This window comes from Canis lupus, chromosome 17 (genome assembly GCF_048164855.1).
Source record: "Canis lupus baileyi chromosome 17, mCanLup2.hap1, whole genome shotgun sequence".
In the NCBI taxonomy this organism is placed as follows: domain Eukaryota; kingdom Metazoa; phylum Chordata; class Mammalia; order Carnivora; family Canidae; genus Canis; species Canis lupus.
This window is the reverse complement of record NC_132854.1, coordinates 27,864,438-28,152,795: the sequence shown is the minus strand read 5'-3', so window position 1 is coordinate 28,152,795 and position 288,358 is coordinate 27,864,438. Positions and strand designations below refer to the sequence as shown.

General features: G+C 36.8%; 1 protein-coding gene, 4 long non-coding RNA genes and 2 pseudogenes across 7 annotated transcripts; 1 reads left to right on the top strand and 6 right to left on the bottom strand.

The window, feature by feature from the left end:
- Window positions 1-51,101: 51,101 nt before the first annotated feature.
- On the bottom strand, window positions 51,102-56,210 carry SPRY2 (sprouty RTK signaling antagonist 2). The gene is made up of 2 exons (XM_072782643.1): window positions 55,772-56,210; window positions 51,102-52,887 (listed from the first exon to the last, which is right to left on the bottom strand). Exon 2 carries the CDS (start codon window positions 52,834-52,836, stop codon window positions 51,889-51,891), a length of 948 nt encoding a protein of 315 aa, XP_072638744.1. The 5' UTR covers window positions 52,837-52,887; window positions 55,772-56,210; the 3' UTR covers window positions 51,102-51,888.
- Window positions 56,211-57,231: 1,021 nt separating this feature from the next.
- LOC140607973 (uncharacterized) lies at window positions 57,232-58,760 on the bottom strand. The gene is made up of 2 exons (XR_012009919.1): window positions 57,869-58,760; window positions 57,232-57,627 (listed from the first exon to the last, which is right to left on the bottom strand). It is a non-coding gene; the product is annotated as an uncharacterized lncRNA (long non-coding RNA).
- Window positions 58,761-78,727: 19,967 nt separating this feature from the next.
- LOC140608351 (uncharacterized) lies at window positions 78,728-85,097 on the bottom strand. The gene is made up of 5 exons (XR_012010364.1): window positions 85,002-85,097; window positions 83,307-83,443; window positions 81,915-82,045; window positions 81,652-81,804; window positions 78,728-79,091 (listed from the first exon to the last, which is right to left on the bottom strand). It is a non-coding gene; the product is annotated as an uncharacterized lncRNA (long non-coding RNA).
- Window positions 85,098-93,922: 8,825 nt separating this feature from the next.
- On the bottom strand, window positions 93,923-94,274 carry LOC140608350 (large ribosomal subunit protein eL27 pseudogene; annotated as a pseudogene).
- A 21,850-nt stretch (window positions 94,275-116,124) lies between these two features.
- Window positions 116,125-127,064, bottom strand: LOC140608349 (uncharacterized). Of its 2 annotated transcripts, XR_012010362.1 has the most exons (6): window positions 126,828-127,064; window positions 125,635-125,948; window positions 123,255-123,315; window positions 122,088-122,149; window positions 118,593-118,863; window positions 116,125-116,349 (listed from the first exon to the last, which is right to left on the bottom strand). It is a non-coding gene; the product is annotated as an uncharacterized lncRNA (long non-coding RNA). The 2 variants fall into 2 exon arrangements; XR_012010363.1 differs by lacking the exon at window positions 122,088-122,149.
- Window positions 127,065-149,364: 22,300 nt separating this feature from the next.
- On the top strand, window positions 149,365-255,687 carry LOC140608348 (uncharacterized). Of its 2 annotated transcripts, XR_012010359.1 has the most exons (5): window positions 149,365-149,503; window positions 172,122-172,260; window positions 174,957-175,102; window positions 189,110-189,214; window positions 191,528-191,725. It is a non-coding gene; the product is annotated as an uncharacterized lncRNA (long non-coding RNA). The 2 variants fall into 2 exon arrangements; XR_012010361.1 differs by lacking the exons at window positions 189,110-189,214; window positions 191,528-191,725 and adding an exon at window positions 255,234-255,687.
- On the bottom strand, window positions 234,064-234,517 carry LOC140608347 (uncharacterized; annotated as a pseudogene).
- Window positions 255,688-288,358: the final 32,671 nt, after the last annotated feature.

Sequence of the window (288,358 nt, the reverse complement as noted above, 5' to 3'; positions counted from 1 at the left end):
AATGGCTAAAATAAAAAACACAAGAAACAAGTGTTGGTAAGGATGTGGAGAAAAAGGAATACTTAAGTACTATTGGTGGGAATGCAAACTGATGCAGCTACTATGGGAAACATTCTAGAGGTTCCTCAAAAACTAAAAATAAGACTATGCTATTATCCAGTAATCACACTACTGAGTATTTACCCCCCCAAAAAAAAAAACAAAAACACTCATTCAAAGGGATACATGCACACCCATGTTTTTTGTAACATTATTTATAATAGCCACACTATGGAATAGGCCAGTTGTCTGGATATGTGAATGGGTAAAGATAAAGAGATGATGGATAGATGATAGACAGATAGATAGATAGATAGATAGATAGATAGATAGATAGATAGACAGATAGATGATAGATATAACACAATATTATTCAGCCATAAAAAAGAATGAAATATTGCCATTTGCAACAACAAGGATGAATCTACAGGATATAAGGCTAAATGAAGAAGTCAGAGAAATTCACTCATGTGTGGAATTTAAGAAACAAATGAACCAAAAAAATGAGGTGAGCCAAAAACAAACAAAACGAAACAAACAAACAAAAAACCCAGCTTCTTAACTATAGAGAACAAACTGATGGTTACGAGAGGGGAGATGAGTGGAGGGATAGGCAAAACAGGCGAAGGGGTTTAAGAGTACACTTATCATGATTAGCACTGAGTAATGCATAGAATTTTTCAATCATATTCTACACCTGAAAGTAATGTAACACTACATATTAACTATACTAGAATTAAAATATTGATTAATTAATTAGAATGATATATGCTAAAAATGCAAACAATGTAAAGTAGTATCCAATAAAACCATTCTCCCTCCTTTATCTGAGCCTGTTTATATTACTGCTTGTGAATTTCTGCTCTGATAATTTGTGATTCTCTCTAAACGACTATGTCTCCAACTTTGGGGCAGTAGTCTGTCCTGAAACCTTGCTTCTCTGAAGGATCTAGGAAAAGTTGTTGATTCTTCAGATTGTTCAGTTTTACTTGTTAAAATGGAGTGGAGACATCCAAGCTCCTTACATGAGAAACTGGAAACCAGAAGTCCTTGTGTTTTATTTTCTGTAGTTCTAGTGATATGTTTCAAGTTCAATAATAATTTCTTCTTTATCATATAATATGCAGTGAAATTTTTATGTAAGATATTAGTTTTTTAACTAAATTTCCATTTGCTTCTCATTATATCTTCCATCATTGTCTTCATTACCCTTGTGCTTTCCTTTCTAATCCTTGAACCATTTTAATATCGTTTGATAATCCTACTCTATCTGCCATTCAGGGTCTCTTTCTATTGCCCGTTTTTTTCCTGGCTGTAGGTCATATTTCTCTTATTTCTTTGCATGTATAGTAACTTTTTTGGCTGATGTTGAGTTCTGGATATTGTGAATTTTACATTGTAGCTTTTTCATTTCCTTTAAAAAATATTATACATTATATATTCTGGTAGACAAGTTACTTAGAATCAACTTGTTCCTCTCCGGAACACTGTAATGCACTTTAAAGAAACCTCTTGCAGTGCCTGGTGGGTTCAGTCTGTAGAAAATGTGACTCTTGATTTCAAGGTGGTGAGTTTGTGCCCCATGTCGGGTGTGGAACCTACTTAAAAACATCTTTTTCAATGCTTCTGCCTTCTCTCTGGTAATTTCTCCTTTTTCAGCAGAACTTTCATTACTCTGCAGGCTCTGGTGTTTTCACATCAAGTCACCCCTAAGAAAGAGCCTGGAAAACAAAACCATTTTTTAAAAAAGTGACCCTAACCCAGAGGAATGATAACCCAAGGGAATAACCTCAAAATGATTAAGTTTTGACACTGGGTTAATTAGGCAAATATGTTTTCGAGAATTGGATGCTCTCCAAGCCCCCTTATAAATCATAGCACAAGGGAGTATCTAAGTCTAACCTACATTTGAGAAATTACTGGTCTATTTTCATCTTTATAGGGCTGTGAGCTCCCCGCACTGTTCTCATAGCCTGGATATCCTTAAGGAACAGGTGAAACAGATTCTCCATTCAAGGGTCCTCAATTTTTTCTAAAGAATTATCTTTGACTTCTAGTTGGGAAAATTACATGGATGGTGCCAAATATTTCACATAGCAAATGTGAAGAATAGTGGGCACAGCCAAGAGAGCCTAGCATCATTGCCCATCTTATAAAAGTGGCAAATCAAAGAGAGGAGGCACCAAAATCAGCAGGTGCTATCTCGGTGTGCCTATCTGAGCTCTAATCGAGACCCTCTGATTCTAAACTAACAAGCTAGCCACAGATTTCCACTGACATTTGGCCCCTAAAAGGGAAAAATCCATTCAAATCAAATGAGATTATTTCCTCAACTGTATTCCCTAGAGGATATCACCCAGGCTGGATGCCTGCCTCACTCCTTAAAAGCCACTGCCATTCTCTCTATTTAATGTTAAAAGTGATGACTTATTAAAGATTATGGCATGGTTTCCTCAGAAACTATCAAAAAGTCCCCAAATAACCCAGAGTAATTTAAACTCCTCATGACTTCTGAATAGCTGTAATCATTATAGTTACTTAGGATTCTTAACCAAAAAAAAAAAAAAAAAAAAGAAAAAAAATTTAAATTTAAAGCTCATGTTAATGAAGGCACCATTTCCCTCACGAAATTTAACTATAATTACTCTTCAAATTGTATTTGATTTTTAAATTTTCATTTCTCCTAAAATTCATATGTAAAAGAAGAATAATCATATGAAGTTTTGGCATTTAATGCATTTTAAACTGCACTTAGAAATTGAGAATTATGCATAGGAGTATGCTGCCAAGTGTAGATTTCTACAAACCGTCTCCTTATGGCAATCCCAAGGCTATTGGGTTTTGGAGAAACTTTTCAGACTTTAAAGGTAGCTGTCAATAATTTAGAAACAGGCCAATGACAAAGTTTATTATTTTTATTTAGTACTATTAAGTTATTAAATTTTCTTCCTCATCTTAATTAATTGTAGCATTCTTTTCCTCAGGAGAATCCTAATGCTATATTTTAGGATAATGCAATATTTTTTTCTAAGCACTTCTTCACACATTTGACTATTATACAAACCTTGTGAAGTAAGCAAGTTTAGGTTGTTATCCTTATTCTATTAATTAAAAAAAAAAAAAAAAAAAAACCTGAAGCACAAAGACAACTTGTCGAAAGACATGAAGCTGGCAGCACATTAAAAACTTATTCAAAAATGAGGACTAATCTCAAAAAAAGATGACTAATTTCAAAATCTATTAGTGATTTAAAATGTTTACTTCTTCCCATTTTCAGAATGCATCCATAGAGAAAGCCCACTATACTATCTTTACTCCACTTCCAAAACATACACTCACCCATTCTGACTTTTTTCATTTTGCTGTTGGAAAATAGGTATCTGAGGGTGAGCCATAAAAAGATGTCATCAAATCATCAAAAATAAGTGAAAACCATAAAGAGCCAGTTTCTATCCATCCCTGCCAGCCAACTCTCCCCTCCGCCCCGCCCCAAGTGCCCACCAGGGGTAAAAGAAAAAAAAAAAAAAAAAAAAAAACCATGACAGACTTGTAAGCATCCAGCTATGGCCACAGAGCTGTTTGATTGCTTAAGCCGGGTGGTCAGACAATAGGACCAGAAAGAATGGCTGCTTCCTTCCTTCCTGTTGAGTGTTCTGCCTGAGTGAGCAAATTCAATAGCACTTTGCTTCACAGCAACACTAGGCTCTAGCACGAGGGAAAATCAACAAAGAGCCATTCTAGGGCATTTCCAACCCCACCTAAGCCAAGCCTGTGAGCTCTAGTACCACGGGGGGTGGGGGTGGGGGCTGGCCAGGTTCAGGCACTCCTGGGGGTGTTACATGAAAGCCCCTGGACATGCAGGTTATTGTGTATACTAAGGGCCACTGTTTTTGCTGCTTCATGCATCTGTAAATTGCCCAGTTGAGTTATCATTTTCCACTTTTTTTAATTAAATATTTTATTTATTTATTCATGAGAGACACAGAGAGAGGGGAGGCAGAGACACAGGCAGAGGGAGAAGCAGGCTCCATGCAGGGAGCCCGAACTGGGACTCGATCCCTGGTCTCTAGGATCACACCCCCAGCCGAAGGCAGGCGCTAAACCCCTGAGCCCCCAGGGCTGCCCATTTTCCACTTTCTAAAATGCAATTCTCTGAAATGTTTTGAAACCTTAGTCATTATGGCAACAAAGACAAAATTGGTAGGGACAACTGTGACAACAGTTAATTCTAGAATCATCTTAAAGCCTCCTCCAATAAACCATCTTTCTTTTCCTCCACTGACTTTTATATCTATGTAGATAATAATTAGCCAAACTGGCAGAAAGAAAAATATTAAGCATTTAATACTGAGTGGTTCTGTTTTTAACTAAACCTAAACTTCTAACTTAAAGTTGAAATAATTTTGTATTGTCAGTAGAAGCGTGTATATATATGCAGTGTATAATTTCAAATGTCCTCAAAATTACTTATGTTGTACTTATACACAAGAGAAATAAGATTGAGGAAGATTCTCTCCACATTGATTCAATATTTTCCTCTTATCATTTATGTATATATACCTATGCCACCAACATTTCAAGAAAATATGTCTCTAAATTGCTTGTCAGAATAATGCATTAATTTGTTTCCCCCCTGTATGTAAACCTTAATCAGAATAAATTATATCAGTAGCCTAAATTTCTAGGGATAGTCCTCAAGATTCCAGACCCTAGTCACTGGAGCCTATGAATGTGATCTCAGTCCCACGATTGTGCTATATTACATGGAACAATTGACCTAAAAAAAAGATTATGCAGGTGGGTCTGATCCAACCATACAAGCCCTATAAAAGGAAAGGACTTTCTCTAGGTGTAGCAGAAGAGAAAATAAGAGAGATTCAAAGTGTAAAGGACTTGACCACCAAAATTGAAGATGGACCGAGCTACATAAGAAGAGGTGTAGGTTATATGGAGGAGCTCTAGGTGACTTCCAGACAATAGCCATCCAGGAAACAGGAAACTTAGTCCTATCTATATGTGCTAGGAACTAGACTTTGCCAAGGATCTAAAAACAAGCTTAGAAGGGAATTTCACCCCAGAGCCTCCTAAGAAGGACAAAGCCTAGGAGAAAACTGTGATTCCATCTTGTGATACCCTGAGCAAAGAATCAAGTCAAGCCCACCCAAAACTGTGTCTACAGAACTGTGAGATAATAAATGGATTTTATTTTAGGCCAGGTTTGTGGTAATTTGCCAGGTAGCAAAAACCAAAAACCAAAACCAAAAAACAAAGACATATTTCTTCTCCTTCAGGGCATTGAATTTTCTCAATTTCAAGTGCAAACATATAAATATGAAAATGTATTTTGTCATCTATTGTTGTTGATTTGGACATAGTTTCTGACATTGTGACATCCATAGTGTTTGAATATTCCTGGCAGTAAAAGTGTGTGTGTGTATTTTATACATGGGCATTTCCATAACTGGAACTTGGTGGTACTAAATATTGTTATTATAGAAACATGTAGAGTACTTGAAACTATAATATAGGGATCCCTGGGTGGCACAGCGGTTTGGCGCCTGCCTTTGGCCCAGGGCGCGATCCTGGAGACCCGGGATCGAATCCCACGTCGGGCTCCCGGTGCATGGAGCCTGCTTCTCCCTCTGCCTGTGTCTCTGCCTCTCTCTCTCTGTGTGACTATCATAAATAAATAAAAATTAAAAAAAAAAAAAGAGAAACCCGAATATGTTTCTCTATATATAAAAAAAAGAAACTATAATATGGTTAAACTAAATTATATTATTCATCTGATGGATTTAAACTGAAACGTAACTTAGATTCAAAATTAAAGATGAAAGAGAAGATTCTTTTTTTTTTTTTTTAAGATTTTATTTGTTTATTCATGAGAGGCACTGAGAGAGAGGCAGAGACACAGGCAGAGGGAGAAGCAGGCTCCATGCAGGGAGCCCGACGTGGGATTAGATCCTGGGTCTCCAGGATCATACCCTGGGCTGAAGGCAGATGCTCAACCACTGAGCCTGAAAGAGAAATTCTTTATTTAGTGACTACAGAATGTATAACACTCCACCCTTTAATATGAAAAATTGAACTCTACAAGCATTCTAATTTGTAGTCATTCATATATGAACTAATTAAGCCCTTTATTTTATTCCCTAAAAGTGAGTAAGGAAAATAACCTCTAATGAAGAAAAATAATTCCTAAGAACCAGAAACCATGTGAAGACATTTTTCATTGAAATTTTAAAATGATCCTTTTAGAAATTACTATTATGATACTCCTTTCTCAGAATAAGCAACAGCAGCTCAGAGTCTACAGGATTTAACCAAGCTCATAAAACTGAAGCTAGGATATAAAACAAGGCAACTTGGGACACCTGGGTGGCTCAGTGGTTGAGTGTCTATCTTTGGCTCAGGGCATGATCCTGGGGTCCTGGAATCAAGTTCCTGCATCAGGCTCCCTGTGGGTAGCCTGCTTCTCCCTCTGCCTATGTCTCTGCCTCTGTGTGTGTGTGTCTCTCATGAATAAATAAATAAAATCTTTGGGCAGCCCGGGTGGCTCAGCAGTTTGGTGCCTGCCTTCGGCCCAGGGCGTGATCCTGGGGTCCTGGGATCAAGTCCCATGTCCGGCTCCCTGCATGGAGCCTGCAACTACCTCTACCTATATCTCTGTGTCTCTCTGTCTCTCTCTCTCTCTCTCTCTGTCTCATGAATAAATAAATAAAATCTTTAAAATAAATAAATAAATAAAATCTTTTTAAAAAATTAAAATAAAAAAAAAGGCAACTTGACAACAGGGTCCCAGATCTTATTTTTAATAAGTAAAATATGATTTTATTTAGAATTTCAAGCATATTTAAAAGTTGTAGGTACAGAACAAAGAACCTTTTCCCTGAACCATTTGAGAATTAGTAGTTGGTCTAATATCCTATCACCACCAAATGGTGGATATATATTTCCTACAAATAGGACATTTTCTGACATAAGCACAATACAGTAATCAAAATTGAGAAGTTAACCTTGGTAAATTAGCACTATCTAATCCTCAGACCTCATTTAATATTTACCAATTGGCCCAATAATCTTCTTTATGAGAATAGATCCAGTTATTTAGTTCCTTTATGATTAAAAGTATTTTGTGGGGGAGATTATTTGAAGGTAGGAAATATCCTAGTCCTCATTAAACTTTCATTTTATTCATTTATTACATTGGTATCATCCCATAGATTTCTACTTTATTCAATGACTTATAATCCATTACTATCATTATGTATTTTTGTCTTTATTTTGGCCAATGGGAAGCCATGTAGTCTGACTTCTGTATCCATTCATTTGATGTATAGCATTATTATTTTTTTTTAATCACTTCCTTACCTTCTGGTATAATTGCTTTCTGAAAAAAAGGTCATAGAATCAGCTATTTCTTCAAGTTTCTCTAGTTCCTTTGTGTAGAGAATGATATTTAGAAGACCAGATTTGGATGCTAGATGTATTCATTGCTAGTGGGGTACTAACTTCAGGGCCTTTCACAGAACTAGGGAATATATGTATGTATATACATACATGTTAACATCTATTTTTATTTCTATATATATCTCTCTACATTGAAATCAATGAGTCCACACCAATGCCTCCTATTCCAATCCAATATCACTGGGTTAATTGTAATTTTCCACTTTTATTATTTGTAACTTCCTCATCAGAAAGTAAGAATTTATCTCACTTTATTCATATATTTATATATTTGAACAACACACAATATGAAACAAAAATCCTATCACCACTATAACCCTTCTTAATCAGGGTATAATAGCCCTCTCTGGGACACCCCCACATGTAGAAGCCCTCCTCATCTGCTTCAGCTCCAAAACCCCATCAGGCCTTTTCTCCATAGGGAAAACTTCATTACTTTGCTTGGACTTCACACTTTACACCAAGGTGACAATCCTCTCCATCCCCCCACCTCCCAACCACCATCATCATGTAGATGCTATCATCACCCTACTTGGGCTGAACAAGCTGCCTGCCCAACTTGAAACCCTTCCTGTGCAGTGACACTGATACCAGGCCATCACACAGGTGAACACCTTTCTCACCCTGCCTGGTTTCTCATATTGTCATCAGGCTTTTCTCCTTCTGGAAGCCTTCTTCACTCTAGAGCCTGGTTCTTATGCACTCACATGAACAAGGAGAAGAATAAAGCTATTCCACTTGTATAATAATATCATCATGCACCTGACATGATGAGTAACAGCTGCTTCTGAATCTACCTGCCCGGGAAAAGACAGTAAGGATTAAGTAATTCATTTTCCCCTGATTTCAGAGATTCTTTATTGAAAATAACCAAGTTAGACAATTTTGTTCCCAGTGATTCCATCCTATTCAGTCACCTCTCTTTTCCAGGATACAAGACCTTTCTCTTTGAGGAGCTTCTATAAGGGGCATCAGGCAAATTTAGGCTTAATAAGCAAGACAGACTTCTTTTTATTTTTTCCAGAAAATGCTGCAGCATTAACCCCCTTTAGTCTCTTAAAAATAGCTCAGGCTTTGCCTATATAAAAGATAGATTCCTTTGGTGTTAAACTCTGCTCATACATAAAATGGCACCACTTCTAAGTCAGCCTCCAATACTATCATATTAGCTAATTGTTTCATTTGTGCCATTTTGTGCTGCCAACTAATTTAGAAATTTCAAGGACCATATTGTATTCATCTTTGTATCTCTAATGCCTGAAACACAATAGGCTCTTAATAAATTTTTAATGAATGATTGAATAATTGAGTAAATTATTGAGTGAACAGCAGGAGCTATAAAATGAAACATCTTTCAAACCTTATCATAGCACAAATAATAAGGTCTTTATAACCAAACTATTGGTTTACATGAAAAAATATATATACATATACATATATATATCCTATTTTGTCCTCCAACACATGCTACTATGAGGGATAAGAATTCTCAGATTCTTTATGAAAGAACCAGAGTGACGTGTGAGTCATTATAATTTCAAAGCCACTTCTTTCTCATTTGCTAAAACACCTGAGCCCAATCCTATTTATGATTATAAGACAGAGTTTTCCTTCATATCTGCCTCCTTTCCTTCCACATCACACATTAAAGCATACAAGATCATCTCTCTAAGGTATAAGGGCACAATCAGCCAAACACTGGCATATTTTTGCTTTAACACACAAACAGCACTGAATAAAGATTTGCTAACTTTAGCCTCCAATCTAGCAAAATCTTCTATATGCTTTCAATAACGTATATAGTTCTAAAACAAATAAATCTATTTATAGCTATCTAGAAATTAATACATCTAGTACTCACTACAAAATTCCCACAGATAACTGATAGATTTGCATAGTTAATGAGTACTAAACAGAAAATCTTTTAGGCTGCATCCCCATGAAGATTGACATATATTTTAACTGCATTAATATTTTGACTGATTCAAACCACAATATAACCAAACAAAAAAAAAGCATATTGTTTCTATTTATGAAGAAAGATTTATAAAAGGAAATATATCTATACTATCCAGTTAAATTACCTCTTTTGATAATGGTTAGGAAAACTAATAACACTTAGGGTTAACAAAAAGAATTTATTGTAAAGTTCACTAAGACTTACAAATTTGAAGATTCTCAGATTAATTGGTCTATAAAAAGTGTTAGAGGGGTGCCTGGCTGGCTCAGTTAGAACATGTGACTTTTCATTTCAGACTTTTGAGTTCAAGCCCCATGATGGGTATAGAGGTTACATAAAAATAATTTTTTAAAAGATTTTATTTATTTATTACTGAGAGAAACACAGAGAGAGGCAGAGACATAGGCAGAAGGAGAAGCAGGCTCCCCCCAGGGAGCCTGATGCAGGACTTGATCCCAGGACTCCAGGATCAGACCTGAGCCAAAGGCAGACACTCTACCACTAAGCCACCCCAAAATAAAATATTTCTTAATAAAGTGTTAGAAATCTCAGCCTAAGATTACTGTAAAATGCACACTTAAGATGCTATACAGTAAGTGATGTCATGAAAAATAGCAAACCAGGAAGTCCCAAAAGTCAATCCCTTTACCAAAAGAAAAACTGGACTGGAAAAAAAAAAAAAAAAAAAAAAACTTGTCAGGATCACTTATTTTGGAACATGGGAACATGATCAGACACTTAGAATAACCAGAGGAGTACTTGATAAAGGGAGAGGCTTTTGAACTTTGGTGGAGAGTGACCTGTGTGAACCCGCTATCATATTTCATTCCTCAGCCCCACTTGAACAAGGAGATGGCAGCCTGTACTAGAGCAACTGAACAATTCTAAGGTGGGCAGTAAGGACAATATCTTTCACATATTTAGGATTATATGTTTTGGAAGATCTGGTAGTTCCCTGAAGGATAAGTGCAGATACTTACCTTTTTTTTTTCCCCCTCAGACTGCAGTGAAGTCCCTGGCAACTGATTCCACTGGGAGATTTAGCCACGTGTACTATACATATGTATATATATACATATACATATGTATACATAGTACATAAAGAATAAAATTCAGATATTTAAGGAAATAGGTCACTGGCTGATTACAGAGATAATGGAACTAAATGTTGTGTGGTCACATATAATAAGGAACAGAAACCTTGCAAAAATAATAAAAGTCGCTATACAAATGGATAACCACAACCTTCAACAAGGAGCAAAAGTAACATTTCAGGAGGGAGCAAATATGATCTCCAGGTTTACTACACTATAATACTCAATCTCTCCAATCCTCAACAAAAAATTACACTGCATACAAAGAAACAGGAAAATATGGCCCATTAATAATAATAATAATAATATAATTTGACAGATACTATCCCTGAGGAAGCTCAGATATTAGAATTAGCAGACAAAGACTAGACAACTGTCTTAAATATGCTTAATTTAAAGGAAACTATGGACAAATAACTAGAGGAAATCAGGAAAACAACATATAAACAAATGGAGAATATCAATAAAGAGGTAGAAATTATAAGATGAAACCAAATAGATATTCTGGAGCAGAAAAGTACAATAACTGAGATAAAAAAAAAAAATCCCCTAGAGGGAATTGACAGTAGATTCGAACAAGCAGAAGAATTAGTAAACTTGAAGATAAGGAAATTGAAATTACCCAGTCTGAGGAGTGAGAAAGAAAAAAGAATAGAGAAAAATGAACAAAACTTGTAGGACATAATCAAATATGCCAACATATACATCATGTAATTCTCAGAAGGAGAAAAGAGAGTAGAGGGAGAAGAATAAATATTTGAAGAAATAAAGGCTAAAACTTCTCAAATGTGATGCAAGACAGTAATCTATGCATTCAAAAAACTGAACAAACTCCAAACAGGATTTACCTCAAAGAGATCCACATCAAGATGTCAATCGTAGTCAAATTGTTAAAAGACAACACCAAAGAGAGAATCTTGAAAGTGGAGAGAGAGAAGGGACTTGTCATGTGCAAGGGATCATAAATAAAATTAGCAGCTGATTTCCCATCAGAAATCATGGAGACCATATGACAGTGGGATAACATTATTTTTTAACTACTGAAAGAAAATATACTGTTATCCGAGAATTTTATATCTGGCAGTATTGTCCTTCAAGAATAAAGGAGAAATTAAGACATTCTCATATAAACAAATTAAGAGAGTTTCTTGCCAATAGACTCTCCTAAAAGAAATGCTCAATGGGAGTCCTTCAGGCTGAAATGAAAGGATAGCAGACAAGAACTAGAAGCCATGTCACAAAATACAGAACAGTGATAAAGATAAGTAGATGGGTAAATATAAAAGCTTAAATTATTTTATTTTTGGTTTGTGACTTCTCTTTTTTTTCTTTTATTACTCAAAAGGCAAATATATAAAACAATGATTATAAATGTATGTTAACAGCCACACAACATAGAAACATGTAATCTGTTACAATAATAACATAAAGGGTGTAGACTGAGACAGGTAAGGTTTGAGTGTTGCATACTATTGAAACTAAGTTGGTATTAGTCGAAATAGATTGTTATAAATTTAAGATGTTAATTGTAATTCCCAAGGTAATCACTAAGAAAATAGCAACAAAACAGACAAAAAAGGAAAAGAATCAAAATGATACATTATAAAAAATTCACCACAAAAAAGTCATTAATAGAGGAATTGAATGAAAAAAATATATAAGGTATACAGAAGATGAATAACTGAATGGTAGAAGTAAGCCCTTCCTTATCAGCAAATTACTTTAGACATGCATAAATTAAACTCTCCAATTAAAAAACAGAAATTGGCAGAATAGATATTTTATTCAAAAAATATTTTTCTGTTGCTAATAGACTCACTTTAGATGCAAAGACACAAAGAGGTTGAAAGTAAAAGAATGGAGGAGTGCTTGGCTGACTCAGTTGGTGGATCATGGGACTCGATCTCAGGGTCATGAGTTCAAGCCCCATTTTGGGCATAGAGCTTACTTAAAATTTTTTTTAATAATTTTTTTTTAAGAAAGAAAAGAATGGAAAAAATATTTCATGCATATAGTAACCATAACTGAGTAGGAGGGCCAAATTATTACAGGCAAAACAAACTTCAAAGCAAAAATATTAAGAGACAAATGGGGCATCCTGCTTTCTCAGTTGATAAAGCATGCAACTCTTGATCTCAGGGTTGTAAATTCAAGCCCCACATTGTGTGTAGAGATACTTAAAGAAAACAAGAAAAAAGCTTAAGAGACAAAGAATGACATTACATACTGATAAAAGCTACAAGCCATCAAGAAGATATAAAAATTATTCTTAAAATTATATACTTACCAGAGCAATTAGACAAAAAATAAAATAAAATAAAATAAAATAAAATAAAATAAAATAAAATAAAAATAAATGAAAGGCCTGAAAATTGGAAAGGAAATAAAACTATTTTTGTGTGTAGATGACTTAATCTTATATGTGGAAAACCCACACACCAAAAAAAGTGAAAGCTAATAAATTCAGCAAAGTTAAAGGATATAAAGTCAAATGCAATATCATTTACATTTCTATACACCAGCAGTGAACAATCCAGGAAGAAAAAATTTAAAACACTCTATATACAATAACATCAAAAAAGAATAAAATACTTAGGAATAAATTTACCCAAGATGAGTCAAGATTAGTACACTGAAAACTATAAAACATTATTGAAATAAGTTAAAGAGAACATACATAAATGGAAAGGCATCTCATTTTTAATGAATTAGAAGGCTTAGTATTGTTAAGGTGAGAATATTATCCAAGGAGATATACAAATTCAATACAATACCTATCAAAATCCCCAAACTGTTTTTATAGAAATGGAAAAATCCATCCTAAATTCAAGAGACTCAGAATATTCAAGACAATCTTTAAAAAAAAGAACAAAGTTGGAAAGCTCTATACTTCCCAATTTTTAGACTTACTACAAACTATAGTAATCAAAACAGTATCATAATGGCATAAGGATAAACAGATAAACCAATAGAATAGAATTGGAAGTCCAGAAATTAACCTTCAATTATTTTCAACAATGATGACAACTTAGTGGGGAAAGAACAATCTTTTCAACAAATGGTGCTGGGAAAACTGGATATCCACCTGAAAAATTTTAAAAAGAAATTGGATTGTTATACTATATAAAAAACGAACTCAAAATGAATGAGAAACAAATTTAAGAACTAGAACTGCAAAATTCTTAGAAGAAAACATTGGTATAAATCTTTATGACCTTGGATTTGGCAATAGTTTCTTATACATGACACCAAATGTTCACATGACAAAAGAATGAAAAGATCACCCATGGAAAGTAGAAATTATTTGTCGGGCACCCCAGGTGGCTCAGTGGTTTAGCACCACCTTCATTCCAGGACCTGATCCTAGAGATCCGGTATCCAGTCCCCATGTTAGGCTCCTTGCATGGAGCCTACTTCTCCCTCTGACTGTGTCTCTGCCTCTCTCTCTCTATCTCTCTCTCTGTCTCTCTGTCTCTCATAAATAAATAAATAAAATCTTTAAAAAAAAAGAAATTATTTGTCAATCATACATCTGATAAGGGTTTCGTATCTAGATATATATAGAGTTCTCACAATTCAATAACAAAAAGACAACCTAGTTTAAAAATGGGCAAATAATTTGAATAGGCAATTTCCAAAGAAGATATGCAAAAGGCTAATGAGCACATGGAAGGATGATCAGCATCATTAATCATTAGGGAAATGCAAATCAAAATGCAAAAATACATTTTCATACCTACTAGAATGGCTATAATTAAAATAATTATAATAAAAAAAATCACATCTTGGCAAAGATGTGGAGAAATTGGAGCCCTTGCATGCTGCTATTGGGAACGTGAAATAGGACAGCTGCTGTGGTAAATAGCGGCAGTATCATGGCACTCTCATTGTATGCCCATGTGTTCACCAAGCAGGGAACTCTACTAAGTTTAGATGCCCAGGATTTTTACTGAAGTTTCTTTAGGTAGATTGGTCAAGTCACCAGCCATGTGATTGAATTCAATCTCCATTCCCTCTCCTCTTCCAGAAATTTCAAATTAAGCCTACAAATTCTAGCCTTTGAGTCACTTACTTCTGGTGGTGTCAGCCTCTCCCTTAAAACTAAAGGCCCACTTCATTAGTATAAGTTCAGATATGGTGAAAGGGGCTCCTTAAATAACAAAGTCATTCCTATACTCATAGAATTCTAACAATTTTTAAATCTCTGTGCTTGGAACCTGGACATAGACCAGATCATAGGGTTTTGGGATTTTGTTGTGTTGTTGTTTTTAATCTTAATATGTAAGCAACTACTGGCAATCCTGTAAATCAGGAGCAGCACGGGTGGCTCAGCAGTTTGGTGCCGCCTTCGGCCCAGGGCCTGATCCTAGGGACCTGGGAGCGGGTCCCATGTCGGGCTCTCTGCGTGGAGCCTGCTTCTCCCTCTGCCTGTGTCTCTGCCTCTCTGTATGTGTGTCTCTCATAAATAAATAAAATCTTTAAAAAAAAAAAAGTTTTAAAAAATTTAATTTTCTGATTGAGTCATGTTTGAAGTATGAGGAAACCACAACTAACGAGGGTAAGGTAGTTAGGGAAGTGACATGATGGAGGAGGAAATGTGAGGAGCTGCATTTTCAGTGAGGAAGAGCACCTGTTCAAAGTTGCAAGTCATAAAAGAAAAGAGATTATAAGTGAGGACAGGACCTGAACTTCCAGGAGGTGGCAAGGTTCAGGAGATGAGGTTGTGTGACAGCTGGTTGAGGCTGAGAAGACTCATAAGGGCAAAGGGATTGGGGATTGATTTTCTAGAAAGCAGGGATCCCACTGAGGTCTGGGAAGAGTAGAGTATCCTATTTGTTATTGTTAAAGATCATGCACATAGCAGTGAGGATAGACGATAGTGGGAAAGAGAAAAGAAGTGGGAATCTATTTGAAAGGTTGCTATAATTTGTGTAACAATGTTAATGTAAGATGGAACCTTGCCACGGGAACAGAAAAGTGGGCAAAAAAGCATGGGACATGGTTGTTCTGTTTATTAATGTACCTCCAATTATAATTTAAAATATTCACGTAAGAGTTTTTCTCCTCGTTAAAGGACAGAAACTTCCTTTGGTTCGAGGACCAACGATATTTACCATAAATACTCTCTGATAGTTGTGTTCTCTTGAGGCTGTAGAGGTACATGGGAACCAACTTGGTTGTGTTGGTTCAGTGCTCATCAAAAGAGGTGTTAGGAAATAGTTCATTTTCATGAAAGCACTTCAAATGATGCAAACTGTTTCTAAGATGGTCACTTCCGAATCTAACAATTACTCTAATGAAAACGGTTATTCTCTATCCTTGCTCGCTTCTCTAATATCTTTATTCTTGGGAGACTGTATGTTCTCAGGGATCAAAATTTGCATATTAGAATGTCTGGGCTGCTAGCTTGTGAATGTTCTCTGACAAACCTTTTCTGTTACCTCCAGAATCTTGCTTTCTTTTGTTTTTTGCTTTTTCTTTATGCATCCTATGAACTTCCATAGTTTCTTGTGCACACACCTGCAGGTTTGCTTATTACTTAGTCTTTAATAGTATTGCAGATGTGCCTCTTCTATTTGTTTGCAATGCCACAAAAGTATGGATCCTCTTGACATAGTATCTGGCAAAAAATGTATTAACAAGTATTTACTGAATAAATAATGGAATAAATAATAAATGAATAGAATGGCCAGTTTTTAGTTCATTCAATGGAGGAAAGGACCAAAATGCCGGATACTCTGACTTGATCTTACAGGGAAATTTCATTTAGAGTTGCCTAGACTTTCATCCCAGGGCTGGCTAGGATGATCAAATAAGAAGCACAGTTCTTTCTTGTGTTTTTGATGACTATGTTTGTCAGGTTAACTCGAGGCTTTAGACCTAGGTATTATTTGTTTTCATTTATTGTGAATTCCTGTATTTGTCACATATAGCTCACTGGTGTTGCAAGATGAGTCCATTAAGCGTGTTCCCAGGATGAAAATAAACACAACATGGAGGGCAAATGTTACCATGTTAAATTAGTAAACCTGCAGAGGACATAGGAGTAAATCAACCAATAACTATTTGCACTAGTAGGAAAAAGACAATAATCCCCTCCTTGATATTTTTAAAGCCATTTAAATCTTTTAAAAACATTTTTGTTATTCTGCCTTTTATAGTTGCCTAATTTGAGAAATAAAAACACTGAGATAGATAGAGTTCAAGACATGCCAAGTCAGAGTCCAATGATTATTTGAGGAGCCTCTATTAGATGCAAAGTTTGAACACTGATCTGGTGTTTCTGATCTTTTACTTCGGAATTCTGTTCACTAATTTGCAATATCCTGAACTAATGTCTTTTCTTCCCCTCAAGATTCTTTTGCATTTTTGCTCAGAAAGCCTTGTCAGGATTGCATCTTAAGTTTTTCTTTGTGTTAAATGATACGATTTACTCTCTTTTTCAAAAACGGCCCACAACAACCTTTAAGACTACTGATGGAGCAAAGGCAGTGATACTTTATGCCTTTATTAGAATTCTGAATTTGGATAAAGCTGGTAGAAAAATGAAATTTTCCCGACTTGCTGGTTAATAAGTATATCTATATCGGGGGTCACAGCCACTCCTTCCAGTGGGTGTTTCAGCACCCCCTTTTGTTAATTAAAAGCTAGAATACATGTACCAATTATTCATTATGGAGCTGTCTTAGTTGCACTGGTGTTTACTCCATTATTACTATGAGAGTACACTGTTATTTTGCTTTACAAATAGCAGATCAGAAGTATTTAATTCATCCAGTCTGACCGACGTGCCCTCAGAAGCAGAAAGGAATAGTGGGTCGAAATAAATTAGGGCATTAATATTTGTAAACTACAAAGATGTCTGATATGATCATTTTAACTAGAAAGATTTTGTGAACATTTCCGTAATCTATTAACGATGCAGAAAAAAATGATGCCTTTTTGATAAAATATTTACCATTCTTTTTCTTTCCTTTTCTTCCCACCAAAACCAGTTAAGTCTCTTTCATGACTTATAATAAGAGTTCTCCTGAAGTGTCATATGCTTGAAAGGTCTTGCACATCATTATCCTTTAGCTATTATAATAACTAAATAATTTTTCTAAATCTATATTTCACTTTTGGCTAACATTTGGTTCAAATGTGTGTATATGCAAGAGTTGAACAGGGTGTACTATTTCTCAAAATCAGGAAGACTTTGTTAGAAGCTCTGTAAGAGGCATTCAAGGTTAAAATTCAGCATGACTCTCTGGGCAAAGCCTGCACCTTCACACCCACCCCCATCCAGCCCTGCGGTTTCCTCCTCTCCCCTCCCCCAGAGAAGGAAGCTCATCAACATTAGCACACAAATGCAAAATAACCAGCCAGGCCTCTCCCTAGGAATACAAATTAGGGGCAGGTAGTTGAAGAGCTTAGAAAGCTGAAATCGTTCACAATGAAAAGGATGAATAGATGAGAGACTGAAAGTGGGGTAAAGTGTTTAGCTTTTGTCATTTAAAGTGACATCTTTAACTCTTTGCCTTCTAGAAACTACCCCTCACCAAATAATAGAGCTTTGCAATCAAGAGTTCCCTGGTTAAAAAAAAAAAAAAAAAGGTATCGAGTTTCCTTTTATCAGGTATAATGATAAAATTAGATATTGGTTTCACTAAGGCCTACGTCTGACAAAACAAAAAACAACAACAACAAAAAACTGTAGAGAGCCTGTGACATTGAATAATTTAGTAGCAGACTTTTTATTTAAAAAAAAAAAGAGGTCTACATTAGCTGACTAGTGCTATTCCCTCCCTGCCCACCCCCCACCCCGCCCTTTGGTCACTACTTTCAGCTCAATTCAAATCATGTTTTACTGCCTTTACACTTGGCTGGGTTTTGACTTGGGAGGTGAGTTTGGCTGGAAGCTTGAATCTTATTTTCTAATTAGCTCTACCTTATCTAGCAATCAACAGCCGAGACTAGCCACAGCTTTTTGTAATAATTATGAGGTCGATGGCAGAGCATGTCTCTTCCTAGATTGCGAAGCTTTGGATATCCTGAAATGTGTGTATCCCCAAATCAGCGCTGTAAGCCAAGCAACCAGCAATGTGCATCCACATTCTCAAACACAAATCGAAGTGTTTAAGCTTGATGCTACCTCAGCTGTTAGAAGCAGAACTAGAATTGGAAGATGTCTTAGAGTCTTTTTATGAAACAACCTAGAGACGCAGAAATGCACAGCTTGACAAAAAAAAAAGCCTCTAAAACTGAACATTTTCACTTACAGCTAATTTTTGTTTTATTTAAGAGTGCATTTCCTAATTTGGAGAGACCAATCCTTGCTTTAATGCTGATAAAGATCATAAATCATGTACTATAATTATTTATTGAATACCTTTAATTTATATTGTGTGCCCTGCAACCAGACACATGCTCATCTCTTCAGTTTGGGGAACTTCATGTCCCTTAGGAAGGTGTTTTTGCCTAAAACAATGCATTATTTTCCCATCCCCTTTCCACCTTTAAAAACCTTTTGTTTTCTACAGCTCGGCACAGCTTTTTTCTATGACTAGACGGGATGTTGCCCAATTCAATAAAGTCAATTTGATCTCTGAATTTACTCAGTTGAAATCTTGTTGTTTAATAGATTTGGTGGCAACAGTGGGACCCATGGGTACTTCTTTTTTGTTTTGTTTTGGTTTTTTAAAGATTTTATTTATTTGACAGAGAGAGAGAGAGAGAGCACAAGCAGACAGAGCAACCCGCAGGGGGAGGAACAGGCTCCCCGCTGAGCACTGAGCCCAATGTGGGGCTCAATTCCATGACCCTGGGAAAACAACCTAAGCTGAAGGCTGACGCTTAACTGAATGAGCCACCCAGGCGTCCCCTGATAGGGACTTTTGATGGCTTCCAGGAACTGAGAAACACAGGTGTGGTGCCCTGCAAACCCTTTGAGTTCACCATCTTTCTTCCAAGAGCTGTGGGTAAATTCTCTTTCAGTTCTGAGCTTTGCTTCTTTTGGGTTGAGCTCCTGATCCAACAGGCTTTCCAGCACAGGGATTAGTAGGTCAGCTTGAGCTGAAATTCCCCTGATGCTTGGAATCCTTTCCCCAGTTCCAGTCTGCTGTCCCCATATACTGGACCCTGCTGGTTTAATCCACTTGGGTCTTGCTGGTGGTATGCATGGCCTTCTCTTGCCAGTCCACGGTAACATTTCTTGGTTACTGCTGGTATGTTAAGGAGTGCATGTTTGTTTGTCTTATTTTGTATAGATACAGGCTATTGCTTTGGTTTAAGGAAATGTTATGTCTGGTTTGATCTGTCCAGACCACTAGAGCTTTCTCCATATCAGTAATAAGGCTGTTTTGCTCTCTTATCATTTGTGTGTTCACTGGAGTAGCACTTTTAATTTTCTTTAAGAACTTTTCCTCTGTATTTACAACTTGGCTAACTATTTGGCACAAGAGGCCTAGCTTTTAGCCTATCTCAGCTTTCAACATGCCTTTTTCACTAAGTTTAATCATTTCTAGCTTTGGATTTAAAGTGAGAGATGTGTGATTCTTCCTTTCACTTGAACACTTACAAATCTTTGTGTAGCTATTAGCTGGCCTAATTTCATGTTGTTGTGTCTCAGGGAATGGCGAGACTTAATGAGAGGGAGAGAGATGGGGGAATGGCCAGTCGGTGAAACAGTCAGAATATACACAATCTTTATTGATTAGGTTTGCCATCTTACATGGGTGTGGTTCATGGCATTCCGAAACAATCACAGTAGTAACATTAAAGATCCCTGATCACAGGTCACCATCGCAAATATAATAATAATGAAAATGTTGAAGTATTGTGAGAATTATCAAACTGTGATACAGAGATACAAAGTGTATACACACTCTTGGAAAATGGTATCAATAGACTTGTTCAATGCACCATTGTCAGTTGGTAAAAAACACCATATGTATAAAGTGCAATAAAAATGAGCTCTGGCTTTACCTGCTTAAAAGCAGGGCATGGATTTCTCTTTGTAAAGTTTATCATTCTCCAATCTTTCTCATACCTGGAGGAGGAAACATAACCATCATCATTAAGATATAAAGTAAGCACGGAGATGTGTCTGCACAAATAAACATTACTGAAATAAACTTTATCTTCTGTTAGTTCCCCCTGAGTTTACCTTCCTGTAATTTGCCAGCCCTAGAAACCCAAACCCCCTTTCCTTTATCTTCTCCACAAATTGATCACCCTTTATTAAAATGCTATATAAGCCTCTTTGGGTCTTCTTTCCTAGAAAGGCTCCCATGAATGTAATAATTAAAATGTTACCATCAAATACAATCTGTATACTTTTTCTCTTCTGAATCTGTTTTGTTTTGTTTTGTTTTTCAGTTTAATTTACAGGCCCTAGTTACTGAACATAAGAGGATAGAGGAAGAGGGGCTTTGTTGTTGTTTTTTTCCCCTACATATAGTATAAATACTCATACATGCATGGTCTATTTTTGTATTCTATTCTGCTTTGTGGATCTTGTCTTTGTTACTGCCCTAGTGTCAGGAGTTAATTACCATACTTATAAGGCATAATTCATATCTCACAAAGCAAATTCCTCTCATTACATGCTGTTCCAAAATTTTTTTGCTAATTTCGTGTACTTATTAGGATTAATGCACAAAACTAACAAAATGACATTTTTATCAGAACGGAAAGAAATTGACAAATATTTCATAAAGAAAAGTTTAAAAACATTTAATGTGAGGTAAGAATTCATCAAAATTGTGAGACAAGAATCTATCAAAATCCTAGAGGAGAACACAGGAAACACCCTTTTTGAACTTGGCCACAGCAACTTCTTACAAGATACATCTATGAAGGCAAGGGAAACAAAAGCAAAAATGAACTATTGGGACTTAATCAAGATAAAAAGCTTCTGCACAGCAAAAGAAACAGTCAACAAAACTAAAAGACAACCTACAGAATGGGAGAAGGTATTTGCAAATGACATACCAGATAAAAGGCTAGTATCCAAGATCTATAAAGAACTTATTAAGCTCAACAGCAAAGAAACAAACAATCCAATCATGAAATGGGCAAAAGACATGAACAGAAATCTCACAGAGGAAGACATAGACATGGCCAACAAGCACATGAGAAAATGGTCTGCATCACTGGCCATCAGGGAAATACAAATCAAAACCACAATGAGATACCACCTCACACCAATGAGAATGGGGAAAATTAACAAGACAGGAAACCACAAATGTTGGAGAGGATGTGGAGAAAGGGGAACCCTCTTGTACTGTTGGTGGGAATGTGAACTGGTGCAGCCACTCTGGAAAACTGTGTGGAGGTTCCTCAAAGAGTTACAAATAGAATTTCCCTATGACCCAGCAATTGCATTGCTGGGGATTTACCCCAAAGATACAGATGCAGTGAAACACCAGAACATCTGCACCCTAATGTTGATAGCAGCAATGTCCAGAAGAGCCAAACTGTGGAAGGAGCCTCGGTGTCCATTGAAAGATGAATGGATAAAGATGTGGTCTATGTATACAATGGAATATTACTCAGCCATCAGAAACGAGGAATACCCACCATTTGCTTCGATGTGGATGAAACTGGAGGGTATTATGCTGAGTGAAGTAAGTCAATCAGAGAAGGACAAACATTATATGGTCTCATTCATTCAGGGAATATAAAAAAATAGTGAATAGTTTTCTTCATATAGATTTTATATATTTTTATTAAGTTAATGACTAATTGTTCTTGCTGTCATTAATAGGATATTTACATCCCATCCTCTCCAGAGTTACTTTTTTCATAATTGTTGACATGTCCAACCTATAGCTTCCACACTACTCAGCTACCTGGTCCCCAAGGTCTTATTCTAGACCTACACACTATGTAACATAGTAGGCACTAACAGCCTATGGCTATTAAACACTTGAAACGGTGGCTAGTCCAAATTAAAATGTGTTATAAGAGTAAATACTTTTTGTTTTCAACTTTCTGAAATACAGCTCCTCGAACATTTTCAATTTCATTTGTAATGAGTATTCTGCGTCTTTGGTTGGTGCTCTCTAGACCTTGTCATTTCTAATAACGGAAACCCTCTATAACTCAGTTTCATATATTCAACTACGAAGCCATAATCTTTCCAGTTTTTTTCCTCTAGTGTTCCAGCCTCACCAATCCTTCCACCCTCACAGGGATAAACAATCCATTGATCCCACCATGTCCTCACTATACCTAGTTTTTCGTCCTAGAACAAAATTTTATTGTCATAATTCCTTGGTTGGATTTGGCACAGCTGGACAATTCTCACTTGTGGTCTTGGATGCAGTTGCAGATGTAAGTAGACTGGAGTCATGATTATCTTACACTTCATCAGTTTGGACATCCAATCAACCATTGCTGACTACAGGTTGGAAGTTTATCTGGGACTGTCATGAGTCCTAGGATTCCATTTCTATCATTCGTGCCAGCTCAGGTTCAATATGGTAGAGGGAAGGGTTTAATCACAGTGTCAGAAGACAAAGTAGCAAAGAATTTGTAGCCAACTTTAATTCAGCACATCTACACCCCTCTAGTATTCACTTTCTTTCCTACTCAGCTTAAATTTGAGGCCAATTGTTATAATTGCATACAGTTTAAATTCCTTTGCCCCCTTCTCAATTTTTGTACTCATCTAACTAAACCGTAAACATGGTTAAATACAACCTTCTACCTACTTTTTTTTTTTGCACCAGCACATCTGGACAGAGCTGGAGAAAAACATATATCCCTACTGGCTAGTCTCACAAAATGCACCAGTAGACTCTGGGTGGTGCACAGAAATGTTCTGTATTACCTAGGAGACCAGATGACTCTTTCATAGTTTTTCCTTCTCTTCAAACGTTAACAAGAACTACTTCCCCCATCTTCATTCTCAGCTGGTAATATGGTTCATATTTCATCGAAAAATGAGAAGTAATCAGGGGAGAACTTCCATAAATTTCCACAAACTACACACCTGTGTCTGGCACCATCATTCTTTACCTTTTCTCCCAATTCTTTGAATAATCTGTCCCTGTTCCCAGCTAAGGTCAGCACCTTTCCTTATTTTCTAAATCCCTTTCACTGCTTATGAGCAATGATCTAGAAGTCCTCTGCCATGCCTCAACAACTTCTCCTCTCAACTGGATTATTGTCAGTAGCATTTCTATGATATTAAACTATCATTTCTCATATGTTAAAAACCTTTCTGGACCCCAATTCTCCCTCTAGTTACCAACTCATTTCTTTGCTTCCCTCTTTAGCAAGCTTCTTTTAGTTATGCCCACCACTTTCAATGTCTTTCTTCACTGCAACCATTATACCCCTCCAGCACTTCCTGCAACCCTTCACTTTCATGTCTTTCCTCCCATTTTCTCTTTAACCCCAATGTTCTACCACAAACTGCTCCAGTCAACATCATTAGTAACCAATACGTTGTTGAATCCAATGGTCAGTTCCCAGGCTGCATCTTCTTTGTCCCATCTGCAACATTTGACCCTACAGATTATTCTTTAGCTTCTTGAAATAATTTCTTTCTTAGGTTTACAAAACGCTACCTTGTCCTAATTTTCCTCCTCCATCTCTGGCTGCTCCTTCACAGTCTCTTCTGCTTCTTCCTTCCCATAATTTCCATCAATAAACAACAGCATGCCTCCCAGGACTAGTAGCCTTTAGCCATTCATCCAATCCAATGACTAAATACAATCTCCAAGTATATGTCTAACAGAGACTTTCCTCTAAGCCACATAATCTTATACTCAACTGCCTTCTCAATATTTCCCCTATGGAATCTAATAGATATCTCAATCTTAATATGTCCCAAACTAAACTTTGAGTATTTCCTCTCAATCCTGGTTCTCTTCCATTCTTTTCTATCTCAGGGTACACCTGTAATCCTTTTTTTTTTTTTCAGGGTACCTCTATTCTTTTGGTTGCTACTGCCAGCAATCTGGAGGAAGTTCTTCATTCTTCTCTTTGTCTCATACCACACTTCCAGCCCATCAGGAAATCTTGTCAGCTCAACCTCTGATGTAGAATTGGATCACTTGTACTTCCACTGTGACCACTCTAAATTGAAACTACTTCCATTTCTTCCCTGCAGTATTGCAATAGCCTTCCAACTGGTCTACTCTCTTCTGCCCTTGACCCTGTGTGTTCTGTGTATAACACATGAATGCTTCTCTTCCTTCCTTGTCACTTCTCTACTCAAAACCTGCAAAAGTTTCCCTCAAAGTCCACTCCATGAATTACAAGGCACACACTGTATAATCTGTCCTCATTGTCTCCTAGCCCAGTGTCTTTCAACTCTTCCTATAGCTCATCCTGCTTCAGCCTCTCTGCTCCTCTTTGTGGCCTTTCATTTCTTTACTCTTCTTCGGGCTTCTTCCTCCAAATATCTATGATCTTTTTCCTCGCTTCCTAGAGGTCTTTACTTCAATGCTACCTCTCTGTAAGGCCTTCTTTGTCTTACCTCTCTAAAACTGCAACCATATACCCTCCAGCACTTCCTACAACCCTTCATGGCTTTATTTTTCTTCTGAGCACTTATCACTATCTAATATACATCTTTTTCTAATATACATTTTATTTAATTATCTTACTTGTTGTCTTCTTCTCTGGAATGTAAGTTCCATGAGGACAGAGGTTTTCAGTTCACCCTGAATCTCCAGACCTTGCCACATAGTAGTCATTCAACAAATAATCACTGAAAGAACAAATGGACATAGAAGGTATCCTTGATATGTTTCTGATTCTGTAGAAATTTTCTAAGATTTCATTTTTTCATTCTGATGATTATCATCTGTTTAGGTATATACTCTTTATTACAGAAATTTCTTTTGACTCTTAATTAACTTAAATTTGTTATTATAATTGGGTATTAAATTTTACTAAAGTCCTTTTTCATAAATATCAAAATAATCACATGCTCTAGTCTTTTATTTTTATTTTATTTTATTTTATTTTATTTTATTTTATTTTATTTTATTTTATTTTATTTTTTTATGCTCTAGTCTTTTAAAATATGTTGACCTAATCTTGAATTCTGGACAGAAACCTTGTGTGGTAATGAGTCATTTGTTTTAATCAATCTCCTCATTCAATTCTCTAATGTTATTTTGTTTTTTTTTTTTTTTTTTTTTTTTTTTTTTAATTTTTATTTATTTACTTATGATAGTCAGAGAGAGAGAGAGAGAGAGAGGCAGAGACACAGGCAGAGGGAGAAGCAGGCTCCATGCATCGGGAGCCTGATATGGGATTCGATCCCGGGTCTCCAGGATCACGCCCTGGGCCAAAGGCAGGCGCCAAACCGCTGCGCCACCCAGGGATCCCTCTAATGTTATTTTGAATATTTCTGCATTGATATCTACAAATGGGTTTGTCCTATGTTTTTCTTTTGTGAGACATCTTTGTTATTACTATTTTACTATCCACATAAAATAAATTGAGAAACTTCTTTCCTTTACTTGCCAGAACACTTCGTGTACCCTGGAGGTTTCAATAACATAGGAATTACAGTTTCTTATAATTATGGTATAGATAGAATAACCTATAAGTTTACTGATACCTGACATTCTTTCAGGTATAAATCTTTAGCAATCTTTTCCAACTGCCTGTATGGTTGCCCATCTATTCATATTTTACTCTCCTTGAATAAATCTTTCTAATTCACATTTTCTTAGAAAAGCATTAATTTGGGCAGCCTGGGTGGCTCAACGGTTTAGCGTGGCCTTTAGCCCAGAGCGCGATCCTGGAGATCTAGGATCACCTGTATGTCCCACATCATCTCCCTCTGCCTCTGTATCTGCCTCTTTCTCTCTCTATGTCTCTCATAAATAAATAAGTAAAATTTTTTTTTTTAAAAAAGAAGACCATTAATTTTATCTAGATCTTCAGATTGTTTAATAAATAACCCCAACTCAGTAAAAATTATGTTCTTTGCTTGCAGCATCATTGGCTTTCCTCTTCTCTATATTAAATTGAATTAAACTACTTTGAAATACCCTGTGTATTATAAAATTGAATTGTTAACTTGTATATCTGATGCAGAAATAGAAATGCTGAGGTCTTTGAAAGTATATTACCTGGGGGTGAGTTGATAAGGAGGGAAGATTATGCCTATTTCCTCCATTGGGCCTATCACATGAGTTAGATGTTTTGAGTGCTTAAAAAGGGGATATAGTGGGGCACCTGGGTGATTCAGTTGGTTAAGTGTCTGCCTTTGGCTTAGGTCGTGATCCCAGGGTCCTAGGATTGAGCCCCACGTCAGGCTCCCTGATCAGTGGCAGGCCCGCTTCTCCTTCTTCCTCTGTTATTCCTCCTGCTTGTGCTCTATAACTCTCTCTCTCTCTGTTTCTCTGTTAAACAAATAAATAAAATCTTTTTAAAAAATGAAGAAAAAAGGGGGAATATTCTGACTGTGCCAAATGGGGCCAAGAGTGTCCTCATTCTCTATACAGGTTAGTGGATTATGAAACCAGGTATTTTGTTTATCTCTTACACCTTTCCTGTACCACCCACCTTGTGTATACCCATTTATCTGTTCAAATCTTTGACAATTAAACATCCCCAAATTGTCAAAACAATTGCTATTAAGCTACTAATCCAAATAAGTTGAACACCTACTATGGTGAAAATGCTATAGGGCCTCTGAGAAAAAGAAAGAAGAGTAAGACATGATCTTTACCAACTAGGAACTGACAATCTAGTTGGGAAAATTTGCTTGGAAGTAGCTTCAATAAAAGTCAATTTATAAAAGAGGTACTAAACATTACTATAGCACTTATTCCATTCAACAAACATTCAGTTGGTATCTATATACCAAGTGCTGTCCTACACATAATTTGCACAAAGATTAGTGATCCTCAAGCAGCTAATGATCTACTTGGGGGACACTCAGATATATAAAGCTAACTACACTGTGATGTGATTTATTCATGTACGTGATGAATAAAATGGTGCATGGGAGTCCAAAAGAAAGTTGTGGCTAGGTAGGGAAATTAGTCATGGAAATGGTTTTATTGTAGAACTAACATTTCAGATGGATCTAGGAGAACAAGGCAATGTGTAACTAGGAAAAGCAAGGGAAGAAGAGGATTCTGGGATCATAAGGCTCATAAGGTAAGATATTAAGTTAAGAAAACATATGATCTTACAAGTATAGCTGACATGTTAAAGTGTGTTTGCACTGGGGAGGGGAATTGGAGTAGTGGAGAGAGAGAACTCTGGACGTGTACAGTGAAGCCAGATCATGGAAGTGTCTTGATTTTTTTTTTAACTGAAATTCAGTTTGTCAACATATAGTATAATACCCAGTGAGTGTCTTGATTTTTTGAATATGATAATGAAGAACTTAGATTTTTAAATAGCAGAGTAATATGCATCAAATGCTCTGAGAGCACCTTACCTCACCACAGCAAACGAGTTGAATTTACTTTATCAAATTTGGAATTTATATTTGGATTGATGAGCCCTAAAACATAAAGTTCTTGACGTGTCTTGAATTTGCTTTGGAGATCATAGGAGCAACCATCAGTACAGCTAAAAGAGGCTTGTGTGCAACAACACATTGGGAGAGGACCAACAACAAATTAAAATATTATGGACAAGGAATAAATAGTAGTTTCAACTATAAGTTCTAAGAGCAAATGTTCCAAATTGCAGTCATTGACTTGCAATCAACCTGCTTCTTATTAGTTGATTTATTTTTATTAAAGAATTTTTATTTAATGATGGTTAATAATTCACCTTTTCAGCCCTGAGAAGTTTATCCCGTATGATAGTGAGGATAATAATAATATAACAAGAGTTCATATTTGAAGCATTTTGGCAGAGTAGTTTGTGGAATGAATTTTGTTTTAAAGACTTTTTTTGTAATAACTGGTCGGTTATTACAAAAATCCTATGAGATAGGTACCATTTTTATTCCATTGTCCCTTAAAGAAACTGAAGCTTAAAGAGATATGTATTTCTTCCAAGGACATACAATTAGTTGCCTGTCCAGATCTTGAATTCTAACTGTCTCTGAATTGACCTTTTCAATAATATTGTTATTTTAGAAAGATATCTAGCAATAAGCGAAAGACAAAATAGACATGGGCTAACTGGAAAGAAAAAACAAGCCAGGAGCTTAGTGTAATATTCCAAACAAGAAATGAACAAAATTTGGTGTCTGACCATGGGAGTGGAGTAAAGGGAGCCATTTGTGAGATTAAATTGACCAGGCTTGGAACCGATTGGATGTGAAGGGTAAGGAAGAGATATAAGTAAAAGTGATTTTGGAACATAGCTCCAGTGACTAGGAAGATAATGATAATATCATTCAATACAGGGCATGCAGGCCAAGGAGCAGAGTTTGTTGTTGTTGTTCTTTTAAGGATTTTATTTTATTTTTTTTAAAGATTTTATTTATTTATTCATGAGAGACACACACACACAGAGGCAGAAACATAGGCAGAGGAAGAAGCAGGCTCCATGCAGGGAGCCTGATGTGGAACTCAATTCCGGGTCTCCAGGATCATGCCCTGGGCTGAAGGTGGCGCTAAACCACTGAGCTACCCGGGCTGCCCAGATTTTATTTTCTTTAAGTCATCTGTACACCAATCATGGGGCTTGAACCTACAACCCTGAAATCAAGAGTTGCACACTCTACCATCTGAGCCAGCCAGGCAACCAGAAGTAGCAGCTTTTAACTGGGATGCTCAGAGTAGTTTGAGCTGAAAATGTAAATTTTGGAATCAGTTTGATTTATTTATTTATTTATTTATTTATTTATTTATTTATTTATTTATTTATTTTTTAGTTTTATTTAAATAGTAGCTAATAGTAGCTAATAGGGAGAGATGACTTGACCCAGGGAGAGAATCTGTAGTAGGAGGAGATAATAAACAACCTAGAATCCTGGAAAAATCCAAAGGTATACCAGTGGTCAAAACAGATGCTGTGAGAGTCTAAGGAAAGCAGAGTTTCATTCTGACAAAGGGCATAAGGAAAGGCATCTTAGAGGAGGTGGGATTCATAATGGAATTTAAGGTGCATCTGAGGAGTGTAAGGGAAGACAGGAATTCCAGAAGTTTTTCATAGTAGTTGATGAATGTCCATTTAGGAACTTGGAGGTACTTGGAAAGGGTACAGTGTGGGGGAAGGGTGGGGGAAGGGTAGGAGAAGTACTGGGCTGTAGCTAGTAGAGCTGGGTACAGAAAGTGTCCACTTGTAGAGGTTGTATAGGTGTGGCTGAATTTGAGCAGGAGAGTTATGTGATCAGTTCTGAGTTTCAGAAAGGAAGCTTGTAGAAGGCTCTCTATGGGAAGAGAAGAGGCTCTGACCTTTTCCAAGCCAGATCTCCCAATGACCGCTGTGTTTGGGAAATAGGGAGGGGTGTCTTAGGCTTTCTTAGGCAGAAAAGGAGGTGGAAGGATGCATTTTCTTTTTCATAAACCCTAGGAAATCTTTAACTCAGACCCCTATCTGACCCATGAACTAAAGAAACGAACTCATTAATCATCTAATTATGAAATCTCTGGCTTTTAACTTGAGCAAACTTATAAACTAGTTATGACAGCATTTCAGAAGAAAAATACCTTTCATCATCCCTGCAACTTAAAGAAAAGAGTCTTTAATTATATATTATTTACAGTGTTGAAAATTTGGAAATTGTTCAAAATTTGGAAATTGCCACTCTGAGGAATAAATTGTTTGTGACTTATAATTATTTATACTTCAGATACACTATATTTATTCTTACAAATAGATAACTTAAGTTTTTAAAAAGACTTTTTTCTAATTGAGGAAGTTACATAGCTCCTTTTATTTATACATCTCAGTGATTTATGAAACACAGTCTTATGCTTTATTTTATTTTTTAAAAAGGAGGAAAAAAAAACCCTCTAAGAATTGTTGTTATTCCTCGAAATAGTTCTATTCATTTAAGGCTATTAAGTTTTCTGAAAGCAATTTATTTATTTATTTATTTTAATTTTTATTTATTTATGATAGTCACAGAGAGAGAGAGAGAGGCAGAGACACAGGCACCGGGAGCCCGATGTGGGATTCGATCCCGGGTCTCCAGGATCGCGCCCTGGGCCAAAGGCAGGCGCCAAACCGCTGCGCCACCCAGGGATCCCCTCTGAAAGCAATTTAAAGAGGTTCTTCCATTATATTTTGTTTTTCACATTAAATATTACACATTTTTTCAGAAACACTAATATTAAAATGTTTTTCATTATGGATATCCACAGTAATATTGTAAAAACAGACAAACAAAAAAGAATAGAAAAAATTGGGGAAAATTCCAATGACATTTTAAATGAGGATGTTCAAAAGCTTCTTCATGTCCTCTGCAGGAAGGTTTAGAAGTTTTACTAGCTAATGTGGACAGTTGTTTAGAAAAGTTTTTACAAGAGATTGAAAGGAAATGTGACTTTCCCATGAGAGAAGGGGAATGAGGATTCTACTGACCTGACTTTAAGCACCAGAGACTGAAATGGAAATTTCATTCTTCTGACAGAGTTAATAGCGGTGTACTGTACTTTGCAAGCTCTCCCTGGAGAGACTGTTGCTAAATTTGTGTTCAGCAATGTTCATACCTGATTCATGCTCTATAAAAGAGAGGTCAAGGCATGTTTAAGTTCGTTTATTTTAACAGTCTAAGTAAGAATTTGAGTCCAATGATATTAGAATCCCCTCTCACCTCCCAAATGAAGCCACTGCGCTGCTGCTGCTGCTGCTGCTGCTGCTGCTACTACTACTACTATTTATCATCATTATTATTATTTTGGTGTTTTCTTTCTTTCTTTCTGATTGGGGTATCCACTGTGCTATTATTATTTGAGTGAGTTGTCCCGATATTTTTTTTTATTTCTGTGAACCACTACACTAAAGAGAGATGCTATGGTCAGAATCAGAACTCGTACCTGAGTTTTCTCTTAGACACTGAGGATTGGTATCAAACGATTTGAACTGTAATATTCACAACAGCATATAGATGGCAAAACAGTATTAAGACAAGACATAAATAATCAGAAAGACAGTTTTTCCAAACTGTATTTTGAGACATATTCATATGTTCTGTAGAAAAAGGTTTCTGGGGCAAAATGCATCTGAAAAATGAAGAATTAAATAAAAATGAAAAAGGTTCCTTTACTTTAGGAAGTCTCAAGCTATTAACATAGTAATTTGTTTTGCAAATCTTCAAGAAAAGACAAATATGCAGCATTGCCCAAATTTATAAGGGCACTTTTCCAGAAAAGTGTATTAGAACAAAGTTTGGGAAATGTTGCAGTAACAACATGAATGAATGAATGAATGAATGAATGAATGAGTGAGTGAATGAATGTCTAACATATTAACATTCTACATACTATTTGCAAACACTTTTTAAAGGGCACACACACAAACACAAATATATATACATTTAATACTCACAAAAATTGTATGCATCAGGTACTACTATTATCCCCAATTTACAGATAAGAAACCTGAGACACTTTCCCAAAGTCCCATAGATAATAAAAGGCCTCCTCCAAGTCATGCTGTAAATTTTTCTCTACCTCAGTGATAACCAAATATTTTTGTTCATGAGCTCACCAATAAATGTTTAGAGTATACGAAGTTGTAATTTATAAACATTCCAGAGGAATATTTTTTATATTAATGCATTTTCTGTATAATAAAATATAGCAAAACTCAAAGTGAAAAAGGATATAATAAAAATAAGGTAAGGCATGTTTTAAAATTATTCTTTATTGTATTATTAATAGTGCAAAAATTGTTCTTAATACCATTAATAAAATCACCATCACTGAATAAATATTTAATTTTAAAATTGATTTAATGTTTTATGATAAAGTGATTTAAAAATCTAATTCTGGGTTAGGTTCAGTTAATATTGATAATGGGTTTAACAGTTGGAAATGTTGGGGAAAAGATGTCACAAAGTACTATTATATAAAATAAACATTTAAGGTATGTTTCATTGTTAATACTAGTGACTCTAAGTCTATATTTCACACACTCTTTTTTCCCCTCAATTCCCTTTCAGGCTCACTGTTTTTTCTGTGTATTCTGACCAATGAAAAATCTGGACTTGCTGTGAAAAAAAAAAAAAGCTATGTCATTTTCTTACTCCTTGCTTGTGCTAGCATTATTTGAATTAAATTTTAAGCTCTTGTTTAGGTTTTGAGTATTAGGTTAAGTTAGTTTTTTTTTTTTAAGATTTTATTTATTTATTCATAGAGACACAGAGAAAATGAGAGGCAGAGATACAGGCAGAGGGAGAAGCAGGCTCCATACAGAGAACCTGACGTGAGACTCAATCCAGGGTCTCCAGGATCACACCCCAGGCTGCAGGCGGCACTAAACCACTGCACCACCAGGGTTGCCCAGGTTAAGTTAGTTTAAACTGGCTCATATAATAAGCAAATGCACTTAACCCAGAGAACATGACTGTCATATGTGGGAGCGTGCTGAAAGCAAAGTACCAATGGTTCCACTCTCCCTCAGAATCCTGCTCGCCATGAGTGAATTGAATGTCTGACACTTGGATGAGACTTTTCAAGTCACTAGGGTGGATCCCTATATTAAATATTAAGATAAATTTTCATTATTTTTAAAGTAAACAAAGCCATGTGTGCTCATTTTACACACCAGTGGTTCATTGTATACACACCCAAGGAGCTCCCCCCCCCCCTTTAGAGACTACTTCTCTTGACCTTTCAGATGAAAAGAAGAAATCTGGCCATAAATATTAGTTTAAATGAAAGCGAAAAAACAAAAATTAAAATAAGAAACCACTTACTGATGAGAGAAACAATCTTGTTATCTCTTGAGAATTGCCATTTTTAAGCAGTAGAGCATTTTATTCAAAAGAAATATATTTTCTAAGGAAGAGCTATTCATTTGAGCAAATGTCCTTTAAAATGACAATCAGCCTGCCTTTATTTTTATTTTTTGTGGAATATATAAATCCAGCACAATGTACTCTATAGGATATCCATTCATCCTGTGTTGAAAATTTAGTATACTGTGTTTCTGGATAATATGGAGGGTTAAGAGTACACTTTTGGGATGCTATGAGTGGTTAAAGAAATTGAAAGTGAATTGCTTCTTGGTAACTAGACAGGAAAGCAATGCAAGAGTTTAGCTATTCCCAATTTCTATATTTCCCTTTGCTAAAAATCTGAACTGATTATTTCAGTAAAGGATTTTGGTGACCATGTAGTATTAATCCAGTTTTCCTACTTCACAGGAAGCAAAAATGGATTGAATGAGTTGTCTGCTGTTATACAATTCGTGACAGAATCAGGATAATAACCCAGTTCTCCTCACTGTTGCTCCATTTACTCCACATATTTTGATTTATGAAGAATATTCTAATAAATGCCTTGTGCAGAGTGACAGCTTCACAAGGAAGGTGCAAAGCATTTGCACAAATAATTTACTGCATTATACAGATAAACAAAGCCTTTCTTTGGGCAATCAAGCAATTACAAAAATAACTTGTTTTGTAAGGCACTCTTTCTTGATGTGGCATTCGTTGTCCTGGAATTTTTTCTGCTAAACTGCTTCATGAAACTCTGAGTTTCCATGACATACAGCACCCTTATCATTGTCTTTCAATGAGCAATTTGTACTCACAAACTTCAAACTCTTACAAATGATAAAAAGAGTGAAAATGGGAGGGAGCAAATCTGGGGTAATACAAGCAATATAATGATCTTGTGATAGGACATACTGGAGGACGTGATATGTAGTTACTCCCTTTGCTCCTGTTATTCTGTTAGATTGCATTCATGGCAGTGGAAGCAAAGTATGTGGAGGGTGCGAGGAAACAGAGAAAACTAGTTCAGTTACTGAAGTTTCATTTTAGGTTGGCTGTAGGATGAATTATGTCCACCTGGTGGTTCAGGACCCCATACTTCCCTTGCGTTGCATGTATGGTAAGTTGATCTGATTGTGCTAGGTCCTCAGAACTCCTTTTCATGGTCCAAGATAAAGCCCTGAAACTTGGTGTAGGTTTATCGTCCCTAAGGGCATAAAATAGTGTAATTACAAAAAGGAAGGGCTCCCATTAATCTTATTTGGCAGAGACTATGCAGGACCTTCAGGTTGGTTGAACTTGGAGAATCTTTACCATATGATTATGCCTCAGATAATGCCTACATCCTAGTGTCTCAAAAGCAACATCCAGGGATACATCCAGAGTTTAGTAGGGCTGCCTCTTTGACGCATGAGCAACTACTGGGAATGCTGGCCACCCTGGGAAAGAGAGAAACAACATGACTCCTCAAAAGAGTATTGACTTTCATTGCAATCCTTCCTTGTGAGCAGGATGAGAAGGGCACTATTGTGAGAAGAGAATTATTCACACCATTCAGCCTGTGTGTATGTCTTGCTTAACTACAAATCTAAAGCTGAAACACCAAAACCATGTTAATAGGAGAGATACAGGCTGTCACATCAGAGATTGATATGATTGGGAGATAGAAAGAGAATTGGAGATAAAAAAGAACTAATACTTATCCACCACCCACATGAGCTAGTGGCTATGCTTAGATATGCACAAACCTTATCATGAATTCTTATAAAACATGAGAGGTAAGTATTACTTTTTTCCTCAGTAAGGATAAGGAAACTCAGAGAGGTTAAGATACTCTACCCAAGGTTACACGGTTTTCTTCTGGTAGAGCAGGGATCAAATTAGGGTATTGCAGACTCAAAATCTTAGTCTCTTTCTGGGACACTGTACCAGTGAATAAACTGGAATAAATAAATTGGACTATTTATTTTTGTAGGAAATTACTCCCTTAGTAAAATAAGCAAATAAACTAATAAATAAGATGATTCAGAACAGTCATCTTATAGGTGTGCTCCCTACCAGCACATATATTTCCTGTAATGGATGATGTTGACAAAATCTGTGACAAAACTGTATATAATTTGTTCTGGTTCCACATGTAGCAATCAGAGTGGGGAGTAACTGAATAAAGGAGTGAGAGAGCTAGAACTAGGCTGTTGGTCCTCCTTCTGGCTGTGATGCCTGGTAGATTGATCCTCGGAGAAGACACTAACACAGGGGTTTTTTCCTATATCTTCCACTTTCAGAGAGATCCCCTAGCAATCTATTTTGAAAATTTGAAAGTGATTTCTTCCTCAATGTCTAAGCTCTTCTTTTCAATGATCATGATTATACTATGTTAAAAAAATGAATATACTACAGTCTCTCCTATATTAAATGCTCTCATGTATTTAATACCTGTGAACAAACACGGGTCAAAGAATCCAGGCAAGGGCTATCGAGCTATTGCTAACTCACTTATAATAGTGGAGAAAGGAACACAACAAGTGCAAGCACACAATTTTTATCTGTTAACTTTCATAATTTATTATTACCACAAAACTCAATTATCCATTTTTTTAAAAAGATTTTACTTATTTATTTTAGAGGGAGAGTGTGAGCAAGGGAAGAAGCAGAGAGAGAGGGAAAAGGAGACTCAATGCTGAGTGCAGAACCCAACTCATGTCTCGATCTCATGACTCTGAGATCTTGACCTGAGCCGAAACCAGGTCTGACGCTCAATCAAATGAACCACCCAGGGGCCCCACCCATTTTGTTTTAATTTTATGAATTATGCAATTAAACTCAGAATTGAAAAGGATGACCATCAGGCAGACCAAATCAATTACTTTGTAACTCTACCACCTTTTTCATCTACTTTTATTTACCAATTATACTTTGTGGGCTGCAAGGTGTATGAGATCTGCATAGAGAAGGCGAGGTAAAGAAGGTAATTAGCACGATGCCCACTCCTCCAAGCCCTATATACCAACCACTGGGTACTTTCTGCTACAATGGCTGAAATCAGCCCTTTGATGTATCTAAGTGTGAGGTAAGTTATTGTTAACCTAAAATAAGATGTGGTGATTTAGCCTGGTTTTATTTGGATTTGGGCAATAAAAATACACATTGCTGCTGAAAAAGGAATGCAAAATTTGAAAATGCTGGTTAGACAACCACTTTATAGCAAAAAAAAACAAAAAACAAAAAAACACAGTCTTTTGAAAGGTTATCCTTATTTTTATAATCCTAATGAGGCATGGGAGACAAAATCTGCTCTTGAAACATTTCAACTTTCTTCAGTGTTCTCTGTTTAATTAGAATTACTCCTTCTATGAACCTCCCCAGCTAGCAATCTAATAAACATTAGCAAAATTTACTTACTGCTAAAATTGCTACTTAAAGTTTAGGCTCGGTGGCAAGGATTTTGTGATAACTAAGGGAAGGTTTGGCCTTTTACTTGAAGTCCATATCTTATCTCTCCCTTCAATGTATGCACAGGACTTTTCTTGTAAAAAAATGAAGTCCTAGGAGAGACTTGTTTTTTTGGGCGGATGAGGGGTGACAAGATGGGCAGATAATTATATGTATCTAAATGTACCTGAAAATCTGTTGACCTTGGAAAAAGTTTAAATTCTTCTGTTCTTTTGAAAAGCACATTGGCAGATCTGAATCTTAGAGTTTAATAATGTATGAGACTGACCACAAATTAAAACAATAAAAATGGATCTGCCACACTCAGTAGGTCAACATCTTTTCGTTTTCTACAGGAGAGGAAAAAAAAAATCCAACTATAGTAGTAACCATCCTAGAATTTTGGAAGCCTCCAATTATAACTCTAGTACATTCCTCGGGTAAAATTCATTTGGCATTTCTACCAAATTCGAATAGAGTATGAAATTTAGGGTTTTCATTTTTAAATTCATAACACTTTGCCCACTTTTAGATGAATTTGATTAGAACAGTCACAATTGTGTTCTATTGTTATTAGGACTAAGAAAATCAATTAAAATAAAATGGTATGGGGGCACAGGGGTGGCTCAGTAGGTTAAGTGTATACCTTTGGCTCAGGTCATGATCTCAGGGTCCTGGGATAGAACCCCATGTCAGGCTTCCCATTCAGTGGGGAGTTTGCTTTTCCCTCTCCCTCTGCTCATCCCCAACCCCCTTTCCCCTGCTTGTGCTCTCTCTCTTAAATAAATAAATAAATAAATAAATAAATAAATAAATAAATAAATAAAATCTTAAATAAAATAAAATAAAATAATGAAATGAAATGATTGGTTTCCAAATGATAACTAACCAGGGAATTGAGTGACAAATTTTGAGTAAATTATTGTTCTTAAAGTCAAGGACCATGAGAAAATTCTTTTATATTTTTCAACAACTTTCTCAATTCTGGTTCATTAAAATGCAACGCATTAGAGAGGATAGAAAATGTACTTTCATGGCTTACTCTTTAGCTATGTTTACAAATCTGCAATGGCAATTACAATAAAAATAATTACAATAAAAATAATATTAGACACCATGTAAGAATATAGTTTGTAATAGCCAAATTTTAAATGATAATTTGATACCTATCTATGAAGATGCCAGAACAAAAATATCATCAGTGCCTAACACATTTTTTTTTTTCATTTTTTTTTTTAATTGAGAAAGAGACAGGGGGAGAGAGCAAAGGGAGGGGCATAGGGAGAGAGAATCGTCAAACAGATTCCCTACAGAGCCCAACTTGGGGGTTGATCATATGACCTTGAGATCATGACCTGAGTGGAAATCAAGTCATTGCATGACTGAGCCACTGACTGAGAATGCATTTAAGAGATGTTTCTCTGAAAGCAGTGATAGGCAGAAACAACTATGATACAATCAAAACATGAGACTTGGAATCCAAAGTCTGGGCTTGAAGATGTTTTCACTTACTGTATGATTTGGAATAATTCTCTCATCTGTAGAAACTCTAATTTCTTCTTATGTAGAATAGTACTATCAATCTATCTGTCCTACAGGCATCTCAGGGTTAGCTGTGAGAATCAAAAATAAAAATGAGATAGTGTATGTGAGAGCAACAAGTCAACAGTAGGGCTCTATTCAATAAAATGTAATGATTACTATTTTTTGCACAGATGTGGCCCCAATTTCCATATTCAGCCTTGAATCTAGAACTTAAGCAATAAAACAAAGATAGGGTACATTGGTACATAATGATATTTAATTTAAAATGATTTTATTTCTATCCTACTTAACCCTGTAATGGAAGTGAAGTGGCTCCCTAACAACCAAAATGTCATTTATTAAGTGCTTTGTTTATTGGCATATGTTCATGTCACAAATATTGCAAAACTAAGGCACATGGTAGATATGGGGATACGATATCCCTTGCCCTGTCCAACTTCAAGAAATTTAAAGAAGACCATGGTGATATAGCATAGTTTTAATAATAAAACAATTTACAAAAAGGATAGTCTTTTTTTTTAAAGATTTATTTATTTATTCATGAGAGAGAGAGAGAGAGAGAGAGACAGGCAGAGGGAGAAGCAGGCTTCTCACAGGGAGCCCGGCCTGGTACTCAATCCCGGGCCCCCAGGATCATGCCCTGGGCTGAAGGTGGTGCTAAACCACTGAGCTACCCGGGCTGCCCAACACAAAGGATAGTCTTAATCTTTCTTTATATATGAGTAAATCGATGATCCAAGATATAAAGTAATCACCCCATAGCCATCCAGTCAGCAAGCGGAGACATCAACATGAGATGCCATATATCAAGTTCCAGATTTTGACTGTCACATTTATATTGCATCAAAATAACTTTTTTGCTGCTTGCCTAGAGACCCACTAAAGATCTAATAGGTGATTGAGATGTTAAATTGTTCTTTTGTGGGGCACGTGTGTGGCTCAATTAAGTAACCAGCTCTTGATTTTTATTCAAGTCATGAATTTAGGGTCCTGGGATTGAGCCCCCACCTTGGGCTTCATGCTCAGCAGGGAGTCTGCCTGAGGATTCTCTCTCTGACCCTCCCCCTGTGTTCTCTCTCTCTTTCTTTCTCTAAAATAAATAAATATTTAAAAAATTATTCTTTTGTAAAGTTATTTATGTACATAGTGATATTTGAAATGTCAGTTTTCAGAAGAGAAATACATTTTTACATTCTTTAATAGGGCTTTCTGCTTAATACAACAGGCTTTGGGTCCCATTTTTTTAAATCCCCACTTTTTTGTCACAAGGTAGTGAATATATGATGCATTGCTAAAGGCCTAAAGGCAAAGTCAATCAAACATAACTATTTTAATTAAGAACCAGGTGTTTCCCAAGATCCTTGTTACCTGTGATGGTTAATTTTACATGTCATCTTGTCTAGGCCATGGTACCCAGATATTTGGTGAAACATTATTTTGAGTGTTTCTGGAGAGTGTTATTTGAATGCGATTAACATTTAAATCATTAGAGTTTGAGAGAAGTAGTTTGCCCTCCATAATGTGGGTGAGCCTCATCTAATCAGTTAATGCTCCCAGTAGGCTGACTTCCTCCAAAAAAGAAAGAATTCCAGTAGCAGATGCCTTTGAACTTGGACAGGAATATCAATTCTTCCCTGGGTCTCCAGCCTGGCCCATCTTGCAGATTTTGGAATTGTCAGCCTCCATACTCACTGATGAGTCCCTTAAAATAAATCTGTATGTGTGTGTGTGTGTGTGTGTGTGTGTGTGTGTGTGTGTGTGTATCCTACTGATTCTGTTTCTCGGGACAACCACTAGTATACTATCCAAAGGCTGATCAGAAAACCTGCAGAATCTGTGTAACTAGCATCACCAGGAGTTTGTTAGAATGTAGAATCTCTGATTCCCCACCCCTTAACCTATTTGGAATCCGAATTTTACAGCATCTCCAGGTGATAGGTGTACACAGTTAAGTTAGAGAAGTCCTACCCAGGATGATTAGAAATTCAAGATTCTTTTTTTCCCCCCTTTTTCCTTTGCTTTTTATGTTTATAAGTATATCTGTTAGACTTTGTGTGTGTCTTCATGGCATTTGAGGGTACTTCACTTCAGGCTAGTTAAATGCTTTGGGGGCAGTGATGGAGTTAATAAGGCAAATTGCTATGGGATCTATTTGACTACCACCAAAAGTTCAAAAAAAATTGATAAAACTCTTTCCAATAATGTAGTCTAACTTATTGTCACTCGGAAAGCCTAGTCCGTATTTCTATTTGGGTTCATGAAATAAGTACAGAAGCTGCTCAGCTAAAGAAAAAAATATTTTGAAGAGTCATGAGCATCTAAGATAAGAAATGTATACATATAAAATCACAATAGACTCATCTCTGTAATGGTTGGATTGTGTTAATAAAATCCCATTCCAGGGGGCCCTGGCTGGCTCAGTCAGAAGAACAGATGACTCTTGATCTTGGTTGGTGGGTTTGAGTCCCACGGTGAGTGTAGAGGTTACTAAATAAATAAATAAATAAATAAACTTAAAGAAAATTTATTTAAATGATATTTAGAATACACCTATTTTGCGCCAGGCATGTGATAAGCAGAGGAGACAGAAAGAACGTTTCATTTCTTTTTTGTTTTTTAAGTAGGCTCCACACCCCGCATAAGGCTTTAACTCTTAGCTCTAAGATCAAGAACATGCTCTACCCACTGCTCCTCTCATTTCTGTCTTTAAAAACTTGACTATGGTAACGCCTGGGTGGCTCAGAGGTTGAGCATCTGCCTTCAGCTCAGGGTGTGATCCCGCGATTCCGGGATCGAGTCTCACATCCAGCTTCCTGCATGGAGCCTGCTTATCTTTCTGCCTGTGCCTCTGCCTCTCTCTGTGTGTCTCTCATGAATAAATAAAAAATATATATATTTAAAAAAAAAACTTGACAATGAGCTCAGTAGAAGGATAGTTGTATAAATAAGGAAGAGCAGTAACATAGTACAGCTGCCCCCACAAATAGCCATGAAAGAAGGAAGTCCTAAGTTTTTCTTCAGCTAAATTCTTACTCTTGTAATTTATTTCACCAGATATAATCAGCTGAGTTTTCCAAAATATCTACTTCTTCATACCTTTCCCTTTCTTAGAAACCATCAGTATATCTTTACTCTCTATTGAATTCATTCATTCATTTCTCATCAAATACTTACTGAGTACTTCCTATGCACCAGGTGCTGGGCTCGGCAGTAAACCAAGTTAAAAAGGTCTAATGGAGAGAAATAGTCAACAAATAATCACACAGATAATCATATAGCTACATTGTATTATGTTCTATGAAAGAAGAAGACTGAATGATATGACAGCAAATTATAAGGGAATGTTATCTAGATTAGGGGTGAGAGGGAGCTTCCCTGGGAGGTATCATTTTCACTAACTCTTGAAGGAAGAGTAAGAGTTTCCCAGATGAATGGATGTAGAATGAGGGTTAAGGAAAGAGAAGATTCCATGTGAAGAAAATACTCTTTGTGAAAGATGTGTGGAGGGAAGAAAAGAAACTGATGTTAGAAAAAGAGAGAAGGTGCAAAGGGTGTAAAGGGGCAAAGGAATAAGTATCGGAGTGGGAAGAACCAGATCATTCAGGTCTGGAAAGAACTGGAACTTTGTTCAAAGAGCAAAAGGAAGTCATCACATCTGTTTAAAAAGGTATCAAAATGTTTACAATATACTTTTGAAGGATCATTTTTACTGTCAATTGGAAAATGTTATGGAATGGCCAAAAATAGATTTAGGGAGGCTGTTAGGATAAAATCCAGGTTCTTTAGTTTGACATTGAGATTCCTCAGAATTGAGGCCAAATCTGTTTCCAGTCGTCATTATCACTTCTCCCTTACATGAATGTTCATTTCAGCCAGAACCATCCATTCTCTTTCCCCTGAACAGAATTTGCTCAATCCTGATTTTTGGCTTTCCAGAACACCTCTTCACTCATATTCGTTTCAAGAGCGTGGCAAAATTTCATCTGTCCTCAGTACCCTGGTTGAACATTGCTCATTTCTGTGAATATGCCCAATTGCTACCAGATTAAAAATTTAAGACACCATGCACATTGTAACAAACACCAATATTGTTTAACCATGAAAAAAATGAATATGCTGCTGAAAAATTCCTGACAAAATCTTAGACTGCTGCGATACATAAATCAGTCATATTACCTTAGCTTTGCTTTGGAATTTCTCTCATCCATTCATGTACTTGTGGGTCTCTCCCTTTCTTAGGTCCTCCTATAAAGCACTTATTTGTTTTTTGCAAGAAAAGTTTGATCACAATAATTTCTCCAATAACAATTATTTTTAATTTACTATTAAATTTAAGTCCAATAACACGAAATTTAATGTCCTTGTTTCCTGAGTACATGATAACTTTTCATTTCCATGCTGTTTCACGAAGACATTTTAAACGACAAACTTAAAATATGTAGAATCAACAATGTATATAAACCCAATTGTAGTGAACTAATATGAATAGCAATGATCAAGGTTAAGCACTGTAAACAATGGATGATAAGTAGGTCGTGACTGCTACCTCGCCAATGACGAGTGTAAAATATCATTCATTGTAAGATGCATTCTGGTTTCAGAGATGCATAAATGAGCATACAAGTGTTCTTAGAACTGAAGAGCTGTATTATACCTAGACCACTCAATTGATATTTACATTTTACCATGCATTATTATTCATACCTTTCCTTTCTTAGACAGCTTCAGTATACCTTTACTTTCTATTGAGTTCATTCATTTAGTCATTCACTGGTCAACAATCTTCACTGAGTATCCTCTATATGCCAGTGCTGAGCTCTCCCCAAATGGACAACTACCATTAGCCCCACTTCCCATACCCCCTCCCAACACTTAAATTGGTACTATTGCCATAAATCCGATTATGAGGCTACCAATAGAAATATATAGTACTTGGGTCTACGAATGAGTTCTTAAAGTTCTTCTTTCCTTTTTTATTACATTTTCTCTTTTTGAAAGATTTTGTTTATTTGAGAGAGTAACAGCGAGAGAGAGAGCATGAGTGGGGAGGAGAGGGAGAAGCAGGCTCCATCCCAGGACCTGAGATCATGATCTGAGCTGCAGGCAGACCGTTAACTCACCCCCCCACCAGGTGCCCCTAAAGTTCTTCTTTCTACTAGTGCTTTCAAAGTAAATTAACGTTGGATAAAACTAAAGTCTATAAATCTGTTGACATAGCTATTTGCTTTAGAAGAAATATTGTAAAGTCTATATGTGCACACCAACATATGGACACACATATACACACATGTATGTATGCACACTTTCTCTATGAAGAAATTATAGTATATTGAAAATATAATTACATTATTAACAATATCTATTTAATAGTTCTTTGTTAACAAGTTACTTTATTTAAAGGGTAGTATCTCATTTCACTGTCAGACCACTCATGATGTATTATCACCTTCAATGTGCAGGGAAGAAACAGAGTCACAGAGAGAGGTTAAGCAACTTGCTCAAAATACACAGCCAATGTCCTTCCTATTAAAACATACGAATGTTACACTTTTAACATCTTAGAGGTGGCTAATGTCTAACAATAACAGTTCAATACACTTTGCTTTTCAGATTTCTAGCTTAATTATGGATAGTCTGATTTGGAGTTATTTGTTATATGAAAACTTTCATTGCTTTATAAAGAGACTCACCTGTGTCTTTTTCAGAAATTTATTTTAAATGTATGCTTCAATTTGTCAACTACATAGGTGAGTGGGAAGAAAATAACATGGTAGTACCTAGTTAACAAAGATATGTCTAGAAAGAAAGAGCTTCTGAAAAGATCTTTAATCTTAACAATGCAACATCTTTTTTAACTAGAGTATTATATAAAATGGTTATAATCTACCTTTTCTCCAAGAGCTTTCAAATTGCTTAAGATAAAATATATTATTCATAACACAAATTAATTAAAACTGGAGGAGGATAGCTAATAATTTCATTTACAGAATCATATTGAAGTAGGGTTTTCATTTGGTGTGTTTTTTTGGTGACAAAGGGATCTTGTGAATTTTATGGGACAGTGAAGTCAGTTAGCTACTTGAAATAGATTTATATCCATTAAGAAATATCAGAAACAATTATAACATCAATAAATTCCAAAGATGTGCATCTCTTGAATACAAGCATATATACATATACGTGTGTGTGTGTGTGTGTGTGTGTGTATTTATATATAAAGCTAATTTTCAGGACTAAAATCTCTTATAAAGAAATATTTATCTGAAATTTATCAATCCATTTGGCTTCATATTAATTCTCTTTTCTTCTTTTACATTTAAGAAAGAGTCTGTTCCTCTTTCAAACCTGTCTGTGGACTCCTTACCCACCACCTCCTCAGTTTTACAGAATCATTCAATTTCCTTTTCCAGACATTACTGCCTCTGAGAAAATTGCCTGATACCATGTACCACACCCAAGATGGAGTTAATCACTTCTTCTACATATGTGTTTTAAGTCTGTTATCACATGTGTTACACTCCATAGTAAATAGTAAATGTTTGTTTGGTTGTCCTACAGACAAGTTCTGAGGATAGGAGATACTGTCTTATACCTCCAGTATTTGACATTGCACCTGAGGCTTAAAAAAAAAAATCAACTGAAATACAAAATAATAGTAAATATTTCTTTAGTACTTTGTACCAATCTCAAGGGTTAATATTTTACACATTTCTCTTCAACCTTCACAACAACCTTTGGGGCAAGAGTTATTATCTCTCAGAGAAGACATTAGGCTTAGGGAAGTTAGGTAACTTGTCTGTGGCTGTACAGCTAATAAGTAACAGAGGAGGGCATTTGAATAGAGACTTATCTCCAAAGCTCAGGAACTTCAAGAATTACAGACAAGTAGGTATATTGGACATATATAGAAATTTACAGGGACGCCTGGGTGGCTCAGCGGTTGAGTAGTCTGCCCTTTGGCTCAGGGCGTGATCCCAGAGTACCAGGATCGAGTCCTATATTGGGCTCCCTGCACGGAGCCTGCTTCTCCCTCTGCTTATGTCTCTGCTTCTCTGTCTCTGTGTCTCTCATGGATAATAAATAAAATATTTTATTTTTAAAAAAATTTACAAATGTAGGACATTTTTCATTAGAAGAATTTCGGAGGCTTAGCACTCAGAATAGAAATTCCAAAACTTTGGTTCTAGCATTCTTAGTGTCCTTTGATCTCACCCTCCCTCACATAGCAGACAGCCTTCCTTGCCATGTGTCAGAAGGATATATTACATTCTTCCACTACTCCCCCGTTTCCTCAATCCCGCAAGATTTCTCAAACTCAGCATTATTGGCATTTGGGGCTAAATCATTCTTTGTGATGGGAGACTGTCCTGAGCATTGTTATTTGTTTAGCAGCATCCTTGCCCTCTACCTGTGGGATACTGATACATTGTCCCTCCCACCCCCAGTAGTGAAAATCAAAAATGTCTCCAGACCTTGCCAAATGTCCCTTGAGGGATTGAATTGCCCAGAATGGCAAGTCAGTAATACTATCAGCCATTTGCTATGACTTCAAATTTAAGTTCTACATTATTAGCTTCCAAAGGGCTTATAAGCATCAGTCTTAATTTACTAGTTCTCAATCACAGACCTAGTGAAGGCTTTTCTCCCCCACTTACTGTGACATCCTTTACACTGAAGATACACAATAAACATTAGCTCAGTAACAAGTTGGGTCTATAGTTTTGATTGTTTGGGTGGCAGGGCAGAGGCCCAGAAGACACACTATGGGGTTCTTTTCCTGTGACTTTTAACAGATGACTACAATCAGACCAATAGTCTGTAAAAGAATCCGTTTCCAAAATTTAAGCTTAAAGGTGTAGTGTTGATGAATATTTGGAACTAAATCAATGAGGCTATATCCTAATTGTGTAGGTCAGAATCCAGGTGACATCTAGACCTGAATGCAGATGTAAGCTGTGTGGTCGCTCCTGCCCCTGAACAGTCCCTCACTAGCAGAATGACAGGTCACAGACAGACATCCCTTGGGACATTCTAACCAGTAGCTTGCCAACATAGCAAGTACTAAATGTACCCAGAGGCTCTGTATGTGTTACTGCTCGATGCATGCCAGGCCTCTTGGTCACTAGGCTTTATAATGTTCACAGTGACCATTAGATGTGCATCCTTAAATGTTGTTCTGAACTTAAAAAAGATGGCTTTCCAACAGGAGTCTCAGGAACAGTTTCCTGGTATGAGCAGCTAGATACTAGGGCTACTTTGTACCCACTTTTGAGCAGGAAAACCAGGTTTGGGCTTCAAAGAGTACACTGAGCCTATTAAGAACTTGTAGTAATGAGAGTTGATGCAAATACGGTATTTACCACAGCCCTGCTTGACTGTAAGCCCTGTTGATGCAAGTCAAGAAGCCAGATGCTATTTGGAGCACAAAACCATTTCAAAATACATAAGTTGTATTAACCTAAGTGCTAGAGACGGTCACCCAGGGTTTGAGAGTCACGTGAACCTGAGCAGCCAGGTCTCAGGGATTGTTTTTTGGCAAAGGCGGAATTGCTCCAAAGCTCAACAACTTCCCTCCACACTATCACAGGTGCTTTTTTTTTTTTTTTCTTCTCTCTTTTCCTCTGCTTGATTATCCCCAATTTATTCTTCAGGAGCATTTATCCTTCTCCAGGTACAGAAACAAATTAAAAATATGGTTAATGAAAGAGGTAAGTTTCAGCAAAAATTGGAACAGGTATTGATAAATCGTTTTAACCTATTTCTTAGTGGTATATCTTAAAAATGTATTTTTGTATCCGTATTATTTTTTTGGGGAAAGGTTTTTAGTAAATCATGAATCTCAAGATTGAGAATAAACATAGCAAGATATAGCTGTTTAAATATTAATCAAATGTCACTATATTTCATGTAGCATTTAGGACATGAGCATGGTGAACATAGTTATGTTTAATGAGTAACGCTCATTCTGCTGCATCTCTCTTAGCCAAACTCTGGCTATTTCAGTAACTGTAACCATTGCAAAGACCTGGAGACTCAAACCACTACTGAGAATGCATCAGTGCTTCTCCAATTCCTGTACTCTCATAGTGCCTTGCTCGTTGTGCCTTTGCTATGAAAGACCTGTCTCGCATTGCATTAAAGTTGGCAACATTTCCCTTATGAATTGCATGGACTAGCCTTGTGATTGGAGAAAAGTAGACATTCAAATGAACTGAAATATCAAATTATTTTGGTGCCTAAATTCCATTCCAAGTGGGTCCTTGTATTAAGGCAAATTATTCTCTGTGCATTAGAATGGTTTTGAGAAATTAACTCCTCTAAGGTACACTTAAGTCTTACATGTCTCCTCTAGACAAACCAGAGGCCTAGGAGACAGATTTCATTCTAATTTTCTTTTACAGTTTATTAAGAAAAAAAAAAAAAAAGTTAGTTGCCAAAGAGGCCTGGCTCTTAAAAATTCTTCAGGTCAATCAAAATGCAGATAAAGATGTGAAACATTTGCTAGCCATGGATAAATTTCAATGCTAATGTTTTCTTATTTGCTGTATTTCTATTTTCTTTCTTTCTCTCTCTTTTTTTTTTTTTTTGACTCTAAGTGAATATTTCAAGTTTAATTTTCACCAGAGGTGCACTACCATTAGTAGTATTCACATTTTGTCTCATTATTCACATAGTTGTCTCATGATGTATGGAGGGTGATGGTGTGACACCCAAATAAAATCCAAGTATAGTATATCCAGGATGTATATAGTCCGACAGCTTTATCCTCCCATGAACGACCAAACCAGTGATTAAAGATTCCAGATGTATAACATCACTCTGATCAGTTAGGCCTTGTTTTAAAATTCTGTTCTGGTCTTCAATCAATGTAAACCCACCCTAGGTATGTCACAGAGACCCACTCTAGGTATGTCACACAGAGAAATAAGACAACGGTCTTAATTAAAATAGAAATTAACATAACTTTTGCCTTAACGAATATTGAAAACTAAAATTGATAGAATATTGATGAAGCTAATGATATAATTTTGATGTAACAGGTTAATGCCCTATTTTTATTTTTCTTTACTAGAATAATGTGAATACACTGCACAAGATGACAAACTGTTTTTGATCTACAGTTTAACCAGTTTACAAAGTTGAGACTTTTATACCTCTATCTGGTTCTTGTGCACATTTAAGAGAGAGGTAAATAGCCAATTGTAGATATAAATGCAAGTGAAAGTCTAAACCTAATAAACCTTTGAAAAGTTTGACCTATCTGCTCTAGTTAATAAATTACATCAAACTCATCAACTGCGCATCAGTTACCTCACAACACTGTGCAAAGATCAAATTCATTTATCTGGCATCATCAATATCTTAATTTATACATCCCAGAGGCAAGTGAGCTTTGAGATAAAGTGTATTGAGGAAAGAAGCCATGCCAAAAGTTTGGTTGGGAGTACCTACACTTGGTTTTGGCTTTCTTTCACTGACAATTCTCAGAACATGAGCCAACACAGCAGAAATTTGACAGGGCCTTAAAAATCTCCTCCTGGATACACATAAATGAATTTTTTAAGTAACAATGATCACATTGTCATTCTTAAATAAATCTCAGTATAGAGAATGTACAGGTTTCTAAAAAAAAAAGAAAAGAAAAAAAGAACTAAGAAAAAAAAAGGGCAAGAAACCAGAAAATATAGCTAAGTTCTCCCTAAATGCTTAGCAATTGACATGTTTGCTGTATCATATTTTTAACCTATCATATCAAAATGGCCCCTGGATTATAAACTCATCGTATTTATATATGAATCTTCATGAACTTTATAGAGATTAAGAACCTGAATTGGTTATTCCTCCATCTCAGTAAGATGACCTTCAACATTTAAAAACTCTTCCCCACACTCAAAGAGTACCAGCTGTTTTTAGTCTGTTTAGATATAAACACTTAATTTTTCATATTCTGTAAATGCATTCTATACTGGTATATATACTAAACATTTAATAGTTTCATTGGAAACTTCCTGAGATATCCAATTTTCCTATTTATCTTTAACTAATTTTCAGCAGGACTTAGTATATACTGACATAAATCTTGTAACTTTAGTTGGTTACTATATTCTATATTCAAACTAGTGAATTATGCTTTATAGCCACTCCATTTTTTTTTAAAGCACTGAATTAGAAACCAATTCCTAGATTCACAAACTGTACAGGCCTAGTGGAGTGATTTTTTTAAAAATACAAATTCCTAGGCCACACCACACAACTCTGAATAACCACAGGGGAGGGTTCTTAATCTACTTCTCCAATAAACACTCAATTACATTTGATGCAAAGTGTCTATAGAACACTTGGAAAGCTGTTTGTATGCTGAAAAAAAGGACTTGGAATTTCTATACCGAATTAGTGCATAGGGCAGTTTTTGATGAATAAAGCTAATTAGTCACAATTTTTGTGCTTTATAAATCCTGAAAACCATATGATGAATAAGATAAGAAACGCTGCCATTTTTCAACATTAATTTCTCATAGGTCATCAGGGTTAAATCTAAGAGTATTAGAACTGCAACACTCAGTATCTTGAAGTTGAAACTAGAGGAGATAATTTCTAAATTAATCTTGTTTTTTGGAGAAAGTTTAGAGGACTCTGAGGGTCCTTATAGCACTGTCTTGGTTTAAGAGGCTGTACTTTTCCTTGAAAGCTAATTTTAAAAAACAAAACAGAAAATCTGTACTAGGATAAGACCTCTTAAGAGCCTCAGAACAGGAAACAAGATTAAACAATGACAGGTAAATAATTTTCTAGACTTCCGGTAATTCTTGGCACCAGATTGTGCTTCAGAAGAAAAAAATCATCATCCAAAAAGTGACTAATTAACGAAGGGACTTCTTACAAGTAAGAAAACCTACTATTTGTTGGGATGGGCTGTAGCAGCTTGCTGTGTGTTTGCTTCCCAAAGACAAATGCAAACACACTGGCTTTCTGCCATATTGCATCGTTTTCCCAAAGTGAAATTGAACAATTTTCTGGGTGATTTGATTAAATAAGACAGGGTCTTTCAATTGGCTTCCTTGGGCTTCAATTATTAGGCCAATAAAGGATGAAATTTTATGATATACAACACCTGAATCAACAAGTTACAATTTTCAGATCTTTTCTAACATAAGACACTTCTGGTATCACAGTGATAAACTTAAGTCTAAAACCATATAGACTGGGAAAACAATAGCCATAATCGGCTAAATCAAAAAAACATTTTTGCCTCAGTGACAAGCATTGATCTGTGTATACTGTGTGCCTGATACACAGAGGACATTCAATAAATGTTGAACTAAACTCGTTTTTCTGGTCTTGAATTAGCCTCATGGCTAATCTTAATTCCGTATAGAGAGAAAAAAATCTTAATTGTTAATCTTTAAGAGAAGTCTCCAGAATGAATTAGTTTTAAGATTTTTTTTTTTAAACACACAAAACAAAGGAAAGCCAACAGATCTATAAAGGGGAAGAATAGGAACAATGATACAGCCAAAACAAGCTCTCATGATTAATATAGCCGAGTCAGATGCTCAGTTATTTCCCTCCTGATTGCTACAAATTATCTCTAGAAGAAAAAAAAAAATCACAAATCTCTCCTTTAAAGAACCTTATAGATCCGTAAAACTTTTTCATTGAAATGCTAGCCTTACAACGTGATTTCTTTCACTTCAAAAACAAAAACAAAAACAAAGAAGAGGTAAAATAAGACAAAACAGCTCAGTTTAATTTCAAACGTTAATATATTTTCTATTTTATATTGAACATATGCATCTGTAACCCCTCATTTGCAGCAACTAGCACATCCTCATAAAAGGGGCAAAATTTGTAAGATGCCTCTTAAAATAAATATTCTTTTTTATAAAATAATAAAACTTCAAATAAATATTCTTTACACTAAACAATATGTTGAAAAAATTAGAAAATAAAGGTTGAATTTTACTGTAACTGTACAATATACATGAAGTCCAAAGGGAAATCAGAGTCTTACAATAAAGGCTTTCTGTAAGGCAAAATACAATCTAAAAACATACTGATTGATTCACATTCTTCCGAATGTACAACATATTAGTATAATATTTTGTGACTGTGCCATATAGTATGGCACAACTTGTTTTTCACAGTTGCAAATATTATTGTATATACAAAAATATAGCACATTATCTCTGGAGAAAACAATGGAAAAAAAGTCATTTGCTAATTTACAAATTTTGCAAGTACTATTCACAAACAAAAACTTTGCCTAAGGAGTGTCTGTTGCTTTAGCTTATGCAACACATGGGTACTCAAGTTCTGTATCCCATACTTTGAGCTCCATTAGCTGAGTTCTAACAAGCACATCAGTTAAAATGGCACGTGGACAAAAAGCATTTCACTGCAAACAGCGAAGGATATCCCAACACTCTATTAACAGTGCCAAGATTATAACTGTTTAGTTGGTTGCGTATATGTTAAAAAAAAAAAAAAAAAAGGAACAATCCTTATTACTGTCATATTCCTGATTAATGGTGCTATGTTGGTTTTTCAAAGTTCCTGGGTGGGACAGTGGGAACTTTGCAGCAAACTGTGTTTGAGTTTTTACAGCGGCATCCAGGCCTGTTAACCCGGTCATAACACCCCTGGCACAACTTAAGGCAACCCTTGGCTGGAAGATAACACCATAAACAAGGCAAAAAAAGGGACATGACGCCCATGGCAGACCAACGTGTACAACAGTGAGACTGGCTGCAAGAACACGGGTTGTCAGCACAGTTGTCCTCATCATCATTAGAACAGTGATAGAAGAGACCTTTCACACAGCACACACATGTCCCATAGTCAATCACGTTTTGGGCTGAGCAAAGGCACTGCTTGTCGCAGATCCAGTCTGATGGCAGAGGCCTAGGGTAGGTGCACTCTTTACACTTGCACTTGCCACAGTCCTCACACCTGTAGGCATGCAGGCCCAAATCTTCCTTGCTCAGTGGCTTAAGCTCACCTGGCTTGAGCTCCGATTTGGGCTGCACACGGATTATCCCATCAGCAACAGGCCCCGAGGAGAAAGATGGTCCTAAGAGTCTCTGTTCAGAGGAACTGCTGCTGGTACTTGTCCTTGTACTGCTCCGAGAGCCGGAGCTGACTGTGCTGATGGACCTGGACAGAGGGACTCGTGCAGAAGAATGGGCCTGTGGGTGCTGGAACCTGGGAGGCTGGCGGTGCTCGGGCAGACCGTGGAGCCTCTCGTGTTTGTGCTGAGTGGAGGGGCGAGGAGCAGGCTTGAGCCCAGGTCTCGGGACCACAGTAGGCCCCTCCGTGTACTCATTGGTGTTTCGGATGGCTCTGATCTGATCCAGAGACAACACGTGTACCTGCTGGGTGAGGGCATCCCTGGGGTCAGGCTCCCCACGCTGCCTGCCAACGTCACGGGGTGCCTGCAGCAAGGACTGCGACCCGCTGCCGCTCTGAGCTCTGGCCTCCATCAGGTCTTGGAAGTGTGGTCACTCCAGCGGGCTTAGAACACATCTGAATTCCTGCGGAAACCAAGAGGAAAGAGCTGGTTTACACTCCAGGATACTTCCCACTCTCCGCCCACCTGAATTAACTCTTTCCTTTCCATTCCCCCAGAGAGACAGGATTTGAAATGGGAGTTGCTCACGGAGGGTGGTGGAAGAGCCATAGGATCAACGCCACACCAAAAAGTAAAAAAATTAAAGCCGGGTACTGACGATTCTTTAATCTTGCGATGTGTAGAGACACAAAGCTGATCTTGGTTCAATCACATAGGTAACGATTCCTTATTCAAATAAACATAAAATTGCAAGGTTCATGTTCAATGTGAAGGCTGCAGGAATATAACATTAGAACAGAACACTGCTGCCAACATATGCGAAAGTTGAAAACTTTTTCAAAATCTGAGATAGGTTTAACTTTGTCGTGGGCATTTTTGCCTTAAACAGCAATAAATGCAGCCTAGAAATAGAAAGTCTTTCTTGTCTGCTTTTACATCAAATACCTTTAACTATAATTCATCCAGTATTCTGCAGCTTTTTAGAATACCGTAGAATGAATGCGACTTGCAAAAAAGCAAATACTCGCCCCTCCAAGGAAGTTACAAATTTTACAACAGTCAAACATTATTAACTATATAGTAGCAAAAGTTTTAAATGAAACACAAATCCATTCAAATCCTGTTAGGTGTGCCAGGAACACAAACCAACCAGCAACAAGACAGAAACTTATTTTCAAATGCTCAACAACCTGAGGATCAAATACTTTACAGTTTGATAGCCTGAGAGAGTATCTTTAATTCTGCAGCTAAAAGACTGTAAAAGACTGTTCTCCCGGTTTTAGAAATAAATTATGTCAAAAATCCTAATAGTTCAGAACCTGAACTGACTGGGGATAACAGGAAGGGTTTCAAAAATTCTTGTCACGTCTCAAATCTATCATTCTGACGTGTAATCACTTAAATTGCAATCCCTCTGTAAATTTCACAACTATCATACACACACACACACACACACACACACACCCCTTTGCCAAGTCTACAATGAACAAAAACGGGCAAAAGTGGACCTTTATCCAGTCTCCGATTTTTGTTAAGAGACACAGGCAGGTGACACACGCCTCCCAACTCGGAAGAAGGTAGAGCTGGAAACCGGATCTCCCAACAGAAAGGCAGACAAGACAACGTCGATCTTTGCTTTCACTCCGTGTATCGGCTCTATCTGCGTCCCAACACCGTCCCCAGCAGGTGGGACACAGTCGGAGCCCCGGGGGACGTTTCCCCGGGGAGACTGACACAGCCCAGAGGCCAGCTGCCCTCCCCCCAGCACACAACCTCAAGACGCACTAGAAGGCGGGGGCGGGGGCGGGGGGTGCGGGCGCCTCCGAAGGGGACGTGCCTGCAAACGCCGGGGCACACTCCCCCCCCCACCTCCAGGCTAACATACCCCCCACTCCAGAGAACTGCCTTCCAGCTCCAGGAGGGAGCCACCCCGGCCCCAGGCACCCAGAGGTCCCGCAGCCCACTTGCAGGTCCACCTGGCAAAGGCCAGCGAACGTCCGGCACAGGGTTCAAGCCCTGGCGCCGAAAGCCATGCCTTAGACACGCTGCCGGGACCGAGCACACAAGCCACGCACCCTGGGCGACTCTACCAGGCACTGACCCAGGGGGCACCGGCTGCAGTCTGCACACCCCATCTCCTTTCCGGCGGAGAGAAAAAAGTGAAAGGAAAGTTGCTTTTTAAAGAAAGGTCAAGTCCCAGGGCCCCACTGCACAGGGCGTGCAGGACGCAGATCCCTAGGCTGGAAACTTTCCGCCAAGATTTGCTCGCAGTGCAGAGCAGCATCTTTGAAAGGGGTGGTGGTGTGTGTGTGTGTGTGTGTTTAATCGAAAATGATCACTGCCCATTCCTAGCCTCCTTCGCACCCAGAGCACCCGCCGCCCACCCCCCTCGCTCCCCTACCCCCCACCCCGAAAGTGCTCAGAAACCCCCATGAAGAAGTGTGTGATCGGACTTAAGGACTAAGGGGCAAGGACTTCAGCACGAGGGTGGGGCAGACCCAGAAACCGCTTGGTAAAAACGCACAAGATTCCGAATTCAAGGCAGCAGCAGCAGCAGCAACAGCAACAAAAAAGTAGATCAGCCCATCAAAGTAAATTAAAAAAAACAAAAAACCAAAAACCCTAACCTCTTTTGCCACCTATTTTCAGGTAATGGAAAACGATAGCGACCGCTCGAGGACTTTCTTCCTGTGCTAGGTCCGCCCAATCTTCCAAAAATAAAACAAGTGTGACCCAGGCCGACCGCGGAGAACGGAAAAAGGAGAAAGCTGCACTTCCGAACCGCAGCCCCGGCGCCCGGCAGGGGGACGCTCGCACCCGGCCCGGCCCGGCCCCCCTCCCCGGCCCCGGCCCCGGCCCCTGCCCCTGCCCCTGCCCAGGCTTCACCGGCGGCTCCCGCTGCCCCCGGAGGCGAGCGACTCGCGCGCCCTCCGTCCCGCTGGCGCCCCTGCCCCGGGACCCTGTCGCCCAGGGCTTGCCCCCCCCCCCCCCCCCAAGAACAGGTTAGAAATGCGGGCGCCTACGGCGGGGACCTGGAACACACAAAGTGTTCCGCCTCCGTCTCCCGCTCTCCGCGCCGACTCCGCGGCCGCCCCAACCCCCCAGAGCGCGGGCGCCTGGGGTCCTGGGGCTGCGGACGCCCGACCCCGCGCGCTGCAGCCCCCGCCGAGCCAGGCCGGGCCCGGGGCCGGGCAGCTCCCCGGGGTCCCCGCCGGGAACCTGCGGGGCTGGAGAAACGGAGGCCTGAGTGGAGACGGACCCCTCTCCGGGTCCGGCTGCACCTACTCCATGTTGCCCACAACGCGCCGGCCAAGGCGCCAGGAGGGGAAGAGCCAAACGTGCCTCACCGTGATCGCGGCTTTGCACCAACCCCTCTCCGTTGGATTCGCTGCCTCCTGCGATGTGCAAATAAAATCCAGCCCCGATGCAAACTCCCCCCCCTCCCCCCCGCCTTCTTTCCAAACTCTGCTTCGCTCCAAGTTCCGAGCAATCGGCGGGAGGAAAAAAAAGGAGAGGAAAATCCGGAGCCAAGTCCCCAGCCGATGAGCAGCAAGCACTCACTCCGGGGCTCGCGGCTGGGGGCGACCCCCCTTCTAGAAACGCACGCGGAGTATTTCCTTTTTCTCAATGAACTGGAGGCCGAAGCGCCAACGGCTAGTCTCCTTTCCCGGCGGACGAGCGAAGGGGAAAAAGAAAGCCGCCTCGGAGAGAGTCTAAAGCCAGATGGCCAAGCGGTGCGGCGGCGGCCGGGCGGAGGCGGAGGCGGAGGCGGAGGCGGAGGCGGCGCGGGGGCGCGGGCCGGGCCGGGCGGGCGCGGGCGCGGGCGCGGGGGCCTGGGCGCTGCGCGCTCCGCCGGCCCCTCTGCTCGGCTCGCGCTGCGCCGCGCGGCTCTCAGCGCTGCAGACTGGGCGTTGTGGAGGCGCGGCGGCGAGGCCGAGGCGGGGGCGGCGGGGGCGCGGGGGGCGGGGGCGGCGGGGGCGGCGGGGGAGGCGGGTCTGGGGCCCGGCCGGGGGGGCTCGCCGTTGGCCTGCGCCCTCGTCTTTCCGGAGGCAGCGAGCTCTGCGGCGGCCGCGGCAGCAGTAAATGGCGTCATGTGGATCCGAGGCGGAACAGAGCAGTTGTTGTCCCAGAGGATATATCGCATCCGGTCCCAGCTCATTGGCTCCGCGGGGCTACATTCACTCACACTTCAGCGCCCGCCAGCGCTCCGAGCCGCAGGAGGCATTCAAAAGGGCAACCGCGCCGCCCCGCGCGTCCCCAGGCCGGTCCTGCCGCCCGGGCGCCGGCGCGCGGGGCGCCCCCGGGGCCGCGCCGGGCACCGCGGCTCACTCTGCCTAGTTGCACGGAAACCCCGACCCGAAGGTTTCCCCGGAGGCCGCGAGGACGAGCCGCGGGCTCGGACCCGACCTGGGGCACTTTCTCCTCGCCCCTGGGAAAGGGGGAGGGGAAGGGAACGGCCAAGCCCGACCCGGGCCACGCAGTGCTGTGCTGGCACGAAAACAACGAGGCGCAGGTTCTGAGAGTTTCCTCGGGATCCGCTCTCCGGCCCACCTCTCTCCCCTTTTCGGTTCCCCCTCGAGGGGGCGACGCGGAGAGGAGCGGGGGGAGGGGAAGGGGAGCGGGAAGTGAGGTGGGAGGGCTGTTGGTTTATTCTTTGTCTCCTGGATTAACCCGATTATACACCAGGCACCAGCGCAAGCCGCCTCCCCCGCCTCGCAGCCGCGGACCGGAGGCGCGGAATGCAGATTCGGGGCTCCAGCACTTTGTGCCCCGACCGAGACTGGCCATTGATGGACTCACTCTGTAGTTTTCAGTTTAGTGTCGGATTTTATTTATTTATTTATTTATTTATTTATTTATTTATTTATTTATTTATTTATTTATTTATTTATTATTCATGTATGTATGTATGTATGTATTTATTCCACGGAGACTTAGCTAAGCGATGGAAGATCTGCTGTTGGACGCACTAGCTGAAGGGAACTCTGCGGTCGGAGCCTTTTTAAAAATTCGTTAATCACCTACACGGGGACTCAAGGTCGACACGCCGGGCTCCTGAAACGGTCCGGGGCTCGCTGTTCCCGGCAGAGTCCCTCCGCTTAGCCAAAAGGCCGCCGTCATTTCTGACTCGCCCTTGTCACCTAGAGCATTTCCCAAGAAGCTCCTGTTTTTGTACGTTTCGAAGGTGGTCTGTATGCTCCCACTTTAAAAAAAAAAAAAAAAAAAGGAGAAATAAAAAGATAGAAAACGCGTAGGTACGCAGGGCTCTAACTGCCGTTCATTTACTTAAGAAACGTGCTTGCACGTGGGCGCACCGGTGGGAAATGACCCCCCCCCAACACACACACACACACACACACACACTCCTGATGCTCCTGGATTCTAATAATTTACGGACTGTTTCCACTTTGCAGGGAAGTACGGCCAAGCCTCCCGAACAGCACCTGCCCTCGTGCGGGGTGAGGGTTCTTGCAATAGCGCGGGGAAGGCGCGCTGCCTTCTTCTGCAGAACCGGGGGCAGCTCCAGCTCACACCCGTTTGCAGCTACTCCGGCGCTCGCTGCCGTGTCTAGACCGCCCCGGGCGCGCTCCCCGCCGCGCTGCGCTCTCGCCCTGCCTTCTCCATGTTTCTCTAGGGCTCTCCCCACTCGCCCTGGGTTTGGAACAAGAGATGGCAGGGGAAGTGGCATGCGTGATTTCCGGGTGTTGGCCTACGCCCCCCGCCCCCCACCCCTCGGTGAGGGTGCACGAGGCTAGGTCGGCCCGCTCCGGCGTGTCCCTGGGGCTGAGGGCAAGGGACTAACTACCCTGCCTCTCCCCGGCCCGGGCAGCTCGCCCGACGCCCAGGTCCTTTGAGCTTCGGGGTGAACGCGGGCGCCGCTGCGTTTACGGCCCGTGCGGCCACCAGGGGGCGCCCGCCCGGCGCGGGGTCGGGGCCCGGGCGGCCTCCTATCCACCCCAGGACCGGGCGAGTTCAGGCCGGGGAGCTTCAAGTGTGCATTAGGCCGGCTGGTTCACGATGAATCGAGGACAGCCAGCTTGCCCTGCCACCTCCTGGGACGCATTCCGTTTGGAATCCGAGAGGAGGTCCCGAGGCTCGAGAGAACCCCGGCGCTGCGCAATGGGGAGGAGGTGGGGGCCGAGGCCAGGTGTGCGCGGCTGGTGGGGAGCTCGCTGCCCGCAGGAGGGCGGCAGGTCCCGGGCGCGGCAGGTGGAGGACACGCCTTCTCTCCGTCTTCTCAAACCCCTGCACCCAGCGGCTGCTCCTTCGGAGACACTGGTGCCCGCGTTTCCCTCCCAGCCCCGCAGGAACTTTGCGGAGACACACTGTTCTGAATCAAAGCATAAACTGGGAATTTAAATGAGGAGCTTCCGGCTAGTCAGAGCGCTTTATTTTTATTGAGTCGATGGGCAAGAACCTAGGAATGTATACTTCTCTTTCCTGAGTTAGAATCCCATGTAATTTAGCTCTTCCTTCCTGTCCTCACAGCCTCCAGCCTGCTGACTGGAAGAGCATGTAACCTATACCTCGAGCACCAGATAAAAACAAGAACCTGCTGGGTCCTTCGTAACTCCGTCTTTATCGTTTATTTTATTTAGTGAAATTATTTTTTTTTCAGATGTAAATGTATAGAACAATATATTGTGCTCCAAATGTTACTTAATGCGTTATAATCCCAGAGAGAAATGCTGTTTATGTATGTGCTTGTGCATATACACACATAATGAAGTGTTTGGTGCAGCTTCTGTAATGTGTACCCCCCCAATTAATTGCCACATTGCATTTCAAAATTATAACTGGGATGAATCCTGGAAGATACTTCAGAATTATGAAAGAATGCTGTGTAAAATTTCAGTGGAGCCCCATTTTCAAAAGTGTTGTGTAAAGTTCTAGAGAGGCAACTCTGATGCATGAACAGGTGTTGCCGTTTGCCCAAAGTTGAAAAAATACTGAATCCGTGGAAACTCCTGCTGCACCAATTCTCACTCACTTCTAAGTTCTCAGGTTGCACCAAGTAACATGCTTTCTTAGTTCCAGCTATTGAACAGTGTCATACATTTAAGATCTCATCTCTGCATTCATTTCATTTCCCATATTTACTTGGGTTTACTTCATTTTAAAAATATAATTATCCTTAATTCCTTTTTTTAAATGAAGCAGTGTATAAACCTTTGTGAATTTTGCCGCCTCCAATTTTGGGGAGAAGTCATCAATACAGGCAGTGTAGACATGCTTCTTTACCAGTAGGTGTGTTGGCTGAGTTAAGTCAGAATTCCAAGGTTGCATTGACTCATCTAAACTTCTGATTTATGTCGTAATCATGGGAGAACATAGGTTTAAACAACTCTAGTTCCAGTGTCTTTGTAAAATTGGCCAAACCACTTGGCCTTACTGGGTTCAGACCCAGTTTTGATAATAAAGAAATCTTGCAATAGTATGATGTCTTTTTGAGACAAAGGAGAATTAACAGCTATTGATTATTTGGTTGTTTTGTTAGTTTTATAATCAAGGCAATTTATTTTTGTATTAACACTTAAAACTGGCCCAGAATACAATAGTGTATACTGCTTCCAAGAGTAACAATTTAGGTCTTTCAACCTTCATTTCTCCTCACATCCCAAATGCTATAGAAAACTTAGGTTATCCATGGTCTCTTCTAGGAGAGACCTTCTAAAATTAAGGGGCTTTGCAATAACGGACCTTTTGATTTGGTGGCTATGTTTGTGGTCATTTCTTTTTTGAATTGCTTTGATTTTCTAAATTCTATTGATACTGCCTCTAGGAGGGATTGGGAGTAGCTATACTCAAAGTTGCAAAGGAATTCAAAATAGACCACTAGAGTTCTTATCTATAAAGCCTGAAGAACTGGAAACAGTTTTATCTCTGCATCTAACCTTCTTTAATGATATCCTTTATCCCTAACCAAACTTGAAGAAAGATCTGGAGTTATCCCAGGGTAAGAGGAGTGGTTTTTGATGAGTTGACTTTGAACTGGAGGCTCCTGTGAGTCTTGTCTTTTTCAGAGATTTTATATTCAACCTGAATCCACCTGGTGGTTTCTACTGGTTAATCAATCTTTTTGCTAGATCCATGCACATTACTACTACAATTTATGCAAAGTCAGAAGTGGACTGAATTTCTCTAACAAGGCAAAACAGAATTTCTTTGATGGCCAGCATGATTTTTCTCATTATATTTCTAATATATTTGTCCCTGGAACTCCGGATTAAGCTTTTTCCTTTGTAGGACTGATGTGTGCAAAGAAATTCTAATCAGTGAAAACACTGCATTGTTGCTTTGCCTTTGCTTGAATAGCCTGAGGTTTTATTTGTTTTTCTGTTTGTTTTTAGCATTTGATCCACTTTGTTCTGGAATCTTCTTAAGCCAACGCTAAAGCTTCATATAAGTGAAAATCACAAATTAAAATGAGTATTTGTATATTACTGGCCAAGTCTACTAGCAGTAGGACGATTTTAACCTCTGAATAAACAGAAGGTTTGGGTTTTACACTTTTCATGATGTGGACACTTGATCAAAAGAGCATAGGAAGTTCAACTTGTTTTCTAAGGAAGATATAGTCAAGCAGATGACACTAAAGTCATTCTGATGGTCCAGATGCCACAGTACAGAGGATTCCAGCAAGCCCTGACTTAATTTCAGAAAACAAGTCAAATCTAAAAATGTTTAACTTGGTAAATGGAATTAAGAGTGCATGCAAATTTAATTTGTTTGTTTCTTTGGACATGAAGTATTTTGAAGTTACAGGGAATTGTGAATCATCTGAGAATCTTGTGGCGTTATATAAAACTGCTTTTCTATACACACTCTGTGTTGAGTGTGACTCTCTTCAAGAGGCTAGACTATTCCAAGTACCTGGGGAGTGTCCGTCAGAGCTGCCACGTACTTCTTTCTTTGTTATGGGCCTGAAACTAAACTAGAAAGATTCTTCACCTTTGCAATCATAAAAAAAGAAAACACACACTCTGATCTTTGTGAACATTAGACGCTCAATAGTGCTTTTCAATGAACGAATGAAATTAATGAATGTCTTTAAAATAAGGAAATACTTTTTGTCTTAATTTTGTAACAGCAAAGTTAAGAGTTTTTTAATTTATTTTTTTTTAATGGCCGAATTTAAGAATCATTTCACTAGCTTGGAAATTATCATTGTGTTTTGCAAAATTATTTGAAGTGACTAAAACAAGTATGGTAAGGCCATGATTTTTATTCACTAAAATAGTAAATAGTATAAAATTAAAGAATAAATCTTTATGGAAGTATTATGTAATAGGAAGGAAGCCGGTAGGGAATACCTATTCTTAAACTATTTAATAAAGCAATTAATAAACAGGTTGATGATAGGTGGCTAGAGATTATAGGTGAAAGTAAACTCTTATGAATTACTTACTTTGAAAACTACATTTGGCTAAAGTATCATTATATGAATAATTAAAATTAAGTACTAATCTGTAGTTTCAAGTTTAAAAGTTAGTCCTGGGGTGTCGGGCTGGCTTAGATAGCAAGGCATGTGACTCTTGATCTCTGGGTTGTGAGTTCGAGTCCCATGTTGGGTGTAGAGATTACTTGAAAATAAATAAATAAGTAAACTCAAAAAAAAACAAAAAAGAAGATAGCACTTTGTTTAGTTTCAAGAGCAAGCCACCAAATAGTGAATAATTTTGACTTTCATGTTCTATGTGAAAATCTCCTTGCCATTTTGAGAAATATTCTTTTCACCCTGGTTTAACACCAGGCAGAGACATACTTGCATTATACCTAAAAAGATATTAAAATCATGCATTTGAAAAATTGGAAATTAAATCTTCAAAATTATTAGTCTTTGGTTTCTTTCACTGTAATTCCTAAAAGAAAATGACACTGTAGGTCAAATGCTCAAGTATCTTAATAGGTTCCGGAAGCTTTGGCAGTTCAAGAGGTCTGGATTTGGATTTGGTCTGGGCCACTTTAGGCCGCTGATCACGATCCCCTAATGCTTAAATTCCACCCTGGTTTCTTGTTACTCCTAGGATAAAGATCCAAGTCCTTAAAGCAATTTCAAGGTCCTACCGTCCAGCCCCTTTCACATCTCAGTCTCCTGTTATACCAAGTTCCTCTGCTGTCTGCCCCACAGCTGCAACTACTACCTTTTAGTTGCTCCAAAGTACATCTACCCTGCAACAGGCCCTTTGTATAGGCTATTCCTCTCATTCACATTTCTGGCCTTTCCCATAACGATTCCTACTCCTCTTTCACATTATCAGTTGTCTGTTCTCAGGGAAGCTGTTCTGACCTCTCTGAGTAGGTTAAATCTCCCCCTTTCCTCTTCTGAGCTTCTCTGTTACAGACATGTGATTAGGTGATTGATTAATAACTGTCCTTTCACTGTATTCTAAGCTCCACGAGGTCTGGAATCAAAGTAGTTTTGCCTACTGCTTTACCCACAGCACAAATAAGGAATTCAGACATTATTTTTAAATGCTGTGAGTGAAGGAATGAAGAGTGAATGAGATGATTAACCTTAGTTCCCATCCGTAAAGGGGTAGCTGGGAGGATTGGATGATATAAAGCATCTAGAGAGCCTACCATATGGAGCGCTTTCAATTAGTCACCATGATCATTACAATTAACTTGTGTTTGGTAGTTTATTTGAAAAAATTAGCTGTTTTGCCTCCATATTTTCAAAATTTTTAAAATCGGTAAGCACAATTTTCTTTATGTATCTTATTTATTTGTACCTATATGGAAATAAGAATCCTGGTTTAGAACCAGTTTTAATGACTCTATTTAGCTCTATTCAGCTACTAATAGTACTTCTATAGAAGCCTTAACCTTACATTGATTTCTTGTTTTCATGTATGACCTCTTCAAAGTCAGTAAAGCACTTTAGGGAAGAAGGGACCTATTTAGCTGATGTGGTTGTTTCTGACTAGAACGTGTACTCATTGAATTCCTTGTTCAAGAAATCTGTAGGCTTGAGAAATGTGAGTTCCTTCTTATTTTTTTTTTTAAGATTTTATTTATTTATTCATGAGAGACAGAGAGAAAGAGAGAGAGAGAGAGAGGCAGAGACACCGGCAGATGGAGAAGCAGGCTCCATGCAGGGAGCCCGATGTGGGACTTGATCCCAGGACTCCAGGATAGTGCCCTGAGCCGAAGGCAGGCACCAAACCACTGAGCCACCCAGGGATCCCAAGTTCCTTCTTATCTGAGATTGGCTTCAAGATTTGGGCTCTTGTCCCACACTGAATTTAACTGTACATTTTGGGGATGGAGCCTTGTGTCTGAAATGATGTTGAAGCTCCATCTCTTGTTCGGAGGAAGATATATGTTCTCTTACGTTAAATGATATGTGCAGAGGTATTTGTTGTACACTAGAATGCTATGATATTTCACTGTCCTAAATTCCTTAGATTATTGTGATTGTGTAAAGGTGAATTTGCACACGACTCAGAATAATAACAACCAAACATAATTCTTAGGTTTAGAGTCTTGCACGATTTACAAGCCCTATTCTATAGGATTCTGGGAAATCAAGCAAATATCAACTACATCCTCTTATTTAATATCAGCAAATACGTATCAAGTAGTCTTATTTAATATCAACATGATGTGGCCTTCTGGGAGCAGAATTCCTGTCTTCGTGGCCTAGGTCTGGGAGCTGCTGGCTCTATCACTTTGCTCAATGAGTCTGAGATGAGAACTAGTTAGTTTCTGACAGCAAGGAGCTGACAATCTAAGTGAAGAGATGAGTCAGGTAGCCATGAAGATATCAGAAAGCCATTGGAAGGAATCTGCTAAGCTAGTTTTCAAGTGGGTGCTCTTGAAGCTTGAGGGTGTATCGGCCCAGTGGAGGTAACACTAACAAGGCTCATGAAGGAGGCAGCCTCTGTACAAGGCAGTGGGCTAGTTGATTTCTTTGGGACCCAGGTAACAAGAGTGTCATTTTCTTATTTTGGCAGTACAAATTATAAGTGTTTTATTAGAAGTAACATTTCTGGGCATCTGAGTAGCTCAGTTGGTTAAGCATTTGCCTTTGGCTCAGGTCATGATCCCAGGGTCCTGGGATAGAGCCCCACATTGGGCTTCTTGCTCAGCTGGGAGCCTGCTTCTCCGTCTTCCTTTGCCTGCTGCTCCCCCTGCTTTGCTTATTCTCTCTCTCAAAGAAATAAATAAAATATTTAAAGAAAAATAACATTTCTTGGGGTGCCTGAGGTGACTCAGTCAGTTAAGAATCTGAGTTTACCTCAGGTCATGATCTCAGGGTCCTGGGATCAAGTGCCACATTGGGCTCCCTGCTCAGCAGGCAGTCTGCTTGTCTCTCTCCCTCTGCCCTTCCCCTGGCTCATACCCTCTCTCTTTCTCTCTCTCTCAAATGAATAAATTAAATCTTTTTTTAAAAAAAGAAATAACATTTCTCTGAATATATACTGAGAGTGTGGGTGAAAAAGGCCCTCATGTTTGTAGTACTGTAATGTTATAATGGAGTTCAGCTAAGAGGGTTCTAGACAGAAAGTGAAATATTTTAATGGCACTAAAGGATCCTATAAGTATAATCAAAACATCATAGGGGCATTTCAAACTCAAGCAGGACCAGGTTTGGTGGCAAAAAATGATTGTCTTCATGTCTTTCACATGCTTTGCTCCAGAACTTGATAGAATTGTTAAAATAAGTTGTTTTTATGTCCTACCTTCTTGACCACTTTTCCAGTTATTAGTGGATCATGATACTTCTGAAATTTAAGAAAATACCAAATATCCTGAGCCCTTGGTAATTAAAGGGCAAAAAGTGGTGGTCGCTAGCATTACATAGTTCAGCAAGTGTTATAAATCAACTCACTGGGATTGGGAAGGATTGAGCATACTTCAGTAAGAATGGGGATTTTACCCAAAACCTCTAGTATATGTTAATGACCACTTTCCATCAAATCTCACTTATGGTTAATAGTTGATCAATATTTATTTAAAAATCCTTTATAGAAGTGTGAATTAAGCTTTATCCAAGGCCTAACATATATAGTTCGCTATATTCAATTGGAAAGTTGTTATATTTATTTTTTTCAAATAGCAAGGGTTCTTGCTTTGTTTTCAGAATCAGTAGTTCTCAGCCTTGGCTGCATATTAGAATTCCACTGGGAGATTTTAAAAAAATCAAATGATAAGATCTCTTACACAGAGCCTGATTCAGGTTGATTTCAGAAAGGGGCTTGTAGAAGTTTTCCAATCTTTTACTGCCTTAGTTTCCTTCCCCATAGTGGGGATAAAAATATTCTTATGTCCAAGCATCATTGTGAGGATTAAATGAATAATGCATGTAGAGATTTAAAAGTCTGACATAATAACTCTTCAGTAAATGAAAGTCATTATATTATTATAATGAAACCATAATAGAGATTCATAGCTCACTGGGAACAAGGACAGAAAATGGAATAGACATCAAACAAAGTATAGATAGATGACGATGCTAGAACAGGCTCATACCTGCTTGCGAGAGCTGATCATGGATATCTCTTCTCATCTCTGCACTTAGTGACATTAGGTTTGAAAATCAGCCAAGGTGGGTATATTTACAACAAAGAAATTACCAAATGCTAAAATCAACATTTTCTTTTCTTTTCTTTTTTCTTTTCTTTTCTATTCTTTTCTTTTTGTACCCCAGAGATATAGTTATTAACATTTATATCCACATAAAAGTGCCAACGCAGTTGACAAGGAAGTCTGGAGTGAAAAATAAAATATACATACTTTGTGATTTAGCCTGGATACAGTCCTAGCCAATGATGACACCTGTCATTCATGGTCCTACGGTCTGAGCTTTGGATCCCAAGGGGTGGTAGATCAAAGAACATGGTGGTCTTCACCTGGTTTTTAATATAGAATCATTAGAATGTGATTAAACTTGCAATTAATCATTAATTCTAAGTTTCCAGGTAAATTATTTAAATCTGTTCTCAAAAACCTAAGGATTTGAACTCAGAAACAAAAAGTAGAATGGTAGTTGCCAGGGACTAGAGGATGGAGAAAATGGGAAGAGGTTGGTCAAAAGGTACAAACTTTCGGTTATAGGATGAATAAGTTCTGAGGATCTAATATACAGAATGATGACTATAGTTAATAAAAGTGTACTGTATGTTTGAAATTTGCTGAGAGAGTAAATCTTACATGTTTTCACCCCCCCCCCAAAAAAAACCCCACAGAAACCAGGGGAGGTGATGGACATGTTAATTAACTTGGTTGTGGGAATCATTTCACAATGTGTACATATATCAAATCATCACGTTATATACTTTTAAATATAATTTCAATTTTTAAAATTACACCACAATAAAGCTGAGGAAAAAAACCACTAAGGATTTGCAAGATATACCAGGGGCCACAGGAAACCATGGTGCACCTATTTCAATTCACTTACATTCTTAAAACACAAGCAGCTAATAATAATGATGATGATGATGATGATAAGGATGAGGAAAATCATAATGATGAAACCCACTGGAGACCTACTTGAGGTTAGTTTTGGAATGCTCCAGGAGCATGTTCACAGTCTTTTGCTTTTGTTGAATACTTCTGTGGAAATAGTTGGAAAATATTGGGAAGTACTGGAATGATGTGCACCTCAGTTTCCTTTTTGATTAGAATAGGATGGTTGTCAAATGAAATAACAGGTAATAACTGCATAGTGGTTGTAGTTAGCTCCTCAGTTTTAAAGAATATTTGTTGGGTCAGTTTGTGACCTAGGAACTTAGGGTAAGGTAAGGCACCCAGCCCAGAGTTGAACTTTGGCTTCCCGCCTTAGTAATCCTTAAGACTACTAGTCCCAATAGACTCAGTAGAGTGAGATAAACCTAGAGTCTCCCTGACTGAAAATCTATTTGTGGTGTTTCCTTGTGTATCAGCGTTTATTACTGTTCTATTTTTGACTTGTTCTATCAAAAGAGACATAGTAAATGTTTTTTAAATGACTGAAACGGTCTTCGTTTAGGAAATTACATTGATTTTGAAGAAAGCAGCATGCATCATTCTGCTGCTCTGTAATAGACTTAAAATGTGCAATATTGTCATTTTGGATTATTTCCTATGAATCTATGTATAAAAGCATGCATGTAAAAATGTCAATGTGATGCTCTTAATTTCTTAATAAAAAAACCCAAAACACAATTTTATTGTTTTATTGTTTATTATTTATAAGAAAAATAAATCTCATAATACTTAGTTATACAGTTACATTCACCTAAAAATTTACATTTGCACCATTTCTCCTCCTGGGAAGTAGCAGGTATGTTAAATTATTACATATTGTGTTTATGCTGCATGCACATAAAATTGAGTAGAAACCCTGAAAGTGAGCTCTTTGGAACCTAGACTTGATTGCCAGGCTGAATACCCTTGGAAAACAAACTCTCTTTGTCTGAACATATGAAAGGTACCAAAAGAGAGTGAAAACCAGTTTTACTTTTTTTTTTTTTTTTTTAACTTTTTGTTTTTGTAGGAGAACCAGCAGTGGAAGAAAAGATCACTTCCTTCGTAGACACTTTATGGGTTTCGGATTCTGTAAACTGTGCCATGTAACTTGACCCCAAAGTTAATGAAATCCTGTTAGATTTTCCCTGTCCTCCTTCCTGCTTCCACCTTTTCGATTGTCTCACCTTTTAAAAACTTGATTTGTATTTGTATATATGTGTGATCCTCCTATCATTGTTTGGCTTTTTACCCAGGCACTTTTCACCTACATCCTCTCCTTCCCTCATTTGGCAGCCAGTTGGGCTTCTTCCTGCCTTGAATACCACATTCCCTAGTTATTCAAGCTCAGTCATTAGCACCCTGTCCCCCTACTAAAATTATGAATGAAAAGCCTTGTTGTTCTTTACAAATAACTCAGGCTTCCTGAGTCAGTCAAATTCGAATGGAAGTGACTGCCAGACAAAGGGGCGGGATGATGGACAGTCCTCACAGCAAGTCATCAATGCCCACAGGAAGTTTTTTAAGCCACAATATAGGTAGAGAGAGTTGGGCGTTCCCGGAGGACAAGCCTACAGAAGGGGGCTGGGAGCGGGATACTCTTTGTGTCTGTTTGGATCTTAGGGAATAATGTCCACGAGGCTCAGAGATGACCGTATACGGAGTCAATTTTGCCCTAGCAAGAACGCAAAAATCCTTCCATGGAGACATCTACCTTGCAGTAATTCTGGTTTGAGCTGACACACGCAGACAAAAGTGAAGGCACCAACCATTTACTCGGTTTTGAATGCTGAACGGTGCAAGAGTGGGTTACTTACCCGGAGCCGCACACCTCCCCGCTGAGCCGTGGCATTGTCTTGGGTCCCTTTTTCACAACAGGGGAAAAGGTAATTGACAGCCTGATTGTTTGGCCGGGATCCCTGCTGTTTTAAAATCCTGGAAGGCCCCAGTCACACGTTGTCAATAATAGCCGTCGGAGGTGCAGAGTGAAGAAGGACGGTTCAGGAAACTGTTTGAGCCCTTCAAGTGGACAGGCCTCAGTGACTTTTCTTGCACTCTGGCTGCCACAAGCAGCTCATTCAAAAATAACCTTAAAGTAATAAATCAAACTTGTTTCCTGAACTATACAAGGAACAGCTGGTTATTTTTCTTCACTTTTTGTTTTTTTTCAAAAGACAAAAAAAAAAAAAAAAAAAAGCTTTTTTTTTTTTTTTTTTACTACAGGAAATCAAGCATGTCAAAATTTGGCAAAGCAATTTGGATGATTTAACAGCTAAACACTTCTTTTTTAATGTTATGCTTTCATCGGTCTTTTCTATTTAGGCTTTTCAGTTTTGCATTCTGTTTGCTTCCATGAGTGTCCCTTATCTATTCTCTCCCCACATTTGAAAGGAAAATGAGTTTGCCACCCTGTCAGAATAGTTTCTGTGTGATTTCTAATGTATTGGTCAAGTCGCTCAACTTGTACAGCTAAAATTTGTTTTCTTTCACAGAGAGTTTGGATTTAGATCTATAGCTTCACATATTTGTTTCTCCTGAGATCCATATATTTTGGAGTTCTGATGACAAGGCAGTTTTTCTTCAGTCTGTTGATTTAGAAACCCCAAGCTAGTACATATGTCGTAACTGAAGTAGTCTAGTATTTTAAGAAAGTACATTTTGGGATTTTTCTTGTCTCTTTGTGTCTCTGCGTGTGTGTCTCCCTCGTTGACTATGCTTGCCCTCTAGATTCTGGAAAAATCTGCCAACTTCTGATTGACCTTAAGAAAAATTAGAAATTTGAGTATAAATAAATGAAGTAAAACAATTCCTGTCTGTGGTGATTACTATTTATCTTTATTTTATAGATGACTGATATTTTGAACAGATCCATTTCGTATGGAAATATTTTGTGATCGGAGTGTGTATGTCAGAGATTAGCTTTTCACAACTTGTGGACATTCAGAATTAAGAAAGAAATGTATAGCAGATCTGTCAGATTTGTAATGACTCCATCTCTTTCAATTAATTTAAATATAACTAAACAGTCAAGATTAGATATCAAGATTATGTATACAATTATTATACAATAATTTGATTGCTACTTAAAAATTTAAAAAAATTCTTGATCACAGTTTAGCATTAGACAAGAAGCATAAATTATATTTTGGGATGCTGTCCTTTATGTATGAAAAGTTTATTTTTCTTCATTTTGTTAAAGAGATTATTCATTTGTAGTGAAATGCTTGTTAAAAAAAGTATGCTTACAGGAAGGTAGTATGAAATTCAATTTACAGTAGAATTCAGTCATATAGGCTTCTTTTCTATTTCGATTCTTTTCTTCATCTACTTCTTCTCCTTTGTATTTCGAGTAAATAACAGTGCTGTAACAGCACAAATAAACCTGTCTTTGTGCTATAAGCTAGACCAACACTCTTTACTTTGTGTATACACCAGGTCTCAGCTGAAACAACTGTGAATGCAGCAGTGGGTGTGGTTTCCATATAAATGTTTCTTCCATATATGGTTGATATTCATACTGAACCTGTTTTGATGTAACATTTCTTTACTTTCAGCATTTTAAGCCTCGAACATGTGATACGTGACTGGATAGACTTCCTTATAGAATTGTATTAACGTGTTTCAAAGAGTTGAATTCTAAGGCTAGTACTGTGTCAGAAACAGTGTTCCTTGAAAATCTGCATACTAATATAATATAATTTATATACGGTCATATAAATGATTATATAGTACAATCCATAATTTGTATGTGAATTATTGCATAAAAAAACATTTAAAATGATACAAAATACCCAGTTCTGTAGATGATTGGTTTCCTCCTTGTTAACTCACAGCTTTTCATTTTGCTAAGAGATGCTCAGGAGTTGATGAGTTAAGTGGACTTTCAACCTGCTGGTGTCCCCCCGCAGCCTCACAACTCCTCCCCAAGGTCCTGGTGGACTCTGGCCACAGTAGGGGCAAGATAGTGAGTGTAGACTGAAAGTGCTCTGTACAGACTTGCTTTCCAGCCTCCCGTTCAGCTGCCAGTCTCACAGCTTGCCCTGAGAATGGACTTCCTGTGCTGTCATTTACACTCAGTATCACACTAAGCACTCTTTGTCACTCAGCCTTTGAGAAAGAAGGGGGCGAGATAACAAATCTAGACTGCTTGTGTTGACTTTGTGGATAAAGTAAAGGGCTGGAGTCAAGAACCCAGGGTCTTATCCTAACTTGGTAACTGCCTTTCCTGTGACCTTGAGCCAGGCTTTTGACCTCTCCATTCCTCAGTTCTCCTCATCTATCAGATGAGGAGCAGTATGCTGTGCTGTCTTATTTTGTCACAAAGGTGGTTATTGAAAATTTTTTGATATCCCTAAATCCCTTAGCAAAAGGGAAAAAATAAATCAGATAACATGACCTTTTTATGCTTTGGGGAGATGGAAAGGAAACCACAGCTGATTAATTACTCCCCACTCTCGGAAGGAATTCTCTCTATAATCCTCCATGTAGGGAAATCTTACCCTTGTCAACTTGCCCTCAGCCTTTTGCTCTTTTTTTTTTTTTTTAAAGATTTTTATTTATTTGTTTGAGACAGAGAGAGAGAGTGCACACGAATGCACAGAGGACAGAGGGAGAGGGAGAAGCAGACTCCCCAGAGCCTGACATGGGGCTCGATCTCAGGACCCTGAGATGGTGACCTGGCCTGAAGGCAGACTGCTTAACCAACTGAGCCACTGAGGTGCCCCTCTTTGGCTCTATCTTGTTCTTTCTCTATCTCTTTTTATGCCTCTTTCCCTTATCCTCCATCCCCACAACGCTTCTTCCTTCATAGCAATCCGCTATGAGATCAAGGTGCCTAGGAATGGACAAAGGTGACACCTCTAGTAGGGTATGTCCAAAGTGGGTATTCACCGACACAGAGGAAAACAAGGAGGACACTTGGAGTTAATTGGATGAGGAATGAGACCCAGGACCATGGAAGTTTTTGCAAAATTTCCTGGGCTCACAAAGATAACCCTTCAGAGACAGCAACCACGGGCTAGATGGGTCTCTAAGACCTGGGATTACTTACTCAGAAGGATCTCTTTGCAAAGAGACAAGGTTGGATAAGGATAAGAACCTATAGTGAATTCCAAGGATTCTCTCAGTGGGATGGGATGGAGGGCCTCTTCTGGCCACATCTATGACTACATCATTTTTTCTTTTTCAGTTAAATCATGCAACTAAATGGAATATTGCTTTAAATGGAAACAAATTTGGTCCCCTGCTTCAGTTGGAGTATGTGAAATGTTATGAATTTGAAAAAAATGCAATTTTAATACATTCCACTTGTTAAAAAGTATTGCTGTTGTTTTGTTTTCCTTTTGTTTTGTGAAAAGGTTGGTAATATATATTGTATACCAGAAATTAATTCACCTAGTAATCCTCATGGCATTTTAAGAAAAGTGTTGGACATTCTGGCTTATGTTTATTTGTTTTTCAAGATCCACACATTCGTTCAGATGTGTTTAGATTTTTTTTTTTCATTTTGAAGTCAGTGATACCATATTGGTATTGTACGCTTTTGACCTTCTGTGCACACATGGTTTCTATATGGCTTGACATTGTGTTTATTTGATATTTCCTCTTGAATCCACTGCATATTCATGGATGTTTCATGCTATTTTGCTACCTACAGAAAGGCTTTTTTTAGTAGGACCCCATTTAAAAATCAAGCAAGTGAAGAATTCCTACTAATTTTTTTTTACTTGTTTAATTAAAAGGATATGAAAAGACACATACCACTCTGTTTAGAAATGTCTGAAGGGAATACGGGAGATTATTAACTTTAATTTTTTTAAATTTGTTTTGCTTTGTATTACTTTCTTAAATAAAACTTTAATAAAGAAAATGTTTCAATACTGACTTAATAAAAAGAGTTAAAGAGAAAATTTAGCAGTCACAAATCATATTTTTATTTAAAGGGTTTTTGCCAATCTTGATAAAGTGTCCAAAAATCTATGAAGACAATCCCTTTGTTTTTGGAGCACACATACAAAAAACAATGGTTGGTGCTCCCTCTGCTGGTTTCCTGCAACAATTAGCTCGCCAACTTGAGAGTGAAAAGAGCAAAGGAAATTAGGATTCTTTGATCTTTAAACACCCTTTCTACCTACAAGTTTTATCCTTTGGAAGCAAGTGTCAATGTAGTTTGTGAAAATAGATTCTTTCCTAACATTTAATAGTGATATTGTAGTTTGGCTAGACAATTATAATGCTTTTTAAGTTTATTTTTATGAGTTTATTCATTTATTTTTTAAATAACCTCTACACCCAGTATGGGACTCGAATTTATGACCCTGAGATTAAGAGTCTCGTGCTCTTCCAACTGAGCCATCCAAGTACCCCTATAATCCTTTTTTGAAATGAACTTTTCCTTCCTCTTATCAACAGTAGGACATAAAACACGGCTGTTCTTAATATACTGGGCGGGTATTAGTTTTATATAATTAACTCTCAGTAACTGGATCTAGTAGTCAGTAGGCTATTTGAACATCTTTACACAAGTAAGTAATACTGATTGGGGAGTGACATTATCTCTGGACAATTATTTTTTTTTATTAAATACCTTGTTATATCAGTACTGTAATCTGTATCTTTGTATATAAAAGACATTTGGAAATCTATTGATTTAATTAATATTGATATCCAAACTATAACTAAAGATTTTTAGAATTCACGGAATTCATTAATTAGTTTCCTGGGAATCCTGACTTTCATGGAGTAGAGTATGTCGAGGCATATATATTATTAATTTATCAAATACCTATATTAAATCATTTCTAAATCTTTACTATATTCTTTATTATAATACTATATATTCTGTCTAAAAGATGTTTAATGTGAAGATTCTGTCTACATATTCAACTTTTTCTATTAGGTGATAGAATATATGAAACTGATTCCCCTAGGGATATATGCATTTAATAAGGAGTTCTGGAGAATCTATATGCTTTCAAAGGAAGTGTTTGTAATGGTAGGTTTCAGGGAGAGTGCTGCTAGTAAGACTGGGGAAGTGTTGCTTCTAGAAAATGGATAAGCCTGTGGGAATGGAACAGAAAATTAAGCAAGCTCCAAGCAATAGGCAATAAAGAATTGGGGAGGTGCTGCTCATCAGGGAAGATCAGGAATTGTGTTTTCTTGATAGAAATAAAATGGTTTCCTCTCAAAAAGTCTTCTTTGGGAGGAATGCTCTGGGAATGAGGAAAGAGAAATAACAGTAGAAAGCCAGAGCTCATAAATCAACTTTACACATCCTTGATAAGCGGGATAGTCAGGTCATCCTAACACCCTGGATAACACCAGGTAGAGATTTAGGCAAGTGACAGAATAAGGGAGTGGCAGAGATCCAGCCACAGCTACAGAAGTTTAGGTACGGGATTCCTAGGCTCTGGAAAGAATGAGGAAAGTGATGAGTGTTGGAGGTGTGGGTATATCCAGGTTGCATAAATTCTGTGACTCTAGTGCTGGAAGACCTGGAGTACAAAGCAATCAATGGAAGTAAGGACAAGTCACAGTTCCTGTAGCTGGTCTCTGGGTTCAGAAGGATTCATAGCAGGATCCTTGTTCTGGATCATGGGATATGAGCAGTTGGGGTTAAGACTGATTTGGTACTGACTCCAATGGGCTGCTTTGTCTCTTTGTCCTGAGTTTGGGAATGGTTTGTACACAGGAATGCATGTTCAGTTAGGGCATACAAGCCACATAGATAACTGTCCCAAAGTGGGAATTTTTGGAAACGGGGGGGTCATGCCCTTTGCCTCTCAAACCAAGATATGTGGGCTAATGCTTACTTAGCCTACTTATAAAGTTACTCTGCATTAGAGCTTAGGTATTAAAGAGACCAGAGCACCCCTTCTGCAATTTTACACTTACCATTGGTCCCATTTAATTATTCTCTAATTTTTTTTATGTATTTGTTTTTAGTTCTAGCTTTTCAGATGATATATTTTAGGTTTCTTAAATGCAGGACTGTTTTTCACATCTTTTGCATTTTCCTAAGTGTTTAACTTAATTTTCTACCCAGATTATTCTAAATGACAGAGCTGTAGGGGTTATTATTATTTTTTTTTTCCAGTGATGCTCTATGGACTTGCGACCATCCGCATTATAGTGGGGGAGACAAAGGAGCTTTGATTTTACATACTTGGCTTTTGTATAGTAGTTTTCATGAAGAAAGAATTACCTAAAAAAATTTCAGAAAACTATGAGAGTATTCTGCTGATGATCAAATTGATACTTAGAAGCAACTGAATGTAACTGAATGTAGGGAACTTTACATTAAAAGCTTACATTTCTAAGATGGATTCTTTATGAATTGGTTTCTTTTTGAATAAATTCTTTGTGAATTTTTTGTCCTATATAAGTCAACTTAAATGTGTTTCTTTTTCTTCTTATGTTCACAAAAGCTATTTTTAAAGTTTATTGATTTATTTAAGTAATCTCTACCCGCAGTGTGAGGCTCAAACTCATGACCCTGAGATCAAGAGTTGCACACTCTTCTGACTGAGCCAGCCAGGTGCCCCCACAAAAGCTGTTTTTAAAATTATGTTTTTTATCGTTAGAAAAAGTATTGGTCAAAAGTTTTCTCATAAGCCTCACAGTCTAAGAGATGCAGCTTGCAAACAGAAGACTTCCTCTGTATTCCCCAGGAGATCTACATGGAATAGATTATATATTTAGATGGATGCACATTTTTCCCATTTATGGACCACAACAAATCTGACACTAAATAAGGCATTAATCTAAATCCGGTTAGAAAGCACATAAGGGCTGGCAGATTCATTTCAAGTCCTCTTTAAACAAAGTTACCTTTTAGCTTTATTTACATTATCTGAGAAAAAAAGGTGGATCAGGAATCTTTTATCCTGTGTCCATCTTCTCTGGTCAAAGGACAGCAATCTTTAGGGATACACTGTTAACAGTAGCCATTAGCCATATGTGGCTATTGAGCACTTGAAATGTGCTGTAATGTACAACCAGATTTCAAAGACATAGTACAAAAAAGGAGAAATATAGCATTTATATTTTTTATATAGACTATGTGTTTAAGTGGCAATCATTGGGTTAAATAAAACATTGTTAAAATTAATTTAACCTATTTCTTTTTACTTCATTACTGAAAAATGTTTTACATAAATGGCTCATATTTCTATTAGAGATGACTCCCCTAGACCAAACGTTCTTAAATTTTTTTTTTGAATAAAAGTTAATTTCTTTCAAAGTCTGATAAAAGCTCAGTCAATTGTAGAGATGATAGATACTGTCAGTTCTGCTATCCCTAACATATGTGTTCCTAAGACTCCCCATGCTATGCAAAATCATGCAATAGAAGCTACCAGGCTGGGATTGGGGTAAACACCCAAAAATGTTAAAAAGGTAGCACAGTTTTATCCGTGGAAAATGGTGAAGAAATACATCAACTGCAATAAATATGTCACTTGACCTTGAAAAATGTCTCATTTGACTGTGAGAGAGGGCACTGCTACAATTGCTCATGATGTATGCCCACCTTGCTCCGATGGCTGCCACCCTATATGCCAGAGGAAGAGAACAATAGGGAGATAGAAAAAGAGTGAGTGAAAGAGAAATAAAGAGAGAAAAAGAGTAGAGAACAAAGGAAAAGTACAAAATAGCCTGAGAGGGAAGAGGGGAAAAATGAAAGGAGGGTGTAGGGCTAAATGGCCAGTAGGCTAGGGTTGCAGCTTGTGAGCTATTGCAAGGTGCTTATCTGAAATCAGGTGGGAAGCTGGAAGAGCTGGTGTAGAAAGTTGCAGCAGTAAATGAAACAGCAAATATATCACTTACTGTCCCAGAGAGGTGTGTGTGTGCTGGCGTTTTGTTGGTTGGTTGTGTGGCTCAGTTCAGTAAAGTTTTCTTGTAGGCTTGGTGATGAAACCTGCAGAAGCAAATGCAAAATGAGCATTATGCTAAAATTTCTCCTAATTTATTAGTCACATTGGGATAAATTCTTGTATTCAAAGCAAGTATTATAGAAGAACTGACTGTAAATACACAAACCACAATTGATTGTCACGAATAGCTACCTATGTTGGCAACCTCCATACCAGAGGACTGTCGTAGAATGCCAGCATTAGATCCTTTCAGTGTTACAGTCACAGGGTATTGTGCAATGGAGAGCCTGATGAGCAATTTTGTGGAGCCCCTGGTGGACCATAGGGAATGAATGTGTTATTTGGCTGGATCCATGAAGCTAGAGGAGATATGTAGGATTTAAGGGGCAGAGAAGGTCAACTCTCTTTAGATATCAACCAAGAATGACTTATTTGCACAAGTCTTTTCTAATCGATACCAAAAGTGTGAAAGGGGCTGTCACATTTGTTCTCAGTGATGGTAAATGAATGGTGAGTAAGGAAATTTAGTCTGTAATTCTCATAGTTTGGTTGCTGAGAATTCACAGAAATAAGCCTCAGTGTCTGTCAAGGGGAAGTGAACTGAAAGGATCTTTAAGTCACTAAGGATAGTGACGTAACTTAAAATTAAATCAAACTGTTGGAGGTGGTTGCCTGTTAAATGTGCTGCTGCTGCTGCTGCTGCTGCTGAGCTATTATTTATGGGGCTTTTAGTATATTCTGGGAACTGTACTATGTGTTTTATATGGATTGTTTTATTGATTATTGACAACATTTTGAGATGGATTGGTTGTTATCTCTTTTTATGGATGGAAACAACCTAGCCAACATCTCACTGGTAACAAGTTGCTAAGTTGGACTTGAATGCAGGAAGTCTAAAACCAATGTTTTCATGAAAACACCAGACTCTTTGGCTTTATGAGTGGTATTGCTGGGTCCTTTTATTGTCTACAGTTGTATATTCTGGTACTATTTAAATTTGTGTATTTAATTCTTTTATGTATGTATGTATATATGTATGTATGTATGTTACATGCCCACTGTGCAGCCCAACACTGGACTTGAACTCATGACCCTCAGATCAAAACCTGAGCTTAGATCAAGAGTGGGATGCTCAACTGACTGAGCCACATGGGTGCCCCTAATTATTTTTAAAGCAGGAAAAAAATACACCCACAAAAGATTGAACAGAGGAAGCCTACAAAAAAATAAATACAGTAAAAATTATTTTAAGAAGTGAAAATCAACTTCTAAATTCTGCATTCAATGTTTTATAATATGTGTATTTGGGTAGCATGACTTGAAAATGTTTTGATTTTATACACTTGTGAAGGAGGTTATCAATCCATGTGAAGGCTCATCATGGATTCTCTTTACCATCAAATGCATAAAGGATTACCAATCATAAATTATGGCAATAGTAGGAATATAATCAATTTTAAATTGCTATTTGGCTTTACAGAAGAAATATTTAATATTAGGCTATTAAAACATTAACAAATGCCATTCATTACTTTTCAGATATGAAAAAATTAATTTTTCATATTAATAGTTAAATTTTCCTGCTTGTCTGATAAAAGGGTGTTATGCTACACCAAGGATAATACATTATTCTAAATTCTAAATTATGTGTTTGTTAAAATTATTTCCATTTATTATCTTTGCTTTAGATTTTAACTTCTAAGAAGTGTTTGGTGAGATATATCATATTTAAGCCAATCTATTATTTTAAAGATTTGATTTTTAAGGAATCTTTACACCCAACATGGGGCTGGAACCCACAACCCCAAGATCAAAAGTTGCATGTTCAATCAACTGAAGCAGCCAGGAGCCCCTAAGCTAAATCTATTTTTAAATGATTTTTTTTTCCTGCAAGTAGCAATGAGTAATGCCTCCTTTTACTCCATTTTATTAATAATATTGATTAATATTAATAAATGTGATATTAATCAATAGTATTTTTAAAAGATTTTATTTATTCATGAAAGACACACAGAGAGAGAGGCAGAGACAGGCAGAGGGAGAAGCAGGCTCCTTTGTGGGGAGCCTGATGGGGGACTTGATCGCAGGACCCTAGGATCACAACCTGAGCCAAAGGCAGATGCTCAACTACTGAGCCACCCAGGCATCCCAATAGTATTGTTAGTTAATACTAGTTTTATGACTCTATTATTTTTCCAGATACTTGGTTCTTCTTAGTGGATCAGCAATGGAAGATTTTAGAAATATGAGTAGAAAACCATCCCTCTTCTCTTCCTAGTTGGAGATGTTGATGCATGACAGAGGCATATCATTTCACAACCTTCTTCTCTGTTCTCTGCTGTATGAGAGGAAATAGGAACAATCATTGGCAAATGAGATTTCTTAAGGAACTCTCTTATTGCTGCTGTTGTTGTTGAAGAATTCAGTAGAAGCACATTTCCTCTTGGGATCCCTCCTCAAATTTCCTCAGAGAAGAGCAGTGGAACTGGTTTGCTCTCCCATTGCCTCATCGCCTTACCTGGCTTCCCAAATGTTCTTGGCTGCACTGCCCAGAAAGATAGTGTGTCTGAGACCACTCAGGGGAAGCTGTTTGGTGCAGTTGCTCTTCCTTCTGGTCCTGGCCTTCATTCAGCTCCCCTAAAGGGCATATTCGTACATGGCTTCTCAAGTGGTGTAACTTGGGCCCTTCTGCCAGCAGCCTGGGCCAGGGGCCAAAGGTGAGAAAGGAAAGGGGAGTCTCCTGCACCACCCTAGAGATACCTTCCTGCCCAGAGGGCCCAAAGAGAACTTAGTCTCAGAGCATTATGGATGAAAAGTAAAGAGTGGCAGGTGGGGGAGCTAATCTTTAATAAAGAAATATGCTTTTCTGAAAAATATGATACTAATAATTTGTGATAAAGGGTTGAGTTCTAGCGAAATATAGTTGATGCCCATGTATTTATCAGACAAGTAGATGTTAGGCTGGCAGTTTCCCTTTGAGTCTGGGAAAGTGCTAGCATATCCCGAAGAGGCTGTCATTTTTCCAGTCTCTATTAAGAATTGAGGCATTTCCTGGCTGCCCTGATATTGACATTTAGCTTGTCTGGGGGACCGCGAAAATCGTGCATTATTAAACTCTTGCCTTGACAAGACAAAAGCTGATGTTTGTACTGGAGGACTGATTTTAATCTCTGACCTCCCTCCTTATCCCCCTTCTGTCCTTTCTGTCTTCCCAAGTCTCCAGTCCTGGGTCACACTTAACCTAGTGCCCCAGGCCATGGGCAGACAGGAAGCAACATTCTGAGCATGGCAGGGTGAAGCCCCATAAATCCTAGCATGCATCCTCTCAAGGCAACTTGCCCCAATAACAACCCATGGGGAAGGGATTGGGTCTTCTGTTGGGAAGGTCATCATAAAGACATGGACACTGGTTGATCCCTGAGTGGGACCCGGCCTCTAAGATGCTTCTCACCCCTCCGCCCCCACCACCACTTGGAATGTGGGTTCTGCTTGCCTTTCCTGATCCGAGAGGCTGCTCCAATGACATAACCTTGAGAGAGTGATTTGGTGTTAAGAACACCTGCCCAGCATACATGACTGAACCTAGTTAAGGTCTCTATACTAACTTTTAGGATTTGGTGAGCAGGTGTAGAGATCTACTTATCTTGCTGCTGCCCAAGACAAGCTTAGGATGTAAGTTCCCTTTGCTTATTAAAACTGCCACCTATCAACCTGAGTGGCATGTCCCTTTCTTTGTCTCTCCCTGTCCTCTGCATTCAGGAACCAGTTTCAGAGTCCATCCAGGAAGTTCCTGAGGATTTTGATTGATTTTTTCAAAGTCTAAAACAATGAGCTAAAACAATTGATTTTTTCAATGTCTAAAACAATGAGCTGCCCATGCCATCTTTTGGAAACACATTTTCAAAACACAAAAACAATTCTAGCACCATTCTCTTACCACTCCCAGAAGATCAGAATGGATAGATGAGGAGAAAAGTAGTTCTTCAGGCCAACTTCTGTGTTCGCTAGGGAAAATAAGCTGATGTGCTAATTTGGTCACCAGGTGTATCAAGGCATATAATGCAGAAGAAGGCAATGTGTCTTGTAGTACTGATTAAATATTTCATCCTTAATCTTAACTTCCAAAGTTCACAGATGAAGCAGAAAACTGTGAGCTTCTGAGGCTCTACATGATGAGGCTCTACACTGTGGCGAGTGTAGCCTGTAGCAGGACTCCTGGTACTTTCCCCTGTTCTTGGATAGTGGGAGTGTATCCTGGAAGAACACCGGGAAGCTTGCCCAGCTGTAGGTCATTCACTTTCTAGCGGGCAGTGGGAGGCCAATGATGTTCCGAGGCCAACCCAAAGTTTAGGAACTTTTTAGAGTACTGTGAAAGGAAACTTTGTTTTTCTCCTCTATTCTCAATACTTCCAATACTAGCTGTGTGAATTTTTCCCACATGAAGCAATTCTCAATTTTTAGTGGATACTGACTGGATGTCTTATAAATTTAATTCAATTCTGAAACTATACCTGGGGGGATAGCTGCAGATCCCATGGGTCATGCGTTCAGTCCCAAAAAATTGTCCTCACTTTAGATGCCAATTGTAAGTCTAGATTGCCACCCGTACTTCTGACCAAATGGGACTCGTGGACTCCTTTGATAATTTGCTAGAATGGCTCCCAGAACCTGGGGAAATACTTACTTACGTTTACTGATTTAGTGTCAAATGATATAACTCCAAAACAACCATTTGGAAGAGATACACAGGACTAGGTATGGATGGCAGAAGGGCCATGGGCCCTCGTAGGGTGGCCACCCTTCCAGTTCTTCCACATATTCACCAAACCCGAAGCTTATAAAATCCTGTTGTTCAAGAGTTTTGAGAGAGTGAAATCTTTACCCTACCTCATACCCACCTTGGGGTGTAAAGTTGAGTTCTCCCACAGAACAGGAGGGTGCCCATCATATCAAGTATGTCATAGACATCTTTGTTATGTTTATTTTATATTTCTATCTCCAATCCCATATATTGATGTGGTCTCTTGTGCCTAAAGAAAATATTTGAAGACCTAATAGAAATAGGATTGATTTGATTACTATAGGAAGCTCCATAGGAATTGGACCTCAAGCCTAGAAAAAATTAATTGCATCATTCAACAATGGCCTCAAAATAACTCACCTACTTGAGTGGATAGGAGACCCAGCACTTCTTATTATGCAGATTGACTTAGTTTGCTGGAGCTGCCATAGCAAAATACCACAGACTGGGGGGCTTCAAAAACAGACAATTATTTTTCACAGTTCTGGAGGCTGAAAGTCCAAGATCAAGATGTTGGCAGTGTTGGTTAACTCTGAGGTTTCTCTCCTTGGCTTGCAGATGATTGCCTTCTTGCTCTAGTCTCATGGAATCTTTCTTCTGTGTTTGTGTGTGTGCATTTCTGGTGGCTCTTTGTGTGTCCTAATCTTTTTTTTTTTTTTTTCAATATTTTACTTGTTTGAGAGAGAGATTGAGAGAGAGAGAGACAGGGATGGTGACAGAGAGCACAAGTGGGGAGGAGAGGGAGAAGCAGGCTCCCCGCTGAGCAGGAAGCTGGATGTGGGGCTCCATCCTAGCACCCTGAGATTATGATCTGAGTCAAAGGCAGATGCTTAACCGACTGAGCCACCCAGGCACTCCAATCTCCTCTTCTTATAAGGACACCAGTCAGATTGGCTTAGGGCCAACACTGTTGGTCTCATTTTAATTTAATTACCTCTTTAAAACCTCTCTAAATACAGTCACATTCTGAAGCAATGGGGTTTAGAGCTTCACTATATGAATTTGGTTGGGGGGACACAATTCAGCCCCTAACAAGAATACTTTCCCTTTGTTCCTCCTTTAGAACACCCAAGCAGTAGTTGACTTTGGCTCCAGACACTTGTTTTGAAAGGCAGGATGGTGTTCTTGGAAGGTGCATGAATTATGAAATTCTACTACCAATGGTGTAAATCTTGATTTGATTACTTTTTCCTTTTTATACTTTGGGCTCTCTGGGCCTCAATTTCCCCATTTGTAAAACCTGTGTACTATTTACTTGGGGATTAGATGAGGTAGCTTCTGTAAAGTGCCTGGGGCAACAATGTAGGCAGTAAATTTAGTTTCACTTCTGTATCTTAAAGGATAGGTAAACGTTTCTGTTACTTTGAAGGGCATATATTCTCCTTTGGCTTTACTAAGCGAGAATTCAATACATTTCCCCAAAGGAAAGAATATGGAAAAGGACATAGTTTTTTTTTTAATAAATTAATTTTTTATTGGTGTTCAATTTACCAACATACAGAATAACACCCAGTGTTCATCCTGTCAAGTGCCCCCCTCAGTGCCCGTCACCCATTCACCCCCACCGCCCGCCCTCCTCCCCTTCCACCAGCCCTAGTTCGTTTCCCAGAGTTAGGAGTCTTTATGTTCTGTCTCCCTTTCTGATATTTCCCACACATTTCTTCTCCCTTCCCTTATATTCCCTTTCACTATTATTCATATTCCCCAAATGAATGAGAACATATAATGTTTGTCCTTGTCCTATTGACTTGCTTCACTCAGCATAATACCCTCCAGTTCCATCCACGTTGAAGCAAATGGTGGGTATTTGTCGTTTCTAATGGCTGAGTAATATGGAAAAGGACATAGTTTTGTTTTGTTTTTTGCTATCATAATGATTTACAGTGGAGCTGCATGAAGAAAGAATAAAATAAAGTTAAGTAGAGAACTCAAACACACTATCAATTGGAAATACAATTTTTAGGTATACCATGGATTACGTAGGCTTTTGAGGGTTGAACTTTTTTTTTTTTTTTTTTAAGATTTTATTTATTTATTCATGAGAGAGAGAGAGAGAGAGAGAGAGAGAGAGAGAGGCAGAGACACAGGCAGAAGGAGAAGCAGGCTCCACGCAGGGAGCCCGACATGCGACCCGATCCCGGGACTCCAGGACCACGCCCTGGGCCAAAGGCAGTCACTAAACCACTGAGCCACCCGGGGATCCCCATGAACTTGGGGTTAATAATTTTTGAAAACCCTGTATTTTAGGGAAATGGCATTCAGTTTGGAAATAAAAATACAGTATCAAGAGCTAGTGTTTTGGGCAGGAGATATAAAAGCTGGGTGGGGAATTAAGGAGCTAACTAAATGTTTACTGAATAAACTAATACAGAAAAGCCATCATTAGGATGGAACAAGCAGAGCAGGGGTTTGAGGAACAGCTTAGTGGATTTCAAAGAAAACCACATTTGAGGCCACAGTACAACTTTCAACTTGAACCTATTGGTAGATCGAGAGCTTATGCTACATTAAGCAGGGTGTTTGTTGCAATTCCAGGTCTTTAGAATTTGTTATCTGAGTAAGTCTGGGAAACGTAGGATTTGGACGGCGGTCTGACATTAGAGGACAATTAGCAAGCATTTTCTGAGCATAATTATTGCTCCAACACTTTGCCCATTTATCTCAACATAGAAATAACAGGCTGGATAATATATAATTTATAGTTTATCACCATGTTACTTTGACTCTCAGATCATTTCTTGAAAACATTTCTGGTGATCCTTTACAATTTAAATTTTTTTTTTTTTTTTTTGCTATCAAAATGATTTACAGTGGAGCTGCATAAAGAAAGAATAAAGGAATAAAGTTAAGTAGAGAGCTCAAACACAGTATAAACTGGTAATTTTCCACTACTCAAGAAAAAATGTCACTTTTCTCCCAAACAACCCAATCCTTACTCTTATCACCAATGTACATAACATGATTGATATTGCATATCTGCTACATAAACATTGCTTTAATATTTTTCATTACTTTTGCCCAAATGACCCTGAGTAAATGTAGTATCTGGCACAAGGTGCTAGAGTCATGGCACTGGTTCAAAGCCAGTGGCTTTGTTGCACAACATGGAACTCTCAGAACTTTGGCATAGCTAGAGGTTTTTTATTTTTTTTCTTTTCCTTAAAAAAAAATTATTGGATATTTCACCTTTATTATCTATGAAGCTCTATTGCCAAGTGATCAGACATGAAACGCTAAAGGGAACCAAACAAATGAGACATTTTTAATTCCCTAATAGGGTGATGATAAAAAAATACTTTACATGTGAATAGTGCCCAGTAGTGTGCAAATTATTTTTTTTCACACAGACACACACACCTACACACACCTACACACACACACACACACACACTTAACCTTACTTTTTTGGTAGTAATAGGAATTGATTTTAGCATGAATAAAACTTACCTTCTTGCAACGGAGGGAAATGTGAATCTCCCATCTTTCTACAAATGTCCTCATATTCACTGATATCAATGTTTGGGGACAAGTTTTTAAACCTTCTGAGTCACAGTTGAATTCTTACTCAATGAAGGCCAGCTATCTGCATCTTTGGACTGAGTCAAGAAAATTTCAAGGACATTTAGATTTCCATGTGATACCACATGGAGCCGAAGTACACAATTTTTTTTATTACAGTAAAAAAATCAATTGGAGGAAACTGTTTTGACACAATCTTTAACAGCTCTATTTTTAAATAACCATAATTTTACCTTCTCCTGTCAAAAAGACCTAAGTGTATACATCAAATGATCCTAGCTCACATGAACCAGTTGTTTGAATTTTTTTGTGCCAACAAAATATTTTGTTACACTTTTTTTAAGATTTAATATTTTAAATAACGACAACATATTATTTAAAGACACCTCTGAAATGTTGATCCATACTGCTCATAATGCAATCAAAAAATTTTTTAAAACTGACACTAATGATATTTCATTACATTTTATTTATTTTTAATTTTATTATTATTATTATTATAGTAAACTCTGGGCCCAACATGAGGCTTGAGCTAAAACCCTCAAGATCTAAAAAACAAAAACAAAACAAAACCCTCAAGATCAAAACTCCCATGCCCCATGGGCTGAGTCAGCCATGCACCCCAAACCAATGGTATTTTAAACAGACTGGGCACAAATCTTCCTGATTGGAAGGCTAACGACAAGTCTACAAACACTCTGGTAAATAATCCACAGGTTATTTTATCTTTCTCCTCCTCATCATCATCCTCTTCATTTATCATTCTAGGCCCTGTTGAGCAGAACTCTTCAACGGAAGTTTTCACCCTATAAAAATATCCCCCAATCCTCTTAAAATCCAAGTAGTCCAGCTTTCTTTATGTATGGTGGCAAAACTGCATAAGATAAATTTAATTAGATAAACTGAGGAAGCAGTTGAATGAAAGGTAAAGCACAAGCAGATAGAATGGAACTGGAATACAGTGTGAGAGAGGAGTCCCAATGCCTGGCTTCTCCATCTGACTTTGCCACTTGAATGTTCTTTGATCTTAGATAGATCTTTTAACCCCACCACTACTCTTCCCTCAGGTTTTTACATTTGTAAAATGGAGATGCAATACTTTGTTCTGCTTACTTTATAGTGCATTTCTAGGATCAGAGAGAGATGGTGAATGTGGAATGCTTCTAGTATTTCCAAATACTATAAATATATGAGTGGTTATTATTATGTTTTTAACCGAGGTTAAACTTGGTGGACTCATTCAGGAAATCTAAGTCCTAGGTTGCATTTTTCCACCAACCAGCTAGGAAGACTTGAGCATAGTAGTGGGTCTTTTCCAATGCCTCTAAAAAGAGGTAAAAATACCTACTTCACATCTAAAATGTAAACAGTCTCTGTAAAATCCAAAGTAATCCAGTTTTCTTCCTGTATAGAAGATTGTCACAAATATCACCACAAAAGTGATTAGATAAAACAAGAAAGGATTTTTGGAAGAGGTGATGTACAAGTTGTTGGCATTTTTTAAACTGTAAAAACAGTAAAAAGAAAGTGTTTTTAAACCGTAAAGCTCCTTGGAAAACTTAAATCCACTTACTGACGGCACCCACGTTTTTTCTATAGGATGAACTAGCAGTGAGATTGGGCTTGAAACTGTACCAGCATGGGACTGAGCCTGAGTGAGCAGATGTCCATAGTCCTTAACAAGGGACAGGACAGAAGGCCCTTCTAACTGGGAGCTCACCAATTCCCTTTGGTGCTGCTACTGGGACCCCCTGTTGAAAGCCGGGCAGAAAGATCTAAGATTTCTTTGTATGAAAGAGTAAAAACCAACTTACTAAGAGATGATTTAGAAAACAAAGAACATACAAATTGAATTTTTTCCCTTCTTTCTTTCTTTCTTTCTTTCTTTCTTTCTTTCTTTCTTTCTTTCTTTCTTTCTTCCTTCCTTCCTTCCTTCCTTCCTTCCTTCCTTCCTTCCTTCCTTCCTTCCTTCCTTCTTTCTTTCTTTCTTTCTTTCTTTCTTTCTTTCTTTCTTTCTTTCTTTCTTTCTTTCTTTCTTCTTTCTTTTTTTTCTTTTTTACTAAAACAAATTTTAAGAACTCGAGTAACAGTAACTTATAAGAAAAAGAATATGCAGTTTTTGATAATAAAAATCAACATAGTTCCCAAATCTAATTATTAGTATCATATTGCTAATATCTCATATTGATTTTTGATATTAGTAAATCATTGATAATATTGCTTTTGATATGGCCACATTCTAAGGGAGTATGTGTCAGATATATTGGCACAGCTCCCCACGTTTATACCAATTTCTGTTACGAAAGATCCAGTGCTTTCCTGGCTGTTCAGTTTTCTTCAGAAAGTAGTTCTCATAGCTCTCCAGTTCTGTAATCTTCCTACTTCAGTTCTTTAAATTAACTTTGCTGCCAGCAACCAGCCTATTTGGCTTTTGGTATGTTTTAATAAATGTGCTGTTTGGCAATAGAAAGCAGGCAAAGAGTCAGAAGACCTTCAACCAGATAGTCTTTTATGGTCATGAAAATACTACTGCTATTGCTTTTTTTTCCCCACTTTTTCTTTATGTGTGCTGCTTCTGAGAAAAATTACAAAAGTGAGAGCGGAATTACCAAGAACCCTAAAGATCCAAGGAAGTCCTGTCTCTGAAGCTCAATGTAGAAGAAGACATGAGGTATACAGGGAGCTAGTGAGAGCAAATTTTCCTTTTTGCTTGCCATAATCCAGCCAATACAGTGTGCCAGGTGAACTTGCAAGGTACTCAGCAGAGGGGTACCCCTAGTGAGATTCTGTGTTACCTCTTCAGGAAGATTAACATGGTCACAGTTCAGCACTTGTAATGACTGGAGAAGAACAAATACTTCATTTCCCTGTGTATTGAGCTCCTTTGAGAAGAGCGACATACATGAAGGAATGAATGAATGAATGAATAATGATCAATGCCAGACAACACTGATACTTCTGGCAGGAAAAAAAAACACTGTCAAATCAGTTACTGGTTAAGGACACTTTTTTTTAAGCTATTAAAGTTCTTCAATAACCATTGCTCCATCTTTTGGTAATAGCACTTTAACTCTTCAAATTTAAGTACGTGATTTATATTGAGTAAATTTTATTTTATTTTTTTTTTTAAATTTTTTTTTTTTATTTATTTATGATAGTCACAGAGAGAGAGAGAGAGAGAGAGAGAGAGAGAGGCAGAGACATAGGCAGAGGGAGAAGCAGGCTCCATGCACCGGGAGCCTGATGTGGGATTCGATCCTGGGTCTCCAGGATCGCGCCCTGGGCCAAAGGCAGGCGCCAAACCGCTGCGCCACCCAGGGATCCCTATATTGAGTAAATTTTAAATAAGGTGTGAAATTTAGATTGTTTCATTTTTTAACAATTGGTGTCCAAGTGTTCCAGTATCATTTGTTGAAAAGGCTATGTACATATCCTTCATTGAGTTTCTTCATGGGTAGAAGTGGAATTCACAGTGTTCCTCTTTAATATACATATTTTCCTTTTCCTTCAATGCAAGAAATTTTTTCCTACTATGCCTTTTAATACTTTTTGTAATATTTTATATTTATAAATATAAATATTTAAATTTATTTATATTTAATACATATTTACATTTATTTATATTTATATATAAATATTTATATATATTATATTTCTTAATATTTTTCTTTTCTTTGTTGATTTTAGGGAGATAGATTCATGAATGTGGAGGTTGCTTGATCAGTGTACTTTTACTCCTTTACTTACTCTGTCCCAGAGAGCAATCAATGAGGCATCTGAGCTCTGCATTTTAGATGAATAACTTAAATTGGCTTGGCTTGGTTTCTACTCTTGTTCTTGTGGAGAATAAAACCCCAAGGGAAGTAAGAACTAGGAAGCAGGATAACTTCAACTTTACGTGCAGTAATTCTTACTGGATTAGACCACCCACCTCCCATATGAAGACTACAACTCTCATCAGTACTGCCTATGCCTGAATAAAGAAGTCTGCCTAATTTTATGTTTCAGTTAGCAGGTACATTTGGCTGTCACTCTACATAGTGTCTTCTAGTTTAGCTTTTATAAACCACAGAGGTGATGTTTTGGTTGCCTTCCTTTTCAATTTCTAAATAATCTCAGCAGGAAAGAGGGATGTTATTTGTTAATTTTGAAAGAAAGTCCTAACATTTGGTGTATAGGTCAGAAATATTGCATGACACAGCAGAGAATAGAATTTGGAGATAAAAATTACACAGGAAGAAGCCTTAGGTATGGCTTTGAACTTTTTTTTTTTTAAAGATTTATTTATTCATTTTTGAGAGAGCGAGCGAGCACACATGCAATTGGGGGCATGGACAGAGGGACAGAATCTCAAGCAGACTCCCCACTGAGCAGAGACCCTGATGCAGGCTTGATCCCATGAGCCAAAATCACTAGTCAGATCCTCAACCGACTGAGCCACCCAGGTGCCCTGATTTTTTTTTAAATATTTTATTTTTAAGTAATCTCTATACCCAAATGGGGCTCGAACTCACAATCCTGAGATCAAGGGTAGCATGCTTCACCAACTGAGTCAGCCATGCACCCCAAATGATGCAAATCATGCATCATTTGATTTTAATGTGTGTGTGGATTGTTTTGACCTTGGCACTTTATATTATACATATTTATGGTTTCAGGTCTCACATTTTGAGTTTACTTTTGTGTATGGTGTAAGAAAGTTCAAGCCTCATACTAGCTTTCTAATGCTACTCTTTTTAGGCATGTGATATTTGACTTTGGTCTGTGTCTTAATAAGCTTGAGGTATTATGACAAAATACCGTAGACTGGAGGGCTTAAAGAACAGACATTTATTTTTCACAATTTCAGAGGGTGGGAAGCCCAAGAACCAGGTGTTGGCAGATTTAGTTCTTGATGAGGGCCCTGTTACTGGCTTGCAGATGGCTGTCTTCCCACTGGCAGAGAAAGGAAACTCTGGTGTCTTCCTTTTCTTGTAAGGACACTAATCCCATCATGAATGCTCCACCCAAATGAACTCATCCAAGCCTAATTACCCCCCAAAGATCGCACTTCCTAATACTATCACACTGGAGGTTAGGGCTTCAACATATGGATTTTGGGGGCACACAGACATTCAGTCCATGGCAGCCCACAGCTGTCTTTTATGGGGGCTAGGTGCACAGGTAAGTGTGACTTCCTATGGATTCAGGGAACATTTCAGGATTTAAAAAAGAATGTGCCCACGGGCTTTTCACTCCCTTATCAAGAGTGTATAGGCATCTTAGGTGCCAAGTGTATACAGGACTATGAGACCATTAAAAAGAGTCTGTGGGAGCCAGAGTTTCTTGGCAGGAATGCAGAAAGGCTTCTAGGGCCTTGACAAAGGTGCACAGATCCTAGCAAGTAGGCTATGAAGTATCATCATCAAATAACAACCATGTAGGTGACCAGAACCACATCTATAAGCAGGTTTTAGTAAAGGGTTTCTGGTTTTTTAAAATTTTTATTATTGGGGTGCCTGGGTGTCTCAGACATTAAGTGTTCGACTTGTGATTTTTGCTCAGGTTATGATCTCACGGGTTGTGAGATTGAGCCCCATGTTGGGCTCTATACTTGGCGGGGCTTCTGCTGGGATTCTCTCTCTCCCTCTGCCCTTCCCCAACATGACCTCTCTGTCAAATAAATAAATAAAAATCTTTAAAATTTTTATTATTGAAGGATAGTTGACATATAATGTTATATTAGTTTCAGGTGTACAACTGTGATTTGACAATTCTGTACATTACTTAATGTTCATCACTATAGGTGTAGTCACCATCAGTCACCCTACAATGTTATTATAATATTGACTATAATCCCTAAACCATATTTTTCATCTCCATGACTCGTTTATTTTACAACTGAAAGCTTTACCTATTAATCTCCTTCACCTATTTTTCCCCTGCCCTTCTAGCAACCACCAAGGGAAAGGTTTTAAAGTATAAACTGACACAGCTTGTTATGCAAACTTATCTTTTCCTAAGCACATTATGTAATATATTAATTGCACTGATTAATACATTGGGGTTAATAATTAGTAATAAATAATCATAATCAGTTAATGCATGAAATGCACGAGTGGTCCCCTATATTTTATGCCATCTGTATCCATGCCCTTTGATAGTGCTGGTCCTATACTGATTCTGGGCTTGTTCATATGATTTTCTTTGGCCAGTGGAATAGTAGCAGACATGATACAAGCAGAGGTTTGAAAAAGTACTTGGGTATTGTACTCCTGTCCTGGAAATCTGCCATTGCTATGGAAACAGTCTTGTATGGTTTGTTGAAGGATAAGAGACTACATGGAACAAAAATGAGTCATGAGTCCCTGAACTTCTCCTTTAGATGACTGCAGACATAGGGAAGAACCCAAATGAGAGCAGCTAAACCTAGCCCAGGTCAACAAAACAATTGAGGTGATTTTTATATCCATAAGAAATAATAAATAGTTGATGTTGTAAGCCTCAAAATTTTTTAAAAAAATAATTTGCTTTTTAAGTTCCAGTATAATCAATGTACAGTGTTCTATTAGTTTCAGGTGTACAATACGGTGATTCAAAAATTCTTTTTTTTTAATTTTAATTAATTAATTAATTTATTTATGATAGTCACAGAGAGAGAGAGAGAGGCAGAGACACAGGCAGAGGGAGAAGCAGGCTCCATGCACCAGGAGCCTGATGTGGGATTCGACCCCGGGTCTCCAGGATCACGCCCTGGGCCAAAGGCAGGCGCCAAACCACTGCGCGACCCAGGGATCCCTGATTCAAAAATTCTATACATTACTCAGTGCTTATCATAAGTGTACTCTTAATCCCCTTCACTCATTCCTCCCCTCCCCCTACTACCATTTTGGTAACCACCAGTTTGCTCTCTATAGTTAAGAGTCTGTTTTTTGGTTTGTCTCTTTTTTTTCTTTGTTCATCTGTTTTATTTCTTAAATTCTACATATGAGTGAAATCATATGGTATTTGTCTTTCTTTGATAGACTTCTTTTACCTAGCATTATACTGTCTAGGACCATCCATGTTGTTGTAAATGACAAGATTTTCTTCATTTTTATGGCTAATATTCCATTGTGTGTGTGTGTGTGTGTGTGTGTGTGTATATACCGTATATACAAATGGTTATATATATATATATATATTTATATATATATATATATATATATATATAATTTTTATCCATTCATCTATTGATGGAAATTTGTGTTGCTTCCATCTTTTGGCTATTGTAAATAATGCTGCAATAAATATAGGGATGCATGTGTCTTTTCGAATTAGTATTTTTGTTTTCATTGGGTAAATACCCAGTAGTGGAATTACTGGATCATATGGCAATTGTATTTTTAATTATTTAAGGAAACTCCATGCTATTTTCCATAGTGGCTGCATCAGTCTGCATTCCCATCAACAGTGGGTGAGAGTTCCTTTTTCTCCACCTTCCTGCCAACACTTGTTTCTTGTGTTTTTTATTTTAGCCATTCTGACAGGTGTGAGGTGATATATCATAGTGGTTTTGATTTGCATTTCTCTGATAATGAGTGATGTTGAACATCTTTTCACATGTCTCTTGGCCATCTGGATGTCTTCTTTGGATAATGTCTGTTCATGTCCTCTGCTCATTTTTTAATTGGATTATTTGGTTTTGGATGTTGAGTTGTATAAGTTGAGTTGTATAAGTTCTTTACATATTTTGTATACAGACTCCTATCAGGTATATCATCTGCAAACATTTTCTCCCATTCAGTAGATCATCTTTTTGTTTTGTTGATTGTTTCCTTTATTGTGCAGAAGCATTTTATTTTGATATACTTCTAATAGTATTTTTATTTATTATTTTTTTGCTTTTGTTTTCTTTGCCACAGGAGACATATATAGAAAATGTGCTACAGTGTTGTCAAAGAAATTGTTGCCTGTGTTCTCTTTTAGGATTTTTATGGTTTCAGGTCTCACATTTTGAGTTTACTTTTGTGTATGGTGTAAGAAAGTTCAAGCCTCAAAGTTTTAAGGTGATTGGTTATACAAGAATAACTAACTGATTTCTGAACCAAATTTCCAAAAATAGAGAAAAGAGATTCTTAAGAGGCCTTTTAAGCATTTTTGGCCATCTCTCTACCCTGCATTTACTTCACTTGAACTGCAATGCAGTTGAGATTTTGGTTTTATCTTCTTACTGTCAGGATCAAGTAGTCGATACCATATAGACTGAGACAAATTTGGCTGAATCTTCCTGACAGGACTAGAGGGGGGAAAATATAACTGAGAAAAAGACATTAAAGAAAGAAATGCCTTGCAGAATCTGGAGCATTGCATGAATACTGCTGTTTGCTGGGTTCAGTCTTAAGAAATATCAACAGTTGCTTATGATTAGAAATGTGTTAAGGATGATTTTTCCAGTAAAATGTGGAAACAATATGAAAACCTAGTTAGGTGGCTTTTTTTTTTTTTTTTAAATGCCTAAGCCATTCTCTACCAAGAGACAATACCCACTGAGGTATAGTGCTGAAAATGCCCAGTCATAAGAATTTGTGGATGCTGTCTTACCACGTAGAATCCATATTAAGTTCAACAGGGGAGTGAATAAAAAAGAGATTTTGAGCGTACTTGAAGGGAAGAATAAGGGTGCCCCTTGAACAAGACTATGTGACTAGAACTGCCTCCACTGCAAATTTCTAATACTTTCAAGAAAGCAGCATACACATCAGGATATATGAGATGATGCTGCAGTGGCAAACAACTCCCAAATCTCAGTGGCTTTTGGCACAGCACAACTTTATTTTTTATTTATTTGCTGTTTTTTGGGTATGTTTAATGACTGAAACAAAACAGACCTAAAACCACAGTTTCTGGAAGAACCATTTGTTTTTTCCAGGTCTTGTACTTCTCCTCAAACCTGACCTTGGCCTTTCTTTGGGCCTTGCTTTTAAGAACAGAGTATCTGAAGACATCCTTGAATGACAGTTTTGTCCAAGGGGATGTCCACAGAGTACCTTGTGGGTATGAGGTGATAGTAGTTATAAAGTTTCACAAAAGACTTGATCTTTAAGCTCTTGTCGATCAGAGCATGGCTGTAGGGATATGCTTAGATGACATCATCAATGTTCTTCACAATGACTGCTTTGTGTCTGGATTATCATCCAGCTGGACCAGCACCACCTTTCTGGATTTCATGAAGTAGCCCATCTTGACACCAGTCACTTGAGCCTATAGCAGAAAGCCGTAACATAATTTTATACTTCTACTTGCCACATGTCTTACTTTGGATGGAAGGCCTCTGCTCATTGCAAACTTTCAGAGACACAGGCTGATAGATGCTCCATCTCGACACATGCTTCTATAATCACCAAGGCAAAAAAAAAAAAATGAAAAGAGGAATGTGGTGAGTTGAATTCTGGCTCTTAACGCTCTTAATGCGACTGCATGGAAGAAACATATGGCACTTCCATTTGCATTTTACTGGTCTAAGCAAGTCATACAGGAGAGGGAAATACAATCCATCTGTTTGTCTGGAAGGAGAGAGAAGCAGAACATGCCCTAATATCTTCTACATGCAAAAAATACTTGGTTCAGACTCCTTTTTATGTGCAAAATATACTTGCTCCCACCCCAAGGGAGCAAAAAAGGAACAAAAAGCCCCATGGAATAATAACACCAAATACAATGTTGATGATATCAAATGATGTGCTATAGTCTCTACAGCAGCTCTAGAAATGGTGCTTTTTAGTCCAGAGACTTTAGGGCTACTGAGGTAAGTTTTCTCTCCTTTACATATCTAACTTACAATGATTACATTGGATAGAGTAACTGCATAACACTTTCCCACTGAGAAAGTTAACAACTGGGAGACATACAGTAGAGCAATTCTAAAATCCTATTAGGCAGACTCTTGGAGAGCCCTTCCACTAAGAGTGAACCCTGGTCCTCTTATAATGTGTGTTCCATTAGTGTAAGCTTCTATCCACCTCTTTACTCATTCTATCCTCAGATAGAATGACTTATGGTTGATAATTTTGGAAAATAAATTGGGAATGCTTATGTCAGTTCTGCCTCTCTTCCTCCTAAGAGCGGGCATCCTTTGAGGGGCAGCCATTCACCTATGCTTTGCCATGTTCCACCTGATTAGGTATACTATCCTCCTAGTTCGCCGGAGAACTGGTCTATCCTGATTCAGCATTGCCTAGTGGATAAAGTAAGCATGACAAATACTGTGATTCAGATAGCAAGTCTATTTAGTTGCACAGCTAAGCTACATACATAGCTTTTATAACTTCTAGTGGTGATATTTTGATTCCTTATCACTGACTTGTTTTATTTCTCATTTTTTTCAAATGGGAATGATTAAGCAGATTTTTCTCAGAGAATTCAACAGTTGAGTTTTTTATTTTAGAAATTCCAGTTAGCCTTATGTTAGAATGTCTTCATCAATATTTGTGTTCTTTTCTCTAATTGCTTTGGTCTGTTTGTTTTATTCTTTTCATTCATGATTTTTTTTTTTTTTTAGGATTTTCCTTCATGTTGGAAATTATATTTTTAGCATGCTTCTATTTCTGTTTCTATTTTTTTTAGTTCTATAATTATTTTATTTTAGCACTAAATTAATTTTTCTGCAGACTCCTCTTTTATGTTGTTTGGCTGGTATTTGAGTATAGATATATATTCTCAGTATATATATATGTATATATATACATATATATATATGTTTCTCAGATATAGAAGAGAGATTCATTTCTATAAATTTTGATCAATTGCATAAGGGAGATGAAGGAAATAGAAGAGTAAAGATAATTCCTAGATGTCTGGCTTGAATAATTGGGTGATGCTGTTCATTAATATAGATATTTCAGCAGGAGGGAAATATTGACTCCAGAAACAAATTTCTTTTGCACACTGGACCTGATTGTTTTACCCAATAACACCTCAGGCCTGAAGAATTAGGAATTTTCATGGGACAGACCTGACTAGGTAAGCTCAATGGGAGAGAGGGGGACTTGAGAGACATGTAAACATTGATTTTTCTAAAGAGACAGTCAGGGATCCCTGGGTGGCGCAGTGGTTTGGTGCCTGCTTTTGACCCAGGGCCCGATCCTGGAGGCCTGGGATCGAATCCCACGTCGGGCTCCCGGTGCATGGAGCCTGCTTCTCCCTCTGCTTGTATCTCTGCCTCTCTGTGTGTGTGTGTGACTATCATAAATAAATAAAAATTAAAAAAAAATAGACAGTCATCAGAATATGAGGAAGGAGTGTTTAAAAATGATTGAAAAGTGACAAAGAATAAGTTTCAGAAATTTACCTCAGTTTTTAAAATCCTGAATTTCAGTAAAGAAGAACTCCTCTCTCGCCTTATGACTTCTAATTTGTGTATAGGGTGGCTCCAAGCTCCTGGAATCCAGTACTTTCTACAGTACTATAAGTTTTTAAAAATATTTTATTTATTTTACTCATGAGAGACACAGAGAGAGAGAGGTGAAGAAGACATAGGCATAGAGAGAAGCAGACTCCCTATAAGGAGCTGGATGCAGAAAGCGATCCCAGACCCCAGGATCACGGACGGCCCTGAGCCGAAGGCAGACGCTCAAACCCTGAGCCACCCAGGCATCCCTACAGTACTATAATTTACCAGCAGTCAGACTGGTAAGCTAATATTAGATTCTAGGAGCTATTTCTAAAATAGGGAAAATAAGAAAATATGTTTTAATTTCCAAAAAGAAGACAATGTAGAAGAGAGCTCTAGATAAACTGAATGGACAGATGATAGAGGAATTCAGAAAAAGGTCACACAAAGATAAGAAGGAAAATAAGATTGAAGGCAGAGAGGTGAGAAGAGGGTATTCTAGTCAGAACCAAGGATAAAAAGGACAGAATAAAAATTGACTGTGAATGTGTGTGTGTATGTATGTGTGTGTCTGTAAATGTATGAAAAAAATGAGAGAGAGAGTGAGAGCGAGAGAGAACACCACGAATGGAAGTATTGAATGCAGTAAGAAGACAAGCCTAACTAGAGAAAAGTTTTCACTAGCAGGCTTGGAAAACAGTGATAGGCCTTGCGGAATCTTGGTCTTCTACAGAAAGACTTGGCAAGAGTTCAGATTAATTTGGGGGGTAAATGGGAGACATTTTGGAGTGTTTTAGCAGGAGAGTCATAATGTAGAATTGTTTTTGAACAATTGAACTGATGGTAAAGCCATGTGCAGAGCAGACTGACAGTGGGGAATGACGGGAGATGTGCAGATGAGTGTAGAGCAACTGTAATCATTCGGAGAGGAGAGAGAGAAGGGCCTAGAAAAAGTATAGCCATGGGAGAATGGATGAAGGCAAGAGGCATTATAAATAAAGAAGCAGGAACCTGGCATTTGGGATAGTAATGTTAATGGAAACCAATCTTTCTTTCTTTCTTTCTTTCTTTCTTTCTTTCTTTCTTTCTTTCTTTCTTTCTTTCTTTCTTTCTTCTTTCCTTCCTTTCTTCCTTTCTTCCTTTCTTTCTTTCTTTCTTTCTTTCTTTCTTTCTTTCTTTCTTTCTTTCTTTCTTTCTTTCTTTCTTTCTCTTTCTTTCTTTCTTTCTTTCTTTCTTTTCTTTCTTTCTTCTTCTTTCTCTTTCTTTCTTTCTTTCTTTCTTTCTTTTTCTTTCTTTCCTTTTTTTTTTAAAGGTTTTATTTATTTATTCATGAGAGATACGCAGAGAGAGGCAGAGACACAGGCAGAGGGAGAAGCAGGCTCCACACAGGGAATCCGATGTGGAACTCGATCCTGGGACCCCAGGATTACATCCTGAGCCAAAGGCAGACACTCAACCACCGAGCCACCCAGGCGTCCCTAGAAACCAATTTCTTGGGGGCAAAGCACAAGAAGGAGCTTAAAGAAAAATATCGACACTTTACTGGCATATACACCTGAACTGTGGGGAGAATGGTACTAAGACTGCACTTGGGAATGGTTAGAACAAGGGATAGTTCTCTGTCTCTTACTCCCAATCCTGGACCGAGGCCATCTCCACCAGGTAGAGGAGCTAGCTGCCACCAGCTAAAGGGGATGGCTTTTTGCCCAGTATGATAAAAAAATCATGTAATGATAATTTTGAAAAATTAAAGGGAAAGGAGACGCTCAGCAATGATCCTACAACAATAGTGCAGTTATTGGAATCTTTTACTCATTTCCTTATCATTGCCTGTAGATGTAAATTTTTATGTTGTTGCAATTTTAAATTGGTTGTTTTCCACTACATCAGCAACACAAACAGTTTTTTATATTGCTGCATAGTCCCCATACTTATCTTGTTTAAATGGCTTTTATTTATTTATTTAAAGATTTTTATTTATTTATTCAAGAAAGACACACACACACACACACACACACACACACACAGAGTCAGAGACACAGGCAGAGGGAGAAGTAGGTTCCATGCAGGGAGCCCCACGCCGGACTTGATCCAGTGACTGCAGGATCACGCTCTGGGCGGAAGGCAGGCACTAAACCACTGAGCCACGCAGGGATTCCCTAAAATGGCTTTTAGATATTTTTTTGAAAGGATAAGTGGTTGGGTACTAAGTGGTTTTTAATATTTAGCCACTTAAAATAATACTGTTATGAATATATAAATATAGACCTTTTTCTTTTGAATTTTTACATATCGAATTCCCGCAAGGAGGGGCTACTTGGTAGAATAATGAGTCTAATTTTTTTGCTGCGTATTGGCAAATTGCCTTCCAAAGGATTGTATAATGTTTGTCGCCAGCAACACTGTGTGTGTGTATTTTGTCAGCATTGTATTGCCTAATTTCAACGGCAATAGCTAATAGTTATTACTAGTAAAAAATTATTATATAATTTTAAAGCCAATAATTATTATTAGGTATAAAATTATACCTTACTGTTTTAAAACATTGCATATTTCTTGTTACTGGCGAGGACTTGAATATTTTATTTATGTATTCATTGTATTAGCTTTTATGTTAATTCCTCATCCATATTTTTGGTCAGTTGACTGTCTTATCACTAAGATTTTGTGTAGTTTAATCTATTAATTATTTTCTTTGGTTGTTTCTATTATATTTTAACCATAAAAGGTCAACATCTTTCTGAAGAACTGATAAATATGATACATCAGTTTTCCATGATTTGAATGGATTTATAAAAGGTGATGTACTCATTGATCCAACAGAAAATATTTTCCTGCATAATGTGAAGGATATCTCCATGTTATATTTTTTGCCAATTTTTTTTTTACCATTAATGCTATGAATTTTTTTTTATAATAATCAGAATTGTCTAGAAATTGAGTGCTTTGCTGTTTCTAGAGCAGGGACCGTTTACTGAATACTGGCCCTATTTGTAGATGTCAAGTTTCAAGTGGGTTGAATTTTGAAGATAATTTTTTTTTTTTTTTAGATTTTATTTATTTGAGAGAGATTGAGAGCACACTAGAGAGAGAGAGAGCAAGCGTGAGTAGGGGGCAGAAAGAGAGGAAGAAACAGGCTCCTTGCTGAGTGGGGAGCCCGATGCAGGGAGTGGGATCCCAGGACCCAGGGATCATGACCTGAGCCGAAGCAGTTTAACTGACTGAGCCACCCAGGACCCCCTAGAAGACATCTTCAGGGTACTAGACCCCCTAGAAGAACTATTTCGGGGTACCTGGATGGCTCAGGCAGTAGAGCCTGAGATTCTTAATCTCAGGGTTGTAAGTTTGATTCCCCATTAGGCAGAGAGTTTACTTAAAGATAAAGAAATAAAATAATTTAAAAAAAGATCTTAAAAGAACTCTTACAAATTTGAAGTTCAGGAAAAATATGACTTTAGAAAGGAAATTAAATGTGTCTACTTCTTATTTATGTGAGATTTCCTAAGAAGAATAAACTTTTCATTGCTTTTCAAATGAGTAGTAGAGAATTATGATGGTAGGTAATTTGAAAAAAAAAATCAACAATCCAACACTAAACTAATTATTTCCTTTATTAGAAAGCAATTTTCTTTCCAAAAGAAATAATCTACCTACAGTCACAAATCAAACTTTTTACACTTGATTTGATGTTAGTCTTTAGGAGAGACTCTCTGAGAGGCTCATCATTATCCCATACTGCTTGATTTGCCACAGAGAAGAGGTTAATGATGCATCTTCTGGGCATTAAAAGAGAAAGTTTCCTTGGTCTTCTGATGAATTCTTTCTCTTAGGTACAAGCCTGTCTTCAGTGGCAAATGGTACCCAATTGTCCACAATTTGAAGCTGTTCCTGATAGAATTTTGTTGTAACCACTTTAAATTCCATGTTTTGTGCCACGTGTTTCCTGTATCTGGAAGCAGGATGGGGCAAAGAGGAGATAAGGTACTCATTGGAAACCTCCACGATGTGCGAAGTATAAGGTATTTCTATTTACAAACAAAAATCCCTGCATTGTAAGGCTAAGATCTGATCTTCGTTGTCAATAGCAGAATAGTTTATTTAGTTGACTGAACAAACACTTACGTAGTGCTTTTTATGTGCTAGATATATTACAACCCTATGAGTTGAGTATTCTTTGTAATTTTGATTTTAAGATGGGGAAACTGAGGTTCAGAGAGGTTAAGTCACTGGCTCAAGTCACACAGCTGGTAAGTGGCAGAGCCAGGATTTAAAGAGTGTCTGATTCTGGAGACTTATAGTGTTCACCACTCAGTAAGGCCAGAATTAGGAACAAAATATCCTGACTTGTGATTTAGTTCTCTTTGCAGTAAACTAGGTAAGTGCACATTCAAAGCCAGATCCATATTTTTGTCTGATGAACCTCTTCTATCAAATTTTCATCAGTGTTCCTGCAGATCGTGCTCCATGCACTTGATCTACTGCCGGTCTTTATAAATGGCTCTACCACACAAAGGAAACAAATCACTTCCTTTCTATAAGGAACTGGACAACGGAAAGTACTGAAGTTTTTTGCTAGAAGTCATACTCTTTGAAGGATATAGGTATTAAGGTAGGATTTCTTGCTTGGCTGCTTCAAAGAACTAAAAAAGGAAACCAAACACAAGTGTGGTCAAGCTAGAAGAGATCCGAATATACCCATGCTTTCTACCACAGGCAATTGAAGGGCCACACCAACTTTATTCTCTTCAGTACACTTGTTCACAAATTATATGAAGGCAAGGTTAATCCCTGGAGAAGCAAGAGAGTTTAAGAAGTGTTTTTAACAGTACACTATTTAATAGACTATGCAAGAGGGTTCAGATAATCAGCACGGTGATTTTTACCACTTCTACTTTAATATGGATTCAATTATTGCAACTACAAATTGTCAACTAGCTTTGCTACGGCTATCTCTAAGGGAGGGAGGAGATTTGCTACGACTATCTCTCATGAGTTTATGAATATTATCTTCGATTTCTATTCTTTTGGATTCCTCACTTCCTTCTTAACTGCAGTGCAAATCTTAAAGCATTATCCTAAAATGTATTATCATTTAAGGCTTCTTTGAAATAACTAATGCTTAGTTTTTTCTGATATAAAAAAATAGAAGAAAACAGAAGATGACTTAAAATGTCAATGTTTATAACATTCAGAGGTATCAACATTATTATTCGTATACCGTCTTCTCACAGTAAAAGACTTACTTTTCTGTATAATGAACTCAAGCATTGCTTTAGCCAGAACTTTGAACTGTTCGCTTAGGAGAACGGCAACATATGGTTTTCCTCTTCCACTTTTTAATATTTTGGTCTCCGGTGAATCCCCATACAAAAGCTTCCTTCCTTTAGCTGGAGTCCACAAATGAAAGGCTTTTCTTTTTCTGATTGTAGATTAGCCTGCCAAGAAACAAACACGAGCTGGAGAACATCACTTTAATTTATTGATGGGATACAGATGACAAGGAAGTCTGTCCTCTTGTAGGCTTTTGGGAACGCTTCAAGCTGACCCAGCACAGCCGAGTTCATACGGCAAAGACAGACTTTGCCAAAAACCAAAGCCAATAGTCATTGCAAACCTCTGAACCAAAACATTCCTTTAGTGCTTGAATTTCCCTATAATTTGTGTAGATTCCCTTTTTGTCAATGAAGCTAGCAGTGGATAACTAGCTTAGTGCAATCAGACAAAACAACTGTGCCATTCATTCAGTAATTAGATGAGAGCCGGACTGCATGCTTTATGGTTTCCGCTCTTCATTCTTTCCTTTCTTTTCAAGTCCTTGGAGACAAACTCTGGGATGTTTGGCAGAGCGAGGCCCTTGTTGAGAATATCCTGTCTTTTTACTTCAGGGCTGCTAATAAGTTCTATTCTCAGAGGCAAAACATTAGATGCACAGGCAGGGAGGTTCAGCCAAGTTAAAAAAGTTTGGTTCTTATGTTGTGTTACCTTTTGCCTCGCTTTACAGTTTTGCCTTACCCAAGGCTGAAGAAGGCTTAATTCTTCTATCTAACAGCATGTAAATGAATTTGATACTCAAGCTAAATGCTTATAGCAGATTTTATATAAATTACTTTTTAAACTTTCAGACATAAAACTGTGTGAGAAGTAAAGCAGAGCCAGAGATAGGAAAAATAAAGGGACCGCAGGGCTGTGTGGTTGGTTTATGTTCTTGGAGGAGCACAGAGCAAATTCAATTTCTGTGAGTTCTGGGAGGCACCTTGGTCTAATTGTTATGCTAATACCATTCCTTCTTTTTCAGATTATTATTATTATTATTATTTTAAATTTCCTAAACCATTTTAAGGGAATGGAGGGAAAGCTTCTATCAGAAAATAGGAAAGGCAGTTCAGGTTTTGTTGCCACTGCTACCTTGAAGATATAGTGCTGTCGACATCCACAAAATAAGTGATGTTGGCTTCCTTCACTGAAGGTCACCTGGCTTTGGCAGTCAGGAGGCTTGGTTGCAAGAAATACCATTGGAGCTACTTAAAGAGAAAGAGGTATATTTTTTGGGCTGCTGTATAAACTATAGGCAGGACGGGAGTAGGTGTCTTCATGGTGACTGGAATCAAAGACCTAGAGCCTACCTTCTTCCTAACCCCCTCTCTTCTCTGCTTCCCCTTTGGCTTGATCTTTTTTTTTTTTTTTTTCTTTTTTTTCTGGGCCAACCTGGAACCACAGCTAGGTGTTAAAAATAAACTGAGACATACTAAAATTTTTTAGTTTATTTGAGCAAAAGTTGATTCGAATTAGTGCCACACTAGAAGTGGTTAGAAGTGTTCCTCCAGCAGGATGTGGTAGAGAGACTTTTATAGGGAAAAGGTGGAAGCAAAGTAGGAAAATCATTGATTGATTATAGTTTAAAGCCCAATTGGCTATTTGTGATGGATTTTCCTTAGGTTTTGATTGGTACCCTGAGGCATTTACAGATTTAGATTTTTGTTTGCTTGTATAGGCTCCTGTAGCATTAGTACCACTTGAGTCTCATGGCCTTGAAGGGGAGCAAAATATGATGCCCAGATATGCCTTTCTGGCATAAGGATTATCATGATCTGATTACTTGGGAATGCCATGGGTTGAGATGCTCCTCTGAAAATATAGTAGAAGGGACTTTACCAAGTAGAAATATACCAAGTATATCTTTTTTTTTTTTTAAATTCAAGTTAGTTAATACATTGAGTTAATACATAGTGTATTATTGGTTTCAGGTGCAGAATTTTGTGATTTATCACTTACTTATAACACCTAGTGCTCATCACAAGTGCCCTCCTTAATGCCAATCACACATTTAGCCAATCCCCGCCCACCTCTCCTAGAGTAACCCTTAGTTTGTTCTCTACAGTTACTCAGTCATCAAAAAGAATGAAATCTTGCCATTTGCAATGACATGGATGGAACTAGAGTATATTGTGCTAAGCAAAATATACCAAGTATATCTTAGTTGCAACATTAGGGAGTAAGGAGGGGATAGTCAACCGGATTGCAAAGGAAATGGTGTTTGTAGCCTTGGTCTGATGTAGAACAGGGGAATTTTATAATTGCATTGAGTTTAAACTCCCCTTCTACTCTAAGAAACATTTGAGGATTTTTCTAAGTATTACAAAATAGTACATTACTATTAAACAAAAATCTAAGTTTTCTCATGAAAGTGGAAAGCAAGTCTGCCTGAAGGTGGACTGTAGGGTGTAAGGCATGAAGGGGAGGATGAAATTATTACCTTGCTCTAGCAAGGGGATCTGCAAACTTATTCTGTAACAGCTATATTATAAATATTTTTGGCTTTGCAGGGCATAGTCTGTACTTTAACTAGGCAACTATATTAACAATGAGGCAAGAAAGCAGCTAAAGGTGGTATGTAAATTAATGGGCATGTTTCAATACATTTTTTTAAAGATTTTATTTATTTATTCTTGAGAGACATACAGAGAGAAAGAGAGAGGCAGAGACACGGGCAGAGAGTGAAGCAGGCTCCGTGCAGAGAGCCCGATGTGGGACTTGATCCCGGGTCTCCAGGATCACAACCTGGACTGAAGGCAGTGCTAAACCGCTAAGCCACCTGGGCTGCCCCATCAATACATTTTTAAAAACATATTTATTTATTTATTTTAGAGAGAGAAAGAGAGAGCACAGAATGGGGTGAGGGGCTGAAGGAGAGAGAATTTCCAGCAGACTCCCCACTGAGTGAAGAGCCTGATGCTGGGTTAGATCCCACCCTGAGATCATGACCTGAGCTGAAATCAAGAGTCAGATTTCAGCTGTCTGACTGAGCCATCCAGGTATCCCGGGCATGCCTAATTTTTTATCTGTTTTACTTTTAGGACATAATGGTTACTGACAATATATGTTGTGAACAAATTTGTTCCTTTATTTGTAATGCTTACAGTCATATGAGCATGCCATTATTATTGGCATTTGAAATGTATTTCAATTGAAACGTGAAGTCTTTTATGAACTGAAAAACTTGGAAATCCTTCAAGCAGAGGATTATATTTTGATATAACTTTCGGTATTTCCATTATATCCCTTTATTTTTAAGCATTTATTAGGTAGCTATAAAAAAATCACTTTGGGATCAATCTTGATGTGTTTCCTAAATGTGATGATTGTACCAAATAAGAAAATGTATTTTTCATATTTCATCAATTCTAAGACAAAGATTTTTTAAAAAACATTTTAATGTCTCTGAAGTCAGTGTTCTTCTAATGATGGAAAGCATCTTAGAAATTCTGAAACTCATGAAAAAGTTGTAATTACCTGCATGACATTGATCCCAAACTCCTTTCTTGGAATCTTATGGTAAGATACAGAAAGTGTGAAAATTTACAGTATGAAGGTCAGTGTCATAGAAGAAAATTCTTGAGACAATGATGGAGTGATCTTTTAAGAAATGCACATGCTGCCCATTTCCCTGTCACAAAGGAGTCTTTTTTTGTGGAAAGTAATATATTATCAATGAAGCTCAATCAAAATGTGATTTAGAAAAGCATCTAAAGTAATTTGAAATACTTTTACTGATGTGTTATGAATGTATATTCCTTTTTATATATGCACAAGAGTAATATACAATAAAAATTTGTGTCTGAGTCCAAAAGAACTCTTCCAAATAAGTGTATAAATTCTACAGGATAAAAAAAGCATTGTGTCATAGATTAATTGGAAGTGCTTTCTTTTTCTTAGTGGTATGTAATATAATGGTGCTTTTTACAATCAATTATGTGTTAGATGAAATGAAATACAGTAATATATATTTAAATTAACAAATGACAACTTTATATCTTAGATTTGAAGTATTATTAAAAAATCCCTTTACTGTTTCTATTAAAGAAAATCCAAATGATGACCTTATCCTCCATTTACTCATTGAACTCTCACGAAATCTTTCAAAACACAACTTGAAAAGATCCAGAATGAATGTTTAATTTCAACACATTGAATTCAAAACCAAATACATGTTTTACAAGGATCACATCTAGGTTGTGATTATCCTCAGCACCATCAGTCTCAATGTCATCTTTATGTTTTCTTTATAAAGTTTTTGACATTTTTTAGAAGTATTTTGTAATAAATACCACTTCAGTGGCAGTAAGGATAATTTGAGGCCCAATTAATGATGGTTTATTGGGAATATTTTGAATGGCAGGTATGACAACCTGGATGATTTTATAGTTGTAAGCTACTGTCTTATTCATACTCAGGAGAATATATTTTAGAAATTACTTATTGTCAGTATTTACTACTTTAGTTGAAACAGACATGCATTATGGGATTGATGTGCTTAGGAGGGAAGTATTAGGTCTGCTAGAAACCAAACCTATGGTTAATAAAGAAACATTCTTCAGAAGTAGCTGAGTTTTGATAAGGACTTAAATATACAGTTGAGTGTAGTTGAACACCATCTGTCACATGGCAATCTGGGTCATGAATATGGCTTAAGTAATGTCAAATGGTTTTGATATTCTTCCCATGAAATATATAATAAATAATCATTTGAGAGGAAAGGTTAAAGTTTGGTCAAAGTAACAACTTTGATTTGCCAGTTTGATTTGATTACTAATCACACATTATCAACATTAGCAGTAGTTTCCTTAGTGATACTTGGCTACCTTTTTGCATGATATGAAATGTGGTCATGTATTGAAAGAAACATTCCAACATCTAATTTATAATTGTTGACTTCTACTCTCTGATTACCATATGCTTCAGGATTTATGCTATCATCTGCAAGTTTTGGCATGCTTTTAGGAGATACCATTTTACCAGAATTCAGGATAGAAAGTGATCTTACTTCTTTCATTAAGTCACCCACATTAAGGTGTTTTGTTACCATTTCAGTGTGTCTTTTCCTACCTATAGTGTATTAATGAGCAAGATGTTGGGCAATAACATGGTTCTTGCAGGGATTAGTAATATATTTTTTGTCTAAAATATAAAGAGTTATTCTCTTCTTGTGATTCAATTCTCATTTTAATTACTTATAGGATATAACATTTGATCTCTCTTGGAGTCACACTAATTTAATATATTAAGGAATTTGCTTGTGCTTTGGCAACTCTGAAAACTAATTTGACTTTCTACATTGTAAATGGATTATACATCTCCAATTTTTGTATGTAGATCAGTAGGCTTGGTGTAATTGGTACTTGGAAATGGAGTTTTACTGTACAAGTAACTGAAATGGACCAGAAAGTGGGTGGAGGCTGGCAGAATTTTGAGGAACATGACAGAGAAAGACTAAATTTTTTTCAATCTACTGCTAGTTAATAATTTGGATTTGATGACACTGCTCAGTAAGGCTCAGAAGTGAAGAACATGTTACTGGATATTGCAAGAAGGGGATCCTTGATATTTAGTGCTAGAGAACTTTGCAAAAGTGTCTTGCAATTAATTATGCATAAAGTAGAACTTGTAAGTGAGGCTATTTCTAAGGAAAGTATTGAAGGAGCCATGTGTTTTCTTTTTCCTGTTTACAGTAAAAGGTGAGAGGAGAACGATAAATAGAAGGAAGAGTTGTGAAACAAAGGAACAGGACTTGATAATCTTGAAAATTCTTAGCTTCCCCCATGGCAAATTACTAAATTAAGATATGGCACCTGAGCAGTGTCAAGAAAGCTTGTTTTAGAGAAAAGGCTAAGGGTGTGATATTACAACCTTTTGCTAAAACTCAGAAAGATCAAAAGCACAGAGTATTCAGTCACACAAAGGGCCCTTTCAAGAGATTAAGACTGTGCCTCACAGATTCTCTCATTCAAACCAAGGAGACTATAGGAGATTTTAGGGTGTTGTCCCTCAACCATATCAGCAGGAGACTAAGGGAAAGAAGGATTTATCTCGTAAAGATCTGTGAATGTAGCTTTTTTCTAATGGAGTGAACCCCATTAAAATCCACAGGAGACCAACAAAGTTCTTGAGAAAATTATTCCAACAGAACACCACCAACTTGGATTAAACTGGACAGAGAGAATGCAAAACGAAAGCAGACTGTCAGATCCTCAAAATGCCATAGCAGGAGGCAGGCTGTTATGATTACTCAGACATAGATACATGTTACTTTTCTTGAAAAGGAAGAGGAGCCAAAAGCCCAGAGGGTGGAGTCATATTATACTATACACTAAATAGAAACCATGGGAGAGAGAGAGAGAGAGAGAAGAGAGAGAGAGAGAGAGAGAGATACTGCATACTAAAGTTATTTCTAGGCTTTGAAACATAATAAATGAACTCCCAACATTTGCTCAGCTGGATTTCAGAACTGCTATGGATCAATGACCCCCTTTTCCTCCATTTCCTCCCTTTTGAAGATGAATATCTATAGCTGTTATCCTATGTCTATCACACCATTGCATTTGGGGTATGTTGAGGGCAATTGACTTATCTCTTCAGTTTCACAGGTCCAAAAATGGAGAGAAATTTTGCTTCAAAAGCTGTACTTAAAGGATTACACCCAGGAGCCTTATCTGTACCTTGATCTAATTTAGATGATAAAATTTTGGGCACTTAACTGAGTTTCTAATGTGATGAGATTCCTGTAAACCTTGGAAAGGAGTGGATATATATTTTTATATGGGACAGATTTGAAACATTAGGGGTCACAAGGCAGACTGTGGTGACCAGATTTAAGGTGTGCCCCCCCCCCCCGCTGTGCCCCCTGACAATTTGCAACACATGGTATTTATGTCTTTGATTAATACCCTCTGCTTGACTGTGGACAAGACTTGAAATTTGCTTTTAACCAGGAGAAAGCAGCAAAAGTGATGGGATGAATAGAGTTAGGTGAATATAATGACAAAGAGTGTATCACCTATTTTACTGGAGTTTCTCTCTTTCCTTGTTATTGGCTCTGAGGAAGCAAGCTTCCATGAGTCTTATAGCCATGACCTGCCAACAACCTGAGGGAGCTTGGAAGTAATTCTTTCTCAATTGAGCCATTATTAGAACTTCGTCTTGGCCACAAAATTTCAAGGTCATTAGTTTGCTAACTGAAATAGTCAGTTAATGAATGTATGTATGAATGCATTGATCTGCCTGTCCATCCATCCATCCATCCATCCATCCATCCATCCATCCATCCATCTTTCTAGCTACTTCCAGAGCTGAAAAAGAAAGGGATTTGTTTGCTTTTGCTGAATTTATGTGACAAGTCAATTTAAAATTGGCATTATTCAAATTTTCATAGGAGTTACTGACATTTTGGCTATGCTGATGGTTATGAAAAGAGTGTGTGTGTGTGTGTGTGTGTGTGTGTGTGACTTTCAGCTGTTTGAGTTAATTCACTGCTGTACAAAGAAGGAAGCACTTCTTTATAGAGACCTATGAAGACATTGCTTCTTGGGTTTGTGGAAGCCATTATCCACAATGAGTTTGTGGAACTCATTATCTTACTGATGTATGTTAGGGACTCATTTTCTTCAATCCTATAAGTAAGCACTAGTATTGTCTATTTTAGAAGAGATATACCCTCTGTCTGCTTAGATTCTTCATGTCCTAGAACTCTGCACATGCTATAGCTCTCTGAATGTGTGGCTACCAGGAAAGTGGAGGGAAATCAAGACACTTTAAAGTTACATCAATTCATACAGAGGAAACAGATAATTGAATTTATCATAGATTTTTTTTTTTTTTTGTGTGTGTACATGTTCCTTGAAAAGACACTGAGAATTGGGAATTGTCATCATATTGTGTCCCTGGCCCTGGTTCTGCTCTTCCTTAGTCCAAGTCCTCCTGGGATCACCACGTCCATCCTAATGTCCATGTTGCTGATATGATATATAAACCTGCATCTCCACAGACTAATGATTAACCCCATTAACCTCCATTAAGCTTTATTTTTTTGAAAATATGCTCACACTTTTCTTTAATTCCACTCCTTTTTACCCTTTGAGAAGGGTTGCTGACAGGATCTATTACCAAACAGAACCTGAGGTGATATGAACATAACCTGGATTTGAGCAATATCTTCATGGGGATTGCTTAATGCTTTCCCTTCTACTATCCTTTTCCTCACACTCCTCTCATTTCAGAGTTCAAGAAGCCCTGAAACAGAAAGAGGTCAGATATATTGCACAAGTGCATTTAATAAATCAGTAGGTAAAGATCTCATTTGAAGCCTCCTACCTGGGTTTTTGACGAATTCTGTATTCTATACTGTCTCTCATAGCAGATCCATTAGATTTAGAAAAATAAGCAGCTCCATGCCAGAAATCTTGCATTCTCCCTAAGTGTGAGGGAATTTACCTCAGATCAAGCCTCAGAATTGAGCCTGTGCTTGCCTTCAGCACTAAGTAGCTAGTCTTTGCCAAGAACCTGATTCCAAAACTTTTTTCTCAGCTACTTCTCTACATACTCAAAACAGTAGCACAGAGAGTAACTAGGAATAATGTGACAACTCATATGAGGCCAGAGGTGTTAAAACTGGGGATACAAACAGTCACAGATTTCCTTGAGACATGGCTGTGTGAAGTTGGTTACCTCAGGGTCTCACTCCTTTTTAAGTATTCTTTTAATTAAAAGAAGTTAACTGTAATTATTTTCTGGTTATGAAATTTCTATGTGCCTGTTGAAAGAAGGCTGGGGGAAGAATAAACTAATGAACACAATACATCCATAATTTTACTACTTGTTATTTCACATGTAAATACATTTCCTCTCATGATTTTCTCTAGCTTTTCTAAAGATATTTGAAACCAGAATACTTTTACAATGTTATATGGAGCCCGGTTCACGTTATCATCCTATCACAAAGTTTTCCAACGTTCTTAAGGAATACTTATACACTTTTAAAATGTCTCTATTATAACCCAACATCCTAAAGAAATATTAACTCTTCCTTAATATACTGTTCATTTGGTTTGAAGAGTTTCTTATAACCAAATTTTTAATTATTATTCCAAGTCCTAATGATGGCTTATGAGGCCCTATATGGTGTAGTGTCCAAATACTCCTTTGAATTCATCTTCCTCTACTCTGCCTTTCAACACTTTACTTCAGCTCTACTGGACTCTTCCCTGTTTGTTGAACCTGACAATCTTGCTGTATTTCACATTCCCAGCATGTCCTCTGCCAGGAATGGTCTTCCTGGAAAGCTTAATGGCTAGTTCCCTCACCTCCTCAGGCCTTTACTTGAACTTTGCCTTCTCACTCCTTTTTTTATAATTTAAGTATTTATTTATTTATATTTATATATATATTTTTTATAATAAATTTATTTTTTTATTGGTGTTCAGTTTGCCAACATACAGAATAACACCCAGTGCTCATCCCGTCAAGTGCCCCCCTCAGTGCCCGTCACTATTCACCCCCACCCTGCGCCCTCCTCCCCTTCCACCACCCCTAGTTCATTTCCCAGAGTTAGCAGTCTTTATGTTCTGTCTCCCTTTCTGATATTTCCCACACATTTCTTCTCCCTTCTCTTATATTCCCTTTCACTATTATTTATATTCCCCAAATGAATGAGAACATATAATGTTTGTCCTTCTCCGCTTGACTTACTTCACTCAGCATAGTACCTTCCAGTTCCATCCACGTTGAAGCAAATGGTGGGCATTTGTCATTTCTAATGGCTGAGTAATATTCCATTGTATACATAAACCACATCTTCTTTATCCATTCATCTTTCGATGGACACCGAGGCTCCTTCCACAGTTTGGCTATTGTGGCCATTGCTGCTAGAAACATCGGGGTGCAGGTGTCCCGGCGTTTCATTGCATCTGTATCTTTGGGGTAAATCCCCAACAGTGCAATTGCTAGGTCGTAGGGCAGGTCTATTTTTAACTGTTTGAGGAACCTCCACACAGTTTTCCAGAGTGCCTGCACGAGTTCACATTCCCACCAACAGTGTAAGAGGGTTCCCTTTTCTCCACATCCTCTCCAACATTTGTGGTTTCCTGCCTTGTTAATTTTCCCCATTCTCACTGGTGTGAGGTGGTATCTCATTGTGGTTTTGATTTGTATTTCCCTGATGGCAAGTGATGTGGAGCATTTTCTCATGTGCATGTTGGCCATGTCTATGTCTTCCTCTGTGAGATTTCTCTTCATGTCTTTTGCCCAGTTCATGATTGGATTCTTTGTTTCTTTGGTGTTGAGTTTAATAAGTTCTTTATAGATCTTGGAAACTAGCCCTTTATCTGATACGTCATTTGCAAATATCTTCTCCCATTCTGTAGGTTGTCTTTTAGTTTTGTTGACTGTATCCTTTGCTGTGCAAAAGCTTCTTATCTTGATGAAGTCCCAATAGTTCATTTTTGCTTTTGTTTCTTTTGCCTTCGTGGATGTATCTTGCAAGAAGTTACTGTGGCTGAGTTCAAAAAGGGTGTTGCCTGTGTTCTCCTCTAGGATTTTGATGGAATCTTGTCTCACATTTAGATCTTTCATCCATTTTGAGTTTATCTTTGTGTCTGGTGCAAGAGAGTGGTCTAGTTTCATTCTTCTGCATGTGGATGTCCAATTTTCCCAGCACCATTTATTGAAGAGACTGTCTTTCTTCCAATGGATAGTCTTTCCTCCTTTATCGAATATTAGTTGACCATAAAGTTCAGGGTCCACTTCTGGGTTCTCTATTCTGTTCCATTGATCTATGTGTCTGTTTTTGTGTCAGTACCACACTGTCTTGATGACCACAGCTTTGTAGTACAACCTGAAATCTGGCATTGTGATGCCCCCAGGTATGGTTTTCTTTTTTAAAATTCCCCTGGCTATTTGGTCTTTTCTGATTCCACACAAATCTTAAAATAATTTGTTCTAACTCTCTGAAGAAAGTCCATGGTATTTTGATAGGGATTGCACTAAATGTGTAAATTGCCCTGGGTAACATTCACATTTTCACAATATTAATTCTGCCAATCCATGAGCATGGAATATTTTTCCATCTCTGTGTTTTCCTCAATTTCTTTCAGAAGTGTTCTATAGTTTTTAGGGTATAGATCCTTTACCTCTTTGGTTAGGTTTATTCCTAGGTATCTTATGCTTTTGGGTGCAATTGTAAATGGGATTGACTCCTTAATTTCTCTTTCTTCAGTCTCATTGTTAGTGTATAGAAGTGCCACTGATTTCTGGGCATTGATTTTGTATCCTGCCACGCTACCAAATTGCTGTATGAGTTCTAGCAATCTTGGGGTGGAGTCTTTTGGGTTTTCTATGTAGAGTATCATGTCATCGGCGAAGAGGGAGAGTTTGACTTCTTCTTTTTTTATTTATTTATGAGAGAGAGAGAAAGAGAGAGAGTGGGGAAGAGAGAGAGGGAGAGAGCACAATTGGAATGGAAGCCCAGAGGGAGAGAGAGAAGCAAATTCCTTGGTGAACAAGGAGCCCCACACAGCCCATCCCAGGACCCTAGGATCATGACCTGAGCTGAGGCAGATGCTTAACAAACTGAGCCATCCAGGTGCCCCCTTACTTCTTTTTTCAATCAACATTAAAACTTCAACCAACTCAGATAATCTCTCTACACCCTTCCAGCTTTATTTATTTATTTCCTTCTAATCTTCTCCATAGTATATTTGTCACCATCTAACACGCTTTAAAAATTCTTCGTTTTGGGCAGTCTGGGTGGCTCAGCGGTTTAGTGCCACCTTCAGCCCAGGGCCTGATCCTTGAGACCTGGGATCGAGTCCCATGTCGGGTTCCCTGCATGGAGCCTGCTTCTCCCTCTCCCTGTGTCTCTGTCTCTCTCTCTGTGTGTCTCTCATGAATAAATAAATAAAATCTTTTAAAAAATTAAAAAATAAAAATTCTTTGTTTCTTTATATCTATGTCTCCCACTCTCAACTCAAATGGAATTCCACAAGGACAATTTTTTTTTTACCACTCTATCCCTGATGGATAGAACAACAATGACAGGTTTTCAGTCTTCAATTAACATGTGTTTAAATGAATTTATCTACCAGCATTATAGGATACTTCCTTAAGATAGATGCTTAGGAATGGAATTATTAGATTTATGAATTATTGTTCCTAAGTATTAAACCACTGAGAATACTTTTGAAAGATACTCAAAATTGAGATATTTCCATTTAATGCTTTTCTTTTTCTTTCTTTTTTTTAAAAAAAATATTTATTTAAGTAATCTCTGCATCCAACGGGAGCTCTCACCCACAACCCTGAGATCAAGAGTCACATACTCCACTGACTGAGCCAGTCAGGTGCTCCAATGCTTTTATTTCCAACTGGCTCAAGGAAAATTAATTGAGGGTTTTTTTTTGTTTTGTTTTGTTTTGTTTTGTTTTGTTTTGCTTTTGAAGAACCTAGATAATTCAGGTAACACAACAGCAATTCCTTCCTTTTCCTGATAGAGCAGGTTTATAAAACCATTTGTAATTATTTCCTCCTCCAATTCTCTTACTATGAGTGATGATTCTCCAGAATATTCATAAAACTTTATTGTTAGTATGTCCTGATGCACTATTACATGCATGTCTTTATTAATAAGAGTGTTAGCATTATGGCAGTACCACTATGAAAGATCAAATTTAGAGCCTTTGGAATACTGGAACCTAAGAGAAACTGGAACAACTTTTCCTGTAAAAATATATGTTTAGAGTATTGGGAATATTACTGATATTCTTTCAGAAGCAGAGAGTAATATCAGAAATATACTTGGGCAGCCTGGGTGGCTCAGCGGTTTAGCGCCTTCAGCCCAGGGTGTGATCTTGGAGACCCCGGGATCAAGACCCATGTTGGGCTCCCTGCATGGAGCCTGCTTCTCTCTCTGCCTATGTCTCTGCCTCTCTCTCTCTGTCTGTGTCTCTCATGAAAAAATAAATGAAATCTTTTTAAAAAAGAAATCTTATACTTTAATATAAGACAATTTATACCTACTTTGGTTAATTTTGTCTTGGTATTTTGATTTATATAATCTAAATATAAAGAAATTAATATTTGAAACAAGGACAAATTTCAAACTATTTGGCAGTACATTATTGGAATACATGTTAATACATATCTAGCAACCCATACCCAACAATATTCTATTGCATCTATTTGAAAATTTCTGGGAAAATTCTTAGAGCCTGACCTTTTAAGAAAAAAACATTTTTTAAGGAATTTACTTAATCAATGAATATGTGACCAACTCTGCTGTAGGTTGGAGGTAATGTGGTTATTTATGTAAAACCATAATCCATTAATTCTTTTATGTTCTCAGATTAATTTGTATGGACTACAGCCCAGTTTCATATTCTTATTTCCTAATACTTCTGGAACTATTTGAAATACAGTTCCAGGTTCTCTTGTCTTTGAGCAAGGTCAAAGAGTTTATTCCTTCTTTTCTTTCTCCTCCTTCACCCCTTCTTCCTCTTTCTTATGTGTACACACACACACACACACACACATGCCTGATATATACACACACACACGTGTGTGTGTGTGTGTTATTTATTTATTTATTTATTTATTGTATTTGGGTAGATACCTTATTAACACTAGAAACTTCTCAAGTAACTTCGATAGTAAAAACTTTTCATCTTACTTGATATCACTGATGCATTAACATTATTGTTGCTGAGTAAGGATGTGAATCCTTGAGGTGATTTGCCTTTTTGATGAGCATATTACTACTGTGCTCTTCTTTCCTTGGATCTTCAGAATGGTGAGGAATTCTTTTTTTTTTTTTTTGGTGAGGAATTCTTATCCACTTCCACTCTAGTTGTGCAGATAAGTTGACTCAATACCCATTCCAAATTCCTTTTCTACTGACTTATTCTCCTGTAAAATCTAAGGCAAAAAACAAGCTCACAATCCCACCTCCTTTAAGCCAGAGAGATGACTTAACATGATTGTGGGCAAGAAGGTAGTGAGGGAACCTCTGACGGAGACCTTCCTTTCCTTGTCAGAGAAAAAGGCAAAACCATGTAAGGAAGGAGATTTTATCCTTCCACTTGCACCCTTCTTTTTCTTTGTCTGCAATGCTGAGAGACTGAGCAGTTTTCACACGACCACGAGGATGAAAGTTGTATGCTAAAAAACCACAGAAGAGAAAAAGTGACATCCTGATTCCTAGGGCAGCAGGATTCTTATTATCTGAGACACATTCAAGCCTCCCTTTAGTTATTGTTTGTTGGGTTATCTGTTATTTGCAACCAAGCCCAGTGCTGGCTTAGGCACGAGTCTTACTATCACCATCCCCCCTCATACCGCACTTACTCTCTTCTGAGGTGGTATGGGGCCGTTATGTCTCCACCTCCCACACTTACAAGGGCTGCCAGCCAGAATCACTGATGCTTTTCTAGTCCTACTTTCCACTTGAGGCACACAGTGTCCAAAAAACAGTAGAGTGGCAGGGATAATGATGAAGACAAATTTCAACTTGTTTTACTGTTATCTGATGCCTTTCTTTTGAGATCTCTTAACAGAGAGAAATGTCCACTCTCCACTGCCTCTGCCTCAGTCAGCTGATGCCTCTTCCTAGAAATATGAGACATATTTTCACTTGTTTTACCTGGAAGTATAATCAAGCAACTGTTTCATGTTAACTACAGATCTCTCTCCCTATAAACATACTCATGATGGAATAGTGGAGGGGCAAATTTGCTGTTTAGGGCCATGATCATATTTTAGAGGAGCAGGACAATGGGGGATTTGATAAATTTGGATTATGCAAAGGCAGGCCTATAATTGAGTTTGGATAGGAGGCTAAAGAGAGTGAAAAACACCAGGGGTTACACAGAGGGTTGAATAAAGAAAAGAAAGGGCCAGATGAGGAAGGAAAGGCAAGGAGATGGTTTAGGCTGGAGTCCCACATTGAATCAAAAGGCCTATGAGGAAAAAAATCACAGCCATTATATTAGCTAAAGGTCTTTAAAATCTGAATGCAGTATTTAGTTTGAATGGATGCTTTGCTTATAAAACCTCTTATATATCTTCTTCTCTTTATATGTCAGTTAAATCTGTTATTTTTCCTAAATGATTTTGGGAGAGAAACTACAGGAAAAGCTTGACCGTCACTTTTGGTTCAACAACATGCCAGATAGATGTTGGAAAAGCAGAGCGATTCCAGGATTCAACTGAAACTTCTCCTTAGAAAGGCTGCTGTTCTGAGACTTTCTAAAAATCACCAAAATCTCATGGAGCAAGCTTTGAGGCGATGACATGTGCTGTAAAGAGCCTCGTGAACCTTGGTGGCATGGGAGTTAACCTTTCAGAGAAACAAATAATAGCAACAGAAGATTATCTCCTAATAGGCATAAAATTTTGCTCAAATATTCTTTCATATTTGAGAAATTTTAGGGAGAAAATTTTTATTTTTCCCTAAAACTTTTTGCTTTTTTTCTTACATGCAAGTTAATGAACAGAAATGTGTTTGTTTTGTTTTCCAATAGATTCCCAGAATCTAGGGCAGAGCTATATAACAGGTCTCAATAGGTCATACCTAGTCACATAATAGGTTTTGATAAATACTTTTGATTCAATAGAATTAATTTATAAATGGATTTTAAAGATACAAAATTGTGAGAGTGTCAAATTAATAAATTATAACTTTTTTGTTACAAATACTGTTAAAAGATATTTTATTTAAAAATTCTGTTGAAGCCCTAGACTGTACATTTCTATGGATGCATTCATATTCTTTGATGAAGCAACATAAAACTTTCTGCAGAATGCTACTGCTACATTCAATGAAAAATGTCATTTGTCAATTGCTACATTCTTTTTAAAAAGATTGTTTTCCCAAACCTCGTTCGTTGTAGAGTTTTTGTTTCACTCTTTGCATTTATTTCGTTGCTAAAATACAATGCTATTTTTAATGAATTTGGACTGCATGATTAAACAAATTTTAAGCAAGGCAAAGTGATTATAAGTAACTACAAATAACAAAAACTTGGAAATAATCTGTTTTAATCACCTTGATTTAGAGCCAACGCATTCTGAAATGCTATTATAATTGCTTTTATCACATTTTCTCAGGCTTATTACTAGAAAAGCACTCAATGTATTGAGATTATATATATATATATATATATATACATATATATATATATCATTAGTGTCTTAATATATACTACTATGTATGCAAATATTTTCCTGAAAAATACTGATTTTTTTCATTATGATTCACCACAACCTCCTTGTTTCTCATTTTTCCCAATATACTTGGTTATCTGAAGACCATCTTTCCTCAAAAGTGATAAAGGCTGTCAAAAACTTCCTCAAGTTAACTTTATGCTCTTCTCTTCTGAAGTAGGAATCAGTTACATTCAAATTGATTTTGATCGTTCAAATTGGTTTCAAAATCCAAGAGAGGTGGTGGGTTATATTAATGTAAATATTTTATTTACTATATTGTACTATAGTTTTTATAAAAATGTCACCATTAATGGAATAGGGTAAAGTGTACACCACATGTCTCTGTGATTTATTTATGTGTTTATATTTTATTTATAAATATATAAATATAATATATATAAACTATATATAATATATATTTATAAATATATAATTTATAGAATATAAATAAATTTATATAAATATAACTGCATGTGAATCTACATTTATCTTAATAAAAATTTCAGCTGAAATAAAACTCAAGATAAATCTGTTTACAGGCAAGACAGGTTGGCTTTGGACATGCAGGCAGTGGGAATTCTTCATGTAAAATACAATCAGCATTATTAATTAATGTGCTGCAATATGAGGTGCCTTTCTCTTACCTAAAGATAATCTCTCCCATTTAACTTTTGATTTATCTCTTATTTCAATGACAGGATCTTCCTTCTTTGAACAAATTCTATTTTCCTATGTGTTCAATTTTGCTTTCTTGAATATTATAGTGGCATTACTTAATTGTTCCCCGAATTTGTAGTTTTTTTTACAACTTCCAGCTTCCAATTTCAGATTTTGAGAATCTATGAGCCTTTGAGTGCAAGAAATCAGTCCTGGAGAATGTTGCTGAGGTTTGCTTATTCAGCTCATGTTGTCCTCCTGGAACGAGAGATTAGTTGAGTAATAGACTTGTGACAATCACAGATCCAGTCGAATTCCAGGGAATGCTGTGGGAATTCAAGGTCTCTGTGATAGGCAGATGTGAAACTTACATATATTTTATTACTGTAACCAGCCAGCCAGGGCTAGAGTTCTTGCACAGAAATGAGTTAGACTCAAGAGAGAGGCAAAGGAATGGGGACGTGATCAAAAATTAACTAAAACTCTACAGTCTCTGGACCTTTTTAAATGCAAGAGATAACCATACAAAAATCAACCAACCAACCCAAACCTTTATTGTTGCAACATATGAGTCTTACCGAGCTTGAACTAATCTTGACCTTAGCCATAGAAAATCAGGTGTTGTGAGTAAAAACTGTGGAGCTGGTCTGAACCAAGGAAGGAGTAAAGAGAGAAATGCTCTGTCTTATGTTGTTGAGTTGGCTTTCTATCTGTAGTTACAAAGGAACTTTCCAAACTACGGCTTTGGGATACAGATCACATAAGAAAGGTTGGAATGCTGAAGTGTGTTGAAGGCTTTTAACATTCAGTAATCTATGACAATGGGATCTGCTTCTGAAATTAGGCCTCTGAAAGTTGGGAGGAGAAAAAATAGGTTTGATAAGGAGGGTCTTCAGTCCGTAGACTGTTATAAAAAAATGACTTAGAGTCTGGTTACCTGTTTTTTTTTTTTTGTAGAGTTCGAATAACTAATTTCTGGCCTTGAGCTGAGGTTAATATAGGGTACAGGAGGGGACTGATTTTCCAATCTTCTTCCTGCTTCCTCAATTGAGGCTTCACTGTCAAAGGGTAAAAATCACTCCTGTTTTGGTGAAGTACTTGGGATACAGCTATGGGGGGTGGGGGGGCATTATATTTGCCTTGTCAGCCATACGATTTGGGGTAGAAACCATTATACTGAGGGCTAGAAGTATGGTAGCAACCAGTACTGGTCTAGTCGGAGACAGAAATTTCTAGATCCAAGTCTGGGTTTAGCAACTCTTACTAGATAACATCTGTGGCTTTAACTAGTATGCCCTGATATATACTAGAAACAAACAGATAAGAATATTTCTTAATTTCCTATGACAGCAGTATTTCCCCTAAAAATCTAACCAAACCCAGCTAAAAATAGCCAACTTTCTGCTCAACCCTAGACTCCAAATTCACACTATCAGAAAGTAGTTAGCTCAGACACAGCAGCCATACTGTTGTCTGTGTTTGATGTTGCAGTGGGGGTGGGGGATGAACAAGGAAATTCCCCGCAGAAAGTTTTCCTAGGAACCATTCCATTTAGAAATGTCTAGAGAGCACTGTTGATTTCAATTCTTCTTTTTCTCAAGTGGGAGATTTTGCTGTAATTATTTTAGCTACCACAGGTGTTCTTGGAGGAGATTGTATTTGGGCTTGTCCTAGCTACAGTAACTGGAAAGGATTTTGAGTTCACTCTGTTGGGGGGGGGCAGGGGGAGTATACTTCACATAGGCACAGGCATTTTTGGAAGTGTGTATCTTGACTGAAAGGTATGTTTGGATGCTGAATATTATAAGGAAAGGTGTGCACTAGAGTGGAATCACCTTTGGTTTTCTCCCTGAGTCTAATGCCAACTTTTCCCTCATCTCACTAACGATCTCTAATTGGGCAAATCATGAGGCTCCAGGGAAGCTGACCCCACTACTGACTCTCACTAGTTCTTCCCAGAGAAAAAGGAACTTCTCATCAAACCATTTCTGAAACTAACCCTACTTCTGGATCATTTTGCTTAAAGAGTCAGTAAATTCCTTTTTTTGTTTAGGTGTTTCAAGTCGGATATCATATTTGTCACATAACAGAAAAACATATTCAAAGGACAAATCTCTTTCTGGATATAAAAGAATAGAAACGAAACAAATCTCCCTTTGTGTCTGCTTACTTCTAACCATCATTTCATTATTTTTCTTCTTATCACTACAGTAGTTGAAAATGTAGTGTTTGCTTGGTCTCTGCAATTCTTCTTCTCTCATTTACTTGACAACCCCCTGGTTTCAGCTTTCCATCCTCATCATTGTACAGAAATAGCTATTCACAGGATTTAATTGGCTTGCAGTAATAGCCAAATCAGTTCTTAACTTATTCATTCTCTTTCCATTGCTGTCAGTTGATACCAACTTCCTTTCTTCTCTTTTTTGGCCTTCTTAAAGTCCCTCTCTCATTACTTATGTTTTTATATAAACTTTCAAAGAGCCTCTCCTCAATCCTTTAGCTTTCTCTTCTGCCTGTATTTTCCAGAGTTTCATTGATGCTATTTCCCATTTCCTTGACTTTTAAGCAAGTTGAACCTTACTATATATCCTTACATAAATTATATACATTTTCCTAGTTTGTGACAATACCCAGGACTCCTCCCTATCCTCCTCCCCAGTCTTATTTCTATCCAAAACTCTTGCCTCTGTAACTTGAAACTTGATTTGAATCTCTGAGTACTCTGAACTCAGTATTCTTATATGTGTTTGCTTTATCTGAATCTCAGCACAATCATATGAATTTATGCTTGAGTTATCACTTGTTTTATGTTTTCCTGGTGTGTTGGTTAGGAATTCTTTGTCCTATCTGGGGCCTTGTATTAAGGTTGTTGTATTAAGGTTGTATTAACCTTGTCAAGGTTCTTCAGAGAAACAGAACCAAGAGGGTATATACAGATACTTAGAAAGGGATTTGTTATGAGGGGTTGGCTCACGTGAGCCAGGGAGCCAATTATGGAGGCTAAGAAGCCCTATAATCTGCCATCTGCAAGCTGGAGGCCCAGGAAAGCCAGTGGTATAGTCCCAGTCCAAACCTGAAGGCTTGAGAACTGCAGGGGGGTGGGGAGCAATGGTGTGAGTCACAGTGAGTCCAAAGACCTGACAACTAGGAGTGAAAATGGATATCCCAGCTCAAGCAGAAGCAAATTTGTTTTACCTCTACTGTTTTGTTCTATTCCGGCCCTTAACAGATTGGATGATATCCATTTACACTGGTGAGGGTGATCTTTATTCAGTCCACTGATTCAATTGCTAATCTATTCTAGAAACACCCTCACAGATACACTCAGAAATAATGTTTTATTTACTATCTGAGTATTTCCAGTCAATTGAACACATAAAACTACCCATGATGCATTAATAGAACACAACCCCCTACTTCATCCTACCTCCACCCCAAGGGAAAGAGGGAGGAATGAAACACAGATTCATCTTCCTTCTTACCATCCCCTGTACATCAGTGGAAGCTGGCTGTGTTGTGGCATCAGTTAAATACTAGTAGGCTACTGGAAACCAAGAGAAAGATAGAAAGGAGGCTACATAACTGTAGGCGATTTTTTATGTCATCATAGTCTTCATCTTTAACCAATGATATTGGCTCAATATGGGGTAATAAAGATAAAAAATAAAGTTAAACGCTGAGGTAGGAGGTGGTAAAGTCCCTTTTTGGTCAAGTAGAAGCTAATTAGATGGCTGGAATAGGGCTCTGCTACTTTGGAACCCAAACAGTTTGTGTGGGCCTGAAGGAAAATGGAGAACCCCTGCATATGTAAGAGATCTATATGGGAGTGTTGGTGACAGATAGCTGGTCTCCTCATAGTGTTATTCTTCTTTCAGAGAATTGCCTAAAATGTAGAAGGGTTTTTTACTCTTCAAACTTTGCAGGTAGAGATTGCCAGCTAAGAATGAAGGGCTTGGATCTTGGGTTGGAAACTTGAGGTAGGAAATAATCATTTGAAATCATAGTTCATTGAGAAGGAGCTGCCAAAGATAAGAAAATTACTTTCAAGAGGCTCTACGTGTCCAAGGAAACCAGAAAAAGTAATTAAAGTCATACCATCTCATCAAGAAAGGAACTGTGGTCCAGAATGATGTGATTTATTTTCTAGTCTTCTTCCTAAGCTCATCTCTTAAATGATGGTATTCTCCAGATGTCCATCTTCGACCCACTGTTCTTATGTTGTGATCTCTTCCAGAGTGATCTCATTTCCTCTTATGATTTCAGTTCCTGGTGACTTCAATCCTCTATCTTTATCCTTGACATTTTCCCACAGATTCATACTTCTATCCATCTGTCTACTCTATGACTCCAATGATGTCGTCTTAAAAACTCAAACTCGACTTTTATAAAACAGTAATTAACTCCCACCACCACAAATCTGCTCTTCTCCCATCTGCCTAACTCCGTTATCATTATTATTTCTCCATTTTTTGTTGTATTTGGAAGTATTGACAACGCTTCATTTACCCGGGCTAAAAACCATCCTCAGGGACACTTTCTTTTCCTTATCCCAATATCCAATAAATTCCTATGAATTTTAACTCATGTTTTTCTACTCTCTCCCCTACATTCCATCATCCTTTACCCTTGCTTTAATTCAGGCTACTAACCTCTTTTATCCTAAATTATTGCAGCAACTTCTTAACTGGTCTGTGCTGGTCAGAATTTTCACTGTAAGCAATAGAAAATGACATTGGCTAGTTTAGGCAGAAAAGGATATTTCATACAGGTTTGGGAATATTTTTTTAAAGTTTTTTTTTTAATTTTTATTTATTTATGATAGTCACACACACACACACACACACACACACAGATAGAGGCAGAGACATAGGCAGAGGGAGAAGCAGGCTCCATGCACCGGGAGCCAGACGTGGGATTCGATCCCGGGTCTCCAGGATCGCGCCCTGGGCCAAAGGCAGGCGCTAAACCACTGCACCACCCAGGGATCCCCAGGTTTGGGAATATTTATAGAATCAACAGGAGAGTTGGAGAACCAGATTCAGAAAATGTGTGGAAACCAATGGAGTATAGTCAGCAGGCGCCACAGCCAATGGGATGTGTTATAACAATCTGTTTATGGTGTTACTGCTAGCACTGGCCTTGCTGATAAAAGTACAATTCTCACCTCCGGCTCCACTGGCAGTGCTATTTTTGAATGCCATAGCTAACTGTCCTTTCACATTATTCACTCCATATTCAAAGTCCTAAGTGCAAGTGTCAAACTGGCAACCCTAAACATGCCCATGCCTTAGGTCCTGGAAGATGAGGAGAAAAAATTTGTCCTCATTCAGTTGCTATGATGGGAAGTGAGTCTTGCTGTCCCCAAGCTTCACACAATAGGGCAATTCTTTTAAATTGAGAATACTGAAAAATTGGGTGGCAATAATAATAAAGACAGAAAGAACCACCCAAGAAGTGGATATCTGTAATCAATCTTCTTCAGGGAAACCAGGGGAAGAGAGGAGACAGGTACTCGGAAATTGCTGCAGAGACCCAGGCAAGAAATTATGGGCTCCTGAAGTAAAGTTGTGACAGAAAAGTGGGGAGAAATGGGCAGATCTGAGGGATATATAGGAGCTAGAATGAAAAAGGGTTTGTGATTTATGGATGTGTGGGATGAGAGAGATAGAGAAATTAAGGTTGGCATTGAGATTTCTTTCTCAAGCAATTAGGAAGGATGAAGTGATTCCTTTAGTTTTGGGAGTATTTAATTTGGGGGGCTTGTGGGAGAGTCAGTGACGATGTCATTTAAGTGGATGGCTGTGAATCTGGGATTCAGAGGACAGAGCAACATTGGAGATGTGTTTTTTGAACCATCAATACAAAATTGATAATTAGGTGATAGGACTTATGTGATGACCCAGGTATGGTATACAGAGTGAGAATGCCCAATTCTATGGAAGCTGACATAAGTAAGTTCTGCTGCCCAGCATGCCTCTTTGTGGCAGCCATCCAGAGACATTTGGGCCACATCACTTCAATTCTTCCAGATTTAGCACTTGGCTCATTGCTTCTTTTTTGTTAACATTAATCCTGCCAAACTCTTGGTGATTTCAATATGCCTCTACTGAGTGTATTTCCATCACCCTGGTGTCTTAGATCCTTGACCTTCACATTTCCAAAGATTTTTGTCTTTCACTCTGCATCAGCCCCTCACTTTTTATTGCCAGACACTGGATTGGTGTTTTTCAATTATGACCTTTTAGCAGACCATGAAATCAATGAAATTGTCATAGGGAGCATTTATTTTAAATTAACATTTCTTTAAAAATTTTTTCTAAGTTGAAAATATCAGCAGGCTTCGTATATGCTTAGTGTCTAAACCCAGTTATAAATTAATATAATCTCTTGTATACAAGATTTACAATTGTTTATATATTGTAAAAAGAGAAAAGGCAGACTAAAAGCAAAATGACAAGCTTGAGTGGGATTATTTTGAATTTATTAGTGAATTAAAAAACGTGCCTTCGTGCCTTCAAACAAGGACAAGGACAAAGACAAGAATGATGTCTCTGAGTAGGCAAAGGGAAATGGAATCCAATACTCAAAATATTTCTACTATTCCCTCTTTTTTGCTACACAATTAACTTTCTTTGTTTACAAGATTGTTCTCACTTGCATACAAAGATGTAATAAAATTTGCATTAAAAAAAGAAATGCCTCACATGACAATACATCCTACTCTACCTCCTTCTTGTCTGTTACTTTTTACAGAAAATTTTCTGTACTCATTATGTCCTTTCTCTCTTTCCTTGAAGCTTATTTTGACCATTGCAGTCAGATTCTTATTTTTACTACTTCACCAAAACTGCTCTTTTAAAGTTACAAAGATCTCTGTTTTCTAAACCCAATGAGCATTTGATGTAACATAATTCCTAAATAATGTTTGACAGGGTTGATCATTAAATCTTTTTTGAAACCCTTTCCTTGCTTCACCCTGATTCTTTAATAGTCTCTCTCTATTCTTCTCACACTTCACTAGTATCTTACCTGTAGCATTTTCAAGTGTTAACCACTTCCTCAAGCTGGACATAGTCACTTCCTGTGGCTTCAGTGAGGCCACTGAACTCTTTCGGTTTATTTTTGTCTTCTTTGGAGACTATTCAGTTTTCTTTACAAGCTTCTTTTATTATTATTCCCCAAATCCTCAAATATGAGCGTTCCTTCAGGGTTCCATTCTGGGATCTCCATTCTTTATTAATTCAATAATATAGAGTAGGGGCTTATTACAGATAGACATTATCATAGGTGTTAAGATGTAGCAGTGAACCAAATAAGCAGAATTTGTTTACATGGAGTAAGAGCTGTGGGAGACAGCAGGAAATAAACACATAAGCAAAAAACATGGAAGTAAGTGAGATGAAGGAAAATAGAGCATAATGAGGTGGTACAAAGATACTCAATGGAGAGACAATTTTATGTAGGGGCCAGGAGTGCTTGTTTTGGCAGCACATAAACTAAAAATCTAGGGGTCAGGGAAGGTCCTGAAATAAGTAAGAGAAGTTACAGGTTATAATTTGGAGGTGGGCATTTCAGAAAGATGAAATGTGGCAGCCATCCAGAGACATTTGGGCCACTCAAAGAAGGTTAAGTAGGAGGATGCCTGGTATGTACAAGAAAAAGCAATAAGGCCAGTGTGTGGAGTGGGAAGAAGGAGAGAGGGGAATGGGAGGACATGAAGTGAGTAAGGAAAATTAGGACCATAGCAAAGAAAGCATTGTGAACCATGAGAAAAACTTCAGATTTTATTCTGAGTGATATGTAAAACCACAAGAGAGTTTCCATCAGCAAGAACCTACATCTTGAGGTTTAACTTTGTTAAGGGAAGACTGAATGACTTGGGGGGTGGGGTGCAAATTGAATCATAAAGACCAATTAAGAAGTTACTGAAATTAGTCCTCTGAGAAGTGATGACAGTTTGCACTAGGGTGGTGGTGGGAGAGATGGGCACTGGTAAAATTTTGGCTCTAGTTCAATGACAGAATTGACAGGATTTCTTGAAGTTTTGGATGTGAAGCTTAAGAATAAGAGAGAAATCAAAGATAACTCTAAATTTTTGGACTGAGCAACTGGTAGAATGGAGCTGCTATTGACTGAGGTGAGGATGACTAGGGGATAAACAGATTGGGGGAAGGTCTTGGGGTAATCAAGCTTTGGTTTTGTTCATTTTAAGCTTGACCTACCTGTTAGAATTGAAGTGTATGTGTCAAGTAAGCAGGCAGGTATATGATTCTGGAGCTTAAGGGTGAAATCCTTGCTGGAAACACGCAGTTGGTATTGTCAGATCATAGTTGAAGCCATGGAACTAGAGAATCAGAAATCACCTAGAATGAGAGGGTTAGATATAGAATTAAAAAGTCAAAGCTCCTACTCTTATATGTATTTCTTCCAGCAGGGTGGCCCCACTTAGCCAGCAATCTTTGTTCTCAATTCCTTTTGTCTCTGTCTTGAGCCCCAGTAATGTCAATGCCATTAACTGTGACATCAGAGTGGAGTCTTGGATTCTGACCCTGAGTAGACATTGGAGGTAAAACTAATGGACTATCAGGAGCTTTCTATAGTTCAGAAGAAAATGAAATAAATTTGGCAGCAAAGAATAAGAGGCTGCCTTTTAAAATAGAGAGCTGAACTCTGTAATGGATCTTTGCCAATCCATTCAGAGTCTGCCCTGCTAAGAGGGAGAGGAGAATGAGTATTATCAATGATGCAAGGTCAGGTTGGAGGAGTCCCTGGGACATCGACCCCTTTTGTGATACTGCTTGCAGGATTATCAGTCCCTGCTAGACTCCTAGTAGAGGAACGTGTCCAGTTGCCTGGCAGATTTTTCATTATACCAAAAGAGAATCTCTTGAGGAATGTGTGGGAATTGGAACCTGGAATTATGTACTTTTGGTCATCTCCATTTTGGCTTGTGGTAACATTAAATCTTTTCCCTTCACTGCTGCTCCTGTGTTGCCTTTGGCTAACGCTCCTTCTGAAGTCATGTGCCTTCTGGGTTGTGGCAGGTGGTGTAAGGGGCTAGTTTCTGTGTCAGCAGTGTGAGTGCAAGTATGTCTGTTGGCATGAATATCAAGGAGATGCCAGCTAAAAGACTTTTTGCCTTGGAGTTTGAAGTCAAATCTCTACCCATCATCTTCTTAAATGTCTGTAATAGCACATGTGTATTTGGGGGTAAGGATCTGTTTTTATAAATTTAAAGAAGTGACAAAACACAGCAAATAATAAAAACTGAGACTCTTGAATGAAGACATAGGTCAGATAAAGAAATGTATCATCTGAAATACGTAATGGATCACTATATTAACCATCCACATTTGGAGAATGTTCTTCAATTTATTAAACCATCCAATGAGTGGGTTGTGAAGCATTATTGTATCCCTTAAGGGTTTTAGTTTAAAGGCCACATACAAAGGGAGCAAAGGAATTAACTGAAAGGATTAAGAGTCTCAGAATCCCCAGGAAGGTAAAACTAAGAGGTTTGGATTCCAGGTAGCAAGAACCACACCGTAAAACACATTGTATAACTGGATTGCAGAAAATACAATTGTTTCTAGTGCTGAGAACTATGCCTTGATGTGCATCCCACCTATACTGCTCCTGGGGAATCCTCTGGTTCTCCCATCCCTGAGAAACAGGTACCGATGCTGCCACTCCTACCAGCATCAGAGCATATTTTCAGCTCTTCCTTCTTTTCATTTTTGATTTTTGATTTATAAAAATGGTGGGTACTTCTGATTGGCTCAGCATAGGAAATGTGCCTGTTACTAGCTGCAAAAACATCTGGGTTGGTTGTGTATCTGGCATCTTCTGCTTCTACAGTAGGATATGCCTTCCATCAAGATTTATAAGATATAAAATTTCCTAAATGTACAGAAGAAGGTCAGATGCTGGGCAGCCAAAAAAGTGACATATGTCTGTATTAATATAAACCCTTTGGCTGCTTAGAATCAACACATACTTCTTTCTAAACTTACGCTTCTAAATGAGAAAATTGTTTGCATGTAACAGAATAAATTATTCCATATAAAACCGAGGATGTACCCACTGCCTTCCAAAATGGAAACAACCCAAATCTTATCAGCTACTATATCTAGCACAGGCCACACTCCCTGAGTAATATCCATTCCTCCCTCAGTTTCGCCATGACCCCAACCAGAGATTCCACCTTGCACATAAAATAGTGGGGGAAAGGGAACAAAAAGAGTAGGAAAACTAGTACAAGTGTATAAGTATGTATGTGATCCAGAAAAAAAGTATTTTTAAAAATCTTTTTAAAAGTTTATTTGTTTATTTTTAAATAATCTCTACATCCAACATGGGGCTTGGACTCACAACCCCGAGATCAAGAGTCACAAGCTCCTCTGACTTAGCCAGTCGGGCACCCCCAGAAGCCTTTTCTTTACTTCACAGAGGAGGGTTCATAGACCCCACCTCTCTCTTCCTCTTCTCTCTCATCCAGCTCTGTATTACACAGGCATGAAGACAGTCACTATCTCATTGACAGAACCTTCTCACTTTATCACAATCTTTTTTACATTTCCTGTCTTCATAACCATCATCTTGGATCAAGATGTTGGCATACAATAGCCCCTAAACATTTTTTTTCTCTTTTCCCTCCTTATCTCCCCACCAAATTGCTTCCATAAAAGCTTGTTATCTTTAAAACTGCACATCTGATTGTGTCACTCCTCTGCTTCCAGTAACTTGTAATTATCTTTGGAAAGAGTCCACAGCCCTTAGCATGGCCTGGCAGGCTTTTCACATGTGACCTCCATTCTTCTCCAGCCTCATACACTTGTGTCTCTATTTCTCCCTTTTCATATTCTCATTACCACTCCTCTCCCAGTTTCATAGAAACCCCATTCCTTCCAGCTATGGCGACTGACAATGATATTCTCTTTGCTTGGAATGTTCTTGCCAGCATCTTCTCATCCTTCAACTCCTTGATTTTGACTCAATTTCAAATCTTCACATCTCAATCACATATTTCCCCCCCCAAACCCAGACAGGCAAGGCCCCCACCTTGATTGCTCTTCTTACCACTGACTGTCACAAATATTATTCCTATGACAATTTGCTAAATACCTTGACCTATGGAACCTAAGTCCCACAGGGAAATGGGCAGCATCGGCCTGTGCACTAAGTCCTCAGTGCCTAGGGTGCTTACAACCTGGCATGTGGCATAGGCCCAACAGGGAACTGCTGACCAAGTGGGTAAGTGAAAAGGTCCTGCATTGGTATTACTACGCTAGGCATTCTATATGGCTGCTTTCCGGTTTCCATTTTCTCATGATAAAACTCAATTACTTAATCCTCTGGTTTCCCAGGTAATTAGATTTTGCTGGGAAGGCAATAAAAGAAGAATTCTGTTTGCAAATCAGGCTCATTTTTTTGCTGTGGAGAGGTGAGACAGCTTCACAACAAACCAAATGTCATTTGTTTCCCAGCACTGAACTTTGGCAAGGCTATTTCTCTGCTAATTCGAGGGACTAAGAATTTATGCAATTTCCTCTGAAGAAAATTATCCTTTTAAGAACATGAAGAAACTATTTGATTCTTCTCACCTAAACTTAATTGTTTTACCAGGCTCCATTTCTTCTTGCACCTGACCTTTTTTCTTACAGAACCAATTCTGTTTCCTTTGTATAAACCTCTCACATTAAAAAATTTGCCTTTCAAATGCACGATGTCCTAGGATGTGTATATTGAACGACCAGAAATAACTCAGTGACATATTCTTCTTGCTTATTTCATACATATTTCCAACTTATGACTCATTGGTTTAAAGAGGACAAATGTGAAACTAAGAGCAAAACAGAGGGCTTGATGTACTTGTGCCTGAGAGGCGGATGAATCACTCTGCTGCTGGCAAAGCGTCCCGGATTGGGGTTGCCTGTCTAGTGGGCTTGAATGACCCCCACTGTTCCCTGTCCTGGCCCCACTCACAAACTCACTCGCAGCCTCACACAAACACACATCCCCAACACCACACACGTCTTTCTTTAGAAGCCCCGTGGGACTATTTTAGGCTGGAAAGCATGCATATGATGAAGAAAGTGACTGTCTTGGAGGCTATAAGTTGGTATATGAACACGTCAGAGGGACCCAAAGTGTTAGCAGTGGCATTTTCATTCTCGGTTTTCAAAGAATTTTATTTTCCTCTCTCTTTCCACCATCTGTTTTTCTTACTGTAGCAAATGTCATTTCCTATGGAGTTTAATAGGATATGAAATGGGATTGTTTTACAGTGAATTTTGATGTAGTTTCATGATTTTCCTTAGAGTGGTTTTACTGCCTCCTTCCCTCCTCTCTCCTCCCCTCCCTACACCTCCTCTTCCCTCCCTCTTCCTCCCTTCCCCTCCCCTGCCCTCCCTCTTCCTCCCCTCCCCTCCCCTGCCCTCCTCCTCCTTCCTTTCCTCCCTCTCTCCTTCCTTGTTTCTCTCCTTCCTCTTTTACTCAGAAAAATTAAACTTTGACATTGTATTAATCATATCAACTTGAAAATTACTAAAGTTTCCTTCCAAATTCTGGACTGAAATCTGTGATACAATGAAGTTCTTAACTATGTCAATTTTTATCTTATTTTGTTTTTGTAACAAACACAAATTCCCAAAATGGCATTAAGCTGTTAAATAGTAAGTTTCCATTGAAATGACAAGCTAAGGATTTTAACTCCCATTGGTGTGTGTAGAAGGAGTAAGTGCTGAGCGCAGAGTAGAGAGAGCAGTGACCAGGAGAGTGCAGGAAGCCCTAGTGAGAGGTGCACTGAGAGACCACTTCCTATGTGACAAGCCATGTTTAAACTTGACATATATGGATTCATTTAATTGTCATCATAACTACTTGTTGGTGGTATTTCTGCTTTCTCAGTTTACATATGAGAAAATGGAGGCATAGAGATATTAAGGCCACACAGCTACCAATGGGCAGAGGTAAAGGGCCCCTACACAAAAGGATCACAATATACTATTCTCTCAGTGGAGATTGAAGTATACATTTGCTGCACAATGGAGGAGGGAGTCTTTTGTGAAACATTAGAACAGTCTTTTACTGTCTTCCTTTGATGGAAAAAATCCTAAAGCGTTTTAGAAAGCTCCTCTCACTGTAGCAAAGGAGGACAACTCCAGAAGGCAGGATTGTGGTTAACCTGAGAAGGTGGCTGTGTGGTGCAGGACAAGGTGGTGGAGAGAGGTAAGGAGAGAACTGGCATGATGGGGGAGCGAAATGCAGTCATGGGAGCTGTAATGACGGGGCCTCTGCTCTTGAGGAGAAACAAACACCATGATGTCTGTGCCAGCAAAATTCCACTGCCTCAACTCTTTCCTCTCCTTGACTGATTCGATGAAAAGCTTCTCTCTCAGGGAGAATGAGGATAAAGATGTGCAGACATGACTCCATCTATTGAGACTGGCCCAAGTTTGTGGAGTTGCTAGGAAGAGAGGTGCCATGGGAGGGTACTTTAAATTCATTACCCTGTGCTTCTCAGGGAAAGCTGAGAGAGATAATCTGATTCATATTTTGGAGACATGTTTTAGGGACAACTACCATGGTTTTAAAAACAACAACAACAACAACAACAACAACAACAAACTTTTCTCATGAGAGTAGGCTTGCTTTTCCAACAAGAGTTTCAATTTCTTGGGTTAAGGACCCCACTGTTCTCCACTGCTTCTCCTCTATTTATTCAGGGAGTCTGATTTTGCTCCCAGAGTCTATGTTAGGCCACGTTCTTCAAAAAGGAAATAGGCTTAAATTTTGCAGCCACTTCAGGTGTAGCAATTTGGGGAATCCTTGTTTACTCTGAGTTTATGGCTTTCATCAGGAAGACTCAGAAAAATTGACAAGTATATTTTCCAGATTGTCTCCAGGATAGATTTGTTGGGCTCTATGTGACCTTGGGTAAGACTCTACCTTTGCGTGTTTTTTGGCACACAAATATATTGACTCGTTAACTGCTGTGGGTCCCATACAGGCAAAACCTTGTCAGCTGGAGTAACTGGAAGAAGAAAAGGAGGATAGCTTTTCTTCTCTTGGCTTTGGAATCCAGTATGAAAGAAAGAGTCAGAAAAATAATTATATCTTTGTTATATATTTTGAAGATATTCTAGTTATTTTTTAAAAAGATTTTATTAATTTATTCATGAGAGACACATGGAGAGAGGTAGAGACATAGGCAGAGGAAGAAGCAGGCTTCCTGTGGGGAGCCCACTGTGGGACTTGATCCCGGTTCCCCATGATCGCAATGTGAGCCACCCAGTTGCCCCCAAAATATTCCAGCTTTATTTTTCTCAACTGGAAGATACTATATCCATAAAATTGTGTACTTATTACCCTTTAGAGAAGAACTAGAAAGGATGGGTATCCAAACACACAGTGCTGTGCTCCCAAACAGAATGCAACAGGTGAAAAAAATAGCAATTTAATAAACAACCCCCACCCACAGTAATGAACTGAACATGTCATATATTGATGTGGTGTATTAATCATATCTCTTTGATTTAAACCAGATTAACCAAAATAAGGGAGTTCATTGTATTTTAAGTTTGGAAAGGATGCTGGGGGTAGTTCACATGATCAAAAGGTGAGTTTCAGGGATTAGGACCCTACTGGTTGGGACTAAAGCTCAGTACTGGCAAATCTCTTTTCCTCTCCTCTCACCTCCCAACCTATTCTGTTATTCTCCTTCCCATTCTCTGTTCTTCTCTTCTGCCTCATATGAGCACACACATTTGAATTCATACACTCTTTCTAAGTGGCAGGAAGTATTGGGGTACTGTAAAGCCCAGATTCACATTCTCTCAGATTAGCAAACCTGGTAGAAATAGAACTTCTCAAGTTCATATGTCAATTTCAGGTAAGGTCTTTGATTAGCTTGTGGAATGACATGTCCACTCATGGATTAAGTAACATGGCATTCAAGTTACCTGGAGGTTGAGGAGGATCTATTATAAAACTAACAGATGGTGCTTACAACTTTACAGTCTATTAAAAAATGCAATAGTGCACATGGAAAAAATTAGTACCCATTATTTGAAAATTCTTACTTTATCAAATTTATATAATTTTCCATTGTATAAAAACTGAGCTATAGTTGTGGAAGACCTACTGAAATGCCCAATCCATCTTCCATAAAATAAACACTTTCTTAGGTGGCCCAGAGTTAAGATAATTCTTCTTCTTTCTTCTTTCTTCTTTCTTCTTTCTTCTTTCTTCTTTCTTCTTCTTCTTCTTCTTTTTTTTTTGAAAGCACTTGCTAGCATTTAATGAACTTCCATCCACATGGTTTCAAGCTTCTAGGATGCAGACCTCACCCTATATCCTTAATTTTTTTCCTCAGCCTGTCTACTGAAGAATTTGACCTTCATGATGACAGGCTTTTTTGGGAGCTTTCCTTTTCCCAAAACTTTGTAGTACCCCAATTGCACCACATCAAGGATAGGAGCAGGTCTAGTCTTGTTTTTGGCAGCATTGACCCGTGTCTGCTTACTTACTAAAGTCCACAGTTTATCAAGGTTGACAGTTGGGCAGAAACTCTTTGAGTGGTAAGGTCTCATATCAACTTTTCCAAAGTAAGCTGGGTGATATCTGTCCAGGTTGATCCTGTGGTGATGCCTGCCACCAGCATCACCCAGGCCTCCTGGGTGCTTCCAGTGTTTGTTGATGGGGCCATGACCATGGCTCACATGACCACCAAATTTCCAGGTCATCCTCAGTCTGGATGGATGTTGGCAGCCCAGATGAATGAGCATAGGATTCAAACTTTTATCACGAATATGAACTCAGTAAAAAATACTGAAACTATGTATTTAATGATTTTGTATTTGAAACAACAGGCAGCTTGATTAGTTTTACTTTCCACCACTTTTCTAGCCAGTGTAATTAAGAGCTGTTCCTGTGCTATGTCAAAGATTGTTCTTTTGGGTTATTAATTTCTGTCAGTACTGAATTTAGGAAACAAAGTAGAAATCATGGACCTCTTAAAACAAAAGAGTGCTTTAAATAAAAGCATATAACTCTATAACATTGGCCCTATAGGATTTTTTGAAAAGCATAATTTTAGTTTTCCCATTGATTGCAGGTATTTAAAGAGGTAAGAAGTGCCATTAGCTAAAGGGTTTTGGACTCTGGGTAGTGGAGCAAATGGAGAGAATCCAGCTCATGGATCACTGCAGCTGAGAAGGCAGTGACTGAGCAAAAGCAAATAAATGCTTGATGCCCAGGACAGAAGTACAGTATTCAGACAAAGTTTGGTAATGTTATTTGCAGTAGTATCTGGGTTTAATGTAGCTTATAAATACATTGGACAATTATTTTAGAAGTTTCAATTGTTAGTATTGGGCTTTCTTTCTTTCCTTTTTTCCTTCCTTCCTTCCTTCCTTCCTTCCTTCCTTCCTTCCTTCCTTCCATTGGATATAGATAATTTTGTGGCTTACATGTATGCAGTTATCAGGCAATAATGCACTACTATATAACTTTTGAAGATAACTTAAAATTTGCCATGTTCTTGATTCAATCAGATATGAGATATTTTATTGTATATAATTCTCTTTTCTGATCCTTCAATAAGCCCTAGCCAGAGGCTAGTGCTTCAATGACAAAAGAGAACAGTTGTCTAAATCTTTGTTTTTCAAAATGTAGTCTATACATTTTTGTATTACCTCAATTGTTCTCAGTGTTCTTTGTGTTCTCAGTGTCCAGGTGGACGTGGAGAGAAAGAACACTGAGAACAATTGAGGTAATACAACCTAAGGGGATATTGGTCTGATAGGGACTCTTGGCAATGGGGATGGCACAGAAGGGACTCTTTAAAACATTGGATCTGCAATTTTAGTGACTGGTTGGGATGAGTTCACTTTATCCTGCAAAGATGAGACAAGTAGGTTATTTGAGTTAGGAGGGAGAAAGGTAGATTGTAGAGAGTAGAAGTGCAGAGATGAGCTATAGATCAAGAATGTATAAGCAAAGTCTAGCTCTCTGTGTCTCAGATTTGGACTCCACTCATGGCCTGGCTCTGCTGTGGTAACTAAAAAATCATTTAAAAAATGAGGGTGAGGAGGACATCTATATAGTTGACTACTCATACATGATTATATGATTTGCATAAGAGAAGTTTCGACTTTTACCCCTTCGATACCAGGAACAATTTAGGTATATATTCTCTAAATATTAGCCAGAAACATTTAATGGCCACTGGCTATATTACAGTGCAACTTTTCAATATTTAAAAAACTAACATTCTGAAGTAATTCAGGGCCATTATCTTCTATTAGAAAGACAGTTTTGAGAGAATTCATGTTTGACAATTACTGTTTTGTGTTTTTTTTTTTTTTAGATTTTATTTTATTTATTTTTTTAAATTGTAGTCTTTTTTTTTTTTTTTTTTTTTTAGTTCAGAGAGAGAGAGAGAGAGAGAGAGAGAGGCAGAGACACAGGCAGAGAGAGAAGCAGGCTCCATGCAGGGAGCCCAACGTGGGACTCGATCCGGGGTCTCAAGGATCCCGGATCACACCCGGGGTTCAGGCGGCGCTAAACTGCTGCACCACCGGGGCTGCCTAAAATTTTATTTTTTTAAGTAAACTTTACAACATGGGGCTTGAGCTTACAGCCCTGACATCAAGAGTTGCATGCCGTACTGACTGAGCCAGCCAGGAGCCATGACAATGACTGTTTTTTTATTCCTTTTTTTTTTTTTTTTCCTCCATGAAAGCCATAAAATATCTACGTCAAATTTATTTTGTGATTACAGTGAACCCAAGAGATTAAGAACATTGAATAGTGATAGCACATATATCTTTTACATTTTCTTAAGATAAAATATAAAAGTACATACTGCTCTTGTACCACTGCACTCAAGGAATTCAAAGGAAACTAGAATATTCTTGACAGAATGCTCTGAGTCCTAGAGAAACGGTGCTTTACTTAGAATGATGTTTCTGACATTTGTTCAATTGTGTTGTTGCACTCTGCAACGGACATGGCAAACTCTAATACAAGAGCAAAACCAAAACCAAACCAAAACCAAACAGCCCCCACCCCCAACCTTTCACAGCATATCCCACCTCATTGTTCCTTCCCAGATTGTTCCCATTCACTCAAAATAAGCTTGAGTTCCTGCCTTGCAGGGATAACTAAAAACTGCAGTCAGATGTAGGAGCTGCTTAATCAGGTCTGGGAACCAGGCCTTAATTAGAATGCTTGGAAAAGAAGAGCAAATGAAAATTATTAAGCTTCATTCTCGATTCCTGTTTCTAATTTTAAAGAGGAAATCATGCATTAATCAAGCCCCATGCTAGAGCTCAGAGGCACGTTTTTGAAATATCCCAAAATAACAAGGGGAAAATTTTTGCTCTGTTTCAATAACACCACTCTTGACTACTTGCTATGTATAGTACAATCTATTCCAATATGTGGTGGGCTAGGCTGCTACACACTAATCTTTGGCTGTATTAAAATATTTTTCTGGACTCAAGGAACATAGCATGATAATCAAGGTTAGGCATGTATTCCCTGAAAATAAAGCAAAAATTTGCAGAACCCATTTTCAGAGGGGAATGGAAGTGGATTAAATGGTTTGATAGAAGAACACAACTCTACAAAAAGCCACATGGCAGATAATTTCTGATGAGCAGAAAGTTGCCTTTATTGCAACATTTTTTTTTGGTGATAACAAATTTGCAATTAGTGATGATAGTGTACATTGCATTGTTCAAACTTGGACTTAAAAAGAGGAGAGTGATTGTTTTATGTGAGGGGGGAATTATTCCCACTTTCTGCAATACAATGAAGTATGAATACCATATTTTTAACAATTTCTTAGCAATAATTCTCCAATTTTGTATCCTGATATCCAATATGAAAACAAGGAAACACAGGTAGATCTACTCCCCATAAGTCTCTTTATGGCTCTACAGTAATAATTTAGGTTTTTGCTCCTACTGGCTTCACTGATGTTAGTAACTCTCTTTCAGAGATTATATAGTGGTGAGGATGCTGAATCGGGGATGCTTCCTTGTGAAGCAATATTTACTCATCACAGAGGAACTGTCTTTCTACATCTCTGCTATTCTCTCAGTATTCAGAGGCCATCATTTAGAGACTTGCCTAGCCTCTGTTGTCTGTTTTTAATGTAATTCTTAAAATATGATAAAGATGGTCTCATCTTTATTTTTTTTTTAAATCTTTTTTTTTAAATTTTTTATTTATTTATGATAGTCACACAGAGAGAGAGAGAGAGAGAGAGAGAGAGGCAGAGACATAGGCAGAGGGAGAAGCAGGCTCCATGCACCGGGAGCCCGATGTGGGATTCGATCCTGGGTCTCCAGGATCGCGCCCTGGGCCAAAGGCAGGCGCTAAACCGCTGCGCCACCCAGGGATCCCTGGTCTCATCTTTAAAAATTGTTTTTAAAATTTATTTTTTAAATGTTTTTTTTTTTTAAGTCAAGTTTTCTGGAATCTCGAAGTCGTGTGAGAACAGAGACTGAATTTATTGTGTGTGTGTGTGCGCATATTTCTTTAGTCACTATAGAGTTTTAAGCATAGTATGCATGCAGAAAATACTTGTCAAGTGATGGGGGTATTGTTGGGATTAGGGGAATATGCCTAGGGATTCGGAGACAGGATTTGTGAAGAAGACAGTAAAATAGTAAGAGAATTATAAGTGTATAACTCTTCCAGGAAATTTTAATAGGCAAGGTTTCAAACAGTTTCTTTACATAGGCAAACTCATATTCTTTCCTTACATTTAAAAAGAAGGAGGAGTCTGTAATTTTTTCTGTAATTTTTGTTCTCAGGACTAGGCTGCTATGCTAACAGATTTGTTTGGTGGTTTGTTTTCCAACCATTTCATTTCAGGCACTTTCTCATTTCTGACATTTTCCTGAGTCTCTTGTGTTCTGGAGTAAAAGATCTCAGCATTTTCCTCCAGACAATTCTGGCGTTTCATTTTCCCTGATCATCACAATACTTTTGATATTGATAGCAATATCAATACAATCACCTCTGGCTCCACACACACACACACACACACACACACACACACACACACACAAATATAAGCAAACAAACAAAGCAATCTTCTTCCATTCCCTGTTGGGACCCAGTGACCAAGACCCCGTTTCACTAAAGATTGTTTCCAGAGCTTTCACTAGGCCTTGGCACATTTAGTGTTACAGTGTTCATCCTCTTCCTCCCCTTCTGTGCTTTTGTTCTTTGAGCCTCCTTGTAATAACATCTGCTAAAGAAAGGGCAGTACAAGCAACAGCAGGACTTCGGATACTATATCATGGCAAAGATAGCTAGTTTTTAGCCTCCTGGTAAAGAATTAGCTGTTTAATGAATAACAAATTATAAACAGACCCTGAGGTTAAAGGATAACAGGCACAGTCTTGGTCTCCACCTTATTAAGTAGACCCACTCCGCAGACATTGTGCCAATTACCTCAGTGGTAACCACTGAGGCTAATTCAAACGTTTCTGGTCTAGTTTCCATCCTGTTTACTTACCTAGACTGCAGATCTGAACAGGGTTAACTTCCATGTTGATGCCTTCTATTTTAATATTGTTTAAAAAGTAAGAAACCCCTGTCTGGAAAATCTGGTATGTTTTTGTCACAGTGTGGTAAGTGCTTGGGGGAGGGTGGGGGTTGTGGGTAGCAAGCTTAACCTGAGTAGGCTGATGGAAAGAAGCATGGTCAGACTGAGGAACAGAGGTGTGAAAAAATGTTAGCAGGAAGAAGGCTATAAAAACATGTGCCTCTTCTTACCAAGCAAAACACTGGTTACATTTCTTAAAATAACTGAAAGGTCCTGATAAATGGTGATTATGTTTACATCCTCATTGATTCAAGTTCATCTTTTTCAGAGAAACAGATCTGATAGATAGGAGGTGTTAGATAAGTATTTTTTGGCCTCTGGACTATTTGTATTCAACAGTGTTTATTATGCTCCTATTATGTGCCAGGCATTTTGCTCAAAGCCAGCGGATATCCATAAGAATAGGGCATGTTTTTGCCCTTAGGGCAATTGGGAGATTGGGGAAAACAATGGAGTTATAGACAAATACTGTGCAACATTCTGGTTTTGGAGCTTTGATTAAAAATAATAATAAAGAATATCTAACGGACATAGACAAAGAATGTTAATACTGTCAGTGGTTGGGAAGGATTGGGAATGAAAGAAAAAATAGGAGATGAGAGAGCAAAATGTTTCTAGGCACTCACAGGTTCAATTCACTGATGCCATGCAAGGGGAAACAAGCAGATGCGTTCAGAGGAACAGTTTGGAAAGCCTGGTCCCTGGGCTAGCAGCACTACTGTTACCTGGAACTTGCTGGAAGTGCAAATCCCATGCCCGACCTCAGATCAGTCAGAAACTCTGGAGGTGGGATTTAGCAGTTTGACTATGATGCCTGCTATAGTCTGGGAACTGCTACTTTTAGAGTGTGGGCTTTTAAACTTGACTTCACATCAGAAGCACCTGGGAGTTTAGAAGTATAGTACCTGGGCCCACCCCCAAGAATATGATTTAATTGGTCTGAGGAAACTGAGACTCTGAGAGATTGACTAATTTCCCTAAAGTCATAGGGCTAACAGGTAGGAATTAATGCCTAGATCAAGCTGAAACCAAGACCATGTGTGTCCATTTTGTTCCATACATTTGTAAAGCTGCGTGAGCGCAAGAGTTGAACAGCCTCTCTCATGGGCACTGGGCCTCTTATTGTTTGTTTCTGACTCCTTAAAGGAAAGACTCCTTAAACAATAATGGTACATGCAAATATGATTTTGTATGTCAGGAACAAGGTATGAATATACCTTAGCTAGGTTTGTTTTATATTACTTTAAAAAAGCATTTGTTCATAAATCCATGAACCATCTAGATTTATTGTAACAGGCCCCTATTTTTGGCAAATCCAACATACAGAAAGTCCACATAGAATTGAAAAACAAAACCATCTTCAAACAGGAGAATATTTTGGCATTACAAAAGGATTCAAGGCAGGGTTCCGAGGCTCTCACATGCAGTGTTTTCTGAAATATACATGTGTATATGGTGGCCCTTAAGATTTTTAGTGCATGCAAATGGATAGTCAAATGATTAAGTTATGGATGATTTAATGGCTTTTTCTAAACTATTAAATTATCTGATATCTCTGCGTGATTCTTAACATGGATTAGGTCATTTAATCATACGATCACTATGAGATGTAATACTAATCTACTTATGTTACAGATAAGGAAACTGAGGCTTAGGAAGATCAAATCCCTTCAACGGGCTGTGTGGGCTTGGAATAGCAAATTCAGGATTTAATGCAGACAATCTGAAAACAGAGCCTGGCTTTAAACTGCTTTGGATTCCATGTCACTCCAGGTGAGTATCCACAGCCCCTTTTTAGTAGCCTGGCTACAACCTTGTTCCTTTCTTATTGATTGTCAACTGGCAGCCAGTTACAGGCTGGGCACCTGGGAACTTGGTGATCTAGAAGGTGCCCTGGTCTAAGAACTCTGTCTTTTAGGGATATTCTTCAATAGCTCTGCCTAACTGACCCCAATTGGGTCATTTCTTTCAAAGAACTTTGAAATACATTAATCAGACAGTAGATCGCTTAGAAACTTGAAGAGACCCAGAGAGGCAGAAGTCCATCTGACTGCTATAGAGGTGATTCTTCTCTTTCTTCTTCTCCTTCTTCTCCTTCTTTTCTTCTTCTTCTTCTTCTTCTTCTTCTTCTTCTTCTTCTTCTTCTTCTTCTTCTTCTTCTTCTTCTTCTTCTTCTTCTTCTTCTTCAGATTGTATTTATTTATTTGACAGAGAGAGCAAGCACATGCAGGGGGAGCTATATAAGGAGAGGGAGAAGTAGGCTCCCCACTGAGCAGAGATCCCAACGGGCTGGATCCCAGGACCCTGAGATCATGACCAGAGACAAAGGCAGATGCTTAACCAACTAAGCCACCCAGGCACCCCTGCAGAGATGATTTTTTTTTTTTGCTTACCTATTTTTGGGTGTTTTCTTACAAAAACTCACATCAGTCAGAATAAACTTGCCATACCTCTGTTCCTTGTGATCTTAAAGAGCCTGACTAATAGAATCTCTGGGGAATCTAATGAGAGTTATGCATGTATGGGTGTGGAAAATTAAAAATTTAGCCTTGAATGTCTATATGAGTCAGAGGTGATTTTATCAGCTCGGAGACATGAATACAAGATTCCGCCCACAATCCTAGAGTTATTTGTTTTGATCTCTGAAATAAGTGAAAGGGAGGCTGTGAGATCTTGACCCAGTTCTACTACAGGGCTGCAATATGTCTCTTAGGGCACATTTAGGTTTCATTTCTGCTGAAGCTTTGAGTGATCCTGGCATTCAGAATTTAGTCTCCACCACGTATATGAGAAATTGTGAGATGAACAGGATTGCAGAAGAGCAGTTCATAGCTAGCAAGCCTTTATTAGAAACACATAATTTACAAATATGCTCCTATCATGTAGGTATTTTAGGATAAGTTCCAATTCTACATATACCTTGATAGAATTATGATTTTTTTTTTTAAAAAAAAGTTAGCCAATATAATTTTCTTTTCTATTTGTGATTTCTATTTCAAATCCAGGTAACAGCTCACCTATTGTGTCCAATATGTAAACAACTGAGCCTCTTGTCTACTCAAATATCTGGAATCATAATTACCTTCTTTAAAGCTTGGCCATAGGCAAAAACTTTGAATAATATGTTCTCATTCAGCATGCCAAGTCAGGATCTGAGACTATAAGACAGAGTCTTTGTTAGATTAGCACAGTATTGCACGAAAGTGCAATATAACTTCAAACTCTTTTAAAAGTCAAATGTTTTTTCTTAGTATGTTATTAACCTAACCATCCAAGTCATTCGATTTTTATTATAATAGTACTTAGAATAATTGGCGGGACATCTGCAGTTCTATCCCATCCCTGCAATTTGCTTTGACACCCACTAAGTTAACAGCTGAATGCTTTATGTGATAATTATATGAACAAATGTAAGTACTGTTTTCATAATGTATGTCCATAGAGAACATTATCCAAAACAATTCAGTCTAAACCCACAATTATATAACATTCCTATTCACGAAAATGATGTCACAGAGTCCAGAGAAGGTCGAAGAGACTTGAGAAATAGCCTTTTAAGAAGTTCTTAGACTATAAGTGTTTATTGGAAAGAACTCAAATAGTTGTATTATTTCATAAACCTCAAGATAAACCTGACAAGAATGTTTTGATCAAGATTCAACCAATAGCTTTTATGAACAATTTTAGGTTACTGTTTGATTAGAACTTCCATAGAAGAAGATAGAAGTGTTTGTTTTTACTTGTGGTTTTGTTTTGAAGATGGATCTACTACATGGAAATGGGCTCACTTTGGCACAAGAGGCCTCTGTCTATGCCTGTAACCTAGTTAAGCAGACAGTCTCCTGGCTGTGCAAGAGAGATTGATGCTCCTGTTATAATAATTTGCTTTGGCAAGAGATCTTACTCTGTATTTACTTTTCTTCTTGTTGTGGGACATTTAAACATCTGTTCTTATGACAAGAGACTTTTCCAGATGGATGAGTGTTTGTCCCTCTGTCAGAAAAATCTAATTTTATAAATAAAGGAAGTAGCGTAATGGCTAAAGTGTTCTTTATTCCCCCTGATATTAATGAGAAAAATCCTTTGGAATGAATGCCATCTCCACATTAAAGCTAACAAACATTAGTCCTCCCTTTTTGCAGTGAGACTTTATTACAATTAGGCTGATTGTTCTTAGCCTTTCTCAGCACACACTGCATTGTTTCTCTTGCTAGGATGTACTTCTTTTCCTTGCAATACATTTATAGAGTCCATTCATTACAGGCCCAGCCCAAGACTGCTTTAGCAATTGTATAAAGATATTTTACTGAGGGTAGTGCATTTATAGTAGAAAGAACAAGGACTTTGGCACCCGATGCTTCCTTGTGTGATTCCTGGATCCACTACTGACTAAACGAGAATCATTTGGCAGATTACTTAATCTGTTTGAGTCCCAATTTTCTCATCCATAACACAGAAGTAATGTCTATCTCATGTAGTTTTTGTAAAGATTATATGTATTAAAAATTTCCTGGAACTCCATAAATTATTTTTGATACCTATATTGTACCTATTTATGATAATTTTCCCCTTAGGCAAAGGCAAGTTTACTTGTATCAAGTTTATGCAGGCCCATGGTTGAAATATCCAAATTATTCTGCAAGGTTTGCTTGTGATACATAGACACCAGTCCTCTGCCACTCTTGCTTATCTTCCTGCTGCAGATGACCACTTTCAACTCTGTTCTTTCCCAGTCCCTTGAAAATTCTTATTTTGTAACCTATCAACCTTGTGATTTTTAAGTATTAACTATTAGTATGGAAAATAGGGAAGCTTGCCTCTATAGTCCCTCATTATCCTCAATTCTCTTTTTGTCTCTTGTGTTGAATTTCTGTTATTATAGTTACAACACAATTTGAGTTAGATGGGTATTCACGATTTAGATTAAAATGACTATGTAAACACTAATCACAGGTGATGAGACTCAAGATATACCATGCCTGTTTTTTTTTTTTTTTTTTCCCAGAAGGAGTTGTTAAATGTCTTTCCAACTTTTTTTTTAAATTTGGTTTTATGTATACTTATTCCTAATTCAAGCCTCAAATGTCTATATCAAATGTCTAAGTGACATGTTCATAATTTTGAAGAAATCTCTCTTGGTGCTTGCTGACCTGCTCAAGACCCTCTGTGCCTGGTGTACAACTATTCTCCACTGATCTCCACCTCCACCATTATCCTAAGTATTTTCTCTGCCTCTTTATCATGTTGATCTTCTGTTTTTTTGTGCCATATGTCTTTGTATTTTCTTTCGGTAGAGCATATTTCCAGTAATTTTCTAAATGGCTTCATGGAGGTAAACTGCTGAGATATATCTAATGAATTTTGTATCCTAGTCTTACACTAGTTGATAGTTTTGCAGGGGATAAGAATTTTAGATATAAAAAAAAATCTCTTTAGGAAATGGACTTAGTGCTAGTCTATGCTAAATAAAGTTGAGATGATAGAAATTTGTCTGCATAACATAGGGGAAGGAATCCAAAATTATAATAGAGATAAGCATGTTGGAGCAATTTATGTTTACTTGTCCCAAGAGGGCCAGGAGGCATTACCTTCATTCAAGTTTAGATATAAATTGGTGAGAAGAACACAAGAATCTTTGAAAAGCACTGTGGATGATATTTTTTGGTGTTATATAGCTGGGAGTCGGCTTCCTGATTTTAGTGTAGATGTTGAGATTCCATCAGAATAGAGACCAACCAGAATTACTTATATGATAGAGGCAAGGTGTTGCTCTATTAGCTGGTCAGGCCTTCTGCGATCTTTGGTGTTAGTTAAATGATCATGTAGTCCTGAAATTAAAATAGATGATCAGGGCACTGAAATCCTACTTAATCTCCATTAAAACAATATAAACCACTAGGTTTGCTGAGTAGAAGCATGGCTTTCATCCTTGAGTCACATCATAGTTAGATGGATATCAGAGGATCAATAGATTTTGTTTATAGATCATTTCAGGGGCATCTGAGTGGCTCAGTGGTTGAGCGTCTGTCTGCCTTTAGCTCAGGTCATGATCCTGGGGTCCTGGGATTGAGTCCTGCAGACTCCCTGCAGGGAGCCTGCTTCTTCCTCTGCTTATGTCTCTGCCTCTCTCTCCGTGTCTCTCGTTAATAAATACAAATAAAATCTAAACAAAAACAGATAATTTCATGTTGGATTCAATGAATCCCCAAACCTATACTATGATTAATTCCTTAGATCCTGTGTGGATAATTTCATGAGATATATTCAGAAAGTGGCAGATTCCCCAATCTTTCCCTCACACATAGTTTTAAGACTACTAGAGTGGCAATGCCATAGTGGAGTCCTGTAAATCTTGGCCCCTAACAAGATGGTAAGCAATGCCACATCACTGGAGGATTTTCAGAAATGAGAATTTAGCCACACAGTGATGATTTCTGAGGCATCTCCATTAAACTTACCTATTTGATCTGTGTAGGAGACAGGTAAGTAGATCTTAGGAATGATAATGAATTACAATATTTATAAGTATCTCATTACTCCACTCAGTGGCTATTTCATGATTCTCTTTAGTGGGGCAAAGCAACATATACCTAGAAGTTGGCTTTCTCTGTGACTATCAATATAGCATTTTTTTTTTTTTTTTTTTGGTGAGGGTGGGGTGGTGGAGGTAGTGGTAGGGAGATCTCTATTCTGGTAGCAGAGCTCACCAGAAGAAACTTGCTTTCATTTGATAGAGAAAAATGTAAACCTTCACTTTTATCTTTGGTAAATCTCCAGCTCCATGCCCTAACTTAGTCCTCAGGGATTTCTATTACCTTATCATCCCTTAAGGTATCACTTGGTCTGTTTTTTAAAATTATCCTATCATCTTTTAGGATATAATACTTGTACATTATATCAATAATGCTGCTAGGGCCATGTAGTAGTAAAATAAATGTTTTAGTAATACCTGAACTTGAAAGAGAATGAAGGATATATTGGAAAAAAAATTCAGAGATCTGCTACTTAAAATTTCTGAGAGAACAGTAGTCCGGAGTTTGTTGAGATATCTCCTCCAAAGTGAAAGCCTACTAGAGGACCTTTCTATCCTACACTAAAAGAAAAGATGCAGTAGTTTGTAGACTTATTTGGATTTTGGATTAATATATAACACATGTGGATATGTGGCTCTGAAATATTTATCAAGTGAACTGCTTACAAAACTGTTTACAAATAGTGGGGCCAGACCAAGAGAAGGCATTCCAGCAGATGTAGGCTGTAGTACAAGAAGTTCTTCCGCTTGACCTTTATGAAGCAACAGATCCAATGGTGCTTGTGATATCTTTGTAGACTGATGTGTTATATAAAGCACATACAGTCCAAATAAGAAAACTATGGTAGAAGCCACTAAGGTTCTATCGCAAAACTATGTCTTCTTTAGTTAACTCCTCTTAGCTTATTACTAGTCTAAGGTAGATACTACAGGCAGGTAACTACAACCTGAGCTCCTATAATGAACTAATTCCTATATTTTCCAAGCATTGAGTGTGCTGAAGAGTTCACCAACAAATTGATGGTAAATACAAAATCCAGATTTATCAGGTTCTGAAAGCACAAGAAAGCTGCATAAGTAGGTGGCTGATCCTGGATCTCTTATGTCTCTACTTATGACCCTCTAGAATGGCCTTGAGCAGGTGTTCTTATGAACAATTGACTTGGAAGCAAAATGGGAATCTGCTTTAAAGATGATAAATAAATTGCTAGCACCAGATGGCAGAGGACTAGTTTACTGCACAGCCCATCTGAGGGGCAGTATTGAAGGGAAAGGAAAAGTTTCTTGGTGAGAGAACAATCAGTCACCAGTTCACACAGCTGATGACTACATTGACTAGTCAGGGATGTAGAAAGAAAAAGCAAGAGTATTGGTGACATATTAGCTTGGAGAAGAGAAATATACATGGACTTCTTGCTATGGGTCCAAAGTATGGTGAAAACTCACCAGAAGGATCCTTCTATCCAGGAGTCTCTCAATTATCAGTTAGAAAACATTATCCTGTTGATGTCAATCACTTCTTTCCTCACCCAGTCCAGTGCTTGCTTTAGGGGCTCATTATGAAGCTGTATAATAACAGATACTGAGGCCAACCATGGATTCAGCAACGTGGGATTCCCCTAACTGCAGCTGATCCCCGACTACTACTGCAACCGGGAGTCCAGCCTGTCAGAAAAGCAAAAAAGCTTGAACCCTTGCTATGTTATTGTCTTCTGGAGAGACTAACCTACTTTTGGCAAATTGATTAACTACTTTAAGGAGTATTCTAAAACATTATGAAAAAATGATTTGGGAAAATATTAACTTAAGCCAGAATTCAAAGCTTAGTTTTCTCTTAATAGGGATCCCATAATTACATTAATTTCTTCTGTACTAAATATAGTGTTTTTTTTCTTTATGTGATTCAAAAACATCAAGGTGTGGAAAATACTGTGAATAGTGGTATGAGACCAATTAGAAGAAAAAATGATATAAGTTTGGAGATAATAATAACTTACATTATCCAGAAGAAAAAGAATATTAATTTGAAATCATGTGCCTATTTTTTCTTTCATTACACTTGAATTGCTTTTAAATGTTGATTAATTTGACATTATCATTGAGCAAAAAGTTCATTTATTGATGCTGTTATTTTTATTTCACTTTCCATGGCAATAATTGTGGTTTTTAAAGAGTGATACATAACTTTAAAGTGAATGTGTCTTATTACTGATAATAAGATTTGGTCTAAGAGATTTCCTTGCAAAAGAGCACTTCTCACATTTTAAGTTGGAGAAAAACTGCTAGCTTTTTGGCCATTAGGAACACATGTTGAATCATTTTTCTGTATGTAGCTAAATTTTCAGTCAATAAATAGCAAGAGCCCATAGAGATTAAATTTCAGAAATAATTATTGCGTAGTAGTTTAAAAGTTGTTATTAATGTTTGTTAGCAATGTTGAAGTAAAATTTATTTAAATCAAAAGAGATTTACACTAGGAACTTATTAAAAACAATTTAATGAAAAAGGCATGAACAATAAATTTAGAAGACACTTAATTTTAATAAGAAAAGAGCTGTGAGAGTTTATAATTCTTATATTCCTGAACAATCTTTCTATTGTCCTTTTTCTTGCACTTACTCATGAATAAAAAAGGAAGAATTATGTTTCTTTTTAATGACATAATACATAAACACTATTTTAGTTACATATAGAAGAAAAATCTTAGGTAATTTTTTTAAGATTTTACTTATTTATTCATGAGAGACACAGAGAGAGGCAGAGACAGGCAGAGGGAGAAGCAGGCTCCTTGCGGGGAACCTGATGGGGGACTCCATCCCAGGACTCCAGGACCCCAGGACCCCAGGATCATGCCCTGAGACCATGGTGGATGCTCAGCTGCTGAGCCATCTAGGCATCCCTTTTAGGTATGTTTTAAAAAACAGTGAATCCAGTCAATATTTATGATTTGTATACCAGGTGAATATTTCCCTACAGAGCTAACATTAAAATAATAATACTTTCTGCTGTTCAAAAAATTCTTGAGGTAATTAAGTAAATGAGATTTAAATACATGTAGCTAAATTAAATTTAAATAATTGTTGAAGAGGGTATGGAGAAGATACCAAAGATAGTCAATATGTAAATCAAACAGTTTTTTATATAATAATTGCTATAGGAATTCAGAGAAGGGACAGATCACTTCAGATAGACTTGGTCCAGAATGGTGACAATTTTCAATAGGAAATCTATCTCATTCCAATGTGCTTTTCTGGGCTAGAATGGGTAGATAAGCAGAGAGTTATAGGCTGTTTTAAAATTTCTTGAATAAAAATATAGTTAGCTTGGAAACTTCATTTTTAAATATCAGCGTTAACTAGAAATGTAAATGGGCAATCAGACATTAAAAGCACTAAGATTTCGGTTGCCATTAATTAAAAAAAAAGATGTGAGATCTAAACTGTGTAGAAAGCAAAGAAGATTTAGATCAATAGAGAGGAAGATCTTTGCCTATCATGCATTTGGGGTATGTGGAACAACAAAAAATCTGAGAATACTTACATCAAGGGAGCAAATATGTTGGTTGAAGCAGTGACATCATAGAAGAAAATAGTTGACAGTGAGCCCCGGGGAACTTGGAATGTTTGTTGGGGTCAGTGAAGAAAGACCTTGAACACCCAGAATGATTTAAGGTATCAGAATGAAGGGTCATGGATCAGATTTGGAAGAAATTGATGATATGGAAGAAAAACTAAAAGGTAAGATAATAAAGAATGATAATCTCTCATGGCTTCCTGACCAATGAGTGTCACTCTTCAAGATGCATTTTCGTGTGGCAGATGCATCCTAAGTGAGTTTACTCACAAGGGCTGTCATTGTAATCGGACCATTCAAAGCCAGTTTTTTTTTTGTTTGTTTGTTTTGAGTGGGGGAGTAAATATAATGAAATGGTCAATTGCTGAGTGTGTGAATTTTGTATACTCTACTGATATCTGAAACACCAAAATCAGAGGTTCCACTTAAAAAATGAAAATGCAAAGGTATTCAAGAAGGGTTATCAGCTCAGACATATCTGTCACTTATACTTCAGTGTGAATGCTTTCTCTAAAACTCCCCAAAGAGTAAGAGAAGACACCATGAAAAGAGAAGTCATGGGGCAAACACAAAAAGAGATGCCGCACATTAATGTCAGCTTAATCTTCTACTGATTCCACGTGGGTAAAGACATGAGACATGATGCTAGTGTGGGAGAATGAAATGTTGGAGACTGTCTACTGGTCCCAGTCATACTACCTCAATATTGTCTAAAGCCAGCCGATTGATTACCAGTCCCCAAACTGCCTTGTTGGACGAAATTGCTTTTCCTATTTTAACAAATATGTAATGGGATAATCAGTTGAGTGATTTCAGCATTAAACTACTCAGCTGCCTGCTCTCTAAAATGGAGGTCCTGGAGAATTGCCAGAAGGAAGAACGATTTTCATTTTATTACTATATTTTCTCTTTCATTTAGTCCTCTTGATCTGGGAAGGCCTGCCAATTCTTTTCAGTTCCCTGATCTAAATGTCACTTTTAGGGCAGTCTGGGTGGCTCAGCAGTTTAGCGCTACCTTCAGCCCAGGGCCTGCTCCTGGGGACTGGGGATCGAGTCCCACATCAGGCTCCCTGCATGGAGCCTGCTTCTCCCTCTGCCTGTGTCTCTGCCTCTCTCTCTCTCTGTCTCTCATGAATAAATAAATAAAATATTTTAAAAAAATAAATGTCATTTTTAGGGTATATATCTTGAGGGTCTACTGGATATTCTGAATATAGTTTGGAATTCTATTTAAAGATTTAACTTGCTTTTCACCAGGAAAGCTAGGCATCTTGTTTTAAATGTGCTTTCCTTGGAGAGAATAAATAGAGGATGATGTGTGAGTTTTGAAACTTCCTGACTAAAGATATTTGAAATATTCATTTTTGAAATATCATTGTTATCTGAAAACATAAAACGGCCACTAAAGTGTTAAAGTACAAGGATTTCAATAATTAATTCAAAAATACAGGTCTTAGTCAAGGTCTGGAATGATTTATGTGACTATTTAAAAAAATTACACATGGTTTTATTTTGTTAGTTCCTGGTTGTTATGAATTTGATTTTGCCCATGTTTGGTCAAGTTGATAAGTTTCTAAGAATTCTTCGACATTCCAGGCTTATTGTTTGTTAGGGGTTTGCCAAGTCACTGAGCACATAAGGCTGCTCATGGCAAAGTGTCTGCTTCAATATTTAGCATCAGATTCTCAAGTGGACCAGAAGGACCAGCTGGAGAACACAAGATACTTGGCAGATATTTCAATCAGAATTATAAGTTATATGTGAAAACAAATATAAAAGCTTGACCAGATATAGGATGGTCAGCAATGAGGTCATTAAACTGATATAGGTGTGATATAAGTAAGGCCCGAGTGAAACACTGTATTAGATTTCTATGGCCATAATCATGCATCATAAAAAAAAAAAAAGGTGGTTTTGTTTTTGTTTTTGTTTTTTTAGCTTATAGGCCTGTGGATCAATAATTTAGCTGTGGCTCAGCGGGGCTATTCTCCTGGTTTTGACTGGACTTATTCATATATCCAGCTATTAGCTGGATTGACGGACACACTGGGGTGCCACAAATCTGTTATCCTCCAGGAGGCTTGCCTGGGCAGTTTCTCATGGCAAAAGGGCAGGAGTGAGAATGAGGACAAGTCAAGTCACGTGGCCTCCTAAGGTCAAGGCTCAAACTAGTACACTATTCACTTCTATTACATTTTATTCGCCCAAATAAGTCACAAAGCTAGCCCAGATTCAAGGAATGAGGACATAGACTTCTTATGGGAGAGGTTGCAAAGAGGTGACAATTGGACCATGAATGCGATAAATCCACCACAAAGCCCTGAACCCTAAGGACTGAATACTCTATCTCTAAGCTTCTATGTAGTTACAAATCAGTCTAGGTAATTCTTAAACTAGGATGATCCAGGCCACAGACATGAAGTTTGATTGAGGGTTGTTCTCCATGCAGAGTGATACGCAAGCACCTCTTTTAGATGTACAGTGGTGACTTACAATAAACAGAAAGAATGAGAGATTTACACATGTGTTATCATGAATATGAGCATGCTGTGAACTGGATATTTGTGCTCCCCCCAAATTCTAAAGCAGAAATTGGTTCTCAGAGAGTGGGGTGCTGCTGTAACAGATATCTGAAAATGTGGATGTAGCTTTGGAACTGGGCAATGGGTAGAGGCTAGTAGAGTTTTGAGGTATCTGCTAGAAAAAACCTGCATTGCCTTGGTCAGACCATTGAGGGTGATTCTGGAAAGAGCTCAGAAAGAAAAGAGGAAAGCTGTAAAGGAAGCCTCAGTCTCCTTAAAGGACACCTGATTAATCCAGAAGAGAATGCTGGTAGAAAAACAGATATCTTGATGAGATCTCAGAAAGAACTGAGAAACATCTTATTGGAAAGTAGAGGAAGAGCCATTTTCATTATAAAGCGGCAAAGAATTTGGCTGAATTTATTCATGTCCTAGTGTCTTGTGGAAGGTGGAACTTGTGAGTGATGAAATTAGATATTTAGCACTGGAGCTGTTTCTAGGCAAAATGTTACATCAGAGGCCTGGATACTCTTGACAATGAAACAAGAGAAGAGAGAAATGATTCGCAGATGGAATAGTTTACCAAAAGGATAGTAGAATTTAAAGATTTGGAGAATTCTCAGCTTATCCTATTGTAAAGAAGGAGAAAGCCTGCTGTACTAAAGGGTGTGGTCAAATAACTATATGATAAAGAGATTAGTAAACCACATCCATAGAAAACAGAAGCTAAAGGGGCACCTGGGTGGCTCATGTCCAACTCTTGGTTTCAGCTCTGGTTATGGTCACATAAGATGTGCCTATCAGGGGGTCTCCTGGAGATTCTCTTCCTATTCTTCTCCTTTCGCCCCTGCCCCTGCACTCTCTCATTCTCTAAAATAAATAAATCTTAAAAAAAAAAAGAAAGAAAACAGAAGCTATTATTCAGGGCTATTGAAGAATGCAAAGAAGGGGCCATTGGTGCATGTGGGACCTCAGCACACACTGCCCACTAAACATTGCTGGCTCCACTCCAGTGCCCCAGGTATGGCTCTGGCAGGCCAGGTGGCCTCTCCCAACAGCAGGCCTTGGCGGTGTCCCTACTGCCATCTCTTCAGGTTTGCCTGCTAGGCTGCCTTCATCTAGATTTCAAGGGATGCAACTCAGATCAGAGCCACTGGGCACCTGACACTACCCCATAAGAATTGTGGGTATGGGGCCCCAGCCTAGGGGGAAGGTCCAACCTGCGAGCCAAGGTGAGAACTCCAGCCTAGCTGTGGAGACAGGGCTGCCCTGAGCCTCATGGGTCAACTCCTGCTCTCCAAAACCACAAGAGCAGGACTCCTGCCCTGGTGGGTCAAAGAGCATAGTTCTTGAGCCTAAAGTGTCTTGGAACTTCCCCAGTCAGATTTGGTACTTGCTTGATAACATCACTCCTTTCTTATTTTCTAAGTCGCCCTTTTGGAATGGAACTGTCTGTCCTACACCTGTTCTACCATTGTGTTTTGAAAGCATATTACTTGTTTGATTTCACAGGTTTACTGCTAAAGAGCAATTTACCCCAGGATGAATTATATTTTAAGTCTTAAACTGTATCTGATTTAGATGATATTTTGGACTTTGGGCTTAGACTTTAGAGTTGATGCTGGAATGAGTTATAATTTTGGGGACTATTGCAATGGAATGAATATATTATGCATTCAAGAGGGACATGAATTTGGGGGGGGGGCAGGGGTAGATGCTATGCATGAATATTTGTGTCCTCCCCAATTCATATGTTGAAATCTAACCCCCAGTGTCATGGTGTAAAGATGTGAGGCTTTTGGGAGGTGATTCAGTCATGAGGGTGGAACTGTCCTGAGTGGGATTAGTGCTCTTATAAAAGACAACTTAGAAAGCTCTCTTTCCTCTTGACCATGTGAGGTCAAGCAAAAAGATGACCATCTATGAATCAGGAAGCTGGTGCTCACTAGACACTGAATCTGCTGATGTCTTGATTTTGGATCCCCACACTTGAGAACTATGAAAAGTGAATGTTTGTTGGTTATGAGCCACGTGGTCTGTGGTATTTTTGTTAAAGCAGCCCAAACTAAGAGAGAATAATAAGATATTTATTAAGAATGTTAAAAATCAAGTATAATGAAGATATACTGATCATTACAAATGGTCTTGTTAAAAGGGAAAAAGAATAAAAAATTGAACTTTCAGGGAAAGTCATAGACCAGTGGTCAGAAATGCCTTATGTCCTTCATTGTATTGGTAAAGATGATCAATAATCATAATTTTCAAAAAGTCTTTTTTGGGATTGTAATGGCAGTACATTTGAGAGATTAGTTTTTCAAAAAATGTTTATTGGGTAGCTTTTACGTACTAAGCAGTGCTAGGGACAGAATTTATGAAGTTGAATGAGGTGACAGGGAAGCAATCAACAGTGACAGGAATTAATGAAGTGTTGGATATTTCCAGGCAATTGCTGTTTTCCCCTCTTCTTCACTTCTCTTAACATGTAATTTCTCCCTATTAGAGCACCCAGCCTCCCTCACTATGGTGTTTTGGAGGGCAGAAGGTGGTGATCAGTGTGGTGATCATAAATCTACCAATTGTGTGGTGATCATAAAGCACTACCTGAAATAAATATCATTATACATCCCAGAAGATCCTTTCCGCTAAAAGTCCATGTATATTTACATTTCAAGTAAATAAGTCTATAGAGCCAAGAAGGTGACCTGGAAGTGAATCCATCAACCTGCTATTTATTTATCTGATCTTGCTGGTTGCTATTCCTCTTACTGGCTCATCTATATTCCTACTAGATTTATGTAAAGGATCAAGAACCTATCTATGTGGATGGCTTATTTTAGCCATGCAAGTTTTCAGTTCTTCTTTATATCCTATTGTCTTATGCTGATTTTATATCAGTTTATGAAGTTACTTGGTGCAGTCCTCTTTGAACACAGAAAGCTGTTGTCTCTAGTAGGTATTTCATTTCTAATATTATATGTAAACAATCTTTATTTTTGGCTTTTTAAACAGTGCTATTACAAATTGCAGCTTGTATTTCTGATGCATTTCCCCAAATAAATCTTTGAAAATAAATCAGTGTGCTATTTCCCAAGCTTACATCATACAACCCTGACATTTGAATTATTGCAAAAATGTGTCTTGGAAATATTTCCAGTGTCTTTTTAGTCAAAGTTTCATAACCTAATCCCTACATGGTCAATTGCTAACTTCTTTGCATTGTTTCCTGTTTATAATTCTACAAAAAATATTTTAAGATTCTTGGTCTGCTCTCTTATAGCAAATGAGAGAAAGAAGTAAACATGCTTTAACACATAAAGATACAGGGATGTAAATATGCTACTGATTATTGTGTGCCTGAGGATCTTTCCTTTTCTCTTCAGGGTCTTTTGGAAAATCAGTGGACACCAGATAGCACCAAACAGACCTTTTCTATTCCCCTTTTTCATACTACATTTTTGCAGTTTTTCCTCTTAAGCATTAAATTTTCTATCTAGAACTTCTATTTTTTTAATACTATAAGTTTTTATCTAAATTCAAGTTAGTTGACATGTAGTATAATATTAGTTTCAGGAGTAGAATTTAGTGATTCATCACTTACATATAGTACCCAGTGCTCATCACAAGTGCCCTCCTTAATACTCACCACCCATTTAGCCCATCCCCCACCCACCTCCCTTCCAGCAACCCTCAACTTTTTCTCTATCATTAAGAGTCTCTTCTGGTTTGCCTCCCTATCTTTTTTTTTTTTCCCTTTCCCTTACGTTCATCTGTTTTGTTGCTTAAATTCCACATGAGTGAAATCATGTGGTATTTGTCTTTCCCTGACTTATTTTGCTTAGCATAATACACTCTAGCTCCATCCATGTCATTGCAAATGGCAAGATTTCATTCATTTTTGATGGCTGAGTAATATCCCACCATATCACATCTTCTTTATCCATTTATCAGTTGTTGGACCTCTGGGTTCCTTCCATAATTTGGCTATTGTGGACATTCCTGGTATAAACATTGAGGTGACTGTGTCCCTTCAAATCAGTATTTTTGTAACCTTTGGGTAAATACCTAGTAGTGCAATTGCTGGGTTTAAGGTAGTTCTCTTTAACTCTTTAAACAATCTCCAAACTCTTTCCCAGAGTGGCTGTACCAGTTTGCTTTCCCACTAACAGTGTAAGAAGGTTCCCAGGAGCTTCTAATTCTCCTTGTCATCACATCTATAATTAGTATAATTTGGGAATCTTGGGTTTTGCTCTCTTTTGATTCTATTCCATATTTTGCTCTGCTTACCTTTCTTAATCAAGATCTTTAGTGCTGACATTTTATTCTGATTTACTTTCTTATGTCCAGTCTTTTTCTGTTGTCACTGCAAATGTTTTCTCATCCATTCTCTTTGGTATTTCTTTATAGAATCATCATAGCATTCATTTGAAATATGAAGTAACTATTTTTTTAAATTTATTTATGATAGTCACACACACACACACACACACACAGAGAGAGAGAGAGAGGCAGAGACATAGGCAGTGAAGTAACTATTAATCCTCATTTTAGGTGCTATATATAAAAAGGACCAAGGACAAGGTCTTGGGTGGTGTCACAGTCCATGACAGGCCCAGGATGGAGTTTAGAGTTCAAGTCCCACTCTTAGTCTGTGGCTGTCCCATTTAGTCTATAGTTTCCTTTTCTATAAAAGAGTGAGTCATTACATTTTGACTCCCAACTCTATTTTACCTTTATATAAATTCAGAACAGTAACCTTCAACCACATATTTAGTAAAATATTAAAACAGTTTTCAGGGCTTCTATTTTAAATATTTTACCACATGATACTCCTCCAAAGAAAGCAAAAGAAGCTCAAGTATGCTGGTTCAGGTCTGCTTGACTCAGCAAATTTCTGCAAATTAGATGATGTACAGAACCTTAGAGTATCTTTTTTAAGAAATAGCATATATTAACTGATTATTAGTCCTCAGACACCCAGTCTTCCTAGGAACCAAACTGCTCCCAATTTGTTGGATTTTATTCTTTCAGTAATCAAGAATGTCCTCTTTTTTTGTCTCTTAGAATCCTCTGATGCTGAAGAAATCTTGAAGGGTTATCATTGGATTTCAATGGAATTAGAAGCTTACTGATTTGTTCATAAAGCCTCAGACAGGTTTAAAAATAGCCTACACTTGGTTAGCCAAACTACATCAAGGAAAGGGCATATGGTTATATCAGTTAGTGTGTTTTGTGAACAGCATTCATGTATAAATAGCTTTCATTTAACAGGAGGTTATAATTTCTATACATGCAGATACATCCTGAACCAGGCACATTTTGAGCATTATGCTTCCCCTCTTGGAGAATATAATGTCACATGAAACCACAGGAACAATATAGAATTGACTTATAATTTTAGGGAGCTAATTCCTTAATATATTCCTGATGTTTGATTTCCAGTAAGTCATTAAGTTGTCCTGGATAGAATATGATTACTGTTCACCTGTATTTGGGGGGGTTGACTTCCTTATTTTAGCCAAAAAATGTGATTATCCCTTTTCTCTTGAGACATTTCAAGAAAGATACCATTGTAAGTATAAGGGAGAATGATTTTCAAACTAAGTTTTGCTCTTGATTTGAGTATAATCAAACTAACCAATGATTTATTTGAGGTAGTAGAATTTGCCATTGAGAAAGTGGTCCTGCCTTATTACTGCAAAAAAACCCAGGTGGTTGGTTTCTCCCACTCCACAGCACCTTTGGCACTACAGGTCCTTTTCTCCTTTTCCAAGGCATTGCAGCTCCATCACACCTAATATGTTTCAAGTACAAAAGTTAAATGTGTTTACAAATCTAGCTAATGTTCTAAAATTATGTGTGTGTGTTATTGTGTGCACATGTGTAAACTACTCATTGACTAATTTTCCTGTAATCTTGGCACAGATCTTCTAAGTAACAAAATCACACATTCTAGATAATTCTGTGGTACCACGTTTCTGGCATAGATGAATAACTGTCCGCTTTTGAAGAGGACAGACCTGGATTTAAATCCCATTTCCAGCACTTGAAAATTAGGTATTTTTAGGCAAATGATGGTTAATTTTCTGTGTTAACTTCACTGGGTCATAAGGTACTTATATATTTGATCAAATACTGTTCTGGATACTTCTGTGAGAAAAAGTTTGAATGAGTTTGACATTTACATCAGTAGACTGAGTAAAGCAGATTGCCATCTCTAATCTGGGTGGGACTCATCAAATCAGTTGAAGACCTGAATAACCAAAAAAGCTGACTTTCCCCTAATAAGAGGAAATTCCTACTGCTTGATTGTCTTAAGGCTGTGACATTGTTTTTTTTTTTTTTTTTCTTTCTGTCTTCAGACCTGAACTGAAACATTGGCTTTTCTTGGGTCTTGAGCCTGCAGGCCTTTGGACCAGAATTATGCTCTAGGTTCTTCTTGTGAGTCTCCAGGTGGTTGACTGCAGATCTTGGAACTTGTCAACTTCCATAGTCATGTGAAGTAAATTCTTTATAATAAACCTCTTTCCATACATTCAAATATATATTTATATTATATATATTTAAATATTATATAATGTATAATTATATATATATATATATATATATATATATATATATATATATATATTCTGTTTCTCTGGAGAACTCTGATTCATGTGGCAGGCTACCCAATCTTTTGCAGCCGTGATTTTGTTACATATGAAAGAAGGATAATATTACCCATTTTATGAGGTTATTGTAAGGTTAATGAGATCAGGATGGCAAAGTTCCTTGCACAAAGTAAGTATTTATTAAACAGTAACTGTATTATTATAATGATTAGTTTTCACAGCACAGAACTTTTCTTAAGGCCCTATTCTTGAAGGAAACAGTTGTAGCTTGTCCAGTTTTTTTCTTCTTTCAATCTTTCCTTCCAACTGCAGAGAGATAAAGCTTCCTGCAGTTAACTTCCTTTTGAATTCTGGCAGAGTACTGTTCATATCCTGTTGTCACCTCTTTCAAAATTCCTGGCCAAAAAAAAAATTTCTGGCCAAAAATTTTTCTTACGAAATTCTTTAATTCAGCAAAGCAGCTAATGATCCATTCATTGGTAATATTCTTGATTCCCGTTTTCTGTCTCCCCAGGCTCCAATTTGTTTTGAACCTACCACTCAGGATTAAGGCACCTGGCCTGACCTGTATGTAACAGTCATTTCTTGGGTCTGGACAGCAGACATTCCCATGGAAATTTGGGCCTTTCTGATTTGGGGCCAGGATCTAGATGTGATTGGAAGATATAGGTTGGGTGAGAGATTTTAGGTCAGATGTGTCATGTCAAATACTCAAAGTAGAGGGATGTGCTCTATAAGTCCCTCTAAGGTATGCTCTTTTTCTTCTTAATTTTAACTTCTCTCGTCTCTCTGATTACCCCTTCCTTATTACACACACACACACACACACACACACACACACACACGGAATGCTACAGTGAGAAGAGTTCGCGCTTCTATCAAGGTAGGAAGACAGGGAAAAAAGAAACACACACAGACACTATTATCTATTCTTCTACCTTTCTCTGGCTTGACTTTGTATGTGTGTGCAGCCATACTGTGCTTATAAGGTGTGACTGGGCAAGCACTCAACCTCTCCACTTTCGTTTCCTCAACTATAAGGTGGTTCAAGTAATACCTACTCCTGGGACTGTGGGGAAGTGAAATAATACAATATATACAAAATGTCTTGTATTTTGACTATTACAGAGTAAGTGTACCATGAATTACAATTATTGCTATTATGTGATTTAGATAGAATGCCCTATGAGTGCCATGGTGAGGAGACAGAGGGAGATTACGCCAGAGAGATGCGGGGCAATACAAACTTGTCAAATTAATGTGGGTAAAAACTATAGTTGAAGTAGACGATACTTTCATACATCAAAAATGTGTGTTTTGCCATCACTTTCTCTCCATGTATATATCTATATCAATTTAAAGAGCAGACCAAGGTTAAAGATTGGGCTGTATGGCCAAACACAGGCAGTAGGCAAGAAGAAGTACTAGAAATGATTTGTAGGAATCCAGTACGGCTAAGAGGGAGCAGAGTGAACTATAGTCCAGGTATGGCAAGACCGGATTAAACCGTGGGCAAAGCCCTGAAGGATGACAGGCTGGCAAGCTTGCAAATTGTCACAGCCAAGTGTGAGGAGATATCTCACTGTGGTTTGATTTGCATTTCCCTGATGATTAGTGATGTAGTGCACTTTTTCTTTTGGTAGTGAACCTTTTTATAAAGTACTAAACGGGTGTTAGTAGCCATTTGTATATCTTCTTTGGAAAAAGAATGTTAGTTCCCTTGCCCAATTTTTAAATTTTAAACAATTATTTAATTAATTAATATTATTATTTTGTTTTGGAGTTGTATGAGTTTCTTATATATTTTGGATATTACCCCCCTATCAGATATATTATAATTGTAATTATTTTCTCCCATTCTGTTGGTTCTTTTTTCATTTGGTGATTGTTTCTTCTGCTGTGAAGAGACTTTTAGTTTGATGCAGTCCCTTTTGTTGATTTTTGCTTTTATTGCTTGTGTTTCTGGCATTATATTAAAAAAAAAAAAACACATTGCCAATACCAATGTCCAGGAGCACTTTCCCTATGGTTTCTTCAAGGAGTTTTATGGTTTCAGGTCTTATGCTTAAGTCTTGAATCCTTTTTGAGTGAACTTTGTGAGTGATGTGAAATAGAGATCTAATTTCATTTTTATGCATGTGTTTATCCATTTTTTTCCGACATCATTTATTGAAGAGACCATCCTTTCCCCACTGAGTATTCTTGGCTCCCATGTCAAATAAGTTTTTGACATGCAGTGTTTATTTCTGGACTCCTCGTTCTTTTCCTTTGGCCTCTGTGTTTGTTTTTATGCCAGTACTATACTGTTTTGACTACTATGGCTTTGAAATTAGGAAGTGTGATGTTTCCAGCTTTCTTCTTCTTTCTCAGAATTGTGGGGAGATGTTAGTCAAAGGGTACAAATTTGCAGTTAGTAGATGAATAAATTCTGGATTGTGATTATAGTTAACAACACTATATTACATACTTCAAAGTTGCTAAGAGACTAGATTCTAAATGTTCTTACCACAAAAAAGAAATGAAAATTATATGAAATGATGATGCTAGCTAATGTTTCACTGGTAATTATACATATTGCAATATATGTGTTTGAAATCAACATGTTGTACACCTTAACCTACTTAATGCTCTATGCCAATTATAGCTCAATAAAAAGAAAAATTGTCACAGCAAGAGCACAATGGACCATGGGTGCTCAAGCATTGACTACTTGTCCTTTTCCTTGATGGCAGCACCCATATAGCCAGGGTGGAGATGGTTGACTGTTATGTGAGGGGACCAACCAGGTTTTCTGGATCACACAGCTAGCCAGATAATTAGAATTTGATACCAGCACTTTCAAACACCAACTGCTCTGCAGAGCAAGCTTTTTACCACATCCCACATTCCTATAGCACACACTTTCTAAGGAATCTTCAGGAAAGAGGATATACTTGAGCTAACTTTTGAATAGCATTCCCAGCAGAGGGCTCTAAATTGGAGAGCACAGCATGTTTAGAGAAGTTAGAGCAGAAGGTGTCTGAGTGTAGGCATAAAGTGGGCATGATCATGGAAAAGGAGCTTTGAAAAGAGTGCAACTTAAAGCTAATAAATAGAAGTGTTACTCTGGAGTTCTGGAGTTATTAAGGAGATCATTAGAATATGTTAAGCAGAATCACATGATGAGATTTGTGTTTGAATGAGTAACGAATGAATTGGAAGAGAATTAAGCCAGAAATTAGTAGATCAATTAGGAAATATTTCAAGAAATGGTAAGAAATGGTAACAAATCCAATTTAGGAAATATTTGTAATGGAGCAAAGACGAACAAGGGATCGCTTTGACAGATATTAAGGACAGTCAGTGTAGAGTAAGTGAGTGAGAGGGAAGAGTCATTAAATGAGATTACAAGGGAGGAGAAGTATCTTCTGCTACCAAAAGTTCAGCAGTTGGCTTGAGACACTGCTGTATCAGGAGAGTTTTGGCAGATAATGTGCACCTTAGAACTTAGCCTGTTTTATAGATTTCTAGAAGAAATTCAGTTCTTGGTCTTTCTACTCTGTGAAGTAGAGGGATACCATCAGATCATACTAAATAGGGTTACAAAGGCAAATACACCTTTGCACTCGAATTATACAGTTTCTGAGTCACTGCCAGATATAGAGTTGAACTCTAAAGCTATATTTTGTTCAAATTCATTGTTTTACAATAGATCATTTTTTAATATTGAAGATGAGAGCTTCGTTTAAAAATATCATGCTAATCAAATACACAGACCATTCTATTGTACTGTGGTATGCCTATAGGCACCTATTCAGTTAACATGCTCTATACATATTCTTTAAGAAAACAGTTCCATCTGCTGTGATATACCCAGGAAAACTAATTATTTTTGTAGGTGTTGAAATGAATATATACTTAGCTTTATCTTAGTATGTGTTTGTGATTAAATGTTATTGAGCATTAAGAAATAAAACGCTTTATAACCCTTTTTCTTAAATATAATGCAGCATGATATCGAACTTAATACCCTAATTGCACACTAACAAGAGATGCTTTTACAATTACTTCAATGTTTGCAAGGTTATGACTCACAAACAAATTACTTTCATGGCTGGGTTGCGTTTATACAAGACAAGGTGTGAATTTTAAAAATGGATCAACAAGATGGGACAGATTTAGGTGTGGACATATTTACGTAACATGTTTAAATATGGGAGAAGAGAAGCAGAAAACAAATACCTCTTTTGGCATGTTCAGTACTTAAAGAAGAATTTGTGCACTATTGTATTAAAAAACATTTATGAAGATTGAATGAAAATTGGCATCAGGCAGGATTCTGGTAAAAAGGTCTTTAGTTAGAGTAAACTGAAGGCTAGTGACACCTTAAAGCCTTAAGATAATATGGAAACACGCCACTTGCAAATCCTTCATTTGCAACGGATGGAATGCAAACTCATTCCAAATGGCAGGCCACTCAACAGTGGCAAATGAAATTAAACCCATAATGATAGTATGAGTTTGTAAAAAAAAAAAAAAAAGAAATAGACAATTCAAGAAATTAAAATGGGATATTATTATTGTTTCACATCTAGTAATGCACCTTATTCATAGGTGATGCTCTAGCTCATTCTAATTGTCATTTATACTTTTCATTTTATGATGATTTCCTATTTTGCAAATGTAACCCTGTTATTGTTATGCATTTTACCCACATCTGACTTCTGTATTCCTCAGATAGATTGTAAGGGCAGATACTATGTCTAAGGCACTTCTTACATACAATAGGCTCTCTTAAGGGTTGACAAGGTCTTAGATAATTCTTCCAGAACACTTAACAAGGGTCAAAAACCTGAGTCTTTTCTGTGGTTCTGAAACCATACCAAATGTCTTTTAATCAACTCTGCCCACGGGTAAGGCCAGTGTGCTCAAATGCAATCTCTGAGCAAGTTCAGAATTGTGCAGTGACTAGAATGCTATGCATTACCATTTATATTACAGCTAAATTGGTCTTATTAAGAGATTAGCTATAGGACAAAAGATAACTCCCAGAAGCTTAAGAGTTCTCTTTTAAAATGTATCTCAAAGGAGGAACCTAGAAAAAAATTATCATCTGCTAATAAAATATTTAATTGGGGGGTTACATAACAAAGGAGCCAGGACATACTATATGGATGTGTATCTTAGTAAATATTTCTAACTCTGTGTGTGTGTGCATTTCTTATGCAATATATATTATTATTATTATGCCTATATTTAATTCTAGTATTCTTACATGGGCAAAATCAACTAGATGCCTACACTATATTTCACTTTTTTTAAGATTTTTTAAAATATATTTGAGAGAGAGAGAAACAAGTGGGGGGAAGAATAGAGGGAGAGAATCTTTCAAGCAGACTCCCGGCTGAGTGCAGAGCTCATTATGGCGCTCCATCCCATGACCCATGAGATCATGACCTGGGCCAAAACCAAAAGTTGGATGCTCAACCGACTGAGCCCCTAGGCATCCCACATCATATTTTACTCTTTTTGAGATTTCTGTTACTAATAATTAGAGAATGATTTAAAATTATCATGGCTCAAATCTTGATCCAGAATTTCCGGGATTCCAACTCCATCAGTAGGTGATTAGTGGCATCTTCTAGGGAGCTTTTATAGAAAACAACTTCTTCTTCCCCAGAAATACTTAGCAAAGGATTGTGATACAAATGCTCTTCCCCTGGGATTACTGGCATCCTCTGAACTCCCTGTCATTCTTGTGGGGTTCTCAGAGACAATGATCCTTACTTCCTCCTTTGGCTTAGAGTTGTTTCTCTCAGCATTTCTAGAGCACACAGCTAATATCAGTGCTCTCAGGCACAGATTCACAAGCTTCTTTCAAGGACTAATTCCACAGAAAACTTTCTAGGAATCCTTGGAGATTGCCTCCAGAGTATAAATTTTCCTGATGACTGCAGGATATTATCCAAATGATCTCTCAAATGCTCTTCACAGGTGCTGCATTGCAAAGCTAAGTAAACCAGAAGTGTCTAGAAGCTGTACCAAAATCTGTGAGATATTATGAACATCACCTTCTTTATCTCCCATTTCCGCATACTCAATCCGATTCGTTCCACCTACACAGCAGTCTCTTTGATCTCTTCATCCCAAGCATCTTCACCATAGCTGAGCTACCTCTACGTGGATCTTGTAAAAACCTCCTCTTTAATTTTCCCACGTGTACTACTGATCCCCTCAGATCAGTCTTCATACAATAATCAAAATATCTTTATAATAGTACACATTTATTTTATTGTTTTTCTAATTAAAACACTTTCAAGGACTTCTAATTGCTCTTTAGATCCAAAATCCTTAATGTGGTCTATAAAGCTCTATGGGATCTGAGACCAGCCACCTCAATAGCTTCATTTCTCTTTCTCTCTCTCTTTTAGATTTTATTTATTTATTCATGAGACACACAGAGAGAGGGGCAGAGACAGGCAGAGGGAGAAGCAGGCTTCCTATGTGGAGCCTGATGTGGGACTCGATCCCAGGACCCTGGGATCACAACCTGAGCCAAAAGCAGATGCTCAACCACTGAGCCACCCAGGTGCCCCAACAGCTTTATCTCTTGCAATGCTCTCTCTTGAGCTGTGATCTCTGGTCATCTTCCCATATTGTCCTCTTGTCTGCCTCAGGATCCTCACACATGCTCTTCCCTGTTTGGAAAATACTTTTCTGCACTCTTCCATCCACTCCTTTATCCAGCTATTCCTACTAATCCTTCACAATTTAACTTAAATGTCCTTAATTCAGGTAGTCCTTCACTGACCTCAGTTCACATCTTTTGAATAGGTAGAGTCACCAATTGTTTACGTTCAGCATAATATATGTCATTAACCAGCCATCACTGACATTAACTGTTTTATATTTATATTCTCCTTTAGACTTTAAACTTCAAATAAGCATGGACTATATCTTGATCTTGTTTACAATGTTTATAACACCATTTTCTCTATGCTTACCTTGGAGTATTACATCCAGTAGGTGTTCCATAAAAATCTATCACTTGCTAGGTGTCCCTGGAAGTACCTGTTTAGCCTTTAGTTCAATAAAGTAAACTTGAACAATAACACTAATAAAATTCTGATTATAGTATTAAGACTTGGGGCACATGAACAATTCTAATTTTTTTTTTTTTGGTATGGGTAAAATTGTTCACATTAATAACTTGCTTCTGGAAAATTATGTCTTTTCCTTTTAATCGCATATGATACCTGAACAATATATAGATGGATAATTGGTTAATTCTTAATAAATGCTTAAAGGGCTTTCCACTGCCCTAATGCTTTGTTTTCTTCAGTATATGTGGGGATGTAGAGCAAAAATAAAACATTACTTGATTGTTTTCTTGATTTAATTTTGACCTCTGTTATAAGGGAAAAGAGGGAAACTGGGTGGAGAAAATTCAGAGGAGACAAACCATGAGAGACTCCTAACTCTAGGAAACAAAGGGCTGCAGAAGGCAAAGAGGGTGGGGAGGATGGACAACTGGGTGATGGGCATTAAGGAGGGCTCTTGATGGAATGAACACTGGGTGTTATACTACACTTTGGCAAATTGAATTTAAATAAAAAATTAAAAAAATAATTTTGACCTCTGAAGTTAAAAATTATAGGTCCAAAACCATGTTTTTGGTCTTATATATGGCTAAAGTTTTACCTATTTAATAATGGTGATCTTTTTGTAATCTCTTTTTGGATTTGGATTATGAGTTTTAAAACTTTGTCATATAGTCTGAAATGGTGTCTATAAATGATGAAAGAAAAACCACAGGAGTCACATCTGCTCCTGCACTTGACTCAAGTCATACTTACCACTTGTATTGATTGTACTGATTGCAAGATGTACTTGGACTTGTACTCAAGACTGGATTTTTACAGTTACTGCTAATTAGATTTCTCTCATGTTTCTTTTTGAACTATATGTTATAAGAGAAACTCAGAAATATATCTTATTTCTCTTTTCTTTATATCATCTTTCAAAGATTTTCTTCATATCATCTTTCAAAGATTTCAAATGAACAAAGTTAATAATGAGAGTAATTTATATATTATCACATGTTTACTAATTCAGAATGAAATAAAGATGAACACATCCTGTGATTTTTTTATTCTGGATTTCATTTTATTTTCAGCATCTCAACATATGGATGTTGAAATCTGTGCTTGGGTATAGATTTAGTGCTTCTTTTTGAAAAAAATGTGATTGTTGGGTAAAGTCTGACAATGATTTATTTCTCTGGTTTATTTTTTTAAAGATTTTATTTTTTTATTCATGAGAGACACAGAGAGAGAGAGGCAGAAAAATAGGCAGAGGTAGAAGCAGGCTCCATGCGGGGAGCCCAGTGTGGGACTTGATCCTGGGACTTCAGGATCATGCCCTGGGCCAAAGGCAGGCACTAAACCGCTGAGCCATGCAGGGATCCCTATTTCTCTGGTTTAAACCTAAGAAGTTTCCTCCAGTTACTTATTTTATTTTTTTAATTTAGTTAATTAACTTATATATATAAATATGTTCTCATTGCAAAAGATGTAAATAAGACAGATAAAACAAAAGTCATTTTTGGTAGCTTCATCTACCTCCTATCACTTGCTTTCTCAGCATTGACCATGAGTAGATATTTGATATATGCTTTTGCTAAACTTTAAGACACATTTCATACATATATGTACATGCAAAACAAAAGAAATAGTCAATTTTTAAAACATGAACAATATTATATGTATTGAAATGTAATGTTCTCTTTATAGAATCTCTGGGAGTTCATTGAATGTCTTCACACCCTATAAATTACTGCTTACTTTTCTACAGTTTGACCATTCAATGGTTGATGGACATTTATGTTTGCTTCGTACAGTCGTGTTACACAGAAAACCTTGTTCATGCCTTTTGCCTTTCATGAAGATATCGGCCTATTATTGGGTAGAAGGAAATCTGTGTGTGTGTGTGTGTGTGTGTGTGTGTGTGATGTTTTATTTTATTAATACAGACAAACGCCAACCATATTGTCCCTAACAATTTACATTTTCATCCAGAGTTTATAAGAATATCTATCTTGGGGTGCCTGGGTGGCTCAGTGTTTGAGTATCTGCCTTCAGCCCAGGTCGTCATGATCCTGGGGTCCTGGGATTGAGTTCTGCATCAGGCTTCCCACAAGGAGTCTGCTTCTCCCTCTGTCTATGTCTCTGCCTCTCTTTCTGTGTGTCTCTCATGAGTAAATAAATAAATACAACTTTAAAAAGAAGAATATCTATCTTTACACATATTCATTGATACTATAATTTTAATATTTTTTCCAATGTAATGAGTGAAAAATGGTGTGTATTTTATTTTCATTTTCTCTATTCTTAGTCAAAATTCTTTTGTAGATGTATTGACATTTTTATTTCCTCTTGTGTATTTTGATGCACTTTTTTTTTTCTGTTGGGTTCAGTTAATTCCTTTTTTTTAAATATTAAATTATAGGAATTATTGAGGTATTTTGGATGTTATATATATTTCAAATACTTTCATTTCAATTTTTCCTTTTAAAAAAGTTTATTTTCTTATGTAGAAATTTTTATAATGTGGTAACATGTATCAATTTCTACCTTGTGTCTCCGTGTTTTGTGTTGTCATTAGATCTTCTCTTTCCAAAGTTACAATAATGTCAACATATATAATCTTTTTCTCCTTTAATTTTGTTTTTTATATTTGTCTTCTATAACTTATCTGGGATATATCTTCATGTATAATATGGTAGCCTAGGTCCTATCCTAGTCTAATTTTTTTTTCCTAGTCTAATTTTTTTACAAAAAATAGATACCTCTACAATTATTTCAACAGACTGGAATAGCAAATGTAAAGGATTTAGTATGACATCATCAGTTATTTTATTGTAGTTTAAGCATGATTTTAAAAATTATCAACTTATGCAGCGCTTAGGTGGCTCAGTCAGTTAAACGATGGATTCTTGATTTTGGTTGAGGTAATGATCTCAGGGTCATGAGATTTAGCTCTGTGAGGAGCTTTGCACTCACCAGGGATTCTGCTTGGGACTCTCTCCCTCTTTTTCTGCCCCTCCTCCAACTCACAGATTATCTCTCTCAAATAAATAAATAAAACTAAAAAAAACCACACCAACTTTATTGTATGTAAACTTAAAGCTTTCCAGATCTTGTCAACTTGATTTAGATATCTTCAATAATAAGCATTTGAGTGACCCAAAATGTTTATTACCTACAGAAGTTTACTTTGAAATGTAATAAAAAGAAATAAAATTTTTATCTCAATGATTTGTAAGAGTCTAAGATCTATCCTGTAAACATTGCAGGTTATGAAAAAATTTACCAGCTTTTGAGGCTTTTAAAGGTCTGGCAAATAGCCCTTTATCTGATACTTCATTTGCAAATATCTTTTCCCATTCTGTAGGTTGTCTTTTAGTTTTGTTGACTGTATCCTTTGCTGTGCAAAAGCTTCTTATCTTGATGAAGTCCCAATAGTTCATTTTTGCTTTTGTTTCTTTTGCCTTTGTGGATGTATCTTGCAAGAAGTTACTGTGGCCGAGTTCAAAAAGGGTGTTGCCTGTGTTCTCCTCCAGGATTTTGATGGAATCTTGTCTCACATTTAGATCTTTCATCCATTTTGAGTTTATCTTTGTGTCTGGTGCAAGAGACTGGTCTAGTTTCATTCTTCTGCATGTGGATGTCCAATTTTCCCAGCACCATTTACTGAAGAGACTGTCTTTCTTCCAGTGGATAGTCTTTCCTCCTTTGTCAAATATTAGTTGACCGTAATGTTGAGGGTCGACTTCTGGGTTCTCTATTCTGTTCCATTGATCTATGTGTCTGTTTTTGTGCCAGTACCACACTGTCTTGATGACCACAGCTTTGTAGTGCAACCTGAAATCTGGCATTGTGATGCCCTCAGCTATGGTTTTCTTTTTAAAATTCCCAAGATCTATAAAGAACTTATTAAACTCAACACCAAAGAAACAAACAATCCAATCATGAAATGGGCAAAAGACATGAACAGAAATCTCACAGAGGAAGACATAGACATGGCCAACAAGCACATGAGAAAATGCTCCGCATCACTTGCCATCAGGGAAATACAAATCAAAACCACAATGAGATACCACCTCACACCAGTGAGAATGGGGAAAATTAACAAGGTAGGAAACCACAAATGTTGGAGAGGATGCGGAGAAAAGGGAACCCTCTTACACTGTTGGTGGGAATGTGAACTGGTGCAGCCACTCTGGAAAACTGTGTGGAGGTTCCTCAAAGAGTTAAAAATAGACCTGCCCTACGACCCAGCAATTGCACTGTTGGGGATTTACCCCAAAGATACAGATGCAATGAAATGCCGGGACACCTGCACCCCAATGTTTCTAGCAGCAATGGCCACAATAGCCAAACTGTAGAAGGAGCTTCGGTGTGCATCGAAAGATGAAAAGATAAAGAAGATGTGGTTTATGTATACAATGGAATATTACTCAGCCATTAGAAATGACAAATACCCGCCATTTGCTTCGACGTGGATGGAACTGGAGGGTATTATGCTGAGTGAAATAAGTCAATCAGAGAAGGACAAACATTATATGTTCTCATTAATTTGGGGAATATAAATAATAGTGAAAGGGATAGAGGGGAAGGGAGAAGAAATGGGTGGGAAATATCAGAAAGGGAGACAGACCATTAGAGACTCCTAACTCTGGGAAACGAACTAGGGGTGGTGGAAGGGGAGGAGGGCGGGGGGTGGGGGTGACTGGGTGGCGGGCACTGAGGGGGGCACTTGATGGGATGAACACTGGGTGTTATTCTGTATGTTGGCAAATTGAACACCAATAAAAATAAATTTATTATAAAAAAAATAAAGGTCTGGCAGCTAAAGAATAGGCATGTGAGAGTTGATCTCCAGGGAGAAAGTGATATGGAGGAAAGTCACTAATGATTTAAGGAGAGAACTGGTAGTGATAGTTTGAAAAAGGAATAAGAGCTGGATATATGTGACAATGGAAAATTTTCTTGCTAGTATGTACAGATGGATTTGTCATGATTAACTCCAACTGCTAATGGGAAAGTTGCTATGTTACTTCTCCACCTTACTGAAACTTTCTTCCTTCAGTTAAAAAAGCAATTGCTATTGGGGTGCCTGGGTGGCTCAGTCAGTTAAGCATCTGACTTCAGCTCGGGTCATGATCCTGGGATCCTGGGATGGAGCCCCAAGTTGGGCTCCCTGTGCAGTGGAGAGTCTGCTTTTTCCTCTCCTTCTCCCTCTTCCTCATCCTCTGATCCCCCACCTCAAATAAATAAATAAAATCTATAAAAAGAGAGCAATTGCTACTAATTTGCATTTCAAGAGATATTATAGGAGCAGGAATGAAGAATAAGCAGAAAGAGAAGATAGTGATTTGAGATAGAAGTTCTAAGCAGAAAAACCATGGAAGATAGGAGTTCAGATACAGTCCTTTCTTTTTCTTTTTCTTTTTTTTTTAAGATCTATTTATTTATTTTCAAGAGTGGGGGTGAGAGAGATAGAGGGAGGGGAAACAGAAACCCAAGAGACTCCCCAATGAGCGTGGAGCCTGACCTGGCACTCAATATCATGACTCTGAGATCAGACCTGAGCTGGAACCAAGAGTCAGTCAGTTGCTCAACTGGCTGAACCATCCAGTCACCCCTGATTTCTCTTTTAAAATTATCTGCATGTAGGGGATCCCTGGGTGGCTCAGTGGTTTGGCGCCTGCCTTTGGCCCAGGGCGCGATCCTGGGGACCCGGGATCAAGTCCCACGTCGGGCTCCCGGTGCATGGAGCCTGTTTCTCCCTCTGCCTGGGTCTCTGCCTCTCTCTCTCTCTCTCTCTCTGTGACTATCATAAAAAAAATTTTTTTTAATTATCTGCATCTAACCCTTTAGCAAATCCAGCCATTTGGACATTTGATATACATTCAAAGTATGTAATAAAGTCCTCTTCTCTCATTTACTCTGTCAAAACCACCATCATCTTCCATTTGGGCCATGGCAAAAGCCTTGTCAGTCTTTTTGCTTCTCTTCTTGCTCCTCCTATTCCATTTGCCACCTAGCAACCAGGATGAGATATATCTTACTATCTCTATTTCTATATCTTTATAATAAATTATATTTAACATGACTTACATCAGATCACTTTCTTGCTTCAAACTCTTCAATGGCTTCCCATTTCATTTAGTGTACAATCCATGCCCTTCCCCCTGGCCTATAAGGCCCTTCATGATCTGGTCTTTGCTCACTTCCCTAACTCATCCTCTTACACTCTTTCACTTGTTTACTATGGTCCAGACACATTGGATTATTCCAGTTTTTAAAATATGCCCTGAATGTTCCTCCCTTAAAGTATATTCATGGTCTCTTTCTTTACCTGGAACAGTCTACATCAGACCTTTATACGGCTGTTATCTTTTCACCATTCAGATCTAAGCTCAAATATAATTTCTTCAGAGAGGCTTTTCTTCAGAGGTTATTCTGATCATTTGGTTTGTGTCATGTATTCTTTAGCTAATTATCTCACTTGAATATTCACAGCATTTACCACTACTCAGAATTACATATTAAAAAAAAATCAAGAATAAAACTTAAGTCACTCTTATTATCTGCTTTCTCTACCAGGATATGAGCTTTGGGAGAACAGGGTCTTTGAGCAGTGAAGACTGGAAAGCTAAGAAAGACCTCACATTATGTTTTGTCTCAACATTTTTAAGGTGCAGTAGAATTGGATGTGAGTTCTATGAATAGTTGTATGTATTGGGTAAGTTACCGAACTTCTTTAATTTTTCTCATTTGACAGTAGTAGTAAAGATAATAATACAGTGTGCTTCATCAAATTATTGTCAGCATATTAACTGGGATATGTAAGCAAGGTGATTGGCCTTTTGCCTGACATATCATGTGTTGAATAATAGCTTAAATGGAATAATATTAGTGTTAGCTGATTTGAATAATATGTCACTCATTTGTCCTCTCCTCCCTCTGCCAAACAATAATTTACCATTCATCCATGGAAAAAAGTGCCTTTGTAAGAGCTGTGGGATCTAGCACCAAATGGCACATGACCTGGGAGGAGTCATGCCCACCTATACATCAAGCAATAGACAAATAGAACTCAGCTGCAGCTGTGGACCTTACAGTGGTCCATGAATGGTCTTCAGCCCCTCTTGGCTATTGTATGGAAACTCCTGGAAAACATTCTTTTAGGTAATCACCCACAAAAGAACCTTTGTGGAAGTCTTGGTTCTCAGTAGTGAAGTTCCATCACACCATTAGAGAAAAAAATGAATTGGATTCATTGGAGAGGGTAAAACTAGTAGTTTTACTTTACTTACATCACCTGCCCCCAAGGTGACACAGCTTATGACCAAGGGAAAACTTCTCAGATCTAATAGATAAAATAATATCAGAAATAAGAGTGGAGATATTATCACTGATACCACAGTAATAGGAAGGATTATAAGTGAATACACCAACAAATGAGATAACCTAGACAGAGCAGATAAATACTAGGAACATACAACTTACCGAAACTGAATCATGAAGAAATAGAAGAGCTGAACAGTTTACAATTATTAGTAAGGAGATTGAATCAGTAATCAAAAATCTCCAAATAAAGGAAAACCCAAGACCAGATGGCTTCCCTTGTGAATTCTACCAAACATTTAAAGAAGAATTAATGCCAATCCTCAAAATCTTCCAAAAAGTTGAAAAGGAAGGAAAACTTCCAAATGTATTTTATGAGACCAGAATTATTCCAATACCAAAGCCAGATAAGGATATTACAATAAAATTACAGACCAATGTCCCTGATGAATATACAAACAAAAATTCTCAACAAAACATTAGCAGACAGAATTTAACAATAAATTAAAAGGACCATAAACCATTATCAAGTGGAATTTATCCCTGGGATGTAAGGACAGTTCAACATATACAAGTCAATAAAGGTGACACGTTACATTAATATAATAAAAGTAAAAATCGTATGATCATTTCAATAGATGCAGAAGGAACATTTGACAAAATGTAATATCCTTTCATGGCAAAAACTCAACAAACTGAGTACAGAAGGTAATACCTCAACATAATAAAAGCCATATATGATCAACATCATACTCCCTGGTGACACTCGGAAGTCTTTTCCTCTAACATCAGGAAAAGACAAAGGTACGCACGCTCAAAACCACTGTCTAACATAGAAGTTCTAGATAGAGAAATAAGACAAGAATAAGAAATAAAATGCATCCAAATTTGAAAGGAAGAAGTATCTTCCTTTTCTATATATAAGATCATAATATGACTATATATAGAATGACTATAAGATAAGACCCTACCAAAAAAATTAGCCAAATTCTGTAAAGTTTCAGGATATAAAAAAATCAACATGTAGAATCAGTTGCATTTGTATACACTAATAACAGAATCTCTGAAAAAGAAATAAAGAAAAATGACCTCATTCATATTAGCATAAAAACAATAAAATACTTAGGAATAAACTTAACCTAGGTGAAAGATCTGAAGTGATATATTACTTAATAGAAAACAGTATGGAGGTTTTCCCAGAGATTAAAAAAAATAACTAGCCACTGAAGTCTACCTCAGAAGCTAATAATACACTATATGTTAATTAATTTAATTTAAATAAAAAAATAGAACTACCACAGGATCCAGCAATTCCACTTCTGTGTTTATATCTGAAGAAAATGAAACCAGAATCTTGAAGAAATATCTGCCCTCCCATATTCACTGAAGTATTATTCACAATACCCAAGATATGAAAGCTACCTAAGCATTCATCTACAGATAAATGGATAAAGAAAATATTATCTATCTATCTATCTATCTATCTATCTATCTATCTATCTAATGGAATTTTATTCAAACGTGAAAACAAGGAAATTTTGCCATTTGTGACAACATGGATGGACATTGAGGGTATCATCCTAAGTGAAATATGTCAGAGAAAGACAAATATTGTATAATATTTGTGAAACCTAACATAGCTTAACTCATAGGAATATAGAATAAAATGATGGTTGCCAGGGCCTGGAGGGTGGGGGAAAAGGAAGATATTGGCCATAGGAACTTTCAGTTATATGACAAATTCTGGAAGTCTAATGTACAGGGTAATGATTATTGTTAACCATATTGTATCATATATACTTGAAAGGTGCTAAAAAAGTAGATTTTAAATATTTTCACTACAAGAAAGAAATGGTAATTATGTGATGGAGTTGTTAACTAACCCTCCTGTGGTTATCATTTCACAGTGTATAAATGTATTGAATTGACATGGTATGCACCATAAACTTAGACAATGTTATATGTTAAGTATATCCCTCTGAAGCTAAAAATAAAATGACATTTGAAAAAAGTTAAAGGATAGAACTTGGTTAAAATTTGGTGTCAACTCATAAGTGACATTTCTGAGGCCTCTCATTTTTTTCTTTCTAGCACAGTGTTTCTAACTGGAGAGGAAAAAGAAGTTTGTTTATTTGTTCATGAAGTGTGAGAGAGTAGAAAGGCAAAGATGAACTACCATCTGTCTTTGCCCTTGGATGGATCTACTTCCTCTCTTTCACTTTTTTGAGACAAGTCAGGTATGAACACAGAAGGAGAATCAGGAAACAGAACAAACTAAAATCCTGTTTTATTTACCATAGTGTTAAATGTGTACTGTTGTTGCAATTCATGAACTCTATACAATTTAGTCTACTCTCCATGGACAATTGGCCATATTATAAGCAGAAAACCTGAGATGGAGACAAAAAGATGGTCAGTTTGTCAGTTCAGGACTGGTGTTTGGCTACGTTTAGTACACAGGATTTTAGTTTATCAGAAATTGTAGACGAGCCTTTCCCACCAACCGAATAACCCTCTGCTGTTTACAAACAATTGCAATTTGGAGTCCCATTTAATATGTTCATGAAGACAAACAGGAAGGGGAAGAAGTGAAATTCTTAAGTCTGCAATATAAACAATTGCCCAATGAAAGGATGTAGACCGTTAGAGCCAGTTTCTCTCTGGCCCTCACACTCTTCCGTGCTCTTCTTTTCCTGGAATTAAACCAGAAGGAAATTAATCTGGTTAGCAGGAATTTCTCTTGTTTAAAGATTACTTAAAAGAAGGATTAAAAACTATACAAAATATTTCCTTGTGTAACAGCATAAACTGAAAATATCCAAGTCTCAATCAGCACTTCAACTATGTGTAACAACTCTTGTTGGAGGGGTCCACCATGGAGAATGTTTTAATCTAGAAAGAAAGAAGGACTAGATTAGCTGGAAGTGTCTAACCTTACAATTCACAATAAAAGATCAACTGTATAATGAACTTTGGCACCTCCAGATTCAAGAAAACATAAGCAATATGCAGTAGATTCTCCCTTTGGTGCCTATGTTTCTCTCAACTAAAAAGTCAATGAAATCTTTAGTTTGATACATCATCAGGAGACCCAGCTTTACCTAATTTTAGATTTCCCCTCTCATTTTGTCTAAATTCTGCTGATTCTCTTCTCTATGTTTCTTGGTCTTTCGTGGAACATTTCCTTTCCTTTCATAAGAACTTCACAATGGGTTCTTAGGTAGGGCACGGAATGGAGATGGGTGCAGGGGATCCGATCCCAGCTGCTTCCTATGTGGATTTTCAGCTAAATCACTTAATCTCTCAGTGTTTCATTTTTCTCGCCCTACATGGGACTTGACAGAGAACTTCATGGGGTTGAAGTGTAGATTCCAAGAGTTAATAAATGGAATGTGTTAAGAAAGGTTTCCAGCACTTAGGAATCACTATGTACATTTTAGCTGCTATTTCCAGTGGAGGATTGGGTTCAATTTCGCCTGCATTTATTCACATTTCACTTTTATTAACAGTCTTTTCAACAGTATTCTTGAAGAAGTTGTATTCAACATTATATTCTTCCAACTGCCTTTACTAATTATTTACTACTCAAGTACAGTGTCTGTACTGGATCATCATCATCATCAGTCCAACAACCATTGCCCCTCTTAACTTATAAATAGAATCCGGTTTCCTTTTGGGGGGAATTCTCTCTGCCCTACCTTTAGGTACAATTTGGCAGATGATGCTTTCTTCCCTTCAAGTCTGATTGGGAATTCTTGGAATTCTGAGAATCTGAGTAGTGGGCAGAGTGACAAATGGAAAATAGCTGGACCTCTGCATTCCACCTGTAGCACCTTGGTTGAACTTCTCAAGTAGCTCCTAACTTCTACTCTAAACACTACCTGATTGCTATCTGAATTTTCCTTAGTCCCGAGGGCTACTCCTTGTAGTCATCCTATATTCATCCACCCAAGCTGGCCAGAGTAAATGTCTTTTACTTGAAAGGTCGAGAATCCAGTCTGGTACAGGTCCTTCCTCTTAGTGCTGCAGCTCTGCTCTCTACCCACATACCCTGATGTTTTGCTCTGTTGCATTTCCGTGGCTCTGTGTTCTTTCCCACTGCAGCCAGTTGCAAGCATATTTCATTCTACTATATTTGGCAGAAAGAATTGTTTCTTGATTAGTATCTGAGTGGAAAGTGGTTTCTCAGTTGAGCAAAATTGTCAAAGCTGTGCTAGACTTGTTTATAATGGCCTGCTATTTCCTCAGCCTCTTCTACAGGAAGCTGCAGAGGTCCTTGCTAGATAATGAGTGGGTATGTTATGGTCATATACCATGTGACCACACCATCTGGCTCAGGGATGTGCATCTACCCCAAGGCAGCAAGTCCATGTTTCAGCAAGGCAGAAACTTATGACTTGCATGGCCTGGCTCAAAAAATATGAAGAGAGCCAATCAGATCCATCTCAGGAATTTAGAATTGGGAAACAGACCTGCCCAAGGCAGTTAACCTTAAGGACATCATCACAATCATGTGTGAAGAGCTGCTATTGTGTAGGGGGTGCTGAAGTACTCACTTGGAGAAATGTGCAAACTGATGCAAGAAGGGCATCCTTGCAAGAGGGGCAGATGAATGAAGCGTCTAGCAGAAAAAACAGAAATGCATGAAAATGTGATCCCAAGGGGGCGATAGGGACCTTTTGGTTTCTGATGGCTTTTCTTGTCTGGTTCCTGGCTTTATAGCACTGCTGTTATCAAATTTCTGGATTCTTTATATCTCCTTAAAATATTATGTCTTACTACGTTTTTCCCTATGATATGTGAAGCCGAATGTTTCCTGCTTAAAGCTGATACAATGACACTTCCTATTTAACATCAATAATTGTACTCTTGAGCAGTAGGAGGTCAAGATTATTTCCATTAAATAGCACTGAAATTTTCTTGTTCTTTTTGTTGCTTTTTAAATTAAATTATTGGCCTTGCACACACCCCACCCCTTCTTTCTAGACTTTGTCTTCATTTTATTGTCTAGCTAGTAGTGATCTGTATCAAGATCCACTACACAATTAGGCATTGGAACATATGGTCAGTGTAGCTCACCAATTCTATGTGACTATTCAAGAGTACCATAGTTCAATTAGATGTTTAAAGCTATTCAATTTTTCCCATTAGAGAAAAAGATAAATTTGAGTTTTCAATGGATTGTGACAATTGCTTCACTCAGATGTAATGTGACTATCCCCACCCCCTCTTTTGTAAATGTCAATTCCCTTTAAAAAACATTGCAGAAAATCTTTTAGGATTTCTTAGAATCATGCTGTTAAAATAATACAATGATTGTTCTTCCCCCCCCCCCCAATTTTTATTTAAATTCTAGTTAGCATACAGTGCAATACTGGTTAGAGGAATAGAATTCAGTGATTTATCGCTTACATACAACACTTACATACATCACTTACATACAACATCACTTACATACAACATCATACAGTGATCATCATCACAAATGCCCTCCTAATACTCATCACTCATCTAGCCTATGTCCCACCTACCTCTCTCCATCAACCTTCAGTTTGTTCTCTATCTTTAAGAGTCTATTATGGTTTGTTTTCTTCTCTGTCTTGTTCTCCCACCCATATATTCATGTTTCATTTCTTAAATTCCTATATGAATGAAATTATATGGTATTTGTCTTTCTCTGATTGATTTATTTTGCTTAGCATAATACACTCTAGCTCAATCCACGTCATTGCAAATGGCAAGATTTCATTCTTTTTGCAGGTTGAGTAATATTTTTATATATATATAAATATATATATATCATCGAGCACAGTCACTTTGTCAAACAGAAGGAAAGGGTATTCACAGGAGGTAGCCTCTCTCTGCACAGGGGGAGGGCGGGGGGGGGTTTCAAATGCACAGAAAAAAAAGTCACCTGGTCACACTACCCAGCAGGTGTGCTTTAGGATGATGTGTTGAGTATTCTAGAGTCTTTTTTTTTAATAAATTTATTTTTTATTGGTGTTCAATTTGCCAACATACAGAATAACACCCAGTGCTCATCTCGTCAAGTGCCCACCTCAGTGCCCACCACCCAGTCACCCACACCTCCTGCCCTCCTCCCCTTCCACCACCCCTAGTTTGTTTCCCAGAGTTAGGAGTCTTTCATGTTCTGTCTCCCTCTCTGATATTTCCCACTTATTATTTTTCTCCTTTCCCCTTTATTCCCTTTCACTATTTTTTATATTCCCCACATGAATGAGACCATATAATGTTTGTCCTTCCTGATTGACTTATTTCACTCAGCATAATACCTTCCAGTTCCATCCATGTCAAAGCAAATGGTGGATATTTGTCATTCTAATGGCTGAGTAATATTCCATTGTATACATAAACCACATCTTCTTTATCCATTCATCTTTCGATGGACACCGAGGCTCCTTCCACAGTTTGGCTATTGTGGACATTGCTGCTATAAACATCGGGGTGCAGGTGTCCCGGCGTTTCACTGCATCTGTATCTTTGGGGTAAATCCCCAACAGTGCAATTGCTGGGTCGTAGGGCAGGTCTATTTTTAACTCTTTGAGGAACCTCCACACAGTTTTCCAGAGTGGCTGCACCAGTTCACATTCCCACCAACAGTGTAAGAGGGTTCCCTTTTCTCCGCATCCTCTCCAACATTTGTGGTTTCCTGCCTTGTTAATTTTCCCCATTCTCACTGGTGTGAGGTGGTATCTCATTGTGGTTTTGATTTGTATTTCCCTGATGGCAAGTGATGCGAAGCATTTTCCCATGTGCTTGTTGGCCATGTCTATGTCTTCCTCTGTGAGATTTCTCTTCATGTCTTTTGCCCATTTCATGATTGGATTGTTTGTTTCTTTGCTGTTGAGTTTACTAAGTTCTTCATAGATCTTAGAAACTAGCCCTTTATCTGATAGGTCATTTGCAAATATCTTCTCCCATTCTGTAGATTGTCTTTTAGTTTTGTTGACTGTATCCTTTGCTGTGCAAAAGTTTCTTATCTTGATGAAGCCCAACAGTTCATTTTTGTTTCTTTTGCCTTCATGGATGTATCTTGCAAGAAGTTACTGTGGCCGAGTTCAAAAAGGGTGTTGCCTGAGTTCTCCTCCAGGATTTTGATGGAATCTTGTCTCACATTTAGATCTTTCATCCATTTTGAGTTTATCCTTGTGTATGGTGTAAGAGAGTGGTCTAGTTTCATTCCTCTGCATGTGGATGTCCAATTTTCCCAGCAGCACTTAATGAAGAGACTGTCTTTCCTGCTTTGTCGAATATTAGTTGACCATAAAGTTGAGGGTCCACTTCTGGATTCTCTATTCTGTTCCATTGATCTATGTGTCTGTTTTTGTGCCAGTACCACACTGTCTTGATGACCACAGCTTTGTAGTACAACCTGAAATCTAGCATTGTGATGCCCCCAGCTATGGTTTCCTTTTTTAAAATTCCCCTGGATATTCGGGGTCTTTTCTGATTCCACACAAACCTTAAAATAATTTGTTCCAACGAGTATTCTAGAGTCTAAGGAGCCGGACCTCTCGTCATAGTCCTCCTCGGTGTACAGGGACTGCTTGGCCACGATGGGAAATATATATATATATATATATATATATATATATATATATATATTCATTGGTTGATGGATATTTGTTTTTTTTTCATAGTTTGACTATTGACAATGCTGCTGTAAACATTGGGGTTCTTGTACCCCTTCACATCTGTATTTTTGTATCCTTTAAGTAAATACCTAGTAGTACAATTGCTGGTTCATAGGGCAGTTTTATTTTTAACTTTTTGAGGAAATGCCATGCTGTTCTCCAGGGTGACTGCACAAGTTTGCATTCCCACCAACAGTGAAAAGAGTTCCCCTTTCTCTGCATCCTCACTAAAATCTGTTATTTTTTGTGTTGTTAATTTTAGCCATTCTGACAGGTATGAGGTGGTGTCTCATCATGGGTTTGATTTGCATTTCCCTGATCATGAGTGATGTTAAGCATTTTTTCATGTGTCTGTTAGCCATCTGGATGTCTTCTTTTTTTTTTAAGATTTTATTTATTTATTCATGAGAGACATACATTGAGAGAGAGAGGCAGAGACACTGGCAGGGGGAGAAGCAGCCCCCATGCACGGAGCCTGATGTGGGACTCCATCCCGGGACTCCAGGATAATGCCCTGGGCTGAAGGCAGGCGCTAAACTGCTGAGCCACCCAGGGATCCCCTGGAGGTCTTCTTTGAAAAAATGTCTATTTATGTCTTCTGTCCATTTCTTAACTGGATTACTTGTTTTTTGGGTGTGGAGTTTGCTAAGTTCTTTATGGATTTTGGATACTAACCCCTTTATCAGATATGTCATTTGCAAATATCTTCTCCCATTACATAGGCTGCCTTTTAGTTTTGTTGATTGTTTCTTTCCCTGTGTAGAAGGTTTTTATATTGATGAAGTCCCAATAGTTCGTTTTTGCTTTTGTTTTCCTTGCTTCTGACAATGTGTCCAGTAAGAAGTTGCTCTGGTCTAGGTCAAAGAGGTTGCTGCCTGTGTTCTCCTATAGGATCTGGATGGCTTCCTGTCTCACATTTAGGTCTTTCATCCATTTTGAATTTGTTTTTGTGTAAGGATCCCCTATTAGCTAGTATCTTGTTGAGAGTTTTTGCATCTGTGTTCATCAGTGATGTTGGTCTATAATTCTCCTTTTTGGTGAGAATTTGGTGAAGTCTTTGTCTGGTTTTGGAATTAAGGTGATGCTGGCCTCATAAAATGAGTTTGGAAGTATTCCATCCCTTTCTATCCTTCAGAACAGCTTTAATAGAATAGGTATTATTTCTTCTTTAAACGTTTGAATGAATTCCCCTGAGAAGCCATCCGGCCCTTGACTTTTGTCTCTTGGGAGGTTTTTGATGACTGCTTCAATTTCCTCCCTGGTTATTGGCCTGTTCAGGTTTTCTATTTCTTCCTGTTCCAGTTTTGGTAATTTATCGATTTCCAGAAATGCATTCATTTCTTCTAGATTGCCTAATTTATTGGCATATAACTGCTCATAATATGTTTTTAAAATCGTTTGTATTTCCTTAGTGTTGGTTGTGATCTCCCTTTTATTCATGATTTTATTAATTTGAGTCTTTTCTCTCTTGTTTTTAATAAGGCTGGCTAATGGTTTATCTATCTTATTAATTCTTTCAAAGAGCCAACTCCTGGTTTTGTTGATCTATTATGTAGTTCTTCTGGTCTCTATTTCATTGAGTTCTGCTCAAATCTTTATTAACTCTCTTCTTCTGCTTGGTGTAGGTTTTATTTTCTGTTTTTTCTCCAGTTCCTTTAGGTGCAAGGTTAGCTTGTATATTTGAGTTCTTTCCAGTTTTTGGATGGATGCTTTTATTGTGATGTATTTCCCTTTCAGGACTTCTTTTGCTGTATCCCAAAGATTTTGAACAGTTGTATCTTTTCATTAGTTTCCATGAATCTTTTAAATTAAATCTTTTTAATTCTTCTCTAATTTCCTGGTTGACCCACTCATCTTTTAGTAGGATGCTCTTTAACCTCCACGTGTTTGAGTTTCTTCCGAATTTCTTCTTATAATTGAGTTCTAGTGTCAAAGCACTGTGGTCTGAAAATATGCAGGGGACAATCCCAATCTTTTGATATTGGTTGAGACCTGATTTGTGACCCAGTATGTGGTCTATCCTGGAGAAAGTTCCATGTGCATTTGAGAAGAATGTGTATTCAGTTGTATTTGGATGCAAAGTTCTGTATATATCTGTGAAATCCATCTGGTCCAGTGTATCATTTAAAGCCCTTGTTTCTTTGATTATGTTGTAATGTGGTGTTGAAGTCTCCTACTATTAGTTTATTATTATCTAAGTATATCTTTACTTTGGTTATTAATTGATATACTTGGCAGCTCCCACATTAGTTGCATAAATATTCATGATTGTTAAGTCCTCTTGTTGGATAGACCCTTTAAGTATGAGATAGTGTTCCTCTTCATCTCTTACTACAGTCTTTGGGATAAACTAATTTATCTGATATGAGGATTGCTACCCCTGTTTTCTTTTGAGGATCACTTGAATGGTAAATGGTTCTCCAACCTTTCATTTTCAGGCTGGAGGTGTCTTTAGGTTTAAAATGAGTCCTTTGTAGACAGCAAATGGATAGGTCTTGCTTTTTTATCCAGTCCAATACCCTGCGTCTTTTGATGAGATCATTTAGCACATTCATGTTCAGAGTAACTATTGAAAGATATGAATTTAGTGTCATCAAAATATCTATTCAATACTTGCTTTTGTGGATTATTTCTTTGGTATTCCTCTTTTTTTACAGGGTCCCCCTTAATATTTCTTGCAGAGCTGGTTTGGTGATAATATATTCTTTAAGTTTCTGCCTATCTTGGAAGCTCTTTATCTCACCTTCTAATCTGAATAAGAGCTTTGCTGGATAAAGTATTCTTGGCTGCATGTTCTTCTCATTTAGGACCCTGAATATATCCTGCCAGCCCTTTCTGGCCTTCCAGGTCTCTGTGGAGAGGTCTGCTGTTACTCTGATATTTCTCCCCTTATAAGTTAAGAATTTCTTATCTCTCGCTGCTTTAAGAATTTTTTCTTTATCTTTGGAATTTGTGAGTTTCACTATTAAATGCCGAGGTATTGAATGGCTTTTATTGATTTTTTGGGGGGAACCTCTCTATCTTCTGGATCTGAATGCCTGTTTTCCTCCCCAAATTAGGGAAGTTTCAGCTATGATTTATTTAAATATGCTTTCTGGCCCTCTGTTCCTCTCAGCGCTTTTCTGCAACCCCAATTATACGTAGTTTCTTCCTTCTGAGGCTATCATTTGTTTCCCTTAGCCTTTCCTCAGGGTCTTTCAATTGTTTTTCTCCTTTTTCTTCAGCTTCCTTCCTTGCCATCAACTTGTCTTCTATGTTGCTCAATCTTTCTTCAACCTCATTAACCCTCATCGTTAGGACCTCCAGTTTGGATTGCATCTCATTTAATTGATTTTTAATTTTGGCCTGATTAGTTCTAGATTCTGCAATCATGAAGTCTCTTGAGTTCTTTTTTTTTCCAGAGCCACCAGTAGCTTTATAATTGTGCTTCTGAATTGGCTTTCTGACATTGAATTGTAATCCAAATTCTGTAACTCTGTGTCAGAGAGTACTGTTTCTGATTCTTTCTTTTGGGGTGAGTTCTTCTTTCTAGTCATTTTGCTCAGTGCAGAGTGGCTGTATGAGTGGGCTGAGTCAAGAATATCAACCACGACCTAAGTAAATTTCACCTTAGATGATTCTGATGAGGTCAGAGACCAGGAAATGAAAACGAAGATCAGAACAAAATAAAACAAAAGGACCACTAAAGTGAAAAACAAATGTTAAAGCAAAGTAGTAAATAATAAAAGGCCAAGAATCCTAAAGAAGAAGAAAAAAAAGAAAAAAAGAGAAGAAGGATAAAAAGGGGGCCTGGGAGATGGTGGTGGTGATGATGTTGTAGTGGAGGGAGAATGTAGTCTACCTGAGGGGCCCTAGGGGGTTATCCTCTTGGTTCTGCATGTATTAAGTTCTGTCTGTTAGAAGATGCTCAGTCCCAAATTTATATAAACCAGCAAACATATTGTAGAAAGCCCCACATCGACCATCCAAACATAAACGAGATAAAAGAGGCCTGCAGAATGGGAATAAGAGAGAATATAATCTCACAGAATGAACCAGCATGGTATTACACTTGGTTCTGGGTACATGCTGGTCATGTTTTAGAAGGTACTAACTTCCACCATTGTAGAACAAAATGAGGTAGAGAAAACAAAAAGCACAAAACATACCTCGTATATCTCCCAAAAATAAACTGACTATGTTGAAGGGAATCTAGAAGTGGAACATATGTAAGATGTAATTATAGAAATATGAAAATAAAAAAGGAAGAAACTTAAAAATGAAGAGGTGGTAAAATATTATAGTTAAGGTGGGAAAAGAGAAAAAATATTAGAAACTTTTAGTCTGATATAAAAATGAGTTGTACTGGAAAAAGGCGGGGGGGGGGCGGGGAAGAGGGGAGACTCTCTAGTTCTATATACTGTAAATCTTTTGATTTCCCCTTGAGCTTTCCAGCCCTGCTTGATCAAGAACTTGCTCTTGCCCTGTCCTTCCAGCTGGTCTTCTAGGGGAGGGGCCTGCTGTGCTGATTCTCAGGTGTGTGCACCTGGGGGAGCTGCCCCAACCCCCGCCGGATGCTGGACTCCTTGGGAGCTGTTCACCCCTTGAGGCCCCTGTTCCCTGGGGCCCCGCTCTGTTCCAGGCACAGGGTGACACCAAGAGGAACACCACTGGCGGCGGCCAGCTCTCCAGCGGGGAGTCAGTTCGGGCAGTAACTACCGCAGCTCCCAGTCCACACTGGCCTGATGCTCTGGGGGCGGGGGTTGCTGACCTGCACAGCTTGGGGGCGCCCGGCAGCAGGAGTGTCCTCGATGTCCTGGGCCCTCCCTGCCTCCACCTGTCCCGGGGGCAGCACAGGATCCTGGCTGTGTACCCTAATGTTCTGGGATCCAGGGCCTGTGCTGCTGGAATCGTGCTCCCAGGCCGCGGCTCTGGAAGGCAGCAGGGCGCAGCCCCCTCCTCCCTGAGCCGCGCCTGACCCCCCAGCTTCTCCCGAGGCCCCGCCAGGTGCGCTCCAGCCCTTTACTGAGCTCAACGGAGGTGTGTGAGGTGCTTCCCCCCCAGGTGCACTTCCTCTATTAGTGACTACGGGAGACTGGAGGCTCCACTGCCCCTCCTGCGATCCTGCCCGAGCTCCCTGCTAAGTGCCTTTCCATCCAGGAAGGATCTGGTGCAGATTTCTTAAAGTTCCTGCTTCTCCAGGCCGGGCTTTCCTGTCCCCCGGGAGGCTTTCCCCGAAGCTGGCCTTAGCCTGGCTCCTCGAGGGGCCCCTCCCCCACTGGTTCCTTTTTTTTTTTTTTTTTTTGTAATTTTTCCTGCTTTCCTACCTTGTTAGAAGCAAAAACCCTTCTCTCTGTAGCATTCCAGCTGTTCTCTTGTTAAATCTCAGGTTGGATTCGTAGGTGTTCAGGATGGTTTGAAAGTTGTTACTCTGTGTGATGGGTGTAATGATATCACCATTTTCCATATGAATCGGCTCTGACCGAGGGTGGAGAGATGAGGCGGTGGGATGGGGCAGCGGGGGCTGACCTGGGGTGCGGCTGCGGCTTCCTTCCTGCCCTGGCTACCCAGCTGCAGAGAAGGCTGCATCCTGAAATTTGTAAGAAGCTATCTCTACAATATATACCAGAAAATGGCCACCAGCAGGTAAATTTGTGTTCTTTAGAGATCCAGATGGAATGGCCGGTAAATGGCTGAAGTTCCCTACAGGGATATTTGGGAAAATATTTTAGGAAATGCTATAGAAAACCTTTCAGAATAGCAACACACAATTTTCAAATTGCCAATTATGGCTAAAGGGACTGTGACTCCTTAGTGGATAGGAAATTTTGAGCATCTTAATTGATGTATAGTTGGTTCTTTAGGAGAATTAATGCACCTTCACCATGATAGAATTCTCAATTATGCCCTGTGGGAACTAGGTTAAGACTAAGAAATCCCAAGCTTTTGTCTGCAAAATTCAGATGCACTTATGAAAATAATATACTATTTTGAATAGAATTCTTATAATTTCATTGTATAAAGTTTGAGAAACTCAGAAAAGATCAAAGATAAAAGTAACTAGATTCTGTTCCCTTTCTCCAAAAAACTATGGTTAATATTTGGATGTATGTTTTTTAGTGCTTCTATCATTTTCTTTATGACATATAGGTGCTTCCAATGTATGTCATTATCAAATAATGGCAATTTAATCATCTTCCCTATGTAAGACTAGTTCTTTTTTTAAAAATCTTTTTACATCATATGTAATTTTTAAAAAACTGCTAATGTAGAGAATAATGTTAATAGGGGTAATAGTGGGTAATAGTAATAATTGTTTCTGACTTTATTGGAAATATTTCTGTCATAATCAAATGTGACATTAACTATTGTTTGAGATAGATATCATTTTCTATCTCCTCTGTCTAGATACTCCTTACTATATTAAATAATTATCTCTTGATTCATAGCTGATATCTTATAAATGAATGTTGAATTTAATCACATGTATTTCAATTTCTATTAATATTGTCTATTTCATTTCATTTTTGATGCAATAGACTATATCAGCAGATTTTCTAATATTTAACAATTATTCTATTATTGGGGCTAACTATACTTTTCTATTGTATGTTGTTATCCTAAGATAGTAGTGGGTTTCATGGATTTGTGAAGATTTTACTCTATGTATAATTTAGATAGTCTTGTAGTCGTATTTCGAATAGCATATTTCGGAACCTTTGGCAAGAAAATTTTCCATTGTTGAAGTAGTTTAACCAAGCATCACATATTAATATTATTCATTAATACCTAAATACTCTGATTAAATTCCGTAGCTACAGACTTATTTTACTCAAACTTAACATTTTCTAATGATGTTTAACTAGATTCCCAATTTTCCCAAAGAATATTTAGTATAATCTTAGATAACTAAAATTCTGTAGAATGTTCTTCAGGAAATATTAATTTCCTGTTTTCCTGTGGGGGTATCTTTTATGATGCAAGGTTCTCTAAGGAAAGAAAGATGGTTTCATCTATTTTTGTGTGCCTGATTTAATTAGCACTGTAAATTTAAATAGCACTGTAATTCTTGACTCATTTAATTTGCTGATAAGCATATGTGGGAAGAATAAAGTTTTGTGTTAAAGGCACTTTTATGAAAACATTGCAAGTACTATCCTGGTTATAGTTCTGTTTCAGTTTTCTAATACTTCTAGAATAAATTCTGATCTTCTGTATCTTTCTCTGAAAATAATTGATACTAAAATATTTCAAATGCATTAACATAGAACTCTACTAATGTTCCATTATAACTAAGAAAAAACTCTTGTAGTTGTATCTTCTTTCAAAGATCTACTGCAGCATTTGCCATTTATTTTGTTTTAAATAATCTCATTACAAGTTTGTGTATTGAGGGCACCTGGGCAGCTTAGTTGGTTAAGCAACTGTCTCTTGATTTCAGCTCAGACCATGATATCAGGGTTGTGAGATGGAGCCTATGTCAGACTCCATGCTGGGTGTGGAGCCTGCTTAAGATTCTCTCTCCCTAAAAAAAAAAAAAAAAAAAAAAAAAAAATCTCTCTCCCTCTCCCTATACCCTTCTTCCCCAACCTCTCTCCCTCTCTTAAAAAGAGAGAGAGATAGAGAGAGGAAGAAGAAGAAGAAGAAGAAGAAGAAGAAGAAGAAGAAGAAGAAGAAGAAGAAAGAAGAAGAAGAAGAAGAAGAAGAAGAAGAAGAAGAAGAAGAAGAAGAAGTTGTTTATTTTATTAGTCTTTTTGATTAATCCTTTTTTTTTCCTGGCTCTTGAATTTACTTTTCAATTCTATTGTTATTTTGCTCTGTAATTTATTAACTTTTGTCTTTTCATTATTTCAGGATATTTTGTTCTTTACTTTCCTAATTTTAGTTGAATTCTGATATATCTTGATTATTTCTTATAAATGAAGGATTTTAAGATTATGAAGTATTGTTTCTTACAAATGAAGGAACCTAAGATTATGCATTCTGGGTATTATTTAAAAAATTCCCATAGGCAAGTAGCGTTCACACTTTATTATTTTAAAAGTAGTCTTAATTGCAATATTGCAGAGTTTATTTTTTCTTTGATTCAAAATTATTGGGAGTTTAGAAAAAAATATTTGCATGTGAAACAATTTTTTAAACTTTAGTCATAAAGTTCTGATTTTAATTAATTCAGTGGCCTTGAATTTTCTTTTCAGGTAACAATGGACTAAAATAAGTGCCTCCTTATTTTAGCTTGATGTGACAATATTTTTGGCCATAGCACATACACATCCATTTACTTCATCTTCAACTTACTCTTTTGGGACTTTGTTATTAATAGTCCTATGTCCTGGTGATTTTCAAGTCTATAAGGAAATGGATAATTGCCCTTTTTCAAAAAAGATTGAATAGCCCATCTTAGATCATTCTAATTATTGCAGCAGCTTCTTTAAATTCTTCTGCAGCATAATTATCTATATAACTGTGAACCTTTTATATCCATCCCTTATTTATTCTCATTTATTTCACAAGTACTTGGCATATTGTCTTCAAAGATAGCTACTGTCCAACTATCCTTCTGTCTAACTATACCTTTAGTAATGTGACTTTACCACTCCTTTTATCAAGACATGAAGTCTCTTCCCCCTCTCTTTGATCTGTGCTGGTCCTGTGATCTGCTATGACCAGTGGAATGCAACAGATGTGACATTGTGTGACTTCTGACCTTAAATGGTAAGAGGTTTTGGTGTTTCTATTTCTACCCTCAGGAAGATGCTCAGTCTAGACAACCATATGATAAGGGCAGATTACAACTACAGATTAAATGGGAAATAGGTGCAAGGATTAGAGCCCCATATATGTGAATGTGCCATCTTGGACTGTCCAGGCCCAATTATGCCAATGTCATTTGGAGCAAGAGCCAAGTTTTCTCTTATAAATCTCACTCAAGTTCCTGACCTGCAGAATTATGAGCAATAAAATGGTAGTTGTTTTGGCCACTAAGGCTTGGAATAGAGCCATTAATAAAACAGAGACAAAAAACAGGTAGGTATAAGGCATTAAAGGGAAAGAAATAATGTAAATTTTGATTGTGCCAATTTTTAAGGCAGTTTAATTTATTTGTTCTGAATTGTGTATCTTGGCCTTCTATGTTATAGTAAAATAAAATTACCAAATTAAAAAAAAAAACAAATAGTAAGGGAATGACAATTCCATATTTTCTATATCTAAGAAAAATATCACAAATTGAGGAAACGACTAACAAATGACAGCCCTACAAAATGTGGCATCAACATGCTATACAAAATCTGTGGTCTTTTCTCATGAGGAAAAAGCTAGCTTTGGAGTAAAGTATAATATTTCAAAGAAGATATGTACATCAATAAAGGTTTTATTGTTTTGATTCTTCCCTTCCTTCTTTGCTTCCTTCCATTCGTCCTTCCTTTTAGTGTATGGGCTGGCCATATATAAAAGAAAAGAACTCAAAGTACCAAAATGGATTTTTGGTCCTGTTCCTTTAAGTAACTAAATTCCACATTTTGATTGGTTGGAAACGATTTCCTACCTCACTGTCACCTCTGACAGCCACACATGGGAAGTTGTGTCTTTATTTATTTATTTTTATTTCTTCCATTAGTGTCTAAATAGCAGCAGCTTGTACTGAATTACTTCAGGGATAGTCTCTCCTTCTTTCAAAAGAAAGTCATTCATTAGGGTGCCTCACCTTTACCAAGAGACATGTTCTCAGCTTCATGATGGCTGGCAGCCAGAGAAGCAATTTCCTTTCTTTTAAAAGGGGTTGGAAAGCATCTGATTGTATCAGGAAGAGGTATTTCAGTTTTCAAGGTGAAAGGACACTTGCTTCTTTTATAGATAATGGAAGAAATAAGATACATTAGTGAAAGGCAGAGGGCATACCAATTAAAAGTATCCAGGAAGGGCAGGGCATAGTCTGTCCACATGTTATCTCAATGTAAATTAGCAGAGCAGGTAATAATACCAGTTTTCTCCTTTACAACTTAAATAATTCAAATTTTAAGACAGGTGTTTTAAAAACATTTTTGTCTTTACCAGAACAATTGATAATACAATATTTATTCTTAAATTTTGTTTCCCTTTCATAGACTAATATTTAATGTACAGAATTATTTAGCATGCCAGGAAAAAAAGCCCTTTCCATTTAACTTATTTTTACCCTGGCCTTTAGAATTCTGTTTAAGAGAAAGAAAACATGAAGTTTCCTAGAACTAGTGGGTGTAAGAATAGTAGCTATTGAAATTATCTGTAATTGTTATGAATCTAAGAAAAAACAACATAAAGGAAAACCCACACAGGTATTTAATTAATATTTATTGTCTACCCTTTCCCACAAATTCTTTCAAGCAACGCTGTTCAATAGAAATATGTGAGCCACAACTATGAGCCACCTGTGTAATTTTAAATTTTCTGGTAGGCATACTTGAAAAAAGAAAACAGCCAAAAGAAGCCTGCAATGTATTTGATTTAGCTTGATATACTCAAATGATATCACTGCAATAAGCAATCAATATAGACATTATTCATGAGATTAAAAAAATTTTAGGTGAGTGTAGTTGACACATAATGTTACATTAGTTTCAGGTGTACAACATAGTAGTTCAACTTTCCTATATGTTATGCTCTGCTCACCACAAGTATAGCTACATCTGTCACCATGCAACACTATTACAATATCATTAGCTATATTTCTCATGCTGTGCCTTTTATTCCTGTGATTTTTTTATTCCATAACTGAAAACCTGTCTCTCCTTCTCCCTTTCACTCATTTTGCCCATCCCCCCACCCCATCCCCTCTGCAACCATCAGTTTGTTCTCTATTTATAGGTCTGATTCTGCTTCTCATTTGTTTATTCTTTTTTTCTTTCTTTCTTTCTTTTTTTTTTTTTTTTAGATTCCTCATATGAGTAAAACCATATGGTATCTGTTTTTCTCAGCCTGGCTTATTTCACTTAGCAGGAGATAATTTATATTCTCTTTTATTCTGTCTTCAAAATCTATTGTGTATAGATGCTACATATGACATATCTCCTTTAACTGCAATAGCCAAGATATGGAAGCAACCTCAACGTTCATCAATAGATAAATGGATAAAGAAGATATATGTGATAATATACGTACAATGGAATAATACTCAGCCATAAAAAAGAATGAAATCTTGTCATTTGCAACAACATAACTCAAAATAATAAACTTCCATGCAAAGAATTGTCTAGAGCTTTATTTCTAATACACATTTGATTATGTAGAGGATACTTAGAGCTTTATGAGTATCATAGGATAAGCACCTACTCTTCTGTAGGAACTTTTTGAGATCAGATGTTACAAAACAAAAATGACACATATTATGTCCTAAAGGTGCTTACAGTCTAATGTAGAAATGTAAAAAAAAAATTCTTTGTTAAACGTGTAGCTATGCAGAGAGATACGTAGAGATGCAATGAAGAGGTGGTTACATTTAGTGGAGGGGAGGGGTTGTCCTAGAAGACTTCATACAAAAGTTGATTTTGAAGAAGCATTTTAATGTAGATGTTCCCAGTTGAGTATGGAGATGGGGAAGAAAAAAGGAGAATGTAATTCTGGAATGATGTTGCAATCTGAATGTAAGTACAGATGTGCAATCCAGAAGCTGGAAGAAATACACCATGGTTAAGGTGTAGAATGCAAGGTGGGATGACAAGAACTAAAGTGGGGTAAGTAGCTACTTGCCTAATTACGGAAAGCCATGAGCTAGTGGACTTGGACTTTATCCTACAGGTAATAGGAAGCTATTGAAAGATTTCAAGCCGTTGAGTAAAATGACAAGATTTGTATTCTAGGTTAGATAACCCTCATAGCACTGTGGAAGATGAATTAAAGATACAGGAAATGAGAGGGCTGATACTGGGAATTAGGGTATTACTTCTGTCTGTGAAAATGCTGGTGGGATGAGGCTTTGAGAAGAGACAGCAATGGGTGGGAAGAAGGGATCAAAGAAGGATAAGGAGAGAGATTAGCAAAATGTAGGTATAGTTGACAGATGTGGGGCTAAGGACAAAGAAGGATACTAGGATTATTCCCAGGGTTGGTCCTTTATTTCCATGTGAATTATGATGGTTTTCAAGAAAAAAAAGAACCCAGAAAGATAAGGAGATCTGGGAACAATTCTGTACACAATTCTTGTCAACAGTTAACAGTGACATGGAATACCCATAGGTCAAATGAAATAAGGACTGAAAATAGCCCGTTAGAAAATAGTGACCTTTACTGGAACATCTACAGTCATGGGGAGAATATAAACTTATTTTAAGTCATTTGAAGGAGTTAATGGCAGACAATAGAGACAGCAATTTCAGATCATTCTTTTGAAGATTCAGTTACCAAGGGGAGAAGTATGTGTGCAGTAGCAATTGATGGACATGATGAGGTAGGGTACGATTTTCTTGATTACTTAATTAATCTATAATATGGGAGAGCCATTGGGGCGCCTTGGTGGCTCAGTCTGTTAAGTATTCAACTCTTGATTTCTGCTCAGGTCATGATCTCAGTGTCGTGAGATGGAACTTCATATGCAGCACCGCACTGGGCATGTAGCCTGGTTAAGATTCTCTCTCTTTCTCTTCCTCTACCCTTCCCCTGTTCACTCTGTCTATCTCTAAGAAAAAAAACTGGCGGGGGTGGGGTGGGGTGGGGAGCCATTCTAAGCATGTTTATAGCCCATAAATTAGGAGGCAAAAATGAAAGAGAAAAATTATTCAGAAAGAAAATATACCTGTTGGACGAAGTTCATATCAAGCATAAAACCTAGCTTTGAGGAGGAAAAAAGACAGTTTCCTCTAATATTAAAGACAGGTGATATGGTCGTGCAAACTCTCATTTAAAATCTGATCCTCTCAAAGGTAGCAGTTTCTGAGAACATTACATGAGATGATATGTGCTAAAGTGCTCAACACACATGATTGATTAATGCTGATTTATCTATCTGCTCCAAACCTTATAATTTTCTCTTTTCAATTCTTGTATCTTGTAATTTTTTTCCCCAACATTTTTCTTGGCACCAGAAAAATTCCCTCTGAAAAAACCATTAGTAGAGATTCTGGTTTCAATTACTATGATTGCCCATTACTTCATCAACCTCAGCACTCAGCAGTCACAGACCTGGTTAGTTTTAAGTGAGAGCTTCTTTCTCCAGGCCCAGAACTTATTCCAAGCTTGCTCCAATATGACATACTGTTTCATAAAAAAACAAAAAAACACTAAGTGCTTCAATTCCAACAAAATTATTTCTCAAAGTTGCTTCTAAAACAAATAAGTAAGGAAGTAAAATAAGTATAATCTTGATAAAAATTTGCATGCCAATATTTCTACAAGACTGTTAATGGAAACAATGTCTATTTCTCTCTCATTTTTTCTGCATCTACTAATCAATTTCAAATCCTTTATTCATTTTTTTGGATATTTACCTATATATTTTGGAAAAAAATAGTCTTAAATTACTTTAATAATCTAGCTGTGCTTTCCTCATTTTTGATATTATATATTCACTTACTGTAGTGAAAAATGAAATTTAATTCCTTCATAATCCCCAATATCCTTCACTTTCTTCTCCCATTTTTCCAATATGTTTATTTTTGTCTGGTCAATAATCAGTTTTTTACATTATTATGTGTGCATAAATATTTTTCACAGCTAACTCCTATAAATTATTATGTGCACATATCCCTTATTGAATACTTCTTATTTTGGTTTTGCTTTTAATTGAGTTAAAAATTGTGTGTGTAGGTGTGTTATATTGGTTGCTTCATTTTCTATATGCCTATTACTTATTTATCTCTAAACTATGCCAGAGTGCAAATGTCTTTTCAATATTTTAAACATATAGGCATTTATAGTAATACTGTCTTCTCTGCGGTATGCTGGGACAGTTTTCTCTCTCTTCTGGACCGACTCTCTCTGGGCCCCTTTGCATCACTATTGTAGTTTTGAGATCTTCCCTCATCATCATCTAGAAATTCCCATTGTTTTTCACCTGCATTTGTTTTCTGTGTGTATGTCTATGTTTTTCTTTTTCTTGACATACACCCTTTTTTTGGTGACTTCTATTAATTTCCTAAGAAAGCACTCAGGGAGATCGTTTGTGGTACTTTGTAAATATGTGTGTCTTTATTCCATTCTCACACTTTATTCCCAGTTTGACTGCTATAAAAATACAGGATAACAATAATCCTGATTATTCAATTGTTTTATTTATTTGCTTATCTAGTGTTGCTGCTGGCAAGTTAGAAGCCATTCTGTTTTCTTTCCTCTCTGGAAGTTTCATTCATGTTATAAATTCTATTTTATTTTATTTTTTGAAAGATTTAATTAATTAATTTATTTGAGAAAGAGAGAGAGAGAGACCACACGAGTGAGGGGAGGAGCAGAGGGGGAGGGAAATGAAAGGGGAGAGAATTTTTTTTTTAAGACTTTATTTATTTATTCATGAGAGACACAGAGACAGAGAGTTAGCAGAGACACAGGCAGAGGGAGAAGCAGGCTCCATGCAGAGAGCCCGATGTGGGACTCGATCCCAGTACTCCAGGATCATGCCTTGGGCTGAAGGCAGGCACTAAACCACTGAGCCACTCAGGGAGCCCCATGGGGAGAGAATCTCAAGTAGACTCTCTCCTGAGTTGGAGGCACCTTGAGATGGAGACCCGAACTGAAACCACTGAGCCACCAGGCATCCCATACTCTAAATTTTAAAGTGATATGCATTGGTGTGGGTATCCCCTCCCACACACACACAGTGTTAGGCATTCTATGGACTTTTCACTCTGAACTTCAGTTTCAAAACATTTGTTAAAATATCTCCTTGATAATCTCATCATAATTTCTTCTGGTCTCTCTGGTTTTCCTATTATTCAGATAATGAACTTCTTAAATTGGTGCTATATTCTTTTTCTTCCTATTTAATTTTCTACATTTAAGCTTTTTAATTCTAATTAGTTAGAGTTTTCCTTGAGTTAAAATTCAACATTTTCTAGTTGATTTCTTCATTTCTGCTATCATACTTTTAATCTCCAAAAGTTTTCCTTTACTTGTCTGGATATTTATTTATTTTAATATCACAGTCTTTTTTTTTTCTTCCGAGGAAATAAAATTTCCTTGTTCTGGGAGGTAGATGTTAAATGCACACACACACACACACACACACACACACACACACACACACACAGTTTTCTGCTGCTTTCATAATTTTATTTTGTCCACATTTGTTATTTCTGTTTGTTGGGCTCTGTCTTTCACCTTAGAGGCTTTCTTGGGTGTCTGGGGATACTTGGCTGCTCATAAATATGTAAGAATGAGTCACTAAACATCTAATTAGATACTTATGGGCTTGTCAACTGGTGCGCCTCCTTGGTGGGTGATCTGGCTCTGCTGTTTGGTCAGTGAACTCCTGACTGTTAATGTTTTTCAGGTATTTTCTCTTAGTCTGGTTCAATTCCCCAGAGAAGTATTGGACCTCATACCAGAAGAGTCTAGTACTGGCTGCTAGTATTCATGGGGTTAGGTTAGGGGAGAGATGAGGGAGAACTTATGGGTTCTGTGTGCAGTCCATGAAGTTAGAAATGCCCTAGCTGGGCCCTGTGTTCTCTACTGCAGCATCTCCTCTGACTCCTCTTTTACAGAAAGTAAATCCCAGCCTTCCATGGAAGTGGAGGTCACCTAGCTATCTGCAATGCAGTTGGGGATCGGGTTCTCCACTTACAGACATTCAATAATCCTCTTGTATTACCCCCACCTTTATCTTTAGGTTCATAGATATCCAGTGGTGGCAATTCTGGAGAATTTCTGAGTTTTGCAGTACAAATAATTTTGCTTCTGCTTCTGGACATTCTTTATGAATGTTTTAGAATGCACCTTTCTCTAGGCTTATACTCTTTGCAGTTGCTCTTTGTATATTTACTTCCTGGTTTCCAAAATTGTGTTGCAATATCTTTCCTTGCATAACATTTGTATTTGTCATTTAATGCCTTAAAATCCCCTGAGTTATTTCAGTAGTGTCATGAAGAAGCAGACGTAAGAATGAGTTGTACAATGTAGCCCATTTAGAACACACACACACGCACACTTTTTTTTTTTCATTCCATGACTGAAAACCTGTACCTCCCACTGCTCTTCACCCATTTTGCCCACCTCCCATTCCCTTCCCCTTTGGCAATCACCAGTGTGTTTCTCTATATTTAGAACATATAAGTTTTTGATATAACTTCTTAAGATATAGCATTATATAAGAACACTGCTCTAAGCATGGAAGTCACAACTTTTAAATGTTTTATAAAATGCAAAAAACCAACATAAGTTTCTAAAGGTGATAAAATTGAGTCATGAATCCCTTCAGTAACAAATAATCTACATCTATTTCTATGTGCTTCACACATCTCTTAATAACCATGAAGGGATTATAGTATTCTCAGTAGATCAATTCCATACTTCTTATTAATCATTCTAACTTTTATAATGCTAAAAGTGCCAAAATATCTCCTCATTGCAGCTGCATATTCACGGTCCAAAACATTCTTTCCAGTATGACTTGATTATTCTCATCAACTTTGTAACAACCTTCATATGTGAGGTGAGAGAGTGAAGAAATCAATCTTGCCATCAATAAGAGTGGACTAGGAGTTCCAATGAGAACTCAGAAACAGTGCACTAGTTGTGAGGAAAGTTAGTTGGGAGAGTGTTTTGCTCATTCTATAGCAGAAACAGGAATAAAAAAGAAAAGAAAAGAAAATTAGAGTAAAAATATTTGGAAACATGACTTTCTCATTTTCAAGATCTGATGAAATATTTAATAATTTCAAAGGATAGATAAATACCAAGTCAAAGAAACAGACATAGCAGTAAATGTTAAAACCCAGGCAAAGGTGCAAATATCTGTATTGAGTCTTGTTGATATGGCTTTAAACCGATATGCCAGTAGAAAAGAATAAGCAGCCTGTAAATTAGAACCCAAGAACTGCCTCCATTCTTGTAAGGTGCAATCCTGAGGTTTTAATAATTTCTTTTTTTTTAATTTTTTTTCATTTATTTATGATAGTCACCCACACACAGAGAGAGAGAGGCAGAGACATAGGCAGAGGGAGAAGCAGGCTCCATGCACCGGGAGCCCGATGTGGGACTCGATCCCGGGTCTCCAGGATCGCGCCCTGGGCCAAAGGCAGGCGCCAAACCGCTGCGCCACCCAGGGATCCCCGGTTTGAATAATTTCTATGAGTTAAAATAGTCCACAGCAGTGAGTGGTTTATAGGAAATCTCTATATGGCAAAAGAACTTGAAGAAAGAGAGTTCTCTTGAGGCCCAACCACCTTTTTTCAAGTTAATGGGATAATGCCTGAATAAAGCCTCAGGCAGATATTTAAAAAGAAAAATTAAGGAAAATATGAAGTTAGAAAAAATATACCATTTCTCCAAATAGCCTTCTTCCTAATGCACTTTGGATTACATGAATTTTAAAAAAAAATTTACATGAATTATTTTCCCCAAAAAGTTTATATATTTTTATGCCCCATATCCCTCTGTAAAGAAAAAAAAATCTTATTCCTATTGCAGAACCCAGAAAATGAAGCATAACACAAAGATTCATGGGAGTGAGGGATGGTGAGATGCTCTGAAATTAATCAGAACAAAATGAAGAATATTCATGTTCCTTTTCTCTTGGTTCTATTTCCAAATATGCCTTCTCACATTAGTGTAGAAAAATATTTGTTAAGTGCTTCATGGCATGTAATTCCATTAGATAAGTTATAGAAAAAGAAAGATATATTTAAAATGACATCCAATTCTGAATTTTAAAGCCAAAAGAGAAAGAAAAGTAAATAACTTTAGAAAAAAGTAGAAAATAAAAACACTACACAAAATTTTTAGGAAACTGCAACGCAGAACCAATTCTAAGGGGAAAAAATGTCTATGCCAATTAAAAAATTAGTGGAAATATTTGTATGACTCATGAACTCAAGAGATCTCAAAAGCTATCCAATGTACTTTAGTAATTTGTAAAAAAAATTGAAAATTGGTCCAACCGTCCAATTCCATTTAGCTTAAGAAGATGTAAATTGCATAATGCTGACCATAGTTGAAGCAGAGATTTCATTACCTAGGTCAGTTATATATCTATCATTCATTTATTGCTTTATTCTTTCAACTTATAAACAATTACTTAGTATTTATTGTCAGACGGGTGCCAGGACATTGAAGAGGAAAAAACACATAGTTTTCATTTCCTTAGGAGTTCAGAAAGTTGGAGAAGGTGAATGTCTGGATTTATAATTGTAGAACTGCTATGTGATGAGTTTGTATAGAGGTGGAATATTAAGAGTTGTGGTGGGGAGAAGAAAAGGAAGGTTTCAGAAGTTATGTTTGATTTCAATCTAAGTATATCTAAGTTCTTAACACTAGACCAGTGGGAAATTATTGCAGGTAGAAAAAATGTGCAACAGCACAGATCATGAGATGGTATGGATTGTCTTTTGGAAATTGCAGAAACACTGCAGATTTTCAGAAAGTTGAGAGAAAAGTGTTTGAAGGGACTTACATATGCTAAGCCAAGGAATTTCTATTTTAGTATAGGTATGAGTGAATCACTTAAAGCCTTTTTAAAAATATCTTATTTATTTATTTGAGAGAGAATGAGAGCCAGAGAGATCACAGAGGGAGAGGAAGGGGGAGAAGCAGACTCACCACTGAGCAGTGAGTTCGATGTAGGGCTTGATCCCAGGACCCTGAGATCATGACCTGAGCTGAAGGCAGATGCTTAACTGACTGAGCCACCCAGGTGCCCAGAGTCACTTAGGGATTTTAAGAGGGAGATAGAAATGATTTAATTTGCCTTTGAATCAATCTCCAGTAGGACCTTAAAAGGTGAACTGGAAAGAATTGAGCAGTTATGCAGAAAGAAAAGTAAATAGCTATTGCAATAAGAGAGGAAAGAATAATCTTAAGAGAGATTTAAAAGTTTGAGCTATTGGGTTTTTATCATTGATTAGATACAGAGGAAGAAAGAAACCAAGAATGATTACCTGGTTTTTAGTGTGGCCAAATGGTGACTGATGTTTCTATTACTCACTTAAGTAGAAAAGAGCAGAGGGAAGACAATGAATTTGGTTTGAGTAAATTGGATAAAATAATTTACTTAAATACTAAAACAAGCAGAGATTTTAGAAAAAAAAATTATTCTTTGAAAATAAATAAGTCTTTCTTTTTTTTTTTTTTTTAAGTCCTGGAAATGTGTTACTAACATCAATTGATTTCCACGTATCCATACATCTATCTTTCCCATTCCTGGAATTGGTTATTACTTAAACCTACTTTCTTTGGAACATTGACTTTGGCAAATAGCCTAAAGAGGTATATAAATTTAGGAAAGTCTTTGCAGATGGAAATTCCGCTTTCTCCATTTTATGACCATTAATATCCTTCCCTTTTCTTGACCATGAAGAGGAAGAATTCAATTAGAGGACACTTTTAGGTTTGAACTTTGCCTTATAATAACTGGATTTATTTAGTTATCACAGAATAAACAGATGTGTCTAAAACCACCTTCTATTTCCCAATGCAATATTGTTGATCTCTATTTTCTTTTCTTTTTGGAACAGGGACCAGACAAATGGTGACCAGACGGTCCAGTCTGGAAAGGCATAATTTCTAACTCTGATTTAAGTGGGAATGGAAAAATTCCTCAGAGGAAAATGGGAATTTAACTCAAGATAGTAGTTTCCATGTGTGAGAGGGTTTTAATTTCTCCAAAGGAAGACAAATAGGAGTAACAGAAAAAAAAATCATTTAGGATTTAGGAATGATAAATTTATTTTTAGGGAACCTATCTGAAATAGCTGTTTCTTGCTTGTGTATATTTGTAATAGTAGGAATAATTAAACTTTTTTTAGGTTTTAGAATTTCCCATCAATACTTCAGAAGGAGTTAGCTGAGCTGACAGATTTGATTATTCAAAGTGGTCAGTCTCATTTTTTATTTCACTTTGACATAAGACTTGGCACAAGTCTATTACAAGCTATGCTCATTTATTGCTGTACTTCTGAGTTATAAATCTGGTTTACATCTATGGAAAATGTAGTGTAGAATTGAAGACATGTCCAATTATCTGGGCAATTTGTTTTATGAACTTACACCAAATTAAATAGAAAGCATAGCCAGTATTTGTTCTTCCTCTGTGGGCTGCAAATCAGTTTTTTTTTTTTTTTTTTTTTTAAAGCCGTCTTCAACAGGGGCATTGAAAGTTCTGGCTTTTGAGACTATTTCCTGAATGTGTTCTGATTAAAACAGGATCTGAAAGTCTGATTGATAGTCTCTATTTCCTTTCTTAATGTCACAAATACATTCAGAATGTTGACTCCTATGAAAGGTAGAATTGCTGAGCTGGATTGCATTGCCTTCAGCATTCTTCATATTAGTTAGAGGAAATGATTTGACTAAGCACTTAAATCATGGATATGCAAGGCTGGTTTTCTCAGGAAATAGTTATTGAAAGGGATTTTGGGAGTCTCTCATCTATAAAAATGAAGTAAAATTCAGCCTAGGATGAGTAATCAAGATGTAAATATTGCACATATATGCTTTTGACTTTTACAAAATAGAGTGACTCATTTGATCAAGCATCATATGTAAAGATGAATTGTTGAGCATTTGTCTGCTGGTACTAAGCGGGTACTACTAAACCCAGGATATAAGACTCTGACATTATTGGAGATGATGGTGGCAAACTGCTGTTTTGATTTGACTCTGTTTTGGGGAGAGAAAGGAGTCTGCTGAATTAAAACAAAACAAAACCAAGCAAAATAATAGGGAAGACTTTAAGTTCTTGAAAACTTTTCTGATAATAGGATTCTTAATTGTATATGTTTGCATTTAAGATGACTTGTTAGAATGTCTGTGTATCCAGTTCCACAGCCTGCTTGATAAAAGTGTTGAGAACTTCTGCTGTGACTTATACTCCATTGTATCTCCCATTACATTCAGAAACATAAACATTTTCTTAAAGGCTGGTTTTCTTGTTCTGAATGTTTCTTGTCGTCTCCAGGCATTGACATTCACCCAGGGTTGTGCTGCTTCTTTAATGCAAGATCCCACACTCACCTATCTTTGAAGTTGAACTCTTGTTCTCTAGAGAGGGGGTGGCTCCAGGAGGCTAGCCCTTTCGGTTGTCCATGGAATGTCCTTAGCAGCCTCCACTGCTCCCAGGCCTGGAGGGCCATCATGGAGCACCCAGTTGTTAGTAAGGGCTTATATTTGCATTTCCTGGGTTATATTTTCCCCTCTTCATTGTATTCCCATCTCTATTTCCATTACTTAGCAATTCTACATGGTCTCTGATCTAGGGAGGGTTTCTTACCTTATTTATTTATTTTTGCATAGCTATCTGTTTATTGATTTTAAGTGTATCTTCTATCAACTTACGGGTTTGACATTGTTCAAGCTGACATATTGAATGAAATCAATCTTTTTTTTTAGAGCTTAATTGAGATAATTGTGCTTACTTAGGAATTTTCATTGCTACCTCAGTCCAGACTTGCCTGTAAGATTCACCACCAATTGTCTTTTTACTGGAGATAGTTACTGTCATGTGCATTCAGAGCCTGACCATATGTGTAGAATCACCACTGAATTATTTCTATTTCTTTTAAACAGTAACAATTTATAAATCTCAAGAACATATGTATTAAATAATTTTTAAAAATTAGCTATCCTATTTTTTTCTATTCTCTTATTATTATTCCAGGCCTTATATATACCCAGTTTTTCTATTAGAGAGGGCCAAAATGGTATTAACAGGGAGAAATATTTTAAAATCCAAAAGTAATGAACACTTTTAAAGTAATTTGCCAATGAAAAATACTTCTTAGGTTCAAATCTGCAATCGTATATGGCAAATAGATTAGCACAAATAGAGTTAGAAAATAGTCTTTTGTGCTAATAGCAAGATTTAATCACCTGGTAAAAATAATTTATTTTTGTGGATGAGGGTTTTATTCCTTAGAGGATGGTCAATACCCGCTTTTGTCATATATTAAAATTTAAAACTATTTCTCAGGAGAGCTATTACAAAAGCCTTAAAAGGAATCTCCTTATTCCCATATACATTTCCTGATCTGTTTTTCTTTCTGCTGTTAAAATTGAGTGGATGCTATATTGAAACTTATCCTCATTGCTTTTTATTCTCTCCAGAATTAATCACGTCATAGTCTATTTTTCTCCATTTATTATACTAATTTGCTTTTAATTTGACAGTTTTTCTTATGTCTCAATGCATTGTTTTGACAGTGAGTTACTCATCAAGATTTTACTTGAAAAAAGAAAATGATAATTCATGTTCACATGTTAAACTTAACTCATTTTAGTTTCTTTTTATTTCACAGTCCTATGTGCATTACAATGACAGAGACTATAACTGACAAGATAATGGATTAAACTTTATAAATTGATCTAGCTAAAGAAGGTTCATTGGATACCTAAAACTAAACTGAGAGCAATTTTTTTTTTAATAAAAGAATGCCTGAAAAAAAAAAACCCCACAAAAGAGAGAAAATCACTTATTTGAAAAAAAGCCAATACTTCTTTTGCTAACTAATAACAAACTAACTTATATACCACTTAGTCCTGTTTTTCCTCATGACATATGTGACCTGGATAGGTACACCATACACTGGCTTATGAGTAATATTATTTTTCCTTAATCTATGCTCTGTCTCCTCCTTTCTCTGCATATTTGCCTTAATTAATGAACTTTTTTGTTTTCAGTCCCTTTCTTCCCTATAGTGTCTGCTCTTATTTTTCATGTGTATGGGGGAAAGGGACAAAGAGTCAATTGTCTATCTTCCTTTCTTTCTTTATCTCAGGTATTTTATTTTTTTAAAATATTTATTTGTTTATTTGAGAAAGGGAGAAAGAGCAAGAGAGAGAGAACTCATAAATGGAAGGAGTAGCAGAGGGAGAGGGAGAGAAAGAGAATCTCAAGCAGACTCCTTGCTGAGTGTTGAGTATAGAGCCAGTGATGGGGCTTTATCCCACAACCCATGAGATCATGACCTGAACCAAAACAAGAATCCAACAGGTAACTAACTGAGACACCCAGGTATCCCTCAGGTATTTTAATAATAACTCCTGACATAGCTTTGATGATGATGATGAGACTTTGCACATTCTTTTCCATCTTTCCTTACTTCCTATTCTCTCTAAAGTATGATAAAGAAGATCTAGAGGTTAAAACTCTTTGATTCTATCATTTCTGGAAAGAGCCTTTTGTTTGCCAATGTTTCTAAGCCTATTAAGTAAAGGGATTCAACAGCCTGAAGCGGGTGTGGTGGGCAGCTCACCCAGAGGTCTTTACTGTCATCAACCTACATCCCTTGAACTGGATTCTGTCTAAAAGACAGACTAGACAGGAAATTCCTGCCTCATTCTTTGTCCCTTTTCTTCTTAGGAAGACCAGTTTGAAATGGAGTCTATAGTAGTAGGATGTTTTCTTCTGATATAGATTCAAAAGATTTCACAGCTTTTTTTTTTTACAAGTCCATGTAGGGACCTATGGAGTCCAACCAAATAATTCCTTCTCCCTTATCTCAGGGGAACAATTAAAGAAAAAGATTGAAAGCACTATAATTTTTGAGTGTGAGTTTTAGGAACAGAGTAGAAAATGTTACCTTAACTCAATATTTAATTTTTTTTAAGTTTTCTTTTTTTAAAAAAAAAAGATTATTTATTTCAGAGACAGAGAAAGAGTGCAAGCATGAACAAGGAGAGGGGTGGAGGGAGAAGCAGGCTCCCTGCTGAGCAGAAAGCCTGACCTGGAGCTGGATCCCAGGACCCTGGGATCATAACCTAAGCCTAAGGCAAACGTTTAGCCAACTGAGCCACATAAGTGCTCCAAAATTTCATTTTTGGCCAAGACCCCTGTTTTTATGGCAATTATTTACTTAATTTTTAAATATTTTTGGGTCTTCAGGATCATACTAAGATCCATGTTTATATGACAGAGAAATGTAATGTTCTTTTTACGGACTTGAAAATCTTATTCTAGTATACGTCATTTAAAATTCTTATGAAATGGTTAGTACAAATTCTGTAGAATTTGGATGGGATTTTAGCATGACTGTGCTTTAAAAATTATTCTTAAATAAGGTCTTTATCATGTTAAATACATAGCTGCTATTTTACCACTTCTTTGAAGCACTGTTCTCAACAACAGGTTGAGAAAATCATTCTCATTCATAAAAGTCATTTTGAATTTAGTGGTGTGAACATCCCATTTACTTTAAAGAAAACCACTTTTTATTAAAAACATTTAGACAAAAAATTACTTCACACAAAGAAGTTAAATACCACTGTTTAATGTTTTATTACAGCACTGGGAACATTAAACAAATAACAATGGAAATAAAGCAAGGCATAAGGTCTGTTAAGCAGCCTGGACTTTATTTACACAAGAGACTGTCGAAATTTATGCTCATGTTACTGAATACCAATTTATATAACAGCTGAATCTGTTGGTGTCACATTTAATGCATTACGAAATCTACTTTTCAGCTGGAAACTGTGCCTTATTCGACTTCATTGTCCTAGAGATGCCATTTTGCAATGCAATCGTTGATTGGTTTAAAACTGGAGAAATCATAGGATGCCATTCACCTGGCCTCAGATTGACTGGTCTAGTTAGGGATACAAGGCCACAGTTGGCCAATGCATCTCTTCTCTAGTATTATCTTGTTGTCATGTGCATTTATTGTGGCTAAAATTTTAATTTGTAAAGAAAGCAACAATTGCAAATTGAAACATGCCATGTTTCATTGGCTAGAAGGGCAAAGGTGGATTATCTGTGGGGGCAGGGACTAGGAAAGGAACAGTAGAAAGAATAAGAGAGAATGAGAGAAGGAGAATGAAAGGGAGGATGCAAAGGGAGAGAAAGAGATTAAGGTGGCCCATGGGGTGAAAGAAGAAAGATGGGTAGTCCTGACGGCACTTGAAGTATTTGAATTCTTGGTTCTCTGTTTTGTCTGTAGCTTGGCTGTTCTACAAGATATGCCAATATCTTTCTATTAAAACGTCCCCTTTAAAGTTTTTTTTTCTGTCTGTAATTGACACCAAAATATTCTTTTTTATTTAAAAAAATTTTTTTAGATTTTATTTATTTATTTATTGAGAGAGAGAGAGAGAGAGAGAGAGAATGGCTGGGACACAGGCAGAGGGAGAAGCAGGCTCCATGCAGGGAACCCGACATGCGACTCGATCCCGGATCTCCAGGATCACACCCCAGGCTGTAGGTGGTGCTAAACCGCTGCGCCACCGGGGCTGCCCACCACCAAAATACTTCTAATAAGTGCAAGTGATATCTTATTTTACAGGTCTCATTTAAAGAGACATCCATTTGAAGAAAGGCAAACTTGCAAATATGGTCTAGGTCCAAATGCAGAGATGCTCATAAAACTACTCAACACTGATTATGGTTAACTTTTAAAGAAGGCAAATAGCAAAAGTAAAACTGTTGAATCTATTAAGAGGTACTCAGAAGCCTTTTAGGATTCAAGACTTAAGCTTTCTTTAATGAGTTAGAAAGACACTTGGTGAAATAAGTTTGTATATGAAATTGGCTTACTCAGTTTACCTCATGCAGACCTAAATAATCCAGTGACTTTGTCTTAATACAATCACCACATTGTCAAAAATGAATTTTTCCCATTCCCATCCATAAATCCACTTCACTTTTGTCTGTAAAATGAATGCTTACAGTTCTACTCCAAATTTACTGTCACTTTACTATCCTTTTTAAAGGCCGTCATTGTAAAAAAAAAAAAACAAACAAAACTTGTTTTCAGTTCTGTGTTGGTACAGAGACATAGTCTCTGACATAATGTGATCTATATTTAATGGAGGAGTAAATAAACTATGTCACCATAATACTGAATGACATATAGAAGGTATGGATATTTACTATGAAGGGTTAAAGATACTTAAAATGCAAGACCTGTGTCTACCTTTTTGGAGATTATCACTATTTTTTTGGCTTTAGCCATCATTCAGAAAACTGGGAAATACAACCTATTGGGTGGCTTAGCAACCCATGTTTATAATTCTACAGTTCAAGACAGTTTTTAAGATAAAAGTTATATAGAATATTTTGTGAAGAGTACAAGTTAGGGAAGAACTCTTCCCCTTATGGATGGACCAAGGAACACATATACTGAGTATATTTCTAGTCTTCTTAAGGAACCTTCTTTAAAGGTGCTAAATATTGATAATGTCACTCCAGGCCCTGATAATTATTTCTGAGTTTCCTTGACTGAATTCTTTATCAAAAGCTATAGCTATAAGGCTTTGACTGCCAGAGCTCTCTTTGCTTGCTCATTTTTGCTCTGATTTTTTTCTTTCCTTCTTTTGACCTATAGTCCTGGCTTCTGGGCTTCTCTTCATTTTCTAACTGGTTCATATCCAGCTTTGTCATCCTTGCTTTCCTGTCTTCAGAGATTAAGTCTCAAAGGGACTGCTAATCATTTGTCTCTTAATTTTCTTAGAAAAATTTAAGTTCATTTTTGGGAATTTGAAGTCATTTAAATCCCTTTCAGGAATCTATTACTGGTTTATTAATCTATTACTGGAATGATTGGAGCATTTTCTTGATGAGAAAACTGTGACCATGTGAAGAATAGATTAGACAGCTATGGAGAATTTGGGAGATACCACTTAAAAAGTAAGGTTAATATATGATTACACTTTTGTTTGTCTGTTTCTCCAGTATAGACACTTTTTCAAGCTTCCTTCATTGTTTAGTTAGCATAATGTCTTATTGTTTCAATAAGTAAATGAAAAATAATAATGAAAGTTTAAACCAAGGCTTTCAGGGATGAAAGAGGAGTTATAGTCAACAGAACCTGACTTCTCTTTGGAATATGAAGGAAAGGAAGAAGTCAGTCTCCCTCAGATTATAGGTTTGTGTTTCTGAGTTGGTGGTATTATTGACAAAGCAGTCAATAAAACAGTGAAGCTAGCAGGTTTTGAAGCTGAAGATGATTACTTTGGTTTTAGTTGTATTTAACTTTTGGTGGTCAAGGGACATCCCAAAGCAGCTGCATAGTAAAGAGTTAGATACTTGGATCTGGAAGACAGAGGAGAGGTTGAGGGTTAGATGATGGGATTCTTAGAGGAATCTCAGTATTTAAAGAGTGAACTATAAGAATATACTTGAGGAGAGATGGAAGAAGATTCAAGAACTAGAAAGGTAAATAAAATAAGAACACTGTAGAAATTAGGGAAGAGAAAGTATTAAATATGATGAGATTGCATAAATCTACTGCATGTGGTAGTCTTATCGTTTAACCTATTCAAATGAGAGGTGTAGAGCAAAATGCACTGGCAGAGAATCTTACCTCCCTGACACCGCCCTTCAGTATGAACCCCCTTCTTTGTAAGTTTGTCTGCAGAGGCTACTAACGGTATTCAAGGCAGACTGTGTTAACAGCCTTCTTTCTGTCTGTGCAACTGGAGGGCATGGTGCTGTCTTTTGCTGTGATCTGATTGAAACATTCACATTTCTCTTTCTCTAACTGGAGAGCATTTGCTTGTACACTTGAGAAGAATGTCTTTGCTTTAAGATGAAGAACAATCTCTGAGTCCTCAAAATAATCTCTGAGCAAATATCCCCATTTTAACCTGTAGTTATTTGTTTCCTAAGTGGTATCTGAACATGGTCTGCAGTACAGAGCTTTGTACATAGCTTGTGTTCACCAAGAAAATGTCAAATAAAGGAATGAGGTTGCTGTTGATTTATATGTTTATTAATCTAACACATTTTCAAAAAGAGTTTTTGATAATTTTAAAGTGGATTCTATCTCTGAGATGAGACTGATAATTAAGGGAAGTGAAAAATGATGACTTTAATGAATAAAATATTCAATTAAAATATTCCTTACTCTTGGTAATTTTAGTGAGAGTTTTCTTACCATTTCTATGCTTTAGTTTTTGACTCTGGAAAACTGAGTCTACTTGGACTTGGGCCATTGGCCTATTTTGTGTTTCCAGTTTTTGCAAATTGGAACATGTATTAAATTTCAGAGTTCCTAAGCCAAAAGTATATTAAAAATCCCCATTTGCTCTTTTCTAATGGAAAAATAAAGTGATCTCCAATGGAGAGGGACTCCCTCTTCTGTGAGCTTGCCTACAGAACAGGGGAGTATTTGTATGTGAGCTCAGAATCACTGTGCCAAAAGGTGGTATGTTTTGATATATTCTATCAATCATTTTGTTCTTTTGTTAAAATTTTTATTTTGTGTTTCACAGAATGTAAATCTGGCTTATTGCCTTTAAATATTCATGCAGAGCCATATATTATCTTTAAAATTTCATGTTTTTCTTGGCATAATTCTTAAATTAGAATTAAGAGCTTCTATAATTTATGAGCCAATCAATTGAGTTTCTGAATATAAAATGGAACCAATCAAACCACCAGAGTAAAGATGCATTAAGTCAAGTTGCTCTGGAAATGAAAATATAGTTGAGAACTATATTTTTCTGCTGGAACAAAGCAGATTATCTTTATGTGAGTTATGGAGTAATCCAGTCAAATAATCAAGCAATTTATTTTTGCTGTTGTCTCTACTGTGTTGATGTGACTTCAAATCTGGAATTCTACTATTATGAACTGAATGTTTGAGGCTGCCTCAAAGTTCACACATTGAAGCCCTAACCAACAATGTGATGGTAAACTAGGGTTGGATTAGGTCATGAGGGTGAGGCCCTCCTGATTAGTGATTTTATAAGAGAGACAGAGACAGAGAGAGACAGAGACAGAGAGAGAGAGAGATCTCCTTCACCACCTGTGAGAACATAGCCCAGAATGTGGCATGCCAGGAAGAGAGTTCACATCAGAAACAGAATTGCCTGTGCCTTGATCTTGGATTCAGCTTTAAGAACTGTGAGGAAATAAATGTCTGCAGTGTAAGTCACCTAGTCTGTGGTGTTTTTATTATGAAAGTCCAAGCAGACTAAGACAAATATAGTAGTCCCTTAGCTGGCTGTTTCCTTGTTTCATATTCAGAATTTTATTTCATCCTTCATATTTCAAATGCAGACAAATCAATAAACAAAATGTTCAGAGACTGTGGGGTATTGTATAGGACATAGACAAGGTAATGTGATAGAGAAGTAGAAGAATAATCAGGGGAGATCTCTTTTTGGAGATGGCACTGTTGTCGAGAAAAAGGTTAGTTAGTGTTGTGAGGAGTAAGGGCGGGGGAGTATTTTAGAAAGAGGAAACAGCCATCTCCTTGGCCCTGTGTGCATCCTAGATGCCACTCTTTTTGTATTATAAATATTGAATAGAAATAGCTGAAAAGAAGTAGACAAAGAGGAAGTTTGTTTTGGATTTGGTTAGGGATGGAGAGGGTCTTTGATAATATAAATTTTTTACTGGGCATATATGCAAATTATTTAAAGAAAATAATGTCCGTGTATTTAAAATTGGAACAATTATTGAAAATGTTGTTAGTTTGCATTCTCATTCTTCCTTTGTCCTCTACTTTTGTGTATGTGTCTCTGAATTTTGTAGGATCTACATTCATGACTGTGAATGCCTCTCTACAAATGGACATTGGAAACCATGAATGAATTTGGAAAGTCAGTATAGATTTGCTGGAGTGTGGTGTCTTATTTCTACCATGTAAGTTAAAGTCTAACCTCTGGAGCCAGATTTCTGCAGTGATTTTCTGGCTGAGGTTCTACAAATGTGGTTGGCACCACACTAGGTGGCTCAGGTAGCCAGGAACTGAGATTATGTTTACCATTTTCATAAACCCTCATGGAATAAATATAGGCTCCAGTCACCCTTTCTTCTACCCCCCACTATAACTGTTAGCAGGAAGGAAGTATCATTTCCATCTCTTGGTACAATGAAAGCTCTGAGAATCTAGTTACAATTTCTCTTAGCAAATGGAATCCCAGAAGTGTCTGTAGGTAGCTGAAATGCACATGTAGTCTCCTCTTCGAGTTTTTTTTCCAGACCATGGTTGAAAAATATCTGCTCTTTAAATTATTCCATTGCTTTACAGAGGAAGTATTAATTACATGAGTGAAAGCATAGATCAGGCTGGGATGTAATTACAGGGCTTACTTTGTCTCTGTTGTCCAACAGAATTAGTCAGGAAGTGTTCATGATGCCAGCAGTTTAAGGTGTTTCGGAGCCCATTATGTTTCTGGTTCTCTCAAGAAATTAAGCACGGATCAAATGACATTTCTGTTGCCCAATTGTCTGGAAAAATGACAAAGCGAGTATTACCTGAGATACATTTTTACAAGTTTTATATTTGCGCATTGATAGGAAATGCTGTGTGCAGCCTTAAAAAGGGAGTCTTCACTCTTGTTATCTGACTTTTCTCTCTTTTGTCATAGTTTGAGTTCATTACTCCGTAACTGGGTATCACATTAAACAATGGTGTAGCTATGAAGATAAAAATGTGTTTGTATTATGTAGTTATGTCTTTTTAACAATACTTCTGTATAAAATTGTTTTTTTTTAAATGTCTAAATTCAAATTGTAATGTCAGAATGAAAACCAAGGTCTCTAAAAATTACCCTTCTATCTCATTCACCCTTTTTTGGTGTTACTATTTCCTGTACTGTGATTTTTCATAATTCTTGTAAAATTTGAACCTATTCGTTTTTACTTGTTTTCTTGCAAGTTTCCTTGCAATGATCATGTTTACTCTCAGCTTTTGAGCTCTCCCAATCAGTTAAAGAAGTGTTTTCATTTTGCCACTGTTTCCTGCCATTTCGTCTTCTTAAAATTCTTCTAGTTACAGATTTCCCTCTACCCACTCTCTCATCCCAAATATTATATTCTTGGTATTTTTCCTGTCTCTATTGGACAATTTGTACTACATCCCTACTCTTTCCTCAGACTTTCACACTATTATGATGCTTGGTTTCCTCATAATTGGCTCCAAATTACATTCTGAGTTTATGTTTTTTCTTGGAGCATGTGTACGTATAATCACTTTTAGGGTCAGTTCCATAACTCCGACCTTATTTCTGGTTTTACAATCACTGCATATACTTCCTATCCAAGGTTTCATTTTTCATATTCTTATCCTTGACCTTTTAAAACAGGTTGCCGATTTCTATTATATATCAGAGCAGGAGAAATGAACTTCCAGAGTTGTACATGCTTTCCCCTTTCCTTTTTTTGATCATATCAATAGAAGCCATCACTCCAGTGACACACTTGGATTTTGGTTAACATCTCCATCCATCGCTAGCAAAATAATGTTAAATTTGATTGGTCAATTTGTTTCAGAAGGAAATGAAAAAACATATTAATATATATTGCAAGACTTGAAGTGTAGGTATATTTATGTGCTAATAAATGAAAGAAAATATTCAATGAGAAGACCATGTGTTCTCAAAGGTTCTGCAGCACAGCAGAAGGTATAGTGATATAAAGTCAAAAAGGCCTGGATCTGAATCTTGGCTGTGCATCTTTCTTTCTGTGTGATGTTGCTGGACACATCATCCAATTTATTTAGGTTGTAAGTGTTTCACTTCAAAAGGAAAATGTAATTCATCTCCAAGAGTTGTCATGTTAACAACCACGTAGGATTACTGGTACGGAAATGCCTAATTTTCTTTTATTAGATTCTTCCTTTTTTTTTTTTTTTTCTAGTTAGTCTGGGATTATTTTCATTAAATTGGTTCTTCGTTTTTAAACTTGTAATTATTGTTGAGTGAGAAACAGTGATGTACCTCACTGATGAAGGCCACAGAACATCACAAGTAAGAGGACAGAATCTAGTCAAGTAGAATTGTGTTCATATCTCAGCTCTCCTGCTTCCTGTTGGTGTGACGTTGGCAAGATGCTTAACTTCTTAAATATCAGCTTCTTTACCTGTAAATTTGGAGTAATAATAGTATGGGACAGAATAAAAGCACTTAAAGCAACAAGTGCCTATTTCATAAGCATTCAATCAATATTAGTGATCACAAGTCAACAATTTCATTAATAAGAGTCATAATATTGGTCAGAAATATAGTGTTATAGCTGTTTTCTTAATATCTATACAATGTAATGTTTTAGCATCACCTAGGTATGCAGTTTAACTCCACTTTATAAAATAAAGTTAGTATATTTCTCAATTAGTTCAAAGTACAAATGTTGGATTTTGTTTAAAGAAATGCGAATGATATATTTTATACTTAGTTTTCTCTTTTAACAGAATACGTGGTGGGTATTTGTAATGAACGTGTTAATACAAATGCTTGTTGCTAAATAATTAAGAGGCCAGCTTATTACTTAGGAAATTACAAACTTCACAATGGAAATCTTGGTTTTGCAAATCATTAATTTCAACTTCTGATAGTGTGACCATATACTTATGTGACTAGATTTTGATCTTTAAATTTTCTATATATCTGCCTCCTTGCATTTATCTCCTTGGGTCAGAGAAAGTAAAGATAGTTTTATTCAGAAAAAAAGGGAGACAGCTCTGAAATGCTCTTTAATATTTCCCGAGGAAGAATGTACAAATAAGTGACAGAAATGATGTAAAAATTTCTTAGATTTTATTGTACATAGTTACCTGAGTTTTAAGTAAGTAGTATAGGAGAAAACCAATATAAAGAAATGAAATGTTTCAATTATAGATTATTTTTAAAAGTGATTGAAATATTAGCACTTTCCATTACAGAGATTGAACCCTTAAATGAGCTTTAAAAAAAATTAGAAATTACTTATATTGTTTTGAGTACTTGGGTGAGCTTTTGGCATAAATTTTGAGAGAAATTTAAATAGGTAAGGACTATTTTAATAATATGAATTTTGATATATTCATACTTTCCCCTAATTCTTGAAAATGATTTGACTTACTTAACATTCAGTTATAATTTGTTTATAGTATTAGTTTATTTAAAATATTTATTTTGCATAAGAAAATAAATATTTGTTGTGGAAGAGATGGCTATTTGCCAAAAATGAGTATTCTCTTCCAAGTGCAGAATTGTCATTGGGTAATACCTACCCATTTTCCCAGTGGGAATGCTTCCCTGCTCCAACCCTTCTTGCAGTCACATGACTGCAACATACTCAATGGAATGAGAGAAATAAACTATTTCTCTAGGCCTGCCCCATAAATCTCTCCCAGGATTCATTCCTTCCCTTCTGTTCCATTTCTGGCTGGCTGGATTGAGGAAGACCCCCCGGAGGGGGGGGTAACCTATGTAGAAATTAAGTAGACGCTGAATTCCTGGTTGACTGGGTGGGAAAGGATCTCCTGCTAGCCTGGATTTCAAACACTTGCATTGGTACTGAGAGTTTTAAATTAAATTTCAGCTGTCTGAAACCATTCAGTTGTGGGAGTTTTGTAGCAATTTACCTTGGTATGCTTTCCTGAATTGTTACAAGTTAATACAGTCAACACTTGAACAATGCTCAGGGGTTAGGTATGCCAACTCCCACCCAGTTGAAAATTGGGTATAACTTTTGACTCCTCAAAAACTTAACTACTAATAGCCTGCTGTTGACTGGAAGCCTTACCGATAACATCAAGTCGATTAACACATATTCTTAATGTTATATGTATTATATACTTTATTCTTAAAGTAAGGTAGAGAAAAAAATGTTATTAAGAAAATACTAGGAAAGAGAAAGTACATTTACTATACTGTACTGTTTTAATCGAAAAGAAATTGAGTGTATAAGTAGACCCATAGAATTCAAGCCCATGTTTGAGGGTCAATCGTATAATCCAAAATTATGATATCATATTCTTTATAGCTCTTACACAATGTTTTAGGCTCAACATATCAAAAACACTTTTCACTTAACGGTGGTTTCACTTCAATGATAAGGAATCTGCATTCATAGATTTAAGAAAAATCTTTCTTAATAAACTATTAACCCTCTTACTTACATCCAGTTCAATTTTGTATAAGTCTTAATATTGCAAAGATATTACACACCTTTCAACTACCTAAAATTAAAGAACTGACACTTCTCTTAACCCAGAGAATAAAACTCTTCAAATCTTGAACTCTCAGAAAAGAGGTCCCAGAATGATGTTAATTAAGCACTCTTTTCCTGACACTACCCCGATTTTTTTTTGGTAGTTTGCATAACCCCAGAAGCAAATCCTGAAACAAGTACTCAAGTTCAAATTATTTATTTGAGAGAAAATTTTAGGAAATGTCAGTAGAGAAAAGGAAAGTGAAAGAGGGAAGGAAGGAAAGGCAGTCAATAACAAATTCATTAGCAAGCAGGTTATTACTAGCCATCACCACATTTTGCTTTAATGAGAAAATCTGAATGTATTTCAGAGTTACCACCAGGTGGGGAGAGCAAGCTGGAATATTTACGCACCAAAATCCCTTCTCCCATTGATTGAAGGATGTTCCTAGGGAGTGTTAATTCTTGGACCACAATGGCTTTGGTAGCCAGATAAAGTGTATAGGCAACAAAAATACAGGTGTAGGCAGCTAGGAGTACAGACAGCAGGTATCGAAATGAGTGTGAGAAGATTTGAGTGGGACTCCAACCGTAATTGTTCCCACTTCAAAATCTTACAGAACAGGAAATACTGAAATGGAAACTAAAAAGTTTTGGCATTTTTGGTTACTATTTTGTTTTATATTATGTAAATTGTACACAATATGTACACAATTCTCTTTTTAGACTATCTTTTAGACTATGTCCTGTGACATAAGGGCAAACTTTGCATTTCTTTGCAAGACTATTTCTTATAGTCTCTTATTTCTAAGATATACCACCTGATTTTGTCTCCTGGAGAACTGTTTTTTTTTTTTTTTTTTTTGTAAATAAAAAAAATAAACAACAAAACTCTTAGTTTTGCTCAGTGATTTTGGATCAATTTCTTTATCATAATCTTGATTTGGACAGTTACATTAATTTGATTTTGCTAAAAGAGTAATAGAGTATAAATAGACCCTGAAGAGGAGGAAGGAAATGTATTAAAAATCATCATGATTTCATCATTCCCTTTGAGAATGCCCTGAGCTTCAATTACATTTGTCCATATCACTAGTCTTGTGTCATGTTGCTCTTCCAATGAGGTCTTTCACAATTAAAATCACAAACTGATCAATTCAACAGCCTACCTTCTCCTCATCTATCTCTAGGCTACAGAATGCTTCTGCAGGAAGAGACAGCATTCTGTACAATATAATTACAGAAAACAATAATAATAATTTAAAAAGAATGCTTCTGCCGAAATATGTGCACCAAGCAAATGAATACTGTTACCATTTATCTTCCCCAACTTCTTTTGGATCCTGTGACTTCACAGTGTCTGGTAATGTTTAGATTCCTCCCTAGTCAGCTCTATTGCTACTTCTCCACTGAAACAATTTTTATGACTTACAACCATTTTATTGCAAGTGTCAGAAAACCAGCTCGGACTAGCTTAAGCATTTGGAGGAATTTGTTAAAATCACTGGGGTGTCTCAGAGAATAAAAACATGGGAAAAGGATAGGTCTGCAGTAACACCTGGAACCAGGGGATTACATTCCATCTCTCTTCACTGTGCATTTATTATCTTCTTTGTGAATCCATTAAAAATTTTTTTTTTGGTGCAGATCACATCTTTTCTATATGGTAGGAAACATATGGGAAAGACAATGAAGGGACAGTAGGGCATGGCGTTCTGGTTTCTGTCGTAAAACCCAGATTACTAGAAATACACTGACCTTTATGGCTCAGTTTCAGAAATTCTAGGTGGAGAGTCTAACTGGTTAGACTTGAGTCTGGTGCCCAAATCTGGGCTAATCAGCTGTGGCCAAGGAGGCATATTTGTGATAGAATAGTGAGACAGTTCCAGTGGGAACTATATAGACGAAGCAGAGCAGACAGGAAAGTTACTGGATCTACGATGGTGATGGACAAATGCTGCCGTAGACATGATTCATCAACCCCTTCTACTTTCCTTAAGTTGTAACCTCAAAATCTTGTCATTTGTGACAACATGAATGGATCTAGAGAGTATGATGCTAAATGAAATAAATCAGATAGACAAAGACAGTATCATACAATTTCACTTATATGTGGAATCCAAAAACAAAACAGATGAATAAACAAACAGACAAATAAGAAGTAGAAACAGACCCTAAATACAGAGAATAAACTGATGATTCCCAGAGGGGATGGGGTTGGTCAAATGGGTGAAGGGAGTGGGAGATTTAGGTTTCTAGTTATGGAATAAGTAAATCATGAGAATAATAATTCTCATAATAAAATTCCCTATTTCATAGGGAATAAAGTCAATAGTATTATAATAGTATTTCATGAAGACAGATGGTAGCTACACTTGTGAGCATAGAATAACATATATAGACTGGTTGAATCACTGTTTATATACCTAAAACTAATGTAACATTGAGTGTCAGCTATTCTTCAATAAAAGCAAGTAAACAAATTATTGTAACCTCAAAATCCTTAAAAAATGACCTTGCTTTCTATTTTATGAAATTAATATGAGCATGAACCTAAAACTTCATTTTTTTTCCTTCTAACCACCCCCATTTTGCTAATAAAATAGTTGTACTTCATATTTTTGCTCTGTCACGTTGTCCTTAAAGTGGTCCCCACAACTCTTAACCTTCAACCCACATACTACTGCTAAATGAAACTTCCAAATCAGTAGTTTTCTCCATAATGCTTTCTTGGGATATTTATTCCAATAAAATAAGTAAAAAAAAAACAAAACACACAAAAAAACCCCCTCCAATCCTATTTAGTTCAGCATTCAGGGCTCTCTAGTCCATAATATGCTGCAATCTACTTCCCAGATTTACCTCTTATTACTCCCCTATAAATATAAATATATATATTTATACTTTGATGCTATTATGCTTTCTTTTTTTAAAAAAACTCCAAGTTTTCATATTTCAGAGCCTTTCTCTTTTTTGTTGCCAATATCTGAAGTTCTGTTTTTGCATTTTGAAACTTGAGTTACCTTTCAAGAGTAACCATCTCCTCTGAAATGTGTTTCTTCTTCACTGTACTGAAATAATGCCATCCTTTTACAAAGACCATGGTCCTTTGGACTCTGCTTATGTTGTGGTCACTGCGGTACCTGAGATAGCCTGGTCAGTAATCTAAAATTTTAACTCAGACATTACACAGAACTATCTTTCTTTGTGTTAAAAAGTTAGGCTTATTTAGGATAGGCCTGCATAGACTTTATGTGATCCAATGAGATATAAATACCTTTGCAAGTTTTCTTCAGTAGAGTTACTTGAATACAATCTTTGCCACAAATAGAGACTTTACTGAAGATTACATATGGGCTTCAGTTGAGGGGTTTACATAAAAAAAAACCCCACACAGCTTTTATGGACACCAGAATTTTGACACAATTTTTAGGTAATGCACACACAAGCAGTATATTCTCCACATTCCATCCTGTACACTCTCTTCTGCTCCTTTAGTTATTTCAGAGAGCAAGATATCAACATCCTTCATATCTTCCACTTCCTTCTTGAGTAAATTCTCTCCTCTGAAGCCTTGTCATGGGCCAACATCCTTTGTATGCATTTTACTGAATTTTAGGCAGGAGCTGGGTCTTTATCATCCTTGAATCTCCAGCAGTATCAGTAAACATGCCTTCTGGATACTTGAATGTCTAGGTGGCATTGAGTGACTTAGATGCCAAATGTCCCATCAATTCAACATATAGAAGCCAGGGAGGTTCAGAAATAAAACTCGAATTATGGAACATATATCAAACTTACAGCACTGTCCCTTTTTTTTTTATTGTTTAAGATTTATTTATTTATTTTAGAGAGAGAACAAGCAAGCAAGTGAGTGTGGGGGAGGGGAGCAGAGGGAGAAGGAAAGAGAATCCTAAGCAAACTCCCTGCTGAGCATGGGGCCCCACGAGGGGGCTCAATCCCACAGCCCTGAGATCATGACATGAGGTGAACTCAAGAGTCAGCTGCTAACCAATTTAACCACCCAGGTGCCCCTCAGTTCTGCCTTTTAAACTTCTAAAGATTCTAGCAATTATAAATGTGTCTTTCTATGAATTTACACAATGTGTAGGGTAGGGAGAAAGAGAAGGGAACTAAATATGTGATATAAATTAAATTAATAGCTTGCATGGGGAAATATATTGGGGAGAACATTCATATTCATAATTTTTTTAGCTCTGTTGCTGGTTTCACTCACCTATAGGAAGTGTCTTCACTGTGAGATATTTTCCTGACAACTTAAATAGTCTTCCAGTTCTTGGAATGATTTTAATGAGTTCTCTCATTTTCTCCAATATAAGAAGAATTAATTCTTTATGATGTTAGAATTAGCAATTTTTTTCAATGGTTTGGATTACAAAACTCATCTATGTCCTAATTAAGAACATTGTTCTCTTGTGGCTGAATTAATTTTTGCATGAATCTGACTTTCAGAATGGTCTTTGGAGGTAATCTTAAGTTTCCAGTAATTTCATATTATTTATAGCTTACCTGTGAAAAACTGCTTTAAAAATAAAATTACTTAAAAGGATAGAAGCTTTGAAATATCAATCTAAAACAATGAATGTGGAATTTTCTCTTTTACCACTCCAAATTTTAGTAGGTTACATGAGATAGGTTGTTGAAGCATATTTTGGTAGATATTATCCCCTTGAATATAACAGATATGCATATTTTATTAGTTAGGTTTGGATTGAAGAAACAAAGCCACTAGGAATAACAAAGACTAGGGGGTTTATCATAGGGATTTGACCTTACACATTTGTAGGAACTAGTTAAACAGTTTACATAAGCTGTTTTTCTACACTGGCTGCTGAGCCTGAGGTCAGCAGGGCAGGGCACTGGGGAGGAAAGATGGTGAAGTTGGCAAGTGACAGGACAAATTTGTGCCCACGAGGGAAGTTGGAACCCATATAGGCCTCTTGCTATAGCCAAGCATCAACATCAACACAGCTGGTGACTTGAGTGTGGGGCTGGTGCCCTTCACCATGGATCCTAACTCAGGGAACTGGCCCAAAAGTCAGAGAAACTGGAGGAAACCCGGCCCATGTTGGAAGAGCAAGTGCTCCTGCTGCCATAGGAGCTGTACACACCACTAGGATTGGGGGAAGCTGAAGGAGGAGAGCCGATGGTTGCTGGAATTGCTGCAGGCTGGCTGAGGTCCACTTGGACAGGGTGAGCCAGCAGAGCTGAAACAATGTACCACCGTCGCACCAGCACCCTATGGCTTGCAAGGGCCTTTTGAGTGTAAAAGGATACGGCTGCTGTTTCTTTCCACCTTTCAGCTCTCACCCTAAATTGCTCTTGTGGTTCACAGAAACTCAGAACTTGGAAAGGAATTCTGAAAATTATAGTTTCAACATAGACGAGCTGACACAGTACAAATCAACTCTCATACATTAAAAACAAAACATGAAATAAAAATCCGAACAATCCATCTTTTCCTTGGAACAAAGATTTAATAATATCTTTTGGTCAACATTATATTTTCATCAGAGCTTCACTGCCTGCATCAGATAACATCTTCGGAAGTCTCATCCAGGTCACCTTTCCTCCAGACACACTGGATAAGATCTTAATTACCGTGGATATTAAGAGAAGATAATAAGATAATAAGGGATGCAACAGCCATATGATGTGGTAATGTCAGTCTGGCCCTGGAAGCCTGAAGAAAGATATTGGGTAATAAGGACTTGGAGACTTGAATGTTTAACTTCTCATTCCTAGTGACCTGATGTGTATGTTTATATGATGGTAAAGATCTTATGTTCCAGTTCAAACCTCTTCAGAGAGTACTGGAAGACTATTTAAGTTATCAGGGTAGTCTGATAATGAACCAGGGCTGCCTACTAACCATTAGTGAAAAGTGCAAGGATACGTGTATCTCACAGGGCAATAAACAAAGAGAACTTTGTGGGAGTGTAAGAGCAGCATACAAACTGCTCAAGGCTTTGAAAGCAATTTACTGAGAAAGCTTTTACAGTGGCCCACTTTGGAGCCATTGATAATTAACCAAACAAATAATTCAAAGTAGGTCCAACTGGTTTCAGCAAATTTCCTTAGGGAGTTGTAATACTTTAAATTCCATATTATGATTCTGTTGGATCAGTGTCTTCAACTGCAGCATGTAAACACACAGAGCTTGATTCATGATCATATGGGTAATAACTTAAGATCAATATTTTAAATGACGTAATAGAAAAGTGGCAAGGAATCTCTTATAGGTAATAAACGGCAATTGAACCTTAGTTGTGGGCATGTGGGCTCATTATGAACTCTGCCAAGCCTATAGATTTATGCTTACACAAATTATTGAGTGATAAAACAGATAACATTTCCTCATAACAGCAATGTAGTTTCATAACTTATTAAATACTATAGATTTATTCATGTATGACACCAGGAAACCAAACATATTATTCTCACCACTTATTCATATGGGGTCTGAGGTTAGCAGTTGATGTCTCTGCCTGACAGGAAATCTCTGTGTTTTTCTCCATCTTGATACAGAGAGAGAAAGTTGTCTTGCTCACACTGTGTGGCATTTGGGAAGAAGTTTGGCCTTGAGAGCCAGGAAAACCTCTTCTCTAGTTTCTACCTCTATATAATGGGGAAGGAGGCACCATTGCTTCTCTTCTACAGTGTTACTCAGAAGGTCACTGAACATCGTAGAAGGCAAGTGGGTTGTAGACAGCAAAGTCCCATGAAAATCATAGTTAATTTCTAATTTGCATCTCAGGTCTGCGGTACCTTGAGGGCTAGTGACGAAGGACAACCATTCATGTAGAAGAGATGTCTCTAAATTGAGACGTCTCTGTTTTATTTGTGAAACATTCTCACTTTCTGCCATAAACATACCCTTCTGTTTGATGCTCACTGAAAATGCACATAATTTGATCTTTTTCATAGCTTGACAGTCTTTTCTTTTTTGATGAGCTGAAAAATATTGGAAGTAGCATCATATTCTCTTTTTCCATCTTCTTCAGTATCCTGACTGCTCATGTATAGCAGAAACCTTGATTGCAGGTTACATGCTACCCATTTCTAGAATTGATTCGAAAACTGTTTTGGGGCATGGGGTTGTCTTTTCAGGAGATATAACCACCCTTTTAATTCCTTTTCTTCCACTCATTCACAGCCATTCAGTCCCCTTATTCTTTGGTCTTTCAGCAAACTTCTGCCAACACTACCTTTTTTTTTTTTTTTTTTATCTTGTCTGGATCATTGTATTACTTGATTTTCCAACATTCCTGTTCAGCTAATATGAAATCTTGAGTTATTTTACCTCTTTGCTTTCTTTGTTCCTACTCCAGGGCCTTGGAGATTGTTAGAGAAAATCATGTGCCCTGAATCCATGCATACCCTTGCAAATGTCCTGTCTGGACTTAGCTGGAACTCCCCTAACCACAGGCAAAATGAATGTAGCAGCCAAATAACTGTGTTTACAAAATGCATTCTCCTGAATCAACCCTCTACTGCCCACAGGCTTTGTTCTCTTCTGTACTGCTCAGACTATGACCCTTTGCCTCCTCATTCCATCTGTGTTTGCCCTATTTCCAATTTTGGCATCTCTGCTTATTTTTACCAGCGCCATCTGCTAGCTTCAAGCTGATCTCCATGAGTTGTTATGTTTAAACTGATTATCCAATATTTTGAATACCCTAGCTTGGCCCCAGGACTATATTTTATGAACTTGCCCCATGGATAGTCTCAAAAATTTAGTGTCTTCAAGATCTGTCCTTTCCTGAGAGGATCAACAGTTGGAAATTGGTTTCCAACCCTAATTGAACCCATATTCTCCTTGGCAATACTTTTCCTCCCTATTCTAATCAACTTTTTTTTTTTTTTTCAAAGCAGATACTGCAAATCCTACCCTTTCCTCAAACTGGGTTGCTCTTGGCCCTTCACTTTTAATCAGTGATTTTGTCTTTTACTTCCTAGGGAAAGTTGAAGTCATGAAAGTACACACTCCTGTCATCCAGCCCCTCCTCCCATAACTCTTATATCCTCACCAATCCAACTATTCTTTTTCAAATCTCAGAGGCAGAAATTTTCATTCTCTCATTGAAGGGTGCCCTTCTCTTTTATCCTGACTGTCATTTTGAAGCCTTATTTTCAGCCCATAAGCATGGTGAACTCTTTCCTATTGATTATAGTACACACACATTTAACTACCTTTAAGCCTGTTATTCTCATTCTATTTTTAAATTTTCTTTTACTCCCTCAATTTTTATAGCTTCCCTTAATGCAGCTTCACCTGTATACTTACCTTCTCCAAGATGTACTTATTTTGCTTATATCATTTTTCTTTTGCTCATGATTGCATTAATCTAGTGGTATTTATTGAGCTCTTGTTATACATCAGCCTGACTCCATATGCGGCTACATCCAGTTCTCCTTCACTAGCTCCCCAGTGCTCCTTAAAGTCCAAACTTCCTGCTTAGCATGGCTTGTGAGGCTTCTCATGTTCTGGAACTCAACCTCCAGCCTAGTGTCATCTCTGAACATTGTACACCTTGAACTCTGTACACCAGACAAAATGACTACTTTCACTAATTGTGCTGTGCTATCTCTTATTGTTGGTCTCCACACATGCTGTTTTCTCTGCCCAGAACACTCAACTATCTTTCTCTCTTTTTGCCTTGTATATATTTTCAGAACTTAGCTGACATGCATCCACCCTCAGGAAGCCTTTCTGTCCCTTCTCCAGCTGATCTGGTACTCCACCTCTGTAGTCTCTCAGCACATGGAGTTTCATTTCTATATCTTATTACTTACTCTTTTATTAGCTTGTTTACTAGCTTGTCTTCACAAGACCATAAACCCCAGGTGGGAAGCAACTTCTTTATTGCTTACTGTTTTATCTTCAGAATGTGGCAAAGCCTTTACTCTTAGGCATGCAATAAAAGTATGTTGTTGAATGGATGAATAAAGAAATGAATGAATGAGTCCTTGAAAAAAATCAAACTGCTGAATGAGAATATCGCTTTTGCACAAAATGTTATGGAAAGTTGGGGTGCCTGGGTGGCTCAGTTGGTTGAGCATCTGACTCTTGATTTCACTTCAGGCCATGATCTCAGGGTTGTGGGAATGAGCCTGGGGTCAGTGCAGAGTCTGCTTGAGATTCTCTCTGGCTCCCTCTGCCCCTCCCCCCATTCATGCTCTTTCTCTATCTAAATAAGTGAGATCTTTTTTTTTAAAAAGAATATTATGGAAAGTTTAAAAATTACACATGTGAGATTTTAAAGAACAGAGCTATTTCCCTGAAGTAAACATTTATGGGAGGATTGGCTTTAAGGAATTTTGTGAAATAGTAATATATTGACAAACTTCCTCTTCCATCTGCTCATAAGTCCCTTTAATTCTGGCATTTTACAGCCCAGAGTCTCAGATTCCTCATGGTGCCATTGATGGTCTAGTTTCCTGAGTAACTCCATCCAGATTTTCCAAGGTGTGACCTCCCCAAATCCCTCTCTGCCATCAAAATCTGCTGTCCACTTTCCTTTAGCCTTTTCATAAGGCTACTTGCCCGATCTCATTCAGACTAGCGTAAGTGTTTGATAATGGCTTCATGTACAGTGCCTCATGGAGAACAGTATTTTAATAAATTCCCTAAAGTTCTTTAATCCCATTATTATTATTATTATTATTATTATTATTATTACTTGATATCAACATAAAGATTCTATGGCAGACCGTGGAAGAGACAGATTCTTGGTTTGTAGGGGTTTTTTTTGTTTGTTTGTTTAATGTCTTCTTAAATCACACTGTGGAGGCAGCCCCTTAATTTGCCCACAGGTTAGCTTCTTCCTGAGAAGACTGGGGGAAATGAATTGAAGAAGAGGTATAGCAGAAAAAATCATCATGTTAATGAATTCTTTTTTGTTGTTGTTGTCTCATTTCCCCCTCACTTTCCCTAATTTTCCTCAAATTTTATTTTCATTTTGTAACATTTATTTCCTAAATAATCTACCTTCATGACTACTTAGATGTATTATAAAGTGTACTTGCCTTCTTAGTAAGGATTCTTCATGAGGCTTCATAGAAACCCTCCACTTCTCCTTATTTTTCTTATAAATAACAGGTCTCTAATATATTTTCTTTTTTAAAAATATAGGAACAAAATTGCTGTAAACAAATATAAGTGATCAAAAGGTGATTTGTAGAGAAATAAAATGCAGGAAGCATCAGCCAATGGCCCATTTATTTTAGTTGTCAACATTATAGCAACATTTAAGGCCAAAAAAATGTGGATTAAAGTACCTATTGACACCAACTATGGTTTTATTCTTGTGCAATGTGATCTCTCTTAGATGCCTTTATTCTCATTTGTAAGTCTGATGGGAATTACATTATGTATGTGAAATATGCTGGAGGAGATCTAATTGTTTCCAGTTTCAAAACTGAGGCACTGAAAGGTTAAGAAAAACTATATCAGTTTCTACTGACTAGTGGAAGCACCTCATGGTTAGAGGACATGCCTTATCACAACCTGCTTTCCTGAACACATGTATCTTTAAATAGTTAGCACTTGATAAAAGCTTGTGGGTTTGAAATGTCCCAGATTGGTTCTAGATTTCCTGACCTAGAGTTCTTTCTCTAACACTATTTTGCTGTTTAAAGAGGATATTACAAATTGGAAATGGGCTCCTTATTAAACTTGACCTACTGCCTGTAGCCTTGGGCAATACAGGATTAAACAAAGGGCTTTCTAAATAGGTACAGGGTTAGAGTGGGTAGGGCATTTTGTGTCAATCACATCAACCTGCCTTTTGCCTATGGCACTAGCCACTCCAGTTGATGATTTTTGGCTCCTCTCATTCTTAACAGAATCCATGTTGTAACCAAGGTGTGGATTATAACTAACACTGCAAATCCCCAGCCAAATTTGCACTAGCTAATGACTTTTTGTTGCCACTATGTATCAGTTTTAGCAATTAGACATAGCCAAGTTCCCTATTGCCTTTAGGGAAATATGCTTGATGTTGAAATGGAAATAAGTGGTGGTGGGGAGGATTATGGTGTACAGGGGGCACATTTTGGAAAGTGAAGCTCAAGAGGCATATATATCATTGTGTTGGTACAAAGAAATCAAGTCATCAGGAATTGCTCATAAGTAACATGGTTAGAGATGCCAACCACGTGGGCATGATGGTGTATTCATAGTGGCTATCCCACAAAACACCTAACTGCAGATGTTCATTATATTTCATTTACATGAATCCCAGAGAGATTCTCTTTTAATTCTGTGTAATTGCCCTGATTGCCTAAAGTGTACATACAAAACTGGCTTATTAATCCATTCTCTCAAAGGGGGTATTAGTCATTTGTATAACTGATGTGGCACTTTGAAATTTTCTCTCTTTATAAGTAGATGTTAAAAAGGCAACAATCAGACATTCTGTTTTTAGCATTTACATATTTATCTTTAGTTTATAGGATGGGAAAGATAGGTTTAGACAATAGTGAAGTTTTTTAACCTTTTCAGTCTAGGGAGACTTTTTGGATAAAATCACTATTTTCCAAAATACAAATTAAACTAAGCATTGGCAATAGGCTTCTAGATAAAAGCTTTTTTTTGACAGAGTTTTAAGATTATTAGTCTAGTGTGGAACTAAAATATGGAGCACACACAGTAAATTCATAATTAAAGTTAAGGTAAGAGAATTTCTATGGAACTGAGACAAAATTGATTAAATTATTTTTCACAAACCTATGTGTCATAATACAATATATAAGATAAATCTTGTCTTTAGTCTTCCAAATGAGAAAAAAGTGTTTTACACATAAGACACCATTTTAACTCCTTGCCTTAAGAACTATGTTTTTTTTTTTTTTTTTTTTTTTTTTTTTTTTTTTTTTTTTTTTTTTTTTTTACTGGTGCCATCACCACTGAAGTTTAAGTGATTTGAAATTAAAATTTCTCATAATTTTGTGCTAGTATCTTCTATTTATCCAGTTAGCTTCCATGGCCAACAAACATCCCATTATCTTGCTCAAGTAGCCACATACTCCTTGACCAGATGATTGAAATATGAGAAGAAAGTACAAATTTTGTTATATTAAGGAATCATAGTAGCTTGTCCATTTTAAGCTTCATATTTTGGAAACCAGAAATCTTTTAGAAACAGTGCAGAAAAATCTGTAAGGAAAGAAAACACAAATGCAGTGTAAAAGCTAATCAATTAGTAATTTCACTTTCTTAGGAGACAAACCAGTATCAACTGTCTAATCATTAATGTCAATAGCTCACAGGTATTCATGAAAACTGCAAAACTGGATCAAACAAATCTATGTCTATGTAGAAAAATAGATTTTCTAACACAAGGATGTTTCTTACCACTTAGCAATGTATTTAGTATAACTAGCTTTATTTTAATATCCATTTTCATTTAATTTATCAATAACATATACTATATTTCATTTGGAATTTATACAATGTACAAAGATGTATATACTTATTCTTTCAATGCCTCTGCATGCTTTCTTTCTACTCTTTCAAAAGAATACTATTATAAAAATAAAAAAAATCCTAGCTTTCCATGAAATCTTTTGGTTTTACTAGTAACTGGTAGCAAATATGCTGACCATCAAACTAACCAAGCAGCTAAATGATAAGCCAGGGAAGAGTCTAGCGAGCAGAAATGTTAAAAGGAACCAAAAGAAGTCTGAGGAAGTGACACCACTTTTTGATTCAATCAAGAGGAGATCGCACATGTAACTCTGATGCTGTCAGACTCTTCCAGGAAGCTGTAAGGATAAGGACAGGAGAGGCAATTAAACTGAGCAGGTAAATGGCAGTAGTGGTTAGGTGAACTTTAACAACAAAACAGTGTAGAGGCACCTGGGTGGCTCAGTCAGTTAGGCATCTGACTCTTGATTTTACTCAGGTCATAATCTTGGGGTCATGGGATCAGCCCCACACCAGGGGTGTGGAGCCGCTTTAGCTTCTTTCTCTCCCTCTTCCTCTCCTCTGTCCCTGCCGCCCCTCCCTATTTCTCTAAGAATGAATGAATGAATGAATGAATGAATAAAAAAATAAATAAATATAAAAACAAAATGCAGTAGAGCTTTGACTCAATTGCAACAAAAATGAGCTTATTTCATTTACACTTAATAGGATCAGAATTGAAGGAGAAAAGGTGCAAAAGGAAACTACTACCCACTGTGGATCTGTTAATTTCTCAACTGTGCTTTGGAGCTCTGGCTATATACATACCAATCTTCTGAGTTTATCCTCAATCTGTTGATATACATTGCCTGGATGGCATGGCCAGTTAATGGCCTCCATTAACGGCATTCTGCCCATGCTAATGCCAACTTTATTCTCAAAACAACGAAAAATTCCTGCACTTGGTTTCTAGACATAAGTATATTATTTAATGTGAGTTGTTATAACAGTGCCTGCAGTTCTATTCTCATACCTACATAATTTACATTTAAATAGGCAAAGTGGCCACCCAGGGACGCCTGGCACAGGGACAATGCCACCTGCATGAAGAAAAACACAGTGTTTTATGAGACAAATACATCAGTTATTTCCAGGAATGTGTACAACATGCTACACTAAGTAAAACAATATGATTCAGATTTGAAGAAAATGAGCCAGAGTGGCCATAAAGGTAAAAGTAAAGGAAGTTTCCTAGCAAGAAGATAGATTTATATTTGAAAAGCTTACATAAAATAATAAAAATGTAGTTTTTTTTCCAAATTTCCGTGATACTCTCTTCCAAATTTCAAAGTCAGATGAGAGTGAAAGACTTGGAAAAAAAAAATCTAAGTGAATGGCCAGTTCTTGTTTTCAAAACCATTAGATTGCTTAATATTGTGGATCTACAACTATAACACTTGTTTGAAATAACATTCATTTTAATATAAAATATTTGGAAAATATTACAAAAGTCCAAAGAAATACATATGCACAAAGAAATAAGGAGTAACCTCTTGATGATTTTGTTGTGTACATATCTTTTTCATCATTTCACTTATCCTTTTCATAAATGTTTGTGCAATAAAATTGCATAATAAAATAAATCAGAATATTTGGGAGAAAATAAAAAGAGATTTTGGGGGCAGAGACTTCCCTTTATTTTGGGAGATAGTTTTCTAAATACTGGGTAGTCGTGGAGTATCTCTTATTGGATGTTCATAATTGAATGGATTCCTTGGAAGGAATATACTCCTTTGAAAGTCCTTCCACTCTATCTTTTGTTCAACATGTGGACTCCACAGATAATGTTTCTTGGCTACTGCATTTTCTTTTCTTTTTTTTTTTTTTTTTTTTTTTTTTTGGCTACTGCATTTTCAAACCCAGACTCATGCCACCTTGTTTGTGGCTTGAGCTAAATTGCAGATACTCTGTTCTTTGTTTCTGCCCAAGTTTAGAATATTAGGAGATGTTGCTAGAAGGGGGAAATGCTTACTTTTCCAAAAATTTAAGCAATTTTCTCTATCTATATTATATTTTTTTCTGTCATAGTTCCCCAAATAATCATGGTACTAAAAGCATAAAATTTGATATTATTTTTGAAGCTGTACTGCTTAATACTCTGGTAACTTGTTTTTTAAAAAACTTTTATATATCTTCAAATAAATTGATTATACATTTAGTAGATATACCAGAAAAAAATCTATGCTTTTAAGTGAATCGACTTTGCCCTTAACCTTATGATTAATCTTCTTAAATTGTTTAGATTTAAGTATGCAGAAACATGATGGGTAAGACCTGAAACCACTGGAAAAATTTAATTTGATAATTGATACTGCCTACTTAATATCTTACATATACTAGCAGCCTTCTAGATAGCAGATGTATCTCAATTGGGAATACATTTTTTCTTAAAGATTTTATTTATTCATTCATGAGAGACATGGAGAGAGAGGAGAGAGAGAGAGAGAGAAAGGCAGACACAGGCAGAGGGAGAAGCAGGCTCCACGCAGGGAGCCCAATGAGGGACTTGATCCGGGTCTTCAGGATCACGATCTTGGCCGAAGGCAGCGCTAAACCACTGAGCAACCCGGGTTGCCCTGGGAATACGTTTAAAAAAATTTTCAGGGCTCCCTGCATGGAGCCTGCTTCTCCCTCTGCCTGTTTCTCTGCCTCTCTCTCTGTGTCTCTCATGAGTAAATGAATAAAATCTTTAAAAAAAATTTTTTTTTCATTACTAGTTCATGCTTAACAAGTTATAAAGGGGTCATTTCTTTTTAAAATTATATAATACTTTCTTGAGGAAGCAGATGTATATATGCGCAGTCTGGGGAAGTTGGTTAGCAAATTTATAAGGCTATATCATATCATATTATATTTAAATGTCTTTTACTTAATATATTGAGTCCCAGTTTTACTCTCTTCTAAAATTAATACCAGAGTAAGAAATTTAAAAGGGTATATGCAAAAATATTCATGTTGGACATTTGATAGGAAATTTCAACCTACATCTAATATTTTGAAACCCTATACACTTTATATTCTTCATCGGGTATAAATACATTTTATCCTTTCATCGTCAACACAATTTTTAAAAGGTCATTTCAGAAGAGTGCTGACGCATTTCCAAATGTTTTCTATTGAATTTTTGAAAAAAATTAATATGTTTGTAAAGCCAGCTTCTTTATAACTGCCTTTGCTTTGGATCTTGGTTACTGATTTACAACCAGTCTTTGTGACTCTAAACTTTTTCACTATGACTTGCACAAAATTTTGTCTCTAAAGAATCACCCTCTCTTACATCGATAGAGCATTAAATCTATTACCATCATAACATGTCAGTCATCAGATCATTTTTGATGTGTGATCTCAGTGACCAGAAGGAACTATTATAGGTGCTAGTGATTTCTTGGTACACAAGACGTGCCAAGGCCCTGCCTTTACAATTTAGTAGGAGAGGCAACAAGAACAAGTACAATGTTAGGTAATATCAGGAGGTGGTAAGGGCTATGAAGGGAAATAAAGCAGGGTAAGAGGATAGAGAGTGAAGGAGATGTTCCTATAGACAGGATAGTCAAAGGAGTTCTCTAGGTGGTGACCTTTGAGCTAGAACTTATAAAGTGAGGCATGCACAATGTAAACCTCCTAGTAAAGGAAAGAGCAAGCACAAAGGATGTAAGGTGATATGTATTTTACATGTCTACTAAGACAAATATAGCCAACGCTTAGGGAGAGAAGGAAAAGGGGTGGAATATGAAACTGAAGAGGAAATCTGGGGTTAGAACACACAAGATCTAGTAAGCCATGCCAAATTCAGTCTGTTTGCTGTGATACAACCAAACTTGTAATTTAATCAATGAAACACTTCCACACTATTGAGTGAATAGCTTCTACTCAGAACTCCTCATCATCTCCTTGCCTTGGCAGATGCATTGATCCTTCCCTCAGGATTGATTCATCAGTAAGGTGTGGGCTGGTGGTGCTATTGTATTACTTATTTAATGTTTTTAATCTCTGACAGTGAAGATTTTAGGCCTCTACTCTTAAGTGTCATGGAAAGCTACTGGAGGGTTTTAAGTAATGGGCAGAGAATATGTGTGGCAATCTGATTTACTGATTTAAAGGATTAGAACAATAGACTAAGGGAATGGATGGAGTAGAAGCAAGACATCATCTAGAAAGCTAGTGTAGAAGTCCAGACGAGATGATAGTATATTAGATCGAGGTGGTAGAGTGGAGAAAGTGAGGCTTGTTAAGACTTGGGATATATTTTGATAGTTGTATTTGATAAGTATGCTAGACTGGGTAACGAATAGATTCCAAATGTATAATGACTTCAAACAAAGCAGAAATTTATTTCTGATTTATAGAAGAGTCTGGGGACATAAAATCCACATAGGTTAATAAGAATACAAAAGTTGAGTGGAGTAAATGAAATTATAGAGTGATTGTAAGGTTCTTATATTGTTTGTGAAGTATTGAGATTGTTTGTGGGTGGATTGATAACTGAGAGATGTATATTATAATCTCCAGGAGTTAAATATCAAAATATATTTTGATAATATATCAAAATAAAAGATAAAATGAAATACTAAGGTAAAAAGAAATACTTGATTCATAGAAAAGACATAAGGAAAGTAAAAGCAGAGGAACAAAGAACAAATGAGCTATATTGAAAAAAAATACAGAATTAAACCAATATAGAACAATGATTATATTAAATAGAATAGAAATAAGTTTCAAATAAAAGCAGAGATTGTCAAAATGGATTAAAAAAAATGAGACCTAACTGCAGCTGTTTAGAAGTATAGACTCTGATAGTTGAAAGTAAAAGGCTGAAAAATACATACTGCAAGGAAGATAGCTAGTATGATTGTAGTATTATCAAGAAAAAGTGACTTCAAGCATAAAATTATTGTAAGAAACATTTAACACTGAGAAAATGGTTGTTCAAAAAGTTGTAATAACTCTAAGCATGTATGGATCTAATAACACAGCTTCAAAATACATGAAGCAAACATTGGCAGAACTAAATGAGAAAGCGAGCAAACCATGATCATAGATGGAGATTTCAGGAACCTTCTTTTAGCAATCGACAGAATGCCAGAAAAAAAATCTTAGTAAGGATATAAAATATTTGAATAACACTATTAACCACCTTCACCTAATTGACATTTATTAAACCTTCTAAATGATTGTAAAATACACATTGTTTTCAGACACCCATGGGACATTTACCTAATTAGACCATGTGCCAGACATAAAATAATTCTCAATAAGAATCATCAAAGTATTGAAATCATATAGAGTATGTTCTCTGAGCACAGTATCATTAAACTAGAAATCAGTAACAATACTGTATCTAAAACCCTCTAATTATTTGGAAATTAACACATTTCTAGGTAACTCATGCATCAAGGAAGAAATTTTGAAAAAATTTAGAAAATCTTATAAATTAAATGAAACCAGTAGCACTGTATATAAAAATTTATATGATGCATCTAAGCCAGGGTTTAGAGAAAAATTTATAGCTTGAATAAATTGGCATTTCTTACAGTGGAAATCTGCTAGAGATGATTTTCTGAGTTATGTTTTTCTAAAACTTTTTTGTGCACTTTTATTTGTTTCTACTAATATTTCATCTGCATTTAGGAGTAGAAGTTGATGTTTAATTTTTAGTTTTAGTACTCTGAAGATGTTATTTCATTGTCCGTTGGCCTCTATTAATGCTAATGAGAAATTAGACATCATTTGTATTTTTCTCCTTTATTTCTTATATATCTATCACTATGGCTATGGCTTCTTTTAAGGTTTTTTCCTTTAATCTTTGCTTTTTAGGAGCTTGATTGAATCTGATTGGTTTTATTGTATTTATTCTGCATGAGTTTCTTTTTTTTTTTTTTAGTTTCTGTGTCTTTTGTATCAATTTTAGAAAGTTCTTAGATATTTTCTTTTCAAATATTTCTTCTATTGTTTTTTTCTCTAGTCATTTGAAAACTGTAATTGTATGTATATTAGATCATTTGAAAGTGTCCCACAGATCTTTCTTGTTCTGTTGTAGTTTCTGTAGCTTAACAAAGGGCAGAGATCTGAAACATGAACTTGGGTGGCGGTTAATCATCGCTTCACAAAGATAAGAGCTAAAGGGTTCTTCTAATATGAAATGTACAAGAAAGAAGTAAAGATGCTTGAACAGCTCAGTGAACGGTGGTGCCTTTTATTGAGATGTGGAAGATGGGAGAAACATGTTGAAGATTAGGGAAGATAACTGATAGTTTGCTTATAAACATGTTAGGTTTGAAAACCTAAAAGAAATGGAAGAGATGGCAAGCAGGCAGTTGTATACCTGAAGCTCTCAGTTTAGGGCTTATCAGGATATACATAATATTCAAATTTATGACAATTAATGCAAATACTTAGGAAGGATGTTATAGAAAGAAAAGATGTTGGAAGACTGCTCCATGAGGCCTGTTGATGTTTAGAAGTTGGAAGAGAAGGTGGATCTTTCATAGGAGACTGAGAAGCAGGAGGGAAACTAGGAGACAGTTGTGTCCTGGAAGCCACAGAAGGAAGATGTTTCAAAATTTGTGTGATCAAATGTGTAAGATGCTGTTGAGGGGTTGAAAGGTAAGACAGGAGTACTGACTAATGTTTTTGTCAATGTAGAGGTCATTGCTGACCTTTATAAGAACATTTTCAATGGAGCGGTGAGGATGCATGACTAGTTGGTCCAGGGTCTGAGAGAGAACAGGAGGAAAGAAAGTGGAAATGCCAAGTATAGATCAATTCTTTTGGATGTTATATTAGTTTTCTACTGCTGCTATAACAAATTACCACAAATTTAGTGGCTTAGAAAATACAAATTTATTGTCTTGCCGTTCGGAACTCAGAAATCTCACTAGATTAATATCAAAGCTTCAGCAAGGCTACATTCCTTCAGGAAGATGTAGGGGAGAATCTGTTCATTGCCTTTTCCGGCATCTAGTGGCTACCTACCTTCCTCAGCTCATGGCCCACTTTCATCTTCAAAGCCAGCAAATGCATTGGCCTCTTTGTCCAATGTCACATCTACTTTTCTGATTCTGTTCTTTTTTTTTTTTTTTTTTTTACGAATGAGGCAATTTATTAACCCAGAATTTGTTCTAATGCTTCTTGTTTGCAGCTGCCATCTGTCTGGCGGTTCTGTCCAGGTCCTGCTGTCCCTGAGGTGTCAGTTTGTGGCCTCCATCTTGGTCCTTTTCCACCACTTTCAGCCCCTCTAGTGCTTGGAGGACCCTGCGGGCCACACTCATGGAGCTTCTGCTGAAGTGGCTGGGCATGACCCCGTTTCTCTGACATCCCCCATAGATCATAGTCATGGAGCCGACCCCAGCGCCGACTGGGAGGTACAGGTACATGCTGTGGAAGCAGCTCGCGTGTAGAACCAGTTCTCATCGTAGGGAGCAAGCTCTTTATGCTTGGCCAGCTTGACAATGTCCACCCATACAGGGCCCTTCAGCTTCCCAGACTTTTTGAGAAAGGCTGCCAGAGCTCTGATGAACTCCTGCTGGTTTAAGTCTTTTACAGTAACTCCAGGCATCCTGGGGCCTCCGCCCTGCCAGCCAGGGGAAAGTTGACTCTGTTCTTATTAAGACCTTTGTGACCATATTGGGCTCACCTGTGTAATCCACACTAACTTTCCCATCCTCAGAATCCTTAAATTAAATCACAGCTGAAAACCCTATTTTGCTGTATAAAGTATATTCACAGGTTTTGGGGATTAGGAAGCAGGCAGCATTTGTGTGTCATTATTTTGCCTCTTACAGAGGGAGTGTAGATGCCTTATCTACATGGAAATGTCCCAGTTTGCAGACAGTTACACTTGGCGATATATTTCTAAATGGACCTTGTCAACATTTAGAGAATGATTATTTATTAAAAATTAGGATTTTCTTAAATGAGTAGAAAGTGGTTGAGTACAGTTTTAAGGACACCCTTTTATTTTATTTTATTTTAAATATTTTATTTATTTATTCATGAGAGAGAGAGAGAGAGAGAGAGAGAGAGAGAAGAAAGGCAGAGACACAGGCAGAGGGAGAAGCAGGCTCCATGCAGGGAGCCTGAGGTGGGACTCGATCCTGGGTCTCCAGGATTATGCCCTGGGCTGAAGGCAGCGCCAAACTGCTGAGCCACCGGGGCTGCCCAAGGGCACCCTTTTAAAGTAGTTTTTCATTACTATTGGTTTAAAGCACCACTGAAATATTTTCTAAACATAGAATTTTTAGAAAGATCCATTTATCTTTAAGTGGACATATTTTAGGTATGTATTATATATCAGTATCTAGTAGAGTTGTATCCTGTTTTGGAGCAAAGTGTGATCTGAACAAACAACTTTTTGAAAAAGGAACATGAAGTAACATGCATAAGATAATATCCTTACCTGTAAATTCTTCTTTTTAAAAAAAGATTTTATTTATTTATTTGAGAGAGAGAGAAAGCATGAGTGGAGGAAGGGGGGCAGTGGAGAAGTAGAGGGAGAGGGATAAGCAGACTCCTCACTGAGCATGGAGTCTGATGTGGGGCTCGATTCTACGACCCTCAGATCATGACCAGAGCCAAAACCAAGAGTCCATTGTTCAACCGACTGAGCCACCCAGGTGCCCCTGTAAATTCTTTTAACCATCATGACCAGTCTATATAATTACAAACTATATGTACTTTAGATCTCCAGAGCAACTAATTATAGATTTAACAAAGCAGCAAAGATGTGTGTGTATATGTATGTACATATCTATGTGTGTGTATTTGAGAAACAAAGTAACTGGTTTTGTTTTTATTTTTGTTTTTATGATGTCAAGTCCTTATTATTTATTTGTTTAGAGTGTCAGAAAAAGCGCCTTCCAAAAATACATGTGGGAGTGCCTCAGTCAGTTAAGCCACTAACTCTTTTTTTTTTTTTTTAAATTTTATTTATTTTTTATTGGTGTTCAATTTACTAACATACAGAATAACCCCCAGTGCCCGTCACTCTTGATTTCAGTTCAGGTCATGATCTCAGGGTCGGGAGCTGGAGCCCCACAGACTCCACGTTCAGCCCAGAGTCTGCTTGTGCCTCTTCATGCCCCTCACCCCACCCATGCTAATGCATGCATGTGGTGCATTTTCTGTCTTTAAAATAAATAAACAAAATCCTTAAAAAATGTATATGTAGAACAATAAGATAAAAAACCAGTAACAGAATGAAAACAAGAGTAGAATAATAAGATGAAGCCAGAGGATAACTTATAAACCACATATAAGACCATAGTAGGTATTAACATGGGGTATAATACGCGTGTCTAATCTGTGTGTATGCATGTGTGTGTGTGCATGTACATGTGCTCCTCTTCCCCCAGTTATAAAAAAAAGGTAAACAAGTGGCAAGGCTTACGAAAGTCCAGTTTAGACTCTTCAATAGCATTAAGGATTGAATTACTGACCCAAATCTGAAGAACATGACTGAGACTGATAAGGTCAGAATCAATTTTACAAATGGTATAGAAATTGGTATGCTTGTTGAAATAAGGTTTCTATTTAACTTCCTTGAAAAGGAATCATATTATAGAATTTCCTGGTGCCTTAAGTGCGGAACTACCATGAAGAGGTAATATGCAATTTGTCCTCAATTTAATTTGGAATAAAAGACTCTAAGACAAAAGAAGCATTCTAGCTGTTAGAAAATGATTCTCCGGGAGACTTGTGGGAAAGTATCATTTCAAACCACCCATTTGTGGGTTCCTGTCTTTACCAAAGTCTGTACTTAACAACGATTAAAAAAAAAAAAAGTGTGCTCTACTGGGAAAAATGGTTTTGAAAACTATCTTTGATAACAAATGGGAATAATCATCATAAACCATATTGTCTTCTCCATTGCTATCCAAAGTTGTCTCTTGCCTCCCTCTCCATGCTTTATGAGTTTTTTAGGGTCTTCCCATTTTCATCACTTTATATAATTTCCTTACTTGTGAGGATTTTTGAGACTCATATTCGTAAAAGAAAAAAAAAATTGAATGTATAACATCTATTGTGGTTTTAAAAAGTTGTAAATGTCTTGTTTGTTTTATTTTCTACATTATTATAAAGCATTCAATTTTTGTAGATTGTTCATATTTTGTCAATACTCATGATGCTTGATTCATTTCTTTGTGTGCAGAAAATAATGGAATATATGACCATTTCACAGTATAGAACAAAAAATTCTACAGCTTTCTTTGTTTATTCTGGTCCACTGAAGTTAAATATATTACCCTCTTCTCTGCCATCTCTTCCATTACTTTAGAAATATAGTAGAATAGTAGTCAACCCTCTACCATGGCTAAGCCTACACCACTTCCATTTGGGAAAACACAATTGAGCATGTTCTTTCTAAATGCTGAGGCTCTTTCCTGAAGTAAACGCAAGTAGAGAAATTCAGAATGTCCCTCACAGCTCTAGACAGGCTTAGTGCCTTCTGTTTCCTTGATTCTGGGCTCTTATCCCTGTGTCACTTCAAGAGTGTATTGGCTATCCTCTTGGCTAAATTTTACTTCTAAATCTATCTCCTTAGGAGTCCCATGGTAATAACAATAACAATTAAAACAATAATAAAATGATTAACATACACTGAGAGCTTAATATACACCAGGTTTTATGCTTCTTGTAAACTATCTCATTTAATTTTTGTAGAAATCCTAGTGAAGTATCACTATCTACATTTTAAGTATGAGGAAAATAAAGCTTAGAAGACTGAGAAATACTTCCAACTCTTCCCTTTAAGGTTACATGGTCAGTAAATGGCAGAGCCAAGGTTCAAACTGAAATCCAGGACTGGCTCATCCCAAAGACTTGCTCTAATGATGGTGCTTAAACACCATTCTCCACCTCAAGCTTCTCAAATTTGTAAATAACCTCATATTTAAGTTATAGAAAATTTAGAGGCTTCTTTCTGGAATTCAAAATACAAATCATTGTAGCTAACATGACTTAAACTTACTACAGGGCTGGGCAATTTTTAGTTCCTTACATGCATTTTCCCACTTACATTGCACAACAACTTTTAAGTTATGTCCTTTAAAGTTTATTTTTGTTTTACAATTGAGGAAACTGGACCTCAGAGATATTAAATAACTGTACAAATGCATTCAGCTGGTAAATAATGGATCTGTGATTTAAACGCAGACCTGCCTGATGTCAGCAAGGGCATATTTTCATGTTTCTGCACATTTAGGGAAATTGGAAGCTGGGTTAAAGGAAGTAAAAGATTACTGAGTAGATAATGAGAAAGCTTTGGAGAGAGTTGAAGATTTATTTCTATCTGTGCTTGCTTTTCCAAGGGGGTAAAACCCAGCTAAAACCTGGGGCTATCTGTTCACATTCCAAAGAATTGTAAAACATTAGAGAGCAAAGGTTTCTTTCCCTCTCAGACGAGGGGAGAGGGCACTAGGTAGCTTATACAACCTTCCAGATTTAGAGTTTGGGCTTTCTCTTCTGTCGCGTAAGAAATCCGTTTTGTGCACATACAAGGTCTATCTGGTTCTCTTCCAACACCCCGAAGAGGGAAAAATAGGTATAGGGGACACGTGTTTACTGCTATAAGTAATAATAGGAAAAATGCTATATTTCCTTTCAAAACTTCATAATTTAACTCTATCCTATGACCACCTTATTTTCTACTGTTTCTGAGATGAAGTCTTGGTGCTGGTTCTCATTATCCCATAAGAATAAATATTACTATATTTGGATCATTAAACATTGTATTTATTCTTTGTTGGTTTTATTTTACCTTTTTCTACCTTTTGTATTCCTATTTTCAAAGTCAAGCTCAAATCCCAAAACGTAAAAAATCATTTTCTGATCATTTTGCTTTTGAAACCCATCCTTGGATTTCATGTAATTCTTATCTCTACTCTTACTTATAATTATGCTATGTGATTTTCCTTCCTATGTGCTAAGTCTGGTTAATAACCAATAATAAAGCTCCCCCCCACCCCCCCAAAAAAAAACAGGGCACGATTTTAGCCTTCTAGAGGCTGTAGAATGAACACCAGTACAGGTTTTAAAAATTGATGTTGATTCTTGAAAGACAGCAGTGCTTCCTCCTAATGACCTGGGTTTCTTAGAATTCAGAACTTCTAATATTTCTCCACTTAGGTTCCCTTTGAAGTCCTTGACTACTCCATTCAGGGACACAATAGATATGAAGAAATAGCAGTTATTCTAGTTATTGCATAACTAGAATATTATATAGCTAGATGATTCCTAGATATTTATTTTATTTTATTTTTTTTAAAGATTTTATTTATTTATTCATGAGAGACACACAAAGAGAGGCAGAGACACAGGCAGAGGGAGAAGCAGGCTCCATGCAGGGAGCCCGATGTGGGACTTGATCCCCAGACTCCAGGATCACACCCTGAGCCTAAGGCAAATACATTTGTATTTATTTATTTATTTATTTATTTATTTATTTATTTATTTATTTATTTATGGCAGATGCTTAACCGCTGAGTCACCCAGGCATCCCTAGTCCTAGCTTTTTAATTCTTAAAAATTAAATACATTGAAAATTAATGCTTTTTTAAAGCCAAGGACAATCAACTATTTATTTTACTAATCTGTGTTCATTCTGAGTAACACAAGTTACTCTCAACTCAATAACTCTTATACCCGAAGTTCTTTTATTCTCACATTTGTCAGAAGCTTTTTGTTTTCAATCGTAATAAGACTAATAAAATCTTTATTATATTTGCATTTTTCCATGTTTTGGATCTATGTTCATGCTTTTTATTTGAACTGGGAATCTTCTGAAATAAAATATTTTTATTTGCTGCCTAACTTTTGAAAGCAAAAAATTTAGTACCTTCTAAAGTGTTTCAAATATTTGTCTTAAATACTCTGTTTTTTAATATTATAACTTTATTTTGTTCTACTACTGGCATTTTTTTTAAACTCAATTCCATGTTACTTTATTTTTTTCATCAAAAGAGCGCTTTGATACATTTTTATAGTTAATTCATTACTGCTGTTATTCTCATCTTTTTTTCCTGTTCTTTTTATTTCTCCTAAAAGTTAAAATATATATATTTTTAATTCCAATTGTGAGCATGTTAACTTAAGTATTTTTTCATATTTCAAGTATGTCCAATATACACTTTCTTCCACTAGAAATTCTTATGTAATAAACTGCCTAGTTGTAGCACTATTACCTTTCACTTACTTTATTCACCATACTGATCAATTCTGTTCTTAGTGCTTGTATTTAGGAATAGATTATATTCAAATAATTTCTTTTAGATGTATACTCAAAGTATAGCATAAAACAATTAAAATTGAGTGAATTAAAATGTCCTTTTTTCTAGCACCAAAGATCCAGTAATCAAATTACCTTAATAATTTATTTTTCTAGGGCACAGTATTTGATGCCACTGTTCATCTTTGTGAAATGATAAAAAATAAGAGTGGCTATTTTAAGACAATGATAATATTTTGCAAAATATTTGGTATTGACAAAATTTGGAAATTACAGAATACATTAGATAGCAGAGAAATAAACAGTTTTTAGGCAAAGGAAAATGCTGACCCAAATGTTTCAGTTATTATTAGTTTGTTTGAACACTCAGAAAAAGTCTTATTAGGTTAAGAGACCATCCTCTCACAGGGGATAATAGAAATATCTTGAGTTTTGATAGAAGAAACTTCCCATGAAGACATGAGAGAATGACATACAGAGAACAAGATTTATAAAAATGTTTGGCTGAAAAGCCACCTAAAGACATCAGCAAATCTGGGTGGGCCATTGTTCACTCCTGTGGAGTTGGGTTAAAATAAAGGATATCTTGACAGTCATAAGACTGAAAAAAGGCAAGCACTTTCTGGAGGATAAGTGCTGGGAATGGTGTGTAAAATAAACTTTGGAGGGGCTCAACCTCAAAACTTTGTTGTCTCATTTTTTTTTTAATTTTTTTTTATTTATTTATGATAGTCACAGAGAGAGAGAGAGAGGCAGAGACACAGGCAGAGGGAGAAGCAGGCTCCATGCACTGGGAGCCTGATGTGGGATTCGATCCCGGGTCTCCAGGATCACGCCCTGGGCCAAAGGCAGGCGCCAAACCGCTGCGCCACCCAGGGATCCCTGTTGTCTCATTTTGTCTAGAACCAACGCAGCCTTGAAGGGGACAACAATATGCGTGCACATCATAGCATGATCATCTTTAATTGGCCTATAAATCATTCAAGTTTTGCCCATTCTTACTTCAGTTACAATAGACTATAAGGATTTGGTTCTAAAAAGACTCATGATTACTCTGACAGTTTAAGTTTAAAAAGGAATGAATGAAATTTAAATTGTGTATGTACCTGCTATGTGTTATTTATTGTCTAGTGAGAAGAGTTTGGTTCCAATATACCAGAATTGGAACTCTAGATCTAAATCCTAAGCTTGTATGTTAGCTTGAGGGAGGTACTTAATTTCCCTGATCTTCAGTGTTCATATCTGTAAAATGTGAATAATATTCTTTATGTGAAAATAGTGTAAAAGTTATATGAATTTATATATACAGAGAACTTAGCACTGGGTCTAATAAATACTAGGTGATCAATAAATATGTATTGTTATTAAGATCATATCATTATATCTTGTTAATAATCACAAGATATAATTGTCTGTGAAACTAATTCTTTATGTTTTGCCCTGTAATAATGTTATCTTTTAACTACTTATCCATTATTCTTGGTAAAACATTAGATTCTGTTGTGTTTCTCAGGTTTCTTTGAGTCCCTGCATATTGTGCTTCAGGTCCAGGTCAGCTATCATAATACACAGTTAGTTAATTTAGGAGTTTAGAAGCTAATGGCCCCATTGCAAATCCCTTGACATTTTAAACCAAGCCAAATAAAGCAAGCAGGAGAGTATTTTATATGAATTCTCCAAATAGGGAGGGTTATCAAGTTCATTTACATGTTTACCAAGGCTGCCAGCCATCCTGACTTGTTTGGTGGAAACCTGTTTTTATATGAACTGAACTCCATTTCTGATGGTCTGTTGGCAGTAAAACAGCATGAAATCTCACTCATCATTATTACTTACTCAGTGGACCTGTTTTTCATCAGTAAAGCATGGCATTTAATCAGAGTTTGGGGTGCATCACTTCTGAACATGTATTTGGTGCTAGAGGCAACAAAAATCATTAAAGTTTGGCTCTTGGTATAATGATGAGGTGCATGAATGGGGGTGGAAGTTGTAAAAGACTATAAAACTGTTAAATTTGGTGTGTGGGAGGAAGAAATTATTTGTAAAACCCACAAACTTCTTTAGCCAAAATATCTATTACATGCTAAATGGCACTAATGAGCTGTTCTAAAAGTCTGGGACACTAAAAAATATATATGCATCTCTTTCTGTGTAAGTGAACATTAAAAGAAGGAACTTCAGGTTTTCCTTACTATTTCTGTGGGGAAAACAAAACAACCTTATACTACAAATTTAAGACCCAGGCCACATTAAAAAAAAAAAAAAGGTATTAGTTTTAGAAACTGTGGCTTCAAAAGTGAAAATTTCACATAGAGTTTTGGATTGAGATCTTCTAAACTGTTTCCTTATTTTCAACAATATGATAAATTAAAAAAAAAGAATTCTCAAATGGCCAATGTTTTTTAATTATTATTATTATTTTTTAAATTTTTATTTATTTATGATAGTCACAGAGAGAGAGAGAGAAAGGCAGAGACACAGGCAGAGGGAGAAGCAGGCTCCATGCACCCGGAGCCTGATGTGGGATTCGATCCCGGGTTTCCAGGATCGCGCCCTGGGCCAAAGGCAGGCGCCAAACCACTGCGCCACCCAGGGATCCCCTAAATATTAATACTAAGAGACACTTAAGCATACCAGTAATCATAAATGAAGCATACCACTAAACACTAGGACAGTTTACAGAAATTGATATAATAAAAAAGCAGTATATGTATATCTATAGATATATTTCTATCTCTCTCTATATATATCTCAAATCTATACCTATACGTATCTGTATATCATCTATATCATATCCATATTTATATCTATTTACATCTACACCCATACCTCCACATCAATATTTATATATCCATATCTATCTATCTGAAAAGAAAGGAGAAATGAAAACCAACTTATTATCAGCTACACATATCCTATAAATGAATATGAAATAACCAGATAGGAAAAAAAGAAATTAAAATTACCTTATCACCACAAAGCCACCATTCTAATTATTCACTTTAGTGTATTCCTTTGAATAGCATTTATCCAAATTGTAATGTTAGTAAAAGGTACGGTTTGAAATATGGATTAATGATACGAGATCATAATGGGCTTGACTTAGATCAGACTCAATATTTTCTTTGGGGAAGTTAAATCCATCCATCCAATACCATTAGTAAATTAGCACTAGACCATCGTAAATCACACAGCTACTGTCACAAACAGCTATTTATGTCAAATGAATAAGGACAACTCTGGCTCTGTTCCAGTAAACTACCAGTAAACTGATTCCAGATCTCAAGATGGAAGGCTGAGTCAATCAATCTTTATTAGGCAAAGAGTCTGAGCAAAATAACAATAGCAAACCAACACATTAATTAACAGAAAGAAATTAAAATTTAATTAAAATTTAATTTAACATCTCTATTAAAATTGGGAATGATGACCAATAAGGAGATAAAAAACATTTTTAATAGTTTGGCTTTTCCTAAATTCTGGTGTGAAAAAGGATACCAATTGATATCTGACTGTTCTAAGTTGCTAAGAGAGGAGATTGAAGACCATATAAATCCATTTTGAAAATCTGTTCCCTAGACCTTTAAAAATAGTTTCAGATGTTGGCATCTGCTTTCTTTTATCCTTGACTAATGAACTAACCTAGTAATGTAATAGGAACAAAACTCATATTCTGGACTTTGCCCCCCAAAATTCATCTATTTGACCTTAATGTGTTGAGTAACTACTAAGTGCCAATAACTCTGGCTGCCAGGTGCTGGGGCAGCTGTGATGCTCAAGATAGACACATGTCCTGTTCTTTCTGAGCTTGTAGGCCACATTTGGATTAACAAAACCAATTCTAGTAGAGTGTTGTTTGTATTGTGATATGAAAGTTCAAGTTAGGGGATCAGGCAAGACTTCTGGCAGGAAAACCTCTTGGTTGAAACCTGAAGGATGAGTTCGAATTAGTTGTAGGAAGAATGGAGGATAAATATATCATTGGGAGGCTACATAGAGAAACAGACTTGGAGAGTGTGTGATATTTCCAAGTTACTGGACAAAGGTCTATGAAGTTGGGGTGGAATTTAGTAGAGGGAAAGTGACAAAGGAAAGCTGGGATCTGGTTAAAAAGCTATTGTAAAAAAGTTTTGCTTTTGCTATTGTAAAATCATGTCAAGGAATTTGAATTTTTTCAAAGGGTGAAGTGATGCTTTTGAAACACTAAACTGTTGAGAAAAAAGTTCTAGAGAGATTATACTGTAATGTGGATGATAGATTGGAAGAAAATAGTGCATATTTAGGAAACTGGGCAAAAATAAGGGTTTAGACAAAAGAGGATAGTAGTCTGGATTAGGGAAGTAATAGTAGAAGCAAAGATGAGTGGATGTGTGGGTGTATGGGGAGAGGTTAATGATATATACAGATCACCAGATTGAGCAATGAGGTAGAAGCTGATGCTATTCCCTGGTTTAGGGATTACGATAGGAGAATAAACTAATGGGAGAAGATAATAGGTACATATTTAGATAAATTGATTTTAAGATGCCTGTGGAATAAATAGGCTGTATCCAGTTAAAGGAGAGGTTTGGAGTTCAGGAGAAAATTCGAGGCTGTAGATTTGGTTTATGAGTTATCAGCATATAGATGGTTATCAAAACCATAGAAGTAGCCTAATGTGTATTTACCCAAAGAAAACAAAATCACTAATTAGAAAAGATATATCACTCATATGTTTACTGCAACATTATTTACAATAGGCGAGATATGAAAGCAATCTAAGTGTCTATTAATAGATGAATGGATAAAGAAGATGTACACACACACACACAGAATTATGCATTCATAAAAAAGGATGAGATCTTGCAATTTGGGACAATATGGATGGACCTAGAGGGTATTATGTCAAGTGAAATAAGTCACCCTGGTTTTTTTTTTATCATATTCCTCTCCCATATGGTTGATGGGAAAATTCAAAAGGGACAAATATATGATGCTTTAAATTATTTAGAAGAAAAATTGAAAGAATACAAGCACAAAAAGGTATTAGAAGACAAGGACCTGGGCTTTGATGAAATTGAGAGTTCTGTTCCTTCAAAATAGTGGTATATGCATGAAGGGACAATTAATTCCATGTCTCTGATAAAGACACAACTAGAAATGTTCCAGAATTGGTAATTAGTCTCATTGTACTTATGATCCTTAATGAACTAAAGACAATATTTTAGGGTTTGATTTACAATTTCTATAACAGCAATAAAAAGCCATCAGTATGGTTTCCTGAAAGATCCATTTCCTAAAAGATTCATTCATTCATTCATTCATTCATCATTCATTCATTTTTCCTAACATTTAAAACACAGTATTTCATGTTTCATTATAGATTTAAATACTTCCAAATAACTGAAATGTTTTTCAATTCCAGAACAATATTTCCCCAGTTGCAATAGCTTGTCAGTTTATAGAAAACTTATTACTCTGTGATTTTTGGGAAGCCTACCTTTCATTTTTAGGAAATAACTCTATAAACGCTTAGAAAAATAACATTTGCAGTGACAATAGAACATAAGTCATACAAATAATCAGAGTCCTGCCTTTACAGTGAATGCATTCAGTAAGAGAATGTAATTTATGTGTTTTACTTTAAAGAAGCTATGATAGAAATAGTTTTTATGTAGACATTAGCAAATGTTCTCAGAGAAAGATTTTTGCTACTACGAGATCTTAGGCAATCAGTCTGAGTGAATTAATTTTACCAACAAGTAAGATTTCTCCTGTTAATCAACTAGGATGAAAACAGCAAACAGGGCTTGGCCTATATTGGAGTGAAGTACTTTTGAAAGCCTCCATTACAATCCTCTTGTATAATCTCTTTGTTCTCTCTGTTTTTGTAATATAACATTTCTTATCTCTAAATGGAGTAGTCCCTTCCTCTTCTACTTTTCTTTTAGATGAAAAGGCATAAAATAAGTAAAAATATTGTGTCATTCTTCTGTTTTTCAGGACAAAAAATATTCCCTGAACAAGTTACTTGATTAGCCTTTCATTCATTGGCTCATGATTCAACAAAGGTCACTCAACACTGGCTAGGACCTCCCCTAAAAGCCTACTCATACTAGCTCCTCACTTAGATTGTCATGTGGGATGACTGGTAATCCTAAATTCCCATCTCAGAGATTCTAATGAGCTGAAATTGAAAATGATTATCCTATTAATTACAGTGTAAGCATTCATGGGTAAGTAAGGGAAATTTCTAAAGAAATAAATTCAGGTTATCACATGAATATCCCCAATTTGTTTTCCTTTTTTTTTTTTTTTTTTTTTTTACTTAAATTTAGAGGATTTTTTTTCTTAGTATATGTTCTGTTCAGTTGTTTTGCAGTATTGGGTTTTATTTGGAATTGCTATATAATAAATGTAGGTATCATAGAAGAATTAAATACAACCTATGAGAAATGTAACAAATACAAAAAGTTACCCACTGCTGATTTTATATTTGCATAGGGGTACGCATATTATAGGTAAAAACTTAGGATATTTCCTTATAGACTATGGATATTTTTTTTCCCAACAGGCATTCAAACATTTTCCTAGGAAATATTTGTTCTATTATTTACTTAGTTGTGGTAATAAAATCTTTTGAAGAAAAATAGGAAAATAAAGTGAAAACAAAGAAAAGTATCCAAAGGGATATGGCAGAAATGTTTTTATAGTTAGTTCACCCACACAAGTAGAGAAAGCATCTAATAATCAGGCAACCAAGTGAAATGAAGAAATAATTGCATATTATGTTAGCACTATGGGATAAAGAAAAGGGATGACTGCTCTGAAGATCTCTAAAGTGAAAGCAACTATTGCAAGAATGAAGAGAAAGCAGTCGTTCTATATGGAAAGAATATGAAGGCAGATTAATAAATTACAGTATGTTCTTCACTTAAATGGCTGAAATGTGTCTTTAAGAAAGGTGAATTCCAGTTGGGAAGGAAAGGGTGGATTTTAAAGGGAAGGGACTAGATGTGATGTTGGGGAAAAAACATGGCAAGTGTTGTGGCATAGAGAAAAAAAAAATGTTTTCCTGGAATGGCAAGTCTTAGTGAAACTGTAAGGAATGTTTCAACTATATATAATATATGGTTTTGGTAAAATGCTGTAATTCTGAAGACATCATTTCCTTCACCTTAGTTTTTAAAGAAGGGGGGAGGGGAACGTGTCTTCATTGAAATTCCTCCTCCTCATCACACATCTGTATCTGAGTCCTATCTGTGTTTTCCTGGATAAGACCCCTCAAATCTATCATCACCACAACTCCAATGTCCTACTCCTTGCTGGAAATATTTAAATATTTTTAACTTTTCTGAAAAAATTCCTTTCTTCCAATTATATTCTAAAAATAGATTTGCTTTGTAAAATCTAGGCATCCACAGAATATAGAAAAATGAGCTCCTATAAAAAGTTTAATTTTCTATAAGAGTGTCAAAATTCTGTTTTTTATAGATGGAAGAAAAAAATCATAACTCTTGCCAAAAATAAGTGAGGCTAAAATGTACATTTTAGCTCTGTGAAATAATTAAATTATAAATTCAAGTTTGGTTTATTAACTTATTTTGACTTACAACTTTGACTTCTAACTTGAATGAGAAATCATGGAATTTCTCACTTCAATGTACTTGACACACATTATATAAGAATATTATCCATAATCTAATGAATTTATTCATAGAAATATGGAATAACTGGGCCTACCAGGTCTATTAGGGTAGCTCAACCAATGGTTCCCCTTGAGCATAATTTTGAATTCCTTATCAAATACATCACCCTTTTCTGTAAAAACTCAAATTCACTGATGTCTTTCTGAAAGCACAGTCCCCAGAGTGGACAAATATTTCAACAATGATCTAAATGGAGTAGAGAGAGATTCTTAGCTTCCTCATTTTAGATGTCATATTCAATTGATAAAGCTCAAGATTATATTAGCCTTTGCAGAAACAACTATTTTATTCAGTTAAAACAAAATGCTTAAGTCTTTATCAAATCCACTTACATTACCTCAGGGAGAAAAAACAAATTGGATTCCTCTTAAAGTAAGTTTAGTTCAAAATATAATGAAATCCTTTTGAATCTGTTAAAGATTTGTTATAATTATATGCAATTATATGATATGAAAGGAAACAATCAGGAGAGAAGGTAGGCTTATAAGCTATTTTCAGGATTAAAAAATACATAAGGAACATTTGGTGTTAATTGAGAATGAGGATGGAAAAACTAAAGTGTCACATCAAGGGTTTTCACTTTTAGCTGGAATCCTCGCAGCTCAATGTTACACTGCTCATTTTATGCTGTTCTGAGGTCATATGTGCATAAATACATATATATCTGCAATATATATTCACTTAATAAATATGGGAAAATAATGAATTATCCTTGCATTTCTTCAAATTATAGCTAATTTACTTTCCTGCCTTTATTCAAGAATAATTCACTTATTTTCTCATGTTTATTAAGCAAATATATCTGCTGCATAAATTCAGTGGGAAACATTTTGGAATTGGTATCTTCAACATACAGAAATCTAAATATATTTAAGAATATTAGGTAAATCTCCTTCTTGTACCCTGGTTTTAATATTTCAACAGGTGTCCCTCATCCACTGTGGCTGGCGGAATGTGGACTGTAAGAACCATTTATAGAGCTTACTGCATTTGTGGCTATTTCCTTATAGGGTGTGATCAAGTTTGCCTTTGAGATTGTTATACGGATAAAACCTTTTCCACATGCACCATCTGCAACAGCCCCTAGCTCTCTTCTCCAATTTTTTTACATTTATGCACAAATATTATGATTAGTCCTATGACAGAAGAGCAATTTTCTTTCTATTGCCTCAAAAAATTATTTGCTGTCCTGTCCGCCCCTCCCCTGAATCTAGTCAGACCACACAATTCCGTCATACATAATTTAAATTTCACGTAAAGCGGATGAAGAAAATTCTGTGAGTTTCACTTTGGAGGCTTGCTTTGCCTCTCCTGGCACTTCAGAATTCTCTTCCAGTTTTAGTGTCTCTTTGTTTCAGAATGTGTGTTCAGCAATTTCAGCCACCAGAGTTTCCTTGCTCAGGGCTCCTGCCTCCTGTGGTTAGGAGCCATAACATCTGCAATTCTTTTCTGCTATTGATTTGAGATGCAATCATCATTATTCTCTTTCTTTTTGGTATAAGCATATGCTTAAAAACATGGCCCAGTTATTATTCATTTTGTGTACATGTTATTACTCATATAGAAATCATTTATTGCCATTGGGAATAGTATTTTTTAAATGTCATCTTATCATTAATTACTCACATCCCCATTTTTTTTGCTATTATGTCAATTAGAACAATTTTATATATGGGGTTTTTGTTGCATTTGTGTGTAATCTTTATGGAACACCAAGCAATGAGTCTCCTATTAATAGCATTAAGAGATAATTAAAGGAAATCTTATAATAACAAGTTGGAATTCTTTTCTAAAAAAAAGAAAAAAATCATGTTTTATTAGAGAAAATATTCTCAAAAGTTGTCATCCTTTGACTTAATGTAGGCCTTCAAGCTACTCCTCCGACTGCACAGTTTGGCAAAATTTCATTTTGATTCAGAAGGAAGTGTGTACAATGCTCATAACCATTTCATGTTGTGGCAGGTGAAGGGAAAAAGTTAATGACAGAAACTGAGGGCAGGCACACAAAGTGATAACTGCAGATGGAGTCCTTAGGATGCCATGAGATCTTAATGCTATGAAGATTTAATCTCTCCACCCCTCCTGAAAGAATTGAACTGAATCAATTGGCTGGAAAAAGAACCCTCTCTTTTGACGTTTTTACACTAAAGCAAACTAAACTAAAATATATTTATTAAACAAGGGTCTTAGGATTATATTGTGAGACTTTTGAGTCATCTTCAAATCCTGAATTCTATTTTAAATATCTAAAAGTTTGTGAGGCACTTGGTATTTACACTAACCTATATAGTAACATAGCATAGGCACTTGGTAGATTTTTAAAGATTTTAGGCTGTTGCTATGAGAGCAAAGAGTGGCAAATTGAAAATACCTGTGCCATTCATAAGCAGTAATAATTATTTTATATGAAAATAGAATATCATGTTTGTAGGTTCTGAATGGATTGAGCTGATCAGGGCAAACCCAGATTTCACTACCACTTCTGATTCTGATTCCTCTGCATGTTTTGGTTTTAATTTAATTGCTGAAGAACTGGGATCTGTAATTTTAATCCATGTTTTTTATTCCACTTCCTTATTGTCTCAGAAATGTTGTTTATTTTTTGTTACTATTTGATGTCTCTGAGATGCAGGTTGTGGTGTGTTTAGAGTCTGGGTGTAGCATCAATCCATGCTTGCTGTAGCTATGTTAAATATATGCTAAAGATGCACGGGAATTTTGTGGCCATTTAAAAGAAAGTTCAGAAGTGCATAATATATACAAGTACTACATTTTGTTTCTTCTTTCCTCTTTGTTCCTTTTGGAGAGTTACTGTAATGTTTGGTTCTTTGGAGACATTTCTCTTTCCTGTCCTTTGATACTCAAACTATTTTATATAAATTTAGAGACAATCCCATTGGCTGTCTTTATTTCATTTCTTTGGACCTGATTTTCTCTTGATTGTAAATTTGTCATTGGGGAATCCTTCCTTTCCTTTAGGCCAAACAGCTGTTTTTCATTGTATCTTTTTTTCTTCTTCTTCTTTTTTTTCCCCCACTAAGGAGGTCAAGTTCCTTTGGGGGAAAAACTTCAGCTCATTATGTTCTTTCTTTTACATAAACATGTACAACAACAAAATACAAATTGCTTTTGGATTCAGAATTGCTATAGTAGAGTTAGTATTATAAATTTAAATATCTTTGCATTTCCAAATAGTAGGACTACTTCCTACTCTCAGTTAATGCTCAGTTAGCAACTTATTATAGCTAATTTACTTTTATCTGCAGATATGGGAAATGCATGCTAGGCATGTATTAGTGGGCTGCTGGAAAGAGTGATATCTGGTTAGCTTTTATTTCTATTTTGCTGTGCTTTTATATTCCATTCATGAGTACCTGGGACTGGTTAACACAAATCATTATTCAAAAGCCTACTTCAGATGCTGTCAGTGGTTTTGGCATTACTGATTCCATCCATATCATACCCTTTATCTTTGAATTAAATGACTCATTACATCTCTGGTCTTGAGAACCAATGTGCTCTCTTACTATGATACTATATATTTGGAATAGTGATTGGGAATGTGGGTGCTGTTCAAATGCAGAGAACTGATAGCAAAATTAGTAAAATAAATGTTAGTTTACATTAAACTTGACAAAAAGATAATATATAAATAGTATTAGAGATTCATAGGAATTTCTCATATGTTTTTGAAAGGCAGGATACGCTCCAGGCGTAAGTGATTTTACATCCCTTCTCTTTGTGAAAGAAAACAAGACAAATATAATACTCATAATAAAACAATGTATTTGCTCTTTCTTCTTTCTCTCCCAAGGATTTGATGTATAGACTAATTTAATTAACTCAACTATGTATTATGGAAACACAAATAGTTCAGTTGTACAATGGGTGGGAAAGCACAGATTAGTTTCCTGTAACTTTACAATCATGGGCAGAGAAACCCTGAATGTGTGTTTGCTGTGGAAAAAAAACAAACTTGCTTTTATTCTATTTTTTCCTTTTTCTAAGGTTTTAGAGATCTAGATATTTACTACTTTTAAAGTTTATAATTCAAGAGTTATGATGAGGGTGGGAGCTTGAGGACATGTGTGGTCTATCATCTCTTCTCTGAAATACAGAATAAGAGACAACTTGCATTTATGATTAAAATCGCAAAAGTCACTAAATTGACAGTCACTTTGAGAATTTCAGCCATATACCAAGTATATAAGATCAGGCTGGGGAAAGGCACCTAAGGCCAACATGCTAATCAGATGCCATCATTCAGGTAACAGTAATAGGTGGAGCCATCTCAACAGTGGTGTTCATCCCTCGGGAGGGATGGTTTATCAATGTGGCAAGTGGCAGCCCACTAAATAAGGCTGAGTTTTGGTGGCAGAAGTTATCAAAAGACATGGCCTCAATATCAGAGAGAAGAGTCAAGAGAGTGGCTCCAGTGAACAACTTTCACAAGGTAAATTCCATCTTAGAAGTGACAATGCTCTTCTTACACCAGGGAAGATGGTGATGCAGAGTGATGCAGAGTCTGGAATCTGGCACAGTACTTCACAAATTGAACAAACAAATGCACACATGAGAACAAAAGAGAGATAAGGCCATGAAGACATGTAATCCCCCATCTGGAATTACCCATTTATCCAGCAAAAAAAAAAAAAAAAAAAAAATTGCAAAAAAAAAAAATTGCAAAAAAAAATCATTTACAGTTCATATCTGCAGAACAAAATACTTCACCAGGAACCAGGGAAACAAAATTAATAAAAATAGATAAAAACAAAGACTTATCTTTGTGGCAGTTTTGTAGAAGCTTATTAGTTATCTCTTTGCCTACCCTTGATTTCTTGTTAATTGAAATAAATGCAAGGGACAATTGGACATTTGAATATAGCCTCAAGTTATGTCTTGATTGGAGGACATTGGGTGTTTCATAATTTCTTAAAATGAATTTACCAGTCAATTGTAGATAGATAGCTGGAGACAGCAGATCTTTCCACAAAGGGGCAGTTTACCTAGCATGGAAATAAAAAGAATATATTTACTTTTATGGGCAGGTACCTAAAAGGAAAAGCAGCAGGGTACATGGCCAAATGTGTGCAATGGTCTTTTGTAGATTACCACCCAACAGGGGAAACAAAGGATGCTCTCATCAGCCTTTCTTTCAGTGAGGAGTGAGGAGGGACAGAGACTACTTTAAACTGCTTCACTGAGGTGACAACAATCACCTCATTTTACTGAGGTGTTCTCATTTTACTGAGCCATGCAGAAATATGAGGATTTGAGCTGTTATACTTCCCACCATCACCTTGGAGTAAGTCTTGAACTTCAATACTCAAGAATAGTAACAGGTTACTTACATGGAAAGCAAAACTAAGGCTCTCTTCAGATTTTGCAAAATCAGGTACTAGAGGTCAATGAGAAATTCAAAGGACAAAAGAAAAATACTGTGATTCAAGAATATGTGTTAATCTAAATAATATTTCATGTCTGAAAGCAACAAAGAAGATTTTTTAGACAGGCAAAGACTCAGCACACCATGCAATTCTGGTAAGAGGATGAAGTTGTTTTATGTAAATTTCTGCCTGAAATTACTGAAATGATCAAAAACAATGAAAATTAACCTTAAGTATATAAACTAAGGCATAGCCACCTAATCAAACCATATAACATCTTTCAGAAGTAGTGACAACCTGAGCCTAAATGAAATTCGATGTCAAGAACTAATGTGTACCTCTCCAGAAACAACTCAGATGGCAAATTTCTTTAAACATAAGTACAAAGACCCTACAAAGTCCTAATCAAGATTTCTTTAACCAGGTACAAATCATAAACATAAAGGGAATGGAAAAATAATTATGCAACAACTTATAATTATAGTATATATTTAGATCTTTCTGAAAAAGTTACTTGGAGACAAAGACAACTTTTTTGATAACTGAAATATTAATTCAAAGGAAAATGAACTTGTAAATGAAACATCTTTATATAAAGATGGGTAGTAAGCATTATATCCAACAGGGAATGCATCTCTTTGCAAAGTGCTCTTACAACATTTGCAAAAGTAATGAACTTATAATAGGCCAAAATAAAAGCATAAGTACATTTAACATTTGAAATAATAAAAATCAAATACATTGAGTACACTATAATAAAATAGAAGCGAAATTAGAAACAAACAAAAATATCTAACCATCTGGACATATTGAAATGTTTTCCATCTTTGATTTCCTCTTGGCTCAAAAGATACAAAAAATTCAGAACAAGAAATATGATAATATATTACATATAAAAATGTGTGCCATAGATTCAGCTCTACAGAGATAAAATTTAGAGCAGTAACCATGATAACACTGAACTACAAAGAATGGGATTGAATTAATTAAGGACTAGAGGCTAGTGATTTAAAAAAGAACAAGAAAAATAAAATTTAAAATCTCTATAAATAAATGAATAAGTTCTGAGGGTTTAATGTAAAATACTGTGACCACATTAACACTGTATGGTAGAACTGAAATTTGCTAAAAGAGTGAAACGTAAATCTTCTCCCCAAATAAAACAGAACAAAACAAAAAACGAAACACGAAAACATATGTGGTGATAGATGTGTTAATTAACTAGATTGGGGCAATCCTTTCACAAGGTATATGTATATCAAATCACTACAAATCACTTTAAATATCTTAACAGTTTTTATATGTCAATTATACCTCAATAAAGCTGATTTTTTTAAAGAAAGCACTAAAAATTATTGTAATAGAAATGAGCTTAGGCTGAGGTAAAAGCAGAGATGGTGAGAACAGAGAGTCCAGATAATAAAGGTTTATATGCTTGGAAAGTGACTACTTCTGCATCCCGAATAGTAAAAGAAGGCTGGAAATGACTGGGAACGATAGGCTGAACAGATCTGTCCCTGGAATAAAATTAAATTAGTTTTATGGCAAAGAGTAGATTAAGGATGTTATCTTCTGACCCACATGATTTTTTTCAAATGATTTCAAAGTGGCCACAATTAAGAGAGAAGTAGAGCATCTAGAAAAGAACTTTGTAAGCAGTAATTAGCAGATTGAACTGACTAGAAAGCAAAAGAACAGAAGTCTCATAGACACTTGATGGAATGGTATGAACTTTGGCAAAATAAAAACAATCATTCACTGCTTAAGCCTTAAAATAATCTTTGGGCTTCCCAAATGTTTGTGCAGGAATATTTCATAATTGCTATAGACTAGTAATTGCTCTGTTTCTTTTTTTAATTATTTTTTTAATTGCTCTGTTTCTTTCTTAAGTTTTTCCAAATGATATTTTTCTTTTGTTCCCCTTAAAGTTATCTATCTGTGAAGCAAGAAATTAATGGTCTTTTTGGTTCACAGTTTACTAGACCGACAAGGAACCTCAGTCCAGATCCAGATGGAGAGAACTGCCACTCATTGAGAGACCCTGATTTTGAGATGGGCATTTTGGTGGTTTCCCTGGAGGAGGGAGTAGTAGTGCTCTGCCTAGAAAGAACAGTACCATTTGGAGCTCCAAAGGGAGAATGTGGCGCTACAGCTTCAGTTCTTCACCAATGGTTTTCTTTCATCCAGTGCATATAGCTCAGGTCTCCTTCCCAGAGCCCCTGGCTGGGACAGGTGGCCATCTGAATCAGCTCCTGCACACAGAACATGAACAGGAGGACAGACATGTAACATCTCATATGTATGTTACTCCAAAGACTTTTCTGCCTTTTGCTAGAAAGAGACTAGCTTCACTGGAAGCCATGGATTAAAAGTAGCAGAGTCACATGCTGGAAGGAGCACGGACGGGTACTTGGATCACAAATAAAGAGCCATCACTGGTCAGAAACACTTGGTTTGTACTAAAAAGAAATTCATTTATATTTGAAGCATTGCGTCTGGCAGTTGCTCCTTGCAGAAGCCAGTATTCGCTTGTCAATATATGGTACATAACTTTTATTCTTTCCACTATTATTAGAATGTATACATTTTTTTCCCTTTTTTCTTCTATATAAGTAAATTATTCAGTACTGTTTTTGGTCCAAATATCTGATTATTTTCTTAAGGGTTCTAGAGAGGAATTTGCTACATAAAAATGTAGAATATTTTAAATGATTTGATAAATATTGCCGAAATTCTCTCTGGGAAGATTGTGCCAATTTTATAATTCCACCAGAAATGGAAAAGAAGCCAAGATTATCTAGATTAATATTCTATGTTTCTACTGACAAGTCTACTGACTTGTGATGGAAAATCGTATTTTTTTTTCTAATACAATACATGGTCTGCTTCAGGGTAATGAATTCTGATTTCTGTATACTCTAGACACAGGTCCCATTGATTACTTTGAAGTCCCATTGTGTCTTAGCAATTAGTGATATGAACTCTCACTTTTTAAAAAAGTCTTACCTGTTTCTACCAACATGTTTTTCGATAACCTTTAGAAACACTTTCTAAGATCCTTAAAAAGTTTCATAGGTAATATTATATGAGAAACATTCATCTAATAAATATTTTTAGGAAATTTAATATATTTACAATACTTAACATTTTGAACCAGAAAGACATTTTTATGTTTGCTTTGTTAATCCACCTCAGTAAAATTTTGTACTTTTTTTCATGTACTCATGTACACTTGCTATTTAAATTTAAGCCAAACTATTTTATTATTTATATTGCAAGTATGAGTGGAATGTATGAAAGCTTACAGGGAAGCCATGTGTTTTAAAAATCAGTTTTACTTGGAATCATTTTCTATGTAAAAGATTTTGCTATTTTTTTCATAAGTTAATGGGAACTAACACTGGCTAAAAGCAGAAAAAGCCCATCTGTTCTATTTTTAGGTTGATTAATACAGCTACATAGTTTAAAATTAGTTGTTCACTATTAATAGGAATGAATAGTTTTATCACTTTTTTTAAAAATAAGATTTTATTTATTTATTCATGAGAGATACAGAGAGCCAGAGACATAGGCAGAGAGAGAAGCAGGCTACCTGTGGGGATTCGAATCCAGGGCCCTGGGATCACAACCTGAGCCAAAGGCAGATGTTCAACCACTGAGCCACCCAGGTGCTCCAGTTTCATCACATTTTTACTCGCAATATACTTCTGGGGACATAGCCATAAGATGCTATGCTTTTTGGAAAGGCAGACTTGCTTAGCAAAGGAAAACACAGATTGTGAAGATTCTGGAAATCATGCCAAATATGAAATCATTGCAAAAACTGGGCATGTTTAGTTCCAAGAAAGGAAAGCTTGATAAGAGATGTCACAAAAAGTTATCCTATCAAAAGAATGGATTTTTCAGGTCTCTGGGGTGTGTGACAACACTAAGACCAACAGGTAAAGGTCCAATGATAGAAATTTTGATACAAAGTTAAATGAAAGCTTTTGACCTCCCGAGATGTCCAGAAGTTAGCAGTGCTGTTTTCTGAGCTTCTGAGTTTCTGTTGGAGCCAGGCAGGCCATCTGTCAGGGACAAGGGGTAAGACATTCTTACACAAGGTCAGGGCCTGGTCTCCAAGGCCCTAGGGTCCCAGCCAGCTGTGATTTTGTCATATGAATGTCAGGCAATGAAGGTGGTCCCTACAGTGAGTGGAACCTCATTTTGGCCACTTCGGCATCAGTACCAGGGCCAACTCTGAGTTTATCCCTCTATCTAGTACTTCTGTGCTGTGAAAGTTCTGCCTGTGAAGAATGACTTCCTATTGCCTGCACCTGCAGGTGAATATTCTAGTTATACAACCAAGAGTTTCCTTCTTGTATTCAAATGGTTGTTCCAAAAACAACACAATTTTCTTTGCCACGGTTAAGGTTTTTTTTCTTCCTAAGAAAAAATCTTAGCATATTACTTGTCAATCATTTAAAAATAATCTCTAGCTCTGAATACAGAACATTAAAAAATTGTGAAATCCAGACTAAAAATCATCAGAACAATAGCTCTTTATAAGTCAGGGCATCTATTACATCTAATCTCTTATACTATAATAGCTTATTTAAAAAGGAATCTTATGGGACCATTGCTTCTATATCTAAACTCATGAATTTAGCTTCACTTTAGAATATTGTCCTCAAAAGTAGAAGAAATATCATGGGTCATTTGGAATACTGAAATGGGCTCAGAGGTACACTCCCATCACTGGGGTCTGAGGGCCATAACTGGACTAGATAATACCTTAGGGTCTCTTTCAGCTCTATCATTTGGTAATTTTGGCAGTTGGTGGCTAGCAAGAGTGCCACTTCTGCAGGCACTTATTAGGCATGTAAATATCAGGGTTTCAAATAGGGAGTGGTCATCTGCCCTGGGGGAGTACTGGGGGTGGGGGTAAGCAACTGCTGCCTTACTTGGAGCCAGTTTCCCTCAGAGGTCATAGTCTCCCAATAGTGCTCATTAACCCTGAATGCTGCAAAAAGAGATGAATGCAAAGGATTATTGTGCTTTCATGGTAGAAGAGTCCTTAGAAATCATGTGGTTCAATACTCTCCATGCATCCCTTTTCTCCAAGTAATTTGTCCAAGATCACATATCTGCTTAGAGATGGAACTATAATAAACAAACTTTAAGAAAAAATGTATTGTAAGGATACCTGGGTGGCTCAGCGGTTGGGCATCTACCTTCTAGCTCGGAGGTGATCCTGGAGTCCTGGGATCGAGTCCCACTTTGGGCTCCCTGCATGGAGTCTGCTTCTCCCTCTGCCTATGTCTCTGCCTCTCTCTGTCTGTCTCTCATGAATAAATAAATAAAATCTTTTTTAAAAACAAAGAAAAATGTATTGTACAAGGATATTATAACTGCTGTAACACTGTCTTTCTGTCCTAATTTCAAGCACAAATAAAAATGAGGATCTGAAGGAACTGGCCTCATAAGACTGGATGCAGCTTTTTATTGATGGGGAGATTAGCATACTGTTCACCACAAACACATTCAGTTGTCATATGCTCACTATACTCAGAATTCATCAAAGCCATAGTATGGTGTGGTTACTTTAAAAAGAAAATAAGAAAAAAAAAAGCAGAAAAATATTTTTTAGGATTTTCTTGTTTTTTATTTCAGTGATTATTTAATTATTCATTAAATATTTTATTTATTTATTCATGAGAGACATGGAGAGAGGGGCAGAGACACAGGCAGAGGGAGAAGCAGGCTTCCTGTGGGGAGTCTGGTGCAGACCTGGGTTCCAGGACCCTGAGATCATGACCTGAGCCAAAGGCAGATGCTCAACCACTGAGCCACCCAGGCATCCCAATTTCAGGGATTTTTTTTTTAAAGATATTTATTTATTCCAGAGAGAGAGAGAGAGGAACAGAGGGAGAAGGAAAAACCTGGTTCGGGGCTCAATCCCAGGACTTGAGCTGAAACCAAAAGTTGGACACTTAACTAACTGAGCCACTCAGGCACCCCTATTTTAGGGGCTTTTAAAAGTCATTCTTTTAAGTCCCTGACATATCTGGAAAACTTTGGATGATGGACATTCTTCTTATGGTGTGCCTTGTGCTGACAGACTGTCTTGGCTCCCCTAAAAAGGAGACTGAGAATCCTGAATGCCTGGACTGTAAGCTTCCCATTGCCTTTCCTGGGAAGTCTCCGTAGCTCTTTTTCCAATCCTCCTTGCTCTAGTTTCTAGGACATATCCACTAGGTCTTGTCTTAGCTCATCATTCCATTATTTTCATTGCTTTCCGGAGAAAATTGGGGAACATGCAATAAATCAAAATGCGTATGTTCAATCACTCACTGCGATCAGTTTACTTGGTATGTAGTTTATTCTGGAAGTGCTAAAGGTAGAATAATAAATAATCTAAGGTATCAACTTCTTTTGATAAGGAATTTTGAAGGCCTGAATTATATTGGATTGAAAACGAGACAATGAATAGGGATAGTATTTAGAAGAAAATATTAGCAGATACTGATGTTGTTTTATATTCAAGGAGGTGAGTGAGAATAAGCACATGGAAAGCTAACTCTGAGGAGAGGTATTAAGTGCAAGACACATAATGAGAGTTCAGGGTAGTGAACCTAACCAAGTTCCGGGGCAGCAGGAAGGTCAGGGATGAGAAGGCATTCAATTTAGTCACTTGAGTGTCATTGTTAAGAAGCAGGGTCAGATGCTGGATTTTAGGGAGTGGAGGTAGGGATAATGAGGGAAGCTGCTTTGTAAAGTACTTGGTAATGAAAGGAAAGGAAGTTGTGAGGCAAAAATCTAGGAAGGTATGTGAAGCCATGAAATTTTTTTTTTTTAATTTAATGGAGTGACTTAAGGATATTTCTATGTTAACGTAGAAGAACCATTGGAAAGTGAGATTAAGTGCACAGGAATGTTGGGATCCAATTCTGGAGGGGCGAGATTTCAGGTACAGATATTTCAATAGCCTGGACACTGCTTTCTCAGTTACAGGGTCAACAATGTAGGGAAGCAGGAATGCAGAAGTGGGCTCATAATCACCTCTGACCTTTTGTGTGATAATGAAAATGAAATCACCTGCAATGAGGTCAGAGTGTATGGGGACAGAGTGTATGCAGGAGGGTGAGTGTGAAAGCTTGGAATTGCCATGGAAAGTACTGGGATGGGGAATTTATTCGGAATATACAATCGATGGCAACATAGTTTTGGAAGCTCAGGTGAAAATGCATAATCTAAACCTTCATTGGAATAATCTAATGTTCTGCGTAGTTGTGTGTGTACATCTGTCTTTTTATTTTGAGCTGTGTTTAGCATCCTAGTCACGGATGTTTTGCAGAGGCACCCGTTGGATGAAGATCAGGGTGAAAGGGTGCAGATCATCTAAGATCATCTAACTAGAATTGAAATGGACTACACAAAACAGGGGAGGCGGGATCTATCAGGGGATATATTTGGCAAGCTAAGAGGGTTAAAAAAGTCTTAGCATAACAGAAAATTATTGTTGGAGGGAAAAAAGGATATTGGAGTTCCTGTTTGTTGAGGTGGAAAGCGCTTGTTGGTTGATGATGGCGGTGGTTGCAGAAGTCAAATGAAAATCAAGCCATTCCAGTTTAGGGGTCCATAAACTGTAAAGCTATTTGGTCTCAGAAGAGCCATCTACATGACTTAGGAGCCTCTCCAAATTACAGCAGGGAGGAAAATGACGTGGGAGATGCCAAATCTTTGAGGTGGTGTGAATCTCAGAGGAAAATTTGCTTTTGAAAGGTTTTAGTTGTTAAAAAATAAAATGAAGTATAACATTCATGAAATAGTAAACCCAGGATTATTACTGTCTCCATGCCTCAGTTCTCTCATGTAACCTCAGGAAAAAAAATGTAGTCAAGAAAGGATAAGGAATGACAACAGATGCATTTGGTGAATGAATGGTGAGTCTGTGAGGGTAATGGAAAAAACAGGAAAAGAAAGACATGAAGAGGAACTCCCACATTTGTCAAGCTTCAGTTTCAACCTCAGTTCTGCCAGTTTCTGATTGATACAAATTGGTTAAGCTTATCCGTTTAATCTGATTCCTCAGCTATAAAATGGAGATGATAGAGCGACTACTGTCCATGGTAGTAATGAGAACTAAATATCACATTTAGAATACTTAAAGTAGTGCATGGTGCCCAGTGTTTTAAGGAAATGCTAGCATTTCTCCTCCTCCTCCTCCTCCTCCTCCTCCTCCTCTCCCCCTCCTCCTCCTCCTCCTCCTTCTTCTTCTTCTTCTTCTTCTTCTTCTTCTTCTTCTTCTTCTTCTTCTTCTTCTTCTTCTTTTCTCCTTCTCCTTCTCCTCCTCCTCCTCCTCCTTCCCCTTCCCCTTCCTCCCCCTTCTTCTTCTTCTTCTTCTTCTTCTTCTTCTTCTTCTTCTTCTTCTTTCTTCTTCTTCTTCTTCTCTTTCTCCTCCTCCTCCTTCCCCTTCCCCTTCCTCCCCTTCTTCTTCTTCTTCTTCTTCTAATTCTCCTTCTCCTTCTCCTCCTTCCCCTTCCCCTTCCTCCCCTTCTTCTTCTTCTTCTTCTTCTTCTTCTTCTTCTTCTTCTTCTTCTTCTTCTTCTTCATTATTATTATTGATGTCTTTTAACTCATCATAATTAAGAAGTCAAGCCTACAGGGAGAAAAGAAAATGGTTCATTGTAAAGCTAAATATATATCAGTACTCATAGAAATGTTCCCTTCAATTAGCTAAGTAATAGGGTCTTGATACAGAGTCTCTATTTTCTGAAACTCAAAGCATTATTTTTGGAGTCTCAACTCCAGCTGTAGGATCAGCCTTTGGTTGTACGTGAATCACCAGCGTCAGAATTACCAAGACCCAGTTGATCATTTCAGAGTAGAATCTTTCTGGTGGAAAGGGGAGGAAAGAGAAGATGTCATTTACAGTATCAATTTGGGGATAGTTCATTCATTTCAAGAAGATCAGGCTCTCTGCTTTCAAAAAATCTTGGAATATTTTCTTCTTTTACTATTGTCCCTTTTACAAAAGACTGAATGTATCTAGGAGAGGAAGTAATATTCATAAATAATTTTCAGTCTAAGTGTAAAGCATTCACTGTGATTTAAAAATATTTTTGCTAGAAAAAAATTGTTGCAAATGTTCATGAAAGTTGAGCCTCAGATTTAGATAAATAAAGAAAAAACAATGGACTATTCTTGACACTTTCAACAGTCATAAGTATGCATATTGTTGAAAAGTTAGTGTTGTTATTTTAATTCAAAGGTAAGAAACTGATGAAATAATTTTATCCTACATCTGAGCCAAGTACTGCATTCACTGCCATGACATGCAGTGCATCTAGAATTAACCTAGCTTGGCATGTCTTATTACCCAAGGATACATTCTTTACCTAGGAACATTGCAAGAATCTGCTTAATGTGGGAAGAACTTTTTCCTTTAATAATCAATTTATTCACCAGACTTTAAAAATACACATATATTTTTGGATATCGTTCTTGTTCTTAGAACACTGAATGTATCCTCCCACATTTAGCCTATATCACTACCTCTCAAATCAATTGTATCATGTGCCAAAATTATTAAATTTCTCCCCATCACTATATTACTTTACATGTCAGGAAAGGTCATCTGAGAAGCTGTAAGAGGAAATCTTAAAAGATTTTACATTTTCACTTAGAACAGAGTTTTCCATGTACATCTAGTTTTCCATGTACAATCTAGGGGATTCTTTCTCTTACAAAGGCAGAAGGTCTTATGATGTGAGTGTATTATCCCCAGAATAGCTACATTCTCCTCGACCATGTATTTACTTAACAAAACCAGTAGAACTTACTAAACACCACCAAATATCACCATTGTGGTAAGCACAACACAGTAGAAAGTTGAAAATGTTTTGCCTCTCAAGGAACATACTGTCTGGTTGACCTCCAGTTTGGGGTAGGAGGGAAGCACTCAGCAAATCATATTATATAAACTGATTAATATTCTTTGAAGATTCATGCCAGCTGATCCACCCACTTCTGACCCCTCATTTTGTAAAATAATTAAATTATTTGTAATATTAGGGCTGAAAAATAATTTTTTGTGCCATTGCTTTCTAGAATTACAAAAGTTATGCATGAATACATGGTTGTAAAAATTCGAGTAATGCAAAAACAAACAAGCTAAAGAATAAAAAATTTCACCTTCCACTTTGCTTCCTTCTGTCCAACTGTCCTTGCCCAGAGGTGAAAAGTACTAACATTTTAGGATGTTATCATTTGTAAGATTTATTTTAAAAGAATAAATATCTTAATATTTGTCTTCCCATCTAGGAACATGGGGTTTTTGCTGCATTTGGATCTTTTTTATTACGTTTTCTAATTTCTTGTTGCTAATCCATGGAAAAGTTAATTTTTATTTTTATTTTTTTCCCTTAAGCAACATTACCATTTGCTCATATTTTAAAAATATTTCTAAATTGAATCTCTCTTGGGATGCCTGGATGGCTCAGTGGTTGAGCCTTTGACTCAAGTCATGATCCCAGGGTCCTGGAATTGAGTCCTGTGTCAGGATCCCTCCCCACAGGGAGCCTGCTTCTGCCTCTGCCTGTGTCTCTGCCCCCTCTCTGTGTCTCTCATGAATAAATAAATAAAATCTTAAAAATTAATTGAATTTCTCTTTGTTCTAGATGGATATAAGCACCATCTTCACATAATCATTATATATTTATTTTCACTATATATTTCTTCTATTCATTTTCTGTCTGATACCAGACTCCTTGAGTCCTGAAAATAATATTGAGTAGTAGTTGATGATATTTCAGTCAACATCTTTTTGGTTGCAAATAATATACATTAACTTGAACACACTTAGGCATAAAAAAGTAAATTTTTAGGATATTCACACACAGTTTGCAGCTGGCCTGAAGTCACGGCAGCTTGGCCTGAAGGACACTCCGAACCAGAAACTGAAGCACAGCCAGGACACATACTCTTGCTAGCTCACTTTTAATTTTCTCTCCATTTGGGCCTCATTTTCTTTACCTGTTGATTGTCCCCTCATTGAGAGGGACCCCAGATACAGAGAGTTTTATATTTCATGTCTCAGAATGTCTGCCACTAGATGGAATTCAATTCCTTTGTTCCGCTTAAGTTGGGGAGACAAAAACAAAAACAAAAACAAAACCTAGGAAAGAATGATGACTTCCTTGGCTCAGCTCAGATTTTAACCCTTAACAGTGAAATGAAAGTCCTGGCCCCTTCATCTCTACCATATAGTTGTCTTACTGTGGGGAGCAGCTCACATAAAGGGGATTATTTTTCCTAGAGCAAAAGATAACGAAATAGTGTTAAATTTTATGTATGTAATGTGTTTTTAGCATTTGTCTGAATGATCTCATAGATTATATTTTAAAATCTATTCATATACCTTTAGTATTTAAAGGATTTTAAAAAATAAAACAAATGTCCCTTGCTTCAACTTTTGCCTCATTTGCCTTTTTTTCTTATTTCTTTTTTCTCTTCCCCACTCTGCACCCTCCATTCATTTTTGTTTGTTTGTTTGATTACTACTCCCCATCTCCTTTGAATCTTGACAGATTATGAGATTTGGGAAATCAGACCTTAAAAGAATTGTTCTGATGGTTGTTGGGGTGGGATTTGCCAGTGATCCCAAGCAAGAGGCATGAACAATCTCCAGCTGTCCCAGCCACAAGTTCAGGGGCAGGCTGAGGAAAAGTGCATCCTGAAGCAGCCCCCAGGGACACACAGATCCCCTCTTCTCCATGCTCTATAAAACTCCAGTCCTGCTTTAGCTCAGGAAGTTATATTCTCTTCAGGTACTAGGAGATGCAGTATCTGAATAAAACCTTTAGCTTCTATATAAATCTTACAATCAACTTCATATACTTAATAATGATCAGGAGTGCCCTACAGATGAGCAATCCTTACATACCTGGGAAAATTCCTCTTGGCTACAAGTACAATTTCAATCCACAGCTGGACTGTACTTTAAATTTTATTTATATATTTATTCTGTTTTTTTTTTTCAGTGGGATTGGCCTGGGATTTTTTATAATCCTAATTAAACATTTACATTTGCCATGAAGATGTTGCCAACCTTGAGAAGCCTCTTGCATTTTTCTATTTTCTAAGAACCTATTTATGTCATAGACTTTAACTCTATTTTGATGGTTTTGAAAGACTTGCAAATAAAGCTGTTGGGGCTTGATGCATTTAAAGTAGAATGTCTTTTAGTTTTCAATGACTTCCATTTTTTATTGGGCCAATCTAGTTATTTTATATTTTCCTCACAACTCAATGCTTGTGTTTTGAATTTATCGATGGAAAGTTGCAGGTAGTAATCTCCTATAATTTATGAAGTTTCTTCCATATCTGTAGTTATGTTGCTTTTCCATTCTGAAAGTTGTTTATATGTGTTTTCTAACTTTTTAATGAGGCAAAAACTTGGTCTGTTGCAATAATTCTTCAAAGAACTAGCTGTTGTTTTTATTTATCTATTATTGGTCTTCTTACTATATTTTTATTTGATTTGTTTGGTTATTATCTTCATTAATTCCTTCCCTTTATGAGTTGTCATATTTTATTATTTTCCCTTGATCCTTAAAGTGAATGTTTAATTTTTGTCAGTCTTTTTGTTTGTTTGTTTTGAGTACCACTTTAGCCCTAATTAGCAGGTGTTGATATGTAGTGCTTTTCTGAATAATCTCTAATTTTAAAATTGATATTCTCTGTAATGCTATTATAATATTGAATGTGTTTTATGTTTAAGAAGATAAGTTTATTTTGGATATCCTTTGCTTTTATTTTCTAACAACTCACATTTTGACAAGGTGTTCGAAAAAGTCTGAATCTAGTTTAAATAATCTTTCTTCAGCTTTCTAAACTGTATTTGAATTATTGTTCTATTTCCTTTCCTACATTTTCCATTTCACCTCCTGGAACTATTATTATGTGGATGGATGTCTGAATTGAGCCAACTCTCCATTTCTCTCATGTTATCTGACTCTTCATCTTTTTTTTTTTTTTTTTTTAATAGAGGAGAGGGATGGGGGAGAGGCGGAGGGAGAAAGAGAGAGAGGATCTTAAGCAGGCTCCACACTCAACACAGGCCTCCATCTCTCAACGCTGAGATCATGACCTGTGCTGAAACCAAGAGTTGGGTGCTTAACTGACTGAGCCACCCAGGTGCCTCTACTCTTCATCCTTTTAGGCTGCCTTCCTGCAGTAACCCTTGGCTCACTAATTCAATATTTAGTTAAATGCATATGACTTCTCCATATCTATTCATTTTTTAAATCTTAATATCTTTTGTTATTCTAATTATTTTAATTTTTTTCTTAATGACTTTTTTTTTTTTTTTTATTGAAGTTAAATTTGCCAACATACAGAATAACACCCAGTGCTCATCCCATCAAGTGCCCACCTCAGGGCAGGTCTATTTTTAACTCTTTGAGGAACCTCCACACAGTTTTCCAGAGTGGCTGCACCAGTTCACATTCCCACCAACAGTGCAAGAGGGTTCCCCTTTCTCCACATCCTCTCCAACATGTGTTGTTTCCTGTCTTGTTAATTTTCCCCATTCTTACTGGTGTGAGGTGGTATGTCATTGTGGTTTTGATTTGTATTTCCCTGATGGCAAGTGATGCAGAGCATTTTTTCATGCACTTGTTGGCCATGTCTATGTCTTCCTCTGTGAGATTTTTGTTCATGTCTTTTGCCCATTTCATGATTGGATTGTTTGTTTCTTTGGTGTTGAGTTTAATAAGTTCTTTATAGATCTTGAATACCAGCCCTTTATCTGATATGTCATTTGCAAATATCTTCTCCCATTCTGTAGGTTGTCTTTGAGTTTTGTTGACTGTATCCTTTGCTGTGCAAAAGCTTCTTATCTTGATGAAGTCCCAATAGTTCATTTTTGTTTCTTTTGCCTTCGTGTATGTATCTTGCAAGAAGTTACTGTGGCCGAGTTCAAAAAGGGTGTTGTCTGTGTTCTTCTCTAGGATTTTGATGGATTTTTGTCTCACATTTAGATCTTTCATCCATTTTGAGTTTATCTTTGTGTATGGTATAAGAGAATGGTCTAGTTTCATTCTTCTGCATGTGGTTGTCCAATTTTCCCAGCGCCATTTATTGAAGAGACTGTCTTTTTTTCCAGTGGATAGTCTTTCCTCCTTTGTCAAATATTAGTTGACCATAAAGTTGAGGGTCCACTTCTGGATTCTCTATTCTGTTCCATTGATCTATGTGTCTGTTTTTGTGCCAGTACCACACAATGACAGTTTTTCTAAGGGTGCTTAGTTCTCCTAAATTCTTTTGTGGATACTTATAGCTATTTTTTTTTTTTAAATCTCATCTGGTTCTTGAATATAGTCATTCTGTTGACTATATTGGTTGTTTCATAATTGTGGTTTCCTGAAATATTTGGAGATTCATGGCTAATTCATTTTTGTATGTAACTGTCTGTATCAGTTTTAATAGGTGAAATATTTATTCTAAATTCCAATTAAAATTATGTGTTCCTAGTGAAAGAAATATTTTCCATATCTGTAGTTATGTTACATATGCTTAAAGCTGTGTTTTCAACTTCTTAAAAAATGCAATTTGGCAGAAATTGTGTGTTTTATTAGATTCTTTAAAAATCCAGCTTTTGGTTTTAATGATCAATAAAAATAACCTAGTTCCTGTGCGTGTGTGTGCCCTTACATGCAAAGGCACACATGAGCATGCATGCACGTGTGTATTGGTAGTATGTATTCTGGAATGGAGATTCCTAGTCTCTTACATTGTTTTTGAACACTCAGTGTTCAGATCATTCACTCAATTTTTAGGATTGTTTAGGTCATAAGAAATAGTTCTATTTGGAGTACAGCTTCTCTGGTCAGTTGAGGAGCACCCTTCCAAGATTTATAATTCTGCTATTGCTGATGTCTACTTTTATATTTCTTAAGTAATTTCAAAAATAGTTTTGATAGAGTAAATTCATCTCTTCATTTATCTATATTGCTAAATTGAGCGATTGAATTGAGCTTGATGTATGATATTTTTCTCTATGAAAAGTATTTCCTTTAGTGTTAATGTTTCCTTAAGTGTTTCAGTTATACACTGAATGTTTGTGTTCCTCTAAAATTCATATGTTGAAGCTCTAGCCCCCAATATGTTGATATTAGGAAATGTGGCCTTTGGGAGGTAATTAGGTTTAGATGAGGTCATGAAAATGGGGCCTCCGCGATGGGATTAATAACCTTATAAAAAGAGGAAGAGACACCAGAGCTTCTTGCACCATGTGATGGTGGCCATATATAAGACCTGCGAAGGGCCATCACTAGGAACTAAATCTGCCAACCCTCTGATCTTGACTTCCCAGGTTCCAGAACTGTGAGTAATAAATATCTGTTGTTTAAACCACCCTGGGTATGGTACTTTTTACAGCAGTCCTAGATGACTAAGGAATTCTGATAAACTTTTTTCCAAGGATTTCTTAAATGGCTTAAATTACTATAAATATATTTTACCTTATATACCCCTGGCTGAAAAATCCTTTATTCTATAGGAATCCTAAGGCTGACCTTAATTTTATTAGACTTATTTTTTATAGTTATTTAGGCATTAGGCTCTACATGAAATGATGAGATGTTCTCTTCTTACAAATGACCCCTAGATCATCAGCTGCTTGTGTTGGACAAGTTGCTAAACTCTCTGAACTTTAACTTGGCTCTTGAATTAGAACAATGCCCTTTAAAATTTAGTATGAATATCAAGTATCTGGATATCATTTTAAAAGGTAGATTTTGATCTATAGGTAAGGGATAAAGACTCATAATCTGGATTTCTAGCAAGCAACCAAGTCATGCTGGTGTTGTGGGACACAGTTTGAATGCAAAAACAAATGTTTTCTATTATCCCTTGAGCCATCTACATACATCAGTTAAATGAAGCACTTAATAATATATGAAGAGGCAGCTGGAAGCAATGACCCGAATTTCTCATCTCTCCAATGTTTCTCTTCTGTTTTCCAGGGGAGATAATCTCACAGGGTAGATGTGGCTAGTGACAGAGTAATGTTAATAATGTACCTTGCACCATAGTTTAATTTCAGCTAGGCTCTTGCTATAGTTGTTTTATAGTTATAGTTATAGTTATAGTTGTTATAGTTATAGTTATAGTTACAGTTATAGTTATTGGTCTCCCAAAGGAGATCATCCTAGAATTACAAATGAGCTTCCATTATCATGGGAGAAAGCAGAATGTGCACTATTGTTGTCTCACACCATCATACTGTTTTTGGAAGGAGAGACTTGGGCCTTCATGCTTCTTCTCCTTGAAGTAGTTACATTAAAGCAGAAACTTATGCCTATTGACTTCTCCCTTTTATGGCCTGTTTATAAGAATGAGTGTTTTATTTCCTGAAGGCTCAGCAGCTATACCTTGCTAAATGACACAGATTTTGATTGCTTGGAAAACACTTGTGGTCATACTTCATTGACCAACTCAAAAGTGTTACCTGTTTTCTGATCAAAGTACTTCTTGTTTGTAAACTAACAAGATACTTCTCCTTTTCTTTTTATTTATTTATTTATTTATTTATTTATTTATTTATTTATTTTTAACTTTTTAAAGATTTTATTTACTTGAGAGAGAGAGAAAGAGAGAGAGAGAGAACAGAGAGGGAGATAAGAAGAAGCAGACTCCATGCTGAGCAGGGAGACTGATGTAACACTTGATCCCAGGACCCTGAGATCATGACCTGAGCTGAAGACAGACATTTAACCAACTGAGCCATCCAGGTGCCTCTGTTCTCCTTTTCTTATCTTTTAATACTGGGAACAACAAATAGAAAATTTAAGGCATTCCCTTTATAAGCAATAGAACTAAAACAATCATAATTTGGATTTTATATATTTCCTCCAATATTGACATATATCCCTAAGTAATTTTAGGCTTATATATTTAATATATACATGTATATATATATACACACACACACACGTGTTGGCAAGGATTATACCTTTGTGTCTTTGATACTACTCATAGCTTCTGTACAATGATTTCTATACAGTGGCACTCATTTTGTATCTTTAATCAAGTGAATTTTAAATTTAGGTTTAGTAAATATTTTTCAATGACACTTTATTGCCTTTAAAGTACACAAAGAATGATTATCAATTACCTGACAAATTGGGCATAATAATGATTAGATGGTATTGTTAGGTTTTCTCTTACCTTAAATATTATGGATAAAAACTAGAATATATTGTATGGTGATTAATTGTTTCTACAAATATATGTATGTGTGTGTATGAGAGAGTTTAAAAACAGATAGAGATGCTTTAAGTAAGGAGAACTTTTGCAATAGCTTCCTGAATGATACAGAATACTTAAAGTGATAAAATGTAAAATGAGGTTAAGGTTGTAAACACTTAGAATGTAGTAATAAAAGTTAAAATGAGGCCTCCAAGTTCATGGATGCCCAAAAGAGAAAATAGTAAAATCGATAGCACATATGAAAATCTTTCAAGTAATAATAAAAAATAGAAGAGAAAGAGAACACGTCATTTTTATTGGGGAGAAAAAGAGTCTACTAAATCCAGCAAAGTCCTTGAATCACATCAAATTTATGATTCAAAACCTACATAGAATTTTCCTTGATCTCACATCCTATAACCACTCCTTAGAGAGCACAGAGATTGTTAGAAAATCTCATTCAGTTGGATAATCCTGTGTCCTAAGCAGTCTTTCACACTTGATGACCCAAGATAATTATTACGAGCACCTCTTTTACTACCCAAAAGTCATTAGAATGGATGATAAACTGTTTAATAACCTAACCTTATACAGAAAAGGAAAGTAAATAGAACTAATAGAAATAGAAACATATCTTTCACCACTAGCATCCATATTAAAGTCTATTTTGTTCTGATTTGGAGCAAGAGTGAATTTTCTACCAGGCAAAAACAAACAGCCTGTACCAAACTTAAAGGGCAAGGCAAAGAGGAAGGCAATGGGAGGAAAAACTACAATATTTGCTGGAATATGTCCTTCAGTGAGGTAGTCTTTGCTCAAGATCTCAGTTCTTGACTCAACACCTTCTTCTCTTAAAAGCTTGGAGCCAGAGATTCTGTCTAGAGCAGGCAAAACTATGATAGAGGTCAGTGCAAATGGAAGCAGATGAGGAAATATACTCCTACGCCTTAATCGCCTTCATTTTTTTCTTTCTTTTTTTCTGGATGAACATCTGTTCTTGTCTTAGAATCAGGAGAGCTAGTATCATGGGAAGCAAAGGCTATTTCCTAGACTGGTCTGTTGCCCAATACCACATCCTGAGGTGCTGGGAAGAGAAAGAACAGCTGGGAAGATATCAGTGCCAGCTGCTAGAAACCTGTTTCCATGATATTTAATGATCAAATGTAGGTAGCTGGGTATGTTAGAGCTGCGTGGAGACTTAAACTTCCAAAGGTTTCCTTAAGAAAATGAAAGGCAGAAACAAACAAACAAACAAACAAAAAAACACCATATCTTACAAGGAATGTAAGAGAAAAATCACTTTGTAATGGGAAGAAAATCATTCCATTTTTCATTTTGCAAATTTACCAGATAGTGTGTAAACAGAATTTTATGCTGAGTATTTATGTTTTGCTTCTCTAATATTACTTCTCATACTCTTAGTTGATAAGAGTCATGGTTTTTCCCCCTCTACAGTTTATACATAGATCAAAATCTTGGAGTCATCTTTGACATCTTCCTCTGACACTTTGTATCTTTTTTTAAAAAAGATTTTATTTTATTATTTTTTTATTTTAATTTTTTTAAGTGATTCTACACCCAACATGGGGCTTGAACCTATAACCCTGATATCAACATTTGCATGCTCCACCTACTGAGCGAGACAGGCACCACTTAATTTTGTTTCTTTATCATTCTTTTGAGGTTCCTTTGATTCTATGCTCACAGGTATAATCATTTTCCTTGAAATAACTCTAGACACTGTCACTAACTAAATTTCCTTAAAGCAACACTCTAAACTTTCTAGCTCAAAATGAATTGTCCTTGATTTCCAGATAATGCATAAAATGTTTTAGTATTCAAAATCCTTCAAAATTTGGTATCAATAAATTTTTCAGTGGTATCTTTTATATTTCCTTTACATATAAGTCATTTTCTATGCAAATTGGAATATTTAATATGGCAGGAAACACTGTCACAAGTTCATCTGTCCAAGTATACCACATATATCTTTTGTTCCAACCATGTAAAACCATCCAGTCTTCTTCTAATGCTTTCAGACCACTCGTGTTTGTGCCTTTGCAAAATATTGCTCGCCTAATTATCTTCTTTCCCTCAATGTTTGAATTCCAAGACTTAAGAATACCCTGGGGATAAAGCTCCATGCAAAAGAATGAGACTGGACCACTTTCTTACACCATACCCAAAAACTAAAAATGGATTAAAGACCTAAATGTGAGACCTGAAACCATAAAACTCCTAGAGGAAAATACATTCAGTAATTTCTTTTACATTGGCCTTTGCAACATTTTTTCTACATGTATCTCCTCAGGAAAAGGAAATAAATGCAAAAATAAACTATTGGGACTATACAAAAGCAAAGCAACTTTTGCACAATTAAAGAAACCATCATCAAAATGAAAGGAAATGTATTAAATGGAAGAAGATATTCACAAATGAAATATCCAATAAGGGGTTAATGTCCAAAATATATATAAAAAACTTACGCAACCTAAAATCAAGTAATCGAGTTAAAATGGACAGAGGACCTGAATAGACTTTTTTTTTTTCCAGAAAAGACATACAGATGGCCAAGAGACACATTAAAAGATGCTCAACATCACTAATCATGTGGGATTTTAAATGCAAATCAAAACCCTAATGAGAAACCTTACACCTGTCAGAATGGCTAGAATCAACTTTTGGCAAAGATGGAGAGAGAAAGCAACACTTGCGCACTGTTGGTGGGAATATGAATTGGCACAGCCACTAAGGAAAACAGTATGGAGGTTCCATAGCAAATTAAAAATAGAAATGCCATATGATCCAGTAATTCTACTACTGGATATTTACCCAAAGAATATGAAAACACTAATTCAAAAAGATATGTACACCCTATGTTTATTGCAGCATTATTTACAATAGTCAAGATATGAAAACAACCTAAGTGTCTATTGTTAGATGGATGGATAAAGAAGAGGTGAGATCTATCTATCTATCTATCTATCTATCTATCTATCTATCTATCATCTATCATCTATCTATCTACCTACCTATCTACCTATCATGGAATGTTATTCAGCTATAAAAAGAATGGGATCTTTCCATTTGCAACAACATGAATAGATTTAGAGGGTATTATGCTAAGTGAAATAAGATAGAGAAAAACAACATCTCTAGCAGAGATGATCATTTATCCTTTTGGGCATCCCTATATTCAGTCCTTTTTTTTACATAATATACCACTGTACTTGGTTTACTCTGGTGTTTCTCACCTTCCAGACTAGTGAGACACTTGAGGGCTAAAACTCTCTTCTGTTCAGTTTTGAAATTCTCAGTATTATAGCAGAGTTCCTGGAATATAGTAGGTTCCTGAAATAACTCTAGACACTGTCATTAAGAGTTAATGTTGACTGCTTGAGTATTCCTTATTTCTTAAAAATGCACTTTTTCAACTCTGTGCTATTTTAGGAGCCATTTTCTCTTCCTGAAAGTCCTTTGACTCCCACTCTATTTGTGCTTTCAGCTTTTAGTGGTGAGAGAGTGCATGGGCTTTGAAACGAAGAGGTCTTTTGTTTGAGAACCATGTCTCCACTCCTAGCCTGAGTTACATGCTTTCAGGACATTGTAGGCATAAATATATCATGTGCCTAGCACTTGACATTGTAATTCTTTCTTTACATCACAGTCCTAACGACCTGGCTGATGACTACATCAATATAGGAACCATATTTAAAAACTTCTTTGCAATTTAATATTTAGTATTTTGCTCTCCATACGGGAGGTGCTCAATAACTGTTACTGAATATGAACTGATGGCTTTATTTCCATCAGCCTGACATTTCACTACCTAGAATAGCTAAGTGTTGCTGACAACATGGTGGATTCTGTTGCACACTTTTTTTTTTTTTCATTAGTTGCATAAGCTCTGGAGATACTCACTCTTTAGTTATTTACATCTTATGGAAGATCTTTTTTCCCACCTCAGTATCTTCCTAAGTCAATTCTAAATCTATACAATGTTTCCCTTTTACATCCTCTCATTTTAAAATTATCTTTCATTTGGAATCATATTACAGATCCTTTGAAAGTCTAAACCAGTCATCTTCACTGATTTCCTCTCAGTCACATGTTTAGTTATTTTCAAAAGAATCAACATGTTGTAAGCATGATTATTGTTTTATTTTCTTTTTTTTCTACAGAAACTATTTGCCTTTTGCATACTTACTATGTTTTTTTTTTTTTTCCATTGGCCCACTCAATATAAATTCTGGATAATTATTAAATAAGAAATTGATATTCATTGGCATATACTTCTCAGACTAATAATTATAATTTTTTATTTGGATATATTTAGCAATCTTACAGCCTTACAGTATGGTAGAAGTAGAGTAATAAATTTTACCTCTCACCTAAGATTTTTACATTTTCATCTTTGTATTTTTCAATCACTTTCATGGATATAATCATATTCTGGGAAATTATGCAGATATACATGGTTAATTTCACACTATGGCTTATTTTCTTGACTTCTAATAAATATTTAGAAATAAGCATCTGTCACTTTTCCTCAATAAAGAAAGACCAAAACATGTAGTTTAGTACCAGTCTCTACTGGTCCATCTCTTCTGTATTTTTCTTTTCACCTTAATTTTTTTTCCCCATGATACACAGCAATGTTTGGGTTAATAAATACCTTATCTATTTTCTATCTTTCCTCACTGAAATATAAGGGCCATGTAGGTGGGGACATGAGGCTATTTTGTTCATTGATTTTTTTAGACTCTTATATTCTAGAACCTTGAAAAGTGCTTGATGTAGAATAGTTCTACAATAAACATCTGTTGAATAAATAAATTCATTTAGTTTTTGTTACCTTTATTTATTCCTGAGTATGTCTTCTACATATTGATCATTAAATGCCACTGTTGTCTTTCTCTTGCTGATGAACTAAATTTTTCATATTCATTAACATATTTCCCTGCTCTTCTTCTAGCTGGTTATTTCCTTTTTTCTCTATTGAATATTCCACAGCATTTTCATTATTTATGTTACTAGAAAGAAATTTTAAAAGGAACTTGGAACAGAGGAAGTAAGTTAATATTTTATTTACATCTTGTGAAGAAAAAGCATCTGATAAGATTCAAAAAATCTATGAGCCAAAAAGCATTGCCCATCTCAGAAATGAGCTGTTTCAATCCATTTTGGATTTAAGTAAAGCAGAGTGGAGTGGAACACCAGTTGGTACTCAAGCTGTGGAATTGTCGTTGGACTTATTAAACACAACCCTGCTTTCTCCTTAGGAACTATCATCCTTTTTGTAGTTCTAGGATATTTGGTTCATAATGTGTTTTTCATTCACTACTTATAGTTTAGAACTGGTTATTTTCAGTTCAAATGTGCCAGATAAAATGAGTCAGTGTTTCATGGTTCTTAACATCAAAATCTAAGAAATAGAGTAGACATTTCAAAAATAATTTTTATAAATGTTTATGAGTATTAAAAAATTCTGACTTTTTATCCCTTGATCACTTTGAATGAGACCATTCAGTATTAGAAAGAGTTTTTTGACTCGATCCATTGAAAATCTTTAAAATTTAAATACCAGGATCCAATCAAATTGGTTTCTTGCAAATAATTAAAGAGCCACATGAGATTCATGCTCTCAAAGTATAGCAGAGGCAAATAGTTAAAGTTAGACAAATTTTACATGCATAGCCAGAGGTAACTGATCTTCAGGGGTGCAAGTATGAGACATAGAGAATTCCTATTTGTCTCTTTGCCAATTTCGCGCTATGTTTCTTCATTCAACCCATAATTGCATTGCTAAAGATTCCACTGTGGCAAGTGAAAAGATGAATGGAATTTAGGTCTCTTTTGTGAGCTCTAAGAGGAAAGAGAAAGGACACAGTAAAGCTTTTATTGACCCAACTCCAAATCCAGTGTGTCTAACTAGGAAATTGTTCATTCAGATGAAAGCTAAAAAGCATCTCAGCCTAATGTGGCTTAGACAGCAAAATCAATTTTGAACACAACAGCTCTGTTTAGTAAATGTTTAAAGGAGCAAAAAAAGAGCCTGCATGAATTAATAAATAATATTTAAGAATAAGACACATATATTCTATACCACACATCCCTTTTTATAAATGCTATTTACTGGTGAAGTAAAAAGGAGTATTTACTTCACCCATTTAAAAAAATGTTATCTTACCAAACAGTGATTCTCCTGTAACAGTTATTTTTAATATCACAATTAATTTATGTTTCTGACCTAACCTTTCTTTCCAAAGACAGGATGGATATACTCTCCCCATGAATCATGTTTTATCCCACTCCTCTAGCATAAATAAATCTTGTGCTTATTTAAAGATAAGTCTTCACCTTTGTTTTGTTTTTTTGCTGGCTGATATTTTGCTTAATGTCAATATTTAAAAAGTATAAAACAATATTTAAATGGATTTTTATAACTCATTCTAGGAAGAAAGAATTTTTTTAGGAAGAAAGGATTTTTAAGTGACTGCATGATGCTATGAAGAAAAAACACCTCAATAAACATCTATTTTTATTAGATTTCATGGACATTGAATTAGAGTTTGTTAATGATGTTCTAACTTCCACTATGAAAATTTTTTTGGCTACAGATAGATGCAATTTATTTCCGCTGTACATCTGTTTGTTATCTATGTTTTGATAGATAAGATCTAGATTTAGTAATTGTCAATCAATATAAGCCTTTAAAAATACCTTTATATAACAATCACTGTCTCATATTCTATTTTACCGAGAATGCCATCTCACCTGATTATGTTTTCATATGAAATACTATGTTCTATATTCTAATACTCTTCACTGGATTTATGTTATGGAATGAGATAAGCACTGAAAATCATGCTTTTTTCTATAAAAGCATAAAATATTTAATATATTCAGCTTGGTAAGTATTTCAGGTTTCACTATAAGGTAATCAACAAGGCTTTAAGCATCTGTCAAATAATGAGTTTACATTTACTTACGTTGGAAGGAATCTGTTTTATAGATGTCAATATCTTATTAATGTCAATTAAAGACTGATAGACTGGACTCTGGGATATTGTACCAATAAAAAATATCACAACTGATTCAGTTGAAATATAGACTTAATGTGCTCATTTGCTTCTTTGCACATAAAGTGTAAATAATAGATTCTCTTGCCAGCAAGTTAACTAAAATCACCAACATAATCTGGACTATTCTAAAGTGTCCATCACATGATCATTATTGTAATTGAAAGAACTAATTTGATTGCTATTATTTTGAAATCTGTGGCAGAAACAATTGTGTTGTGCAGTATTGAGCTATTTATGCCATCACAGTATGTAGTTTTGTATTAATATGTTAGGAAATAGGAAATGAACATACATGTAAATTCATTTTATAGGTCATAATGGCATCTGTATTTGAAAATAGATATGTGCTATTTGGTCTTTTCCCATTATACCTTTTATGTCCCAGTTATTGGTTTCTATAGGACTTCCACGCACCATGCTTTTGCTTTTTTGCTTTTGCCCTTACTTCTGCAGAACCTTCCTCATATGTGCTCCTGGATAATTTCTTCTCAATTTAGATGCTACTTTACCCACAGAGTGTTAAGACTCTGTATGTGAGCCTGGGCTATGTACTCTAATAACAGAGTATTTCCACTGTTGCATGTACCAGATTACATATATGCATGTATTTATTTCTTTAAATTTTATTTTTATATCTTTGAAAACTATAATTGTTTTTTATTTAAAAAGTTCAATATGATGATTAGATATACACAATATTGTGGAATGATTACCAAAATCAAGGTAATAAACATATCTATCATATTTAATTGATTTTCTAGTATTTCCATTTCATCCATCAGTTCCTCAAAGACTGACCATTTTAGTCACCTTTGTACCTCAGTGTTTATGATAAGACCCATTGGCACCAAATTCTCAGGAACTGTTTTATTTTACTTTTTTGTTTCATCTTTGTTTTTGGGTTTTAACATCTTTATTATAAAATGAAGCAAATACAAGAGGCCATGTAAAATAAATAAATTCAATGATTTTTTAAAGTTAAAAACACCCATAATCACTACCCAGATTAAAAAAAAAATAGAATGATGCCAGCCATCCCAGAAGACCCACCATTTTCCCCATCGCAGACACAACCCCTCCGCCACTCCAAACCTAACAAGTACAGTATTGTTTCTGTGCTTTTCTTTATATTTTATTATACAGATATACATCCTTAGATGGTAGTTCCTCTCACCTATTTACTTTAAATTTGATTTTTTTTGGTATACACATTTCATGTTCATTTACTTATTTTTCTTTCAATTTATCTGTTCTAGAACCTGGACTGTTTATAGTTTCCCTCACCCTGGATTTTGCTGATTTCAAACTGTTGAAAGTTCTTCTGTCCTTCAGATTTCCTGTATCTAGATTCAGAGGAATCATGTGTTTAGTTAGCTTAGAGGTTATGTTGTGCTCATTTATCAGGAGGCATGTAATTTCTAGTTCTTGCACTTTTATTTTATTTTGTTTTTTGTTAGTAGTCACTGATACTTATTGCCTTAAACTGTTGGTTCATTGAAGGTTTCAGAATGCTCTTATAATTCCTTAAATTATTACTTGGTATACTTTAAAAATGTTCTTGGCATACTTTTATTTAGCAATTTTCTAGATAATATATTTCTTACCCTTCAAAATTGACTAACTAACAATAGCATTATTGGTTCTACATATTGTTTGTCACCAAATGTATATACCTTCATATTTATAAAACAAAATGTTTAGACTATTTATTTTATAAAGTTGCTTGAAGGAGTAAGCACAATAAATGTTTTGTTTAATAAAAAGGCAAACCAATAATTATCAATATAACCTGTTTTAGGAACTAAACTGATATTTTTAAAACAAAAACCAAACTATTTCCTTCCTAGAGCCATGAACTTTGCTGTTGGTTTTTATCAGGATCTTCTGGGAGGCATTTATTATTTTATTTTTTTCCATCTTTTTGAGATATAATTGACATATACCTTAGTATTAGATTAAGATATACAATGTGATGATTTTATGTGTATATGCAAAATGATTTCCACAATAGGGTTAGTTAACATCTCTATTACCTCATATAATTATCTTTTTTGTGTGTGGTGAGAATATTTAAGACCTACTCTCTTAGCAACTTTCAAATATTTAATACAACACCATTGTCTATCATTACTGTGAGGTATATTAGATTCCAGAAATTATTCATCTTATAACTGGAAAACTGTACACTTTGATCAACTTCTCCCTATTAGTCCCACCCACAGCCCCTGGCAACTACGAAGAGGGGAGAGGTGTGTAGGGTGAGGGAGAGAGAATCTTAGGTAGGCTCCTTGCACAAAACAGAGTCCAGCAGAGGCCTTGATCTTTCAATCCTGAGATCATGACCTGAGCTGAAATCAAGAGCTTGACAATTAACTGAGTTACCATGAGTTTAGCTTTTTAAGATACATGTAAGCCAAGTATTTGTCTGTCTATATCTGACTTATTTCACGTTAGCATGATCCTCTCAAATTCTATCCATGTTGTTACAAAAGACAGGATTTCCTTTTTTTCGACTGATAATATGCCATTGTGGCTGTGTGTTTGTGTGTGTGTGTATGTCACATTTTTTTAATCCATTCATCCATTCATGGATACTTAGGTTGCTTCCACATCTTGGTTGCAGTTGTAAATAATAATAGCAAATCCTGTTGCAATAAATATGGAAGTGAAGATCTTTGAGATAGTGATTTCATTTCCTTCAGGTATATAGCACGAAGCAGGATTGTTGGATCATATGGTAGTTCTATTTTTAATTTCTTAAGGAACCTCCATATTGTTTTCCACAGTGGCTGTACCAATTTATATTTCCACCTACATTTTAGATAATTGATTATATAATTAATACATAATTGATTTTAGATCATTGATGATTTTAGATCATTGATTTGAGACTTTTCTCCTTTTCAAATATAGGTATTTATGTTACAAATCCTCCTCTAAGTAATTCTTTACCTGCATCCTGCAAATTTCAACTAGTTGTATTTTCATTCTGTCAATTATAATTATTTTCTAATTTTCTTTGGAACTTTAGATACATTAGTTATTTAGAAGTATTTTTGTAAAATGCTCCAATATTTGGGGATTTTTCTGTCATTGATTTATACATTAATTACATTGTGGTCAGAGAACATATTTTGTATTATTTCAATCCTTTATAAAATCATTGAATTTTTCCTTTTTTGAGGGAGGAGGACCCAAATTATGATGTATCTTGATGAATATTTTATATGCACTCAAAAAAAGAATGCGCATTTTGCTATTGGGTGAAGTGAACTAATGTCTGTTCAATATGTAAATTATTATATCAGTTACTGAGTGAGAAGTTTTGAAGTCCCTGAATTGTGCATTCAATCCTATAATTGTTCGCTTCATGTTGTATGAATGTCACTTGTCAGATGTATACCTGCTTTGCATTGTTACAGCTTCTTCTTGAATTAACCCCTTTGTCATTAAGACTTTGGGTTTTCATGAGAGACTCCTAACTCTGGGAAACGAACAAGGGGTGGTAGAAAGGGAGATGGGTGGGGGTTGGGGGTGACTGGGGGACGGGCACTGAGGGGGGCACTTGATGGGATGAGCACTGGGTGTTATTCTATATGTTGGGAAATTGAACAACAATATAAATTAATTAATTAATTAATTAATTAAAAAAGACTTTGGGTCTTCCATCTAGTTTCTCTAGATGGGGGAATTTTATGGGGGGATTGAAAAAAAACCTATAGGTAGGTACCTTTTCAGAATATGCAGGAAAAACTTTACATGAATAATATGACCAAAAATATTGTAAGCCCATAGGTTGCCTTTATATGTAGTAAAGAAAAGATATCCTCTCTTGCCAGGCACACATCTATGAATATACATCTCAGTAAGCAAATACTGTGTGAATTAGAAAAAGGTGCTTCTTCCTATGGATATGCAGCCCCTGGCCAGGCACACAACTTTGTGTGAAGCATCAGACTAATTTTTGCTCCCTAGTCACTCTTAATGCAGGTCCTCTTGTGCTTGAAGAAATGACAGAGTTATATATAACCCTATGCAGTGGTCTTGGTAATTACTTCCAACTGCAAATAGTTTATGCTTCAATGTTATATTTTCTGTGACATACCCATAAGATAATACATGAAGTATGGAAAGGAAAACTAAAAACCCTTAGGTGGGATCAAGCATAGCATAAAAATCTCTGTGGTTATAAGTGAAATAGAAATATATATGAGTCAGATGAATTCATGGTTGTGCTGTACTTTTAGCATCCTGTGGTAGTCAGGAAGTTACTCCTGCAGGGTCATATGAAGTAAGTGTTTTGTGTGAGATGGTGGATATAAGCCAAGTTAACTACATGAATATATAGGTTTGGTTGGCACTGCTCCCACCTTCCACCTGTGAATGAAACCTGAAAAAGATTCTTCTAGTTGAATTCTGTTTCTATGGGTTATAGGAAATAGTGAGCCTGGGGACATGAGAGGAAATAAGACAGGATCACCATCAGGTCTGAAGCTTATTTGCCCTCAGCTCACTGACTTGATATCTGCAACACCCACAATATCATTGTATTGCAGAAGAGACCACACTTTTATTTTAAGCTCTCTTCCTGGACTAGGGATCTAAGGATGAATTTCTATGACCTTGCAGGAATTTATTTCCAGCCTCTCTGATTTCCTTCATATGCATAGTAGAACAGGCTTACAGCTTAAAACTATTTACTATTTTACAGTTTTATTTTGGGGATACTTGGAAAATTCTAAGTGTGGGTGATATATTCAGGATGATAATGGCATTGTGTTTATGTAAGACAATGTTCTAGTTCTTAGGAGATAATATGCTGAAGTATTTAACATTAAGGAGTCAACAATCTCTGCAACTCCCAGATGATTTAGCAGAAAAATCATCCATCTATCTATCTATTATAATGTATGCATGTACATATATGTATATTATCTGTCATCTATCATCTGTGTGGAGAGATAAAGAAATGTGGTGATATGTTAACACTTGATATATAAGGATGAAGATATATGGATGTTTATTTTAATATTCTATGTAGATTTGAACATTTTCAAAATAAAATCAATGAACCCAAAATAGAATCTCTAAGATCTTCTGACATACATCTTTTTATTTCTGTCTTCTGTCTTCTGGCCACAGAAGACAGAATAATCAGGATTAAGTTCTCAGTCAATACAGTGAATTTCTCTTCCTGTAGTCTCAGTGACATGATAAGCCCCAAATGACCAGGCAGCACTCTTAAATTTCAGTTTAATGTAATGGCCATTATGCCCCCTGGTAAAAGTATTCTCCTTGGCATTTTCATCAATAGAAGACAATGCTCAATGAGAAAAAGAAATGCTTTTAGTAAATTAAATTTAGTAATTAATTAAAAAAGACTTTGGGTCTTCCATCTAGGGTTATTTATTTTTTTACATTTTTTGAGCAGTGAATTCTAATTATGGGAATAAAAATAATACTACATATCAAGTGCTGATTTAAAGCACAGATCATATCTTGAAGAACCAAGCCCTCTGCCATTTTCCTTCTTTCTTCCCTCTCTGAGACTCCTATGATGTATATATTGGTTTGTTTTATGCATGGGATTACCAGTTAGAATCCTTTTAGATCCAATGTACAATGGAAGAGCAAGAACTTCACAGAGGGATGAGCCAATGTGTATAGAGGATGATGGAAGAAAGGAGCTATAACCAGGGAGCAGAATTGTCTTATTCAAGGAATGTTATCCCTCTTCAGGATAGATGAACCTCAAAATGTTTGCTTTGTGTATTTTAGAATTTTACATGCCTCAATCTGCTGTTTATACCCCACTTTTATTTTTTAGCAACAAGGTTGTTTTTTGAGGTCATCTTATTTCTATTTCTCCATTTTGCATTGGATGTGTGTGGGTAAAATAACATATATTTTTAGTTCAAAGATTTCAATTCAAGAGGGACCACTTCTGAATGAAACGTGGATAGCTATGAATCATTTCCTAACAGAGAGACTATCATTACTCATCCAGAAATCCCATTCCTCAAAGTTGATGAAGTGACTGGATGGGACTCATGTGCTATCTCCATTGAGTACTTTGAATGCAAGAGGAAGAATGTTCCAAATATCAGTGACCTGAAAGTTAGACTGGAATTCTTTGGAGATACAATTATATTCCAGTTCTCCTCCTTTAAAATATAGATTAGTATTGGATTCACCTTTCTACATGAGTAGAAATGACATGTATCATTTAGGAGCCACTACATTATCACTACCATCCCATTCTACTACTACAGTAGTTATGTGGGCAAGTATTGAGGTGGAGCCTCTATCAGACTGGATCTTTAGTGATATGGATTGAGTATTTAGTATAAGCAAGAAATAAATGTGTGTGGTAATAAGACATGGAGGGTTGATTTTTTAAAACTGTACCTAAAACTAGGCTCTGCTGGCATTTGATACTACGTAAAAGTGAATATGACCTCAAAGAGGTACATATGAATAAAAACCCTTAGAAACAAAGAAGGTATGGTAAAGGAGCTGGTGGTGAGCCTTGAATCCATTAAAAAAACAGAACCAAGATTATATACTGGTTGAAATTATGGTTTAAAAAGAGAAAAATAAGTATTTGAAGCCTTAATAAGCTAAAAATATGAACAAAATTAACAAATTTCATAAGATAAAGGAATAGGGTTAAAATATTAATATTTCATAACAATAAGTGAAATAGTAATGTATAAATTGAAATGTGAAAATGACTCTAACTTCTTAATATTTGAGGATATCTTGTGTGCTGAAAGAATACTTATTAAAGTTTGCAAATTTCTTTGTGTTTAATTCAGTTCTGTTAATTAAATGCAATAAAATTTAAATAAAATTTACTTTAACTATAATGGCAAATATAATATTTTGTAGGGTTTTTAAAAAGATTTTATTTATTTGTTCATGAGAGACACACAGAGAGAAGCAGGGACATAGGCAAGGGAGAAGCAGGCTTCCTGCGGGGAGCCCGATATGGAACTGGATCCCAGGACTCCAGGATCACGCCCTGAGCTGAAGGCAGATGCTCAAGCCCTGAGCCACCCCACGCCCCAATATTTTGTAGGTTTTATGAAACTGTATCAATCCATCCATCCACCTATCCACCCATCCATATATCTGCCATCCATTCACCTATCATTCTTGTTGTATATCCTTCTATTTAGTATGGACATAATGAGTATATAGGCCTGAAATGCTATTTATAGCAAGATAATCATAGTAATTTATGGGTATTGGGATTTGTAGTGATATTTCCTCATATGTCTTGTACTTTTCTGTATTAGATGCCTTCCCTCTATCATTTTTTCAAAAACATAAACTCTTAAGTTTTCTTTTAAAAAAAGACAAATTTATTGACCTCATTAGTTCAAGTACCCTATTTAGATTACATGAAATCGAAAATTCCTGTTATACTTCAGTTTCTATCAAAATTCTTTTCACCTCAGTAATTTTAACATACTGAAAAAGAAGATTTCGAGGGGAAGTAATAAGATCTGTTGGATAATGTTCAAATCCAGTGTTTTACTTGTTGAAAAGAATACATGGAAATAATCTAAGAAGAGATTGGGGTGAATGCCCGCATTTGCTTGAAGTCACACAGTAACTCAGAGCTTGAAAATAACTATTCTATAAGGCTTCATGTTCTCTTAACTTCACACCTAATTTATCAATGAATATATCCATATTGGATTTGGGAAATCAAATTATTACTAGTCTGGTGATTAAACTGCTCTATCCACCTGCTGGTATATTATCATTATTGCTTGAACCTATAGCTCCATAATAATAGACATTAAAAATCACTTTCATTAAATTTGGACAGTGATAGTATAACATCTTTAAAAAAAATAGATGCTCGAATCAGATTTTTTTCTGTATTAAATTTAAAACAAAATATAAAACACAATATAACTAAGTTGAAATCAAAGTAGATTTTCAGAAATGATAGTGTCTAATGATGTCTCCAAGGAGCGGTGCTTTTTCTTGGATGATCTGGTTGAGACTGAATCCGGAGACCTTTCCGGCCTAATGAATAGTGAAGCACATGTGAGGTTGTGACGTTTGTTTAATTAATGTGACTTGTTTTATGCCTAGAATAATCATAGTACTTTAAGTGCACTTGTAAAACTTTTTTATTCAGTAAAAATCTTTATCTTAGAATACAATATTTATTCTTGAAGTCATAGAACAATCGTGGCTATTTTCTAAAGTTATAGTTTGATTTCTGTGTTATTTGTATAATCTGCTAAGAACATTCATGTAACTGAAATCAAGAAGATATGGTAAAGTTGTATGACAACATTATTATTTGCTTGCTATATCATGGTTAAAAAATAGAATGAAAAGCAATTTAGTTGCACGGTCTTTCCACTTCCTTATTAGTATGAACTGAACAAGTGGTTTTCTTTTAGAAATATCTATCCATTTAGTAAATATTATTTGAATGCCTCCTGTTTATGCAAGGCACTCAGGAGGTGCCATAGTTATGTGGTCTCTCAAGGCATTTGCCACAGCAATGTTCTTTCACATAAATCACACAAACATGTTAGCTACAAGCTTTCATAGTATTCTGTATCCACTTTTATGCTACTTATTTTGTCTTCATTATGTACTTATTTTCAATTATTTGTTAAATGTCCACCTTTACTGCTGGGCTTTAATATGGATGGGAGCAATGTCTCTTTTGTTGATGGCTATATCCCTAGGGCCTAATGCAGTGATAGCCATGTCATTGGGAATGCTAGCTATATATTTTTTGACTGACTTAGGCGGATTATGAGAACTGTTACAGGAGAAGTATGATCAAAAGGAAGGCTATTAATGAAGTATGAATTACTATGTGGGATTTGTGCTGGTTTGGGGAAGTGGTTCAGATTAAATGCATTGAAATTGGAAGGAAGAGAAGAGGTAGGTCCAAAAGGAATAGCATGTTCAATGTTTTGAGGCAATTGAGGAGGAATGAGTATTTATGAAATGGTGAAGTACTTGGTTCCACTAGAACACAAGTTAGATGTGAGGGAGTCATGCAGGGATGCTAGTGGGCATTGGAAAGAACATATGAATCAGATAATTTAAATCTAATGTTTAAGCCTAAGAAATGTTAAATTTTTATTTAATGAGATGCTGAGGAATTTTAGTAGGACTGTATAATTTAGGCTAAATGACTAAAATAAATTACATTTTAGTTGCATATCCATAATCTCAATTTTCTTAAAAAAAATTTAAGAGCAGAAAGATTTTTTTAAGGGCAGAAACTATACATTTTATTGGTTTAATCACAGTAACTGACATAGTCCCTAGTTCCTTTCAGGTGTTGGGCATGTGTTTTTGATTAGATGATAATTTGAATTTGCTAAGTGAAATATTCTATAAGGTGTGAATGATTCTTGATTTGGACTATAGATAGATAATAGGTAGGTAACTAGGTAAATAGATGTGAAGACAAATGTTTGAAGGTTGATAGTTGGATAGATAAATATAAACACTTAAACACTTGAAAACCTATATATACACCTAACCATATGCACATAGACTCAGAACACATACAAAGGCATATGTATAGACAAATCTGCACAAGTACAAATATTTTCATACAAATACATATACAAGTACACAATCACAAGTGCACACAGACATGTTTGTGAAAGATAATAGATAAAATATTAGGAATCTCTTATAGGAAACACAAAGCTTATGTAATTATCATAGAAAATAGTATCAGAAGAGCTGACAAATAACAGATGGAAGAGGATAAAAAAAATTAAAGAATAAAGAATTTAGTCTCCGTGAAGAAGAGGAGTACCCTAAGTAGATTATCACACTGTAGACAGATTTCCCAAACCCACATTAAACATTGCCAAAAACTTACTTGTGCATTAAACATTATCTACTATAGAATCTGAGTCTGAGGACGGATTGCATATCATATTCACCAAATTTGTCAATGTTTTAATTTTGTTTTCCTTCATAAAATTCCAATGTTTGTTTTAGAAGGGGAAATATAGACAAATAAAAGAAGAAATAAATTCCACTGCCACAAATCCAAAATTAAATAATACAATATATATATAATTTAACTTTTAATTTTTAAAAGTATTTAGCTGTAAAATCTTTAGAGCAAGTGTTTTGACCTGAAGTATTGGGGTAAACTCTCTAAGGTTTAACTGGTTTTGTCCACTCTGGGTCTCAGAATTTGTAATTTGTGGTAGTTCAATAAATTTATCTAATCTGGTTAGCTATTTGTAACTATACTAGGAAAGATTACTTAGAATTATACTTCATGAAAATACTAAAATAATTAAACAAGAGTGATAAAACCAACATTAAAAAAACATTATTGTTCATTTAAACATAAATGTGTACAAAGGTGCCTGTGTCTGGGTGGCTCAGTCAGTGAAGTGTCTCCCTTTGGCCCAGGATCTTGGGATTGAGCCTCATGTTGGGGTTCCTGCTCAGCAGAGAGTCTGCTTGTCCCTCTCCTGCTCCCCCCTTCTTGTGCTCTCTTTATCTCTATCAAATAAATAAAATCTTTTTAAAAAAAGTAAATGTATACAATCAATTTTATAGTGATGCATAAATAAAGTTTCTGTGTCTTTTCACTAAGAGTAAAAAATCTTTCCCCTGTTTAGGTAGATTTTGCTTAAGTGGGATGTTGGAGAGAGCACTTGAAGTCAGATTATTAGGTTCTGATGTGCAGAGTAGGTTGGATGGCAATTTTTCTTAGTTTTTCTTTATTTGAAGGTACTTTGATTTTTGCTAGTA

Bases quoted from the DNA above. Each gene is read 5' to 3' on its own strand.
- SPRY2 (XM_072782643.1), bottom strand. From the start codon at position 52,836: ATGGAGGCCAGAGCTCAGAGCGGCAGCGGGTCGCAGTCCTTGCTGCAG.